This window comes from Capra hircus, chromosome 3 (genome assembly GCF_001704415.2).
Source record: "Capra hircus breed San Clemente chromosome 3, ASM170441v1, whole genome shotgun sequence".
Classification (NCBI taxonomy): domain Eukaryota; kingdom Metazoa; phylum Chordata; class Mammalia; order Artiodactyla; family Bovidae; genus Capra; species Capra hircus.
In genome coordinates, this window is record NC_030810.1 from 99,779,195 (window position 1) to 100,062,230 (window position 283,036).

Sequence of the window (283,036 nt, forward strand, 5' to 3'; positions counted from 1 at the left end):
CCAGCATCAGGGTCTTTTCTAATGAATCAGTTTTTCACATCAGGTGGCCAAAGTATTGAAGTTTCAGCTTTACCATCACTCTCTCCAATGAATATTCAGGACTGATTTCCTTTAGGATTGACTTGTTTGATCTTCTTGCAATCCAAGGGACTCTCAAGAGTCTTCTCCAACATTAATTATCCAACACTTCAGTTCTTTGGTGCTCAGCTTTCTTTATAGTCCAACTCTTACATCCATACATGACTACTAGAAAAATCATCACTTTGACTGGATGGAGCTTTGTCAGCAAGGTAATGTCTTTGTTTTTTAATATGTTGCATAGATTGGTCATAGTTTTTCTTCCAAGGGGCAAGCGTCTTTTTAATTTCATGGCTGCAGTCACCATCTGCAGTGATTTTGGAGCCCAAGAAAATAGTCTCTCACTGTTTCCATTGTTTCCCCATCTATTTGCCATGAAGAGATGGAACCAGATGCCATGATCTTAGTTTTCTGAATGTTGAGCTTTAAGCCAACTTTTTCACTCTCCACTTTCACTTTCACCATGAGGCTCTTTAGTTCTTCTTTGCTTTCTGCTATAAGGGCGGTGTCATCTGCATATCTGAGGTTATTGATATTTCTCCCTGCAATCTTGATTCCAGCTTGTGCTTCATCCAGCCCAGCATTTCTCATGATGTAGTCTGCATAGAAGTTAAACAAGCAGGGTGACAATATACAGCCTTGATGTACTCCTTGCCCAATTTGGAATCAGTCTGTTGTTCCATGTCCAGTTCTAACTGTTGATTCCTGACTTGCATACAGATTTCTTAAGAGGCAGGTCAGGTGGTCTAGTATTCCCATCTCTTGAAGAATTTTCCACATTTGTTGTGATCCACACCATCAAAGCCATTGACATAGTCAATAAAGCAGAAGTAGATGTTTTTCTGGAACTCTCTTTCTTTTTCGATGATCCAGCGGATGTTGGCAATTTGATCTCTGGTTCCTCTGCCTTTTCTAAATCCAGCTTGAACATCTGGAAGTTCACGGTTCATGTACTGTTGAAGCCTGGCTTGGAGAATTTTGAACATTACTTTGGTAGCGTGTGAGATGAGTGCAATTGTGCGGGAGTCTGAGCATTCTTTGGCATTGCTTTTCTTTGGGATTGGAATGAAAACGCCTTTTTCAGTCCTGTGGCCACTGCTGAGTTTTCCAAATTTGCTGGCATGTTGACCAGCAATATTGACCTGCTAGAAATGTTTAACAGCATCATCTTTTAGGATTTGAAGTAGCTCAACTGGAATTCCATCACCTCTACTACAGTCCATGGGGTCACAAAGAGTCGGACACGACTGAATGACTTAGCATGCATGCATCATGATATCCTTCCTTGAAGGTAAGGCAGCTTCTTAAATATATTAAGGAGAACCCTGCTTTGACACAACGTATTCTTTGGTGTCACTCTTAGAGACAGTGAAGCATGGGTCTGCCTGCTGTGGAGTGGCATTTTTTATGTTCTTATATATAACTATAGACCCAGGCTATGCAACCATCACAAGACTGTTGGCATCAGGTAAAGAAAATCTCACTACTAATTACCCATTCCTCTTGGTTCCCATAACACTTTGTTTCACCACCATTTAGAACTTCTCATGGCTGTATTCTGGTAATTGGGTAAGGTATCTGCATCCCCTAAAGAGACTGTGAAATTCTTGAGGGCCGGGATTGTGGCTTATTAATTTTTTATTTCTAGAGTCTGCCCTGTTGCCTAGCACTCAATGTATGTTTGTAAATTAGTGACGGTATTGTTGCTAACCTCTGCAAAAGCGACTGCAAAGAACAATTCTAGTTCGCTAGAATCTCTACAGAGAATGGCAAACTCCTGGGAATTCCCTGGTGGTCCGGTGGTTAGGACTTGGTGCTTTCACTGCCATGGACCAGGTTCAATCCCTATCCAGAGAACTAAGATTTTGCAAGCCACGTGGTGCAGCCAAACCAAACAAAGAAAAAGGCAAACTCTATCACCTCTGCTCCTTCAGTAGATATACAGCACTGGTTCTCAAGTGTGGACCCTCAGACCAGTACCATTGCCCTAGGTGACCTGTTAGAAATGTAAATCTCTGGGCTGCTCTCACCTTCCGAGAAGGACCCACATTCTGCCCATGGAATGTGTCCTCTACTTTCACTTTACTATGGCTTGCCCTTGAATTCTTTCCTGTGCCAATCCAAGGACCCTCCCTTGACAGCCTGTCCCCAGTAATTTGACTAAGACCTGGGACATGACCATCCTCTTGTGCCCCATTTTCCTGCAACCTCTTTGCAAAGCATATTAATAAATCTACTTCTTGTGTGTGTGTGTGTGCTGTCATCTCCAACTCTTTGCGACCCCATGACTGCAGCCCACCAGACTCCTCTGTCCATGGAATTTTCCAGGCAAGAATACTGGAGTGGGTTGCCATTTTCTTCTCTGGGGATCGTTCTGATCCAGGGATCAAACCTGTAGCTCTTACGACTCCTACACTGGTAGGTGGATTCTCTACCACTAGGGCTACCCGAGAAGCAACTCGACCTCTTACCTATCAAAAAAATGCAAATTTCTGGACATACCCCAGACCTACAGAATCAGAAACTTTAGGGGCAGAGGCCCAATAATAGGTATTTTAACAAGCTTTCCAGGTGATTCTGATGTACAATGATGTTTGAGAACCCAAAGGAGAAAGTTCAGTGGTGCCTATGTCTTTATCCTCGTTTAGCTTAGCAGCTATATACCTAGCCAAGGGAGAATCCATAAATCCCTCAAAACTCAGTCTTTAAAGGGTATAACAAGGGAGCTGAGATGATGATTGAGGACTCTTCTAGCCTAAAATTCTGGGAAAAGGCAGAAAGTAAATAAATGTTCCAATGACCAGATGCATTCATTCAATCAGCAAATATTTATGTACCAGGCAGTGCTCTGAGCATGGAATCAGTGCATGACACAAATTTACTCCTTTTGAATTAAAATTTTAATTTTTAATTAAAATTGTTCAGACCACAAACTTGGAACTGTCTTCTGTCTATAAGATTCTTCTACTGTATCTGCCACGCAATGTGAACTGGAGAACTGAGAAATGATCCAAAAGAGTTCTGGCCACCTTCTCCCCTAAATTACTTTGACTTTAGTTCTTGAAAGCTTCTGCGTTTGTTTAAGAGCCTTCAGTACCAGTGTGTTAGAAGACAAGAGAGTGATAATAAATGTGAGTATCAAAATAGACTATCTCTGGATCTGTGTTACTTAAGTCACAAAGTTCCTTGCTCTTTTAGGAAACTGAATCCATCTAATTCTGTCTCCTCATCGATTCTCTCTTCTAGGCAGTGAGTCACCACCTGGACTGTTTGAGTAAGTTCCCCGTGTTGACCGTTCCTCTTTCATTCTGACCTGACTCCCTCCCTCCCCCACTGAACTCTCATTTTCCCCACCACACAAATTCAGAGCACTTAGTGAGTTACTGTAAGGTGTTTCAGACTATTTAGGATGTTTAGTCAGTTTAAATATCCTTTTAAAAAAGGGCCTTTTAAGAAAAACCAACCCAGAAGTCACCACACTTGGATACCATCGTTTCTCTGCCCAGTTCACATTTCACTGCATTTGGAAGGACAGGAGATGGCGCCAGAAAGCCATTTTGGTTTCCAGTCGGGTTTTTCACCAAGCTCAGAGCGAGCAAAGGGCTAGAGAGTTGAAACAAAACCGCCAGAGTTTGAGAAGCAACTAAGGTGGGGGGAGGTAAGGTGGGAAGAGTTTTTTGTTTGTTTTTTTTTATCATATAACGGTCCTCTTGACACTACTCCAAATCAGCCCGGTGACAAAAGAAATATCCATAGTAAAGCCAAAGATAAAAATAAAGACAACCCCAATAAAAAATTTAAAAATAAATAAATACAGGCAAACCCCTGGAGTCTGCCACCTTTCCCCTCTTTCCTACATACCAGGGCCTTTGTCCATTGGGGAAACACAAGGGCTGGGAGGGGCTGCTCACTCCCAAGTGGGAAGGCGCTGATTTGAGGCTGAGACATCTCGGTGAAACTGTATCCACTTGTATAGGCAAAATCCCAAAGCCCACCAGCAGTGAAACACTTCCGAGAAGGAATCACATGCAAGACATTTTGAACTGGAACTTTAAAAGTTTTTAAAATTCATGGACAGCCAGGAGGTGGCGCCTGACAAGACACATTATCTCTCTCGGGAGGCTGCATCGCTGCCCCGGACACTCCAGGGAACTCTGTCCTGGCAGAGGTCATTCTGTCCAGGCCTCTTCTTTCCTACCTTGCAAAAGAGGTCTCTGCTTGCTTGCTTGCTTTTTTCTGTTCCTCTGTGTTAATGGTCCTGATTCCCAGGAAGTCTAATTTACACTTTAAGCCTTTTCTTCTTCTTAGATGGGATGAGAGGGGTTTAGGGGGAACCTCAAAACATAAAATTTTTCTGGAAGGGAAAAATAATTTGAAGGGTGATGAAAGAATTAAAAAGGATATGGCATCTGCAAAATGGCTTTGCTTTGCAGATCAATCACAGTGGACGGAAAAGCACCCAGGCTCCTGTTTCAGCAGGGGCTGATGATCTGGCATATGCTTTATTTCTGTTCACTTGGCTTTTATCCTGCCCCCTTATTTAGCTTCTGCTCCCTTTGTTTTGACTATTTATTGCTACTGGGCAGGAGCAAGGAGGGCACAGGGACCTCACATGGGTGCCTCCTCCAGGCTGAGACTCTGGTGAGGGAAGGGAGAACTGGGGCCAGTGTTTGGCCTGAGGTTATCTTTGAGTCTCACAGTTCATAATGAGGGATTTAGGATGTACATTCCAGTCAGGATTTCCAGTCCCATGGGGGAACAAGCACCAGCCTGCATTCCTGAGATTCAACGGCCTCTCTGCTCCACTTGCCCAGCTCTCTGGCGGCAGGTCTCACTCAGCCCCCAAAGTCCCGCCCCAGGCTTTGGTTGGGCGGTTGGGAAGACCCTGGGCCCCTCTCCCACTCCAATGGGATCACATGGTCTCTCCTCTCCCTCCCCTCTCTTAGCCTGGAGTCCACCTTTTCTTTTTTTTTTTTTTTTTTTTTTGACGGTGGTAGTGACTGTTTCTAAGGTATCCCTGCCTTTCCTCCTGCCCTGGCCACCGTGCCCAGGGTCTGTGTCCTCTTCAGTGACAAAAGCCGCCCTAGATCTGGGTTCCCTGGGGAGGGAGGTGGCTGGGTCTGGCAGTTGCAGCCGCTGTCTCTTCATGGTGCTGCTGCAGCCCCTCCCCCGCTGGGCACACAAATGGGCTTTATCCGGCAAACAAAACCACCCCCCACCCAGGCCACAAAGGCACGTGGACCCAGCCTCACCGTGGGAAGGGAGTGGTGACAGGCGCAGGAGAAAGAGCGCTCCAAACGAGCTCTCCTCGCCCGCCTCACTTCTCTTCCTCACTTTCCACAACCAAGGTTTTAGTCCTTGACTTCCTACCCTCCAGCTGCACCCTGAGTCCCCCGACTCCTTTTAACTCCGCACTCTTCCTATTTCAGGGCACCTCACATTCTGCAGGGATTTGGGCACGGGGCCTCCCACTATCTGTCCCACACCCAGGGAGTGGCCCCTCAGAGGAGAAGCCAAAGTCCCTTGGAGGGGAACTGGATGCGACCCCAAAGGATCGGACCCCCAAAACCTCCATTCCTGCTCCTGCCCATTCCCAGGGACACCTTTCTCCACAGTGGATAGCAGAGGAAGGAAGAGCTCACCCCAGCTGGATTCCTGAGCCAGGGCCAGGGCTCCCGTTTTCACAGCCGCGCTCTACTCTGAGCAGGGCCATCCTGCATGCTTAATCGGCTATTTAAGGAGCTGTTCGCCAGCAACCCAGGCAGCCCCCCCTCCCCACGTACACCCGTCCAGAGCCACCTTAAAAGCAGGAGGCAATTGGAAGTAGCTGGCCAGCAAGTGAAGACTCCAAAGAAAGGTAAAAAGAGAGAGGGCAGAAAGAGAAGCAGTGAGATTTATCCTGGGACCAGAAACTCACGGTACCCCCACGGAAAACCAAATCCCTTGGAAGCCCGCAGGGACACAAAGACAGCAAGAGAGAAAGACAAATACACTCAACTCCGGGAAACTCCTGTCCTCCCCCCGCAACCCCGCCCCTCTCTCCCTACCCCCTCTCTCTTCCTCCCCCATCTCTCTCCCTGCCCTAGTCCTCTAGTCCCCAGACCCCCAGTACCTTGCACTCCTTCCTGCCACACCATGTTGTTCTTCACCCTCCTGCTAGAGGTGATTTGGATCCTGACTGCCAACGGGGGTAGGTACATCTGGGTGTCTGTGTGTCTGTCTGTGCTGATGTACACATGTTGCCTTGCATGTTTAATGGAGGAAGAGTGTAAAAGGAAGCAAGCCTTGGGGCTAGAATAATAGGCTCAGGCTCAGGGATGGAGGGAAACAGAGAGGACTCAGGAGGAGACCACTGTCCTTCTTTGCCCTTTGATTTTCCAGCTTTGTTGTGGGTGGGGATGGGGGCAAACTGGCCTGGGGCAGAATATGTACACACGCCTCCCGCAGAATCGATTTGCAGACTACAAAGTCTGTTCAGAGCTCTTTCCCCACTGCCCTAGTCCCAGGCTACCCTCCCGGCCTTCTTTATTTACAAACTCATCCAATTAGGGAGCCAAAGAGACCTGGAGTGAAAGGATAGAGGACTCTTGGAGGGGGTGGTCAGGGGAATATTCCTACATCTCCTGCCAAACTCAGCCCCCGATCCCTGACTACAAACCTCATGGCCAAAGTCCCCTCTCCTTTCTAGGTGTGTGTGTGCTAAGCTACTACAGTCGTGTCTGACTCTTTGTGACCCTACGGACTGTAGCCCACCAGGCTCCTCTGTCCATGGAATTCTCCAGGCAAGAGTGCTGGAGTAGTCTCCATTCCATGGGGCGACCAATTTCCCGGTTTTTCCTGAAAGCAGTAGGAATAATAGTCCATATTGTTAGTCCTTTTACGATTTACAAAGGACTTTCAGGAGCTCCCAGGAGAGGAAAAGGTACTCTCAGGGGAATGGCTGAGGTGTTCTAGGAATGTCCCCAGGACCCCTACCACTCATTTCTGTGATCCCTGTGTCTAGTACAGTATCCAGCACAGAGCAGATGTGGAATTAAGATGTGTTGGAAGAACGGGGTTGGGAGGTGTCTAGAGGGCAGGAGGAAAATGCAAAGATGACTGGGCAGAGGGGCGCCTAGTCAAGGAGAGCTGCAAATCTCCACCGAGGAGAAAGGAAAAAAATCAGGAAAGAGGAGGAAGAGATGTGAGACCAGTGTGTTGAGAATTTGGTGGGAGGGAAAGGGCAAGGCTGTTAGCCTGCCCTGAACCAGGGGATTTGAGTTGTTGAGGTGTCCCATTGAGCTGGTGAGTGCAAGGCTGCCTCCAGCCTTCCTCTGGGTTGCTTTTCAGAATTGTGTGAACTGAGGGATGAGCCAGTCGAAGAGCCCAGTGATGAGATCAAGGATATCTTAGCAGTCTAAGGGATTTATTTAAGGGAATAAGAGAGCAGAGGTTGCAGGAGGCAGGCGGCAGGGGGTGGAGAGTTAGAATTTTTCTCCAAAGTTTCTAGCAATTTGAAAAATGCAGAGACAACCTGCAGGAAGGCCTCCTTTTCCCCTTGAAGCAGTTTGTCCTGGGTGAGGGCTGGACCAGCAGACCCCAGACCTTCCATCCAGAAGACAGGACTGCATGAGAGCCTGGCATGTGACCCAGCTGGCAGCTCTCATTTCCACACACAATGCTTTACTTTCATCCTGTCCCTGCCAGCCTGGCTGCCTGTGCCCACCCACCACCCTCCACGTAGAGTAGACCCTGCCTGACTCCCACCTCTCCTAGTCATCTGGGAACCTCGGGAGCAGAGGTTCCTGGTGATGGAGAAAACTTGCTTTAGAGTTACTGGGACAAGAAGGAGAAACGTAAATGTTCATTTACAGCTCAGTGCCTGGGTTTGTTCATTTACAGCTCAGTGCCTGGGTTCGTACAAAGCTTCAAAGCAAAGGAATAATCTCCCTCTCCTCTCAGCAAGATGGCCCCGACTCTGAACTTCTTGCCCCTCCCCTTGTTCCAGTCCCCTTCCTCCAAACTCTCTGCCTACACCCTCACCTCAGCCCAAATGTTAGGCTGGCTTGGCACAGGCTGGAGAAGAGTGAGGGTTGGGCATTTTGCACATTTGGATCCAGGTTAATTTTAGTCTCCTGGCTTTATCTCTTTTCAATTCTCCTCCCCCTTTACTCAGCGAGCACAAGCACAGCCTGGCTGGTGATTTTAAATAGACCCCCGACCTTTCCACTGCGGTGTCCAATTTCAGGGCTTCCTTTGGGAAGTGCTGGAAGGAGGGAGAAGAAAGGGAGGGGGGAAGTGGAGGAGCTCCCTGCCTCGGGCTGTGCTGGCTGTAACTCAAGTTACTCTGCCTTGCAGGTCAACACTGGACGTATGAGGGTGAGAGCAGAAACCCAGGCCTACCAACGCCCCTTCCTCACTGGGACCTCTTCACCTGGTGGGAAGACTTATGCCACGTGGGTGGGGAGGTTTCTGTTAGCTTTTCATCCTAGCTCCTGCCTTCCGCAACTCCCCATGCCCCAGCTTTCGCTCAGATTGATTCTTAGACCCTGTTCTAACCATCAAATCCCACACCCCCTGATTCAGCAGAAAAGCCAGTTATGTCCTCAATCACTCTCTGTGGGAGTGAGGGAGCTGGAGTGGAGAGGGAAGCGGGTGGGGGAAGGTGCCATGAGCTTAGCTGCCAGTTCTCCTCCTTGCTCATTCTATCCTGATCGATCCTACCCCCACCTGAATCTGGAACCGGCACAGAACCTGAGGTCAGGGGTGAGGGAGAGGCCAGCAGCACAGTATGTGACCCTGGCAGAGGTGCAACCAGATTCCTTTCAACTTAACCAAGTCCCTGAGTCAATGCAACGTCCAGCATAAGAGCAAGGAGTCAATGATGGGAAGTCAGCAGGTGTGAATCTTAAGACCTCTTGATAGGCGTTCCCCAGAGACCCTACCTCTCTAGAATAATTTTCCCAGTTTTCCTGCCCTTACTCAAATTCACCTCTCTGGCTCTGTGGACTTTCTGCACATCTCCTCTTCCTCTCATTAGCTCTTGTATCCTCCAACAAGAGAACCAGTAAGTAAAGGCAACTGCTTCCCATTCATCAGGAGAGCAGGGGAATCATCGCTGCCCCTGGATAGGCGATGGGAAGGAACTGCTGCAGCGAGTCCAGCAGGGACTCCCCTCTCACCCAGCCCCGCATAACTGAGGGCTTCATATGGGGTGGAGGGAAGTGCATGTCCGCCTCCACGTAGGTAAATAACTTGGTGGAGGGTTGCTGAAGGGTGGTTGGGGCTGGAGGGCAAGACAAATGTCTGTGATAACCCCACCAGGTCCACATGGTCAAGACCACTGGCCCGCCTCTTACCCTGAGTGTGGAAGCAATGCCCAGTCCCCCATCAATATCCAGACAGACAGTGTGACTTTTGACCCTGACTTGCTACCTCTGCAGCCCCATGGATATGAACAGCCTGGCACTGAGCCTTTGAACCTGCACAATAATGGCCACACAGGTAAAAAGCCCTGGCCTCCAAGGAGATGTAGGCTTCAGTTCCAGTCTTAGGAGTCAGAGGTGAAGAAGCATTCTCCTAACTTCTAAATTCTCAGAAGGTTTTATCTATAAATTTGGAGACAAGAGAATGAGGATGAGGCTCCTGTAGCCAAAGGTGGTCGAGGGGTTGGTGAGCATCACAGTACTGCCTTGATCTTCACTAGAGAAGCAGTGGCTGGGACTTTCAGCCAGTGGTCCAGTGGTTAAGACTCCAAGCTCTCACTGCAGGGGGCACGGGTTCAATTCCTAGTTAGGGGACTAAGATCCTGCATGCCAATGCCCCAGGGTGCCACCAAAAAACAGAAAAGCAGTGTCCTATGGGAAGAACAGAGGATGATACGGTTGAATGGCATCACTGACTCAATGGACATGCATTTGAGCAAACTCCAGGAGATAGTGAAGGACAGGGAAGCCTGGAATGCTGCAGTCCACAGGGTCTCAAAGAGTTGGACATGAGTTAGCCACTGAACAACATGGGAAAAACTGGGTGCTGTGCAGAGAGACAGAAAAGGCTGGCCAAGTTTCCCAAGAAGTGGTGGCAACTGCAGGGGAGGGTAGGAATGCATCCATATTACTCCACCAACCCTAACCACTTGCTCTCTTTCCCTCACAGTACAACTCTCTCTGCCCTCTACCCTGTATCTGGAAGGACTTCCCCGAAAATATGTAGCTGCCCAGCTCCACCTGCACTGGGGTCAGAAAGGAACCCCCTGGGGGTCAGAGCACCTGATCAACGGCAAAGCCACAGCTGCAGAGGTACCAGGAGCAAGGTCTGGATTAGGATGTAGTGGTAGGCACTGTTGGTGCCAGGGATCTGGAAACTGAGAACAGTCACGCTTGGGGTGAAAGGGCAAGCTTTGTGGGGCAGATTTCCTGCATCCAAGAGGTGGTGGTGGTGGCAGCGGTGGCTAGGATCAAAGCCTTTGGGACTGGGTAGTGGGGAAACATCAAATGATTTAATTCCCTATCCTCTGCCTTAGCTCCACATCGTACATTATGACTCTGAGTCCTACGAAAGCCTGAGTGAGGCTGCTCAGAGGCCTCAGGGCCTGGCTGTCTTGGGCATCCTCATTGAGGTCAGTGGCCCCCAATCCCTCCGAGGGCCCCCTCCACTCCCTCTGCATCCCACAGTCCTATTCTGTCCTTCTGTTGCTGGTCATCCTCCCAAGACAAGTCAGCAACCCATTTAGACCATGTATCCTACACACAAATGTCTGACTTCTAACATGGACTCATCTTGAACACTCTCCCCCATTTCTTCCCCATCCAGGTGGGTGAGACTAAGAATCCAGCTTATGAACACATTCTGAGTCACTTGCATGAAATCAAGCATAAAGGTGAGCCCTAATAATCCATCTTAAGACAAAGTCACATTAGACTTCAGGGAAATTTCTCAAGGCCTGAGAGGCCTGGGATGAGGCAGTGAGTTAGGGACCAAAGTGTTTGCTTCTAGGAATCCTGTCTAGGTAAGCAAGGGTGCAGTGAGGGAGATGAGCCCGAATCTGTCCTTGCCCAGATCAGAAGACCTCCGTGCCTCCCTTCAATGTGAGAGGGCTGCTCCCGCCGCTGCTGGCACAGTACTTCCGTTACAACGGCTCGCTTACCACTCCGCCCTGCTACCAGAGTGTGCTCTGGACAGTCTTCCATCGAAGGGCCCAGATTTCCACGGAACAGGTGAGCAGTGGAGAGGTGAGGCAGCAGAGTTGTAACCTCAAACCCTTCCCCACTTCCCAAAGCAAAAGCTGCTTGTCCCCGAGTCCCATGCTTCTGTTCCTCAGCTGGAAAGGCTTCGGGAGACATTGTTCTCCACGGAGGAGGAGCCCTCTGAGCCACTGGTACAGAACTACCGAGCCCCCCAGCCTCTCAATCAGCGGATGGTCTTTGCTTCTTTCATCCAAGGTGACTGTACAGGGCCTGGAAAAGGGGAAGTGAAACTGGGGAATTCAATGGCAGGAACTAGGATGCCCCTAGGAAGGAAAAGAAGGCTAAAGGGGGAAGGGATTCTCAGGCCTTGCTTGGACTGGGACCCACCATGCCCCAGTGTGCCCAGCCCTCAGGGCTGGCACAGGGCAGCTTCTAGCTGGCTGGGGATCTGGTCTCGCTGACCCAGGTTTTCTTCCCTTGCAGTGGGACCCTCGTATACCACAGGTAAGATGGTCTTTCCCAGGTAACGAGGTGTGGGGTTGAGGGTATGGTGCTCCTCAGGTTAGGGAAAGGCTCACTATCTATGTCAGTCCTAGGCAGACACCCTCCATCTCTCTCCCAGGTGAAATGTTGAGTTTGGGAGTAGGAATCCTGGTTGGCTGTCTCTGCCTTCTGCTGGCTGTTTATTTCATCGCTAGAAAGATCCGGTGAGGTCCTACTCTCCAATCTTCCAGTCCTTTCTTTTGTCCCGAAAAGCATGCTCCTAGTCCACCTCTAATCTATTTCACATCGGACACTAGGCATTTCCACGAACCATTCTCCCTTCCAGGAGGAAGAGACTAAGAAACCGGAAAAGTGTGGTCTTCACTTCAGCACGAGCCACCGAGGCATAGACTCCTTCCTGGACACTTCAGATGCCTTCCACTTGCTCGGCTGTCACGGCGCTTGTCAAGTGAGGCGCTGGAACTGGCCAGAAAATACTGTAGGAGTAGGCCAACACCCCTCTTTCTTCCAGACAGTCCCTACACAGCGGTACGGACAGGCTTTCATTCAAGGAAGAACAACAGAACCTTCAGCCTCTCAGAACATGGAGATCAGGACAGCCCTACGGGGACAATGCGGAGGCTCAACTGTGTGTAGCTGTAGGGGGATGTGGCCCACAGTCCCCCGTCCCCTTATCTTTATAACCCTGTCCCTAGATAGAGCTGTAAGAGCTCCCCTTAGGAAAAAGGGTTGCTGCTGTTTATTTTGGGTTTTTCTTTTGCTCAATATATTTGGAAATTAAAGCTGCTGACCCCACGTCTGGTTTTACTCCTGGAGCTCTTGAGAATGGGAGTGTTGCTTAATGCCTCAGATGGCATAGGTGGGCAAACGGAAGCATGGGTGAGTAACTCCTTTGACTCCAGTCCTGGAGGAGGGGAGATCCACTTCTGGAAGATGCTTAACCCAGAGTTTCTGACATGAGTTCAGATTCCCTGCCCTCGCATCGAAGCTATCCTTGGAGGGAACCAGAAATTGCCAGGTTAGAAAGGAGGTTGGAAAAGAGCCATGAGAGGACAGAAACCTCATTAACACGTTATCCCCTCCTTTTAAAGCCAAGTTCCCCCACAATTATAAAGTCCTTTTTATTAGTCAAAATCACAAACACCTCGATTAAAAGGATGGGATACACCACCCTCAGCAGAAAATGATACAGTTTATAGAAAACCTCCCCGCCCCCACACACCCCAATTAAAAACTAGAAAAAAATCTGCCCTCCTTCCCTGTGATGTCATGGTAGGCTGACTCCTCCAGGAGCACTGCAACTCTGGAGTGGGCCAGCTCCCCGCAGCACCCTCCACTTCACCTTGGGGAGAGGAGGGATGCTGGTGGTCAAGGAGGTTAAAACATTAGTTCCAGTAATACCAGTTCCCAAACATGCACTTCCTTCCTTTCCCCCAAAGCCTGGGACCAAGGGGAAAGCTGGGCAGGTATAAGCCCAGTCATAAGGAGCAAGTTGAGGAGGGAAAATACAGTCCAAGGAGGTTAGGAGAAGAATTCCAACATACCTCCTCCCTCCCCCCACTCAAAAAAAAAAAAGGCAATTTGGGGTCTTTATCACACCAAAAATAGTTCCCCTCAGACCTGAGAAAAAGACCAAGATGTCCAGTCTGGGGAGGGGGTACTGGGAAACTCAGAGCTCGTCTACCCTTGAACCTCCATTGACTTCATCTCCACGGCAATGGCTAAACTAGGTCCCTTTTCTTGGCCACCTGCACTGTCCAGAACTGGAGATGGAGAAATACAGGGCGAGGAGATCAGGAGGGCACCCCAGGCCCAGGGGTCCCCCCCAAGGTTCCCTCAGTCCTCGGGTGGGATGCGCAGGGCAGAATACACCATCACCCGACTGTCCTCCTGCCGTCGGCCTGCAGAGGGGAAGGGGGGTGAGTCTTGGGCAGGGTGAGGGCAGAGCACTGACACATGGGGAGTCCTGGACAACAAGGGGAAGGGGGGTCCCCAGATGGTGGGGACAAGTGCAGATTCAAACCCGCCAGTCACTGACTGGCTGAACCCAGACTGCTCCTGGTAAAGCCTAGAGACTAAAGGTCACACACGAGTGGACAAAGCAAGACCCTGAAGGTGGTGGAACAGACCGACGAGGAGACAAAGAATGCTGGGCAATGGACCGGGCTGGGGCTGGGCTCAGTCATGGGCACTGGGCAGGCAGGTGGGATCTGTCAGGCGATCGGTCCAGGTAGTCAGTCCTTACACGAGAGACTGCGCTGGATACTTCGGAAGGACCCTCCAGCTGTGGTGAAGGCCCAGAGCCCCATGGAAATAGTGACTGCATAGATGGGCAGCAGGCTGGCCTCATACCAGGGGTTCAGGAATGTCTGGTGATGGGGGAAGAGTAGAAAAGAAGTTAGATTCTCCCTCTAATCCCTATATTCCCATTGTGCCTTTGACCCAAACCTCCCCAGAGATCTCCCTCAAGTCCCCCAGTCCTTCAGAGCACCAGTAAGTATCTTGTGATTTTCAGCTCCCCCAAACGTTTCTGCTATTCCTGCTCACCTCAGGCCATCTGCATTATGGTTTGATTAATCCATTCAAACTCCTCCCCAGAGAATCCCCAGAGCAGGATATATAATTGACGCTGAGGTGAGAGACGTCTCAAGACTCACCTTTCTGCCTCCTCTCAACACAGATTTTTAAACGTTAAGAAGTGAGGATGTATTTCCCCTCCATCCCACTCACCATTAAGTTCTTTTCTCTCTAACTCAGGCCCCTGTCCCCAACTCACCAGTCCCGATGTCAGTAGGTGACTCCCAACCACCAGGCCCAAAGCCCAGTACCGTCTCCTCTCACAGGCATCAAAGAACACAACTCCCCAAAAGGTATGGAGCAGGATAATGGCTGCTGTCAGAAAGGCTGCAGGGGGGAGATGGGGATGAGATACATCCCTCGTCTTCTCCCAGCCTCCTGAGATGCTGAGCCAAAGAAGTCTCCCAGGGAGGGCCAGTAAATCAGATCAGGGCTAAGGGATGGATGGGGCAGGACGACAAGAAAGAAAGTGGACCTTACCTGAAGTCAAGAAGTAATAGGGTGAGTCTCCATGGATCCCAACCACACCTGGCCCAAGTGCATCAGCCAAAATATTGATAACAGAGAAGACACCACTGATGATACCGAAGGAAAGACCAGAAACTGGGGGGAGGGAGGGTCTCATCAATGACAGAGATCACTATAGCCTGACTGCCAGTGATCCCTCCCCATTCCCAGGCACAATTTCCCCCCCACCTTCTCTCCCTCCAGGCAACCTAGCCTTGGAAGTCAGGTGTGAAGAAAAACAAGAAGCCACTTAGGACAAGTGGACGTTTAGAGGGTTCCCTGGGAGAGACGAGTGTCCAACTCCCTCCTCCAGTCCCTCTCCCTTGGCTCACCATAGGCCATCTGGCGGATGGAGATGGGTGATCTTCCGTCCTCACTCAGCGATGCTAACCCTTCATCTGCCTTCCTGGGGTGTGGGGGGGTGGGTGGGACAGGGGAAACATGAGGGAGGGCAGGAATCTCCTTTCCCTCTAATGTCTTCCCTTAGTGCTTCCTCGTCCAAACCACCACCCAGGGCTGCCCCATTTATAGTTCAGTCCTCTGCCCTTCTCCCCTCCAGACCATCCCATCTTCTTACTTAAGCAGCTTGTAGTAGGCAAAGCGGAACACCTCCTGTAGAAGGACGGAGACTGCAGCACCAAATATCAGAAGGCCATACTGTAGCCGGGCATCTGACCGGTCGGTCACATGGACCAAGATGAACCAGACCACAGAGGCCAGGAGCAGGGAGACCAGCCAGAAAAACGCCCTGAGGAAAGACAAGGGCAATCAGACAAGCAAGGATAGAGGGCATCCTGAGAAATCAAAGAGGGAAACCAATCAAGGCTGCAGCGTAAAAAGCGGAACTTAGACTTCCGGATGGCCAGGGAGACAGGGAGGAGATAGGATAGGTGTCTCCACCAAGGGAGTTTGTAGAGATCTGAATGCAGGGGAAGGCTTAGAAATCTGATTAAAGGGTCTGCAGAGCTATGAAAGCCAGAGTGTAGGAGCACAAGAGGGCGAGGTATCCATTCCTGGATACTCCCGTAGGGACGGGTGAGGTCAGCACAGCCCCTTCACTAGTCTTGGCCCTGGGCCGCCTCTGACGTCGCCGGGAGGAGTATAGGAGGAATCTGTGCGATCCCTGCAAGGCGGAAACCAACTGCGGGAAAGGGCAAATCAATCAGATCCCTGACTCGACCCTTCCCAATCTTCACCTCCAACTTGTCTCCCCCTACTCAGGCTTCCCTTGGAGCGCCCCAGGTGGCTCAGTGGTAAAGAATCCGCCTGCTAATGCAGCAGACTCAGGAGACGCGGTTTCCATCCCTGGGTAGGGAAGATTCCCTGAAGTAGGATCTTCAGTACGGCAACCCACTCCAGTATTCTCGCCTGGAAAATCTCATGGACAGAAGAGCCTGGCGGGCTACAGTCCATAGGGTCGCAAAAGAATCGGACACCACTGAGCAGGAGCAAGACTCAGGTTCCCAGGCTCGCCCCAGGTCCTCAAGCTCCTCCCGGATCTCACTCTTCGGCGTCCTTCCGCGTCTCCCCAACCCCCTAACTCACCCGGCGACCAAGATGATGACGCGAAGCGGGTCTCCAGCCACAGTGATCAAGAAAAGCGCAAAGGCCGGGCCGAAAGCGACAAAAGTGCATCCAAAAAACACTGCGGCCCCCATGGCTGGGCAGCTGGGGGCGGGGTGGAGACCCGGCCAAGAGAGGGGAAGGGGAGGAGCACGCCAGCTAGGGTGTCCGCGTGGGGTGGCGACGCGACCCCGTGAGGGGCGCGGTGCAATGTCACCCCCGGACCCCCGGCGAAGGCGGGGATATCGAAACCCCAGACACTAGTCCGCGCGACTTCCTCTACGGAAGCCGAGGAGGGAACAAACCCCTTTGCAGCCTCATGGCCACCTCCCATCTAATCCCCACCCCCTGGAGGCCAATGGAGGGAGAATCCGTGGGGGCGGAGCTGCCGAGGTGGGCGTGGCTTCACGACCTGCTGGGAGTTGTAGTCCAGCTTCCCTTGCGCTGGACCTCGGACCTGGGAGTGGCTCCTGCCGGTTAAAGCAGTGGGCTGGGCCCGGCCCAGGTTCCTTGGTTCGGTTCGGTTCAGCTTTGGTCGCTGTTTCCTTTCGTTATTTTATGGGGCAGGGTGGTAGCAATCCTACCTTTTCTTGAAGAGCTGCAGAGGGGGAAGATCCTGTTAGAAACTAAAGAAAAAATACAATGAAATCACAGGATAGAGGGTGCCGGGAGATAGGGACGGGTATTGTTCTTACTTGAATGAGAGGAAATGAACTGGAGATACTGCCCAAGAAATGAAGGTTACACTTAAAAGTAGGTGTGCTTTGAACAGGCTAGTGTAGGAAAAATACAATACGGTGTCGCTAATGAAGCTTTCATCTGTTATGACAAGCGAATAAGAAAGAAAGAAAAGGAGCCTGGATAGCAATGTTAGGTAGGTTAGAGGGGATTTTGAGTTAGAATTGGGAGTTAAAGCTGTTTGTAAAAAGCAATTATAGCTGTGGAGTTGAAGGAAAACTATCCCCCTCCCCCCACACCACCAAAGTTACTCAGTTCCCTTTATGTCATACTTCCTCTATTTATTTTCTGAAAATGAATATCAGTGGTGTCTTTTCCTCAGACTGGGGGAAGGGAAGGCACAAGGGATACATTTTAGAGAGAAAGAAAGTTAAAATGTAAGAGGGTACTGTACTTCATTTGGATGGGGGTAGGGTTAGTCCTTAGGAAGGATATTTTGGCAAAAGAGTGCCAGGATGGGAAGGTGAGGAAAACTGGAACATTGCTTTTGAGAAAGTTATCAAAGTACCCCCAAACACTATAAAAATTGTTCAAAGAGAGCCAGGCTTCCTTTCCTTCTGGAAATGATTTATGGCAATGCATAGATGTATATCCACATAAGAGTTTTACATTTTTTCTGGAAAATTCTGGAAAGCAGCTGAAGGAGTAGATTATATAGAATTATATGAGAACATCCTGGTTGGTGCTCAAGACTCTATATTGTTTTGCTTCTGAGCATAGCAATCCAGAAGAGATGTGGAGAAGACATCATCTCTCCTCTGAGCTGTTATCACAGCATCTTCTGACTTAGGAACAGGCGCCAAACCTATCTTGTTCATTAGTGTTTCCACGGAGACTTGCATAGTGCCTGGCTCGTAGTAGATGTTGAATAGATTTTTATTAACTCTCTTAAATGGTCACTAGACCATTGTTTATTTGTTCATTAACTCCCTTTATTGTTTATTATTTGTTTATTAAAACTCCCTTAAATGGTCACTAGAACAAATGGTCACTAGACCATTCAGGTATGACCTAAATCAAATCTCTTATGATTATACAGTGGAAGTGAGAAATAGATTTAAGGGACTAGATCTGATAGATAGAGTGCCTGATGAACTATGGACGGAGGTTTGTGACATTGTACAGGGGACAGGGATCAAGACCATCCCCATGGAAAAGAAGCAAAAAAGCAAAATGGCTGTCTAGGGAGGCCTTACAAATAGCTGTGAAAAGAAGAGAAGCGAAAAGCAAAGGAGAAAAGGAAAAATATAAACATCTGAATGCAGAGTTCCAAAGAATAGCAAGAAGAGATAAGAAAGCCTTCCTCAGCGATCAATGCAAAGAAATAGAGGCAAACAACAGAATGGGAAAGACTGGAGATCTCTTCAAGAAAATTAGAGATACCAAGGGAACATTTCATACAAAGATGGCCTCCATAAAGGACAGAAATGGTATGGACCTAACAGAAGCAAAAGATATTAAGAAGAGGTGGCAAGAATACACAGAAGAACTGTACAAAAAAAGATCTTCACAACCAAGATAATCACGATGGTATGAACACTCACCTAGAGCCAGATATCCTGGAATGTGAAGTCAAGTGGGCCTTAGGAAGCATCACTACGAACAAAGCTAGTGGAGGTGATGGAATTCCAGTTGAGCTATTTCAAATCATGAAAGATGATGCTGTGAAAGTGCTGCACTCAACATGCCAGCAAATTTGGAAAACTCAGCAGTGGCCACAGGACTGAAAAAGGTGTTTTCATTCCAATCCCAAAGAAAAGTAATGCCAAAGAATGCTCAGACTCCCGCACAATTGCACTCATCTCACACGCTAGCAAAGTAATGTTCAAAATTCTCCAAGCCAGGCTTCAACAGTACATGAACCGTGAACTTCCAGATGTTCAAGCTGGATTTAGAAAAGGCAGAGGAACCAGAGATCAAATTGCCAACATCCTCTGGATCATTGAAAAAGCAAGAGAGTTCCAGAAAAACATCTATTTCTGCTTTATTGGCTATGCCAAAGCCTTTGACTGTGTGGACCACAATAAACTGTAGAAAATTCTAAAAGAGATGGGAATACCAGACCACCTGACCTGACTCTTGAGAAACCTGAATGCAGGTCAGGAAGCAACAGTTAGAACTGAACATGGAACAATAAACTGGTTCCACATAGGAAAAGGAGTACTTCAAGGCTGTATATTGTCACCCTGCTTATTTAACTTCTATGCAGGGTACATCATGAGAAACGCTGGGCTGGAAGAAACACAAGCTGGAATCAAGATTGCAGGGAGAAATATCAATAACCTCAGATATGCAGATGATACCACCCTTATGGCAGAAAGTGAAGAGGAACTCAAAAGCCTCTTGATGAAAGTGAAAGAGGAGAGTGAAAAAGTTGGCTTAAAGCTCAACATTCAGAAAACGAAGATCATGGCATCCGGTCCCATCACTTCATGGGAAATAGATGGGGCAACAGTGGAAACAGTGTCAGACTTTATTTTGGGGGGCTCCAAAATGACTGCAGATGGTGACTGCAGCCATGAAATTAAAAGACGCTTCCTCCTTGGTAGAAAAGTTATGAACAACCTAGATAGCATATTCAAAAGCAGGGACATTACTTTGCCAACAAAGGTCCGTTTAGTCAAGGCTGTGGTTTTTCCAGTGGTCATGTATGGATGCAAGAGTTGGACTGTGAAGAAAGCTGAGCACCGAAGAATTGATGCTTTTGAACTGTGGTGTTGGAGAAGACTCTTGAGAGTCCCTTGGACTGCAAGGAGATCCAACCAGTCCATTCTAAAGGAGATCAGCCCTGGGATTTCTTTGGAAGGAATGATGCTAAAGCTGAAACTCCAGTACTTTGGCCACCTCATGCAAAGAGTTGACTCATTGGAAAAAACTCTGATGCTGGGAGGGATTGGGGGCAGGAGAAGAAGGGGATGACAGAGGATGAGATGGCTGGATGGCATCACTGACTCGATGGACATGAGTTTGAGTGAACTCTGGGAGTTGGTGATGGACAGGGAGGCCTGGCATGCTGCGATTCATGGGGCCGCAAAGAGTTGGACACGACTGAGCGACTGAACTGAACTCCCTTAAAAAAAATTTTTTTTTCTTATTTCCTTGCCTCTGAAACCTAAATTGCCTGTCAGACTAGGCCTAGCACACTGTGCCCAGCAATATGTCACTAAATGTTTCTACACTGAATGGAATGAAAATGGGAAGTATAAAAGCAGAGAGAAGGATAAGGTGAACTCCGCTCCGGTAGGCTAGGAGGAAGGGAACACACCAAATGACTGAAAGGGGAGAAGAGGTGTGGCATATACCACAGAGAAAGAGTACCTGCTTCCTTTCTTCTCCCATCCTGTGTGCAGAAACTTGAGAAAGAGGTGAGTTGAGGTCAGTACTTAGCAGAGAGGAAGGAACTAGTCTTGACTGAAAGTTTCTGTTGTTTTTTTTTTTAAATCAGAATCGATGCAGCAGGTGCTTGTAGAGTCGGATGGTGATGCTGACACTGCTCCCATACTTCGTAGTCTGAGATAAACAGAGGGAGGGGTCTGTTCTCACTCTAGAAAAAAATGCTTATCACTTCCACAGAATGTTTTGACTGTGAAGAAAGAGACTGTGATGAAGTCTCAGGGAGAAGGGCAGTTCTGGAGAGGATAGTCAGTTAGGGACAGTGAGAGGGAGAGTGAGCTTTTTGTGAGGACTGGGAACAAGGAAGGAAAGTAGGGGAGAGGGGAAACTTCACGGTAAGCTGGGATTTTTGTTGTTGTTTGGTTTGGCTTTTCGTTTGTGTGTTTTGTTTCAGAAAGTGGCAGCAGGTGGCCTGATTGGATCTGGTCTAGGGCCAGGGAGTCTCAGTGAACATGTTCCCATCAAAATTCACTCTGTCTGTCTAATCTGGGCCGCTGTGACTGAGGACTGCACCGGTAGTAGCTGATGGCCTAGCCAGGCAGCAAGTGGGCGGGAATTCCCCCCATGGGAGAAGAGTTGCTGCAGCTCCTTCGCTGCTTTGGAGGAGGGCAGAAGGCGGGGTAAGTTTGGTGGGAAACGCTGTAACTTCCTTTTTACAAGGCACTAGAGCAGAATCCAGAATGGATGTCCTCTTTGTAGCCATTCTTGCTGTGCCACTCATCCTGGGTAAGTCCATGTCTCTCCCTGGGCTTTTGAGCCAGGTCTTCTAATCATAAATGGGGAGAAACCATACATGGTGGGAGAAAAGCAAATGAGAGGGCAGGAGGTGCAGTTCAGTAAGGAGGGACAACACTCTCCCATCGGTTCGATGTCAGGGGCAGAGGGAGACCTGGAAATTAGAGACAGGAAATGGGGAGGAGAGCAGAGTCCTGTCAAAGAAGAGGCAGCTGGTGCGGATGGAGCCCCAGACATGGGGAGGTTCTAACAAGAGTGAACTCAGCTCGCCATCATCACAGACTTGAGTGAGAGTGGACTGAGGTGGACTCCTTGAAGGTGGAGCAGTCTGAAACTATCGAGGGAAGCCAGGGTATCTTCTCTACCGGAGAACTGGAGAAAAAGCCTTGAATTAGTAAAGACCCGGAGGGGTGACCTTTAGAATACTGAGTACTGGCTGCCTTCTGTGACAGCGTCCCAGAAGTAGCTTGGCTTCTTCCCTCCTTTGTTCCCTGTCTTCCAGGTGCTCTCATTGTTTCCTTTTCCTCCAGACTGTTGTGTCACTGCTTGGGGTTAAGAGAGCGCATTCAAGGAGTTTAGAAAACTAGCAGGAGGCCTAGAATTCCTGACTCAGTCCTGTCAAAGCCACATATTTTTAATCCTGGGAAGGAAGAAAAACTAATGCAGATGGATCATTTAGTCCGTCTGACTCATCTGAAGAAAGTGGGTGTTAACTGTGCTTTTCAGAGATATCCTGCTAGTTAGCATTGAAACGAGAACTAACGCCCAAGTTCAAAAGCCTAAGGCTGTGTGTATTAGTTAATTGTGAGGGACACTGGTAAGAGATCTCTCACAAATACAGTAGGTCTGCAGCATAATACTGAGGAGTAGATTTGGAGGTCTTAATTTCTGGTGTCTCTCTGCTTCCTACGTTTTTAAGGCTTCGTTTGGGTTCCAGTATGTGAAGCGACCCATTTTCAGTTCTGGGGATTCCCAGATTGAAAGGGCACAGAGTAATGGGCCTTGTCAGCATTAAAGAGCCCGGAAGACTGAGAAGGGTTTAGAGGCACAGAGGCAGGGAGATAAGAGAGGGGAGGCAGAAACAAAGAATACTGATAGAGCTGAGGTCAACCTCTGGTGTCCTTGTGTTGCTAAAGCTTTCCAGATGCCCCTTGACCTCTAGTCCTTATCCTAGGACAAGAATATGAGGATGGAGAAGAACTGGAGGAGGATGACTATTATCAGGTGATCTATTATTACACAATCACCCCCAACTATGGTGAGTACATATAAGGTTCTGATCCTTCACAGGCTGGAGAGAGGTTTGGGAGCTACTCAGTTCTGAGACTCTGACTTCTCCTTTTGCAATGGCATAACTAGATCAGAACTAACATAACTAACTAAATTTGGCTCTGAGCAAAAGCCATCAAACTCATGATGTTATTTCTCAGACTAGTAATCCTTTAGAAACTGGTTGAAATAATTTGAAAAATTTCAAATCTGTGCATGATTTTGGATATCAGGTTGAAAATATAAATGCATACACATTCACAAACATTTTTAACATTAGAGTTTGCTGTGTGCAAGTGCTGAGTCGCTCAGTCCTGTCTGACTCTTTTCGACCCCATGGACTTCAGCCTATCAGGCTCCTCTGTCCATGGAATTTTCCAGGCAAGAATACTAGACCTGGTTGCCATTTCCCACTCCAGGGTATCCTCCTGTCCCAGGGATGAACCCAAGCCTCCTGCATCCCCTGCACTGGCAGGCGGATTCTTTACCATTGTGCCATCTGGGAAGCCCTTAAAGTTTGTGGAATTATATTATACCAGTTAATTTTATAACTTGAGCAAACTGAAGTATTCTGAACAATTTCTTCCTCTTCTCTTTTCCGGATCTAGTGCTACCTTTCTGATTTGTGACTACTTATTTTTTTTCTCCTCCCCAGATGACTTTGGTGTGAACTTCACTGTTGATTACTCTATGTTCGAGTCAGAGAACACAGTGGTGAGTGACATCTACATGATCTTCTAGGAGGATCGGGATAGGTAGCAGTTAAAAAGAAACTAGACATTGTTGAAATGTGAATAATGAACAGGAATAAAAACTAGTTAGGTGAAGTGAAACTAGGTCGTGAATCTGAAACAAATTTGTTAGTCACGGCTGAGGATGAAGCCAGAATGCAGTAGGTTTGCTAAGACACTGAAAGGGAGGAACAGTCCTCAAGTTAAGGGAGTTGGTGAACAGGGTGGGTACATCAATCCATGCAAACATGAAGTAGGAAAGATCCCTGAGTGTAAGTCTTGGATGAGGGGTTGGAGGGGAGAAGAGGTTGTGAAGTAAAACAGAAATCTAAATAGAGAATCTATGAGAATGTTGAACGGAGGCATTGATAACTCTGTTTCCTAATCCTACGGAGGGCAGAACAGGTTGGATGATAAGGTGGAAGCATCAGAGACTACCATTAGTTATGAAACAGACCGCGCTGACCATCAGAAGCCTGTAACAGAGAAACCAGTGACAATGGAACCAGTGAGTGGACTGGGGTTAAGGGGGGAGGGAGACAGACATCCCTTACCCTGGATGGATCCCCAGACTGGTGATGTGGAGCAGAGGGAAGCTTTGGTGGATGGGGGAACCAAATAACTAGTACTACAACGCAGGTGTTCATCTCAGATTGGCCATCATTTCTTTCACTGAGATTTAATGCTAACCTTGAATACAGAACACAGGGAAGAAGAGTTGGTGCAGTTAAATTTCAGTTTAATAGTGTTTAATGTGTTTATATACAAATACAGAGTCTAGTGCTCTGTCATGTCCAACTCTTTTAGATTTCGTGGACTGTAGCCCGCCAGGCTCCTCTGTCCATGGAATTTTCCAGGCAAGAAATACTGGAGTGGGCTGCCATTTCCTTCTCCAGGGATCTTCCCGACCCAGGGGTTGAACCCGTGTCTCTTGTGTCTCCTGCATTGGCAGGCAGATTCTTTACCACTTGGCCACCATGTTTTTGTAACCTATGCGTCAAGCTGCTAAGGATGTTGCTGCTAATGAAAAAGAAATCTATGTTATTGTCCTCAAAGTATTCATAAAACTCAAGTTTACACTTATGAAACATTTGGAACAAAATGAAAAGGTTTTTAACAGTGTTAAATTGCATACAAATTTGACAGCATACAACAAACAAGTGCTTTAGACGGTGGAAGGAGAGAGATTAGTACAGGTTGAAGTTGTCTGCAAGACTCTCAGAAGATGACTGTGCTTGAGAAACTTCTTTGAAGAATAGGTGAGCTTTTGATTGGCAGTAAGTTGTATAAGGCTGAGCAATTCGGAAGATTAGTTCTTCCAAGAGTGAAAGAGCTGCACAGACAAGGAGGATAGAACAAGAAGGGTATATTTAGTGGTTGAGGTTGATTGAAGGAGATGGTATATGAAAAGGAATAATAGGAAATTAACAAATAAAATGTTCAAGGCTACATGTATTTGCTTGGTAATTTCACATATGGGAACACAGGGCCAAATTACAGAGTCTGAAGTATCAAGGTAAATTTCAGATTTATAAACAATAGGGGGCCTAGTATGTTCTCCCATGTGCTAAATGCACAATGAAAGTGGTATTTTTGAAAAATGCTTTATCTGGTCGTATGAAGGATGCAATGGACTGGAGCGAAATTAATGAGATTTGCATCCATTAAAGGTCTGGATGAGGGAAGTGACATTATGTTTGTTTGTTTATTTATTTATTCTTGGCTGTGCTGAGTCTTCATTGCTGCCAGGGCTTCTCCTTGCCGTGGCTTCCCTTGTTGCGGAGCACAGGCTCTAGGGCAAGCAGGCTTCAGTAGTTGCAGCTCCTGTGCTCCTGAGCACAGGCTCAATTGTTGTGGCCCACGGGCTTAGTTGCTCCAAGGCATGTGCGATCTTCCCGGATCAGGGATCGAACCCATGTCTCCTGCATTGACAGGTGGATTCTTTGCCACTGAGCCATCAGGAAAGCCCCAGAAGTGGCATTTTTAATGGAGCAGAGAAAAATAAACACTGAAGAAAATGCCTTGCTTCAGTGATAATTTCATATGAGCAATAAATAAGAGGAGAGTTAAAATAACTTGAGTTTAAAAAATAACTTTAAGTTTTAAATATGGGCATCTGGGAAAATGGTTGACTGAAATGGGAACTGTGATCAGAGATCACAGTGATCAGAGTGATTTAGGGGGAAGTTATAAATTTGGTATTGGCCAAGTTGAATTTACGGTCACAGCCTATGAGGCTGCTGCTACGTCGCTTCAGCCATGGCCAACTCTGTGCGACCCCATAGACGGCAGCCCACCAGGCTCCCCTGTCCCTGGGATTCTCCAGGCAAGAGCACTGGAGTGGGTTGCCATTTCCTTCTCCAATGCATGAAAGTGAAAAGTGAAGGTGAAGTCGCTCAGTTGTGTTCGACTCTTAGCTACTCCATGGACAGCAGCCTACCAGGCTCCTCTGTCCATAGGATTCTCCAGGCAAGAGTACTGGAGTGGGTGCCATTGCCTTCTCTGCACAGCCTATGAGGGTGTTCTAAAGGTAGCTGAATTAAGTCTGTGCTCCAGCTCTAAGTGCAAAGTTATGAATGCAGACAAGCTCAGTAGTTCCAGTATTTACAGAATACAGAAAGGTCAATGACTGTGCCTTTAGTTAGTAGGAGAGGAATCAACCAAGGAAAAGGAAACAAATTGATTGGAGAGGAAGGTAGAGAGCCAAATTTGTATTATCGAGTCTAGAAGAGAAAGTTTAATATAATCAGTCAAAAGCTACCAATAAGCCAAGGAGAAGGAGGTCATCGATAACCACAGAGAAAGCAGTTTCAACTGAGTGGTTGTACCAAAAACTACTTTCTGTGGCATTAGAGAGGAAATAGATTGTGAGGAAGTGGAGGGAGAGGATAGATCAACTAGCTGAGAAATCTAGTAATGAAAAAAGAAGCAGAGGACTTCCTTGAAAGTCCAGCAGTTAAGACTCTATGTTTCCAATGCAGGGGCATGGGTTCAATCCATGGCTGGGGAACTAAGATCCCCCATGCCATGAGGTGTGGCCAAAGAGAGAAAGAGAGGAGCAACAGCTAGAAAACCAAAAGAACCAAAGTGCAGTCTGAAGACAGTTGTACATAGATGGGAGGAATCGGTAGGAATGGAAAGCTGATGACTGACAGGACAGATAAATATTTTAAAGTATATAGTAGGCTCCCTTTCGGAGAAGGAAATGGCAACCCACTCCAGTATTCTTGCTTGAAGAATCCTGTGGACAGAGGAGCCTGGTGGGCTGCCGTCTATGGGGTTGCACAGAGTCGGACACGACTGAAGCGACTTAACATGCATGCATGCATTGGAGACGGAAATGGCAACCCACTCAAGTGTTCTTGCAGGGAGAATCCCAGGGAGGGAGGAACCTGGTGGGCTGCTGTCTATGGGGTCGCACAGAGTTGGACACGACTGAAGCGACTTGGCAGCAGCAGGCTCCCTTTAGATTGTAAACTCTGTGAGGGTAGGACTGATGTCTTAATCATATTTATATCCCCCTATGTGGGCTTCCCCAGTGGCTCAACGGTAAAGAATCTGCCTGCAATGCAGGAGCCACAGGAGACCCAGGCTTGGGTCTCCCTGGGACAGGAAGATTCCCTGCAGAAGGGCACAGCAACCCATTCCAATATTCTTGCCTGGAAAATCCCATGGACAGAAGAGCCTGGTGGGCTACAGTTCATAGGGTCTCAAAGAGTTAGACCCAGCTGAAGTGACTTAGCACACATGGCACCTGTGCCTGAACCTGGTGCCTCAGACAGTAAAGAATCTGCCTGCAATGCAGGAGACCCAGGTTCAATCCGTGGGTCAGGAAGATCCTATGGAGAAGGGAATAATTATCTACTCGAGTATTCTTAAAAGTTCCAAGGAGCTTGGCAGGCTATAGTCGATGGGGTTGCACAGTCGGACACTACTGAGTGACTAATATGGCACCTAGCACAGCGTCATGTGCATAGGTTAAGAAACAAAAAACATGTCACTGAATGGAGTCAGGCCTCCCTAGTATGGTCAGGAATGGCTGAAAGGCACAGGGGAAAGGACTTCTTATAGTGATGGGGAGGAGGGCTGGATCTTTCTCTAAGCTCAGAGGAAAGAAGACAGAGGTTGGCGTAAAGAGATGGTTATCTTTCCAGAGTGGGAGCTGGGTGGCAGGAGGGATGATACTAGCCTACTAGGAGGGGATGTCTGTATTTTAGCAGAGTCCAGATCTGAATGACGCTGTATCCGGTCTGCAGAGTCCTGGTCCACTCCTTCTGTCCTGGGCCCTCGTTCAGGGGATGATGTATTTCCTGTAAAAGGTAAGAGTGCAGTCACTGGCCTTGGGGGAGTTCTGAAGTTTTACCAGTATCTCCAGCTAGTGTTCCCAGCCTGGTCAATTCTCAGCTGCTTAAAGGAAGAGGGATCACATTTAGAAAAAGCTTAGCCAACTTTAAGGAGGTTTAGGAGATGTTGAGGCAAAGGCCTTTGTAATAAGAGTCATTACTTTTTCTGAACTGGGATGATTTCAGGACCTCCTAGAGCAGAAGCAGGTGGAAAGGATAAGAAACTTCTCCATTTCCAGTCTGCCTTGAGGAATCAGAGCTGGTTTCAGCCTGGTCTGGTTTAAGGTTCTGCAGGTGCCAGGGGGCAAAATGGGAGGGGCCCTGCAACCTGATAGAGTTGAGAGGCTGAAGTTCAGAAGCAGGGGCAGGAATGGTTCCCTAATGTAGGGGAGAGACAGTGGAGGAAAGGAAGGAATTTAAGTTGGTAACCACAATAAGAGGCATGAAGAAGTTTAGCAGAAGGAAGGAAAGGAGGGGGACACATCTAATAGATGTCATGAGGAAATCTAGCTCAAAATATAAAATCCGGGCAGTTTCCATAGAGGTGGGAGAACCTGGAAGGTTTCCTGAGTCCCCTGACCCTGATTTTCTGCAAACCACCTCCTCCCCCGCCTTTTTTTTAGGAGAAGGAAGACTCATTGATGGGGATTTGGGAAGAAGAGAGTGGAAGATTAAATAAATAAATGAAGTAATCTGGTTACTCTCTACTCCTTTATGAGGGCCAGTTCTAAAGCCACAACACTGAAGAGAGCACCAGGATATGTGGGAAGGATGGATTAGAAACGGAGTTTAATTCAGTTCAGCCGCTCAGTCATGTCCGACTCTTTGCGACCCCATGAATCACAGCATCCCAGGCCTCCCTGTCCATCACCAACTCCCGGAGTTCACCCAAACTTATGTGCATCGAGTCAGTGATGCCATCCAGCCATCTCATCCTCTGTCGTCCCCTTCTCCTCCTGCCCCTAATCCCTCCCAGCATTAGCGTCTTTTCCAATGAGTCAACTCTACACATGAGGAGTGAAGTATTAGAGTTTCAGCTTCAGCATCAGTCCTTCCAGTGAACACCCAGGACTGGTCTCCTTTAGGATGGACTGGTTGGATCTCCTTGCAGTCCAAGGGACTCTCAAGAGTCTTCTCCAACACCACAGTTCAAAAGCATCAATTCTTTGGCGCTCAGCTTTCTTCACAGTCCAACTCTCACATCCATACATGACCACTGGAAAAACCATAGCCTTGACTAGATGGACTTTTGTTGGAAAGTAATGTCTCTGCTTTTGAATATGCTATCTAGGTTGGTCATAACTTTCCTTTCAAGGAGTAAGCGTCTTTTAATTTCATGGCTGCAGTCACCATCTGTGGAGTTAGGTGACAGCAGACTTAGAGGGAATTATTAGGACCGTGGGGAGGGGGGTGGAACTGAAATTTTGGGAAGAACAGAGAAAAGCACCCACAAACAGGTTTATTCACAGCCTATAATTCCCTCTAATTCTACCGTTTTACCTTAACATATACAGTATTGAAACAATATGCTTGGAGAAAGTTGCAGTAGAACCCTTTTATCCTTTTTATAAAATAAGCACGTTGTTAAACAAACATAAACCATCAAAAGCTACTTAGAGTAGATTTTAAAAATTCACACCCTCTTCTACTTACTCTCCCCACCCCTACCCCGCCCCCCCCCCGCCTCTAAATATGTACCTTTTTCAGTTAGTAATTAGGGCATGCAAGGACAAACTTACAAATTTTTCCCCCTCTTTATCCTTGCGACCCTAATCAGAACTAGGCTGCCCCCTTGCGGTCTCTTCAATGTCATAGCTTTAATCAGCCCACAGTCCCCGAGTCCCGTCCCCTTCTCTTCACAGTGCTCTCAATACTGCAAGGGGAGTTCCCTGGTTGCTTAGTGGTTAGCACTCCGAGCTTTCACTGCTGTTGCCCGGGTTCAGCCCCTGGTTGGGGAACTGATATCCTGCAAGCCTCCCGGTGGTGCAGCAAAGAAAAAAAAAACTGCAAGGGGCAGTGAATAGTAAACACCGGACTTTGCCACCCTCCTTTCTTCAAATCTTCTCCAGAGGACCAATGAAGAAACTAAAGCTGAACAAAGGCATAATCTAGGAAATCAGAGACCTACCCGCCTCCCCATTCCTTGTGCTAAGTAAAATAGAATTAAGGGTACAAGGCCTGAGGAACCCGGGTAGAAGTCAGGAACAACCCGGCTGGGCTTTGACCTCTAGATTGATGGCGGGCTGGCATCTGAGCTGGTAACGTGTGTGGCGGGTTATGTAAGGAAAGGGCTGGAGGAGCCGCCCCAGTGGGAGCCGGGGAGAGGACGCGGTGTTCTCGGCAGAAGTCCCCACCCTCCTCACCCAACAGGGCAGGAGGCACCCAACTTGTAGGATAAGGAGGAGGAGGGGAGAGTGAAACAGAGACCGGGGAGTCACGAGGGCTGGGCCACGGAGAGCGGAGGGGGGAGGAGGCGGATACACAGTGGCACACGTCCATGTTCTCACACACGTTGCAGACGCAAGTCGTTGACGGGTTCCACGTGCTGCACTTGTGAGCGGAGGCGCTGAAAGAGGGGGGACAGGGGTCGGTTACCAAGGAAGAACCAAGAGTCCCACACGGCAAGGCTCACACCTCAGATCACACTACTAGTCTGCACACTCCAGCCGCGCGGCTTCAGCACACCACCATCCTATTTAAGGCCACGGGCTCCGCCCTTTTTCTCCCCTCCCTTCTTTTCCACTTTTTCCATCCTCCTCCTTTCCTCATCACCGGGTCCTCCTTGCTAGCCGCATGTAGGGGCGGAGCACAGAATACTTACCATCCAACCAATCGTCCTCCGACAGCCGCTTTATTGGCCGAACCCGTGTATGCTGTAGCAAATGGGATGTGAACGTCAATAACGAGAGTCACGTGTCACCGGGTACACAACCAATGAGGGTGCGAGGTCTGTGTAAGCAGGGGGAAGGCACGTGCGGAGCTGCACGTGTCCCGGAGGGGGAAGGGGCGGGACCCAGTGGGAGGGAGCCGGAGGTGGGTAGCCGAGACTCGAGAGTCTGAGTAGGAGCTGCAGACAGCCTGAACTGAACCGACTGACACAGGTGAGGAGACTCTGACGCCGGGGAGCGATCCGCGCGGGAGGATCAGACCCGGTGGGAGTGGGCCTAGGGACTCGTTGCAGATATTGGTATAGCAAGGATTCGCATCACGTGGCAGGTGCGACTGGAAGTGGTCCGGCGCAGGGATGGCGATCAGAAAGGTTGGGAAGAGGCGGGAGTTTCCTACAGGGTCCCTAGGTGGGTTCAAGTGCAGCAGATTTCTGGCTTGCTGGTGGAGTGAGCTCAGGTAGAGAGGCTCGCTACGGGGTCAGGATGAGACCAGAAAGGCAAAGAAAGGGGTCATATCATGCCATTTACTCTGAACTGAGGGAAGAAAGAACAGTCTGTGTCAGGCTAAGAGCTGCTCCGCAGAGGGCACAAAGGCAATCCAGGTTCTTAGTGGAGGGGGGGAAGGTGGGGAAGATGACTTTTTCTGTTGTGCCCGAGACAAGATTAATATTGGGAAGGGAGAGAAGAGATGTTATTACCGTATACAGTACACCCTAGTCTCTCAGTCCGTTTCCCAGTCCTCAGATGCTGGTTTCAGACTCCCTCGCTTTGCTCTTTCTTCGGTTGCAGGTCCCGATCTTTGGGTACTCCGGGAGCTGCTCTCCAGACCCTGCTTCTGAACCTATGGATTCTCCATCTAGCGTTTCTTCCTATTCTTCCTACTCTCTTTCGTCCTCTTTTTCCACCTCCCCAGTGAACAGTGACTTTGGCTCCCCCTCCGATAGTGAGGGGGAGGACAAGTGGGCTCATGGCCCCAAGCCAGACACTGTTGGGCAGAAGGAAGGTTCTCGGCCCAGCCCTGGTCCTATCCGCTGCAGGCAACGACCCAAGGTTTCCAGTAACCAACATATAGCATCTCACTTGGAACAGCGGGGCTTGGCTTCTTCTATGTCAGGATCTGGGGTCAAAAGATCAAGAGATGGTGAATTGGAGACCTGTATAAACATCCAGGGTTGTACCACAGAAGGAGACCTGCTCTTTGCTCAGAAGGTAAGAGAAAGCTGGGAAAAGGAGACGGGACCAGAGTGGCTTAGTATTCATTTGGTTGATAAGGACCCCACAAGGAGAATGGATAAGGACCCCCCAGGTCGGATGGAAAAATAAGTACTGGTGTGGGCAATTCTTGGTCTTCTCATACCATTTGTCCTGTTTCCCTACAGTGTAAAGAGCTCCAAGGATTCATACCCCCTCTCACAGACCTACTGAAGGGGCTGAAGATGGGTCGATTTGAGAGAGGTAATTATCTGATTAGTTGCATTCATTTGAGCTAGGTTCAGATCTGTCTCTGTCTCCACATGCGTTTTAAATGTGTATTTCTCTTAAGTCTTTGGGGCCTAGATGATTCCTGTTTTCTCCTGTGACAATTTCCTTAGGTGAATCGATTTTAACTCCCTTCTGTCTTTCCTTTCGCTCACTAAATTCTTGAATCTCAATCCTTGATCTCATCTTCTCTCTCCTAACCCCAGGATTGAGCACTTTCCAGCAGAGCGTGGCAATGGACAGGATCCAGCGTATCTTAGGAGTTTTGAAGAAGCCACAGATGGGGTAAGTCCCCTTTGCCTCTTTTCTCTTCTCATAAAGTGGTATTTCCAATCCTGTTCTGTGGCTTTTTTTACACCTAATGGCCTTTTTTTTTTTTCCTTTTTTTTTTTACTTTCCCTCACAGAGAGCGTTATCTAGGAACTCTGTTACAGGTGGAAGGAATGTTAAAGACTTGGTTTCCTCATATAGCTGCCCAGAAGTCATCATTGGGTAGTAGCAGGCACCAGCTGACCAAGGTGAGAAGTTATTATCTGAGGAAAAGGTGGGGAAATAACCAAAGAAATGAAGTGTACATACAGAAAGGGGCTCCCTCTCCCATTTTCTTCTGGGTCTTTTCATCTTTTCAATAAGTTTCTTTTCAAGGAAGAGAGTGCCTAGATTCCTTCATAGTCTGATTTCTAGATGTTTTTTGGTTCCATTTTGTTTGGGTCATTTCTAAGAACTCTGTGGAGTTTAACCCCATACCGCATCTTGCAGCTTATCTGCTTTCTGTATAGATACAGAAGACTTTTTACCTGGCCAAATGAATCATGCAGGGAGATTCCACAGCTTGTCTATGAAAATCTTTTCTCCTCTGCTGCCCCTAAACCGCTTTTCCTCTCTTTTTAATTCCTACCCAAGGATCCTTGTATCCCTCTGGAAACATGGGTTTTGAGGAATGGTTGCAGTTCTTAAGGAACTCAACATAGAAAATTAGAACTTAAAGATATTGGAAAATGATGATTCCAATTAAAAACGTCAGAAAGACGTTCTAAAATGAATTTGTTTATAAAGAGTGAAAATTTGTGAGACTGTTAGTTTTATTTTATATATGTCTGAATTGTTGTTTAGTTGCTAAGTCATGTCTGGAGTGTAGCTGGACAAGCTCCTCTGTCCATGGGTTTGCCAGGCAAGAATACTAGAGTCGGTTGCCATTTCCTTTTCCAGGGCATCTTCCCAACCCAGGGATCAAACCTGCATCTCCTGCATTGGCAGGTAGATTCTCTACCACTGAACCACCAGGGAAGCCCTTATATGTCTGAATAGCCAGTGCTATATAGTGTGTGGAATATATAGTAGGCCTTCAAGAATTTGGTTACTAAAACTTTCACTTATTCATGGCCTGGCAGGAAATTATCTATTGCATAAAGCAAGGTATGTTAGCATTACAGAGTTCTCAAGGAAAACCAAGATTTAAGCAGCCAGGTGGAATTAATTTGAAAGCTTTCTCACGTAAATTTTTTCTCTTTTCTTCCCCCTCCCTAGTATTTTCCAAGCCACCACAGTTATCCAGCTGCTTCCTCTCCTGCACCTTCCATGGAAAAGATGGACCAGTCACAGCTAGGACAGCTAGTATTAAAACCAAAGCAGTCTTGGCACCTCACCGAATGGCCAGCTATGAACCTCACTTGGATCCACACTACTCCAATTTGCAATCCCCCTCTCAGTTCCCCAGGTACCATCTCCTTTAGCCATGGTCCTTTAGGCACTGGAACCAGCATTGGTGTCATTCTTTTCCTCCAGCATGGAGTACAGCCCTTGACTTACTCAGCCCCAATCACTCCAGTTCCATCTACAACAGCATCTCCTGTCATCCCTGGTAATCATCAGAAACTATCTGTAGAGGGGTCTCATTATCACAATTTGCTAGTAACTCTGCCATCAAACTGTAGCTGTGCCCCTTCCCCTCCTGGTCTACCCACCTTGACCAGAGAGATGACCACAGGACAGCTGGAACAGATGAGAGGCCATCCTCCAGTTGCTCCTGCTGTCCATCCTCTAGACCCCTAATCCAGGACCTAAGACTGTAGTTTCTAATTTGTGTAAATATATGTCTCTATTTTTTTTTTTTTTACTTTTAATGTGTGCATTTGTGTTGAAGAAAGATAAATCCTTTATGATTAAATAAATTTTATATCTAAAGAGTTTACTCACTGGGGGAAATTGAAACCTTTTGCCTCAAATACCAATGTTTCTCCTCTGACCTGCAGAAAAGAAAGGGGAGGGAAATGTGTGTGAACCCAAGCTCCACCAAATTAGAAGTCTGGATGGGACAATATATGTGCTGCGGGAGAGGAAAAGGGACTCTCTGCTGCTAAATTCCGTAGGAAACACCTTTGGGACAGTTAGGGGTTCAAAGCTGGGTCTGTTTTTTCATTCAGGCTCAGAAACTAGTACCTTTCCCTTTGTGTCTCTCATGCTTGTAACCTTCCAGCTGGTCCAGACTAGCAGGTTCTACCACTCGGGTAGCTCTTTGCTTCACTGGGAGCTGTTGATTCTTGTGGATAAATGCATAATGTAATCTACTGCTGCCGGGGAAGGGACACCAAAGCCAGAACAGCCACCATGGTTGCTAGTTTTGAAGAGGAAGGGATGCCTTAGAACTGTCAGAATGGTAAGTCCTCTCAGATGCTGGGCCTTATCATTATTCAAAAAGCTTCAGCTGCTAAACTTATGTTAGCCAATGTCATCAGACCACAAAAGTGAAGTCTGTGAATTTACTTACCTCTGCTCTCTCCATGTATTGTTCTTTCTGATCTGTCCCAGTTTCCATCACAACCATGTCCTCTCCCAGCCTTGGTGATGTATCAGGCTACCTTGTCATTTTACTTATATTGCATATTGGCTGCGTAGCATATTTCTCATAGCTAATTATGCATCTTTCACCTGTTTCTCAACTCCTCTGTTCTCAGTAGATTATTATCTCCTTTTATTTCAGACAACATGCTCTCTCTTCTAAGGCAAACTGTTCCAGTTGTGCTTTTGATTACCTTTCACCTCTGGAATTTCTGCTGAATTACTTGTCCCTTCTTTACTTTGTAGCTTCCGATTGTTATTGATTTATTTATTCTTCTTCCTGCAAGTATGATCAGGTACCTTCTTCTTGATAATATCTCTTGACTCTAATTGCCCTCTTTCTCATCATTTTTCTATAATTCTTTTTATTTATGTATGTATTTATTTAGCTACACCAGGCTTTATTTGTGGCACCTGGGATCTTCACTGTGCAGGCTTAGCTGCCCCACAGCCTGTGGGATCTTTCTTCCCCAACCAGGGATCAAAACTGTGGCCCCCACACTGAAAGGTGGGTTCTTAGCCACTGGACCACCAGTGGCTAAGGGGAAGTCCCTTTTCTTTAATTCTTGACAGAGTAGTCTAATCATACTCTTTCTGACTCCTTCCTATCACATAATCCTTAAATCTTAAAGCCTAGCATCCACTGCACCTTCTTAGTCACTAATGATCTTACAGAATTTGAGTATCATAAAGTAGCTTCCACCCAATCAATAGCTAGATCCAGGGGCTTTCCAAAGGCTAGGTACTCAGTGCTCTCAGTATCATTTGACACTCTTGGTAATGCCTACTGAAGCTCTTCTCCCTTGGATCTCATGTCAGCACACTATCCTAATTCTCCTCTTACCTATCTGGCAACAACTTCTATATATCGTAATAGCCTCACTTCTGCCCACTCCAGAGTATGGGTATTCCCTTAGGCTCAATCCTTGGCTCTTTAACTATATTCTTTCACTTCAAGCTTTCATCTTCTTCGTGGCTCTAATTATTACCTCAACTTAGAAGACTTCTGGTTTCCTTTCCAGTCTCAGTCTTTCCCATGAGATGACATACTGAATGTATACATTTCTGCTGGACAGTTTCATTTACTCATTACTAATACTTAAAACTTATTAAACGTTTCAGCATTTTAGAGCCAAGAGGGTGACATGAGAGCGTGATTATTCAGTTGTGTCCTAACCTTTGCAACCCTATGGACTGTAGCCTGCCAGGCTCCTCTGCCCATGGGATTCTCCAGGCAAGAATACTGGAGTGAGTTCCCATTTCTTCCTCCAGAGGATCTTCCCAACCCAGGGACCAACCCATGTCTGCTGCGTTGGCAGGAGATTCTTTACCTCTGAACCATCAGAGAAGCCCCAAGAGGGTACCATTTGTAATTTTATAGATGAGGACACTTAGGTAGCTTGTGTAAGACAACATAATGTGTTATACAGGACTCTTGTTTTCCAGTCTGATGCCTTTTCTAGTGTTGACCAGTCAAATTAGTATTCTTCCTGTTCTGCCTTTTTACAGCCTATTTTTCTTCTGTTAATGCTGCCTATAGTACCATTATTTTTCTAGATAACTAAGTTTAAAATTTGGTGCTATTTAGTCACCAAATCCTTTTTATTCTATATTTGGAATGGCTCTTAAAATCTGTTTCTTCCTTTATATTCCATCACCACTTCTTTGGTCTAAACCTTGACTATAGCAATAGCTTCTCTTACCTCTAATCCCTTCTCACTTTTAAACAGATTAATTTTCCTGAAACAATGCTTTGCATGTCATTTCCTATTCAATGGCTCTCTGATATTTTGAGAAGAAAGTCCAAAACATTTAGTCAAGCTCTCTGTTTCTCTCTGCTCCCATGCATGATCCCTCTGTTCCATACTGTGTTGTTGTTGCTTGCTCCCAGAAACTGTAAACCTTTTTGCCTCTAAACTCTAGTTCATGCCACTCACCTTGCCCAGCCTTTCCACCCTCTGTTAACTAAGTCCTCCGCTTCTTTCAGTGACTAACTCAAGTCCTCTCAATTGTTTGCCCCATTAAACATGATCTATATGCTTAGGCTTTGGCCCTTTACTCCATCAAATCAAAGGAGGTATATAAACTGCCTAGTACATGGTTTGGTATCTAATACCCTGGTATAAGATTCTCAAAAATACTACTTTTCCTCTTCCTTTCTTTCAAAATATTTTTCCATGTTATCCCTTTTGATTCCCATGACAAATTATGTGTGATTGAAGGCACATATTAGTTCAATTTTACAGATGGGGAAACAGACTGAGTTTAAATAAGCGGTCAGCAAAGCAAGATATACGCTTTGTGGGCCATACATCTTGCTGCAACTACCCAGCTCTGTCATTGTAGCCCAAACAGTCATACCTAATATATAAACAAACAGCAAAACTGTTTTCCAATAAGCTTTTTTTTAATTTTTAATTTATTTACTTTTGGCTGTCTGGGTCTTCGTTGATGTGAGCAGGCTTTCTCTAGTTGAGGCAAATGGGGGTTGCTCTTCATTGCAGTACACGGCCTTTTCGCTGTGGTGGCTTCTCTTGTTGGGGAACACAGGCTCTAAGTGCTCAGGCTCAGTAGTTGTGGCACATGGCCTTAGTTCCTCCAAGGCATGTGGAATCTTCCCAGACCAGGGATCGAACCCATGTTCCCTACATTGGCAGGCGGATTCTTAACCAGTTGACCCCCAGGGAAGTCCCAATAAAGTTTACTTACAAAAACAAGAATGGGGCTGGATTTGACCTGTAGGCAGTACTTTGCAGACTACTGATTTAAGTGACTTGTTCAAGGTCATATGCCTGATGAGTATCAGAATTTTGATAGAATCCAGATCACCTGACTTCCAATCCAGTGTTTTTCTACTACAGTATCTTGCTGGCTATATAATTTTTTTTTTCTTTCTTTCTTTTTTTTTTTTAATTTTTATTTTTACTTCATTTTACAATACTGTATTGGTTTTGCCATACATTGACATGAATCCGCCATGGGTGTACATGAGTTCCCAATCCTGAACCCCCCTCCCACCTCCCACCCCATATCATCTCTCTGGATCATCCCTGTGCTCCAGCCCCAAGCATCCTGTATCCTGTATCGAACATAGACTGGCGATTCATTTCTTACATGATAGTATACATGTTTCAACGCCATTCTCCCAAATCATCCCACCCTTTCCCTCTCCCTCAGAGTCCAAAAGTCTCATATACAGGGTTATCCTTAACATCTTTCTAAATTCCATATATATGTGTTAGTATACTGTATTGGTGTTTTTCTTTCTGGCTTACATTCACTCTGGCTATATAATTTATTTTGCATTCATCGTACGCTACCTTGTTGTACTATTTATCTTTCTGGACATTTATTATGGTTTGGTAGTTCAAGAGGCAGTGGAGGAGCTTCCCAGGTGGTATAGTGGATAAGAATATGCCTGCCAATGCAAGGAACAAGGGTTCGATCCCTGGTCAGGGAAGTTGCCATATGCTGCAGAGCAGCTATGCCTGCCTGCCACAAATACTGACGCCTGAACACTCTAGGGCCGGAAAGCTACAACTAATGAGCCCTTGTGCCGCAACTACTGAAGCTCATGCTCCTAGAGCCTGTGCTCTGCATCAGGGGAGGCCACTGCAATGAGAAGCACAAGCACCACAATGAAGAGTAACCCCTGCTCACTGCAACTAGAGAAAACCTACATGCAGGAACAAAGACATAGCGCAATCGTGAACGTGATGTGAAAGTCGCTCAGTTCAGTTCAGTTCAGTTCAGTTCAGTCGCTCAGTCGTGTCTGACTCTTTGCGACCCCATGAATCACAGCATGCCAGGCCTCCCTGTCCATCACCAACTCCCGGAGTTCACTCAAACGCATGTCCATCGAGTCGTCCCCTTCTCCTCCTGTCCCCAATCCCTCCCAGCATCAGGGTCTTTTCCAGTGAGTCAACTCTTCGCATGAGGTGGCCAAAGTATTGAAGTTTCAGCTTTAGTATCAGTCCTTCCAAAGAACACCCAGGACTGATCTCTTTTAGGATGGACTGGTTGGATCTCCTTGCAGTCCAAGGGACTCTCAAGAGTCTTCTCCAACACCACAGTTCAAAAGCATCAATTCTTTGGCGCTCAGCTTTCTTCACAGTCCAACTCTCACATCCATACATGACCACTGGGAAAACCACAGCCTTGACTAGACAGACCTTTGTTGGCAAAGTGATATCTCTCCTTTTTAATAACTTTCCTTCCAAGGAGTAAGTGTCTTTTAATTTCATGGCTGCATCACCATCTGCAGTGATTTTGAAGCCCCCCAAAATAAAGTCTGACACTATTTCCCCATCTATTTCCCATGAAGTGATGGGGCCAGATGCCAACATCTTAGTTTTCTGAATGTTGAGCTTATAGTCGCTCAGTCGTGTCCAACTCAGGGAATTCTCTAGGCCAGAATACTGGAGTGGGTAGTCTTTCCCTTCTACAGAGGATCTTCCCAACCCAGGAATGGAACTGAGGTCTGGATTGCAGGTGGATTCTTTACCAACTGAGCTATCAGGGAAGCCAACCAAAAATAAGTAAATAAATGAGGTAGTGGAATGACACAAAGTAGGTACTCCATAAAAGTTTGTTGATAAGCATAATCATATCCCAGACTAACTCTATTTTGGTTACTTTGAACCTGGCTTATTCTAAGGCAGGCTTCAGTTTTTGTGTGAGTCCTATTAGGATAACTGACATGGATGCATCTGTCTCTGTGTATGTTCCTGCATGTTTCAGGGGAGTCACCCAAAGAACAGTATTGCACAAGTACCTGGTTGACATGCTTTCTTCTTCTGAGCCTTTCTCTACTGTTTTCCAGTAGCCATGTCCAGTAAATCTGAACTTATATGAATACCCATAAAATAAGATATATGTAGACATAACATGAATAAAAGGAAAGCTGATTCCACAATGAGGAAAAAGTTAAAAAAATTTTTTCTACTAAGTCTCACTAGGAGACAAATGGGATAGAAGCTGGCATAAAAGAGTCTTTGATTCTAAATCCTTTAGATGAGTTTTCCGATTCTTTAGTGATTCTATTTTATTTAGTGAAATGTCTAGGGAGATAGTGATATAGGAAACTGATAGTATGTTATTTAATCTCTTGCCCTTAGTTTTTTGGGTGTAAAACTGTTTTCCATCTGCAGTTCGCTACTTTGTGTCCTATTCTTTTGTGACCACCCCCAACCCCTGCCCCCATGGACTGTAGGTAGTAATGCGCCAGGCTCCTCGGTCCATGGAATTTCCCAGTAAAGGATACATACTGCAGTGGGTTGCCATTTCCTTCTCCAGAGGATCTTCCCCACCCAGGGATCGAATTCGGGTCTCCTGCATTGGCAGGTGGATTCTTTACCACTGAGAAACCATGGAAGCCCCTTCCACCCTGAGAGCAGCTCTCAAAGAAGCTGTGTCCTTTGTGAAAAGGGGAACTATGCTCAGGAAGCTTCGCGTATTTCTCTCATTTTCCGTCCGGAAAAAGAAATAGATAAATATCTATTTAAGGTTTAATAGGATTACAGCAGACATTGGCACAACATTTTAAATCAACTCTACTTCAACTGGAAGGGGAAAAAAAGATTTAGTAGGATTAAAGGGTACAGAATCAGGCTGACCTCAGAGGCCAAAGGACCGTGACTCTCAGAGAAAGTGAAGAATCTGATGCTGGGAGGGATTGGGGGCGGGAAGAGAAGGGGACGACAGAGGATGAGATGGCTGGATGGCATCACTGACTCGATGGACGTGAGTCTGAGTGAACTCCGGGAGATGGTGATGGACAGGGAATGGCACCCCACTCCAGTACTCTTGCCTGGAAAATCCCATGGACTGAGGAGCCTGGTAGGCTGCAGTTCATGGGGTCGCTGAGTCAGACACGACTGAGCGACTTCACTTTTTTTCCCTTTCTTGCACTGGAGAAGGAAATGGCAACCCACTCCAGTGGTCTTGCCTGGAGAATCCCAGGGACGGGGGAGCCTGGTGGGCTGCCATCTATGGGGTCGCACAGAGTCGGACACGACCTAAGCTACTTAGCAGCAGCAGTAGCAGCAGCAGGGAGGCCTGATGTGCTGCGATTCATGGGGTCGCAAAGAGTCGGAGACCACTGAGCAACTGAACTGAACTGAACTGAAGGCAACAAGTACTTTGCTTTGCCAGCTGTAGAGTGCAGGCCCGGCGGTTGGCAGTGGCTGAGGGAACCGAAAATCCCCCTACCCAGCCAGAAGGTTGCCATGGTTTCTACGTAGCGTCTCTTCCTTTTCGGCTTCGTTGTCCCCATGCGATGACGCAACTTCCGCTTCCTGTTGGGGCGGGCTTCCAGTTGGCTGAGTGCTAAGGGCTGAGGGGCTCCTACTAGGAGGTGAAAGTAAGGCGGTTGTGGCGGGAGGGAGAGATTTAGCGCGGTTGCCCCCTTTCCTAAGCACAGAGAGACTGTGCCCAATTCCCGTCCCAAACCATCCTGGGAACTTTTGCGGTAATTAGGAGGGGGAGGGGGCGCCCGCGGCGCGTCCTAGTTCTTCCGTGCCCGGCCAAATAAATCTCCATCGGTACACCCTGCTACTGTCTCGTTTCTTCCCTGTGGCAGGGTTTGTATTGGCAAAGCGAGCGGGGGAATCTTGATAAAGAGTCACGTGTACCTTCCAGGATATGAGGTCTTGCACGTGTCCCAGTCTCCTGTTCTGAGCCCGTTGCATTTCCAGACCCTAAATAAGCCACGCGGTTCTGTATTCTACTGTGTTTCTTTCTTACCTGGTCTCTATACTTAACTACCCCTTTCTCCGTCGTACTTTAGGTCCTGCAGATTGAAGACTTAAATCCAAGGTCATGGCAAAACATCTGAAGTTCATTGCCAGGACTGTGATGGTACAAGAAGGGAACGTGGAAGGTGCATACAGGACTCTAAACAGGTAACTGGTTGGGGACCAGAATCACGACTAGGCCAACTCTCTTGAGAAGTGGGGTGGTTATTCTATCCCTCTCTCTGTCATTTGCTGTTGATCAGTCACTCAGTCGTGCCTGACTCTTTGCCACCCCATGGACTGCAGCATGCCAGGCTTCCCTGTCCTTCACTGTCACCTGGAGTTTGGTCAAACTCAAACTCATGTCCATTGATTCGGTGATGCCATCCAACCATTTCATTCTCTGTCACCCCTTTCTCCTCCTACTCTCAGTCTTCCCAACATCAGTGGGAAGACTGATGAGTGAGTCGGCTCTTTGCCTCAGGTGGCCAAAGTATTGGAGCTTCAGCTTCAGCATCAGTCCTTCCAATAAATATTCAGGGTTGATTTCCTTTAGGATTGACTGGTTCGATCTCCTTGCTGTCCAAGGGACACTCAAGAGTCTTCTCCAGTAGAATTCAAAAGCATCAGTTCTTCAATGCTCAACCTTCTTTATGGCCCAGCTCTCACATCCTTACATGACTACTGGAAATACCATAGCTTTGACTATTTGGACCTTTGATGGCAAAGTGAGGTTGTTTCTAACCAGTGCCAGCCCAGATGTTCACAGTCTGGGAACTTCTCAGTCCCTCAGTTTACTGTCTTAAAAATAAAGTTCTTCCCCAATCCTAACAGTGTGAGGCATATTCATCCACAATCATTCCTTTGATGATGAACCTGAATTCTCCAAGACTTTAGGAAAGAGCCCAAAGGGAAAACCAAGTTATAAAATTGCTAGTGAGCAGGAATATAGTACATGATACATGGAAAGCTGAGCGAGAGATTGGTGTGGGACAAGGCTAATGGAAAAGGTGAACTCAGGTTTGGGATCATAAAGGAGCAAGCAAGTGATGGAAAACTGAAACAGGTTCAGAAAATAGGTTACAACATAAGCAAAAACATGGAAATAAACTGGCTGAAGTGGAGGAGCTGTATTGAAAGGTTTTGAATGCTAAGTGAAGTCGCTCAGTCGTGTCCGACTCTTTGTGACCCCATGGACTGTAGCCTATCAGGCTTCTCCGTCCATGGGATTTTCCAGGCAAGAGTGCTGGAGTGGATTGCCATTTCCTTCTCCAGGGGATCTTCCCGACCTAGGTTGATCCCTAATAAAGTTATGTTTTCTAAAGAAAATAGTTCACTAATCTCTTATCACTAGTTTTAAGGATTTTGACTTTCATTTATCATTTTCTCTCCCCAGTGAAGCAGAGTTTAGAGAAACAAAAGCTTATTGAATTGAATTATATGAAAGAGATAATACATGAGCTGATCTTCTGCCTTAAGGCCACTAACGTGGTTGCTTTATTAAAGAAGTAAGAGAAGCCTGGGAAGATTAAGTTATATTCCTTGGGTTACAATTATTGAATGGTTGAAAGGAGTATAAAACACACACATTTTTCCAGTGCAGTGTTCTTTGCTCCATGTTATAGATTACTTACTAACTTCTGTGGAAATGGGGAGACCTATGGCAGTCATTCTCCAGTTAAGAATTCTTATATGATTAGGTTTAAATGTAGATGGGGTTCTTGGGGACTGAGAAGATAAATGAAAGAGAACCTACTTCTTAGTGAAGCGGAGAGTTTTCAGTGTGGAGGGCGGAAGACCATAGTAGGTGAGGACAAAGATGCTGTCAGAAGCTGTGTGACTGAGAAGCAGTTGCAGGCTCAAGATGATTTGTATGTCTTTTAAAAGAGTCAGCGTCTTTACCTCTTATGGTGTCTGAGCATGCCAGTCATATCCTTGTGTAGAAGGTATTCCTGCTGTACTTTCACTTAAGTTGAAAGGATAACAGGGCAAGTAAGATAATCCTATTTCATGTTTCTCTATAACTGCTCATTCTAGACTCTTCTATTTCAGACCTTTAAGTGGCATGTCTGTAGGAGGGTTGAGATGTCTAATGATCTCTGCTCTTACACTGGAAGCACTAAGTGAATATCTTTACAGATTCTGTAGCTAATTAGCTAGTGAGATGAAATGATGAATTTGGGGAAGGAAAGTCTTCCAGATTACCTCACCCTTTTTCTGACTTCTTCCTATAAGTTTTTCTCTGTATGGTTTATTTTGGTGAATTTAGATAGGTTTTATTGTTGTTGTTCAGTCAGTAAACCGTGTCTCTCTCTTTGCAACTCCATGGACTATTAACACACCAGACTTCCCTGTCCTTCACTATATCCTGGAGTTTGCTCAAATTCTTAACCATTGAGTCAATCTTATCCTCTGCTGCCCTCTTCTTTTGCCTTCAAGTCTTTCCTAGTATCAGGGTCTTTTCCAGTGGGTCAGTTCTTCACATCAGGTAACCAAAGTATTGGAGCTTTAGCATCAATACTTCCAATGAATAGTTAGGGTTCATCTCCTTTAGGATTGACTGGTTTAATCTGCTTGGTTTTCAAAGGACTCTCAAGAGTCTTCTCCAGCACCACAGTTCAAAAACATCAATTCTTAAGCACTCTGTCTTCCTTATCCAATTCTCACATTTGTACATGACCACTGGAAAAACCATGGCTTTGACTAGTCAGACTTTTGTTGGCAAAGTGATATCTTTGCCTTTTTTTTTTTTTTTTTTGATATCTTTGCTTTTTAATACCTGTCTAGGTTTGTCATCGGAGAAGGCAATGGCACCCCACTCCAGTACTCTTGCCTGGAAAATCCCATGGATGGAGGAGCCTGGTGGGCTGCAGTCCATGGGGTCGCTAAGAGTCGGACACGACTGAGTGACTTCACTTTCACTTTTTACTTTCACGCATTGGAGGAGGAAATGGCAACCCACTCCAGTGTTCTTGCCTGGAGAATCCCAGGGACGGGGGAGCCTGGCGGGCTGCCATCTGTGGGGTCGCACAGAGTCGGACACGACTGAAGCGACTTAGCAGCAGCAGCAAGTTTGTCATAGCTTTCCTTCCAAGGGGCAGGCATCTTAATTTCATGGCTGCAGTCACCATCCACAATGATTTTGGAGCCTAAGAAAATAAAATCTGTCACTGCTTCCATATTTTTCCTCTTCTGTTTACCATGAAGTGATGGGACCAGATGCCATGATCTTAGATTTTTGAGTGTTGCATTTTAAGCCAACTTTTTCAGTCCCCTCTTTCACCTTCATCAAAAGGCTCTTTAGTTCTTCTTCACTTTCTCCCATTAGAGTGGTGTTATCTGCATATCTGATGTTGTTGATATTTCTCCTGGCAGTCTTGATTCCAGCCAGTGTTTCATCTAGCCTGGCATTTTGTGTGATGTACTCTGCATATAAGTTAAATAAACAGGGTGACAGTATACAGCCTTGTACTCCTTTCCCAATTTTGAACCAGCCAGTTGTTAAGGCTCTAATTGTTGCCTCTTGACCCCGAATACAGGTTTCTCACAAGACAGTTAAGATGGTCTGGTATTCCCATCTCTTTAAGAATTTTCCACAGTTCATTATGATCCACACAGACAAAGGCTTTAGCATACATAGTCAATGAAGCAGAAGTAGATGCTTTTCTGGAATTCCTTTGGTTTCTCTCTGATTCAGCAAATGTTGGCAATTTGATCTCTGGTTCCTTTGCCTCTTCAAAACCCAGATTATATATCTGGAAGTTCTTGGTTCATGTACTGCTGGAGCCTAGCTTGAAGGATTTTGAGCATTACCTTGCTAGCATGTTAAATTGTACAGTAGTTTGAACATTCTTTGGCATTGCCCTTCTTTGGGATTGGAATGAAAACTGACCTTTTCCAGTCCTGTGACCACTGCTGCCTTTTCCAAATTTGCTGACATTGAGTACAGCACTTTAACAGCATCACCTTTTAGGATTTTAAATAGCTCAGCTGGAATTCCATCACCTCCACTAGCTTTGTATGTAGTAATGCTTCCTAAGGCCCTCCTGAAGGAGGAAATGGCAACCCTCTCCAGTATTTTACCCCTTTAGCTGCCTTTTCTGTATGTCTCTCTTAAATTCCGGCTTCTCTTTATTTTTCTCATATTTTTGATAATAAGTTGCATGTTCTGCAGTTTAATTACAGCAGTAGGTATGACAGCAAATGAGAAGAAAGGAAGGTGGTTAAAGCTTTAGCATGTTTAGAGCACAAATATAGTCTTACAAAGGAAATAGCCTATGTGTCTGCCCAGTGAGATCGCCACAGAACGCTTGTTATATAACCAAGGGCCCTCATTGGTGCCCTGAGATGAAGAGATGGAGAATGAGGGTTGCTAGGAAGCCCTGCATGATTGGCTGGCCCCCAGGTAAGGAAAGTCAAGTACTCTGGAAGTGTGCCCAGTTGACCCCTTTTATTCCTGGTAGGAGAGCTTCTGGGCCCATTGAGTCGTCCTGTGTACACACTGGTCCTGACAGGCTGGCTACAGTGACGTGTGTCTGCCACCCTCAAATTCCCCCAGCTAGGGCAGCTTAGCTCCTTTTACATAATCTGTTGAATTTCACTGAAACTGGCAGCTGCCTGTCCTGCAGTGTTACGTCGCCAGGCACCCAAACTCCAGGCTGATCTGTTTACTGTGAGCCTCTTGGTCTGCTAGTCCTCGAACTACCTGTGGAAGCAGAAGCATCATTACTTCTATTTACTTCATGAGTTCTACAAAGCTCTTCCTACATCCTTGTTTATTAGAAATAAGTAGATGCCTCTACTCTAGGGATTCTGAAACATTTGAGAATAATATGTGCTATTTTCAGGATAACTAGAAAGTGCAGGGTGAGGAAGGAAATCCTCACCTGGCACCTTGGAATTTATTTGATATGTGTTTTGGAAATAGAACCATCCAAGGAATACCATTTAGCAACCTCATCATTATGTTAGGGGGCACTGATCTTTTCATTTTTTTGCCCCTTCCTCTATTCTTATATTCCTTTGATACTTTTGTCTTGTTTTTCTTTTTTGCCTGACCACACAGGCATTTACTTGATAAGATGATCACTTTTGTCTGTTTCAGAACCCTTTCGAAACTCCAGTAGGATACCTGAGTCTGTTTCTCAACTCTTCCTTTTGCAGTTCTCTTTCATAGTACTTTTAAACTGTCCTTGTCATTCCAGTAGGCTCCTCTTCCTAGGTGAAGTCATATCTAGGGTCTCTGTTCTTTTCACCTGAAAGTGTAGTGTTACTCACTTAGTCGTGACCAACTCTTTGTGACCCCATGGACTGCAGCCTGCCAGGCTCCTCTGTCCATGAGATTTCCCAGGCAAGAATATAGTGGGTTGCTATTTTCTTCTCCAGAGTATCTTCCCACACCAGGGATTGAACCCGCATCTCCTGCATTGATGAGTGGATTCTTTACCACTGAGCCACCAGGGAAGCCCAAACAAAGCTTAGAAAGAAGTAAATAGTTGTTTGGATCAACGCCTTTCCCTTAGTGTGCCATGTCTTCTTCGCTTGCATCTTTTTACTCTAATTAAGGAGTCTGGCTCAGCTTTTTTCCTCTTTTATTTTCTCCTTGCCTGTAGGCACTGCAGTAATTTGTCTTTTGAACCTCTGTGGTTTTTATTGGAGAAGCAGAGTGCTGTTATAAAGCACTGCGCTAAAGACCTGAATTCTACTTCTAGTTCCGTTTCGTGATCTTGGGCGGGTCAGCCTCACTGAACTTCAGTTTTCTAAACTGTAAAGAGATGCTGGGGACTTCCCTGGTGATCCAGTGGTAAGATCTCGAACGCAGCACAGTGCAGCCAAGAAAAAAAAGATGATGTTACCTGCTTAATCACTTTCATAGAATTATGATTAGGATCATGGATGTGAAAATGCTATCTAAACTCTAACGTGCCATTTTAGTAAAGGTAGTGTTGTGGCCTTCTGAGCTAATACTCCCAAGAACTGTGTCTGTTACAAAGTAACTTAATCTCTTGAGCTGTGGACATTTGTCAGTCACCTAGAGCAGCACTCCCCAACCTGTTTGGCCCCCGGGGCCAGTTTCACCGGGGACTGGGATGGGGGGATGGGTCAGGCGGTAATTCAAGCAATGAGGAGTAGCAGATGAAGCTTTGCCTGCTCATCCACTGCTCATCTGCTTTGCGGCCCGGTTTCCTAACAGGCTTTGGACTGGACCAGGGGTTGAGGACCCCTGACCTAGAGGATTCATTTTTGTCATACATTTACTGATATTTGCTCTTTGCTGGTATTGTATTAAATGCAAAAATGAAAGACTCAATCTGTAACCTTAGAAAGCACACAGCCCAGTAAAGGAGATTTTAAAAATTAAACCAAACATGTCCAAATACACTGTCTGATCAGTGTTTTAACAGTGTGCTGTGGCATTGGTTCTCCCTGGACCATCAGCTACAACATCACCTGGGAGCTTGTTAGAAATGCAAATTCTTAGGCTCCACCTTAGACCTGTATGAAGTCAAAAACTGGAGGTGACACAGCGATCTGCAGGTTTTTTAATTTTTAAAAATTATTTATTTGGGGCTGCACTGGGTGTTTGTTGCTGCATGTGGGCGTTCTCTAGTGGCTGCATGTGGGGGCCACTCCCTAGGTATGGTACACAGCTTCTCGTTGTTGTGACTTACCTTGTTGTAGAGCGTGGGCTCTAGGACTTGCAGGCTTCAGTAGTTGTGGCTCACAGGCTTAGTTTCCCCGCTTCCCAGACCAGGGATCGAACCCCATATCCCCTGCATTGGCAGGCAGATTCTTAACCACTGGACCATCAGGAAAGTCCCAGCAATTTGTGTTTTAACAAGTTTTCTAGGTGGCTATTGCATGAGTCTCAGACTTTAGTTTGAGAACCACTGTGCTTTGGGAACAGAGGGAAGGCATGATTAATTTCTCCTGTATCAATTTACAAATGTTATTACCCATTGGTTTGGGCCTTTGAAGAATAAATAGCATCTTATACAACAGAAAAAGAAAGGAATCGGGTTTCCCTGGTGGTCCAGTGGTTAGGTGTCTGCCTTGCAATACAGGGGACACAGATTTGATCCCTGGTCTGGGAGGATCTCACATGCCTCGGGGCAACTGAGCCCATGCGTCACAACTGTCGAGCCCACATGCTGCAACTACTGAAGCCTGCGAGCCCTAGAGCCTGTACTTCACAACGAGAGAAGCCACTGCAATGAGAAACCCACACGCTAAGGCTAGAGAGTGGCCCCTGCTTTCCACAACCAGAGAAAGCCTGAGCACAGCAACGAAGACCCAGCACAGCCATAAATAAATAAATAAACAAAAATTTTAAAGTTTTTAAAAAAAGGAATCTCTCTAAAGAGAATTGTGAACAAATGTAAAAAATAGATATGTAATGTGTTTGGAGTAAACACATAGTTCAGTGTGACTAGATAGGCTTTTTAGGGCAAGTTTATATTAAAGATAAAGCTAGAGAGAAAGGGAGGATGAAGTTCAGTTGTTTAGGGCTTTGAACTTAGACTGCTGCTGCTGCTAAGTCACGTCAGTCATGTCTGACTCTCTGCGACCCCATAGACGGCAGCCTACAAGGCTCCGCCATCCCTGGGATTCACCAGGCAAGAACACTGGAGTGGGTTGCCATTTCCTTCTCCAATGCATGGAAGTGAAGAGTGAAAGTGAAGTCGCTATCATGTCTGACTCAGCGACCCCATGGACTGTAGCCTACCAAGCTCCTCTGTCCATGGGATTTTCCAGGCAAGAGTATTGGAGTGGGGTGCCATTGCCCTCTCCAGAGCTTAGATTAGTGGTTCCCAAATGTGCACTTTGCAATTACTAGGGGAACTTAACAATTCCTGCTCATGTCCCTCCCTACTTGTAATTTAATTGGCCTGGAGTGTGGCCTAGGGTTTGGAATTTTTAAAAGATCCCCAGGTGATACTAATGTGCAAACAAGTGGGAACCACTGGGTTAGACTATTTTGTTTATTGGGAACAATTTTTCTTTTTTTAACATCAGAGTGACATGCTCTGATTTGTTTTAGGATAATAATTGGTGTAGGGAAAGAGAATGGAAATAGGGCAACCTGTTTATCCTTCACAATTCAAATAAAGTATCCTTTAGGAAGCTTTCATAACTACCTTATCCTCAAGTCCTCTCAAGCTTCTATAACAATATTTCCCTTATCTTTGCATCTGTCACACTGTATTGTAATTCTTTTGTCTTTACGAGACCACAAGGGTAGGAAACCATATCGAAGTTTGTTTTCTATCCTCAGCATTTAATGCAGTGTCTGGTATAGAGTTGATATTTCATAAATACTTGTTGATTAAATCACCAGTTAGGTGATTATTTTAGTACAGGTATAAGATAAGGATCATAATTAGAGCTGTAGCCATAGGAAAAGAGAAGGAAGAGGTCTAAGAACTATTTCAGGTTATAGAATTTATAAGATACTGTAAATGTGGGTGTAGCAAGAAAAGAAGTCCTAGTCCAGGAACATGAGATTTTAGCTTGAGTAACTGATGATGCCATTAACAGAGAAAGTATAGAGGAGGAAGAATGAATTTTAGTTGGAGATAATAAGTTTGTTTTTTGTGAGGTTTAAGGCAATTGGAAGCATCGGCCTAGCTCTTAAGACTGGAACTAGAGATAACGATTTAAGAGTCAGCAGTGTCTGGGTCAGTTCTCAAGTGTGTCTTTACATTAGAATTACCTGTGGGTCTTTTAAAATATACCCAGTATATAACCCCACTATAGATCAATTAAATCAGAGTCTCTGAGGAATGGGACCGAGGTGTGAATACTTTTTAAAGGCTCTTAAGGAGATGCTTCTGTTGTGCAGCAGGGTTGAGGCCCATGTTATAGTTTAAGGGAATCATGTAGAACCGAAAAGGAGGAAATTTACAGTCAGAATCTGGAGCGATATCAACATTTAAGGGTAAGTTGAGGAAGAAAGCCAGCATTGGAGACCCTCTGTAGGCAAAGGTATTGAGTCTTTGGTGCCCTGCTTTTCTACTGTACAACTCTAGTGTTGGATCCACTTCTGGGCATGACTATGTTTTCAATAGAACCCAAATTATCTGCCCCTTCCACCTCTGGGAGTTTGAGGCAGTTCCCTTGCGTCCCATCTCCCTCCCATTAAAACCTAGACAAACTGATCTTAGAAATCAGCAGGAGTCTAAAAGATCCCGAAGGACAGTGGTGCCTATGTCTATTCACATTTGTAATGTACCCAAAGCTCAAATCTTTTCAAGCTCATGTTCAATCTATTATTGTTCCCTTGGGCTTCTGGTATAACATAGCAGCAATACATAGCATTTCCCACTGAGTAGAAGGAGTAGGTAGTTTCTCTTATTTTTATTTCCTGCTTCTGTCTCCCCTCTAATTATGTGCTTAGTTGTTCAGTCGTGTCTGACTCTGTGTGACCCCATGGACTACAGCCCGCAGGCTCCTCTGTCCATGGGAATTCTCCAGGCAAGAATACTGGAGTGGGTTGCCATGCCCTCCTCCAGGGGATATTCCCAACCCAGGGATCGAACCAAGGTCTCCTGCATTGCAGGCGGATTCTTTACCGACTTAGCCATCTCGAATTGTGTTTCTGACTGACTTTTTACATGTAATGAAAGGAAAGAATAGCCAGGAATGGGGTCAGGTAAACAATGCAAGATTGGAGGGCAGCAGCAGCAGGTGCCTCCAGACTTCTCAGGACCTGCTGATGATAGGTTGAGAGGGAGAGACAAATTGCAGATTGGAGCCAGAGCTCTCAGGAGCCTCAGGATAAGGTAAGTAATAGAATAAGCCCCTGTGTCTTCTTGGCTCAGTGAGAGAACAAAGAGGTGATTCTGAGGTATGCATGTTATGAATCCAGCAAGAGGAACTGTTGAAGTAGTTAGGTGGGCAAGAAAAAAACCAAACTGAGCTAAATTAAGATGAATAAAATACACTTTCTGCCTTCAAGGATTTTCAGTCTAAGGGGGGAGACATCTGTTAGACAACTAACAGAATGGCAAAATGAAATAATCTCTAAATAGGTGTTCAGCAAAGCAAATTATCTTCTCTCTAAGATGAGAAAGGTTTGTGGAGAGATGGTATCTGGATTTGGCATCAGAAAGATGTGGAAAATCTCCCAAGGGGAAAAAAAATGTGGAAAACCTCGAAGGCTGGCAGTTTGGAGTTGCGGATGACATTCTAGGCTGAAGAAGCAGCCTTGAGTTAAAGACCTGGTATTAAAAAAAAATAGCTCCTATGAACACTTAAAAAAAAAAGACTCAGTATTCATGTGTTCAGGGAGTAGTCAGATGTGTGGTTGGAGCATGTGGTACATGGGAAAAACATGGTTGAGGCTCTTATTTTGATGCTTCTATCTGTATCACTGGTGTGATAAGGGCCTCTTCTTTCCCTGTATGAAGTAGGCCCAGAGATTTCTCAAATGTTCATAATTGAGCTGCATCAGCTCTTAAACACAGTAGGGGTGGAACTACATTCTCCTCTTAAGGACCAGGTAGGAATCACCTCTAATTATTTTTTTTCCTACTGCAAATGACTTGTCCCATTTGAAGATTCTGAAATGGTTGAGACCATTGGTTGAGACCCCCCTTGCCGCTGCCATCTCTCTCAGGTGTGTTGTGGTAGGAAATAAAAATGGTTGAGAACATGATAATGACGATAAACTCCCCAAGAACAAGGACTGTATAATTAATTGCCTTTTTGTTTTCCCACATATTACTATCTGGGGCCTGGCCTGTATATGTAGGCAGTGAATGCTGTATTGTCACCATTGCACTCATTTTTAGAGATACCAATTGTTTGGTCAGTTGACTTCTGATCATTGTGAAGCTGGAAAAGAATAACAATGAGCCCAAGCCTCTAACTTCATTGCGTGTCCTTATACAGAATCCTTACCATGGATGGGCTCATTGAGGACATAAAGCGACGGCGGTATTATGAGAAGCCTTGCCGTCGGCGACAGAGGGAAAGCTATGAAACCTGCCGGCGGATCTACAACATGGAAATGGCTCGCAAGATCAACTTCTTGATGCGAAAGAATCGGGCGGATCCATGGCAGGGCTGCTGAGGCCTGTGGTTAGGAGCCCAGTATGAAAACTCTTACCAGTTGTCTGCACCTCTTTTCTTCCTCCAATCCCATCTACCTTTCTTAAAATAAACTCAATCACATACATACAAGAAGCAATTCCACTAGTCAGCAGTGGATACTCTCTTTCATTAAGTCAAAAGACAAACTGAGTCAAAAAGTAGTCTAGGGATAGAATGTTGGTTGCCAAGGGCTGGTTTGACAGGAGGGGGATAGGAAATTATTGTTTAATGAGTGTGAGTTTCAGTTTGGGAGGATGAAAAGGTCTGGAGATGGATGATGGTGGAACTTGCACAATAGTGTGAATGTATTTAATCCCATGGAATTGTACGCTTAAATGACCAATTATGGTAAATTTTATGTTTTGTATATTTTACTGTAATTTTTTAAAAAGCAGTCTGAGATGGGAAATTTTTCTCAAATGTAGTAGAGTATATCTCCCATGTTCTAACTAATTTTTATGAAACTCAAAGCAAGATCTTATGACTGGAAAAGGATCTAGTCCTCTTTACTGAACTGCCTTCCAACTGTTGGCAGGCAGTTCAGTAGAGGGAGAGGAGGCATGAATGTATTTAGAGGAAGTTCCACTTCTGAAACACCCATCAACCAGAGGAGTAGAGAGCTGAAACCCTTCCCCAGAAGAATCTTTAAGACAGTCTTAACATTTATCCCTGTTTTGTCATTTCTTTAGTTTTCCTAAAGGAAGCTAATGGAGGGTTGGTAGGAATGAAAGCAGTAGATGGATGGTAGGAAAGAAGGAATGGGGGAGTGTTAAGAGAAAGCCAGAAAAACCTACAGTGGTGGTTCTCAAAACACGATCTTCAGATCAGCAGCATTACCTGAAAAACAGCTTGAAATGTAAGTTTTAGACCTACTTTTAGACCTTCTGAATTGGAAATTGAGGTTGGAGCCCAGCAGTCTATTTTAACAAGCCCTGTAGGTGATTTTGATGCCTGATAACATTTGAGAATCATTGCCCTATAGTACTCAAAAGAGATTCCAGGTGGAGGTTCTGACTGCCACCCCTCCCTCTCCTCAGCAGGCACTTCCAGGTGAGAGCTGAGGCAGCTGACCACTATCGGAAGACCAGCTGCTCTGCTTCCTCTCCTGTTGTGTTTTTTCTGACCTTGGTCCCCTGACAGTCATGCCTGCTAGTACAAAGACAGTTAGTGCCAAACCCGGTAGAAAGCAAAGGGTAGTCACCTCTCCTGACCCTGACTGGAGCCCTCTCAGCATTAAAAAGTTAAGTAAAGAGCAAACTGCCTCACCTCCTACCTCTCCACATCACTAGTGCTCAAACATTGCCCCCTTGTGGTACAGCAGCATGACTTCAGATTTCTTCTGGTTTTAATTCTGTCTCAGTGTTTTTTCTCGTTTTCACGATAACCATATTTATTGATTAAATATGTGATGAAACAGTTTTATACAATCTCATTTTCATAAGAAATATTTATACTTCTGAATCTGATTGAACCTCTCAATCTCTGAATTTTGTCTTCAGTACATCACTTTTGAATGATTTTGAGCCATGGCATGGTATCATCTGCCAATTGCTGTTGCTAAAGAATAAAGACCTGCTTCTGCCAAAATGATAGATAGGAGAACTGGGTCTGTCACTTGTCAGCATTTCCCTGAGGCTAAAGTTGTTTCTCTCTTCCCTGCAAAATACTAATGGGTGGCTAAGGTCTGGAATTCATCTCTGAAATTATCCCCTGCTTGTCCTCATCTCCAGTCCTGACCATCTTCCATGTTCCCTGGAGCAGTGAACAATGATGGGTTGTAGCAGGTAGCCAACTGAAAAGGCCTCGTATGTGAAAAGGGAGTAGCTGGCTGGCTGAAGTCCTAATCAGCTTGTGCGTCGTGGAAGGAAGAAAGACCTTCCACTCCCTGCTCTGGAAGCTAGAAGATACCGCATGGTCACTTAATGAATAGGGATTGTCCTAATTGTATTTCTGCATTAGCTTTAGAAGAGGGGTGGTTTAATACCTGTTGCATTTCCAGGTAGCGTTAGTGGTAAAGAACCTGCCTGCCAATGCAGGAGACGTAAGAGATGCAGGTTTGATCCCTGGGTTGGGAAAATCCCCTGGAGGAGGGCATAGCAACCCACTCCAGTATTCTTGCCTGGATACTCCCAAGGACAGAGGAGCCTGGTGGGCCACAGTCCATGGGGTCGAAAAGAGTCGGATGTGCCTGAGCATATATGCAGCACAGCTTAGTATTTACACAGTTACAGGATAATAGATTCAAGAACTCCTGCCTTGATCTTAGGCATCTTTGCCCTCTCTTAGATGTCCACCTGATTGCCTCTGGCAGGCCTGTTCTGATCATAATTTAAGGATCTTATCTTTAGTGCTCCAGAAACAGCTACCTCTTTAAAATCGGACTCTGTTGAGTAACACTGACATTGCACTTTAAAGTTTTCAGAAGTGCTCTAAGTACAAAATAAGTATGCCTATGGGTTAACTGAAAATACTAAGGAATAAAAACTCACTAAACAAGTAAAGTAATAATGGATTACTGTATTAAAATTAGGTAGTTGAAGGAAAAGGAAAAGATTGGAACTTCTAGTATCTGCCAGCTACCTAATATACATAGTTTTTTACATAGTCAAAAAGATCTAGATTCAGTCATGACCTTGGCAAATTATTTACATAAATTCTAAGAATTTAAATCTATCTGATTCCAAATAATGGAAATAAAATCAGTTCCTAAAAACCCATTTCCCTACGGAGAGTTGAATCCAGGTGACTGAAAGCACTGAACCTAAATTTACAACTACAGAGTTGGAACTCATTAACCCATTTAACAGACTTTTTGGAGTGACTATTTGGAGCCGCAAGAGTCAGACAAGACCTAGCGACTAAACTACCACCACCATTTATGTGAGACATTAGTTTTAAATATTGTAGATAAAATGAGCAAATAGGCATGAGTAAGTTGAGCAAGAAGCACCTTCAGTTTGTTACTGAAAGCCAAAATTTACTCATTGTTTCATGCTGCACCATCAGAGAAGGTTGATTTTAGTACATTTTTCTCAAATTTATTAAAAGCCAGACTTTAAATACAAAAATCTTGTGTTCCCTGGGAAATTCTAATAATCTCCTTAAAGAATAACTGCAATTTTCCAGTGAACCTATTATCTTAAAATCTTGGAATTTCTTAAACATTTTGTAGTTTTGGTTTTTGTAGTTTGTAATCTGAAAATAACAATTTTTTAAAAGATGGAGAAGCTCTATACAGTCAGCAAAAACAAGACCGGGAGCTGACTGCAGCTCAGATCATGAACTCCTTATTGCAAAATTCAGACTAAAATTGAAGAAAGTAGGGAAAACTACTAGACCATTCAGGTATGACCTAAATCAAATCCCTTACAATTGTACAGTGGAAGTGACAAATAGATTCAAGGGATTAGATCTGATAGAGTGCCTGAAGAACTATAGATGAAGGTTCATGACATTGTACTGGAGGCAGTGATCAAGACCATCCCCAAAAAAAAGAAATGCAAAAAGGCAAAATGGTTGTCTGAGGAGGCCTTACAAATAGCTGAGAAAAGGAAAGATATACCCATCTGAATGCAGAGTTCCAAAGAATAGCAAGGAAAGATAAAGCTTTCCTCAGCAATCAATGCAAAGAAATAGAGGCAAACAACAGAATGGGAAAGACTAGAGATCTCTTCAAGAAAATTAGAGATACCAAGGTAACACTTCATGCAAAGATGGGCACAATAAAAGAAATGGTATGGACCCAACAGAAACAGAAGATATTAAGAAGTGGCAAGAATACACAGAAGAACTATATAAAAAAGATCTTAATGACTCAGATAACCATGATGGTGTGATCATGCACCTAAAGCCAGACTTCTGGAATGTGAAGTCAAGTGGGCCTTAGGAATCATCACTACAAACAAAGCTAGTGGAGGTGATGGAATTCCAGTTAAGCTATTTAAAATCCTAAAAGATGATGCTGTGGAAGTGCTGCACTCAATATGCCAGCATATTTGGAAAACTCAGCCGTGGCCACAGGACTGGGAAAGATACTTTTCATTCCAATTCCAAAGAAAGGCAATGCCAAAGAATGTTCAAACTATCGCACAATTGCACTCACCTCACACGCTAGCAAACTAATGCTCAAAAAATTCTCCAAGCCAGGCTTCAATAGTACATGAACCAAGAACTTCCAGATGTTCAAGCTGGATTTAGAAAACGCAAAGGAACCAGAGATCAAATTGCCAAAATCCGCTGGATCATTGAAAAAGCAAGAGAGTTCCAGAAAAACATCTTTATTGATTGCGCCAAAGCCTTTGTATGGATCACAACAAACTGGAAAATTCTTAAAAGAGATGGGAATAGCAGACCACCTTACCTGCCTCCTGAGACATCTGTATGCAGGTCAAGAAGCAACAGTTAGAACTGGACATGGAACAACGGAATGGTTCCAAATTTGGAAAGCAATATGTCAAGGCTGTATGTCAAACTGTCACCCTGGTTTTTAACGTGTATGCAGAAACATCATGAGAAACACTGGGCTGGAAGAAGCACAAGCTGGAATCAAGACTGCAGGGAGAAATATCAATAACCTCAGATATGCAGACAACACCACCCTTACTGGCAGAAAGTGAAGAAGAACTAACGAGCCTCTTGATGAAAGTGAAAGAGGAGAGTGAAAAAGTTGGCTTAAAACTCAAAAAACTAAGATCATAGCATCCAGTCAAATAGATGTCAAATAGATGGGGAAACAATGGAAACAGTGAGAGACTTTATTTTCTTGGGCTCCAAAACCACTGCAGATGGTGACTGCAGCCATGAAATTAACAGAGACTTGCTCCTTGAAAGAAAAGCTATGACAGACCTAGACAGCATATTAAAAAGCAGAGACATTACTTTCCCTACAAAGGTCCATCTAGTCAAAGCTATGGTTATTCCAGTAGTCATGTATGGATGTGGGAGTTGGACTATAAAAAAAACTGAGCACAGAAGAATTGAGGCTTTTGAACTGTGGTGTTGGAGAAGACTCGAGAGTCCCTTGGACTGCAAGGAGATCAAACAAACCAATCCTAAAGGAAATCAGTCCTGAATATTCACTGGAAGGACTGATGCTGAAGCTAAGGCTCCAATACTTTGGCCACCAATGTGAAGAACGGACTCATTGGAAAACACCCTGATGCTGGGAAAGATTGAAGGTAGGAGACAGGGACGACAGAGAATGAGATGATTGGATGGTATCACCAACTCGATGGACACGAGTTTGAGCAAGCCCTGGGAGTTGGTAATGGAAAGGGAAGCCTGGCGTGCTGCAGTCCATGGGGTCACAAAGAGTCGGACATGACTGAGTGACTGAACTGAACTGGACTACAAAATGTGGAAGGCTTATGAAGTTAAAACCCACAACATTATAGGTACATTAGTTATTTATCAATAATTATATTTTGGAGCTGACAAGAAGTAAGGTTGTTTGTTTTTTTGTGTGTTTTTTGGCTGCACCAGTCAACTTGCTGGATCTTAGTTCTGATCCTGGACTTCAGCAGTGAAAGCACAAAGTCCTGACCACTGGACCACCAGGAAATCCCCATCGGTACTTGTTAAGTAAGGGTCAGCTGGGGGTCAGATTTGTTGCATGGTTACAAGGGAAGACCCTGAGACCGTAAGTTGCAGCTGGCATGTATTGTTCTGAATATGACTAGTGGTGTTCTTGGGTCTGGTATAATTCAAAGAAGAAAGTTCAAGTTCTCAGTCAGGCAGAGATGTGTCTGAAACCAGATCCTTAATGGCCTCCCAGCTGCATTTTTGTATATCTGAACTATGATTCAGTTCAGTTCAATCGCTCAGTCGTGTCCGACTCTTCGCAACCCCAAGAACCGCAGCACACCAGGCCTCCCTGTCCATCACCAACTCCCAGAGTTTACTCAAACTCATGTTCATTGAGTCGGTGATGCCATCCAACCATCTCATCCTCTGTTGTCCCCTTCTCCTCCCGCCCTCAATCTTTCCCAGCATCAGGGTATTTTCAAATGAGTCAGCTCTTTGCATCAGGTGGCCAAAATATTGGAGTTTCAGCTTCAGCATGTCCTTCCAGTGAACACCCAGGACTGGTCTCCTTTAGGATAGACTGGTTGGATCTCCTTGCAGTCCAAGGGACTCTCAAGAGTCTTCTCCAACACTATAGTTCAAAAGCATCAACTCTTCGGCTCTCAGCTTTCTTCACAGTCCAACTTTCACATCCATACATGACCATTGGAAAAACCATAGCCCTGACTAGATGGACCTTTGTTGACAAAGTAATGTCTCTGCTTTTTAATACGCTATCTAGGTTGGTCACGGAGAAGGCGATGGCACCCCACTCCAGTACTCTTGCCTGGAAAATCCCATGGATGGAGGAGCCTGGTGAGCTGCAATCCATGGGGTCACGAAGAGTCGGACCCGACTGAGCAACTTCACTTTCATGCATTGGAGACGGAAATGGCAACCCACAACAATGTTCTTGCCTGGAGAATTCCAGGGACAGGGGAGCCTGATGGGCTGCCGCCTATGGGGTCACACAGAGTTGGACATGACTGAAGCAACTTAGCAGCAGCAGCAGCAACAGGTTGGTCATAACTTTCCTTCCAAGGAGGAAGCATCTTTTAATTTCATGGCTGCAATCACCATTGGCAGTGATTTTGGAGGCCCCCCAAAGAAAGTCAGCCACTGTTTCCACTGTTTCCCCAACTATTTGCCATGAAGTGATGGGACCGGATGCCATGATGTAATGGGACCGGATGCCATGATCTTCGTTTTCTGAATGTTGAGCTTTAAGCCAACTTTTTCATTCTCCTCTTTCACTTTCATCAAGAGGCTTTTTAGTTCCTCTTCACTTTCTGCCATAAGGGTGGTGTCATCTGCATATCTGAGGTTATTGATATTTCTCCCTGCAATCTTGACTCCAGCTTGTGCTTCTTCCAGTCCAGCATTTCTCATGATGTACTCTGCATATAAGTTAAATAAGCAGGGTGACAACATACAGCCTTGATGTACTCCTTTTCCTATTTGGAACCAGTCTGTTGTTCCATGTCCAGTTCTAACTGTTGCTTCCTGACCTGCATTCAGGTTTCTCAAGAGGCAGGTCAGGCGGTCTGGTATTCCCATCTCTCTCAGAATTTTCCACAGTTTATTGTGATCCACACAGTCAAAGGCTTTGGCATGGTCAATAAAGCAGAAATAGATGTTTTCCTGGAACTCTCTCTTGCTTTTTCAATGATCCAGCCGATGTTGGCAATTTGATCTCTGGTTCCTCTGCCTTTTCTAAAACCAGCTTGAACATCTGGAAGTTCACAGTTCACGTATTGCTGAAGCCTGGCTTGGAGAATTTTGCGCATTACTTTACTAGCGTGAGATGAGTGCAACCATGTAGTTTGAACATTCTTTGGCATTGCCTTTCTTTGGGATTGGAATGAAAACTGACCTTTTCCAGTCCTGTGGCCACTGCTGTTTTCCAGATTTGCTGACATATTGAGTGCAGCACTTTCACAGCATCATCTTTTAGGATTTGAAATAGCTCAACTGGAATTCCATCACCTCCACTAGCTTTGTTCGTAGTGATGCTTTCTAAGGCCCTCTTGACTTCACATTCTAGTATGTCTGGCTCTAGGTGAGTGATCACAGCATCGTGATTATCTGGGTCATGAAGGTTTTTTAACTATGATTACTCCATTATAATTTCAATTTTTCATCACCTGTAAAAATATAGTGGCCCTTAACTGAGATGAGGGAGACTGTGTTGGGAGCTGGTTTGGGGTGGACGGTGGTGGTTAGAATCAAGAGTTTAGACTTCGTCATGTAAGTTTAGGACCTCTACATGTATAGTTATATACCAAGCAGCTTTACTGAACTCTCTGAGAAGCACTGTCACTCTGTGGTCTTCACAGCAACCCTATGAGGTGGATTTTTTTTTTTTTTCTTTTACAGGTGAGGAAACAGCTTAAGGAACTTGCCTAATGTCACAGCTAATGAGTGGGAGAGCTGGAATATAAATACAGACGGCTTTAAAACTCATGCTCTTGCTTAAATCATTAGGTAATACTGAATCTCAGTGGATGCATGACATATAGTAATAGATAGTCATTATTTGTTCTGAGAAAGAATGGAAGGGAAAAAAAAAACAACACTAAAAGGGGGGAGGGGCTACCATCTTCAGAATCCTATACTCGCTTTTCCTGAGTGATCTCTGACACCACTGTTAAGTTAGGGACAAAAGCTAAGGAGGGGATGCTAGGGATCACGACTCTCGGAGGGTTTACTTTGTTCTAGCAAGTCCAGGTTTAGCCCCAACGCAGAAGCCCTGCTTTTAGTTCTAGCATAACCATAGTGCACTTATTCGCCACACTAGGAATACTACCCGTGAAAGTGCGGGTGCTCAGTCATGTCCGACTCTTTGCGATCCCATGACTGTAGCCTACCAGGCTCTTCCATCCATGGAATTTTCCAGGCAAGAGTATTGGAGTGGGTTGCCATTTCCTTCTCCAGGGGATGTTCCCCATCCAGGGATCGAACCAAGGTCTCCTGCATTGCGGGCAGACGCTTTACCGTCTGAGCTACCAGGGAAGCCTGGAAGGAATACCACAGGCAGCCCAATTTATGCTTCAGGTAACACTAACGTTGCACACCTTTACCTGAGGAAACCAATGAGGCGAGGAACTAGCCAACGTTAAACTTCAGGGCTCCGCTACGCATGCGCTCCCTCTTTGGGGGGAAAGTAGCCACTACGGCTGCGCGAACCGGCGGCCCCACCCTCCCTCGTCACGCGTTGTGGGACCGCGGCGTGGCGGCGGCCTTGGCGGTAGAGACGGCAGGCCAGAGGGCGGCCAGAGGGTTTCCGGTTCCGGTGTAACGTTCGGGCTCCGTCTCAGGGGCTGAAGTTTGTGAGGTGAGTAGTGGCCCGGGGCCCGGAGAGGGTGTCCTGTTGTCCTAGTGATTGGGGTAGGGTTCAGTTCGAGAGAAGGACAGAGACGGGAAGGTTCAGCGGAAAGGAAGCTGAGAAAAGAACAAGGTTCTGTGGGAGAACGGGTTGGGATGAGGTTGTTGAGAGGGAAAGGGCGGGGGCGGGAAAGGGACGAGCTGAGGGGACTAGCCCTGAGATGAGGAGTTGGGGTAGAACAGGTGAGTAGGGGGCTGGTTAGAGAGACGGAAAGAGCAAAAAAGAAACGAATGGGAGTTTCAGGGATGAAATTCGACTTGTAGCAAAGAACACAGAGAAAGGAAATCCTTCAGAAGATTAAATTCTGTTCCCTGCTCATTCAAAGATCATTCTGCCTTCCTCTCCTTCCACACCAGAGCCACACCCCACCCCTACCCCACGCAGTTACTGTTGAACAGTTGATTAGTGACAAAGCTCATTACTGTTTGGAACTTTTATTTTGCCTATTGGCTGTTTAGTTTGCACGTTATCTTATGGAGAAATGGGTTGAAGTTGTGTACATTTGTTAGTATAGTGCTTGGGCACACCTTTCATCTAATAGAGTGATTCCCCATTTGTAACTCTGGATTTTCAAATTGTTTACCCTTTCTAGCCTATGATTCAGTTCCAATGGAACATAAGTTCTGTTAAGGCAAGAATTCCTGTCTTGTTCACCGTTGTGTGTATCCTCAGCACTCAGTAGGCTGCCTGAAACTTACTAGGTTTGCAGTAAATATCTATTGAATGAATTAAGTGCCTTATAAGAATGACAGTTGTCCTCATTTTGTAGGATGAGTGAACTGAGGCTCAGAGGAATTACTTGTCAGAAGGCTGGTAAATGTTAGAGGTGCGTGTGAGCTCTTCACTCTATGGTGTCTGAATGTGCTTCTTTTGAGCAATGCACAGTTAACATGTTGAGATTGATAGGCTATCCTGCTATCTCCTGATGGGTAAATAAAGCCACTGCAGATTTATTCATATTACATGTCACTGAGGCACAAAATACTACACCCCTAGTTTCATGACTTTAAGCTACTAGTTTCATATGGTTATACCAAAATTACATACAGTATTTAGCAATAGGTCTTCTGGAGGATAAACCTGCCAACAATTAGAAGTTAATCAAGCTGTACCTTTTAGGGAAAAGATGTCTTAAAACATCTTGAAAAATTGACACCCAGATCGAACCCTGATGTGTGGCACTTCTGGGAGGAGGTTAACTTGGAATTGAGGTCAGTCTAATTTATTGTCTTTTAGACAATATGGAGAAAATTATAGAAATAAAATTTTCTTTCTGCTCATGTAGAGTTTTGAGATTTCAGTAGGAGATAAGACTGTAAACATGAATAAAGTTTAAGAATTGTACCAATTTGCATTAAATAACAGATTGTTGTAGAGTCTTGTATGATGGTTTCTCTATTAAGCTAAAAAGTAGACGAATAAAGGTGAAAAGAGTACATCCAAAATGAGGGTAATCTTTTTTTAAATTAATTTTTATTGGAGTATAGTTGCTTTACAATGTTGTGTTAGTTTCTACTGTACAGCAGAATGAATCAGCCATACATACACATATATCCCCTCCCTTTTGGACTTCCTTCCCATTCAGGTCACCACAGTGCATGAGGGTAACCTTTTCTGAACTAAGGGATTATTTATGACGGAGACCCTGTAGAACAAAAGAAAAGGATCTGGGTACAGAATTCCCACTGGGATCACAATGAATACAGAGAAATGTGACAGAACAGTCTTGAGGATTAGGAGCTTTAATGTTAAGATGTAACCCAGATAAGCCATCTCTTATTTGTGTCCCTTAAAAGAAGCCCTGGGTTAAGGAATGCCTGCCTGGAAGTAGGAAGAATAGAAAAGTTGGCCTGTGAGTGGGCTTTTTCAGTCTTATTTTCATGTTATATGTTTGACAGTCCTTGTTGAATATGATAATCAGAAAAGAAGCTAGAACTCATTTCTCAGACTAGGTTCTTCCCAAGGGTTGTTTGTTTATTCCACAGATTTCATTAATTAGCTGATGATATTACTGAGTTACGGTTAAAAAACAGAATGTAGTTCTTTCTGTTTTGAAGTATAAGTTGAGAGTATTTGGCTTGAAATGAAGTTAGAGGAACTTGCCCAGGATTGAGAATAGCAGTGGGGAAAGCATTCCTGATATATTAATCATTGCCTGGGGTCCTTTTAGTCTTTTCCTGTCCTCTAACTTTACTGATTTCTTTTTAGGTGCAGTATTGAATCCTGTTTTGAGCTATCCTCCTTTTCCCAAAGAATGGCGCTATCTAAGAGGGAGCTGGATGAACTGAAACCATGGATAGAGAAGACAGTGAAGAGGGTGCTGGGTTTCTCAGAGCCCACAGTGGTCACAGCAGCACTGAACTGTGTGGGGAAGGGCATGGACAAGAAGAAAGCAGCTGGTATGTGTGATCTTTCTGAATCTTTTGGGTTAACATATTAGATGACTACAAATGCTGCTTTGAACTTCCCCCAAATTCTCTATGTTAGGAGCATCTGAAAAAAGGTCAGGCCACATTTTATTTTCTCTTGCATTATAATTGTTGTTCAGTCGCCAAATTGTGTCCGACTCTTCATAACCGCATGGACTATAGCACACCAGGCTTCCCTGTCCCTCACCATCTCCTGGAGTTTACCCAAGTTGATGTCCATTGTATTGGTGATGCCATCCAACCATCTCATCCTCTGTTGGCATCTTCTCCTTCTGCCTTCAATCTTTCCCAGCATCAGGGTCTTTTCCAGTGAGTTGGCTGTTTGCATCAGGTGGCCAGGGTATTGGAGCTTCGGCTTTAGCGTGAATCCTAAATAAAATACTCAGGATTGATTTCCTTTAAGATTGACTAGTTTGATCTCCTTGCTGGCCAAGGGACTTTCAAGAATCTTCTCCAGGGTTCGAAACCATTAGTTCTTCAACTGTCTGCCTTCTTTATGGTCCAGCTCTCAACAACCATACATGACTACTGGAAAGACCATAGCCTTGACTGTATGGACCTTTGTTAGGAAAGTGATGTCTTTGCTTTTTAACACACTGTCTAGATTTGCCATAGCTTTCCTGCCAAGAAGCAAATGTCTTTTAATTTCACGGCTGCAGTCACCATCTGCAGTGATTTTAGAGCCCAGGAAGAGGAAATCTGTCACTGCTTCCACCTTTTCCCCTTCTATTTGCTGTGAAATGATGCGGCCAGATGCCATCCTCTTAGTTTTTTTAATATTTAGTTTTAAGGTGGCTTTTTCACTCTCCATTATAATGGAAATAGCCTAAATAATTAATTTTTCTTTTTCTTTTTTTTAAATACTATTTGTGACATATTTTGAATCTCAGACTAATTTCCTTTGACCGCTGCACTGAGTTATCTAAATTATATTTACTTAGGAAATATGCTAAGGTCAGATGGGTATATTCAAGTCAACATCTAAACATATAGACGTCTCTATAAAATACATTTAAAAAGTTAAAGGAGGTAGATTTTGTTAGTGGTAGTCTCCTCCAGCTTGCAGTTTAGGAAAAGTTATAGTGGTTATTCATCCTAAACTTTGACGCTCAGCCTAAACAGGTTGCTCTGGCTCTGCTACTTCCTACTCCAAAAAATTAAAACTGTATTTTTATCTCATGGGGCAAAATCATTCAGTGTAAGAGAATTTATGAGAATCCTACAAAAAACTTAAGAAAGCATTTCCCTCCCTCCTAGGCATAAAATTCCAGTGTTGGTATCTGGACGAAATACCTTTTCAACCTTGCCACCTCTTTTTTTCTTGTCAGACCATCTGAAACCTTTTCTTGATGATTCTACTCTCCGATTTGTGGACAAACTGTTTGAAGCTGTGGAGGAAGGCCGAAGCTCTAGGCATTCCAAGTCCAGCAGTGACCGGAGCAGGAAACGAGAGCTAAAGGTAGGTTACGGTTAACTATCTGATGAGTGTTGTGAATGGTAACAAACTTGCTGAGCTTACCTGGCTCACACTTTAATATCCATTATTAGAATACCTGATATTTAAGAGAGGTACTTAGATATAGAAGTAGAAGGGGTGACATTGTATTATCACCATCTTATGGTGATGAACTGCCTAAGTTCATGGGTTAAAATGTTCCAAGAAAACGGTTGCTTTGTCCTTTTTCATATACGGTTAGGAGTTTTCGTTCTTATGTTTCCCTAAATCTCCTTTTTTAAAAAATAAATAAATTGATTACTTTAAGATTTTATGCTTTGATTTATTTGAGGCCTAATAGATTGCTTCAGAATGTGACTTCACTGCTCCCTGAGCTATAGACCTCATTGTTCCTGCTTTTCAGATATTTCTCTGCAATGACTTATAGATGGGATACCTAAGAACTCACTTTTTACCGTATGTCCTGAGAGCCTACTCTGCTGTATAGCATATTGCCGGTCACTTGGCTCCATGAATGGAATACTTAAAGGGACCATCATTACTCCCTTACTTTCTTCACTTTTTATCTGGTACCTGCTGATTGGTCATGGTCTCTTTCAGTATTAACAGTGACAAGTAGCTGATCTATCTCTTTTCTTTGTCTGTCTCTTAAAATCTTTTCTGTGACTTCCATCAAACCTTCTAAAGTGCTTTTGATTCCTTGGCTATCCTTTGCTTTTCCTGAGGCACAAGCGTGAATAAGCTGTGTCTGTTTGGTCCCTGACCCAGCTGTGGAACCAAGGGAAATAGAGATTTGTGTGCTGTTTGTGTTTAGGGTTTTGCAGGGTGATCAGAAGAATGAAAGACAGTCCTTGCCTTAAAGGAATTTACAGTTCAAGGGTTTAGGGATGGGAGGGCTGAACAAAATACAGTCACAAAATTATAAAATCCAAGTAGCAGTTTTCATGGAAATTTTAAGGTTGACTATAAAGTTTCAGACTTAGTTGAATTTTGTTACACTTAAGGAGAAATTCACAGATCTGTAGAGTGAAGATTATTTTTTTGGTAGGACATGCTACTGTATAAGTGCTGAGGGCCTGCTACAAATAAAGTGACTACATTGGGTGGGATTAATAAAAATGGTTTATTGAAGGAAATCTAGGTAGCCTTGGGAGTTGGGTCCCATTTTGGTCCATTCAGTCCCCATCCCACACAATATATTATGGGAGAGTCCTTTTTCTTGAACTGTAGGAGTTCCAGGAAGCGCTCGCCCCTGGCCGAGGATATGTCCTTGCAAAACACGAGCCCTCCTAGTGAAGAGGGGATGTCACCCAAAGCCTACCACCGGTGTGTACATTTGCTTTTTCCCATTGTCCCTTCCAGTTGGCCACTCTTGGTCCTATTAAGTTCATCCTGCAAATTAGTCAACATATTTGAGTTCCCATTGTTAAATGAGAACAAAGTGTTATTGGGGGATATTGAAGAAGAGAGAAAACCCCTATCCTGGAAGAGCTTAGACACTAGTTGGGAGAAAGTACATAGTGACATTGAAAGACTTAACACTTGGCAAGCAAATATCAACAATGTAATTTTACCTAGTATGAACCAAGTTCTTAAGTGCTACAAGGATGTGAAACACAGTATGATCAGAGTGGGATGAGATTATTAATGAGGAAAACTTCCTGCAGGAGGTGAGTTTTAGGCAGGGTTTAGATTAGGGGAAAAGTTGAGGGAGATAATTACAAATGTGGGCAGTAAGATTTGCAAAGACCTTGGGATGGGAACATTTATAAGAATATGGGGATGAAATTTGTTTGACTGGAGTAGGAAAATAATGAAGTTGAGATGGGTGAATGGTCCATTTGTTGGAGGGTATAGAAGACTCTGGGAAAAGCCACAGAATACTGATAAGGACTAGAATTGTTCTTCCCTTCTCCCATGGGCAGGGATACAACTCTTCTTTCACCTTGGGTTCCCTTAGGAAGTGTTTGGTGATGACTCTGAGATCTCCAAGGAATCATCAGGAGTAAAGAAGCGACGGATACCTCGTTTTGAGGAGGTAGAAGAGGAGCCAGAAGTGATCCCTGGGCCTCCCTCAGAGAGTCCTGGCATGCTGACTAAGCTCCAGGTTAGTAGTTAAGAACTGGAAGCAGAGGTTTTGAGAGCTGAAGAAGAAAGAGATGGATTTACTGTGTCCTTAATTTAAACTAAATGTTAGCATTGGGAAAACTTTCTTTTCTGCTTTATGTTTCATCATTTCTTGGTTTAACCAGGAGAGATTCCAGTTGAATGGAGAAGGAAATGGCAACCCAGTCTAGTTTTCGTGCCAGAGTAATCTCATGGACAGAGGATCCTGGCCGGCTATAGTCCATGGGGTCACAGAGTCAGACATGACTTAGTGACTGAATAACAACAACAACAGCCCAGTTGAAGGCTATTGAAATAGCATTTTGAGCACCTATTATGTTTCAAGGAAGGTGTGTTACATACATCATTTGCTCAGATATCTACCTCACTGTGTCATTAAGAAAATTATTGAAATAAGTAGAACTCAGCATGATGGCAGAGAAGAATTTCCAAATAATATAATGCAGAAAGCTTAATCCACTTAAATAATTTCAGATTGACTTGGTATTTTTTTAAATAGAAATTATCTGTGTATTTAAAATGGGCATTGTTTAAAAATTCTGATACCATATAAATAGTAAATATTTTCAGAATATACTTTTGGCATTTTAAACTATGTAAATATGTCACTATTTAAGAAATTGTTAAAAATAAATTAAAAAAAATAACTGTGAAGCACCTTGACAGCAGACTCTTTTGGAAAATTCAAGAAGAGTTACTGGATCATGTTCTCAAAGCTAATTTTTCTGAATTTCCTTAGGACAGAGGAAGGAGTTGATGGAGACTAGGAAGCAAGTCTACATTGTGGACGCTGGTTACCCAAACTAGGAACTCAGGGACCAGTAGTGTTTTTTTTTTTTTTTTTTAAATAATGTTATGGATTCTATTAGTTTTGCATGCATTATTTAAATGTTCACAGTTGCCCTGTAAGATAGGTACTGTTTTTACTCCTTTTAGACACTTGGAGATTTAAGAATGAAATACCATGTTCAAGGTCACACAGGCATTAAATGGCAGAGTTAAGATTCAAACTCAGGTTTCCCTGACTCCAGAGTGTTACTCATCAAGCTGTGTTACTACTTAACATGCCAGTCCTGCCTTGGGAAGATAGGTTGAAAAATTCCAGTGATTAACTATGTAAGCTTATCTTTACTAAATTTGCTAGCCTATGGTACAGGCAGAATATAATGGGATCATTAAAAAAATACTGGTTTCTCTAGATCTAAAAGCCCTTTGAGTTTAGGAACCTGTATGGGAGAAATAAAGAAGAGATGTTAACTATTTTTCAACTTTTTACTCCACTGAGGGCAGATCAAACAGATGATGGAAGCAGCAACACGGCAAATTGAGGAAAGGAAAAAGCAACTGAGCTTCATTAGCCCCCCTACACCTCAGGTATTGTAACCTCTTTTCAGGTTTCTCTGAAAAGAAGACTGTTAAACACAAAATTTCTTGCCACCCACTCAAATGAGAGTCCAGAAAATTACTGCATGTTCCACCCTCAATTTACCACAGTCCACCGCTCCGTGTATGTGTGTGTGTAAAAGAGAGAGATCTGTTTGCCTATGTTAATTTTTTCTGATTCTGATTTCTTTTTCTCTGTCTCACAGCCAAAGACTCCTTCATCCTCCCAACCAGAGCGACTTCCAATTGGCAACACTATTCAGCCCTCTCAGGCCGCCACTTTCATGAATGATGCCATTGAGAAGGCAAGGAAAGCAGCTGAACTACAAGCCCGCATCCAGGCCCAGCTGGCACTGAAGCCAGGTCTCATCGGCAATGCCAACATGGTGGGCCTGGCCAATCTCCATGCTATGGGCATTGCTCCCCCGTGAGTATCTATTTCATGGAACTCTTTTTTTCTGAAGCTTGAGAAGCAATAAATACCTTTGAGTGTTACTGATCCTTTTCTTCCAAGGAACTTAAATCGTTTCTTAGTTTCATATTTCTTACATATGTTCAGTAAATACCAATTGAATTTATTCTCTTGGTTTGCTTGTTGCAGAGTTTAATTATCTTCTTGTTACAAATGGTAAAACTAAAATTAAGATTATTCCTCCAGTACTGGAGCTAGGAATAGGATCAGGTCTCCTGGTTCCTAACTCAAGAGCTATTTCCATTAGACCACATTGAGTGAGACCAGATCTGAGCGTTCTCTGCCACTGGGTAAAAGTGATAGGCTTTATTTTTAGCACCTCAATTGGTTTGCCATTCCCTGACTCAAGAATTCAGGAGTAAAGAATGATAGGATTCTAACTTCTTCCCATTGTAATTTGTAAGTTCATTTCATCTGATTATACTCCATACTCAACTGTCCAGCTTCATATATTCAGTCAAGATGTTATTATTCATTGATGGGTTTATATTCCTTAGAATTTTGTAATCTAATTGTCTCTTGTGGGTTTTGATTTGTTTTTATATTTTGTTTGTTTGTTTGCCTGCCTTATTGTTTTATATGGGATTTATTCCTCTTTTGGGCTTTTTTTCAGGAAGGTGGAGTTAAAAGATCAAACTAAACCTACACCACTGATTCTTGATGAACAAGGTCGAACTGTAGATGCAACAGGCAAGGAAATTGAGCTGACACACAGAATGCCTACTCTGAAGGCCAATATTCGGGCTGTGAAGAGAGAACAATTCAAGCAGCAGCTAAAAGAAAAGCCATCAGAAGACATGGAATCTAATACCTTTTTTGATCCACGAGTCTCTATTGCCCCTTCCCAGCGCCAGAGACGCACTTTTAAATTCCATGACAAGGGCAAATTTGAAAAGATTGCCCAACGATTACGGACAAAGGTATCTGGCTTAGAATAAAGTCTAGAAATTTGAAGAAGTTAGGAAGGTGACAAAGGAAACTGAATATAATCCTGAAATACTGTCAACTTAATTCTCTATATGTTTTTGGCAATTAGATAAATAAATAGTAAAGCAATGAGTAATTTTTAAAATACTGTATTCCTGGAATACTTGATTTTTAGTGATTTGGTTTCTCAGTTACTTACGTTCTACTTAGGTAGAAAGGAAATTGGATTTGAGAATTCTCTACATACAACAATCAGTGGAGGGAAACTGTTCAGAAACCTCAGGACATCTGAGGAAAACTAGCCTACTATTAAAATTTGCTGCAGACAGTCCACATTCCTGGATAGTTTAATTGACCATATATTCAATGACTTTGACCTTCTTGTTTTCATCCTCTCAGAAGTTTTCCATAGAATTCCATTTCTGCATATTTGCTGCAGGCACGCACTGGGATAGAGGGGTGATGATGAGAGCCAAATACATGGAAATCAACCAAGTAATGAATAAAGTAAAGCAGAACAGCTCTTTTTTCTTAGCTTTCAGAAAATCTGAATTTGTTGTGTTATATGTAAAGAGTTCAACAAGGGAGTGTTTTAAGATTTGGGATTCTACTACTTCCCTATTTTCTGTGATTCCAGTTTATCTTCTTGTCTTACCTTGTCTTTAGGCTCAACTAGAGAAGCTGCAGGCAGAGATCTCACAGGCTGCTCGAAAAACAGGCATTCATACTTCAACTAGACTGGCCCTCATTGCTCCTAAGAAGGAATTGAAGGAAGGTGACATCCCTGAAATTGAGTGGTGGGACTCTTACATCATTCCCAATGGCTTTGACCTGTGAGTTTGTTGGTTAATACCTTTTAATAAGGCTAGAGTTTTAATGGGAAAGATGGTACTCACGCATTAAGTAAAAATTTTAAATCTAAGCCAAATAGATAACCATATACAAGCTCCATAAAGAACATGTTCTATGGGTTGATTTTAGTTTTTTGGGTCAATCAGTGTAGGAGGATTGGACACAGATATTTTCTGCTTGCTTTGTTATACATTGTTAGTGTTTTTAGCATATTTGTTTTCTTAATTACCTTCTTTTGCTACTTATAACAGATGCTTAAATTTTTTAAAGATCCAGTCCTAGAATAGAGAAAGAATTCTTAGTTGATGAGGGAGAGAATGATAAAGTATATAAGAAACATTCAGAGAGCTTTAATCATATCTGCTCCATTATTCTGATACATGACTTAAGGAGACTGTGCTTTAGCCTTTCCTTATGCCTCCTTTGTCAACCACTGTCCCAGAGAATTGTTGTTACTAATGACAGAATATGGTATCTGTTAAGTGTGTTAGGGTAGAAAAGGTTGAGAATGACTGGTGTAGAGAGTGCATCCAACCTTAGTGGGACCATTTTCTTATCTTGAAAATTATATGTAATCTAATTACATATATAGATATGCAAATACTTTTAATAAGTACTAGAATACACTATGGCAAGTGGATTTTTTCATTGTGTTTCTGAGATTGCCTCTCTCTTGGAATTGTCTCTACCCACATATCCTGTTTTCCCTTCTTCCTCCAATTTTAGTACAGAGGAAAATCCCAAGAGAGAAGATTATTTTGGAATCACAAATCTTGTTGAACATCCAGCCCAGCTCAACCCTCCAGGTAATGTAGAGATTACTCGGTCAAAGCTCTAGAGAAGTATTAGCCCATAGGAATTTATGTGATAATGGATGTAATCTCTGTCTGGGCTGTCTGTACTATAGCTGCTATTCACACATGACTACTGAGAACTTGAAAACTGAGTTGCACTAATATAGCTGAGGGACTGATTTTTTAAATTTTTTTTTTCAATTTTAATTTCAGTTTAAATAGTACATGTGGCTAGTGGCTACAGTATTGGACAGTGAAGCTGTTACAGAGCATTGAGGTCTAAACTAGAGATGGCCTCACGGATGTATATCTGTATTTCACACTGGGCTTTTGCAGTAGTGTTGACTCCCAACTCTAGTCTAGCAAACCACCACTAAACCCCTGCTATCTTCAGTCTGCCTTGTCCTCAGCCTTTCTGTTTATCTGTTTTGTATCGAAAGTCTGTTGGCTTAGTCAGAGGAGATGGGTTTTAATTGTACCTAAAACCCCTGGATAAATCACTTACAATGCAGAATTTTCTCATATGTACAGATAACACTAACTGACATTCCTTTTTCAAGTGATCACAGAAGTTGCTAACACTTTGATCAGATTTGAGATGAACAGAGAAGGTTAGTTTTTACTCAGTAAATTTGCTTATCAGGAGCTCTAATAAATTCAGAAAAATAGATTAAGACTTTGAGATAATTAAAAGGTAATAACCACTGAATTGTACTTAATCAGAATCTATTTAGTTGTCTTCAGTGTGAATCATTAGAAGAATGTAGGGGGTTTTGTTTGTTTTAATAAATTGACTTGGGAGCCCAGAGGATTTTTCCTAATTAATCCCTGTAACTCTTAAATTAGAATTTCATCATCTTGGCCAGTGGTTTTCAAGTTGGATTCCATAGACACCTTGAGGTTTAGTAGGTAGGATCCAGATGGGGTTCTGGATACCCTCTGCCTAGCCCAAATCCTCACACAGAGCAGTCAGAGCAGCTCTAATCATTTTTTTGATATCCACCACATTTCAGTTTATTAAAGAGTTCAGTTGCTTAAAGAAAAACAAGTTAGAACATGACTCATGAAAGATAAGAATACTTTCTACTCCTTTTTTTTTTTTAGTATTTATTTATTTGTTTGGCTGCACCAGGTCTTAGTTGCGGCATGCAAACTCTTAGTTGAACCATGTGAGATCTAGTTTTCCTGACCAGGGATTGAATCCAGGCCCCCTGAATTGGGAGCACAGAGTCCTAGGCACTGTACTACCAGGGAAGTTCCAAGAATACTTAATAAAAACATAACTGTAATACTACTATGATGACCTAAAAATAACTAAAAACAAGGTAAAGGTCCTTTTTAAAAAAAATTTTTTATTGGGACATAATTGATTTACAATGTTGTATTAGTTTCAGGTGTACAGCACAGTATATCATTTATACATAAACCCACTCTGTTTTAGATTCTTTTCTCATATAGGCCATTATAGAGTATTGAGTAGAGTCCCCTATGCTATGTAGTAGATCCTTATTAGTTATTTTATATATAGTAATGGGTATACATCAATCCCAGTCCTCTAATTTATCCCTCTCCCCACAGTCCCTGGTAGGCTTAAGTTTGTTTTCAGTGGCTGTAACTATTTCTGTCTTATTAAAAGATAAGTTCATTTGTGCTCTTTTTTTAGGTTCCACATAAAAGCATTATATATTTGTCTTTATCTGTCTGACTTACTTCACTCAGTCTGACAATCTTTAGGTCCATCTGTGTTGCTGTAAAGTTCTTTTTAATGTGATTGAGACTCACTTATATCCCTGTAATATGCTTCTTGCTTTGGTATATTCATTTCTCTGCCTGACAGTTGACAATGACACACCAGTTACTCTGGGAGTATATCTGACCAAGAAGGAACAGAAGAAACTTCGAAGGCAAACGAGGAGGGAAGCACAGAAGGAGCTACAAGAGAAAGTCAGGCTGGGCCTGATGCCTCCTCCAGAACCCAAAGGTACAGATCTTAGAGGCAGGGAAGAAAGGGTGGCAAGTTTTTCTTCCTGTCATTCGAGAGGATCTTTAGTATCTCTCTCTGTTTGAATGCTTTTTGTTTCTCAGAATCATTCATTGGTTTGTCCTTTCCCAAATTTTCTACTGTCTTTCTTTATTAAATCAGGTCAACATAGTTATTGTACAGGTCATTTAAGCCTTTTTCTTAAGTAATATTGACCATATAACATTCTTACCTTCCTGGAAGAATAATAGTCTTGAAGTTTATGGAGATAGTAGTTGGGGTATTTGCCCAGAGTTGTTGTATACATAATTCTTAAATGTTTAAAAAATGAAAATGCAGTTTAAAAAACCTCACTCCTATAGTTTCCAGTATCAGTTAGTAGTATTTTGAGTGAGCACTGTTATGTATAGGATCTTTCACTAAATGCTGCAGTGAACGTGAAAAATGCCAACAAAATTAAGTTCGTTTTCTTTCATGAATTTTCAGGCAGTGTGAATATATGTATACCAGTTATTGAGATTAATTGACCTCCCGCAAATGCTGAATTAATTAGGCTTTCAAGGTAGAAGTATTTGGAGGAAGTGAGTTTTGAGCATATTTGAAATAGGTGAACAATATGAATTGGTAGGAAGAAATAAAAAGAGAAGGAAATTTTTAATTAAAAAAAAAAAAGAATTGGTAGGAAGAGATTGCCAGATTACCCTAGCTGGAGTGGTGACTTAGGAGATTGATCTCTCTCAACTCTTCACTGCAGTGAGAATTTCAAATCTGATGCGAGTATTAGGAACAGAAGCTGTTCAAGACCCCACGAAGGTAGAAGCCCATGTCAGAGCTCAGATGGCAAAAAGACAGAAGTAAGTGCCATGGGATTGGGTGGAAACCCAGGGCAAGTACCTTTCCCGAACTCTTCTGGGGGATCCATATTTGGAGGGAGGGGAGAGTTCTCCGTTGCTCTCTCTTTCCCTCAGCCCTGCTTCTGATCTTCAATGCCTTTCTCACTTGTGGATGTCCTTCCTGTCACGACAGAGCGCATGAAGAGGCCAATGCTGCCCGAAAACTTACAGCAGAACAGAGAAAGGTCAAGAAAATTAAAAAGCTTAAAGAAGACATTTCACAGGGGGTACACATATCTGTATATAGGTAGGTGTCCAGACTGGGCCAGCCTTTCCCTTAGAAATACCAAAACATTTTCCAAGTGCTCAAGGCAGAATCACTGGTATAAAGCATACCTAACATCAACTCTACTCTCTTTAATGATCCTGGTATACATCAAGAGCTAGTAGATCTTTTACAGCGATGAGGGTTAAAAACTTACTCTTCTGTCTCTGAGGTCTTAGTGAACTAATGTTAGTTCTGAAGAATGAATGTGAATATGCTTGTTCAGGTCAAGATGTGAACTAAGGCTCATTCATTCTTTATGAAGCATAAAATACTCTTTTTCTAGGAAACATTAAAAGTTTTTTTCTCAGTTGACTGTATCCTTATCCTAGTGTATTGCAGTAATCCTTTTATTTTCCACTCCAAAATGGACTTTATGTGTTGTAATTATTTTCCCTGGTGGCTCAGAGGTTAAAGCGTCTGCTTCTAATACAGGAGACCTGGGTTTGATCCCTGGGTTGGGAAGATCCCCTGGAGAAGGAAATGGCAACCCACTCCAGTATTCTTGCCTGGAGAATCCCATGGACGGAGGAGCCTGGTGGGCTGCAGTCCATGGGGTCGCAAAGAGTCGGACACGACTGAGCGACTTAACTATTTTCTACCGTTTGTGTTGATTTAATGTTTTCATTTTACTCTTTTATGTCAAGTATATATATGTCTTTTATTTAGATGTGCTCATGTTTAGTAACTAGTTCTTTATTATAGAAATGGTACATTATTATAAAAGTAGTGAATGCTTACTAAGATAAAAAACATTCTAGCAATAGAGAAGGACACTTAACTGAAAAAGTCCCCTTCCTATTCTCTGATCCTCAGGACCACTCACTATGGGTAGTTGTCGCTAACAGTTTTTCGTGTATTCTTATAGAAATTTGCATGCATAGCATTGTGACTACTTTACATTATAAGCATCTAGAGGGCAAAGAATTTGTTGATCTTTATATTTTCAAGAATAAACAAGCATATAAATATTTGTGGATGATGGGTAATAGCTCTCCTTCGTTCTTAGAGTAAATTTTGATTACTTGCTACTTTGTAAAGTGTGCTGTGCTAGACTTTGAAGAAGTTTAAGCCAGTAGAAATACTTCTAGATTCATCAATTCTACCTTTCAAGCGTTAGTATATTTGCCTCCTCCAAATGCCTTTGTTTTTAGAAAGAAAATTATTTTGGACCCATCTTTATTTGCCATTCCATTCAGTCAGCTACTGATGCTAAAATGAAGCCCATAACTAAACTTTCCCTTCTCCAGAGTTCGAAATTTGAGCAACCCAGCCAAGAAGTTCAAGATTGAGGCCAATGCGGGGCAGCTGTACCTGACAGGGGTGGTGGTACTGCACAAGGATGTCAACGTGGTAGTAGTGGAAGGGGGTGAGTCTGAAACACGTGAGGCAACTAGGCCTTGGAGTGACGAGCCTGGTGGGGAGAAAGGAGGAAAAGATGGCACCTTAGAGTCACACCTGTGTCAAATATCTTGGGCCTCTGTTTCTTTATTTATTGAAGTAGAAGAACCTAAGATGTGGTTCCTGGGATTGCTTCAGCTACCATATTAATGTCTGAGCGTTGAGTGAGCTCAGAGGTTCCTTCTACCCCATTGTCTTCCACAACTCTGGCAAAATTCTTCTTCTCTGTTTCTAGGCCCCAAGGCCCAGAAGAAATTTAAGCGTCTCATGCTGCATCGGATAAAGTGGGATGAACAAACATCTAATACAAAGGGAGATGGTGAATGGGGGTTAGAGGGGATTAAGTGGGAGGTGGGTGGGGTGGTACTTGGTCCATTCATCTATTCCCTCTCTCTAACACTCTTGCAGATACTAGATAATGTTCAAGAATTTTAGAAAAACCCTTTTGGACTTTAAATATGCTAGACATTCATAAAGTATTTACTGTATGAATATTAGTCATTCTCCTGCCTGTCCTGTAAGGCCTTTCTACTTGCGGGTTTTTCTGTTAGCCCAGAATCTGGATACCGGCTACATGAGTACATTTAGTTTGTGAATTTTCAGCAAGCTGCACGCTCATATGTGCATTGTCTATATTGTATAGTTTTTTGATAAAAAGCTTTTTAGAGGATTGAAGGCAAAAAAAAATTTTTAGACCAAAAAAAGTTCTGCTTCATTCAGAAAAATATACTTTTCGTTTCCCCACGCTTATCTTGTATATATTTGTTTGACATCCTCCTGACCATCATTCTTCCATCAAAATTTATTCTTCTATTCTTTGAAGACCTGGGTTAGCATTTACCATGTGCAGAGAACCTTATTTTTCATAACTTTGGCCTTATACTTTTTGTTCTTCCTCATTGTATTTTTGTACTTCAAGTACACTTTATACGATAATTGACCTGTATTTTGTTTTGCAAGTGTTCTAAGATATTTTCATTCCATATATCTGCCCTTTTTCATTAGACTAAAAACTCCTTGAGAATGGACTCTATTGTTTTGGCATCTGAAGTGCTTAGGACAAGTTTTTATTGTTCTTTTATCTCCTTATTCCCAGTACTTGGCACAGCTCTTGACACAGAGTTGGTACTCAGTCCATGTTTGTTGAATTAATTAATGTCCCTGCTGGATAGGAGATATCAGTCTAATTGGGGGGAAATAAAGAGTAACAGAAGATAGTTGATCCCAATACATGAGAAAAAGTGGTAATATTTAAAAGAATTTGGGTAGGCTTGAATACTATTTGTTTGGAACCTAAATCTTCGTGTCTAGTATAAGTCTAGAGCAAGATTTAGCTATATTGTCTTTTCCAGATGATGAGGAATCTGATGAGGAAGCTGTGAAGAAAACCAACAAATGTGTACTAGTCTGGGAGGTAGGTGATCCTCTGTTAAACAGTGAGGCAAAACTTTAGCTAATTCCTGACTGTTTATAAATAATAACTAATCCCTTAAGTAATTTGTGTTTCTTTTTGGAATTCATTGTTAAGTATTTGGCAGCAAGTCCTTCCTGGTTATATTCTAGTTAAACTGATGGGTATATAGTTTATGCCATCTGGGGAAAACTATGGAAAACTGGTGGCAAGAATACAAATTCTCCGTTTATTTATTTCACAGTCATGGATATGACACTTGGAAAGAGGGAAATGAATTGTAGGATTTTTCTTTGGATATAGTGAGAGAAGTACTAGACTTAAGAGTATAAAGTTGAGGACTTCCCTGGTGGTCCAGTGTTAAGATGCTACACTCCCAATGCAGGAGGTATGGGTTTGATCCCTGGCTGGGTAACTAAGATCATGCATGGCATGGCCAAAAAAAAAAAGAATATAAAGTTGACTAAATCGGCAGTACCACTTACTAGCTGTGCAACTGGGCAATGAAGTAACACTTAATATGAAATAATGTTGCTTTGTCTATAAAATGTGGATATTATTTTCCCTCGCTATTGTTTTTTTTTTTTTTTTTGGTGGAAAACCTAATTATTATGTAATGATGCTTTGTAAAATGTGACTAAATCACTGTTTAAATGGAAGATTCTTATGGTTGTACAATCCTTTCATCCCTAAAATTTTCTTAGTGAACCAGTATTAGTTCTGAAGAATGAATAAATGAGTGAATATGCTTGTTCAGGCCAAGTTGTGAACTAAGGGCTCATTCACCCTTTGTGGAGTGTAAAATATTATCCTATTTCTCCAGAAAGCATTAAAAGTTTCTTTCCTCAGTAACTGTACTCTTAACTTGATATACTGCAGTAATCCTTTATATTACCACTTCAAAATACATTTTATGCATTGTAAGTATTTTCTACCTTTGTGTTGATTTAATTTTTTCATTTTATTCTTTTAGGTTGAATACATGAGTATCTTCTAGTTTTAAAATGTGCTCATGTTTCGGAACCAGTTCTTTATTATAAAAGTAGTACTTTGGGAATTCCCTGGTGGTCCAGTGATTAAGACTCCACACTTCTGCAGGGGCCATGGGTTCAGTCCCTGGTTAGAGAACTAAGATCCTGCATGCCCCGAAGTGTGGCCAAAAAAAGTAGTATTTTAATTCAAAAGTAGTGAATGCTCATTAGAATACATTCTAACCACACAGAGCCTGACTGAAATAGTCCCTTCCAGCTCCCTGATTCCTTAAGACCACTCTATAGGTAATTGCTACTGATTGTTTTCCATGTGTCCTGTCTTATCCCGGATTCCTCCAATTTATGCATACTAATTAGGTGATAATAAGCATTATAACTGTTTCTGTGTCTCATAAGTCCCCACTTGCATATTTAATATTCCAGCCCCATCATCTCTTTAAAATTCTCTTCATTTACCTCTGAGAGTCCTCAGGAATTGTCTCTCAGATTCAGAAACAAGCCAAGTTCTGCTCTTGCCTCCTTTTTGGAATCTGGTCCCTGAAAAGCCTTTTGAGGTTGCGTTTGTGACTGACATTGCAGCCTTTGGTGAGAACATGATTCCACCAAGTACTGTATCTTTCTGTTGTAGTTGTCTGCAAGTAGCCCCCCTCACGCCCATTCCTCTCTCCCCCTCACCCCTGTATTGTTCTTTGTCATTGGGCCCCAAACCCTCCTGCTCGTATGAAGATTTCACTAAGTCTTGTGAAAAGAGTCCTTTTAGCCTCTAACTCCTTTCTCCTCAAAGGTCCTAGAGGCCTGGTAGGAAACAAGTTCATCCCATCTCCCGTAGTCCTTCCTGACGTACTCTTCCATCCAGGCACCAGAGCACAGAAATCCTGCATTCAATTAAAAAAACAAACCCATAGAAAGTCATGAGAACTCGGCAGATACCCTGGGGGGTAGAGGTTAGAATTGTTTTTACCATAAAATCACTTTCAGCTAGACACATTGCTACACGGTGTTACCAGGTTTTATAAGGGACTATTATATCTGATTTAAATTAGAAATTGCAGTGTCTCTGTTACACGTTTTGTCTCTTTCCCAGGGTACAGCCAAAGACCGGAGCTTTGGGGAGATGAAGTTCAAACAGTGCCCTACAGAGAACATGGCTCGGGAGCATTTCAAAAAGCATGGGGCTGAGCACTACTGGGACCTTGCGCTGAGTGAATCTGTGTTGGAGTCCACCGACTGAGACTACTGCAAGCCCTTTCTCTCCCCTCTTACCTTTGTCTCTTCAGTCCTCTCCCTTATTCTTCTTCCACACCCAGCCCCACTTGTGTGTGTGATCTCAGAACGGTGCCAGGCTGACATCTGGACAGAGGGAGAACTTGCTCCCTTCCCTAGTCAGCCTGGTGCTGCCCTTTATTCCTCTTATGTGAATATGATTAAAGAGTTATTTTTAAAGTCAGTATGATATTTTTCACACACTCATAGGTATCAGAGTTGGGGTCTTTAGGTGATCTTTCCTCCAGACTTCTAGCAATTGCTATGGAAAAAGAAAATTTTGTCATTGATATTTATGTATATATAAATGAATGAATGAATGAATGGATGGATGATTGGATAATGGAAACTTCTGACCTCATCTTGGAGCAAAAGTGATCAATACCATTTTCCTGAAACAGAGTGAAGAAGGAAGAAGTGGATAGAAGAGAGGGAATGTCTATCTCTTAACCTTCCGTGGGTAGTCACAAGGTTGACAGATTACTTCTGGTCTTGGCCGAATAGCATTAACAGGAAATCCCTTCCTCACGTGGGTGAATATATGAGAATGTGTGTTGTGAGTGAAATGGACACAGAGGGAGAGTCCAAGGATGATGTTATAGGTCAGTTTGTAAAATCAAATAGGATTTGAGAATTTAGCCTATTTCTTCTCTTTACTAATTAAAAAAAAAAAAAAAAAATCCTTTTCTAAAAGACAGTGTGTAGTTTCTTTCTTTACCCCCCTAAGAATCTGACAAGATGCAGTTCTGTTAAGCACTTAATGTTTTGGGGAGAATTTAGGTCAGAATAAGTGTCCAAAGAAATCCAAATTCTTAGCATAAATATCCTTCTATTTCATGTTGCCTGTTGAGGACATACTGAGAATGGATTGTACACAGGAGCCATTAGAGCTCCTTCCTGCTAACTGAAGTTTACTAGGCAATAGTATCAGGGAATGAATGCTTGACCAGAAGTTAAAACAGTCTATGATATCAAATTAACCCTTTTAAAAAGTTATGTGGGGACTGCCCTGGCAGTCCAGTGGTTAAGCCTGTGCTCCCAATGTAAAGGATGTGGGTTTGATCCTTGGTCAAGGAACTAAGATCCCACATGCCCTGCATCACAGCAAAAAATAAGTTTAAGAAGTTACATGTTTTAGGTCCTAGTTGGAGTTTAAGGCAGTATTAGAGAGTACTAGGATAAAAAAGGTAGAAAGAGACAAAGGACTGCTAAAGACTGAAGGAAAAGCAACAACCTCCCTTTTGGAGATGAACCATAACGCAGACAGATGAGTAATTCCTAGAGCAGGAAGAAATCTTAAAAAAGCAGCCTATATTAAAAAAAAAAAAAAAAAAAAGCAGCCTATGTCTGTGAGATTTAGCAGCTAGAGAACTGAACTCATTTTTTATATTTCTTGATGCAAGCAAATCCAGGAGAAAACATTAGAAATAAGTGCTTTTGCTTTTATTATAATTATTACAATAATATGTATAAATAATTTATATACAGCTTCAAAAATGTATTGTTTGCCGAAGAACTAAAAGGAGTTTTATGTTCTTTATAAACTACCCATAATGAGACTTAATCCTTGTCTTGAGTAAGTGTTTTTAAACTCCCTGTGTCTCAGGATGTTGTTTGTTTTTCCAGTTTTCCTGATCCTATATTGAGCACTGCTCAGTAAGCATTATCTCTTTTATCAGAACAGACTTATGAGGAAAGTAGATCTTACAGGTGAGAAATCTGAGGCTTAGAGTAAGTAATTTGCTCCAAGGTTATGGCTAGTAAGTGATAGAGTTTAATTTGAACCCAGATTTCACTAGAACCCAAACTTAGTCCCTACATACGCTATGTCATTTGTGAAATAGGTGTTAAGAACAGATGTGTTCTTTTCCGATGAATGCTGATCTCAGAATAGTTCCTATCTTGGGATGCTGTCACCACTTAAAATACATTGTGGACTTTAGTAATTTTCATAATCTGTTTGAATATATATCTTTATAGTTAATGGTAGTTATTTGTCCTCTGTAGACTTCTAGTAAGAATTTTAAAAGTCATTTGGAATTTGTTAAGGAGAACTGAGTGATATGGTCAAGATAGATAACTTTCATTGTTTAAAAATGCAAATATAAAGTAATTGGTTTTTCCTCCCTGTACATGGCTTACCTTGGTGAATTTCCAGAAATATCTTTAACAATGGCAGTATCATTGTCATATGCCAATAATTATTTTGGGGTAAGAATTTTGTCATAACTTACACTGACTCATTGGAAAAGACCCTGATGATGGGAAAGATTGAAGACAGAAGGAGAAAAGGGTGACAGAGGATGAGATAGTTGGATTGTGTCACCTATTCAATGGATATGAACTTGGGCAAACTCCAAGAAATGGTGAGGGACAGGGAAGCTTGATGTGCATTAGTCCATGGGGGTCATGAAGAGTTGGACACGACTTGGCGACTGACCACCACCACCACTGTTTAGCAATTAGGGTGCTTTTGCATGTTACTCAATGCAATATTACTGTAGGTAAGTATAAAATAATTTTATTCAGAGAAGAAAATGCTACTGTTCAAAAGAGAAATTCAGTTGGAATGATCAAGGAAGTTTACATAAAAGGCAATTCAAGATAGTTCTTGGAAGATAGGTGGGATTTTGGTAATAGAAGAGGCCATTTTAGGCAGAATTTATAAATAGAAAATTACAGATACATTTAAGAAAAAAACAGTTTGGAGCCCAAAGAACCACGGAGGAAAGGTATTTAAGAAAATACTGGGGAGATGGATTGGAACCATTGTGAATGGTCTTCAAAGCTAGAGCATTTATTTAACTTGGTAGATTGTTATCTGCAATATAGAAACAAGTTTTTTGCTTGTTGATTGAGTAGAGGAAAACTAGGACATTATATACTGGTAATGTATATAAGTTGAAGAGAGAGACTAGGAAGCTGATCATGATGCTGTTGACATAGTTGATTAGAATGGTGATGATAACCTTTAGGTAGAAGGCAAGAGGATGGAAAGAAGGGAATTTATGCAAGAAATTTTTAGGTAGAAGTCTATAGGATTTGATAACTAGGTGAAAGTGAAAGTCGCTCAGTCTTGTCTTTGCAACCCCATGGACTATATAGTCCATGGAATTCTCCAGGCCAGAATACTGCGGTGGGTAGCCTTTCCCTTCTCCGGGGGATTGTCCCAACCCAGGTGTCCCATATTGCGGGCAGATTCTTTACTGGGAAGAAGACCCACAAGGGAAGCCCAAGAACACTGGAGTGGGTAGCCTATCCCTTCTCCAGGAGATCTTCCCAACCCAGGAATCAAACCGGGGTCTCCTGCATTGCAGGCAGACTCTTTACCAACTGAGCTATGAGGGAAGCCCTTGGAACAGGTAAAATCAAAGGTAATTAGGATACCAAAGATAACCAGGATAACTTTGTAAGTGAATGCAGGTGATAAATTTAACCTTTGAGAATGAGCAGAAAGATGAGAGAAGGGCTAAAAACGGAATGTTGGCAATCACAAGTTATAAAAACTAGCAATGGGCAGAAAAAGGAGCCATTTATTTAGTGGGATCTGATTAAAAACTATAATAGAAGTAAAGGGAAAGAATTTTAAGAAAGATTTAAATATAATAGCTGACATCAACATCATCATCAAGCCTTACTAAGCCAGGCAGCACTGCTTTGAACACTACATGCATTAGCTTGTTTAATAATTATAGCACCACAGATAGGTAAAGAAATTTACCTTTGGCCACTGGCAAGTAAATTGCCACTGACAGTGGCAGAGTCTGAATTTGAGCAGTCTGGTTCTATGTGTCTTACTCCAAACCATTACAGTATTTAACAGAAAAGTTAAGGATTGAGACTGTAAACGGTGCACTGGAATTGGCAATTAACAGATCTTCACTCTTTTTTAAAAGTGTGCTTCCTCAGCACATATTTCACTGAGAAAAGAAAGCAATTGAGAATTTCTGCACATTCTCAATAAATCTATCAACCTACCAGAATTTCTACCTAGATCCTCTACCTTCCTGTTACAAGAAAGGAACTGTCTATGGACTTAACATTTGATCTCTCCCACTTACTCAAGGAAATCAATTCAGCAATTGTCCCATCTCTATAGTGTATCAGCCATAGCATCTGAGAATAGGTACATTATTTCCCATCTTAGAAAAAAAGAAATGACCTGTGAGCCCACATTTCCCTCCAGCTTCAGCTCCATTACTCTGCTCCCACTTTATTTCTTGAAAGAGTTGTCTATATATGATAATGCCACTTCTCCCATTCTTTCCAGAGCCCTCTCCAGTCACTTCCTGGAAACAGCCTTTGTCAAGCCTACCAATTACTAGTGTGTTTCCCAGATTCAATGATTATCTCAGTTCTCACGCAACCTATGCAGCAACATCTGACATAATTACTCCCTCCTTAACAGATTTTCATGACATGGCTTTCAGAATACTACTTTCTGGGTTCTCCTTCACTGGTCATTGCTTTTCTATCTCCTTCAGAACTTGCTTCTGATTGGCCAGTCCTTGGACTTTTATTAATACTTATGCTCACTCAATTTCTGGGCAACTTTAAGATCATCTCTATACTGGCAATTCTTAAATTGATGTTTCCTACCAAGACTTCTTTTATGAACTTGAGGGAATGAAAGTTTTAGACACTGCAGTGCTTTGTGACTTTCCAAAGCTGAACTCTACCCGACAAAATCTTACCCTTTATTTTAATTTCTCTCATTTTCCTGGCTATGACACAAGAAGCAATGACTGAGTTCATGGAAGATACAAAAGATGTATGCAAAATCAGTGCTACAAAACTATGAGGAACAGATGGCTGTGACTGGAGAACTTTTTCTCTCTCAAATGACCTATTTTGAAGTCGGTGGCTTACTGACTGTGAAGTAGCAGGCTTCCTAAGAAACCGCGAAGGAAGCACCTACACAGTTACTACTGTCAGGAGTGTTATGTTTGATTCTTTGTGCTTCTGTGCATGATTTGGACTCTGAGAAGCAAATAAAAATAGTTTATATTGTATTATTCAATTCTACAAAAGTTATTTAACTCGTCACTATGTCAATTCTGAGAAGAAAAACTGTCAATATTTGAGTCTCTAGCAGCTAGCAATTTTCTCACGTCGAATGAAAGTTCACTAAAATTTTTTAAGAAATTAATTTTTCAATTATTTTCCTTTTACTGGAAAATAAGTTTTGAATGATTTTTTTTAAACTGATTACATTGCTATATGTATTTATATATATTGGTAATTTACATATGTAGTGTAATGAATTAAAACTTATAAAATAAAAGTTTGCTCAGTAAATAATTATAAAATTGTTATATATTACTAGGTTTAAATTTTTTTCATTTAAAACTATTTTTTTTGGCTGCTCTGGGTCTTTGTTGCTGTGCTCAGGCTTTCCCTAGCTGTGTGTGTCTGGGGGGCTACTTTCTAGTTATGGTCCAAGGGCTACTCATTGTAGTGGCTTCTCTTGTTGCAGAGCACTGGCTGTAGAGCTCCAGCTTAGTCGTTGTAGCACACTGGCTTTGTTGCCCCTTGGCATGTGGAATTCTCCCTGATTAGGGATTGAACCCATGTCATTGCATTGGCAGACAGATTATTAACCACTGGACCACCAGCGAAGTCCAAAAAATTTTAATTTGTAAGTTAAAGATTTTAGTCATCCTTAATTCTGCATTGAATACAAAGTTCATTCTTATTCTTGTATAAAGAACAGCTATATAGACAGTACATAAACAGATATACAGTGTATCTATGGCATTAACATTTCATGGGGGCTGGGGGAATAGGAACAAATATCTAAGAAAAATCTTTAGGATCAACAGTTATGGGAAAAAAGCTGAGAAACACCGTTCTAGTTGCTCAGGTCTAAAACCTTGGTGCCATATTTGCCTCTTTTTTTTCTTCTTCTTTTCATATTCCCCTTAAATTCATGAGCAATCCTCTCTGGACTCTACCTTCAAACTATATCTAGGATCTGACACCACTTCTCTTTCTCTCTTTTTTTTTTTTTTATTGCCACCCTAGTAGAAGCCACCATTATTTCCTTGTCTGGATTACTGCAATAGTCTCCTTAACTGGTTACTCTGAAGTCTATTTTCAACATAGCAACCAATGTAATCTTTTAAAAAGAATGCTATGTAACTTTCTTGTTGAAAACTGCTCTGCTTAAAAGTGTCTCAAATCCCAAAGTTAAAAGCAAAAGTTCTTAGAATGGACTTCCAGGCCACATGAATTCTCTCTCTTCACCTCTCAGATCTCATATTTTACTATTTGTCCCCTCTTCTTTAGTCAAACTGGCCTCCTTGTTCTTCCTCTAATATTTCAAGACGTTTGTGTTTTAGGTCCTTTGCACTAGCTGTTCCTTCTGCCAGCACGCTTTTTTCTCTTCCCTCCCCCATATTTGCTTGGTTACCTTGCGCTTAACATTCAGATCAAATTATCACTTCCTTCCAAAATCCGTCCTTGATCGCCAAACCACCATTCCTACACACACACACACAGTACCCTCTCTCTCTCTCACACACACACACACACAGTACCCTCTCTCTCACACACACACACACAGTACCCTCTCTCTCTCACACACACACACACGGTACCCTCTCTCACACACACACACGGTACCCTCTCTCTCTCTCACACACACACACACACAGTACCCTCTCTCTCTCACACACACACACACACGGTACCCTCTCTCTCTCTCACACACACACACGGTACCCTCTCTCTCTCACACACACACACACAGTACCCTCTCTCTCTCACACACACACACGGTACCCTCTCTCACACACACACACGGTACCCTCTCTCTCTCTCACACACACACACACACAGTACCCTCTCTCACACACACACACACACGGTACCCTCTCTCTCTCTCACACACACACACGGTACCCTCTCTCTCTCTCATGCACACACACACAGTACCCTCTCTCTCACACACACACACACACACGGTACCCTCTCTCTCACACACACACACACGGTACCCTCTCTCTCTCTCATGCACACACACACACGCACACTACCGTCTGTCTCACACACACACACACACGGTACTCTCTCTCTCTCTCTCTCACACACACACACACACACACACACACACACAGAGTACCTTCTCTCTCTTACCCTGTGTAGATAGAACTTATTGGTGGTGGTTTAGCCGCTAAGTCGTGTCCGACTCTTGCGACCCCATGGACTGTAGTCCACCAGGCCCCTCTGTCCATGGGATTCTCCAGTCAAGAATACTGGAGTGGGTTGCCATTTCCTTCTCCAGGGATCTTCCTGACCCGGGAATCGATCCAGGAATCGAACCCCGGTCTCCTGCATTGCAGAATTTATTATTCCTTGATATTTTTATGGTCTCCTGCCAAGAAACCCCAGAGGAAAGGGATTTTTGTCTGTTTTGCTCTGTTACAGCCCCACATCTAGAACTGTACTTGGCACAAGACACTCAACAACTTTTTGTTGGATTAACACATATGAAATGTGAGCTTGACAAAACAGGTAAATGTGAGTCTACTGTGGAGAGGTGAAAGAATTAAAATACAGTAATTGTATGTGCTTAGTGTAACACAGAAGCCTCCAAATCTATCCAGAAGTTTTACATAGGCAGATGCTATGGCCTGGTTAATTTAGGTTGTTCTAATCAATATAATAGATTTCTAAGGGTCTTGTAAACTATAATGTATTATGCAATTGCAAGACTGTATCATAATTGGCGAAGGTGAATCACATCTTGCCTTTTATTGTTTCCTTGTCTCGAAAATTCTACAGGGGAAATTTTCGTTTCACGTCATTTACTTCCTCTTCCTATATTCCAAAAAGTCAAGGAGCTGTGAATGGTATCGTCCAAGGGGAGTGTAAAAAATTGTTTGGTCTGGGAGTCTGCGTAGTGAATGGCTTGCCGGAGCTGGCGCATGCGCACCCTCTGAGGCACTGCAAGATGGCTGCCATCTACTTTGTCGCGCGTCAGTGTCCCGAGGAGTTAGCAGCGGCGCCGGCAGCGGCAGCTGCAAGTGCCAGAAAATAAGTGGCTGCTGAACGGTCCTGTGGTGTGAGCTGGACAGCTCCAAGAGAGACACCTCGCTAGGAAGCAAAACGCGGGGTGGAGCGGTGAAGCCCCTCCCCCCAACCTCTCTTTAGTCCGAGCAACTCCCTCGCCCTTCCCTCCCCGTTTTTCCTCCCAACCCGCTACACGCTGGCCTGTCGCGCAGGCGCACAATTCATCGAAGCGCCTCCTTAGCCCTTGGGGCTTGTGGGCTTCTGCGCGCGCTTCTTCGTCTTCTCCCTTGATTGGCCAGATTGCCCCGCCATCACGCCTCCCTCTGCTTTCTAGGTTGAGAAGGAAGCAGAGGGGCGGGTCCAAGCAGCGCGTGCGCGATACTGTTGCTGTCCCTTTGCTGCTATTGCGTTGCAAAAAAATTCCTGACTAGGTAGCCTTGGGCTTTTCTGTGGACCTAAAGGAGAGAGAAAGATTTCTGCAACTGAAGGGGCAGTCGGGTACTATTTACTTTAAGATATTAACGCCCACTCTTAGAGGAGTGTTGGGGAAGGGCCTTAAACGTTGAGAGCCGAAGAGTATAAAACCATTTAATTTCCGGGCCAGACGTTTAGAAAGGCTTTGCAGGAGCTGTTTTGTGCGTAATTCTTCGTGATTGCTGACTGGTTTAAACACAATCCCTTGAACAATTCTGATAAACCTTCGAAACCCGCAGCCCCTCTTTGCAGCGTGTAGGAGCCGCCAGCGTGCCCAGCACCTGGTCCTCCTGTCCTACCTCCAGAAGAGCCTAGCGCGTGCACCGTCCCCACCCCCTGGCCTCCCTCCCCACCTGCGGCTTTCACGCACTCGCAGTGATTGTTTTGCCCGCTCCCGCCGCCGTCGCCGTCGCCGCCGCGGCCGCCAGAGGAGCAGCAGCGCTTGTGCAAACCGGGAAGATGGCGGCCGGCGGCGGCGGAGGCGGCAGTAAGGCCTCCTCCTCGTCGGCCTCTTCGGCAGGGGCTCTGGAGTCCTCGTTGGATCGAAAATTCCAGTCGGTAACTAACACCATGGAATCTATTCAAGGCTTGTCGTCTTGGTGTATAGAGAACAAGAAACACCACACTACTATCGTCTACCATTGGATGAAGTGGCTCCGGAGATGTGAGTGTTGGGGGTGGCCAGGGAAGGGAAGACTGGGGAATGGAAGGAAATACTGCTCGAAACGTTTAGGGTTTCCCCGTGGAGCCGCTGCATTCGGTTGGGGTTGTTCAAATTAGAGCTTCAACCCAAGTGTTGCCAAACGCAGACTTATTTCTAGCCAGGATTGACTGAACTGTAGGAGGTTCATCATTTCTTGGATTTTATAGCCACTGACTTGGCGTGACCTTGGGCCGTTGGGCCCAATTCTGTAGAGATTTATATGTTATTTCAGAGCCTGGTGAGGTGGTGGTGTATTTACTGAACGTTCACAGAAATTGTCGCGTCCGTTTATTTCTAATAGGCCTTGATGTGTTAATGATTTCTCGTACTGCTATGGTTAAGCAGTAGTAAATGCACCTACTTCGCGGGAATGTGTTGGACAATTCTATTTTCCACTGACCTAAAACTTGTGATGTGTAGTAAGAAGAACCTTACCTAGATGAAGAGGTAACGTGAGCGCCACATAGAGCTCAGGCGACCGACCACCTACCTGAGAGGTTTTCCTCGACCTGTGTTTGCTGCAGTGAAATACAGGCCTCTTGATACTCACCAGAAACAACCGTAGTCCGTATTGCCATTAATACCTTAAAGTGGGGAACATATCCGTCTACTTTTCAGTCAGTTCAGATAACGTTTTTAAAGAATAGAAATTGGTTTCTTAGGTAACCAAAACAAGGAATCAGAAGTGTGGTTTTTGAATATATACTACTCCCCCCCTCACCCCGAGTTGCTTTTTTGTCTACTTCGCTGAATTTATTTCACTTTGCTGCTCTACTGCGGAAAAGAATATTAAATTGTCAGGAAGCGTGGATTGTTGGCAGATTTCAAATCTTTAGGACGAAGGAAGTGTGGAGAAGTCATTGTTGCTTCCTACTCAGAAGAGATGGTTGACCCTAAATCCCTGTGTATCTCTGAATTTTATGTTTGTTGTTACCTCTTGTCTATGGCTGTCACCAGTGAAACCCATCCTCCAGTTATTATTATTATTCCACTTTTGCTACTCCCTCTGTAGTGTTTTGATATGTGTTTTTTTTAATAGGGAACGGATGAATAAAACTTGCAAAATCATAGACCTCAAAACTTCAGACTATTTGTATATAGTTATTGTTGGGAGAGACGTTTTGTGAGATTACCTGTATTTACCAATAGTAGATCAAAGTTACCTTCTTTCCAAGAGGTAAAATTAGAAAATACAATTTCAAGTACTCCTCACTATCAAAGACTCACATGATAAGTATCTACTATGTGCCCAGGCCTTTTGTCATTTACAGTTTAGTATCTCATTCTACCTTAAACTAACCCTAAGTAGATTTTTTAATCATTGATTTACCGATGGGGAAACTAAGGCTCAGAAATATTAAGGAAGCTGCTAAGCTTATGGTGGAGTTGGGATTTGACTCCACCATATCAGATGACAGTGGTCACATTTAATTTTGTAGAATAATGTTTTCATGCTTTTTCTTTAATGTATTTGGTCTACCAGTGGCAGCAAGCAGTGCTTGAGGACATATTGTTCTTAAACATATTTTTCTTTCTGTTTTAAAACGTTTTCCTACCTTTGGGCTCTGGTGCTTTAACTATTTGCTTACCTCATTTGCAAGGGTAAGTTGGTCTCTATCCCTGCCTGTGGGATTGCATATGACAGTTACAGTACGTCTTTTCTAGTCAGCGATGTTGAGATACACTGGAGCCAGAATTTTTCTGCTTCTACTTTTTACATTGTGCCTGAGCTTATTTCCTTTGCTGGTATTTTAAGAGTGAAAAAGAATGGTTACTCTAGGAAGACAATACTTTGTTTGAAGAGCATTATATATAGTTTGTGTCGCTAAATGATTTTTTTCCCCTGGTGAAATGGGCTTCACTTTCTAAAATGGTTAAGGGTAATTTGTAGTTGTTTTGTGTTTACATTAGTGAATGTCATCTGTCTTATTGTAAATAAAACCTTTTGAGAGAAATATTTGGGAGAGTATTGTTATATTTTGGAGGTTGGCTTCTAAATCAACTTTAGGCAAATTTGTGCAATGGATAGATGTCTTTGGATTCACAGCCTTTCTGTCCATTTTCCTGATGCCACTTTTGCTTGTCTTTCTTTTGGCATTTGTTCTGTAGTAATTTATATTTAGACCTCAGCATGAATTTAAGTAACTGTATAACTCTTCCTGAGATATTTTCATTTAATCTTTTATTTCATAATGTATATTAAGATACTTTAGTTCACTTTAAAGGAAATAATTTTGGGAGTTCTTGGTGGCCTTGTGGTTAGGATTCTGGGCTTTCTCTGCCATGACTCAGGTTCAGTCCTCAGTTGGGGAACTGAGATCCTGAAAGCCACGCGGTATGGCAAAAAAATAAATAGACATAAAGAAAATAATTTATTAGAGAAGGCAAGTAGTCTTCCTGAAGACACACTCCCTGGTGGGTTTTACCAGTTTTATTCAGGCTTGTTTTAATTTGTTTGACCCTTCCACTGCTATCATTTTCCAAAAGTGATCTTTCTGTATCATGAACCCATGTCATTTCTGTGCTTTAAAACCCTCCAGTGACATTCCATTGCAACAGGCTTAAAAGTTAAACTTTTTTTACTACAGGTGAAAAGGTCTACACATTCTTGCACTATCTGCCCTGCCTACTGCTTCTCAGACTTCTTCCGTTGCTGTCTTCTCATCATTTTAGATCTAAACTCAGATATTACTTTCTCAGAAAGGTCTTCCATAATGATCTTATTTTAAGTGGTTTCAGTTGAATTCTATCATATCACTTTATTTTTCATTTTATGAAATTATGTCATTTATTTATTGTATGTTTGCTGTCTGTGTTATTTCACCAGGGCTATGTCTTCTTTGCTGCTGTATCCCAAGCAACTAGAACAGTGTTGGGCACACAATAAGTAATCAGTAGATATTTACCAATATAATTTTGTGAAATAGTTAATCAAGAACTTGAATGGTTTTAATTTCTGTTTAACAGAAGGCCACATTGATAATTTAGTAAAAGAAATAGTAGATATGGTTTACAGTTTCAAAATGTGGCTCTTGGATAGGCTTGATGTACAGTATGATTATTGTCATTTCTATATTTCATTCATCCCTCCCATTTTTTTTCATCCCTCCCATTTTTAATGTAAAATGGAAATCAATATGGAAAAGTAGAAAAATACAGACTTTAGATATAGGTTCAAATCGTAATTCCATCAGTTAATAAATAACGTGGGTGATTCTATGCATAGTGCTTAAGTTGTGAGCCCCAATTTCTGATTTGTGAGTAGAGAGAATTCTCTCTCATAGGCTTGTTGTCTAGATTTAAGAAGATAATGCATGTATTTTAGTATACGTCCTAGCATATAGAAATATGTTCAGATTATTTATGATGATGACAGCAATGATGTAGTTAATCTTAAGGTCCTGACTATTTGAAATAATTGCTGTTTTGGGAATGGTGCTGAAAACTGTATACCTAGTCGGGGCAGATAATTTGAGCCAGACTTTCTGTAGTAAATTAGCAAGTTCTCTAAAGTAGTAGGAAAAAATAGAATATGTTGTGTTCATGACATCTCCACGATGTTTTGCTTCCAACCATTGAATGGGTTGCTCTATTTTAGAAGGTGTATGAGAATTTAAGTGAGTTTTTGAAGAAAAGGGGGATATAGGAGAATAGAATCATTTGTAGAACAGAAAATTCTGTTAAGATTTCCTTTTAGCTGTTTTTGATACGAACTGTAAATGTGAACAGAATTAGAAAAGTAATGACATCTCCCCCCCACTGATCACCCCACTTCAGTAGTTATCCTTTTAAGGGCCGGTCTTTTTTCTCCTATCCCCTTTACTTCCTCCCCCTCCCATTTGAAACAAATCTCAGTACAATCCGGTATTTTGTCCGCAACAGAAACTGTCATATAAACATGGACTGGGAAAACCTTTTTTCTTCATACAGGATTAATTTGTTGCGGAGAATTTGCAAAGTACAATTACTAGTTTTGGTGTATGGCAATGGTTTCTCAAATCCTTGGGTGAACCATGAAGATGGTAGTTTTTAGCTCACTTTTATCAAGTGCTTATTATGTGCCAGGTACTGCGCCAAGCATTTTACATTAATTCATTCAGTCATCATAATTCTTTGAAGTACGTATTATTATGATTCCCATTTTACAGATGGGGAAACAGAGGCACTGAGAGGTTGAGTAGCTTGCCCAAGGTTAGAGAGCTAATAAGTGATGGATCCAGGATTCAACCCAGGCAGTCTTGATTTAGAGCGTACGCTCACACTCATAGCCACTGTACTAGTCTTTCTTGTATTTTCTACAATGCAGAAAACCTTTGATAACCTATTTATTCATTGTTAGGTCAGATTAAACTGTCTAGATCTTGAAGCTTTGCAGGGTTTGCTTTTTTTTTTTGCTTTCTGTGGGAAAACTGATTATCTTGTATAGATTTGAAGTTCTGATAATTATTTATAATTTTTAAAAAAGGGGGCAACAAAGCTCAACATGTTAGGTATTAAAGTTGTCTACTTGACAGAAATCTCGAAATGTTAGGTGCTTTTAGATTAAATAATAGGAGTTTTTGGTGGTAGAAAGTTTAGGGTACCACAGTGGTAGCTCCACTGGTCAGTGGAGAGTGAAGTCTGTCATCTTTGATTTGCTATTCCATAAATCTGAGGATCTGGAACTATTTTCTGTGGCGCTGGTATCTGAAATGTAGCTGTTCCTTTAACTGTGTACTTTCCTTGTAATTCATCATTTGTAACAGGTATGTTGGTCAGGCATATAGAGTATAACAGTACTGCTTTAGGCATATGATTTTTTAATCACATATCACATGTGTACAAATGTAAGTGGACTTGGTACAGATTCTTAAAGTTTCAAGATGAATTCTGCTTATAAATCCTTACATTCAGTGCTTTTAACAGTGCCTTATTGGATACCTGCTGTGCCAGGCACTGGGGATGTAGCAGGTGAACAAAATGGAGAAAAATCTTTGCCCTCTCGGAGCTTGTACTCTCGTAAGGAGAGACAAGCAGCAGACAAACAATGTTAAGTACATTGGAAGGTAAAAAATACTAGGAGTGCTGTAGGGAAATACAAAGCAGGGAAAGGGAATACAGAGTGTTCAGTGCAGGTTAGTCCCTCAGTTGTGTCCAATTCTTTGCAACCCCATGGACCGAAGAGTCTTCTCCAACACCACAGTTCAAAAGCATCAGTTCTTCTGTGCTCAGCTTTCTTCATAGTCCAACTGTCATATCCATACATGACCACTGGAAAAAATACAGCTTTGACTAGATGGACCTTTGTTGGCAAAGTAATGTCTCTGCTTTTTAATGTGCTGTGTAGGTTGGTCATAGCAATTCTTCCAAGGAGCAAGTGTCTTTTAATTTCATGGCTGCAGTCAGCATCTCCAGTGATTTTTGGAGGCCCCTCCTCCCCCAAAAGAAGTCTGTCACTGTTTCCATTATTTTCCCATCTATTTGCCCTGAAGTGGTGGGACTGGATGCCACAGTTCAGTTTTCTGAAGGTTGAGTTTTAAGCCAGCTTTGTCACTGTCCTCTTTCACTTTCATCAAGAGGCTCTTTAGTTTCTGCCATAAGGGTGATGTCATCTGCATATCTGAGGTTATTGATATTTCTCCCGACAGTCTTGATTCCAGCTTGTGCTTCATCAACCCAGTATTTTGCATGATGTACTCTTTCCTGGGTTGGGAAGATCCCTTGGAGAAGGAAATGGCACCCCACTACAGTACTCTTGCAGGAAAAGTCCCATGGACAGAGAAGCCAGGTAGGCTACAGTCCATGGGGTCGCAAAGAGTCAGACACGACTGAGCGACTTCACTTTTCACCTTCACTCTGCATGTAAGTTAAATAATCAGGGTGACAGTATACAGCCTTGATGTACTCCTTTTCCTATTTGGAACCAGTCTGTTGTTCCATGTCCAGTTCTAACTGCTGCTTCCTGACCTGCATACAGATTTCTGAGGAGGCAGATAAGGTAGTCCGGTATTCCCATCTCTTTCAGAATTTTCCACGGTTTGTTGTGATCCACACAGTCAAAGGCTTTGGCATAGTCAATAAAGCAGAAGTAAGTGTTTTTCTGGAACTCTCTTGCTTTTTTGATGATCCAACGGATGTTGGCAATTTGATCTCTGGTTCCTCTGCCTTTTCTAAATCCAGCTTGAGCATCTGTAAGTTCACGGCTACTGTTGAAGCCTGGCTTGGAGACTTTTGAGCATCACTTTACTAGTGTATGAGATGAGTGCAGTTGTGCGGTAGTTTGAACATTCCACAGAAATTTAAATTAGGTGTATGGGAAGGCCTCACTGAGAATGTGACATTTGAGCAGGAAGATGAGGTGCTATAAACAATATAGACATGAGTGTGAGGGGAGAACAAAAACACAAAGGTCTTGAGGTTAGTGTGTGCCTGGTGAGTTTAAGGAAGAGCAGGAAAGCTTTTGTGACTGGAAAGGAGTAGAGAAAGAGATTAGCAGATGAACTCAGATTTTGGTGGGTAATATGACAGGAGGGGCAGATCACAATTTTATAGGCATCCTTAGGCTTTTATTTTTAATGAGATGGGGAACTTTTGGAGCAAAAGAGTGATGTGAACTGATTTCTGTTTTTAAAAGATCATTCTAATTGCTGCAGAAACAGGGATGCCAGTAGGTGGCTGTGGTAGTAGTCCTGGGATAAAATATTGGTGGGTTTTGGACCAGGTTGTGAAAGAAATAAAAAGTAGTTTAATTCTAGATTTGTTTTGAGAATAGATCCAATCAGGGTTCTAAATGAATTAAATGAGTGGTAACAGGAGGAGCCTGTTGGGCTGCAGTCCATGAGGTTACAACTGAGCGACTTCCCTTTCACTTTTCACTTTCATGCATTGGAGAAGGAAATGGCACCCCACTCCAGTGTTCTTGCCTGGAGGATCCCAGGGACGGGGGAGCCTGGTGGGCTGCCGTCTATGCGGTCACACAGAGTTGGACACGACTGAAGCGACTTAGCAGCAGCAGCAGCAACAGAGGATAATAATTGAGAATGAGTGTTGTTTTTTTCCTTGAGTGACTAGAAAGAGTTAACATTTATTGACAAACCACTCATTTAAAGTGTACAATTCATTCACTTATTTCAGTGTATTCACAGAGTTGTGTGACAGTCACCACAGGGTGTCTGTTGAGTCTGTAAATTGTCTTTAGAGACAGCCTGGAAGAGACGTACTAGAAGTAAGTGTAGAGAGAGAAGTCACTGTAGTAAGTTAGGGTAGTGAGTATAGATAGAGAAGTCCAGAGAGAAGGCTCTGGGGCATTCCAGTGTTTTAGATATCTCTTTCTACTTAGTTGGTGTTTTGTGTTATTGGCTTGGGTTCTTTTTGAAGTTCAGGGTAAACGAACTTTCAGCTCCCCAAAGAAGTAATAAATCTATTTTGATCTTTTTCATGTTTCTACTCTTGGCTTGGGTTTAACAGCACTTCTAGATCATTTAGGCATTAGGTCTGTTGTAATTCCCAATTGTAAAGTTATTGCACAGTCAGTCTTCTCCCTGCCCTTTGGATACCTTGGTCACCTTTTCTTCCTTCTCCTGCCCTCCTTTCATAGAGATGTAGCTCATTTCCATGTTTTCAGACAGCGTTTCAAAACATGAACTACCTTAATTATACACCTAATTATTATAATGCTGTGTACTAAATGAGCCTTTTTGTGTGTATTAAGAGACATTACAAGAAGTTGTTGCAGTCTTCATTTACCTGCTGTCTCTCAAATGCTGAAGGCTAGTATTATATACATGACCCTAGGTAGATTTAAAACAGTATGTAAAACAGAATTTTGTTATGCATCCTATAGTAAGCTAAAATGTTAAAATTATGTAGCAAATAAATATTTCCATAACTCAGGGTGTGAAACACTATTAAAATACTTCGAATGATTTTGTGGTGTGGAAATACCTTGAAATTCCATTGGAAATTTTCATGTCCGGTGGAAAACTACTAATACTAACATTTCCTTAAACAGGCCACCCCCCAAATTACAGTTTGTTGGTAGAGAAGGGGTTGAGTGTATGTGTGTGTGTAATTTTTTAGAGAGTGAAGACTTACTGATTTTATTTTAGTGATTTGGCTTCCTGCCTTTCATAAATTAATAAATAATAGTTGCATCCAAACTTCTTTTTCTCCTAAGCTTTTGTCCTTCAGTTACCATCTTTTCTCTCTCTTTTCCGCCCCACTTTTCCCATGTTTGGTGTTTTATAGCAGTACTTTAAGAAATCCTAAGGGTGTATTTTGAGTTCGTTGCTTTAAATTTTCAGCTATCTGAGAACTGAGAACACATAAGAGTTGTGGGGTTTTTTTGTTTGCTTGTTTAACATGGGGGTTTGTTTTTTTTTTTAATGTGTAGAAGGATTTCAAGAGACCCTAGTAAAAATTACCCCAAAACTTAACACTGTTGCACAAACCACCTTGACTAAGCTGCTCTTCCGTTTGTCAAGGAAACAGAAAGGAGTTTGTACTTTGTAGTGCTTTTGATTCCCCTGCACCCACAGATTTTAATTATAGAACAGTGGAGAAAGGCACATCTTGTGGAGAGAGTAGTAGAATCTAGTTACTGTTTGGAAAAAGGCAACAGTTCCATTTGTGCTTTAGAACATTAAAGTATCTTTCAGACTAAGATAAAGACAGTTTTAAAAAATACATCATTGTTTTTGTTCTATAAGAAACATTGACTTAGAGGCTGGCTGTTGAAAGAAAATGTTTAGAATGCTGGTTTTAAATTTTGGTTGCAGCCTTTATCTTTCCCTCATCTCTCCTCCTTCATTCACTAGTGATTAGTTTCACTTACTTTCACTCTATTGTTCTTTGGTGCTCACTGAGGGGCAGAGGGAGAGAGAGAGAGAGAGAAAGCAGATTATTTCCGTTAGTGAAAATTTCACTGTTAGAAGGGAAATTTTTTTTTTAATGTTAGGTTTTATAACTTCATTTTTAATTAAAAAGACCCAAATGGGTCCTGTTCTGTTTTTGTGTTCCTTTTATCATGGTGATAGCTTTAAAGTAGCAGGATCATTATTTTAAAATTATGATCTCTGTCCAAGAGGCAGTCAGTATTACTTGAGTTATTAAAATCTTTTATTGTGTGTATTCCTATGTCTAAGGATACAGAATTCAGAAAATGAATTTAGAAATACTAGATGTTTACTCTCTATAAAACTTTGTTAGGTTGTAGAAAGAGATGGAATGTTTTGTAACGAAGATAAGAATTGAACAAAAATAGCTGGTTCTGGGAAGTATGGTAATATGAGTTTGTATATGCTGTTCTAGTTTAGAAGAGGTATCATGTTTTGGTTGGAGTGAAGGTATCATTCACTGAGCACCCTTTCTGGATGTCATATGTATATATGTTACCTGTAATCCTAACATCAGCTCTGTAAGATAGGAGTTATCCCCACTTAAAATTTTTGGAAAATGAGGCTTAGAGATGTCAGTTGATTATTTTGAGGAAATTGTCAGAACATTTTTCTAGCATAGGAAAAGGAAGCTGCTTGTTTTCAGGGTGGCTAAGCATAAGCTAGTTTGTTTTTTGAAGGCAGAAGGTAACAGCAAGTGGGAGAAAGAAAAGACACACAGTGGGTTCAAAGCCCGAGTTGCTTACAAGTACTTTGTTATTATTTAACAGTGTTCCTTATTAAATTTCTAATCATTAGGACAGTTACCTTCACAAACATTGTCACTAATAGATTTAGTAATAAATAGCCAACGTTAACTGAGTTCTTAGCATGTGATCTCATAACAATTCATGAGGTAAGTATTATGTAATTTATTACTTAGTAAGTCTACTAGTGATATATATGTAAGATTAGCTATGCTGGTGAGGGGCAAAATAATAAAATATTATAGATGATATAGTTGAAGCACTTGAAGGCTCAGTGAGGTAAAATGAATTGTCCAAGGTTCACAGCTAGTGAACAGTAGCGCCAGAATGCAGATCTAAATAGTCTTGACTCCAGAGCCTACACTCTACCTTTGTGTTAGACCGCTTCCCACTTCTTTCAAAGTTTACTGGTACTTTGTAGTATTGTGCAGTGTAGTATATAGAATATAAGACAGTAGCCCTTGTGCCTGTCTTTTTCCCAGCTTTTTGATGTATTATTGGCATATAACATTGTATAAGTTGTGATGCTTTGATACGTGTATGTATATTGCAAAATGATTACCACAGTAAGGTTGTTGAACACCTTCATCACCTCACATCATTACCCTCCTTTTTTTAGGAGAACATTTACGATGTTGTCTCTTAGCAACTTGTGAGTATATAAGGCCACATTGTTAACTGCAGTCCCCGCTTTACAGTAGATGCCCAGAACTTATATGCTTGTAAGTCTGTACCTTTTAGCCATCATCTACCCAGTGCCCTACTCTCTGGCTCCTGGCAACCACCATTCTATTCTCTGTTTCTGTGATTTCTGTGCCTGTTGATTTTTTTTTTTTTTTTGTAGGCATAAAATTTGTTATTTCAGACATAGCGTAACAACAAGTGGGAGAGCACATAGAGAAATGGTCTGCTAAGATAGAAGCAAGGCAAAGAAAGGGCATGGGCGTCACCCCTAGTGAGGGGGGACCTGTGCCTGTCTACTGTGATGATTTTGCTGAGCTGCAGGGGTGAAAAAAATCTATTAACTTGTATACAACAATAAATTGAATATAGAACCAGATGTGAGAGGCTACCTGTCTTCTAAGCCAAACATTAGATTTTCAAGAATGTAAAACAGTGCTGCAGTCCTCACTAAACTTTTTGTTTTGGAAATATAGTTGCTTTTAATAGAGTATATCTAATTTATTAACTGAATGGTTTATTATTGTTTTTAATGAGTTGATATTTTGAATTTCTTAGTTTTAATTTATTATACAGTAAATAGATACATCTATTAAATTAAAAGACGCTTACTCCTTGGAAGAAAAGTTATGACCAACCTAGATAGTATATTCAAAAGCAGAATCATTACTTTGCCAACTAAGATCCGTCTAGTCAAGACTATGGTTTTTCCAGTGGTCATGTATGGGTGTGAGAATTGGACTGTGAAGAAGGCTGAGTGCCGAAGAATTGATGCTTTTGAACTGTGGTGTTGGAGGAGACTCTTGAGAGTCCCTTGGACTGCAAGGAGATCCAACCAGTCCATTCTGAAGGAGATCAGCCCTGGGATTTCTTTGGAAGGAATGATGCTAAAGCTGAAACTCCAGTACTTTGGCCACCTCATGTGAAGAGTTGACTCATTGGAAAAGACTCTGATGCTGGGAGGGATTGGGGGCAGGAGGAGAAGGGGACGACAGAGGATGAGATGGCTGGATGGCATCACTGACTCGATGGACGTGAGTTTGAGTGAACTCCGGGAGTTGGTGATGGACAGGGAGGCCTGGCGTGCTGCGATTCATGGGGCCACAAAGAGTCGGACACGACTGAGTGACTGAACTGAACTGAACCCACATAAGCTTCCCAGATGGTGCTAGGGGTAAAGAATCCGCTTGCCAATGCAGGAGACACAGAGACGTGGGTTTGATCTCTGGTCTGGGAAGATCCCCTAGAGTAGCAGCCCATTCCAGTATTCTCGCCTGGAAAATTCCACGGGCAGAGAAGCCTAGCAACTACAGTCCATGGGGGCTGCAAAGACTCGAACACGACTGAGCACACATAACCCACAGAAACAAAAGATGATCAGTAGTTTTTAGGGGTGAAAAGGGATCCTGAAACCAAAAGGTTTGAGAATTCACTGGTTTATATTGTAAAATGACCTGTATCAATTTCTGCAAGGTAAACATCCATTGCTCTCATCTTAACGCCTTGTTTCTGGAAACTCAGAGGTTTCCAGATGTTATTTTATAAACATTATTATTTTTTAATTTGTGAGATCTTAAGTTTGCTGACTTTTATCTTGCCAAATAAAGTTGTAAATACACTATCATTTATATTATCACTACCATTTTATAAATTACAACTTTATATGAAAAATTTGCCTTGAAGTCCATGTCTTTCAAGTCTTAACTCAAATGTCATCTCCTTCAAGGCTGTTCCCTATCATCCTAGCCAAAGAGCTAGTGCCTACTGTCCCTTTTGCTCCTGCCTGTCATTCTCTTTAATGTATCACTGTGTTTTATTTTCTTTGTATACCTTTTCTCATTGTGAGATTCTGCCTTATTTGTTTATTTCCTGAGATGTCTTCTCTGGGAAGCCCCCGGTGGCTCAGTGGTAAAGAATCTGCCTGCCAATGCAGGAGATAAAAGAGACTGGTTCAGTCCTAGGTTGGGAAGATCCCCTGGAGGAGGGCTTGGCAACCCACTCTAGTATTCTTGCAGGATCTTAGTTCTCCCACCAGGGATTGAATTCATGCTCCCTTTTTTGAGAGGGCAGAGTCTTAACCACTGGGCTACCAGGGAAGTGCCCATTGTTGTTTTAAATGCAATTATATTATGTAGTTTTTCAAAAAAAAAAAAAAAACTTTATTTTATATTGGAGTATAGCCGATTAACAGTTTTGTGATAGTTTCAGGTGGACAGCAAAGGGACTTAGTTATACATATTCATCCCCCAAATTCTCCTCTCATCTAGGCTGTGCCACGTAACACTGAGCAAAGTTCCATGTGCTATGTAGTAGCTTTGTGGGTTAACCATTTTTTCCCACTTTTTAAATTTTTGGTTTTATATATATTTTCTGTATTTTTAATTGAAGGATAATTGCTTTACCGTGTTCTGTTGGTTTGTGCCATACAACAATGTGAGTCAGCTGTAAGTATACGTATATTCCTTCCCTCTTGAGTCTCCTTCCTCCACCCCTCTAGGTCATCACAGCACCAGGATGAGGTCCCTGTGTTATACAGCAACTTCCCACTAGCTGTCTGTTTTAAATATGGTAATATACATATTTCAGTGCCACTCTATTCTGGATTTCATATATATGTGTTAATATACGATATTTGTTTTTCTTTTTCTGACTTCACTCTGTATAATAGGCTCTAGGTTCATCTGGTTATTCATTTTAAATATAGCAGTGTGTACATGTTGATCCCAAATTCCCCATCCCTTCCCCCCATTCTTCCCTCCTAGCAACCATAAGTTCATTCTCTGAGATTGAGTCTGTTTGTGGTATTTATTTTTATTATACCATATTTCATGCACGCCTGTCTGCTTAAGCTGTAAATTCTTCCAGTTAATCCTGCATACCCTAGGTGAAATTTTAAGGTTAATAGTCCAAAGAAATGAACATGGAATTTTTGGTCCTTCTTTTGTTAATACTAGAGAATACCTGGAAAATACACTAATTTGGAAACTGTTTACCTAATTTGAGTATTTGAAGTGCCTATTCATATAACAGCATCTTGCAGTTCTAGAAGTTCATAGAATTTAAGAATCCTTCATATGTTTTTATAACTATTGTGCTAATATGAAAATGCACCTCCAGAGGGAATTTCATAGAGGCAGCAGTATCTTTAGTGTTGCTGGGTTTTTTAAAATGACCTGTTAAAAACAAAGCGTTTCTAAAAATTGAAGTTGGAATAATAAAAACCAAATGTTAATAATTTTCATGTGCATTTTTAAATTAAAGATTTTGTAAAAGAAAATTTCATGTCAAAACACATTTTGGAAGGTTAGTGTCACTTTATTTCTAAAGTCTTTAAAAACTTGGTAATAAAAAAGTGAAGAGCTTTTGAAATCTGCTTTTAGGGCATCCTTACACGTATATACTATGTTTAGTGTAAACTAGGATGAGAATTCATTTCTATCCTCTTACTTATTCTTATCCTCAGGTTGCCATGTACAATTGTATAAGATTACTATGTGCATATGTATAAACTGAGAAGTGTGGATAAGATACTGAGAAAATAAAACGTAGCAATGAATAACAAATACTGTATGAATTTGACTTTGTGCAGCAGCATTTCCCCAGAAAATGGTAATGTTTAGGGTGTCACTGTCAAAGCTTGCTGCTGCTGCTAAGTCACGTCGGTTGTGTCCAACTCTGTGCGACCCCGTAGATGGCAGCCCACCAGGCTCCCCCGACCCTTGGGATTCTCCAGGCAAGAACACTGGAGTGGGTTGCCATTTCCTTCTCCAGTGCATGAAAGTGAAAAGTGAAAGGGAAGTCACTCAGTCGTGTCCAACTCTTAGTGACCCCGTGGACTGCTGCCCACCAGGCTCCTCGTCCATGGGATTTTCCAGGCGAGAGCACTGGAGTGGGGTGCCATTGCCTTCTCCATGTCAAAGCTTAGGTACTATGAAATTAAAGAGAAACCTGTTTCATGCTGCTGGACTTGAATAAAATACTTCATAAATTCCCCTGAGAGGTGGGGGATAGTCTGTTCAATATTTTCTAAACTTATTTGATCATGGCATTCCTTTCTTTTCTAGCCATCTCATGTGATTAGTGTTCCCCAGAACATTACCATTTTCTGGGGAAATGCTGCTGCACAAAGTCAGATTCATACAGTATTTGTTATTCATTGCTACGTTTTATTTTCTCAGTATCTTATCCACACTTCTCAGTTTATACATATGTACATAGTAATCTTATACAATTGTACATGGCAACCTGAGGATAAGAATAAATAAGAGGATAGAAATGAATTCTCATCCTAGTTTACACTAAACATAGCAAGCTTTGACACTTTGGGAAGCTTTGTTATGGAAATTTTTCTAGGAAACCCCCAGTTAAAGAGCAGAGAGAAATTTATATTTGTGTGTAGTAAGAAAGACTTCATGAAGGAAATACTTGTACAAAAATAAAAATAATGAAGCAGGTGAAAGAATACATTGCAAATACAAGCAAAGGTATAAGAGAATCAGAAGCAGAGTGAACAGCCAGAGGTACACAAAGACAAGCGAGGGTGGGAAAGACAGAGAGAAGCAGCAAAAGCCATGATTTTTAAGACATAGTTGGGGGAGGAGGGGGAACCATGTTGAAAACAAAGTAAGTATGTCAAGGCACAAGAGCTGCAACAGAGAGTGATTGTAATACTGGGCAAATTATTTGCTTGTAATACTGGTATTATTAATAGTATATTTTTAGGATTTATTCAAAGCTTTTAAAATTTAAAAATTGAAGTCAGTGAGCTCAGATTTTTAATGTATTTTGTATTTTAAAAATTATATTGTAAAACCCATTGTAATATAAATCATCAGCTGCTCCTGGACTTTGCTGCTTTCTTTGACTTTGATCTTTTTGTCTGAGGCACCCTTATAATTGCTATATGGTGATATAGCTGATTGGATTGAACTTTGGTATCTTCCTGCCATATTTAACTCCCCTGACCAGTGCTTTCAGAACACCTGTTCAGTAATATAAAATTGCTGAAGTTTTGACTTTTTCTTGGCCAACTTGGAAAACATTTTCTAAATGGAGTTTAAATCCTTTCTTTTCCCTAGGAGAGATTCTTCATTGCAGAAGGTTCTTTCCCTCAGGTTAGGACTCACCCTATAAGTGGCCCATGACATGGGTAGAGGTGGGTGAGTCTGGGGAGTTTCCTGAGCCATGTGGTAAATAGGGTAAGGAGTTTGGGTGAAAGGGAGAGAATGGGAATGGGTGAGTAGATAGGAAAGAGATAAAGACAACCAAGAGTGATGAATGAACTGCTTTCGTATTATGCCCCCAAAATATGTATTTTGGTTTTTAAAATAGCAATACTTGAAGCTGATATTACAGTTTCTAAAAATAAATAGCAACATATTTGGGGGAAATGTCAGAAGCCACTACAATAATATAACCAAATTACAAAGATTTGAAAGAATATAGGGATAGTGCCGGTTAGAATGACTGCTATCAAAAAGTCTACAAATAATAAATGCTGGAGAGGGTGTGGAGAAAAGGGAACCCTCTTACACCGTTGGTGGGAATGCAAACTAGTACAACCACTATGAAGAACAGTGTGGAGATTCCTTAAAAAACTGAAAATAGAACTGCCATACGACCCCACATTCCCACTGCTGGGCATACACACTGAGGAAATCAGAATTGAAAGAGACACGTGTACCCCAATGTTCATCACAGCACCGTTTATAATAGCCAGGACATGGCAACCTAGATGTGGTACACATACACAATGGAATATTACTCAGCTTTTAAAAAGAATGGGTTTGAATCAGTTCTAATGAGGTGGATGAAACTGGAGCTTATTATACAGAGTGAAGTAAGTCAGAAAGAAAAACACCAATACAGTATATTAACGCATATATATGGAATTTAGAAAGATGGAAACAATGACCCTATATGCGAGACAGCAAGAGAGAGACAGATGTAAAGAACAGACTTCTGGACTCTGTGGGAGAAGGCAAGAGTGGGATGATTTGAGAGGGTAGCATTGAATCATGTATATTATAATATGTAAAACAGATGACCGGTCCATGTTCGAAGCATGAAACAGGGCACTCAAAGTCGGTGCGCTGGGACAAGCCAGAGGGATGGGATGGGGAGGAGGTGGGAGGGGGGTTCAGGTTAAGGGACACATGTACACCCGTGGCTGATTCAGGTCAGTGAATGGCAGAAACCACCACAATATTATAATTAGCCTCCAATTAAATTAATTAAAAAAATAGAATATAGTGGTAGTGGAGAGGACAGATAAGCTCTAAGAGGTATTTAGAAAGTAGAATTTGACGGAAGTTGCTGACCACTTGGATGTTGGGGATGAAGTTAGAAGAAATCTTAGAAGATGGATTCTGTGGATTCTGTCTTGGGTGACAGGAAATTTGGGAGGATAGGTGATGAAAATGGGCTTGAACACAAGGATTTGGAGTATTTGGAGGGCATCTGAGACAAGTTGTTTCATAGACAATTAACCGTTTTCCTAGTGCTTATAATCTTAATATTGGCTAATACTTATTTTCAGTTATATACTTGATGTAATTCTAGGAATTTCATGTATATTATATAAGTTTGAGAAAAATCTTTGAAAAGGTAGATACTATTATAGTCTCATTGCATAGATGAGAAAAGCAGTCTTGAAAGTGTCATGCAATTGGAAAAAGGGGCTGACCTTTAAAACTAGTTCTGACTGACTTAAAAAATATATTCATAACTACTCTGTTGTATTTATTGTATATGAGAGGGAGCTTTGGAACAGAGATGTAGACTGGGGAATTGCAAGCTTATCTGTAGCAGTTAATGAATGAGCACTTAGGGGCATGATATCTTAAGTGAGAAGAGAATAGGGCCGATGAAAGAACCTTGGAAACACGAGTGTTTCAGAAGAAAAGCTATCCTAGGTAGAGAACAGGATTAGCAAAGTAATTTCTCAGAAATTATGGGAAGAGAAAGTGTGCCAGTGGGGTTCTGGGAAAGAGCATGATTGTTCTGGGGAGAAGGGTGAATAGGACTGATTTCTGTCTCAGATGATAAAACAGACTAGATATTTTGCAGGGAGACTATATTTTTTGCACTAAAAAACATAGCTAAATCCTGCAGAAATTGTAACATAACTTAAAAAAGAAACTTTATTCTAAAATAGCTTTAGGTTTACAGGAAAGTTGCAGAGTTAGAATAGAGGATTCTGGTATACCCAACACCCAGTTTCCCGTGTTGTTAACCGCTTACATTGGTATATGGTACATTTGTTACAACTAATGAACCAATTATTGATATGTAATTGCTAACTAGAGTCCATACTTTATTTGTGGGTTTCCTGAGTTTTTGCCTAATGTCTTTTTCTGTCCAGGATCCCATCCAAAATTTCATCTTATATTTAGTCATCATGTCACTTTAGGCTCCTTTAGACTTTAACAGTTTTGAGGATTATTAATCAGGTATTTATAGACTGTCCGTTAGTATGGATTTGTCTGGGGAATTCCCTTCTGGTCCAGAGGTTAGGAATCCACAATTCCACTGCAGGGGATTTGGGTTCCATCCCTGATCAGGGAGCTAAGATCCCACAAGACACTCGGCATGGCAAAAACAAGCAAATAAATATATCAATTTGTCTGATGTATATCACACATGTATATATACACACATGTATATATATATATACACATACACACACGTGTATGTATATATATATATTTTTTTCATGATTAGCTGGAGTTATAGATTTTTGGAAAGAACACAGGAAAAGTGCCATTTGCATCACATCACTTCAGGAGCATCCTGTCAGCATGACTTACCACCCATGGTGCTACCCTTGATCATCTGTTTGAGGCAGTATTAGTTAGGTTTCTTCACTATAAAGTCAGTCTCTGCGCCACCCCCACCCCCCACCCCCCGCCGGCATCAAACAGTACTCTTTGGAAAGAAGTCACTGTGCACAGTACACACTTAAGGAGTACAGAGTTCATGTCTCATCTCTTTGAAGGGGCAGTATCTTTGTAAATTATTTGGAATTCTTCTGTATGGAAGGTTATAAGCATAATTTCTAATACATTACTGAGTATACTAAAAAAGTAAGGCACTCTCTAAGGGGCTATTTTCACAAAAGGGAAGAGGCAGATGAAGCAGGATCAATGAGCTGTGGACAAACAAAAAAGGCAAGGTTGCTCTCTCTCTAAAGGCAAATGGCCATATTAGCTCTAATGGGAAACTAAACCTTTGGCCCACAGCAAAGTGAAATAACCCTCGGAGAAAGATGTGAAATTGGACCAAGGTCAGCTCTATCCCCTTTCTGCCAAATCAATTGTAAATATACTTTGAGAGGAAGCTTTTTTCTGGTTAGGCTCTTTGAATTCCCACAAATAAAATTGAGCAAAGAATTACTAAATGCAAGGATAAGTCACTTTGAGTGAGATTGAGTGAATAAGCCCCTAAAAAGTTAAACTATTGGAATGATATAAAATAGTCATATATAAAATGTTTAAATTAATAAAAGATGGAGTTGCAAATGTAGCAAGAAATGAAAGACCCTCAAACATGGTTATGTAGATATATAGAAGAATCAAAGTGAAATGTTAGAGATGAAAAATATAACTTGAAATTAAAATCTCGGTGGATTAATGAACTGAGGGATAAACCTAAATTACTTATCCAAAATGTAGTGCAAGGGACAAATAGATTGGAATGATAGAATAATGAATCTAACATCTGTGTGCTTGAAGCCTCAGGAGAGAACTGAGAGCAAGCCATAAAGGGATAATGGCTGAGAAATTTTAAGAATTAATGAAAGACATGAATGTACAGGAAGTAGAATGTATATGGAGAATATTAAATAAGAAGAAATGTATACCTACACATTCTGTAGTTAAACTGAAGAATACATTCAAAGATAAAGAGAAAACCCTTACAGAGAACCACAGAGAACAGATAGGTAGCTTTTAAAGGAAGGACCATCAGCCTGGTAGCCACAATGGAAGGCTGAAGACATTGAGATCAAGTATTCAAAGTGCAGAGAAAAAAACAGCTTTCAATCTATAATTGTACACCTAGCAAAGTGATTTCTTAAGGGTAAAATGAAGTCATTTCCAGAAAGATGGAAGCTGGAAACCGACAGATCTTTGCTTTATGACCTTCTAATGGGCTTCCCTGGCGTCTCAGACAGTAGAGAATCTGCCTGCAACGCAAGAGACCCTGGTTTGATCCCTGGCTTGGAAAGATCCCCTGGAGAAGGGAATGGTAGCCCACTCCAGTATTCTTGCCTGGAGAATTCCATGGACAGAGGAGTCTGGTGGGCTACAGTCCATGAGGTTGCAGAGAGTCAGACACAACTAAGTGACTAACACTGCTATACTACTACCAGTGGTTGTGTACTGAAGGATGAAGAAAAATAACCCTAGGAGGAGGGATTGAGAGAGAAAATGCAGTGTTGACCGAATAGATTGAAATAGCGTGAGAGTAAACCTAAACATTATCCGTATAAAATAATGTTTAATTTGCGAAGTTTAAGAAAAGTCAGCTAATAGTAGACAACATATTGTAGATCAAGAAGTTTATTTTAAATGAAGGTGTTCTAAAATCCTTGTATTTTTTCAGGACAGGAGATGTTTAAAATATTGTTTAACTTGCAACCTTGTTTATATAAACACACACACGCACACATATATATAATCCCCCAAGAGGGGATGCTAAATGACTGGAATAGAGTATGTGATTTCCAGCCCTAGAAGGGGAGGAGATGGAATTTAAAAATAAACTTCCCAGAGGCATGAGTAGAGAAACATGACATAAAGGAAAAGCAGGGTAGATAAAAAACAAGTCCCGATATATCAGTCACAATTAAATGTAAATATAATAATTCTGTCACTTAAACAAAAGATGATCAGTTTGGATTTTTTTTTTTAACAGTCTATCTCTACGTACACATTTGTTTTTCTTGGGGATAGTCTTGATTCCTGTCTCCTGTACAATGTCATGAACCTCCGTCCATAGTTCATCAGGCACTCTTATCAGATCTAGTCCCTTAAATCTATTTCTCACTTCCACTGTATAGTCATAAGGGATTTGATTTAGGTCATACCTGAATGGTCTAGTGGTTTTCCCTACTTTCTTCAATTTAAGTCTGAATTTGGCAATAAGGAGTTCACGATCTGAGCCAGTCAGCTTCCGGTCTTGTTTTTGCTGACTGTATAGAGCTTCTCCACCTTTGGCTGCAAAGAATATAATCAATATGATTTCGGTGTCGACCGTCTGGGGATGTCCATGTGTAGAGTATTCTTCTGTGTTGTTGGAAGAGGGTGTTTGCTATGACCAGTGCGTTCTCTTGGCAGAACTCTATTAGCCTCTTCACTGCTTCATTCTGTACTCCAAGGCCAAATTTGCCCGTTACTCCAGGTGTTTCTTGACTTCAACTGTTGCATTCCAGTCCCCTATAATGAAAAGGACATCTTTTTTGGGTGTTAGTTCGAGAAGGTCTTGTAGGTCTTCATAGAACTGTTCAGCTTCAGCTTCTTCAGCGTTACTGGTCGGGGCATATGCTTGGATTACTGTGATATTGAATGCTTTGCCTTGGAAACAAACAGAGATCATTCTGTCGTTTCTGAGATTGTATCCAGGTACTGCATTTTGGACTCTTTTGTTGACCATGATGGCTACTCCATTTCTTCTAAGAGATTCCTGCCCACAATAGTAGATATAATGGTCATCTGAGTTAACTTCACCCATTCCAGTCCATTTTAGTTCGCCGATTCTTAGAATGTTGACGTTCACTCTTGCCATCTCCTGTTTGACCACTTCCAAGTTGCCTTGATTCATGGACCTAACATTCCAGGTTCCTATGCAGTATTGTTCTTTACAGTGTTGGACCTTGCTTCTATCACCAGTCCCATCCACAACTGGGTGGTGTTTTTGCTTTGACTCCATCCCTTCATTCTTTCTGGAGTTATTTCTCCACTGATCTTCAATATAATATTGGGCACCCACCGACCTGAGGAGTTCATCTTTCAGTATCCTATCTTTTTGCCTTTTCATACTGTTTATGGGGTTCTCAAGGCAAGAATACTGAAGTGGTTTGCTCTTCCCTTCTCTAGTGGATCACATTCTGTCAGACCTCTCCACCATGACCCATCCGTCTTGGGTGACCCCACACGGCATGGATTAGTTTCATTGAATTAGACCAGGCTGTGGTCCATGTGATCAGATTGGCCTGTGGTCTGTGATTATGGTTTCAGTGTGTCTGCCCTCTGATGCCCTCTCTCAGTGCCTACTGTCTTACTGGGGTTTTTCTTACCTTGGACGTGGGGTAGCTCCTCTTGGCCGCCGCCCCCGGCCTCCCAAGAAAAAGAAATGCAAAAAAGCAAAATGCCTGTCTGAGGAGGCCTTACAAATAGCTGTGAAAAGAAGGCAAGTGAAAAGGAAAGGAGAAAAGTAAAGATATACCCATTTCAATGCAGAGTTCCAAAGAATAGCAAGGAGAGATAAGAAAGCCCTCCTCAGCGATCAATGCAAAGAAATAGAGGAAAACAATAGAAAGGGAAAGACTAGAGATCTCTTCAAGAAAATTAGAGATACCAAGGGAACATTTCATGCAAAGATGGGCTCAATAAAGGACAGAAATGGTATGGACCTAACAGAAGCAGAAGATATTAAGAAGAGGTGGCAAGAATACACAGAAGAACTGTACAAAAAAGATCATGACCCAGATAATCACGATGGTGTGATTACTCACCTAGAGCCAGACATCCTGGAATGCAAAGTCAGGTGAGCCTTAGGAAGCATCACTACAAACAAAACTAGTGGAGGTGATGGAATTCCAGTTGAGCTATTTCAAATCCTGAAAGATGATGCTGTGAAAGTGCTGCACTCAATATGCCAGCAAACTTGGAAAACTCAGCAGTGGCCACAGAACTGGAAAAGGTCAGTTTTCATTCCAATCCCAAAGAAAGGCAATGCCAAAGAATGCTCAAACTACTGCACAATTGCACTCATCTCACACGCTAGCAAAGTAATGCTCAAAATTCTCCAAGCCAGGCTTCAACAATACGTGAACCGTGAACTTCCAGATGTTCAAGCTGGTTTCAGAAAAGGCAGAAGAACCAGAGATCAAATTGCCAACATCCATTGTATCATCAAAAAAGCAAGAGAGTCCCAGAAAAACATCTATTTCTGCTTTATTGACTATGCCAAAGCCTTTGACTGTGTGGATCACAATAAACTGTAGAAAATTCTGAAAGAGATGGGAATACCAGACCACCTGACCTGCCTCTTGAGAAATCTGTATGCAGATCAGGAATCAACAGTTAGAACTAGACATGGAACAACAGAGTGGTTCCAAATAGGAAAAGGAGTACGTCGAGGCTGTATATTGTCACCCTGATTATTTAACTTATATGCAGAGTACATCATGAGAAATGCTGGGCTGGACAAAGCACAAGCTGGAATCAAGATTGCCAGGAGAAGTATCAATAACCTCAGATATACAGATGGCATCACCCTTATGGCAGAAAGTGAAGAAGAACTAAAGAGTCTCTTGATGAAAGTGAAAGAGGAGAGTGAAAAAGTTGGCTTAAAGCTCAACATTCAGAAAATGAAGATCATGGCATCTGGTCCCATCACTTCATGGCAAATAGTTGGGGAAACAGTGGAAACAGTGACTGACTTTCTTTGGGGGGGCCTCCAAAATCACTGCCGATGGTGATTGCAGCCATGAAATTAAAAGATGCTTCCTCCTTGGAAGGAAAGTTATGACCACCCTGAGTGAGTGAGTGAAGTCGCTCAGTTTTGTCCAACTCTTTGCAATCCCGTGGACTGTAGCCTACCAGGCTCCTCCCTCCATGGGATTCTCCAGGCAAGAGTACTGGAGTGGGTTGCCATTTCCTTTTCCAGGGGATCTGAAAACCCAGTGATCGAACCCGGGTCTCCTGCATTGGAGGCAGACGCTTTAACCTCTGAGCCACCAGGGAAGCCCATGACCAACCTAGATAGCATATTAAAAAGCAGAGACATTACTTTGCCAACAAAGGTCCATTTAGTCAAGGCTATGTTTTTTCCAGTGGTCACATATGGATGTGAGAGTTGGACTATAAAAAAAGCTGAGCCCCGAAGAATTGATGCTTTTGAACTGTGGTGTTGGGGAAGACTCTTGAGAGTCCCTTGGACTATAAGGAAATCCAACCAGTCCACTCTAAAGGAGATCAGTCCTGGGTGTTCATTGGAGGGACTGATGTTAAAGCTGAAACTCCAGTACTTTGGCCACCTGATGTGAAGAGCTGACTCATTGGAAAAGACCCTGATGCTGGGAAAGATTGAGGGCAGGAGGAGAAGGGTACGACAGAGGATGAGATGGTTGAATGGTATCACTGACTCAATGGACATGGGTTTAGGTGGACTCCGGGAGTTGGTGATGGACAGGGAGGCCTGGCGTGCTGTGGTTCATGGAGTTGCAAAGAGTTGGACATGACTGAACGACTGAACTGAACTGATACATACACAAAGACATGCAAAATGGAAAATTAAAGGTAAAATGTAATTATAAACCCAAAACAAAAGCATACCTCTATGGTAGCTGACTGAATAACAAATAGATGAGACTTTAAGGCAAAAAAATTTATTAAAAATAGAACTCCTAAAATGACAAAAAAAATTTAGTTTACCTGGAAGAGTCAACAGTTTTAAATTTATATGCATCCAATAAAGGGATATCAGTATATACAACAAACATTGGTGTATAGGCATACCTTGTTTTATTGCATTCTGCAGATAATAATGTGTTTTTTCTTACAAACTGAAGGTTTGTGGCAGTCCTGCATCAACCAAGTCTATTGATGCCATTTTTTTCAACAGCCTTTTAAAATTATGGTGTGTACATTTTTTTTAGTCATAATGTTATTGCACACTTTATAGTGCAAACATGACTTTTAAATGCACTGGGAAACCAGAATATTCATGTGACTCACTTTATTTCTATATTTGGAACTTGGCTTAGAATAAACTGGAACTGAACTCACAGTATCTCCAAAGTATGCCTGTTCTGAAAGGAAAATTTACCAGCTTTGTTATCTGAGTGAGAGAGTTAAAACGTAGCTCTTAATTGTTGGTAGCTTAAACAGATACAAAATTTGTAAAAATACGGAAAATTTAATACTATACCAAATCTGATTTAGTTGACTCACATGTAGAGAACCCTGTGCTCTAAAATTAGAAAGTATGCTTTTTTTTTAACAAATAAGGAATATTTAAGCCAATTAGTGATGCATACTGACCCCTCAGAAAAGATTAATATAATTGCAGATGCTCTATATCATGTAGATTCATGTACTTTAGCCATGTAGTAGTATTAATTTAGATGTTAATAACCAAAAGAAAAATTTCCCCTTTGCTTGGAAATTGTGTGTTTCTGAATAACTCATGAATCAAAGAATAAATCATGGTGAAAATTTAAAAATATACGGTGCTGAATAGTAATAAGAATACTGTGTATGTGCTCAGTCGCCTCAGCTGTGGCGCCTCTTTACAACCCCGTGGACTGTAGCCAAGCTCCTCTGCCCAGGGGATTTTCCAGGAGGAATATTGGAGTGGGTTGCCACTTCCTTCTCCAGGGGATCTTCCTGATGCAGGGAACAAACCCACGTCTCCTGTATCTCCCGCGCTGCAGGCGGATTGTTTATCCACTGAACCACTACATCAAAACTAGTGCCTCCTTTTTTGCGTGCTTACTGTGTGTTTATTTGGGACCCACCAGTGACTGCATTATGGCTTCCTGGTGGCTCAGGGGGTGAAGCGCCTGCCCGCAACGCGGGAGACCCGGGTTCAGTCCCTGGGTCGGGGAGTTCCCCTGGAGAAGGAAATGCACCCCACTCCAGTATTCTTGCCTGGAGAATCCCATGGATGGAAGAGCCTGGTGGGCTACAGTCCATGGGGTCGCAAAGAGTCGGACACGACTGAGTGAGCTCACTTCACTTCACTTCAGTGACTGCATTAAGATTCCTTGTGGAGCAATAAATACCGTGAAAAAGTAAATTAGTATGGTAGAAAATGATGAAGTCTTATGGAAAAAAAGTAGAGAGCAGGGTAAAGGGCATTGGAATGAACGGTTGAGGTTGTGGGGCAGCTTGCAGTATTAAAGGAAGCACTTAAATTAGGCTTCATTGAGAGAGTGAGAGCTGAGTCAAGACCTGAAGACACTGAGTTAGCCCGGTGGATATCTGGAGGAAGAGGATTCTAGTTAAAGCGAATAGTTAGAATTAAGATTGCAAGTTTGAGGAATCTGGTGTGTTCAAGGAATAGTGTTCCAGAACACCATGGCTGGAATTGCATGAAAGTGGACAAGGTCAAAGAGAGAAGGGAGATGGCAGATCACAGGGGGCAGGTTTTGGCTTGTACGCAGTGGAAGGTAGTAGTCATTGAACAGTTTCGAGCAGAGAAGCAACGTGCTCTGACTTATCTTTTAAAAGAATTGTCCTCTGCCATGGTAAGAATAGACTATAAGGAGAATAGACAAAAGCAGAGAGACCTATTTCAAGAGTAACGTAACAGTCCGGGTGAGAGATGATGATGGCTTAGATTGCAGTGACAGAGATGAAAGTGGTAAGAAATAAATGATTTCTGGATGCATTTTGAAAATAGAACAAATTGCTGACAGTATGAAAAAAAGAGCAATTAAAGGTAACTCCAGGGTTTATGTCCTGAGTGATAGAAGGATGGAGTTGTCGTTAATTAAGTGATGAAGGTTTTGAGTGAACAAGATATGGTGGTAATCAAGAATTTAGTTTTTAATATGTTGAGTTCGAGATATCTTTTAGATACATCATTGGAGATGTCATGTTAGGTGGGTATATGGATCTTGAGTTAGGAGAAGAATTCTGGGCTGGGATGCAGTAAAAACTGTCATTAAGGGAAATGTATAACTTAAACTGCAAGAGACTGGAAATTAATAAGCTAAGCCATCTTTTGTTTAAAAAAAAAATAGGCAAAGAACAACAGAGTAGGCCCAAGAAAAGTAGAAGAAAAGAAATTAAAAATAAAAACAAAGAATAAATACAGAAGAAAGAAAAGGTCATCAAAGACCAAAACTTGCTTCTTCGAAAAGCACAGTAAGATAAACCTTTGTCTGATTGACCAAGGAAGAAAAAAAAGAGAAAGCCTAAATAAAAAATAATAGGATTGGAAAGGGGGGTATGACTACAGATAAAGTAGAAGTTTAAAAATCATATTAGCAATATTAGCCAGTAAATGAAAACTCAGATGAAATGGACAAATTCCTTTAAAAATAATGATCCAGAAGAGTTAGGAAATTTGAACAGTTCTGTAAGTACTAACAAGATTGAATCAGTAGTTTGTAAATCTTCTTATGAAAAAAACATCAGGCTCATGGAATGAACATCTTTGGCCAGAGGGCAAGAATGTCTCAGAAGAGCTCAAAGATGAATGAGATCGTTATCAAAAGGATGTAAGAGCTGGCTCGAAAAGGATTTTGCTGACTAACTGTGGGACAGTTTGCACATGAGAAAAAATGACAGTAACAGAGAAAGAGAACAAGGTGGGGCAAAAAAGAAAAACTTTACAGAAGAATGTCAGCTAATAAATTGTGTACTTTTTTGCATGTTTAATATTCAATGACATATGTATATTTTTAAAGTAAATAGTGAGTCCTTGGTGACATGGAGAGACATCTGGCCATTGTAGATATATGAATGAGGAAGACAAGTAAGAAGTGAGAAGGTAGCTATGATGGATTATGTAGTTAAGGGAGGGTTATTTTCAAATGAGTCACTTCAGTATACATTATTAGGGAGCCATATTATAAAAGTACATGGTAAATTCAAACTCTGTATGTGTTAAAAAATGAAAAGCAAATTACCCTTCACCTTTCTCTGTATGCCCAGTTCCGTTATTAACAGTTTCTTATTTATTACTTATGTACATTAACATTGTTGAACAACCATCATCACTGTCCCTCTTGAGAATTTTTTTCGTTTTTCTAAACTGTAACTTTGTACTCATTAAACCATAACTCCCCATTCCTACCATCCCCCAGCCCCTAGTAACCAATTTCTTGTTTCTGTGAATTTGACTACCCTTGGTACCTTATTAAGTGGAATCAGACAGTATTTGTCCTTTTGTGACTGACTTATTTTACTTGGCATAATGTCTTGGCAAGATTAATCCATATTATGATGTGTTGAAGTTTCTGTCCTTTTTAAGACTGGATAATATTCTGTATGTGTATGAGATTTATATATATGTATTTTATTTTTTACCGAGTGTTCTTCAAAGAGGACTAATGTAGGTGCAAAGATTTTTTAAGAATTGTAAACAATATATATTCAACTTTACATTAATAAGTTTTAAGGCCTAAAGGAAATGGAAAAAATGTCCATAAAAATATTAACCCTTATTGGCTCAAGAAGTAGAAAACCTAAAAAAGGCCTCAGACTCAAGCTGGTTTAGCAGCCACATATATGATTATATATGTGTGTTTGCTTTTATTAACGTGTGTTTTGTGGCTGAGTATTAGTTTGAAATAATTTTTTATCTTCAAAATTTTAAACAAGGTTGTTGTTTCCTATCCAAGTAGATGTCTTTGCCAGGCTGCATCAGATCTCATCAAATTAAAAAATCTATTAGTTACATTCAAAAAATCATAACTACTCAGGATTCAATCTATATTATAGTTACTTTTCTGTGATGAGTAGTGCTGTTATGGATACTTTTGGATCTATACCTGGGGCACATGTCCAAGAGAATTGCCAGATTGAAAGTATTTGACTTAGCAAGTGTATATTATCAGTTTGTTTCCCATTTAAAATGCCATTAAAAGTACTTTGAGATGATTGATGAAATTGATAAATCTTTAGCCAGATTAAGGGAAAAAAGAAAAGATGCAAATTCCTATACCTGAAATGAAGAAGGAGCAACAGTACAGATCCTGCAGACATTGAATTTACAGAAGTTTTGTAGTTAGGTTTTACATTTCGGTCTGTAATGCATTTTGAGTTAATTTTTGCAAATGGTATGAGGTATGGGGCAAGTTTTGTGTTTTTTTTAATGGATGTCAAACTATGCCAGTACTATTTGTTGAAAAGACTGTCCTTTCTTCATTAAATAGCCTGTGTACCTATGTCAAAAATCAATTAACCAGATGAGTCTATTTCTGAACTCTGTTTTGTCCCATTGATCTGTGTGTCTGTCCTTTTGCTAAAGCTTACTGCCTTGATTATTATATGTTATTTTGAAATCAGGTAATGTGAATCCTCCAGCAAAATTATCAAAGTTATTTTAGCTATTCTAGGTCTTTTGTCTTTCCATTTAAATGTTAAAATCAGTTTGTTTTTTTCTAAAGGTCATGCTGAGATTTTGATTATGATTATGTTGAATCTATACATTAAATGGGAGGAGAATTGACATCTTAACAATACCGAGTTTTCTGACCCATAAATACAGTGTCTCTCTCAACTTATTTAGGTCTTATTTGATTTCTTTCATCCATGTATTGTCTTTTTTTTTTTCTGCATAGAGATCTTATTTTGCTAGATTCTGTCTTTCATGTTCTTGTGAATGGTACTACTAAAAAGAAATTTTTCCCTACCTATTGCATATCCTACAACTCTACGAAAACTCACTCACTAGTTCTAGTACCTATTTTTTGAACAAATCTTGTTGTTTGCAACAAGAGACAGTTTAATTTCTTCCTTTCTGGTTTATATGCCTTTTATTCCTTTATCTTGTCCTACTGCTCTGGCTAGAACATCTAGTTGTAGAGGAAGGGTGAAAGTAAACATCCTACAGTTTGCAGTCTTTTTCACCTTTATATATGAAAGTCTCAGTGACCTTGGCGTAGGCGGAGATTTCTTAGATAAGACACAAACAACACAGGCCATTAAAAAATTTTTTGTAAGCTAGACTTTATCAAAATTATTTAATTTTGCTATTTAAAAGATATTATTAAGAGATATTTGTAGTGACTTTATCCAGAATTACTGAAAGTGAAAACGTTGGCTTAAAACTCAACATTCTGAAAACTGAGATCATGGTATCTGGTCCCATCACTTCATGGGAAATAGATGGGGAAACAAGGGAAAACAGTGACAGATTTTATTTTCTTAGGCTCCAAAATCACTGCAGATGGTGACCGCAGCCGTGAAATTAAAAGATGCTTGCTCCTTGAAAGAAAAGTTATGACCAACCTAGACAGCATATTCAAAAGCAGAGATATTACTTTGCCAACAAAGGTTCGTCTAGTCAAAGCTGTGGTTTTTCCAGAAGTCATGTATGGATGTGAGACTTGGAGTATAAAGAAAGCTGAGCACCTAAGAATTGATGCTTTTGAACTGTGGTGTTGCAGAAGAGTCCTGAAAGTCCCTTGGACTGCAAGGAGATCCAGCCAGTCCATCCTAAAGGAATTCAGTCCTGAATATTCATTGGAAGAACTGATGTTAAAGCTGAAACTCCAATACTTTGGCCACCTGATGCGAAGAACTGACTCATTGGAAAAGACCCTGATGCTGGGAAAGATTGAAGGCGGGAGGAGAAGGGGACAGTAGAGGAAGAGACAGTTTCCTGCACTGGTAGGCAGGTTCTTTACCACTAGTGCCACCTGGGAAGCAATGTCCATAAAAAACAGCTATTCTCCATATATAGTTGTATTAATAAGTTTGGGATGCTATAACAAATTACCACAAACAGTGTGGCTTAAACAGCAGAAGATTTTCTCAGAGTTCTGGAGGATGGGAAGGCTAGGTCAAGGTCTGACCGGGTTCAGTCTCTGGGAAAAGTTCTCTTCCTGGCTTGTAGACAGGCTACCTTCTTACTGTGTCCTCATGTGGTGGAGGAAGGTTTGGGAGGAAGGAGAGTTCTCCAATGTCTGTTATAAGAACACTCATGTCTTTTTATCAAGGCTGCTTTTGTCCTCATTTAACCTTAGTTACCTCTGTATAGACCTTATCTCCAGACACAGTCACACTGGGGGTTCAGTTCAGTCACAGCTGACTCTTTGTGACGCCATGGACTGCAGCACACCAGGCCTCCCTGTCCATCACCAACTCCCGGAGTTCACTCAGACTCACCTCCATCGAGTCAGTGATGCCATCCAGCCATCTCATCCTCTGTCGTCCCCTTCTCCTCCTGCCTTCGATCTTTCCCAGCATTAGAATCTTTTCAAATGAGTCAGTTCTTCGCATCAGGTGGCCAAAGTGTTGGAGTTTCAGCTTCAACATCAGTCCTTCCAATGAATATTCAGGACTGATTTCCTTTAGGATAGACTGGTTGGATCTCCTTGTAGTCCAAGGAACTCTCAAGAGTCTTCTCCAAAACCACAGTTCAAAAAAATTAGTTCTTCAGCACTCAGCTTTCTTTATACTACAACTCGCACATCCATACATGACCACTGGAAAAACCTTGACTAGATGGACCTTTCTTTTTGTTTTGTTTTGTTTTTTTAATTTTAACTTTTATTTTATTTTACTTTGCAATACTGTATTGGTTTTGCCATACATTGACATGAATCCACCACGGGTGTACATGCATTCCCAAATATGAACCCCCCTCCCGCCTCCCTCCCCATAACATCTCTCTGGGTCATCACCAGATGTGCACCACCCCCAAGCATGCTGTATCCTGCGTCGGACATAGACTGGCAATTCGATTCTTACATGATAGTATACATGTTACAATGCCATTCCCCCAAATCATCCTACCCTCTCCCTCTCCCTCTGAGTCCAAAAGTCCGTTATACACATCTGTGTCTTTTTTGCTGTCTTGCATACAGGGTCATCATTGCTATCTTTCTAAATTCCATATTTATGTGTTAGTATACTGTATTGGTGTTTTTCTTTCTGGCTTACTTCACTCTGTATAATTGGTTCCAGTTTCATCCATCTCATCAGAACTGATTCAAATGTATTCTTTTTAACGGCTGAGTAATACTCCATTGTGTATATGTACCACAGCTTTCTTATCCATTCATCTGCTGATGGACATCTAGGTTGTTTCCATGTCCTGGCTATTATAAACAGTGCTGCGATGAACATTGGGGTACATGTGTCTCTTTCAATTCTGGTTTCCTCGGTGTGTATGCCCAGCAGTGGGATTGCTGGGTCATAAGGTAGTTCTATTTGCAATTTTTTAAGGACTCTCCACACTGTTCTCCATAGTGGCTGTACTAGTTTTGCATTCTCACCAACAGTGTAGGAGGGTTCCCTTTTCTCCACACCCTCTCCAGCATTTATTGCTTGCAGATTTTTGGATCGCAGCCATTCTGACTGGTGTGAAGTGGTACCTCATTGTGGTTTTGATTTGCATTTCTCTAATAATGAGTGATGTTGAGCATCTTTTCATGTGTGTGTTAGCCATCCGTATGTCTTCTTTGGAGAAATGTCTATTTAGTTCTTTGGCCTGAATATAGTAAAGTTGCAGGATATAAAATCAACACACAGAAATCCCTTGCATTCCTATACACTAATAATGAGAAAGTAGAAAAAGAAATTAAGGAAACAATTCCATTCACCATTGCAACGAAAAGAATAAAATACTTAGGAATATATCTACCTAAAGAAACTAGATGGACCTTTCTTGACAAAGTTATGTCTCTGCTTTTTAATGTGCTGTCTAGGTTGGTCATAACTTTTCTTCCAAGGAGTAAGCGTCTTTTAATTTCATGGCTGCAGTCACCATCTGCAGTGATTTTTGGAGCCCCCAAAATTAAAATCTGTCACTGTTTTCCACTGTTTCCCCACCTATTTGCCATGAAGTGATGGGCCCAGATGCCATGATCTTAGTTTTCTGAACGTTGAGCTTTAAGCCAACCTTTTCACTCTCTTCTTTCACTTTCACCAAGAGGCTCTTTAATTCTTCTTTGCTTTCTGCCATAAGGGTGGTGTCATCTGCATATCTGAGGTTATTGATATTTCTCCCTGCAATCTTAATTCCAGCTTGTACTTCATCCAGCCCAGCATTTCACATGATGTACTCTGCATATAAGTTAAATAAGCAGGGTGACAGTATACAGCCTTGACATACTCCTTTCCCTGTTTGGAACCAGTCTATTGTTCCATGTCCAGTTCTAACTGTTGCTTCCTGACTTGCATACAGATTTCTCAAGAGGTAAGTCAGGTGGTCTGGTATTCCTGTCTCTTTCAGAATTTTCCACAGTTTATTGTGATCCACACAGTCAAAGGCTTTGGCATAGTCAATAAAGCAGAAGTAGATGATTTTCTGGAACCCTGTTGCTGTTTTGATAATCCAGCAAATGTTGACAATTTGATCTCTGGTTCCTCTGCCTTTTCTAAATCCAGTTTGAACATCTAGAAGTTCACGGTTCACATACTGTTGAACATTGGGGGTTAGGGACTTCAACATGTGAATTTGGGAAGACATGTAAATTTCGGGAAGACACAGTTCACTACATTGCAACAGTTGTTGTGTAACATCTGTACAGCCACCAAAATCAGGAAATGAACGTTGACACAGTTCATTGGGGCAGGAGCAGAAGGGGACGACAGAGGATGAGATGGCTGGATGGCATCACCGACTCAGTGGACGTGAGTCTGAGTGAACTCCGGGAGCTGGTGATGGACAGGGAGGCCTGGCGTGCTGCGATTCACGGGGTCACAAAGAGTCGGACACGACTGAGCGACTGAACTGAACCCAACTAAATGTTAATCTGTCAGTTTTGTGGGCAAGAAGTTTGAGACTTTACAAGTAATCCTGTTCTGCATTAAACTGTCTCTCACCAGGTTTAGCGTCCCTTCATGATTGTTGCTTGAGTCAGTTTTTGGTGTGATGTTTGCCACATGTTGGTTTTTAATTCCTTCATTCCTTACACATATATGGGTTGGCATTTGATTATAAGGTGGGCTTTTCCCCTTCCGGTGTATTTCTTTAATTACTTTCATCAGTATGTGTTCATGGAGTGCTACTTTATTCAGTTGGTCATAGTCTTTTACTAGTATTGATTTTGACCCAGTTTATCCATTCAGTAGATTTGCCCAGTGGGAGCCTCTTGCAGGTTGGGCCTGTTTTCTTTGGCATCACTCTTTGTGCACTTTACTAGAATAAGATGTTCTCAGCTCTTGTATTGATACTTTCTTTCCTGGCCTGGAACCAGCCATTTCTCCTGGTTCCTCTAAGAAACAAAGATCTCGGTATTAGGTGCCTGGGATATTATTACTTCTAGGCCTTTTCAGTGGAGAGATTTAAGAAATAGTTGTATGTAGACACATAGGTTTATTCACTGTATGTTTTCTGTATATAACTATGAATTCATACCAGACTTCCAATTACGATCCAGCACCACAGAGTTTATTTCTAACCTTCTTTCTTCCCACATTTGTAACTTCCTAAATCTGTAAATATTTCAAAAAGTAGCATTAATGAGATGTGTATTTTGATTGGATATGTAATGTGAAAGAGAAGAGTCAAAGATGACTTGATTTTTGGCTGAGAAAAGCCACTGCAGAAGAAATGCCATTTACAGAGATGGAGAAGACTGTAGGAGAGGAGAGAATTAAGAAATCAAAACATCACATGTTGAGCCTGAGCTGTGTATTAAACATCCAAGAGAGCCATTGGTTAGGCATTTGGGTATCTGAGTCTGAAGTTCAAAGAACAGATCCAGGCTGAGATACAAATTATTTCAAGACAATCAGTTAAACTTTTTGGACAGAAATTATTATATTTCCTTAATCAGTTATGAAAGGATCAAAAATGTATCATATTAATAGAAAATTAGAATACAGGTAGGTAAAAGGGAAAAAACTAGAGATCTGTCCTCTTAAAACTTAATTCCATATTCTTTCTGATCTCTTTCATTGATTTTTTTCTAACACGAGATCATTCTGTAATTACTGTTTTTTTCCCCCCAGTTGATTATTTCTTTATTTCCATTTCTGTAAATTTTCATTGTCTCTAGCCCCAGACCACATTCAGATTTCTTCAGTTGATCCAGAAATGTGGTTTACAGCTGACGTCCAAACCTGTATCCATTTCAGGAATACAGATTAGTTATATTAGATTGCTCTAAACCTTGAGTCTCTTAATCTCTCCAGTAGTAGTTGAGGGTGGGAATTCCCTGGTTAGAACTTTGTATTTTCATTGCAAAGGGCCTTAATTCAGTCCCTGGTTGGGGGAAACTAAGATCCCACAAGCCATGGGGCATGCTCAAAAAGAAAAGAAAAAGAACACAAAACTTTGGGATGATTCATTCTGGGGAAAAGTAGAGATGAGGTGGAGAGGGGTCAGAATCTGACATGAGTTAAATTTAAAATTTGGGGCTTTTTTCTATGGGTGAGTAGAAAACACTGAAGATTATGTTGGATAGGTTATCATAGAAAAGGAAAATTCTTTGTGAGGTGTTTCTAGGGACTGTGAGTAATTCATTAAAGGTAGAACTTTGAAGGGAAGAGATGAGACTGGAAGAGAAGGTAAAAATCCAGAAAATGAGTGAAAACTAAGGTGTTTGACCTAGAGAGCATATTAAAAAGCAGAGACATTACTTACATTACCAACAAAGGTCCATCTAGTCAGAGCTATGGTTTTTCCAGTAGTCATGTAATGATGTGAGAGCTGGACTATAAAGAAAGCTGAGCACCAAAGAATTGATGCTAAAAGAACTATGGTGTTGGAGAAGACTCTTGAGAGTCCCTTGGACTGCAAGGAGATCCAACCTAAAGGTTCCTTTAGTCCATCCTAAATTAAATCAGTCCTGAATATTCACTGGAAGGACTGATGCCAGAGTTTGGCCACCTGATGTGAAGAACTGACTCATTGGAAAAGACCCTGATACTGGGAAAGATTCAGGGCAGGAGGAGAAGGGGACGACAGAGGATGAGATGGTTGGATGGCATCACCGCCTCAATGGACATGAGTCTGAGTAAACTCCAAGAGTTGGTGATGGACAGGGAGGCCTGGCGTGCTGCAGTCCATGGGGTTGCAAAGAGTTGGACACAACTGAGCGACTGAACTGAAGGTGTTTGGACATTTTCTAATAAGCAGTTGGAAATCATTGACAGATTTCATATGAGAAATAATTGGATAGTGTTTACATATTAGAAGATGAATTTGGCCAACAATGTATAGAATAAATTTGAGAAGATTAGGTCCAAGGCAAGATAAACAGTTAAGATGTTATTGCAGTAGTTGTCTAGGTCAAAAGTGATAACCCAGCAAAGAGCAGTGGTAGGAAGAAAAGGAAAAGAGGAAATAAATTTGGCATATATTAGAGACAAAATTGGTTGGACTTGCAGATTTATCAAAATGGGGCAAGGATTAGGTAGAGAGAAAGAAGAGCCAAAAAAGACTGCTGAAATCCTGGCTCAATATAAGAACAATAACAGATGGACGAGGAGGAAGATTGTTAATAAAATATTGAGAAATCAAGTTCAGGGTGCCTCTGAGATGTTGAAGTAGATGTGTGCGTTGACTGATAAGGGAAATCCAGACATGAAATCTGTGGATGTTGGAGTCATTGATACACAGGTGGTAGTAGTTAAATGTGGATAGTTCTGCTGATAGCATTCCATTTTCTGTTGACTGAGTGTTATTCTAAATGGTTTACAGACATGATTTTATTATTCAATTCTTTTAACAACCCATGAAGTTGTCATTTCTCAAAGGAAAAAGGTAACATACAGAAGAGTTAGGTAATGTATAAGCCATGGCACCCCACTCCAGTACTCTTGCCTGGAAAATACCATGGACAGAGGAGCCTGGTGGGCTGCAGTCCATGGGGTCGTGACACGACTGAGCAACTTCACTTTCACTTTTCACTTTCATGCACTGGAGAAGGAAATGGTAGCCCACTCCAGTGTTCTCGCCTGGAGCATCCCAGGGACAGGGGAGCCTGGTGGGCTGCCATCTATGGGGTCGCACAGAGTCGGACATGACTGAAGAGACTTAGCAGCAGCAGTAGCAGCTAAAGCTAGTAGGTGACAAAGCCAGGAATGGAACAGACTGATTTCCAACCTGAAATCTTAAAACACTATGCTACTGACAAATCAAGAAGAGTGCTCAGGAGAGAACCTTGGGAAGCATCAGCATTTAAAGGAGGAGGATCACAGGCAGAGCTGCCTATAACTGTACATGCCCCCTGTGTATATATATGGAGGAGTAGCTAGAGACGTCAGAGGAGAACTAAGAGAGCGATTAAGACAGAGACCAAAAGAGGGTTTATTAGATTATTCTGTGTACCAAAAGCCTGGTGGAAATGATACTTCTCGTTAGAAATAGCATTTAGAAAAATCTCACCTTGACCCCCTGCCTCAGCCCTGAAAGGGCTGGATGGGCGAGTTGGGTGCGATGGCTTGAGCCTGGGCGGCTGCGGCAACATTAGCTGGAGGCGGCGGCTGGCCCCAGCCGCGGGTGGAGCTGCTCGCGGGCTGACTGTGCCTAAGCCTGGCATCCGTGTAGCTGGTGCGGAGGATGTCGATCCTGTGGAACCCGCTCACCCGTTGCCTGTAAGTGAACATGATGAGTGGCCAGGGCCCTTGGCTGCGGCCGCGGGCGGCAGGAACAAGAACCACCGTGGTGTGTGTGCAACAGAGAGAAATTATGTAAGTCACTCCAGGCTGTCTCTGTTCAGAGTTACCTTGATCAAGGAACACAGATCTTCTTAAACAACAGCAGTGAGAAATCGGACTGGCTGTTTATCCAATTATATCACTGGTTCAACTGTTTTTAACCTATTTATGTCTAGAACATCTATCAGTGGGTTGCTAGGAAGAGGCTCAATGTTTGTGTTTTCACCAGATCCGTTTCAGAGACTGCTTAAAATTAACCCAGACTGGAAAACCCATAGACTTCTTGATTTAGGTGCTGGAGATGGAGAGGTCATAAAATTCATGAGCCCTCACTTTGAAGAAATTTATGCCACTGAGCTGTCTGAAACTATGACATGGCAGCTATAGAAGAAGAAATACAGAGTGCTTGGTATAAATGAATGGCAGAAGATAGGGTTTTAGTATGATGTCATCAGCTTTTGCTGGACCGTTGTGATCACTCTCTGACTTTGTTAAAAAGATATCAGAAATGTCTTGGAGCCAACCAGAGGCAGGGTCATCCTTTCTTTGGTCTTACCTTTTCATCCCTATGTGGAGAACGTAGGTGGCAAATGGGATAAACTATTGGAAATTTTGGAAATCAAGGAACAGAATTGGGAAAAACAAGTGAATAGTCTGCCAGACGTTTTCAGAAGAGCTGGTTTTGTTATTGAAGCTTTCACCAGACTGCCATACCCGTGTGAGGGCGACATGTATAATGACTACTACATTCTGGATGATGCTGTCTTTGTTCTCAAACCCATGTAAACATGTGGAGGTTGAGGTCTTCTGAGTCCACCCCGATAATGTACACTCCGGAAGAGGGTCTGCATGTTCAGTTATATGAAAGGAGGACCTTTGGGGACTGCCATTCTGAATATCATGTAGGATTTTTAAAAGCCAAAATACTAATTATTACCTTGTAGTGTGTAAAAGGAATGTTTTTTAAAAAACAAAACACCCAACTCTTCTAGGATGTTTAACTGTTTACTCAATTATGTAGGTCACAGTCCAATTATGGAAGATATTTTTTATACTTTATTGCAGTAGGAACTCATTCCCAAAGCAATAGTCATGACTTCACAGGGAACTAGTAAATGTGGGTTGTTTGTAATAAAATGAAGACTGGGCAATAAATCTGTCTTTCCAGTTGCAAATACTGGTTATAAAGTATAGCCACTGATCCTCTTTCATGTTTAGAAATTCTGTCATTATTCAAGAAAATGTTTTTAATCATGCTATTAAGCTTTTTTTGAATGTGGGGGGAAAAAAAACTCGCCGTTGGGTTTAGTAAGTTGGAGTTTATTGGTAACCTTAGTAACTGCCGTGTGAGTGGAGTGATGGCAGCTTAAATGAGATAGCATGTGTTATATAAAACTCCACATATAGTGGATTACATATCTTTTAAGTACAGAAAAAAGGTAGCTCCTATAATTATGGAGTTGCTAGAAATCAAAGTGGAGACAGTGACTATATAATACTCTTTCAGATCCCTAAATCTGAAAGATCTTAACCGACTCAGGTAAATTGATTTGGACTGGTTTAAATATGGGTTCCTTTTTTTTTTTTTTTTTTTGTCGGAGCCCTATGGCGTATGGACTTTTAGTTCCCCAACCAAGGATCAAACCTGTGCCCCCTGCATTGAAAATGTAGACTCCCAACTACTGCACCACAGGGAAATCCCCATGGATACATTTTTTGAGAGAACATAAGTTCCATCTAATGATTTCTGCTTCTCTGTGAAATAGCATATTAAGCTTATCTCCTAAGAGTGAGAAAGAATGTGGTATAAGTAAGGGTGCATCACAAGAGTGGTAAAAGTTCGAAATAGGTCCAGCAGCGAATTAGAGACGATGCTAATTAAAGACACGTGGAAGGAGGGCCCAGTGAGGAGGAGACTGAATTGTTTCAATACTCTTGGTGTGATTTTTCTTCAGCAGAACCCAGGGACAGAAATATAGGTGCAATAAAGACATTCAGTTGGATTGATCCAGATTTAGGATTTTGTTGAATACATGTGATAGGCTATAAACTATAGGGAGAATGAAAAGTATATGCAGGTTTAATATGAGTGGTTTAGATAATGGATCAAAAAGACTCTGGGATTGGCAAAGAATTGAGTACTAGAAGAGACTCTAAGAGACTATACATGAGTTGGAGAAAATAAAGAGACCTTGATGAAATTGAAGGACAGACAGAACAGAGTGGGTGGTTGTGGTCAGAAAGGGTGATTTGAAAGTGTAGAAAGAAGTGGTTCTTGGAGGTCACTGAATTTGAGGTTGAAACTAGAAAATGTGATGAATCATCCATATGGACATTAAGATTGTTCAGGATAATAATGAAACTTGGGTTTGCTTGGCTCAAGGTTCCAGATAGTAAACAGATTAGGCCTTGCCTTGGACCTTTAAAAAAGATTGACTGAGGTATGTTTTGGGGCTCAAATTACTTACTTCCCAGTACATTCACCTGGTGATGAAAGTGGCAGCGGGGCCTCTCTTCCAGTAGATGGGAAGGTGAAAAGAGTCTGTCTACAATAATAATGGAAAGGAGGTTAAGCAGTTTGTCTACGGTCACATTCTGATTGGATCCTAAAGCCCACACTCCTTCCACTAACCCTGGTGTTTTTGCAACAAATTGAACTACTTCAGCTCAGGTTTTAATCTTCCCAGATGTTTGGGAAAACAGTTTTATTTTAGCTTCTCCAAAGTTAATGTATTTTTTAGTGTCAAACATATACAAAGTAAAGTGGAAATCTGCTCAAAGGAACGCTTTGAACAGGAACTTAACCCAAAGCAGTGAAGGTTTTTAGGCATTAGGTGCAGTAAATTGATCCATTAGTTTGTCTGTCTGTGTTTGGAGTAAGTTACACTAAGTATAACTTGACTCATTTGGTTTTCTTTATTGTCTTTTCTCATCTCCAGCTGCGTATCCCCACCGTTTGAATCTTTTTTACCTTGCCAATGATGTCATACAGAACTGTAAAAGGAAAAACGCAATCATATTCCGTGAATCATTTGCTGATGTACTTCCTGAAGCAGCTGCTCTAGTGAAGTAAGTAAATTCTCACTCTTCTCTGGGATCTAAGCTTAGAAAATTCAGGATTTTAATTTGCCATCCTACCCATTAGTAAGAATTATAAAAGTTGCACATGCTTGAAGATCTAAGGGTATTTTGTCTATATTGTTCATTATAATTGTTTTTGTAATACACATATTTTTCTTTTAAAGAGTTTTTCTTCCCTTTTTGAAAACTTGTCTGTTATCTATGCTCTGCCTGTTTTCTCCTTATTTAACCAGGAGAATGTATCTCCTGTTCATACTCTCTGATTGTACTTCTTTCTGTTTCTTCTGTTTTGTGATTTTTATGTATTTCCATTTTTCTTACAGTCTTTCTGAAATCTTGCCCCCTTCATGAAATCTGTGTAATTAGGAAAAATGAAAATATTTACTCCTAACTCCATATTGATTTACTCCATTCTTAGCAAAATTGTATCCAGCATTTTCCAAAGTGCTGGAGCACTCGTATTTGATCTTATTTGCCCCGTATTAATAGTGTTTTCCTTGTGTTGCATACATATTTGTAAGTTGTTTGCTTGGTGCAGGAAGCATACACATGTATACACAATTGAAGGATAAACAGTTATGTGGAAAAATAAAAATAGCCCAATATTTCTTCAAATTATATACTTGTTGTGATTGTATGAATATATGAATATTCTATTTTATTGACCCATTTCTTAGTATTAACCCAGTCACAGTGGAATGATCCTTGTCCCTTCCATTGGATTGTAAACTTGAGATGGTCTGCTTTGGTATCACAAAAGATTAAGATATGGTCTTACTTTCAGGTACTACGTAATAAAGATTTATACACACATCAGAAGAACATAAAGTAATAACAGTAATAGCACCTACGTTTATTGAAAATTGATAATTGACCAGATACTTCTACAAAGTGCTCTGTGTACTTCAGGTTGTTTAGTCCTGAGAACAGCATTTAAAGTGGCTGCTACTATTGTCCCCATTTAAGGAGAAGAAAACTGACTTAGAAAGATTACATAGCTTGCCTAAGCTCTCACAGCTGTTGAGGGGCCGGGTAGGGGGTTATGGTATTTGGCAGAGTTCCTACCCAAGCCTGTCTAGACCCATAGCTTATGTTCTGTGCTGCCTCTTTACATATGTAAATTCAGTATAATTTTGAGTAAGAAAAGCAGTGTGCTAAATGATCTCCACTTATGGTTTCTGCTGTAAATATCATTATAGTCTGGAAAACTTAACCTAATGTTTCTTAGACTTAGGTTTCATGACCTAGTTCATGGATTAATATAGGGTTGCCAGCTTTTGTTTTACCATGTGAAGATTTTTTTATGAACAACTACTTTGTGTTACTATTTCACAGAAAAATATAGGAATGGAATAATCTCAAAATAAAGTACTGTCCTTTAAAATAAAATTCTAAACCCCAAAAATGTTTTCAACTCAATGGAGGTTATCTTCAGAAACCTGTAATAAAATCACTTACTGGTGAAATAGTAAAAGCGTTTCAGGACAGCGATGCCCTTTATCATCATTACTGTTCACCATTAGGTTGAGATTCCCTTTATTTCTAAATAAGAAGAATGCATTTAGAAGAGATAGAATTGTCATTATTGGCAGATAATATGATTACCTATGTCAGGGGTGGGCAACCTTTTTCTATAAAAGACCAGATAGTATTTTAATCTTTGCAGGTCATAGGATCTCTATTGCCACTACTCAACTCTACTGTTCTATCATGAAATCTGCCATAGACAATACATAAGCAAATGGTTATGGCTGTGTTCCAATAAAACTTTATTTACAAAACAGGCAGCAGACCAGATTTGGCCTGAGGTTTGTAGTTTGCAAACCCTTGGCCCACATAGAATCAATGAATAAGAAAGTTCAGTTAAATAGCCAGATTCAAGTTCAACATAGAAGAGCAGTAGACTTCCTATGTATGTTAATAGTAACCGATTAACAATATAATTAGAGGATTTATGAAAGGCTTGCTTCTGCCATGAAGCATAAAGGCCAACTTCTCCCTGTAAGTTTGTTGATGGGCCCAGTGCACCTTTGTGGGTCTCTGCCACTGTTGAGTAGTCATGGACTAGCAACCAGTTGTTCATTTGTTTGTTGGAACTATTTTTGTATTGTAAAAACTAAACACTCCAAGGACAAGACACTTAACATCCTGATAGAGCAACGAATGGAGACAGGCAGAAGACATAAATTAAAGAAAAGAATTTTCAACTCAACTATACAAAGAAATAGAAGTTTAAATGCAACTTTTCACACTAATCAAAAGAATGGAGTTCTTTTTACTAATGGAAGCCAGACGTCTCTGTACTGCTGGTAAGAGTATAAATTAGAACCTTTCTTGAAAGCCATTTGGCAGAATTTGTTGAAAAGCTTAAAATGATCTGTCCTCCAGAAATTCTCGAGGAATTGAGAGCCTATAAACTCTCCATCCTCTTTGACCCAGGAATGTGACTCAGAAATCTATTTTGAAGAAAAAAATCAGAAATGCAAAATTTTCTTCAAAGGATGTACATTGCAGAATTTATTGAAGTTGGAAACAAATGGTTAAATTGTGGTGATTTTCTTTTAAATGTAATTAGGGAAGAAAGATTCTTTTTGCAACACAAAGTAATGCCTCCTGTCCCCCAAGTAAGGAAACCTTACCCCAAAATAACATAAGTATGTAAAGCTTTTACAGAGAAGAATTTTTGAACTTGATAGTATATTCAAAAGCAGAGACATTACTTTGCCGACTAAGGTCCGTCTAGTCAAGGCTATGGTATTTCCTGTGGTCATGTATGGATGTGAGAGTTGGACTGTCAAGAAGGCTGAGCGCCGAAGAATTGATGGTTTTGAACTGTGGTGTTGGAGAAGACTCTTGAGAGTCCCTTGGACTGCAAGGAGATCCAGTCAGTCCATTCTGAAGGAGATCAGTCCTGGGATTTCTTTGGAAGGAATGATGCTAAAGCTGAAGCTCCAGTACTTTGGCCACCTCATGCGAAGAGTTGACTCATTGGAAAAGACTCTGATGCTGGGAGGGATTGGGGACAGGAGGAGAAGGGGATGACAGAGGATGAGATGGCTGGATGGCATCACGGACTTGATGGACGTGAGTCTGAGTGAACTCCGGGAGTTGGTGATGGACAGGGAGGCCTGGCATGCTGCGATTCATGGGATCGCAAAGAGTCAGACGTGACTGAGCGACTGAACTGAACTGAACTGAAAGGATATTAAAGAAAATGTGTGTAAATGAAGCGATAGATATATAATTTTGAAGGGAAAGATCTGGTATTGTTATTCTTTCCCAAAATGTAGACTATAAATTCATTGTAATCTCAGTCAGAATCTTAATAATATTTAATGTAGAAGGATAAAATATCCAAGATGATTGTTTATAAGAACATTGAAGTCAGAGCTCCCCTGTCATTTATTTGTATATATTTTAAAATAGTAATAGAATCAGGAGTAGAAGACTGTTATGAGTGAAACAGAATATATTTTCACTTATAAAGAAATTGATTGTAATATGGTATTAGTCGCACAGTCGTGTCCGACTCTTTGCACGCCTATGGACTGTGGCCTGCCAGGCTCCTCTGTCCATGGAATTTTCCAGACACGAATATTGGAGTCGGTAGCCATTACCTTCTCCAGGGAATCTTCCAGATCCAGGGGTCAAACCCAAGTCTCCGTCATTGCAGGCAGATTCTTTATCATCTGAGGTAAAGTATATGATAAATGAGAGGACATTAGGATATGAGCTTTAGTATTCCATAAACAGCCGCATCCTAACCACCATTACCCCCTTTTAAATTTCTGTTCACAGTTACACTTTTGCAAATTCATTTCTCTTAATTTAAGGCTACCATTTTAATCACTTTAATTTAGGAGGGGCAAATGTTTAGAAATTCCAGCAAGTAACCTAGGTGAGTGAAGTGGGTTGATTATAAGGAAAAATCCATCTGAAAGGGACAGCAGCTATGCAGCTCTAGCCTATGGCCGTAAAGAAACATGGCTTCAGTGTCAACATATGTTGTCAGACTTTCTAAAAAACTTTGTCATTTTTAAGCTAGGTCAAAATCTAGATTCCTATATGAAGTTTCCCAAATTTTAAATGTGTGAAACTAAGTCATATTCTAAAAAATTTATTGCTAGCCAAACAAAATATATCTGAGAACTAAATTTTAGGGTTACAAATAAATTTTAGCACATGGGTGAAGTTGCAAATACAAAATCTACAATTAAAGAGAATCAGCTATATTTAGAAATCTTACCAAAAGATGTGTAAGATCACGTTGAAAAAATTATAAAAACATAATTGAGAAACAGTATGGAAAACTGAAACAAATAATTTGTGGATAGGGAAGACTCAATATTTAATGATATCATTTCTTCCCAAACTGATTTATAAGTCCAATGCAATCTTAATTAAGATCTTAATAGTTTCCCCCCATTTTACAAATTTATTTGTTTTTGTACAGTTTATTAATTCCTGGCACATACGTTGTGTATTTACTAAGCGCTTTGCACGGTTAATGATCTGAGATTTAGACAACAAGTAACACACGGTGTAGCCTGGACACAGCATGAATAGTTGTGGACCAGTAATGTGATGACTGCTGCAGTGGAGTTATCTCAGCTTGCAGTGGGGGCAACTAAAGTACAAATTGATTTTGAATTTTGTATGGAAGTGCAGAGAGCTCCCTCCTCTTCTTCCCCCACGAAGAAAAAGCCGAGAAACTCTTAAAGAGTAACAAGGTGGGAAGACAGGCTCTACCAGGTTTCAAGACTGGTTATAAAGCTATGATAAATAAAGCAGAATGATATTTGCCCAGAGATAACCAAAGAAACATGTAGAACATAATACAAGGTCAAAAACAGACCAGTGTGTATGTATACTTGGTCTCTGTGTGAAAAAGAACTTTTTCATAATATTGCTGGGGCAGATTTGCTATATAGGAAAGATTAGATCCTGTGCACATCATACACAAAAATCAATTGCATAGTAAATACAAATATGAAAGAGCTACAAATCTGGAGACAAGATAGGAGAATATCTCATGACCTTACCTCATAAGATTGATAAATTCAACTACATTAAAATGAAGACCTACCATTTAATCAAAAGACACTATAAAGTATAAAGAAGGAAAAGACAAGCCACAGAGTGGGAAAAAATATTCTGCAGTCAACAAGAGATTTATATACAGAATATATTAAAAAATCACAAATAATAAAAGATAACATATTGAAGATTTTAGTTTTACCTGGCACTTATATTAGAAATCAAGCCAGAAATTGTTTAAATATTTATTAATGACTTTTAAAACAATAAATGTTAATAACTGAAACTTATAGTTTTAATAGTGTTTTGTGTTCTTGCAGATCCCTTTAATATCTGGCTTAATAGCAGAGAGCTATATTTTCTTACCTCCTTTTGCATTCAGTCTGTTTTGATAGCACATGTCATGTAGCCCTAGAATTGCTGAAATATTACATATCATATACGTTAAGTCCTGATTAGGAGAGAGAAATCACATACCAGTAATTTAAACAGGGTAAATTTAATATAATGGATCTTTAAGAGGCTTTTCTGGCAGTCCAGTGGTTAAGACTCCACGCTTCCAATGCATGGGGCACAGGTTCGATCTGTGGTCAGGAACTAAGATCCCACATGCCACAGGTGTAGCCAAAATAAATTAAATTTTAAGAAGCTTAACTTTGCGGGGGGAGGGGGTAGGAAAGAACCATTAAGTAGGTAAAAGGTAGCTAACTATTAGAAAGAATAAAATAACTCTTAAGGTGATATGGAATAGTATGTGCTGAAAGCAGCTACTACTTCTGAACCTGAGGGAAAAGTAAATAACTGCCCCCACCCTAACATACCCCAAGCTGAGATTCAGACCTCAGGAAAGAGTAGATGACTGTAAGAACCTGCTACCTGTCACTAGTGGTTCAGAAACAGGTCAGAGAGCACTCACCACTGAAATACAAGAGCTGTGCTGAAATGCTGCCAGGGTGCCTCTGTGCTGATCCGCTTGAAAATATAACCCTGAAAGAGGAATCCCTACTGCTTCTTCCAGCCTCTCAGTGTCACTCCAGGGCTCTCTGTTGGCAGAGTCCAACTCTGAACCAATGGGAAATAGAGTTTTCAGTGTCTGGCCCCAGTATAAGGAAGGGCGTGTTGGAGCTTAGAGGCAGTAAAGCAATAACTAGCACAGATCTGCACCAGATGAGGATAAATCTTTAAGTCCACCAGTACAAATATTAGCAAAATTGTGGCACAGTGGAAGCCCTCTTATACTGTTGGTTTGAGGGTTGATTGGTATAAAACAACCTCATTTTTTTTTAAAGTTTGTTATATATACCCTGTGATCTTATAGTTCCAACCCTAAGCTTTTACAAACCCTGAGAAACTTACATATTTGCAGCAAGATCAGTGGAAGGGAATTTTTATACCAACTTTGTCTATGGTAATAAAAATTTGGGGGAATTCCTTGGCAGTTCAGTGGTGAGGACTCCATGCTTCCACTGCAGGGGGCCCAGGTTTAGTCCCTGGTTGGAGAACTAAGACTGCAAACCACACAGTCCAGCAGCAGAAGAATAAAGTGAAAACCTTAATTAAAAAAAAATTGGAAACACTTTTTACAGTAAGGTGAATGAATTGTGACATACTGGAATATCAAACAGCGAAGAAAATTAATGGATTTCAGTTATATGCAATGATATAGAGAAGTCTCACAAAATACTGGTTGGAAGTACAAAGGAATATTTCTGTATACATAGTATGAATCCATTTATATAAAGTTCAAGTTTGGCAGAAAAATAAACTATTGTTTATACTTCAGCCAGTCAGTTCAGTCGCTCAGTCATGTCTGAGTTGTTGTGACCCCATGGACCTCAGCACATCAGGCTTCCCTGTCCGTCACCAACTCCCAGAGCTTTCTCAGACTCGTGTCTGTTGAGTCGGTGATGCCATCCAACCATCCCCTTCTCCTCCTGCCTTCGATCTTTCCCAGCATCATGGTCTTTTCCAGTGAGTCAGTTCTTTGTATCAGGTGGCCAGAGTATTGGAGTTTCAGCTTCAGCATCAGTCCTTCCAGTGAATATTCAGGACTGATTTCCTTTAGGATGGACTAAAGGAACCTTTAGGTTGGATCTCCTTGCCGTCCAGGGGACTCACAAGAGTCTTCTCCAACACCACAGTTCAAAAGCATCAGTTCTTCGGTGCTCAGCTTTCTTTATAGTCCAGCTCTCACATCCATACATGACTTCTGGAAAAACCATAGCTTTGACTAGGTGGACTTTTGTTGGAAAGTAATGTCTCTGCTTTTTAATATGCTGTCTAGGTTGGTCATAACTTTTCTTCCAAGGAGCAAACGTCTTTTAATTTCATGGCTGCAGTCACCATCTGCAGTGATTTTGGAGCCCCAAAAATAAAGTCTGACACTGTTTACCCTTGTTTCCCCATCTATTTCCCATGAAGTGATGGAACCGGATGCATGGTCTTAGTTTTCTGAATGTTGAGTTTTAAGCCAACTTTACACTCTTCTTTCACTTTCATCAAGAGGCTCTTTAGTCCTTCTTTGCTTTCTGCCATAAGGGTGGTGTCATCTGCATATCTGAGGTTATTGATATTTCTCCGCGCAATCTTGATTCCAGCTTGTGCTTCATCCAGTCCAGCATTTCGCATTATGTACTCTGTATAAGTTAAATAAGCAGGGTGACAGTGTACAGCCTTGTTTATACTTAACCTATTTTTAATACAAAATTAAGGAAACAGGTATAAAAGTCTACCATCCCAGGTAAATGGAAGGGATTGTGATCTTGAAGGGACCCACTCAGGTCCTCTAGGTAGCCAGTAGTGTATTATTTTTTGACCTGGCTTGTGATTACATGGATATTACTTTTTAAGTATCTGTTAATGTTTATCATATGTAATTATATGCAGCTTTTCTGTAATATAAGATTTATTTGGACTAAACAGTTTTCAAATGACAATTTTAAGTAAATGAATTTAAGAAGTTGGTTCCTTTTGAAAATTGAATTGGCAGCCTGGTAGAACAAATTGTGTAGTCAGTCATAGAGCAGTACAATATTCCCAGTTAGTTATCAGTTCTGTAAGATTTTATTTACTCTATCCCTTCACCTTTCTTATAGATCTAGTATCCTCAAGAAGTTTTCTTTTCCTAGCTTGTTTTTCAAATTTTACTTAATCTTTTTTTGAATTTAAATGTATTTACTTTTGGTAGGAGGATAATTACTCCACAATATTGTGTTGGCCTCTGCCATGTATCAACATGAATCAGCCATAGGTACATGTATGTCCCTTCCCTGTTGAGCCTCGCTCCCATCTCCTACCCCACCCTTCCTGACTTTTCTTCCCCAGTCTAGATTAAGCAGTTCTTTGCTATCGTTATACCTACCACTTCTTTTGTCATAGCCCCTAACACACCACTTTATAATTGATATGCTTGGTTTTTGTCACCAGTTTCTATCTCCCAGACTTCGAGCTTCTGCTCCCAGCACAATGCTTGTCAATTTATAGGTGGTTGGTTAGCTTGATGCATGGATGGAAATACCATGGAGTGCTATAAAACTGTATTTCTTAGGTATAGGCCTAGTTATTCATTGGTGGGTCCATGGATATAGTTTAAAGTGTCATTGAATTGTCTAAGCATATTGAATATCATCCGTATGATTACCTTATTAGCAGTTCTGTGAGTCATTTTCAGTGGCTCTACTGTGTGTGTGTATTTTGGTATAAGGCAGTATTACTTTATCAGGGGCTAATGAGGAAAGGTTAAACGTGACTTTAATATAAATAATTGTATCAGTTGAAGGCACTAATAATCTTAGCATACGCTGAAGAAATTTGTAGTAGTTCAAATGGATAAAAATGGTGAAATAACGGAATGATAATAGTATTATGGTCTTAAAAAGTTTCAAACTGTATATAGTATCATATTTGCATTGCAATTTGGCTTCAACAAAATATCATTTATAACTTTAAATCAGTGTTTATGTGAGTGGTATTTACTATATTTTTGTTTAATTTGAAAATTTTGACTTGTAGTTGTTGAAGAACTATAAAATGTTTTCCAGAGAATCATATAGGGTAAAAAGATACAGAGTCTTTGTGATCATCTTCGTAAGCAATCCAAGAGAATTTACAGAGCTATGAGGGTTCGGTGAGGTTGCTGAATACAAATCAACATATAGGAACCAGTAGCATTTTAGTCGGAGAAGGGAATGGCAACCCACTCCGGTACTCTTGCCTGGAGAATCCCAGGGATGGGGGAGCCTGGTGGGCTGCCGTCTGTGGGGTCACACAGAGTTGGACATGACTGAAGAGACTTAGCAGCCGCAGCATTTCAGTATATCAGAAATAATCAGTTATAATAAAATGATATTATTAACAGTAACAAAAAAGCTCTAAATACCTAGAATAAAAGTGTGTTGAGACCTTTATGGAGAAAACTGTAAACTTTCAAAAAGATAAAAATCAGCATATAAACATAGTACACTTTAATCAAGTTCCCAATAGGATATTTTAAGAAATTTGTTACACTGATTGTAAAATTCATATAGAAGAGTCAGTGTCTTAGAAGTAGCCAAAACTGTTGATAAAAAGCAAGTAAGAGACTTCCCTGGTGGTACAGTGGATAAGAGTCCACCTGCCAGTGCAGGGAACACAGGTCCAACCCCCGGTCCAGGAAGATTCCACGTCCCTCAGAGCATCTAAATCCTTTGTGCCGTAACTTCTGAGCCAGTGCTCTAAGCCCATGAGCCACAGTTGCTGAAGCCTGTGTGCCTAGAGCCTGTGCTCCGCAGCTAGAGCAGTGAGCACACTGAGAAGCCCGAGCACCTCACAGAGTAGCCCCCGCTCACTGCAGCGAGACAAAGCCTGCAAGCAGCAGTGAAGACCCAGGCCAACCAAAAATAAATAAGTTTAACAAAACAACCAAGTAGGTCCTAACCTATGAAACATCAAGAGTTATTATTTGGTTTAGTTTCTAATACATGTTTTTAGTGATATTGTGTGTGGAGGGATGATGGGATGGCTGAAATAGCTCTGCCTATAATGATTTCATGACCTGTATTTTTGACAAAGTGATGAATAAAAAAATGAAATTATTCTCAATAAAAACCTGATATAGGGAAAAAATAGTTATTATTTGGTATAGTAATTAAAAGAGGGTAATATTAATACAAGGATAGACAAATAGATTTAAGGAACAAAACAGAGATCCCACAGCTGGACCCATACCTATATGGGACCTCTGTAAATGGTAAAAGTCGCATTACAGTTCATTGGGGGAAAGATGCAGTCTTCAATAAGTGATTCTGGGACATGGGCTTTCTGTGTGGAAGAAATAAAGTTAAATGTTAAATGTTTCCCAATACCGTACACAAAAGCATATTCCAAATGAATTACTCTAATATATAAAACAAAACTTTAAAATGTTAAAAGACAAAGAATATTTTCCTGACTGTAAGGGTTAGTTTAGAAAGCTCTTAAGACCCAAAGAACAGATAATAAAGAAAAGTATAAATTTAATTACATCAAAATGAAACTACATTATAGAAGACACCCTAAAATTAAAGACAAGTGACACACTAGGGAAAACATGTTACAGGCAAATAAAAAAGATTCATTTTATAAGTGGGGTTATTTAGGCTATACAGAGCAGTGCGTTTTTTTATTTTTCTTTGGCTGCTCTGGTGTTTGTCACGGCGTGTGCAGGCTTCCCCTTGCAGAGCGAGGGCTCTATAGTTGGGGCTCGTGGGCTTCTCCTGTTGCCGTGCGTGGGCTTAGTAGCCCTGCAGCATGCGAGATATTAGTTCCCTGACCAGGCATCGCACCCGAGTTCCCTAGATTGGAAGGTGGATTCTGATTAAGTGTTGACTACCTGCTCCTTGAGTTGACCCCATTATTTGGTCTTCTGTTTGGTCAGTTGGCAAATATTTATTAAGAAGCTTCAAGATACAGCACATTACTGTGATGATGTACCAGAAATAAGATATTGATAAAGAAAAGATATTCCCCTGAGTGAGGCACAAGATTATGCTATTTGGTTCTGGTTAGTTGTTTGGTTTTGTGTTGTTCATGTTTGTTGTTGGGTTTTGGCACAAGGCTTGTGAGATCCCGGTTCCCCAGCCAGGGCTTGAACCTGGGCCCTTGGAGTCCTAACCACTGGACTGCCAGGAAATTTCCCAATTCTGTTTCTTTTAACTCTGATAGCTGGGCACCTCTTCTTACACTCTTCATCAGCTTTGTGCTTTGAAATAATTTATTTTTTGGTTTTAAAAGTGGTCTAAGGCAAGGGTTGTTAGTATACAAAGCGTCTATTGAGCATCCTAGCAATTGTGCAAATCAGTCAATTTTTTTGTTACTTACAAGTCAAACAGCAAAGTTTATATTTAATTATTTTATGATGTGTATGTGGTAGTAGTTGTATGTTCTGTAGAAATTGAGGTTTTGATCAGTAATGGCTGAAATAGAGGTCTAGAATCACAAAGTAAGTAAAACTGCTATTCTGGATTTTGTTTTAGTTGAATTTGTAAATTTAAGAGATGGTTATATTGTGGGAGTTTGAGAGTTCTGTGTTCATATAAATGAAAAACAAATCTAGCCAAGAATTTTAAACCTAACAAATTATCTAGTAAAAATAATTCTACAAATGAAGAAACCTAGTTCCCCAAAGACTTCTTAGTAAAACCAGAACTAAAATGTCTAGTTTCCCCATCTCGTGCTTTGTTTACTATATTTTACTCTAGTCTTGAAAATGACTTTGAAAATGACAAAGTCTAGTTGTCATTCACTCATTTGCTATTTAGTTAACACTTTGTAGGTGCTGAAGAAGCAACAATAAATGTTACAACCTCTGCAAACAGACATTTACAAATAATTAGGACGACTTCTGGCTGCATGGCCAGCCATCTATTCTAAAGGGTCCTTTTTTATAAAGCAATCACATTCTTGACAAAATATAAGCCGAACCAGCAGCAGTGGACATATTAGAATGGCAGAGCTGACATTAATTAGTATGCCTAGCTTGCTAATACCATGTGACCTGGGCTGTGGAGAGGGAATAAAGAGGTCTTGAGTGATAAATACCCCTGGCTTCCAGTATAGGTTTGTTCTTAAGGAACACATTTCCTACTTAGTTCACCAAGAATCTCATAGATCAAACAAAAAAATATGTGCTGACAGTCAAAGGTTGCCAAGTACATTGGGAAGCAAAGCACCGCAAGGAAAATCAGCAGATTTAGATTCCTTCACAGAGCTAAGACAGTCATAAAAGATGTTAAAAGAAGATTAAATGGAATAAAATGAACAATGGATAAAATACTTGGACAAAAGAACCAGTAGGAATTCTAGAAAAGAAAAAGATTAAGCTAAAAAATAGTTTTGAAGAAATTAGAATGCAGCAGTAGAGAGAAGGAAGTGGCAAAATGTGGATTAGAATGAGAGGACTGATGAAAATCAAATGAGAATCCAGAAGGAGAGCACTTCTGAGTTCTTTGAGAGAGGTAGTGGCTAAGAATGCTCTGAAAGTGATTAAAAAAAAAAAAAAAAAAAAAAAAACAAAACCAGAAACAACAAAGTAAAACATGAATCTTCAAACGATGGGAAACACAACATATACTAAGCAGGATAAATTTTAAAAAAGTTACACCTAGTCATCCATTCTAATGAAATTACCAAAAAAGATTTTAAAAGCAGCCAAAGAGTTCACACCAACTAGAATGACGGTAATTTAAAAACAAAACTAGAGAATAACAAATGTTAGGATGGGGAAAACTTCTACACTTTTGTAGGAAAGTATAAATGGTGCAGCTGTGGAAAAACAGTTTGATGGTTCTTCAAAAAGTTAAACATAGAACTACTATATGATCCAGCAAATCTATTCCCGATTATATACAAAAAAAGAAATGAAAGCAGGAAATTGAATGGATATTTGTACATCCATGGTCATAATAGCACTATTTACAATAACCAGAAGAAGGAACCAGCCGGATTTTCAGATTAGCAGATAAAATATGATATATATATAAAACAGAGTATCATTTAACCTTAAAAAGGAAACAATTCTGACACACGTTACAACATAGATGACTCTTACAAGACATTATGCTGAATGAAACCTATCATAAAAGCACAACTATTGTATGACTGTGTTTATATGAAATAACTGCAGTGGCCAAATCCATAGAAACAGAAGGTACAGTTGTGGTTTGTAGTGAAAATAGGGAGATCTTATTTAATGGATATAGAATTTCAGTTTTTCAGTCTGAACAGTTCTAGAAGTTGATTGCATGGCAATGTAAATGCACATAATATTACTGAGCTGTACTCTTAAAGTGGTTAAGGTGGTAAATTTTATGTTTGTTTTACCACGATTTTTAAAAAAATGATTGATACATAGTATCATATCTGATATATCTGATACATAGTATGCATGAATGAACCTTGAAAACATGCTGACATAAGCTAGGCACAAAAGAACAGATTGTATGGTTCCATTTTTATAAAATGTCTTGATTAGGTAAATCCATAGAGACAGAGAGTAGATTAGAAGTTGTCAGGAGTTGAAGGGAAGGAGTAATAGGGAGTTAATTGTTTAATGGGTACAGAGTTTGTTTACGGCAATGAAAGTTTTTGGAAATAGGTTTGGTGATTGTACAACGTTGTGGATATAACGAATGCCACTGCGTTATACATTTAAAAAATGATTAATGGGCTTTCCTGGTGGTCCAGTCGTTAGGAATCCGTCTGCTGATGCAGGTGACACTGGTTTGCTCTCTGGTCCAAGAAGATCGCACGTGCCACAGGACGATTAGGCCCATGTACCACAACTGTTAACCCTGCCCAGCACCCCCCCAAAAAGACATTAAAATGACTTAAAGAGGAAGACTTGACACCATGAAACTTTAAGAAAACATAGACAAAACATTCTCTGACATAAATGTTTTCGTTAGTCAATATCCCAAGGCAAAAGAAAATAAAAGCAAAACTAAAAAAAAACTAAACAAATGGGGTGTAATTAAGCTCAGAAGCTTTTGTACAGCAAAGGAAACCATTAACAAAAAGAAAAGACAACTTATGGACTGGGAGAAAGTATTTGCAAGCAATGTGACTGACAAGGGTTAATTTTCCAGAATATAGCTCATTCAGCTCAATTAAAAAAAAAAAAAACCTATCGAAAAATGGACAGAACACTTAAAATTGTGTGTTCTCCAAGGACAACATCCAGATGGCTAACAGGCACCTGAAAAGATACTCAACATCACTGTATTAGAGAAATGCAAGTCAAAACAATAGTGAAGAATCACCTCACACAGAACTGGTCATCATCAAAAAGTGTACAAATAATAAATGCTGGAGAAAGTGTGGAGAAAAAGGAACCCTCCTATAGTGTTAGTGAAACTGTAAATTGGTGCAGCTACTATGGAGAACAGTATAGAAGTTCCTTAAAAATTAAAAGATACATATTCCCTAGTGTTCATAGCAGCACTGTTTACCACAGCCAAGACATGGAAGCCACCTAAGTGTCCATCAGCAGATGAATGGATAAAGAAGATAGAAGTTATAAATGATACAGTGAATTTATTTACAAAATAACAGATTCACAGGTATAGAAAACAAATTTATGGTTACCAAAGGTGGAAAAGGAATAGATGAATAAGAAGGTTGGGATTAACAGACTCTGCTATATACAAAATGGATAAACAACAAGGTCCTACTGTATAGCACAGGGAACTATATTCGATACCTTGTAATAACCTATAATGGAAAAGAATAGGAAAAAATATATATGTGTTTGTGTATAACCAAAGTACATTGCTTTACAACAGATATTAAAGCAACATTATAAATCAATTCTTCTTCAATTTTTCCTAAAGAAAAATATATTAGGAAGCCAAATCAAAAGGATCATACACCATGATTCAGTGTGAGATATATTCCAAGGATGCAAGAGTGGTTCATCTGTAAATCAACATGATAATCACATTAACAAAAAGGAGAATTAAAAAACATGATCATCTTAATAGAGGCAGAAAAAGCACTTGACAAAATTCAACACCCAGCTATAAAAACTCTCAATAAAGTGGGTGTAGAAAGAACATCTTTCAGTGTAATATTATAGGCAGTATATGACAAATCCACAACTAAAATAATACTCAGTGGTGACGAAATGAGAGCTGTCTTTCTAAGAGTAGGAACAAAGCAACGATGTATACTCTTGCCATTCTTATTCAACATAGTATTGGAAATTCTAACCAGAGCAATTAGGCAGGAAAAAGAAATAAAAGGTATTGGAACAGGAGAAGTATATTTGTGGCTGTCACTATTTGTGGGTGACATGATTTTATATAGTTGTGGTTTAGTCACTTAATCAAATGTCCAGTTCTTTAGTGATCTTGTGGACTGTAACCCACTAGGTTCCGCTGTCCTCGGAATTTCCCAGGGCTTGACTCTGTGTCTCCTCCATTGCAGGCGGATTCTTTACCGTTGAGCCACCAGGGAAGCCATAATTTTATATAGAGAAAATTCTAAAAACTCCGCCAAAAGCCTATTCAAAGCAGTAAACAAATACAGTTAAGTTTTAGTATACAGAATCAATACACAAAAATCAGTTTCATTTCTGTGTTAACAATGAGATAGCAGAAAAGCAAATTAAGAGAAAAAGCAATCCCATTTAGAATCACAACAAAAAAGAATGAAATACCTAGGATAAATTTAATCAAGGAGGTGAAAGACCTGTGCACTGAAAACTATGAGACATTGTTGAAAATAACTGACGACACAAATAAATGGAAAGATATTTCAAGCTCATGGATTGAAAGAATTAACATTGTCAAGTATTCATATTACCTAAAGCAATCTATCGGTTCAGTGCAATCCCTATCAATATCCGAAGGGTATTTTCCACCAAAATAGAAAAGAAATTCTAAAATTTATGTGAAACCACAAAAGAACCTGAATAGCCAAAGCAATACTGAGAAAAAAGAACACAAAACTATAGGCATCACACACCCTGATATCAAAGGATACTACGAAGCCACAATAACAAAAACCAGCATGGTATTGATAGAAAAACAGATACATTGATCAATGAAACAGAATTGAAAGCCCAGAAATCTATGCATTTATGTACAACTAATTTACAGCAGAGATGCAAAGAATATACAGTGGGGGAAAGCTGGTCTCTTCAGTAAATGGTGAGGTAAGAAACAAGCAACATAAAAAAGCTAAACTAGGCCACTGGACTCATACTGTACACAAAAATTAACTCAAAATGAGTTAAAGACTAATTGTAAGATCTGAAACCATAAAACTCCTAGAAGAAAACATAGGCTGTACATGCTGACATTGGTCTTAACATTATTTTTCTGGATATGTCTGCTCAGGCAAGCAGTACTAAAGGAAAAATAAACAAATGGGACTACATCAAACTAAAAAGTTTCTGTACAACAAGGAAAACCATCAATAAAACAGAAACAATAGCCTACTGAATGGGAGAAGAGATCTGCAAATCAAATATCTGAGAAGGGGTTAATACCCCAAAATATAAACAACCCATACAACTCAACAACAGAAAAACCAGTAACTTGCTTTAAAAAAATGAGCAGAGGAGCTGAATGGATATTTTTTCCAGAGAAGATATACAAATGGCCAATAGGCAGATGATGTTGAACATTACGAATTGTTAGGGAAATGAAAAAAACCACAGTGAGATAGATAGTCATTAGAATGACTGTTTTCAAAAAGGCATGAAATAACAAGTGTTTGAGAGGATTTGAAAAAAATGGAATCCTCATACACTGCTGGTGGGAGTGTAAATCCATGCAGCCACTGTGGAAAACAGTATGGAGATTCCTCAAAAAATTAAGAAGAAAACTACAGTATGGTCTGAGTATTTATACCAAGAATACAAAAGTACTGATTGGAAAAGATTTATGCACCCCTGTGTCCATCACAGCATTATTTACAATAGCTAAGATATGAAAACATCGTAAGTGTCCATGGATGGTTGAATGGATAAAGAAAAATGTGATATATATATACACACACACACAAACACACACACAAAATGGAGTACCACTCAACCATTTAAAAAAAAAGATGATCTCTTTCCCTTCGGCGCGCCACTGAAGATCCTGTTGTCGCCATGGGCCGCCGCCCCGCCCGGTGTTACCAGTATTGTAAGAACAAGCCGTACCCAAAGTCCCGCTTCTGCCGAGGTATCCCTAATGCTAAGATCCGCATCTTTGGCTTGGGGCGTAAGAAGGCCAAAGTGGATGAGTTCCCACTCTGTGGCCACATGGTGTCAGATGAGTATGATCAGCTCTCCTCTGAAGCCCTGGAGGCTGCCCGTATTTGTGCCAACAAGTACATAGTGAAAAGCTGTGGCAGAGATGATTTTCACATCCGGAGTGCGGCTCCACCCCTTTCATGTCATCCACATCAACAAGATGTTGTCTTGCGCTGGAGCTGATAGACTCCGGATAGGTGTGCTGGAGGGGACAGCGCTGATGCTCTGTGCAGGGCCCGCCATCTGTCCAGGGGCCTGCACACGAGCATCAGCGCTGTCCCCTCCTTAATCACGCTCCCCAATAAATGCCAGACGGCTGTGGGGTCAATCCATCCCTAATCGTGGTCCCCTGGATAGATGGTGGGCCCTGCACACGAGCATCAGCACTGTCCCCTCCTTAATCATGCTCACCAATAAATGCTATTTCCTGTCAAAAATAAAATTTAAGGAATGAAATCTTGCCATTTGTGATAACACAAATGGACCTTGAGGATACTATGCTAAGTGAAATAAGTCAGGTAAAGAAAGAGGTACTTTACGTTTTCACTCATATATAGAATGTGTTTTAAAAATTAAAAATAAAAATAAATAACCAAACACACACACATAGATACAGAGGACCAACTAGTGGTTACCAGAGTGGGAAGGTGGTAAAGTATGAAATGGATAAAGGGAGTCAGCTGTATGGTGATGGATGGAAAATTAAACTTTGATTTTGAGTATGCTCATGAATGTATACAGACATAGAAATATAAGGTACTCATGAAACTTATAAACCAGTATTAAAGTTCAATATGTCATTCATAACCTCATTTATGTTACCAATTAAAAGTGTTGAACAAGACTTTTTTTAAGATTTTAGCCCTAGACATCAGAAAAAAGTGTTTGAAAATAAACATGAAAAGATTTGGAAAATAATTTTAAAATTAATTTTTATTTATTTTTGGCTGTGCTGGGTGTTCGTTGTGGCACACAGGGTCTTCATTGCTGTGCACTATCTTTCTCTAGTTGCAGTGAGTGAGAGCTACTCTAGAAGTGGTACGCGGCCTGCTCCTTGCAGTGACTTCTCTTGTTGCAGAGCAGGGCTCTAGGGCATGTGGGCTTAGATGCCCCACAGCATGTGGGATCTTAGTTCCCTGCATTGGGCTTCCCTGGTGGCTCAGGTGGTAAAGAATCTGCCTGCAGTGTGGGATACCTGGGTTCGATCCCTGGGTGGGGAAGATTCCCCTGGAGAAGGGAAAGGCTACCCACTCTAGTATTCTGGCCTGGAGAATTCAATGGACTGAGAGTCCACGGGGTCAGAAAGAGTTGGATACAACTGAGCGACTTTCACTTTCAGTTTCCCTTTCCCCTGCATTAGCAGGTGGATTCTTAACCACTGGACCATGAGGTAAGTCCCTGGAAAATAATTTTGTTGACAACTTTATTTTCAGATTTCTAGTTTGAGACACAAATTTAACATTTTTATGTCTCACTTTTTCTTTCTTCTCAGGGATCCATCTGTCTCTAAATCTGTAGAACGAATCTTTAAAATCTGGGAAGATAGAAATGTATACCCAGAAGAAATGATTATGGCATTAAGAGAAGCTTTGAGTAAGTATCCTTTCTCTCCGAAAAGAAAGATTGAGTCATTATTCAGTCTTTAAAATTATATGTATTTTATAGATCTAGTCCTTTTGCTTATTACTGAAAGACAAAGTTTGGGATATGGCCCTATTTGTTTAAAATTAAATAACTGTTCAAATCTGTTTGCATTAATTTAAGTAGAATGGTTTGGAGAGGGTTGAATTTTGGTTTTTTTTGACTAAGAAAAGGCAAGCATATTAAGTGATCATTAATTAATTTTCTGCATTTGTTTTACTTTGAGTGCTTTAAACTATTCATCTTTTGTGTTCAATAATTACTGCCCTGTCCTCCTACTTTTGGGAGAATTTTTAGACAAGGTTTCAGTTTTCACTGAATTATTTGATACATTAATCGTATGTTGGTATTCTTCAGTCTCTTTTGATTTAGATTCGCAGTAAGTTTTGTACAGGTGTTTTTAAAATTATTTAGTTTCTATGTAATAGATTCGTGTAATAAAATCAGTGAGTAGAAGTTGATGATATCTGATACCATGACTGTTATTTGACTAGAAATTTGCTTTAAAAATAGCATCTTCTAAGAAGCTGTTAAATTCTTCATTTGAATGAGTTACCTAGTGTTTTTAAACTTCCTACCCTATTCTTCTCCAAATTAGTTATTTCTGTGATACGGAAATCATGTTTATTTGACAGCTTCTTAGATCTGGTGGGTATTTTTATCTTTTTATAAAAATAAAAGAAAAGGAAAGAAAGAAACAACACACAGTCTCGGATTGCCTTTTTTCAACTTTGACACTGAAGTGGACAGACAGAACAGCTTCCCATAACGCCAGATTGCAAAACTGAAATGTTTTCCAGGTACCACTTTCAAATCTCAGAAGCAGCTGAAAGAAAATCTGAACAAACAACCGAATAAGCAGTGGAAGAAATCACAAAGTAAGGAACAAAATCTCAACTAATATAAATTACCTCCTCTTTTTGGAGCAGAAGAAAATGTAGACCATTTGACATCGTACCTGGCATAAACCATGGGCAAGCCTGTGTTTTCCAGGCCTGGGAGGCTCCCAGTGACTTACACTAACCAAGCCATCATGGAGTTACTTCTTAAAAAAAAATAAATAAAACTACCTTTAAACAAAGGAAATGCAGAAAAAGGGTTTAAATGTGTGAAGATTCAAGAGTAGTTGGGGGATTGGAAGAAGAAAAACATACATGATAGTGCCCAGGGTAACTTTAAGGTTCAAAGCTATATGAAGTTAGAGGCAGCTGGCATTAAACAACAGAGCTGAAGAGGAGACTAGGCGTTAAGAAGCATTTCTGTGGGAGCCATGAAATCCTTCAGATTTGGGGAGATACTCTACCAGATTAGACATGGGCCTCAAATCCTGGCCAGAAGCCATTCTCTTAACAGGAGCTCCTGCTGTGTTTATCATGTTTACCCAGCATGAGATCACGGGAGTGGAATACTGCATGTGATAGGCTGCTGTGGGCCAAACTGAGGAATATTGAGAAAGATTTGAAGGTGTGGAGGGAACAAGGTAAAAGACAGAATTGGGAGGTGAAACAAGACACTTGGGATGGTTTTGCTCCAGCAAGCATGTGATATTCATCATGATTAAGGGAGTCCTTTCACATCCTTTTGGTCATAAGTTGCATGCTTAGGAACAGCAAGAGTCATCATTTCAGCCAAAGTTCAACCACAGTAGTATTGTACCTAGAACTTTTCCTGCCTGTTTTTGCTTTGAATTGAGTCAGCAGAAAAAGCAAATCTAAAACTAAATACATAGGAATAGAGTTGATGCTTGGAAGTAAATTTTCTTCAGCCAGTGATCAGAATTAATTGGATGTCCTGCTCCTGGACACTTTAATTTGAGGTGTTAAGATCCTGTTCCACTCAGTCAGAATAGGCAGAAAGATACTTCATGTATCTCCAAGTCAGTAATTCTAGGACTTCAGACTTACAGGGTATGTTGGAGGTAAGTAGGTTAAACCTATCTAAATAGTACATATTTTTATACTGACCATGCTTGGGAGTTTTCAATTTACATATCCACTATATGTTCTCAGAGTTATACTGTGATTTAAATGTGCATGTTTGACATATATTCAAAAAATATATACCCTCAACTATAAAGCTGAAAATTTTCTTAAATAGTCAACATTTTTTGTCTATATTCTTAAATAACCTTTTGTTTCATTCAACAGCATCCACGAATCCAAAAGCCGCCCTCAAGTCTAAGATAGTTGCTGAATTTCGAGTAAGTTACAGAATATGTCCCATGTGCCAAAGTGTTATCCAACCCTTTTGTGTTATAGTTTTATGTATAGTTCACCCTGTAAGATTTCTTTTTATTGAATTATGCATCCATTATATTTTAAACATATTGAAACTCTCGAAAACTCAAAAGTTTTTTATCTGTATGCCAGCTGAAGTCTGTATTAAACCTCAAAGAAGGCATTCCTCTTCCTATGAAACTATTAAATTAAAATTTGCTTAAAGTTAACATAATAAGACTATCTAATTCAAATTGAAAGAAGAGATAAATGGATCTTTGCCTGTTTCAATCTTAACTTTATATCCATAAATTAACTTTGAATAACATGAAAAAGATCTTTTTTTTTAAACCCCCCCCAAAAAAGATCTTTTAAAGTATATAACAAAATATGGTTTTGATACAAGAACTGATGTTGATATCCCTGATTATGAGGAAATATGAAGGCTTTTGCTTCTCATGGTTTTGTTAGGTTTTAGTCATGTTTTACTTTGATGTAGAAAGATAGAGTAAGAGGATGATTTCATAAATGAAGTATGACCCTGGTCCTTGTTCAGTCTCAGGCCCTCATTGAAGAGCTGTTGCTGTATAAGCGCTCAGAAGATCAGATAGAACTGAAAGAAAAACAGCTGTCAACCATGAGGGTGGATGTGTGCAGCACAGAAACTCTCAAGTGCTTAAAAGGTAATCTTACATCCTTCTAAATAGAATAAGTCAGGTTCTCTTTCCAGATGTGTCATTTCAAGTAATCAGACTGCCTGCTTCCATAAAGAGAACCTCAGGCTGTAGAGAACTGTTGTGGCACCTGTTTCCCAGGTGGTGATTTCATGCATGTCAGTTTCATAAATAAATTCCTAGCCTTCAGATTGTACACCTTGAACAGTGTTACATGCCACTTACATCTCCATTAAGTTGGAGAAAAATAAAAAAAAATTTTTTTAATTAGCATATTCTATCCTTTTCCCCACTTCTGGTCCTTTCTTGATGTATCAGGCTATGATGGAGGTGTATTTCATGTGTATGATCATGTGGTTTGTGTTCACTCTTTAGTAAGGTCACTGTAGGGAACTCCCTGGCAATTTCAGTGGTTAGAACGTGGTGCTTTCACTGCTGTGGGCCGGGATTCTACCACTGGTCAGGTAACCAAGATCCTGCAAGCCAAACAGCACAGCCCAAATAAATACATAAGGTCACTATAATACCTCATAAAGCCTAGTCACTTTCTTTCCCTTACATTGTAAATTATAAATAATAATCATATTGATTTATTAGAATGTGAATCACATGAAAGTAGAAATTATCCTTATTTATTCTTCCAATATCCTAGTTCGTAGAGCAATACCTGGTATGTAATAAATACTTGATAAATATTTTTGAAATAGTAAATAAATAGCTACCAAACTATTTGTTGTGGTACCTATTTTGTTCTTGTACCATGCTTTAAATTGAACATATATTATCTACTTTAATCCTCAGAACAACCCAGAAGCATGTTAAAAACCTCCACTTTGTACATAAGAAATCTGAGACTTCATAAGGAGATAAGAAACTTGCCCAAGTTCCACAGCTAAAAAATGCAGAGCCTAAATTTGTATCTATACCTAAGGCCACAGTCCAGCATCACTGGGCAAAAAGTACATAGGAGAATAAATAAAAGTTGGTAATGTCACTGTTGTTGAAAAACAATTCATGGTACTTTTCTGATTTCAAGTTACCAAGGATCTTCTTCAGATAGGAAAGAATTTCTAAGCATGATACACATTGAGGTCACTTTATCTTTACTTTTTTGAGCCTCTGTTTCTTCCAAAAAGGGATACATCTTATTATAATAGTGTAAAAGTTAATGGTATATATAAAAAAAAAACTTAATGGTGTGTAACTGTATAGAATTGAGCCTCATTCCATTATTCCTAAGTAGCAGTGTGACATCAGATTTGTGAATTAAAGCAATCAGCAAACTTCATTTAGTTGAACTTTCTTTATCTTAATTACAGGTGCCTTCATGATGCACTCTTACTTCAATCTAGCAGGATCGCATGAAATGTTTAAATAATCTGTTTGATTTTTTTGTGTGGTTTAGGGAAGCTTCTTCTGTAACTATGAGACTAAGAATATTATAGAATACTTCCTCTTGTTATTTTAGATAAGACAGGTGGGAAGAAATTCTCCAAAGAATTTGAAGAGGCAAGTGCCAAGCTGGAGGAATTTGTGAATGGACTGGATAAGCAGGTGAAAAATGGGCCCTCGTTAACAGAAGCACTGGAAAATGCTGGAATTTTCTATGAAGCACAGTACAAAGAAGTAAAAGTGGTGGCCAATGTAAGTAATGATTAGTACTGTCTTACATCAGTTGCTGTCTGTATATCTGTGACTGTTTATAGGTGTTATGTAACTCTATAGGGATAAGCATTATTATCTCTAGTTCACAGATGAAGAAGTTACTTAGTAACCTTGTACAAGGTTGTAATATAACTAGCAAGTGAAGGCATCTGAATTAAGACTGAGGTCTTTCTGAGGACTTCCTTGGTGGTACAGTGGTTGAGACTCTGTGCTCCCCATGCAGGGGGTCTGGGTTCGATCCCTGGTCAGGGAACTAGATCCCATATGCTACAAATAAGAATTCCATATCGCAACTGAAGATTCCCACATGCTGCAACTAAGACCTGATGCAACCAAATAAATAAATCTTAAAAAACAAAATACCTAGGTCTTTCTGATGCTAAAGACCATTAAGCTTTGCTAAAGCCTTATGTCTCAGTTTTTCAGTGGCTATGTGCCAAGTTACTATTACAGGATATAAAATTGGGCAGCAGTATGTATACTTTTTTTTTTTAACCCAGAAAGCTACATGGAAATGTTGTTACTGAATTTCATCAACTCAGTTAAGGACCCTCTTTTTCCCCACCTCAGCTGGAAGAGGAATTGACATTTGGACATTCGTCTGTAATGGCTCCTGAAAGAAACTGTTTTGTACTTTTTTTTTTTTAGTTTTAATCACTATATACGGTTATAGAGGGTCTTTCCAGGTGGCACTGTGGTTAAGAATTTACCTGCCAATGCAGGAGACATGGGTTCAATCTCTGGGTCAAGAAGATCCCCTGGAGGAAGAAATGACAACCAATTCTAGTGTTCTTGCCTGGAAAATAGACAGTGGAGCCTGTGGGCTACATACAGTCCATGGGGTCATGGAGTCAGACACAACTGAGCATGCATGCATGCACACATGGTTATTAAAGTATATAGTTCTTTAATTAGTATTATTTTTTTGGCCACACTGTGGAGCTTTTGGAATCTTAGTTCCCCATCCAGGTATTGAACCCGTGCCCTTGGGAGTGAAAACTCTGAGTCCTAACCACCAGACCCGCAGGGAATTCCCAGTATATAATTCTTTATATCCATTGAATCCCACTTCTTAGATGCCGTTTCTTTTAACTCATTTAGCTGTTTTTTCTGGTATTTACCTCTATATTTCTGAATAACGTACTCATATTATTCTTTCTTGATTTATACTGTATAAGAAATATTCACTGGGACTTTAGCAGTCCAATGGTTAAGATGCCATTCTTCCATTGCAGCGGACATGGGTTTGATCCCTGGTTTGGGGAACTAAGATCCCACCTGCTATGGGGTGTGACCAAAAATAAAAGAAAAAAGGCAATATCTGTTAACTTCTTCGTCTGACAAATGAAGATTTAGCTTATAGTCACCTCCCTACCCTCTTCTCCCAGTATCATTATAACTTTAAAATCTGTGGATTATCCTGTAATTTGAAATACTAAATTTTCTATTTTTTTGAGTACTTACTCTAGGTTCCCCACTTTGTAAAATGAAAATAATAACATTCCTATTCTTTCCCATTATTTTCTTTTGTCCCTTCAGTTTCTCAGCATCACTAAACTATACTTTTACATTTTCTGGGTTGATAATACTTACATTCCACCCTATAATTATAATTAAGTCTTCTTTGCTTTAAAGGCTGAAAATTACTAAGCAAAACATTCACCATAACTGTGCGAACATTGTTCACTACAAGGTCTTACAGTAACTGGTTATAGTAGAGAGTTTTTATTTTTTTCCTAGAATTTCTGTTTTTCTTGCATTGTTTGCCTTTAGCTTTTTTTTTTTTTTTTTCTCTAGATTCTGTATCCCATCAAATATTCCAAATCCATGTTTTCTCCCAGAGACCTTCCTGTCAGACCTTGTATTCTGTTCTGTGTTAGGTCTCTAGATCTCATCCTAGGACTGTTCTTTTCTGCTTTTCTGAGCTGAGGCCTCTATTTGCCAATTTCCATGTCTTCTTTTCTTGGTTTTCTCTCCTGTTTTGCTGGAGTATATCCTCTCTTAATTTCCCCAAAGAAGAGTTTGTGAAGGATGACTTTTCTGGGTCTCTCTATTTTAAAATATGTTTATTCTGTTTTTACATTTGCTCTGATAGGTTGGCTGGTTGAAAATCATTTTCCCTCACAGCTTAAAAAGCATTAATCCATTGTCATTAATGTTGTTGATATGAAATCTTTGCAAGGTCTTTGTCGGTGAATCTTTTTTCTCTGTGGAAGCATTTAGGGATATTTTTTGTGATGTTCTGACATTTTGCAATGATATATTTACAGGTGAGGTTTTGTTTTGCATTCATTATGGGTTAGTTGGAGGGCTTTTTCAGCCTGAAGACTGTTATTCTTTAATTCTGAGATAATTTCTGTATCTCCTTTTTCTTGAAAATTGATTAATCAAATGTTAGACCTCCTAGATTAATCCTCTAGGTGTTCTACGTTTTTCATGTTTCATCAACCTTGATCTTTTTGTTCTGCTTTCTGGAAGATCTAGAGTCTTTTTCCTTCCTCTAGTTAACTTGAGTTTTCTCTTATGATTCTGACTTTCTTAAAAATCAGATAATAAGAATGAGGTATGAAAAAATTGATTGGGAAAGCTCTCTGTACATAGATAGGAATTATCTGAATTTATCCCAAGTATAGTAAAGTCTGTAGATAAGGAGCTGGCTGTTAGGGTGGGAGGAGTCCTAAATGTCAGAAGGCTGGAATCTTTTCGCCAGGATACTGTTACTCTTTAGAGAGGAACTCATATTTTTTTGCCTGGGGCATAGTGCCTTACCTGCCACATCAGGACTGCAGAGGAGTTGGTATTGAATGTTTGGTATTCACACTTTAAATTTCTAATTACAACCCCTGTATTCATTCCACTTTTTTATACTCATCGTTTCTTGGATCAAAACTTCTCAGGGATTCTGCAAGACAGACTCTTTCCCAGGTGTAACTTCCTTTCTGCATATTCCTAACCTCATTTTTCTCCGCCCTCACTTCTTACGCCTCATCACTTCTTACTCTTACAACTCGTTCTGTTTTCTAAACACTTACAGAAACCTTTTTCTCAGGTGTGCTGGTGGTTTATACTTCTGTGTTGCGTTACTAGTCGTTTATAGGTGTTCCAGGAGGAAGAGACACTAAATGGGAGTGGTCAGTTTACCAGTTTTACTCAAAAGGCCATTTTATGATTTTTGAGTAGTGAACCATCATCACTTATTTATGAAATTATATAAAATGATTTAGTATGCTTTGGAGGATCCACAGCAAATGGCTGGGAGAAGTTTATTCAGCTAACAGTCATTCCAACTCTTTGCTAAATCATGTCCAACTTTTTGCAACCCCATGGACTTCAGCCTGCCTGGCTCTTCTGCCCATGGGATTTCCCAGGCAAGAATACCGGAGTGGATTGCCATTTCCTTCTCCAGGGGATCTTCCCGACCCCGTGGCTCCTGCATTGCAGACAGATTCTTTACCACTGAGCCAGCAAAGAAGCCCTTCATTGAGCACACGCAGTTGCAATTCTGTATAATAAAAACTGTAGTAAAGGTAACTATAGGGTGGTAGGAGAACAGATTGAATAGGTACTTGAGCTAATTTGGGAGTGGGGATCGGGAATATGGAGAAAATTTTTCCCAAAAGGAGCTAAACTCTGAAGTTGCAGTAATCAGCTAAATGAAAGCTCTTATTTTCATTCTCGAGCGTGGGAATAAAAGTGAGCATGGCAAAATCGGTGGGCCTGAAAGTCGTTTCTTATAGGTGAGCATTTATGAGGAAGTAATAAATAAAACTGGAGAGGGAGTCAAGAACATGGTCCTGAAAGGTGTATGTTTATTCTAAGGTCTTTGAATTTTACCCTGAAAGCAGTGGCAAACAGTTGTAGCATTTTAATTTTGCTAGTGATGTGATCAGGTTTGCATTTTAGAATCGAGATAGCAGAATGGAGAATAGGAGACTATTAGAGCCAGGGAGGGAGAAGGCAGTGGCACCCCACTCCGGTACTCTTGCCTGGAAAATCCCATGGACGGAGGAGCCTGGTAGGCTGCAGTCCATGGGATCGCTAAGAGTCGAACACACTGAGTGACTCTACTGTTAACTTTTATGCATTGGAGAAGGAAATGGCAACCCACTCCAGTGTTCTTGCTTGGAGAGTCAGATGGGCAGAGGAGCCTAGTAAACTGCAGTCCATGGGGTTGCGAAGAGTTGGAAACAACTGAGCAACTTCACTTTCACTTTTCACTTTCATCCATTGGAGAAGGAAATGGCAACCCACTCCAGTGTTCTTGCCTGGAGAATCAGATGGGCAGAGGAGCCTGGTAAGCTGCAGTCCATGGAGTCACGAAGAGTTGGAAACGACTGAGCAACTTCACTTTCACTTTTCACTTTCATGCATTGGAGAAGGAAATGGCAACCCACTCCAGTGTTCTTGCCTGGAGAATCCCAGGGACGGGGGAGCCTGGTGGGCTGCCATCTGTGGGGTCGCACAGGGTCGGACACGACTGAAGCGACTTAGCAGCAGCAGCAGCAGCAGAGCCAGGGAGACAAGTGAGTAGATTATTTAAATAATCTGGGTTGACTTATATGGAAACACTTAAACCTTTAAACGATATTTTCAAAAAGATTTTGACCACAGAAAGAAAGATTTTACATGGAAACTGAGAGCTACAGCATGTGTATGCACACATACAGTTAAAATTTCACAAAATAAAACTTGCTCTTGTTATATGCAATACACTGGGAGATTTTCTTTTATATTATTTCATTTCCTGTACTTATTTTTAAGATGAATATTTATTTATTTAGACTTTTTTTTTTTACCATGCTTGGTCTTTGTTGTTGCATGTGGGCTTTCTCTAGTTTCGGTGAGACAGGGCTGCTCTTTGTTGCAGTGTGCAGTGTACAGGCTTCCCATTGCAGTGGCTTCTCGTTGCAGAGCATGGGCTCTAGAGCCACGGTCTCAGTAGTTGTGATACACAGGCTCAGTTGCCCCATGGCATGTGGAAGCTTCCTGCATCAGGGATCGAACCCATGTCCCCTGCAGGACTAGCAGGAAACAATAGTAAGATTTCCTTCCCTGAGATCTTTATGCCATTGTTAACTGTTTTACTTACGTATATTTTATATAATTTTTATTATTTTTCTTAAACAGTCAGTAGACTTTTAAAGAAATTAAGGGGGAAAGAGTCCTCTGTATTTACCATTTCTGTTATTTTTCATTCCTTTTTGCGAATCCATATTTCCATCTAAGATCATTTTCCTTCAGCCTAAAGTCTAACATTTCTTGTAATGCAGAACTGTTGGTGATGAACTTTTCAGTTTTTAATTTTAAAAATGTCTCTATTTTACATTTTTGAGAAAAAAATTGGCATTTTTTTTTCTTTCATTACGAAAAAACGTTCCTTTACCTGTCTTCCCTTGTTGTAATGAGAAGTCAGCTGTGCCTAGATTTCTTCTTTGTAGTTATCCTGCTGCAGAGGGATAAAGAGGGTTCATTGAGCTTTTTGGATCTGTGGTTTGATACTGTTAATCAATTTTAGAGCCTGTTCAACTATTATCTTCTAAAATATTTCTTCTTTTTCATTCCTCTTCCTTCTGGGACTCCAGTTTTATATCGCATGTGTTCTTAGGTTTCTGCTCTTTCATTCCTTTTTCTCACTGGACTAGTTTTTGGGTACTTAATATTTGTTCTTGTTTAGTTGCCAAGTTGTGGCCAGCTCTTTGAGATCCCATGGACTGTGGCCCACTAGGCTCCTCTGTCCGTGGGATTTCCCCGGCAAGATTACTAGAGTGGGTTACCATTTCCTTCTCCAGGGGATCTTCCCAACCCAGGAGCTGAACCCACGTCTGCTGCATTGGCAAGTGGATTCTTTACCACTGAGCCACCAGGGAAGCACTTGTCCTCAAATATTCTTTATTCCACTGAGTGAAGTCTGCTGTATCTTTCAGTTCTAGAATTTTCATTTAGTTCTTTCTTAGAGTTGCTTTTCTTTGTTGAGATTTCTAATCTAGTCATCTGTTCTTCATCTTTTCCTAAAAGTTTTTCAATGTATTTGTAATTACTGTCTTAAAAACCTTATATATTATAGTATCTGGGTTATCTCTAGGTATACTATTGACTGTTGTTTTATGATTTGTGTGTGCGTGTATACTTTATATATTGTCTCTTTGCATGTCTAAGAATTTATTTTATAGGAGACATTTTGAGTGATACTTGTGGAAACTCTGAATTGTGTCATTTTCCTTTAACAAATTTTTTTTTCCTGGCAATGAGTTAAATTATCTGTGGCTTACTATGATGTAAAGGCTTTGGTTTTAGGCTTTATTAGGGTGGGTTTGTTTGGACATAGTCCTTAGTCTTAGAACATGGTCCTTACTCCTAATCCATGGCCTTTGGGGCATTTTAATAAGTGAAGGTGTTTACTAAGCCTCTCTAACTTACTGCATAAACTCTTAACTCTGCCTGGCACTGGGCACTGCTGAAATCTCTGCTCAGATCTTTAACTTCATAGTTTCCTTGGAGATACCATCAAAGGAGCTATATCCACCATCCAGATTTATGTTTTTATTGTTATATTTTAATTATACACACAGATTTTACATTGTTTCATGTCATCAACATTTATTTAGTGTTTATTAAACTTTTTTATTGTGATGCATTTAGTTGCTGTTAATATTTTCTCTTTGTCTTTGGTTTTCGGTAAACAGTGATCTGCCTAGGTGTGGTCGTCATTCATCTGGTTTAGGGTTTGCAGAACTTTGAATCAGTGGTGTATTACTAGGACTGCTGTAACAAAGTATCTCAGAGTGGATAGCTCAAACCTACATTAATTTATTTTCTTATACTTCTGGAGACTGTAAGCCCCAAATCAAGGTGTTATTAACAGTGTTAATTCTTTCTGAGGGCTGTGAGGGAAGGTTCTGTTCCTGGCTTCTCTGTTAACTTGTAGATGGTTGTTTCCTCCTTATGTCTCTCCACGTGGCCTTCTGTTTCTAAATTTTCACTTTTAATTAAGACTACCTGTCATACTGCTCTAAGGCCCATCCTGATGACTTCCTTTTAACTTGATTACCTTTAAAAACTCTTAGCTCCAAATAAGGTCCCAGTCTGAGGTATAGGGTTAGGACTTCAGTATATGATTATGAGGGGATATAATTCAACCCTTAACAAGTGCCTTAATGTTTTTCATAAATTTGGGGACGTTTTCTTGTTAAATACAGTTTCTATTACATTATATCATCTCTCTTCCTGGAACTCTGTTAATTTATATATCAGATCTCATCAGTGTTCCAGATGTCTTTATGTTCCTTTCTGTATTTTCCATTCTTTCCCTTCAGTGCTTCTCTTCTAGATATTTTCTACTGACCAGTCTTCTAATGCATTAATTCTTTCTTCCGCTGAATTTTACCTGTCATTTAACCCATTGATTAATTTAGCTGGCTTATTTTTCAGTTTTAGAATTGCCTTTTTTTTTCTAGAAAGGATTCTGTTTTTATGGTGAAATTCTGTTAATCTATTTTAATTTTTTTCTCTCATTTTTTTTCAGTCTATATTTTGTAAAACTCAAACTTAAATCTTAAGTACATTATGAAGACCTTTTCGGGGGGAATCATTTGAAAATAAGTTGCAGATACCCCATTACCCCCAAATATTTTTATATGTGTTTTCCTCCAAGGTAATTTTCTCTTTTATAACCATAAGAAATTTAATACATGGATGTACTATTATGAAGATTACAAATCAAATAGTTTGTCCAGTGTCTCCTAATTTGGATTTATATGATATTTCTTTGCGATCAAATAGAGGTTATCTGTCTTTAGTAAGAATATCATAGAAGTGATTGTGTTCTTCTCATTTCATCCTTTCAGTTAGCGCACGAGTTTGATTTGTTTTACTACCTGTAACATTCCCTTTGATATCTTATCAAAGTGGCATCTTCTCAGCTTGTCCACTGAAAAGTTTTCACTTGTTGATTGCTGTGGATTGAATTCTGTACCCCCACAAAGATAATGATGAAGCCCTAACCCTTAGTACACATGAAAATGACCTCGCTTGGAAATAGGGACTTTATGGATGTGATCAAGTTAAGGGGAGGTCATGAGAATAAGCCTCAATCCAGTGTCACTGGAGTCCTTGTAAGAAGAGGGAAATTTGGATGCACAGGAAGAATGTCGTGTGACAACCAAGATGTTGTAGTGATGCATCTGACAAGCCAAGGAATGCTAAGGGTTGATGGCTACCACCAGAAGCTAGGAAGAGGCAAGGAAGAATTCTGCCCAGTCTGAGGGATCATAGCCCTACTTGTACCTTGATTTTGGACTTCTAGCCTCCAGAATGTAGAAGTGAAAGTGTTAGTCACTCATTCATGTCCAACTCTTTTCAACCCCATGAATTGTAGCCTGCCAGGCTCCTCTGTCCATGGAATTCTCCAGGCAAGAATACAGAAGCGAATTGCCGTTCCCTTCTCTGGGGGATCTTCTTGACCGAAGGATCAAATCCAGGTTTTCTGCATTGCTGGCAGATTCTTTAGAATCTGAGCCACCAGGAAAGCTACTAACTACATTCATTGCTAACTACTAATTCATTACAAAATAATTATTTTGATGCTCAAATTATTCCACGTGGCCAGCAGGAGCTCCTTTCAAGCTTCTTTCTGTGTTCTTTTAACATGTCCCCATTGTTTTCTGTGTTGCCTTACTTTTGGAGCAAGGTATTCCAAGTTCATATTGCACTTTTCTGTCCAGCCTTGGAATCAGTCATTTCTCCAAGGAGTCTTGGTTCCTTTTAGTAAAAAACCATATTTTGAAACTGAGATCTGAATACTAGGTGTATTTATTCCTATTGGGATATCACTGCTGCCAGACCATATCAGTGTATAGAGCTAGGAAGTACTTGCATACATATTTAACCTATATACACACATTCACACCTGTATATATTTCTGTATCTGTCGATGCATGTTAGAAACCATGTGTTTACACTGTTGTCTCCAGTCCCTATCCAATGCTACAAGGTTCATTCTAGTTTTCTTCCTTTCCACATTAGTAATTGCTTTTTCTAAAAATGCAAAATCTTGCTCCCCTTATCTTCAACATAATTGCTTAATTGATCATTGCCCACGTGTATAACCAATATTCCAGCACTTCCATCCCTCCCATCACCTCTGTAGGCTTTCTTTTAAAAAAAAAAGTTTGTTTATTTTAGGCTGTGCTGGACATTTGTTGCTGTGCGGGCTTTTCTCCAGTTGCAACAAGCAGGGCTCCTCTCGGTTGCTGTGCACAACTGCTCGTGGCTGTGGCTTCTTCTGCAGAGCATGGGCACTGGGGCGTGTGGGCTTCAGTAGTTGTGACGCATGGGCTGAATAGTTGCAGCTCGTGCACTCAGGGCTTAGTTGCTCTGCGGCACAGATCCTGAACCTGTGTATCCTGCGACTGAACCACCAGGGAAGCCCTGTAGGCTCTCTTTTTATCTTGGTTAGGCTTCAGCTTCCCATGCGGTGCCTTCCTCCCATGCAGTCATTTTCCTTACTCCATTTGGCTCTGTTACCTAACTTAGGCACCCTTAAGCTCTTGCTCTGATGAATTTTGGACTGAATTGTTCAAGGTGATATTTTTCTGTATCTTCTTGAACATATAAATGATAGCTATTTGGATTTTGTCAGATGATTCCAATATTGAATATACTTGTTTTGAGTATGTTCATAGTGTCTGTTTTTTCTTTTAGGTCATTTGGTCCTATCTCTTGGCATGCTTGCTGATTTTTTATTGAATACTGAGCATTGTATATAAATATGTTTCTATAGAGTGTCGGTGATTTGTTTTCCTTCAGAAAGGATTCACCCTTTCTTTTGCTAGGCAGTATTGTGAGAGGTAATCATATTAATCAAGTATGATTAATTACTTGGCTGAATGAATAATCACGCTTCAGGCCGAATTGCAGTTTGGGGAAGCCTTTGATTTTCTCTTGTTCATCCAGCTTCTGGATCACAGATTTTTCCCACCAAGAGCCTGGGCCAATCACTAGGCCCCTTCCTTCATTGTGTGATTGGAACTCTAATCCTTGTCTCTTCTGTACCACGAGACTGTGTTTAACTCCACTTTACTTTTCAGAAATTTTCTGCTTAATTCAGCAAATAATGTGTTTTTTTAAAAATTCAAGTATAGTTGATGTACAATGTTTTGTTAGTTTCAGGTGTATAGCATAGTGATTCAGTTACATATATACATGTATTTGTTCTCTTTCAGATTCTTTTCCCATATAGGTTATTACAGAATATTAAGTAGAGTTCCCGTGTACTATACAGTAGCTCCTTGCTGGTTATCTATCAGCAAATATCTTGAAGGAAAAACAGTAGCATATTGTTAAGCCAGTTCTGTCCTTTCTCTTTCATCAGAATTTTGGCCTTTCTAACTTTTTTTAATGTTTCTATAGGCCAGCAAGACTGTTAAAAGTTCTGCATTTTCCTATGGACATTTACTTCTATTCAGTTTCTTCTGAAGGTGAAGATAACTCTTTGTAAATGTCCTAGAGAAAAACAGTAGCTTTCTGTTCACCCTTTGCTAGTAAAAAGGGTGGATCGTTCCACTACTGACATTAAAAAAAAAAAGTTCTGCATTTTTCTTTATATTATTTAGTAGTAACCCTCTGCCTTTTCCTTTTGCCTGAATTCTCAGATTTTTGTTTCGGTTCAGTTCATTTCAGTCGCTCAGTCGTGTCCGACTCTTTGCGACCCCATGAATCGCAGCATGCCAAGCCTCCCTGTCCATCACCAACTCCCGGAGTTCATTCAGACTCACGTCCATTGAGTCAGTGATGCCATCCAGCCATCTCATCCTCTGTCATCCCCTTCTCCTCCTGCCCCCAATCCCTCCCAGCATCAAAGTCTTTTCCACTGAGTCAACTCTTCGCATGAGGTGGCCAAAGTACTGGAGTTTCAGCTTTAACACCATTCCCTCCAAAGAAATCCCAGGGTTGATCTCCTTCAGAATGGACTGGTTGGATCTCCTTGCAGTCCAAGGGACTCTCAAGAGTCTTCTCCAACACCACAGTTCAAAAGCATCAGTTCTTTGGCGCTCAGCCTTCTTCACAGTCCAACTCTCACATCCATACATGACCACAGGAAAAACCATAGCCTTGACTAGACGGACCTTTGTTGGCAGAGTAATGTCTCTGCTTTTCAATATGCTATCTAGGTTGGTCATAACTTTTCTTCCAAGGAGTAAGTGTCTTTTAATTTCATGGCTGCAGTCACCATCTGCAGTGATTTTGGAGCCCCCCAAAATAAAGTCTGACACTGTTTCCACTGTTTCCCCATCTATTTCCCATGAAGTGATAGGACCGGATGCCATGATCTTCGTTTTCTGAATGTTGAGCTTTAAGCCAACTTTTTCACTCTCCTCTTTCACTTTCATCAAGAGGCTTTTTAGTTCCTCTTCACTTTCTGCCATAAGGGTGGTGTCATCTGAGTATCTGAGGTTATTGATATTTCTCCTGGCAATCTTGATTCCAGCTTGTGCTTCTTCCAGTCCAGCATTTCTCATGATGTACTCTGCATATAAGTTAAATAAGCAGGGTGACAACATACAGCCTTGACGTACTCCTTTTCCTATTTGGAACCAGTGTGTTGTTCCATGTCCAGTTCTAACTGTTGCTTCCTGACCTGCATACAGATTTCTCAAGAGGCAGGTCAGGTGGTCTGGTATTCCCATCTGTTGAAGAATTTTCCACAGTTTATTATGATCCACACAGTCAAAGGCTTTGGTATAGTCAATAAAGAAGAAATAGATGTTTTTCTGGAACTCTCTTGCTTTTTCCATGATCCAGCAGGTGTTGGCAATTTGATCTCTGGTTCCTCTGCCTTTTCTAACACCAGCTTGAACATCAGGAAGTTCATGGTTCACGTATTGCTGAAGCCTGGCCTGGAGAATTTTGAGCATTACTTTACTAGCATGTGAGATGGGTGCAATTGTGCAGTAGCTTGAGCATTCTTTGGCATTGCCTTTCTTTGGGATTGGAATGAAAACTGACCTTTTCCAGTCCTGTGGCCACTGCTGAGTTTTCCACATTTGCTGGCCTATTGAGTGCGTCACTTTCACGGCATCATCTTTCAGGATTTGAAATAGCTCAACTGGAATTCCATCACCTTTTTTCGGAGTGATGCTTTCTAAGGCTTAGCTCCCCCATATCAGCAGGACTCTAAGAGAAAGACAGCTGCAGAATGTCAGCTTGACTTTACTCATGGTTTCCCCCTGCTGGAGAATTGCCACCTGGGTTTTGGTTGCCTTGGCTCTCTACAGTACATTCAAATGCGTGTGTGTATTTGTGTGCTTGTGAAAGTGCATAGATAAGTATATGTATATATCTGGCTTTTCTAGTTGTTCTTGATGGGAGTGTTGCTTTGCTACAAACTACTCAATTATATCCAGAAGCAAAAGTTCAATTATAGTGTAGTATTTTATTTTCTACCCCCTAACACCCGTTTGTTTGTTTGTTTGTTTGTTTGTTTTGCCCCACCACATGGCACGTGGAATCTTACTTCCCCAACCAGGGATTGAACTTGTGCCCCCTGCATTGGAAGCATGACTTCTTAACCACTGTACTGCCAGGGAAGTCCCCCATCCCATTTTAAAAATAATGCTCCTTGCTCAACCAGCTGAAATAATTCCATGATCTGATAGTCCAAGACCCTTAACCAAAAGAAAAAGACACAGAGCTTCAAGACATTGGCAGTTGAGATAATCAGATGACTAGTAGGATTTAAGCCAGGTGATCAAGGTTAACAACAGCAGTACCATATTGATGGTATATACCTTTGAAGTGATGTGATGACAGTTACACTTTACCTCTATGGTCTTCCTGCCCACAACCCATAATCCCAGTCGAATCATGAGAAGAACATTAGACAAAGCTCAGTTAAGAGACCATCTACAAAATACCTGACCAGTATTCTTCACAACTGTCAGGTTCATCAAAAACATGGAAAGGAACGTCTAGCAGACTATCACAAACAAGAGAAACCTAGGAGATATGACTACTAAATTACAGGATCCTGGAATAGAAAAAGAACAGATAGAAACTGAAGAAATATTCATAAAGTATGAACTTTAGTTAATAATGATCAAAATTCATTTATTAATTGTAACAAATGTATGATACTAAGGTGTCAATAATAGGGAAAATTGGGAACTTGCCTGGTGGTCCAGTAGTTTGGAATCTGTGTTTCCACTCAGAGGGTGTGGGTTCAATCCTTGGTCAGAGAACTAGGATCCCACATGCTGTGCATATGGCCAAAAAAAGGGGGGAAATTGGGTGTAAAATATATGGGAACTTTCTAGTCAATAGTGTTTAACCTCTCAAACTGCTTTATTTATGGATATAATTTTTGTCTACTTGGTCATTGTTGTATCTCCAGTACCTAGAAGGTTGGCCAGCACATTTAGGCTCTTGATAAATATTGGTTGCCTGGAGGGATAGAAGAGAGCAAGGTGAATTACAGATAACTTGTAAGTTTCTGCCTTGGGTAACTGTGGATGGTAATAATGACTTAGAAAATAGAAGAAGCAGAGATTGTTCCGTGCTTGACAGATGATATGTTCTTGTTTTATACCAGTGATACAGTTAATAATAATGAAGAAATCTGGTCAAGTCAGAATGGTAGCTTCTTGGTTACTTCTCAGAGGAGTAAACTCTTTTTTTCTCTTTTAGGCATATAAAACCTTTGCTAATCGAGTGAACAATTTAAAGAAAAAGCTGGATCAATTGAAGTCAACCCTTCCTGATCCTGAGGAATCACCAGTCCCTTCCCCAAGCGTGGATGCTCCCTCCCCAACTGGCTCTGAGTCCCCTTTCCAAGGAATGGGAGGTGAGGAATCCCAGTCACCAAACGCAGAGAGTGAGAAATCTGCTACACCTGAGCCTGCGACAGATAATCGTGACGTGGAAGACATGGACCTCTCAGATGTGGAAGACGATGGGTCAAAAATCATTGGTATGTCCTGTGTGATTAGTAGACCACTTGCTCCTTATCTGTTTTGCTTTCCCCACCAATAAATCTGTCACCAGCAGGTATTAGAAAGGTAGTTCAATCCTTACAAAATTAGAGCACCAAGGTAGTAGTATTGTCTCTAGAGCAGTGGTTTAGGATTTGGTATGCCATGTAGATGAAGAATCTGTGCTGTTCAGAGAATTCTTCGGTGGTGTGATGGTTAGGAATCTGCGCTTCTGCTACTGGGGGCCCAAGGTCCAAAAAGCCACATAGTGTGGCAGAAACAAAATACACACTGGACTCTAGAAACTTAGTGCCATAAAAAAGAGTGAAAATATCTAATTAATAATTGTTTATATTTATAACTTATTAAACTGAAAATACTTGGAGTGTATTGGGGTAAATAAAATATATTATTAAAATTAATTTTACCTGTGTTTATTATTATTATTTTTGCTATGGTTACTAGAAAATTTATACTTATATATGTGTCTTGAATTGTATTTCTGTTGAACAAGCACTGGTCTAGAGGGAGGGCCACTTATGCTGAAATTCCTTATTCTCTGTCACTCTTGATCTTCAAGATTCCAAAGCCTCATTTTGTTAACCACGCTTTCACAATTAACACAGTTAACCTGCATGGGTGAATTGTTTCTCTGGCATCCCCAGCTTTTATAATATTTTTATTCAGCAGTTTTGACTTAGGTTGAATTTGATGCACTATCCATATAGTACATTGCCTTTAAAGTATTAAGAGAATCTTATTGCAGGAAGTATAACATTCGTTAGTGTCTGATTTTACCTCCAGTAGACCAATTTCGGGAGGCCAAAGGAAAGTACACTAACGTATGTACAGAGTTTCTGTCTCTTAAGAAGCTCCCAGGTTAATGGCAGAAAAAAGACAGGACAGTTTATGACATAAACGTTACTGAAAAAACACAAATGTGCACCAAATAATAACATGCTTCCAGAAATGTACAAATTCAGTACACAGATACTAACATGGAAGAAATCATTAAAAAGTAAAATAAAAGATACTATAGAGGGACTTCACTAGTGGTCCAGTAGTTAAGAATTTGTCTTGCCATTCAGGGGATGTATGTTCGATTCCTGGTCAGGGAAGTAAGATCCCACATGTCTCAGGACATAAGTCCACATGTCACAACTAAGACCCAACACAGCCAAATAAATAAATAAATAAAAACATGCATTTGGAAAATTCAGTTTAAGCAGATACTAACGGTGAGAAGTTTCATGAATTATTAAGAGTATGACTTTAAAAAAAAATCATGAATGAGTTTTCTCTAATAAATCATAGTACATTTTAGGAAATATTAGGACATGTGATTCTGCATTGGAAGCAGACTCTGGAAAGCAGTTGGATGCAATATCATCTCTTTTCTTTTTTTAAAACAGTAGAGGACAGGAAGGAAAAACCTGTGGAGAAGTCAACTGTATCCACTGCTGTACCCACAAAGCCAACAGAAAGTATCTCAAAAGCCTCTTCGTGTACTCCAGCACCTGTGACCATGGCAGCAACCCCACCTCTTCCAAAGCCTGTGAATACTTCTCTTCTCTCCCCTACTCCAGCATTGGCTTTGCCAAACCTAGCTAATGTGGACCTGGCAAAGATCAGTTCCATCCTTAGCAGCCTGACATCAGTCATGAAAAATACTGGTAAGTAGGCCTAGTAAAGAAAATAAAAAGCCTATTTCTATCTTTCTAATTGAACCATCAATCTGAGTTTTGTTTTTGTTTTCTAATTAAAAGTAGTTTTTTAATTATAAAATAAAAACACCAAAAAAAAAAAAATACATGGTCACTATAGAAAAATTAGAAAATAAATTAAAAGAATAAATCTTCATAGCCTGCCACCCCAAAGGAATTCACTGCTGTTTATTAACCTTTCAAGTATGTGTGTGTGGGAAGATGAAATATTTGCGTTAATTTTTCTGTCAATAATTGAAGCATTGGGAGGGGAAATAGTTGAAGGGTATCGCATATACAGTTGGTTCTCCATATTCATGAGTTCTGCAGCTCAGGTTCCACATCCATGGATTCAACCAACCATGGATTGAAAATACTTGGGGGGAATTTTTTTTTCAGAATGTTGCAAAAAAACAAAACATGAACTTGCCTTGCCCTGGCAATTACTTACATAGCATTTACATTGTAATGTGTATTATAACTAAATCTAGAGATGATGTAAGGTATATGGAAGAATGAGGAGTTCTCTGGCAGTCCAGTGCTTAGGGCTAGGCACCTTCACCTTCATGGCCCAGGTTCAGTCCCTAATCAGGGAACTGAGATCCAGCAAGCCGTGTGGCATGTAAGTATATACACACATAGGTACTGTATATAGAAGGATGCGCATAGGTTACATGCAAATACTATTTGCCATTTTATAAGGGACTTGAGCATCCACAGATTCTGGTATATTCAGGGGTCCTGAAACCAGCCACCCATTGATACTGAGGGACAACTGTACTGTTTTGAAATCAGCTACTAAAAATTTAACTCTGTATCATGAACATTTTTGTAAGTCATTAAATATTCATCTACATCATCTGGTAGCTATACGGCATTCAGTAGTTTATATTATTTATTATTAGACCATCTAGTATGTTTGTAGTTTTTCACTATTGTAAAGAATACTTAATGAACAACCTTGATGCTAAAAATGTGTGCATGACCCTTCTTAAAAGGAACTTTAAATAGGGCTTTTTTTTTTAATGGAAATCTTAATGAAAATTTACAAAGTAGAGCCCTTGTATATGCTTATCACTCATCTTCAACAGTATAAACACATGGCCAATCTTGTTTCTGCTGTGTCCTCTCCAGTCCTGATTATTTTTTGAAGAAAAGCCCAATTATTTCATTTCTTCATAAATAATTAAATATTTATTTCTAAAAGATAAAGACTCAAAAAAATCAGCATGTAAGTTTTTAAATTATTTATGACTAAAACAATCTCCAAAATATGTACTATTCTGTGTACCAACTATATGAAAGTTCCCATTGTTTCTCAGTCTTTCCAACACAATTTAGTTTTGTTTTATACTTTGTCAAATTCTTAGAAAAAACTGTTTGTTGGAATCTGCATTCCTTTCATTAAAGATGTAAAATTTTCTTTTATTTGTTCATCGGTAATTTTTTCTTCATTAAATACCTGTTTATATTAAAAAATAAAAATGACTTTCTCTTTATATACCTTTTTTCCTGTTAAAAATTAACCCAGTGTTTCAAAATCTAAAAATGTAAAGATTGCTTGTATTAAAAGTACATGTAAAAGGAAATAACTTATTTATCTCATAGAATTATTCAATGACCAAGTCTGATCATAATTAACCATCAATATTTATCGAGCACTTACAGAAGTCTGATGTGTAGGTGTCATTTGGTAGAGAAAAAAGAAATAGGTTCTCTAATCTCTTTCTTCTGGGGCTCTGAAAGCTAGTAAATACGTATGAAAAAAAACTTGTTTGTCTAATTTAATGGTGTTCCAAGTAGACAGGAGCAAGTCTTAATTTTCAGATTTTTTCTTTGTATATGCAATGGACAACTAGTGGATCATGCACAGAAGAATTCCTATGAGACATCTCAGACTCAATTCAGTGACTGGAAGGTGTCGTGCATTTAAAGGTCATTTTGAATTGCGTATTCTTGAGTTGATCTTTCTGCCACCAGGGGTCAGTCCTGCATCAAGACCTTCTCCAGGAACTCCTACAAGCCCGAGCAACCTCACCAGTGGCCTGAAAACACCTGCACCTGCCACAGCAGCCTCTCACAACCCTCTGGCAAACATCCTCTCGAAGGTGGAGATCACCCCAGAGAGCATTTTGTCTGCTCTTTCCAAAACCCAGACACAGTCAGCCCCTGCACTGCAAGGTAAACTGACATGTGCCAGAGGGGTTTGAACTGTGAATGTTTGTCTCTGGCTTAATCCTGGATACCATTTCTGAGAAATATAAAGCCATGAAATATATAACACAGTTAGTTCATTTATAGAATTTTGAAATGTCAAGAAAGAGACTTTATTAAATATGCTCTAGTCTAATCCCCTCCTTGGGTGAGGAAATTTAAGCTCGCTGAGGTGATGTGACCAGGTTAAGGTCACACATCAGTCTTTTCAGAGGAGCTGAGACTAAAAGCCAGATTTCTTGACTCGAGTCCAGTATTCTTTCACTTATTTATCCCATACTGTTAGTATAGGTGAGTATGTGTTGAATTTTACATATTTTAATGTTAACTGAAACTAAAAACAATAAAAAAGATCAGTCTGCTATCAGAAATCTTAGAAGACATGATTATCTCCTTTTTAATGTCCAAATGGCCTCTATGGATATCATACCTTTTTCTGTTTTCTGACTACCTATTGAAAATATTAGTTGCTCAGTCATGTCCAGCTCTTTGCAACCCCATGAGACTGTAGCCCACTAGGTTCTTCCTTCCATGGGATTTCCCAGGCAAGAATGAATACTGGAATGGGTTGTCATTCCCTTCTCCCAGGGATCTTTCCAAACCAGGGATCAAACTCAAGTCTCCTGCATTGCAGGCAGATTCCCACCAGGGAAACCTACCTATTATCTCTTGTTTGAATCTCTCTATTCAGCTTTGCTAATTATGTTTTATGCCTAAACTGTCTGCTGCTTTTTTTTTTTTTTTGCTTCTAACATTTTTTCATAAAGCTTACCTTGATCTTTGTTCTCAGATCCTTCAAATACTAACTGAGTATAATTATGCAGTGAATTACAGCTTCAATATAGTGATTTACTCTGCATCAGTAGTTCTTCACCAGAAGTCTCCAGGGGACATTTGGCTGTATCTGAAGACATTTTTGTTTGTCACAGCTGGGGTTGAGGTGGGGAGCTACTCCATTTGAGGGGTAGAAGCCAGGGATGCTGCTTAATCCTACAGTGCATAGGAGAACCCCAACAACAAAGTATACAACCCACAATGTCAGTGGTGCTGAGATCCCACTTAATATGAATAGAGAGCAGCAGTACAAGTATCTGTTCATTTTCTTATTTCCTGTACTTCTATAGGTGGATCCGCCGAGCACTGTGTTATAGTGAACTTTGTCTTACAATATAAGAGAATTTTGTTACACATGACTAAATCCTACTAAATAATAATCCACACCTCTACATACTGGCACCAGCAAAAGAATTGATGCTACAGTGCAACTCCCACTGCTAATTTCAGGGATAAGTAGTTCGAGAGATTGGCATTGATGATTTCTCCTTTCTAGTTTCTCTTCTATTATCATTCTGTAATTACAGTAAAAACCTTAAACTCACTTGTATTTTAACTTCTTACATAGATACAATACATAGATCTTAAGCTTTTTCTTTGAGCAGATTGTTAAAACAATATCATGTAGACCTTCTAATCAGGCAAAATTTGAACAGAACTAGGTGTGTTGTGACAATAAAAAGTGGGACTCTCAGAAAAAAAACTTTGTGGAATAACAGGGCAGTTCACCACCTTTGAGTTCCTCATGGAAAGTGGAATTTTCCTTACCTTTTAAAAGGACTATGTCTGACAACTTAAATAGATACCTTTCTTCAATGACCATAAAGGAAATCTCTTAGAACTTTGCTCTCAATGTCTCACCTACAGCCCTTAGTGATATTTTCAGCACAAAAGAATGACTTCAGTGGGCAGACACCATAGTGTATGGTTTAAGATTGAAGTAAAGTAATATTTAGTGGTAAGAGTGTAATATTTTCCCTATTACCAGAAGTCTGAGTAGTATCCATGTTAAGAAGATGATCTCTTGAAGAATTCCTTTCACAACATCTGAAAGATGTGCTGGAATATCATTGTAAAATCATATGATATTATCACTTTCCAGTGCTTCAAGACTTCTGATTTTGGTAAAAGCAGTTGCTGTTAAGAATTACTCTATTAAGAAGAGGAAAATTGTATAGCCAGGGAGATTTTTTTAAATTAAATATGGATTTTTTTTCAGGAGGATAGCAATGAAAATAAACAGTGCTTTAATTTGGATTTTTCAAATATTGGATAATAATAAAAGCCATGCATCGTTGTTTAGAAGTCGGTGGCATTTGAAAATGCTGCAAAGATGGAACAGCCTTAAAATTCTTAAGACATTAAATCTCTTAGCAAATAAGGATAAAAATTGAAATTTTAAAGAAACAGTAATTGAAATATCAAATGAAATATTATTTTCTTTCATATATCATGAAGGAACAGTTTTAGTTTACAACTGAAAGCTATTAATTCAGGTGAGGTGTATAAAATTTTCATTTGTGATCAGAAATTGAGTAAATTTTTCAAAATATGATTGGATTATAAATAAAGAACCTTCTGTTATTTCTTTGTCAAATATTTTTTCAAGAAATTTTCTACAGGAGCAGTTTGCTTTGGTGGACTTCAGCCTGCCTTTGCCCCCAGAGAATCCTTTCTTGGTGCTCTGAGAATGTTTTGTCTGTCAGCAAGTAGAGTTGGATCTCCTCAGTGTCAACATGTATAGACCGATAATCCTTGGATTTTCCAAGCTATAAGAAGGGGATTGGTGTGTCTTCTTGTCAAAGGATCAATGTCCCCAAAGGTCTAATTCTATAAGCTTTGTGGTGTTTATATGTATATTTATTATTGCTACATTTTACAACTAAAAATTTTACAACCGAAGCCTTGTTTCCCCAAATATTACACCAATCCAGCAAGATATGCTTCTTAAAAAAAACATCACAGGTCACATAAGTCCCTGCAATTTGCATGTCGTTCTCTCTGTCCTAAGAATAACTGTACGTTAACTAATTAGAGACAGTTGCGGAAGTTGGAAAGGAAGGATAGGGCAGAATATCTATTTGCGTTTAGAGAAACAATTCCGCAGACCAAACATTAAGAAACACTGGCTTAAAGTGTTATTTTACAGATAATTATGCCCCGTTTCTTTTCCTGCTTTGTCTTGTTTAAACTCTGAGTGATTCTGACACTAAAATCTCCCTCTTCCTGTTGCCTTTTATTTTTGCCATGTTGGCCTTGTTTCATGACTACTAGAAATATTTCAGTAATTTGCTCTCCTTATGTTGATAAATCAGACCAGTGTTTTCTGTGACATTTAGCCATTACTTGTTTGTTCTGAATCCCTTTGATCTCATATTTTAATGTCTGTCTAGTTCCCACTGGAAGGAATATCTGATCAGCCTACATTGTTTTCATTGGAAAGTAGGGAGTTGTTGTTCTTAACTTCTCTAATCTTTGTTTCTACAGGCCTGTCATCTTTACTTCAGAGTGTTACTGGGAACCCAGTTCCATCCAGCGAAACTACACCCCAGAGCACTTCAGCTTCCCCTGCTAACACCACAGTCTCTAGCATAAAAGGAAGAAACCTGCCCTCCAATACCCAGTCCTTTATTCCCAAAAGCTTCAACTATTCTCCTAATTCCTCAACTTCTGAAGTCTCATCAACATCAGCCAGCAAGACCTCAATTGGGCAAAGCCCAGGGCTCCCAAGCACTACTTTCAAGCTCCCCTCCAACACTCTGGGGTTCACAGGTAACCACAACACTAGCCCTGCTGCGCCGCCTACTGAAGTTGCCATGTGCCAGTCCTCAGAGGCCTCCAAGCCAAAGCTGGAGTCAGAGTCCACCTCCCCAAGCCTGGAAATGAAGATCCACAACTTCTTAAAAGGTAATCCTGGTTTCAGTGGCTTAAACTTAAACATCCCGATCCTGAGCAGTTTGGGATCCAGTGCTCCAGCAGAAAGCCATCCATCAGACTTCCAGCGTGGCCCTACTAGCACGTCAGTCGACAACATTGATGGAACCCCGGTACGGGATGAACGGAGTGGGACGCCCACTCAGGATGAGATGATGGACAAGCCCACGTCCAGCAGTGTGGATACCATGTCCCTGCTTTCCAAGATCATTAGCCCTGGTTCCTCAACACCCAGCAGTACAAGATCACCACCCCCTGGGAGAGAGGAAAGCTTCCCCCGAGAGCTCTCCAGTTCTGTGTCTACGTTTCGGCCCTTTGGCTTGGGCAGTGACTCCCCCTATAAGCAGCCTTCCGATGGAATGGAGAGACCGTCTTCTCTGATGGACTCTTCACAGGAGAAGTTCTATCCAGATACTTCTTTCCAGGAAGATGAAGATTACCGAGATTTCGAGTATTCAGGGCCTCCACCATCTGCCATGATGAACCTAGAGAAGAAACCAGCCAAGTCTATCCTGAAATCAAGCAAGCTTTCTGATACCACTGAGTACCAGCCAATCCTGTCCAGTTATAGCCACAGGGGTCAAGAATTTGGGGTAAAGTCTGCCTTTCCAGCATCTGTGCGGGCCCTCCTGGACTCTAGTGAGAACTGTGGCCGGCTTTCGTCTCCCCCTGGGCTGTTTAGTGCCTTCGGCGTCAGAGGGAATGAAGCGGGGTCTGACCGGTCACCATCGCCGAGTAAGAATGATTCATTTTTCACCCCTGACTCCAACCACAATAGCTTGTCTCAGTCTGCCACGGGGCATCTCACTTTGCCGCAGAAGCAGTACCCAGACTCTCCTCACCCAGTCCCGCATCGGTCCCTTTTCTCTCCGCAGAATACCCTTGCCGCCCCCGCGGGCCACCCACCCACGTCAGGTGTGGAGAAAGTCCTGGCCTCTACCATTTCCACCACATCGACGATTGAGTTTAAGAATATGCTTAAGAATGCCTCACGAAAGCCCTCAGATGATAAACATTTTGGCCAGGCCCCCAACAAGGGCACTTCAAATGATGGTGTCAGCCTGTCAAACCTTGCCCAGCTCAGCTTGACGGCCGCCGATCAGCAGCAACAAGAAGAGCACTATCGCATAGAGACTCGAGTCTCCTCCTCCTGCTTAGACTTGCCTGATAGTACCGAAGAGAAGGGGGCCCCTATAGAAACCTTGGGTTATCATAACGCATCCAATAGGAGGATGTCAGGCGAGCCAATACAGACTGTAGAGTCCATCCGAGTCCCTGGGAAGGGAAATAGAGGACATGGGCGTGAGGCTTCCAGGGTGGGTTGGTTTGATCTGAGCACCTCAGGAGGCTCCTTTGACAATGGCCCCTCAAGTGCCTCTGAGTTGGCATCCCTTGGGGGTGGGGGCAGCGGAGGCCTCACTGGCTTTAAAACCGCACCATACAAAGAACGAGCACCCCAATTTCAGGAAAGTGTCGGCAGCTTCCGTTCCAACAGTTTCAACTCAACATTTGAGCATCATCTCCCCCCATCCCCCTTGGATCATGGGACACCCTTCCAGAGAGAGCCAGTGGGGCCATCATCTGCCCCACCCGCCCCTCCTAAGGATCATGGTGGTATCTTCTCTCGAGATGCACCTACTCATCTACCCTCTGTGGATCTTTCGAACCCCTTCGCAAAGGAGGCAGCCCTGGCCCATGCTGCCCCACCTCCTGGGGAGCACAGCGGAGTTCCTTTCCCCACCCCACCCCCTCCTCCGCCCCCCGGGGAGCATAGCGGCAGTGGCGGGAGTGGCGTCCCTTTTTCTGCTCCTCCTCCTCCTCCACCTCCTGGTGACCACTCTGGGGTTGTACCCTTCCCAACCCCACCACTGGCAGAGCACGGAGTGGCGGGGGCCGTGGCAGTATTTCCCAAGGACCATAGTTCCCTCCTTCAGGGGACCCTGGCTGATCATTTCGGGGTGCTCCCAGGACCCAGGGACCATGGGGCCCCCACCCAGCGGGACCTCAACGGCCCCGGCCTTAGCCGTGTGCGCGAGAGCCTGAGCCTGCCCTCCCATTCTTTGGAGCACTTGGGCCCAGCCCATGGAGGAGGAGGTGGGGGAGGCGGCAACAGCAGCAGTGGCCCCCCCTTGGGTCCCTCGCACAGAGACGCCATCAACCGGAGTGGTATGATCTTGCGGAGTCCCCGGCCAGACTTCCGGCCTAGGGAGCCTTTTCTCAGCAGAGACCCTTTCCACAGTTTAAAGAGACCCAGGCCACCTTTCGCTAGGGGCCCTCCGTTCTTTGCACCAAAACGCCCATTCTTCCCTCCCAGGTACTGATGGAAACTAAGGGAAAGGCATTTGAACAGTAGAGAGCGTTGGAAGTAGGAGTTTGGTTTATTATCATTGTTTTTATTTGTTCTCCCTCCTTTGACCTATTTTTTCTTTCTTTTTTTATTATGACAAAGGACCTCCCTTCCAAATTAAAAAGTTATATATGCTTACATTTCACTATTCCATCCAGTCCTCCCACCCACTGCACTTATACCTACCTTTTCCAAGATGTTTGTATTTTAAGGGGGTGGGGGCCAAAGAAACACAACTAAAGCCACTTCATTTGGCTGGGGGTTTGAAGGGTGGGGAGGAGAACAAATCTTATTTTACCCCATCTATTGAAGAGTATTACTACATTTGAAATAAAACTTCCATCAGTACAGATAATACCATGTGCAATGTTGGGATGTCATTTGGGGCTTGGCTTCTCACGTGGTCAATGGAGGGATTCTTGTCCCCTTCTCTCTCCAGCTCAGTTACCTGCTGTTAGCCGTGTGGCTGTCTTCCCTGTGTGCTCTGTGGCCTGCGGACAGCCAAGAGATGTTGCAGGGGAGGAGGTGTGGGAGACCTCGGACCTGTCAAGTTATTTGGGGGTTTTCTTTTGTTTTGTTTTAAAAGGCATGTGGAACTTGAGTTCTTGACCTTTCTCCCAAAGTCTAAGCCTTTGTTTTTTAATTTAGTCTCTTCTGAGGTTCTATCAGGCAACAACTTTAAGGAAATACGGACCTCATTTTATCCTAGTGAAGAATTATCCTCCTTTGATTAGAAGAAAGAGGGTCAGGTATATTAAAATTAAAAGAATAAGTAACTGCAGTACAGAGAGAGAGGAGCCATTGATGGTGTGATCTGACTTGGCCATCTGTCATAAACATATTTCTGAGGTGGTTTCACATATCTGGCATCAAGCTCTTGCTTCCTGCTGCTTTTTTTTTCATTGACTTTTTCTCCCTCAGTTTTCTCGTCTGCATTTCTAGTCTAGCCAGAAAGTCACTGTACTTGACAGTAGATACAGAGGTGCAACTGAAACATTCTCAGATATTATCCCAGTTTGTTTTTTTTTTTAAGTAGACATTTTTACCATGGTGCCTCCCTAATGTTGTAACATTTGTTGGTAGTTATCACCAAAAGTTAACTATGGGGAAAGGGAAGTATTTGTCTTTATCTTTCTTTTACCCTTGACCTAGTCCTGTATTCACCCCTCTTCTTGGTATTCTGAAGGAGGAAGTTTAGTAGCATCTTTCTTTATACCTCTTTAGTTCTATCTTAGTGACAAATGGATGTTACACATATCCTTGCAGACACACAGGAGGACCTGATTAGTTTAAATTTACCCCACTCTGTGGATAATGACCTGTCACATTTCAAGGCTCAAACCTTATCCTCACCTCCCACTCTCAATAGAAAATGTTTATGCCCTTAGTCATTTTACATGAAAAAAAAAAAAAAAAAAGTGCTTTTTTTCTCCCTGAACTGAAAAGCTCCTTATTTGTATTTCTACAGCTAGTACTGGGAAAAGACAATCACTGCGCTTTGAGTGTTTGGGGACACTGAAAAGCAAATGTTGCTTTACTACATTTTTTAATTTAGTATCTTACCCTAAAGTACACACTGGTAATCTCCAGCCAGAAGAGTAAAAGACTATAAAAGGAAATCCTAGCAAGTTTCATATTTTCTTCCAAGTTAGTGTAGAAGTAACTGTAGGAAGTGTAGGGATTGCTTTGGATTCACCGGGTGAAGTTTTACAGATGGGAGAGCGTGGGCCGTGTAGTGACAGAAGATGATTCTTTGTCTCAGAATAAGCTTGCTTTGCAGGTAAAAGAGCAGCTCAAACCAGGTGTGCATCATAGTTTGGGAGTTTTTGTGTAACTTATTCCATGTGACTTGTTTGGGCTCTCCATGTTTTCTCGAAAACATGGAGTCCTCCATCTTCCTAATGCATTTCTGGTCTTAAGCCAGCTGTTCTTTCTTTGACCTTCTCAAGCCTCTGCTCTGTAGCTCTCCCTGCAGAAAAATGCATGATACCACAACATTGTAAGTGGGATGAGGTATATAGTGTAGCAAAGCAAAGAAACAATACAGTTATACTGAGTCCTAAGACATTTGTTTAGAGAAAAGTATAAGAGAGTGTGAGGGTGGGGTGGGGGGAGGTAAAGGGAGGAAGTTTTAACTCAAAACTGAAATAGATTTTTTTTCTTTTGCAGAAAATTAAGTGGGATGTTTTTCATTCTAGAATAAAAGAATGTGAATTCTTTCTGCTGCTCTCGAGTAATCTAAAAGTAGTGTTTACTTGAAAAGGCTCTCTGACCATTTGATTTTTATCAGAAAACGGGGGGTTGGTCAGCAAAGTGGTTTCCTGAATGTTGGGGCAGGTTAATTGTCCTCAGAAGCATGATAGCTAGTACATGAAAGGGAAGACCTTGTACAGTTTTAAAAGATGGACTTTAAGGGTTGGGTTTCTGTGGAGTGTGTTTTGTTTTTTTAAGCCACAAAATCCATTTGTTTCAGGATGGAAATGAGGATTTGTATGTAACTGTCAGCTATTTGTTACCTTTAAGGACATCTGCCTACAGCAGTCAGTGAAGACAACGATGTGTATATATATGTGATATAGTGAAACAAGACAATTCTGGTATTCATAACATGAAACAAAGGGGTTTTATTCTTTCTGTGTCTGTGATTTATAACTCCGTGCCCATGCTCTGACTTTTGTATTTCAACCTCAGAACAAGATTTTTTTTAAAGCATAGTATAGTGCGTCTTGGCAAGGACATGATTCAGTATGCAAACAGATAATGCGAAGTTGTTACTAAGGTTCTTGGTGCTCACTGTAAAATCACAGACAGAATCGGTGGGTGCAGCATGAGTACACTGGTACCACTTAAAATTCAGTGATACAACATCAGAAATTGAGTCCTTAAATATTCTGTAAAAGTTTACTCTTCAGTCAGCTTAGATTTCAACCTCTATCCTTGCTCCCATTTGCCCTCCCAAATTTTGTTGAGAATAAACAGAATTTGGTTTGTTTCCAGGGAGGGTAAAATGATAAGAGAATAGGCCTTTCATCCTTTCCAGTCCCAGGAATACAATGTTTGTGATGTATATGGTACAGCAAACCTATCTAGATAATGTGAATATGCTAAAACTCATAATTGCAGAATATTCACTATCAGTCCTGAAGTTACTGGTTCATGCAGAAGTAAGCTTCAGCTGTTACTGTTTTGAAGCCGCTGTAAATTACTGCTTTTTCTCCTTTTTGCCTCCCCTCTTCCCCCCCTTTTTTTGAATGGGCTGGGGTGCCTGTTAAGATTTAAATTAGATATGTTGGATTGATATTCTCACGTGTTCAGTGTGGAAAACAAAACAAGTACATGCTTTAGAGGCAACAACAATGAAATCCTTTTGAAATGTGTATTAATATCATTTAATAAAATAACTAGTTCTAAAGGTTTGACATTTTTCTTTGAGATTTGGGTCTTTGACCAAGGGCCCCTGGCTTCTCTGGTGAATGCAAATAGGAGGGAACTTCTCCAGAAGCTGAAACTGCTGCTTTGAGGAACAGGCCTGTTGTTGGAAAGACCTAAGTTTTCTCCAGCAAAGACCCTACATGACTGTCCAGGGCTGAAGGTGAAACCAGCTACAGGAATGCAGGAAGAAAAGCCTGAATATATCTCTGAAGATAACAGTTGTATTTGCTTTTGGTCTAAACGTGCAAGGAGGGTAGAGGGGCTGGTGTGTGTGCACCCGCACAGGTCTGAGGCAAACACACGCCAAAGACCCCCCCATCTCAAGCCTGCCTTGCGACCGCTTGCGCTTTCCTCTCTTCCAGCCATTCCTTTTTTTTTTTTAATCTCTTTGCCCCCAATATTATGTTTTTGTTTTCCTGTTTAATAAAGTATGGTTTCCTTTGTTGTGTGGTTGACTTTTCCCCTCTCTGATCTTGTCCAGCTGTCCGCTTTGACTTCCGCAGTCAATGTCACTGAAGGCATTCTGAGCTGCTTAAGATCTTTATGGCCTTGTGGGTTTTGTTTAGTCCTTTATGGCAGTTCAATTTTGGACAATGGGTGGGGCAAGATCAAGATGTTCAGGGAGTGGTTGGTAATGAAGTGGGTATACCGTATGGATGATAATTTTGTACATCTTCCCAAAAAATTGTATGATTGTGAGCAAAAAAGTATTTTTAAAGCATAAAATTGGGGCAGTGGCAGTCAGGATCCTTCTGGACAATTCTTTGCCCACATCTACCTTTCTCACATATTGCCAGTAACAAGCCACACTCAACCCCTCTCTCACCCCATCCCTTTTCATGACCCAGTGAGGCTTAATAAATGCTGGCTAAAGGGGTAAAGAGAGTCATTGCATCTAGACCAGGCCTGGATCCCTGGCAGGGTAGAAGGCCCTAAATAGCATCCTTGAATATGTGAAACTGCACGCATGTCACCAGACACTTCAGAAATAGCACAGTCTAGGAACACACCCAGCAGGTAGGGGTGTACACTGTACTGGCTGCTTCTGGAATCTGGCTCACCCTAACTTCCTGGTCCCCGCTTGGGGCCTTGACTTGCCAACTAATTCCTGTCCCCATCCCAAGGAAGTAACAGCTTTTAGAACTTACTAGCCTTTCTGGGCATGTTGAAAATACACAATTTCTATAAAATTGTTTTATTTGGGCCAATATAGTATAGAAGGAATGAGTTGCCCCCTCATGTATGTAGGCAGAGTATGTTTTAGGGTATGGAGGTGTTTCTCATACTTGATTATGAGTAAACTGTATAGGCAAGTCCGGTCAGCTGCTGTTCACAGTTGCTGAGTAATAACTCATTCAGGTTGCAAGAGGGACACCCATGAGATGGCTCTTAAGTAAACATCCTGCTCTACCCCCATGTAGAAGTAGAAAGAAGCACATGTGCTTTAAAGGAAAGAAGCAAGTGCCATGTAAAATTATTTCTGACTGACTAGGGGGTGGGGGAGGACAGAAGAAACAATACTTAGTTACAAGTTTGAGGGGAACCGGATAAGAAGGCTGAGATCTATTTAGAAACTGATAATTGCAGTTACCTTATCCTTTTCCTTTATCACTGTGGCAGGAGTCAAAAGTTGAGAACACAGATGTGGATGGAGCAGTGCCAACAGAGGAAACAAATACAGGCTGCAGTTTCTTTGTGTTTGACTCAAAACGGTGTTGACTAACCCAGCACACCCTGGATCTGCTGGGGTTCTTAGCAAATTAGATATTCCAACATTCCTTCCTTTCCCTTCCCCACTGGATCCCTTTCTTGAGAATTAAGTCCTTTGTCACCTAATTTGTGGGAAGGAGGAGATAAGACTTGAAACTTCCTACATTTTTCTTGGGGTGTTTCAGTTGGAATGTGTAGAAAGGAGATGGGTTTCCTCCTCCCCTGGCTAGAAATCCTTTGCACCTACATAAGGCAGTACTCAAGGTCTCATGTTTTCTAGGTGGCCAATCGTTGCCAAGGGCAGTAGCAATTAGTAAAGTATTAAGTTGGAATCTTGGATTTGGGGTAGTGGGCCATATAGTTGTACAGGTAATATCTAGGACCTTCCTTCAAGGTACTTAAGTCTTTGTTTTTGTTACTTTATTTCAGCATCGAACTTAAGTTGACACTGGCTCCTGTGTTCAGGAGATTTCATGTTTTCTTGAACTGACCAACCAGGGTCATTTGAAAGGCGTGGTGGCTGTATTTCTCTCGTACCGACTCAAGAAATGTCTTAGGAAAGGACAATCTTATTAGAGACTTTTTAGGGGAGCCCAAGGTTTTGTTTTCAATTTATCCCCATGCTCTGGCTAGAATGTCTCCCCCTCAATTTACTCAGCGAAGTTGGCTGGACTATCTCTGTAGTATATTGAAAGCAAAGTTAAAGTTTGGCCCCATCCTAGATCTTTATTACTAAGGGGGGGAAGATTTTTTTAACCTAACCTCCCCACAGCACCTACTGTAGCTTTAGCCACTCTGCTAGTTCCTTGGGCCTCAAAACCATTTGGTGGCAATGATACAAAGCTTTCTTGTATTTTACCTTCTTATATTTATCCTTTTTCCCTCAATATCTCTTCTACCGCTTTGGTGTAGGGAAATTTTGCTTCTAAGAATGAAAATTTGGAGGTATGTGTTGCTCCTGATAACAAGAGGGAAATGTACTGTACTTTTCCATGGAGAGAATTTTTACAAACAGTTAAAGATGATAAAAACAATACCTGCTCAACCAAAGCTGTAACTAACAGGATGTCTATTCTAAGAGTGGAGTAAAGCTGAGAGTTTTCTCAAAATTGATTGAGGGTCTAGTGTACCCTTTTCTGAGGAGTTCTTTTCCCTAGACTTCTATGAAACCTTCTGGCATTATTTCCTAAACTCTGCTTTTTCCTTAACCTTAGACTAGTAGAGGTTATTTGGTAAGACGCCTCTTTGCCTGTTTTCTTGGCTTTTTATTAACTTTCTCTCCACCCTATTAAAGGCCTCTTAGGGCCCAAAGGCTCCTAGTTCTGTTCCCTGGAGAGAAAAAAAAGAGATGAGCTACCAAACGTGATGCATGGTGATGATCCTGGTCCCTGTGAGACAGCATAACGTGTTATAACACTGGTCCTGCATTCAGATGGAGTGGGGCTTGACTTCTTTGAGAGTCATTTTCAACATTTTGAAGGGACTGTAAGAACTACTACTTGGGGTTCTCGGAATTCAGTGAGATAGTGAAGCATGGCACTTGGCACATAGTGGTTGTTGAGTAATATTCTGGTGGAAGGGAGGAGCAGTTTTAGCAACAGATATTTCCCCAGCAGGCTAATTGGCTAAAATTCTGAGGCTGAGACGTGCTAGTCACAGATCAGAAGTTGTGAAGACCCAGTGGTTAATGTGTTGGCCTTCGCTAGCTTACTCTTGCCTGCTTGCTTGCTGGCTTGCTTGTGACACAGGCAGGAATGGAATAACAACATTCCTTCCTTCACTGCAAACCAGATCACGTAAGTGATGAAGTAGCAGTTGATTGGCATCCCGTAGCACCCAGCTCAGTGCATCGCACATAGCAAGTAGTCAGTACATGTTTGAGGGATGAGTGCAGGCAGCTATTGTCTGTGACTGTAATTAATCTACTTATCCCACTATCCCTCTACTATCCTCCCAAAGCAGAATGGTTAAAGAAGGTGTGTGTCAGTATACAAGTCCTATGGGGTTTCAAGTCGGTACAGTGGTCGGTATATTCTTAATTATTTATGATTATGTATGGAGTAGCTGCCATTTTGTTGCATGCAGTGTGACACTTCCCTGTCCCTTTTGGCGCAGAGCCATAGGAAGAGTTCTGCCTGCTGTCACACTTCCTGATTGCCATTTAAAAAGTCTCCCAACCTTCTCCCAAACTCACACACATACAAGTAATCTTCCTCTTCCACACTCTTGTCTATTTCTTTTTGTATTTCAGGGTGTCTAACGTGCCAGAAGATGGAGCCAAGATTCGGAGTGGTGCCTGTGACTCAGATCAACTGCTGCCTCCCCAGACAGAACCTCTGGAAACTTAGATTAAACACCTTTCTATGACAGCTCTTCCTCCACAATGCTTGATAACATCACCATTGGAAACTTGAGAACCTACACCAAGCATCCCCACCCCCAGGTGAGGGGACTAATGGGAATTACTAAGAACCTCACATCTGTCCCTAAATCCATTTCCCTCATACTTTACAAATCTGGTTGTGTTTCAATTTTTACTATAGAAAACAAATCAAATACACCTAGTCCTGTGTTCTGGATATAGCAGGGAGAGGGCTAAAGGAGAGCTAGGATGGGAATTAGAGGCAGCCTTGGTTGGAAGCAGAGAGCTAAGGTTCTAGGGTTAGGCACTTCTTTCTGAGCTGTTGGAGGAATTGTATTGGGAGTAAACTCTTACTACCAGAGAAAGTCTGTTGTGGTAGAAGAATACAAAACATGGATTCAGAATCCAGCATCAGTTGGCATTAAACCACTTACCTTTTCTGACCTTAAATTCCTCATCTGTAAGATTAAGGGGTCTCTAAAGGGCTCTCTTTAAGCACCATGAGTATGAAGGGATGCCAAAGAATGCCTTCTGCAGATTCTTTGCTCTAGCCCCAAAGTGGTTATGTTCATTTATTCTCATAGCTTGTCACTAGTGTTGCCCATTACTATGTACTGTGCAATATATTAGACAATATAAAATTAACCTTAATTCAGAATTAGAACTATTATTATTCCCATTTTATAGATAAGAAAATTGAAGTTCAGAAGTTTATTTTGTTTGGGAGTGTCTGGTTTTGTCGCATTGCCTGGCTTGTGGGCTCTTAGTTCCCTGACCAGTTCCCTGTGGCTTCTGCAGTGGAAGAGCAGAGTCTTAACCACTGGACCGCTAGGGAATTCTAGAAGTTAATTTCCCCAAAATGACACAATCCCCAGGATTTACACTAGATCTGTCTTATCTCAAAGTATATGCTTTTATTTGTTTCCTACCTGCCAGTGAAGACTGTAAAGCATGGTTAAAAGGAAATGACTACCCTTTCCGATCTGTTTCTCTTCCGCTTGCATTCTGGGAAATTTTCCTGCCCCTGTCCTCGAAGCCGCAGGATATCTTACTGCTCTTTTGATCTGAAACTGCAGGTCCCTGGAATTGCCCACGTGTGTAACAGTTTAGGTCTTCCGGTCAGGCGGAACCACCCACACCGCTGCTAGTGCTGCGTGGGGTGTTCCTCTTCGGAGTTCCTGGAGGTGGTCCCAAATTGGAGTGGCAGCTGTAGTAACCAATAGGCATGGATATTGTTGGGCCAGACGTCAATGAGGAATCTGGCGAAGTAGAAGCGGCGATCTTTTGAGTATGTAGCACAGGACTGAGGGAAAATGGGGCTGTATCAGCGGTGTCGGCGGCTTCGGTTCCCAGGGTTACATGCCTGCGGGCTGCACACGGTGCGTGAGGTACCCAAAAGTTCCGAGCCATATTGGACCCAGCCCAGCGGAACCCCCAAAGTGTAGGCTCTTAACCCTGCTTGACACCGCCTGCTCCCTCCCAGCGGCCCCCAACCGGACTACCCTAGCCCTTAGATGCGCCATTTTTTCCCTCGTGTTGGCAGCCTGGGGAGCCTAGAGCTCCTAGCCTCTAGGGCCCTGTATCACCCAGTGTTTTTAAAGGCCCAGGATTCGGACCACGGCCACTTAAATGTTCTAATTTCGCGCGGTCCCAATCCCAGGAAGGAATGATGGAACCTGTGTTAACTTGTTAACATCTTTCCCTCCAGGCAGCTGTGCCGACCCCTCCACACTGGTTGGTGGAGCGGCTTGGCTATTTTGAGGAGCTATGGACTGCTCAGGTAAAGAGGTTAGCAAGCATGGCACAGGAGGAACAGCGGACTATTAAGATATCACTTCCTGGAGGTCAGAAAGTCGATGCTGTAGCATGGAAGACAACTCCTTACCAACTAGCCCAGCAGATCAGGTACTAGGCTCATTCTGCACCTACCAGGATAATGCTTCTATCTCTGCTTTCTCTTTCTCAATTTGAGTAGGGGACAGACTTTGTATGTTTATCCTATCCTCCCCAAGATAGCATTTCCTGCCAATTCCTTTTCAATCTGCATTAGTTTCATAGTCTCTGACCTTCCTCCATTTGGCATGGAGGGTGGAGGGGAATGATAAATTATATTGCTCCCGTAACTCGTTTCCTCTTGCAGGTTTGGAGTTACTAAGAGATTAGTTCCTGTCTTCGCCTTTGGATTGTAACCTTGTCTTTTTCTTTACCTGTATTCCTCACTGCTGAAGTTCAAACCTGGCAGATACTGCAGTGGCTGCTCAAGTGAATGGAGAACCTTATGATCTGGAGCGGCCCTTGGAGACAGATGCTGACCTCAGGTTTCTGACATTCGATTCTGCACAGGGGAAAGCGGTAAGCTTCTTCCTTATCGGGGATACAGTGGCTACTAAACTAAGAGATGTTTAAGTAGGCATTTCTAGCGTTTATTTCCCTTGCATCAGTTTCTCCAAGTGCAGTTGGGAGGCTTACGGCATATTACTTGCCTTGACTGGTCCTGGCTAAGCTGGAAACTTAGGATGAAAGTTTTTACTTAGCCTGGGTCTATTAAGCAGTGACCATTTGTGCTAGTGAAAGGGAGAGAATTAAGTTGAAAATAGATAATATGCCCAGTTAGCCCCCCAACTCTTGAGACCTATAAGTCATCAGTAGCACGTTTTTAATTCTAGTGTGGCTTGCACAACTGGGCACATGACCTGGCTTCCCCTCCACTTTTTCATGTCAGCTTGGATGGTATGAAAACTGACTAACCTCCTACTATGCTCTGGAACTGGAAAGCAATGAGGAGTGGGGCTTACTCTTTTCTGTGCATTGCTTCTAGGGGCCTTCTTTCTTTTATATTCAGTTTTGTTGTTTATTTGTCTTTTACTATTCAGCAGTCACCCCCAAGCTCGGGTCACATTTTGTGATAGTTACTCATAACTGGTTCACATCAGCTTTTCTGAGGAGGTCAGAGAGGTAGGGGCTAAAGAAGGCTATGAACTCATGAACTCCTTTCTTGTGAACCCAGGTATTCTGGCACTCCAGTACGCATGTCCTGGGGGCAGCAGCTGAACAGCTTCTAGGTGCTGTCCTCTGCCAAGGCCCAAGCACAGAATGTGGCTTTTACCATGATTTCTTCTTAGGAAAGGAACGGTGAGTAATGCAAGGAAGGAGGAGAATAATTCTGGGGTGCTTTTTTTTTTTTCAGAGATATCACCATATTTTCTTTTTCTTTTTTTGAGGTCTAATTGACGAATACAGTTGTAACTTATTTAAAGTATAGTTATGGTGATTTGATATATGTCTACATTGTAGAAGGATTCTCATAATCAAATTATCACATGCTTTTTTGTATGTATGAGAATGCTTAAGACCTACTTTTAGAGAATTTCAATTATACAATACAGAATTTATCAACTATAGCCACAGTGCTATATGTTAGTTCCACAGGCCTTATTCCTCTTATAACTGAAAGTTTGTACCTCTTTACTGGGATGGTTTCTGAGGCCTTTTCTGGAGCCTCATGCATGTTCAGTTTGGAGGAGAAAGAAAACTGGGGGCAGGGTCCCTCCATGCCTCAGCTGTGACACTGGTATCACCGTCTCTATTAGTCCATGTCCTTCCTTCTCTAAATCACCTTGAAACTTACCTTCTCTAGCTTTTATGTATTCAACTTTTACTTCATCCCTCATTACTGTTGCTCTAGTTTTGTTTATCCAGATTGCCTGCATGCAACATTTAATTTCATACCTAGAGCTGTTTTCCTCCAGCTGTAAACTTTGAATCTGATTTCCTATTTGTTTTCCCCTAGTCTCTTTGTCTTTGCCAGTAACTTTAGATGTTTCCGGAGGGCAGGATTCACCCCCTAGCCAGTACCCAGGTGTGTCACCCAGGTGTTGCTCCCTAGCAGACAGAGGCCAGCCAACCATCCTTCGTCTCTCCAGGACAGTCAAGGGCTCAGAGCTGCCTGTTTTGGAACGGATTTGCCAGGACCTTGCAGCTGCTGCTCAGCCCTTCCGGAGACTGGAGGCTTCCCAGGCTCAGCTTCGCCAGCTCTTCAAGGTAGGGTGGAGACACACAGATTTAGGAGAATGATCGAGAGGTGTGAGGGGAGGAGTGGCTCTCTCCGGGATGTCTCTGTGAAAATAAAGGCTTGTCCTCACTTTCCCCTTCTTCCAGGATAACCCCTTTAAGCTTCGCTTGATTGAGGAGAAGGTGACAGGCCCAACAGCAACAGTGTATGGGTGAGAGCTGCTGACGCTGAGAGGAACAGGGAGAGGCGGGGCTGCGGTAAGGAAGGCCAGGGCTGGCGTGGGGGAAGAAGAGAGGCTGTGGTGCTCCAAAGGAATGGCACTGATGTTTATCTCTCACTGCTCTCTCTGTGGAGCAGTTCTTTGCATCTCTTTCTGTCAGCTAAATACCCTGAGAGGGAGAAACTTAGAAGCTCAAACCACTCACTGGCCCCTTCCTTCTCCCAGGTGTGGCATGCTGGTTGACCTGTGCAGAGGCCCCCACCTTCGGCATACTGGACAGATCGGAGGCCTGAAGTTGCTGTCGGTCAGTCATGAGGACTGGGTTAGCTTGAGATGCCTGTGTTTTCACTGGAGTGAGTTGAGAAGGGGAAGGTGATTCTCAGCCCCTTCTCTACTCTGATAGCTAAGGGAGGAATCTGGAAGGAGAAAGAAACTTTGTCCCTGCCTTCTAGAAACTTCCCATCTAGTGACAGATACTTGACACCCTGCCAGGGCCCAGAAGCCAATTCAAATTCCATAGTCAGACATTACCACCAAGAGAGATGGCAAAGGAGAGCATAAACAGACTGGACAGGGTCATTAGGGAAGACTCCTGAGGGGAGAGCAGGTGTGGAACACCATTTGACAGGCACAGAGAGAACATTCTTTTAAGTCAGAGGCCTGCCCTTTATAAAAATACCGCTCCTGGGCAATGTGAACTGTCAGTTGGAGTAGGATCAGGAAGCAGGGAGTGAGGGGAGAGGCAGATAGGTAGAGCAAACCCTGGACTGAAAACCTAGGCATCTGCTCTGAGTTCTGTCTCTGCCACTGATAAGTATATGGCCTTGGGTAAATCTCCTTGCCCATGGTCCCCAGCTGTAAAATGAGGCTGTTAATTCCTGTCCTGCCAGTGGGGCCAAATCATAGACACAAAACCAACTAACACAAGAGAAAGTGAGGACAAGTTAAAAGTACTATAAAATGCAGGCCGTTTCTCATTAGTACTATTGTTCAAGGAACGAGAAGCAGAGGCATTTGAATTTCATGGATCCAGGAACAGCGTGGGAGATTGGGTTTTCTCATGACTGTGTGGGAGCTTGATAAGGGGATGGGTGGACTTAATATTTGACCGGTGCTTAGGGTTACTTCCCTGTGCCATTGTTGATTAGAAGGGGAAGGAAGGAAGTACAGGGGTGCTGGTAAGATAGTGCTGGTGAGAATGCAGAGGTGACCAGATGCAGTTAGAGTTGAGCAGTACATGTGTAGAAACCAAGGCCCAGGTACCGCCAGGGTGGTAAACATGTCAGGGGTTGTGTGGAGGATTAGGTGGGCATCCTGCTGCTGGGGATGGTGGGAAAAGTGAGAGAGACAAGATGGGATTGTTGTCAAGTGGGTGCCTGCGATGCTTGCGCCCAGAGTATCATCTGAGGATTGAAGGAGGTTGGGTGGGTGCCTTCAGTCCTCATCTTCCCTTTGACTCCCTCTGTCCTCCCACAGAACTCATCATCAGTGTGGAGATTTCCAGGCGCCCCAGAGACGCTACAGAGAGTGTCCGGCATTTCCTTCCCCACTGCAGAGGAGCTGAGGGCCTGGGAAGAATGGAGGGAGGACGCAGAGTTACGGGACCACCGGCGCATTGGGAAGGTGTAGAGACTGGGGGGATGGCGGCGGAGGAGGTGTGATGATAAGGGTTGCAGAGCCAGGAGGGAACCTGATCTGTTAAGTTGGGAGGAAATTCAGAATCCCACAAACGGAGCAACTCTGTCAAGTAATCTCTTCTGGGTTTTCAAGCCCTGCTTTCACCTTGAAGTGATATTGCTGGTTCCAACTCCAGGAACAGGAGCTCTTCTTTTTCCATGAACTGAGCCCTGGGAGCTGCTTCTTCCTGCCTCGAGGGACAAGGGTGTATAATGCACTGGTGGCTTTTATCAGGGTAAGGAGGACCCATGTTCAGGGGGAGGATGACTGGAGAGGGACTGAGGGCCTAGAAGAATCCAACTGTTAAAAAGAGAGGAATTAGAAGTTTGAACATTAATACCATCAGGTGCACGTGTGCTAAGTCACTTCAGTTGTGTCTGATTCTGCAGCCGCAGGTACTGTGGCGCACCAGGCTCCTTTGTCCATGGAATTTCCCAGACAAGAATACTGGAGTGGGTTGCTATTTCCTTCTCCAGGGGATCTTCCCAACCCAGGGACTGAACCCACATCTCTTATGTCTCCTGCATCAGCAGTGGGTTCTTTACCACTAGCGCCACCTGGAATGATAGAGTGCAAGTGACCTTAATCAAGAGCAGTGCATCTACTATGGGGAATGTCGAGAGGGGGTGTGGTAATTACTAGGTGTGGCTGTGATCAGCATGACTTGAGGGCCCAGGAGAGCCACGCAGCTGCCACCCTGCCTCCTCTGCTCCCCAGTCACTCTGGTCTCCCATGTCTACATCTCCTCTGCAGGCTGAGTACACCTGCCGCGGTTTCTCAGAAGTGAAAACCCCCATGTTGTTTTCTACGAAGCTCTGGGAGCTGTCAGGGCACTGGAAGCATTATCGGGAAGACATGTTTGCCCTGCAGCCACCAGGCCTGGACAGGCCCTCCAGCTCTCAGAGCAACCATTCTGCCAGCCCCGCCGCAGACACACTTGCCCTCAAGCCCATGAACTGCCCTGCACATTGGTGAGCTGGGAGCCAGGAGACCTGGTTTCTTCTGGGGCTAGGGGTAGGCAGCCGGTTTGCTAAATATTAATAGAAGGCACCTTGGAATAGTGTTGGAACCCTGGATTCAAGTCCTGAATCTGCCTTCTATCTCCCCATGTGAATTTGGGGAAATCATCGTACCTCCCTAAGCCCCAGTCTCATCATGGGTAATAGCAAGGGTTTGGAGCTGCTGTTTCAGGTTCCTCTTTCAGTTCAATGCCTGTCACAGAACAGGGGCACAGGAAGTGGTGTCTGTTATTGTTACTGAGAAATTCACTTGAGAACCAGGCAGGATTAACAGGACTGAGCAGGAGGCAGGGTCAGGCCTGAGAGGGCATCAGCTGATAGTGCGAAGAAGGGAAGTGGAGGGCGGGGAGCAGGCCTCCGGGGTTAGTTTTCCCTGTGGCCCTGACTCTTCCCCACCCCAACCTCAGCCTAATGTTCGCCCACCGGCCCAGATCCTGGCGAGAGCTGCCCCTGCGACTGGCCGACTTTGGGGCCCTGCACCGGGCTGAGGCCTCTGGCAGCCTGGGGGGCCTGACCCGGCTTCGGTGCTTCCAGCAGGATGACGCCCACATCTTCTGTGCACCGGATCAGGTGGCCCTTCCCCAGCTCCACTGAAGCAGTCTAAACCACCTTTCATTCTCCTTGTGAACCGCCAACATTCCTGACCCTCAGCTGCCCTGTTTATATACTACAAGTCAGCTGCATTCCATCTCCAGCTTTCCTTTATGTTTTTGCTTTCTTCCCCTCAAACTTCCACCCTGACCCCAGAGCTCTAGCTGGCACGCAGCTCACCTACCCTTATTCCTCCAGCTGCAGGCAGAGATCCGAAGCTGTCTTGATTTCCTCCACTCTGTCTATACCATCCTTGGCTTTTCCTTCCACATGGCACTGTCTACCCGGCCGTCTGGCTTCCTGGGAGAGCCTTGTCTTTGGGACCAGGCCGAGCAGGTGAGTGAGTGGTAGGGAAGCAGAGGCAGACAAAGCAGTCTAATGGAAGGGGAGGGTAGGTGGGACTAAGGGTCCCTGGTGGAGGCAGATGCTGAGAGGGTCATTGCGGGGGCCAGTGGGATATGTTGCTTGTAAAGTCTAAGGCGACATATTCCTTCTCTTGTCTGTTTCTCTCTAAAGGTCCTGCAGCAGGCCCTAGAAGAATTTGGAGCACCGTGGGATCTCAACCCTGGAGATGGTGCGTTCTATGGGCCTAAGGTAAGCTGGGAACCCAGATTAGAGTCTTACTTACTCATCTTCTGGTTTTGTTTCATTAAATGTTTAATAGACACGAAGGAATGTGTTTAAACTTGTGTAGGATGTAAAGAAAAGCAATACATTTCCTGCCCTCAAGGAACTTAGGTCTGATGAAGCTTCTGGGAGGTAAAGAAGGCATTTTCAGCACCATGGGATCAGTACTGTGTAGGTACTAAGGGAGCATGTTACTCTGGAGGGTCAGAAAAGGTTTCCTGTAGGACTCTCTTTCTAATCTGAAAAGTAATTATTGGTTAAGTAAAAAGATGACTCAGGAGGGAACATTGTAGGCAGAGGCTGGGTCGAGGAGTGACATGGCAGGTTGAAAGAGGTGAAAGAAATCAGTGAAAAAAAGGCCTGAAAAGTGCCTGCTGGATATAGTGAAAGAGCTGTTAGGTTGGTTGGTTTGATTAATTTTGGCTGCACTGGGTCTTGGTCACTGCGTGAGCCTTTTCTCTAGTTGTGGCGATCAGAGGCTCTTCTTCACTGCAGTGTTTCAGCGTGCAGGCTTCTCACTGCAGTGGGTTCTCATTGCCGAGCACAAGCTCTAGGCACATGGGCTTTAGTAGTTGAGGTGTGCAGGCTCAGTAACTATGGTGCACAGGTTTAGTTGCTCCAAGGCATGTGGGATCTTCCAGAATCAGGGATCGAAACTGTGTCCCCACTCTGGCAGGTAGAATCTCAACCCACTGGACTACCAGGGAATCCCCAAGGCTGTTAGGTTTTGAGGGGCCATTTTCCAGTAAAATGGGGACGGGGGTTAGAATCAGAAGTGAATAAATGAATATAACTCTTCCAAAAACATTGGCTCTAAGGAATTTCCTGATGGTCCAGTGGTTAGGACTGAGCGCTTTCACTGCTGAGGGCCCAAGTTCAATCCCTGGTTGGGGAACTAAGATCCCATAAGCCGCACGCAGTGTGGCCAAGGCAAACCTTAAAGAACATTGGCTTTTATAAAGGCAAAGGAGAGTAGCTGACAGATCCAAAGAGATGTTGCCTGAGGATGTTTAAATGCTGTGATGTGAGGGAGCCTGTTTGGGTCGGGAGAAGTTGAAGTTGTAGAAGGGGTTTCAGTAGAGGAACATTTGTGGGACATCGTAAGGGATGGGATCCAGAGCCCTCCATAGACAGGACCCTTGTGCCTTTGTTTAGGAGATAGGAGGAAAGGCTGGGGTAGGTGCAAGGAAATGTATAGGTGTGGTGACAGAAGCTGAGACATTTTTCCTTTCTCATGCTGTCAGGAACATTTGCTGAGATGGGAGTGGGGAAGAGGAGAGTTGTCATGAGGGAGCTAAAGAAGGGAATTGAGGAGAAAGCTTGAGCATCCTTGAGGAGAACAGGGCACAGAGTTGGTTAGGACTGCCCGTGGCTCGCTGGCAACAGCACGGCTTCTGCTGAGGTTCACAGCGGCCCCTTGCGTCAGTCACTGTTTTTGCATCTGTAGTGTGTGGTATGCTGGGCAACGCGGGGCAGCTCTGTTGCAGGGCCAGGCAGGTGGGCAGCGAGGATGCTGCCAAGGTGGAGTTTCGTCATGTGGATGTGACAGAAGAACAACGATACCAAGGAACCTGAAGAGTGGTTAGAGCTTCATGGAGAGAAACGGAGGCGGGAAAAGCCAAGAGGCCTATGAGTGTGAAGAAAAGTGAGTTAAGGAGCTGAGAAATTGAAGAGTCATTAATAGGAATAATTGTCAGAGCTGGAAGGACAGGATACAGGAATCGGAGCAGGTGTCTGACGGATTGTTTCAGAGGCGCAGCCATCCTGGAGATGATGGGATGAAGGTCATGGCCACAGTGTGGGCTTGGGTGAAGGTCTCTGAGATGAGAAACTCGTGGAATTGAGAGGCCAGGGCGAGGCTGGGCCATTCATGTGAGTGTTGACGTCCCCTAATGTTACATCACTATTAAATGGAAAGAGCCACTGCCAGATTCTCCAGTGAGTGACGTGGAGCAGGATGCCGTGGGTGACATGTCTCTCCACACAGCCCGAGATGTGAGTAGATAGAGGGGGCGGACGTGCAGTGGAGGGCACTGGCTCTGGTTTCTCGAGTGTCCTCCCTTCTGTCTTCGCCAGATTGATGTGCACGTCCGCGATGCCCTGGGTCGACCCCATCAGTGTGGGACAATCCAGCTTGATTTCCAGCTGCCCCTGAGATTTGATCTCCAGTACAAGGGGTATGGCACCTTGTCCTCTCCCCTTTTCCCTCAGCTCACGGACTAGGTGGAGGCCCACTTCCCTTTCTACCCTTAAAATTTAGCCACATCCTCCACACCCTCCCTTGCCGGAGTTGAAGATTTCTTGGAAACTGGAAGGTAATCTTGGGTGCTCATTTTGTGATGCTTCTGCATTCTGTCCACCCCTATCTCCCTCCAAGGCAGTCGGGGGCCCTAGAGCGTCCAGTCCTCATTCATCGCGCTGTGCTTGGCTCCGTGGAAAGGATGTTGGGAGTGCTGGCGGAGAGCTGTGGGGGAAAATGGTGAGACCTTTGACCCAGATTCCTGTCTGTTCTGGCCCTCAAACCAGGCAGTGTGTGCTCCAGATCCCGCCCCCCTTCAGACTCCAGCTTCTGTTTCCTTCTAGAATCTGCTCTCTGCAGCCACACTTGTGGTCCGAGCCAGGATAAATAGTTTGCCTTCCTCTCTTCTCTCAATCAGGCCACTGTGGCTGTCCCCGTTCCAGGTGGTGGTCATCCCCGTGGGGACAGAGCAGGAGGAATATGCCAGAGAGGTGAGGATGGGGGCCGACGCAGGGCTGATAGGCCCGGGACGAGCAATGGGAATTGCTACATGCTGGGAGTTCCACATCTGAAAACTGAGCTAATCCCTCCTTGCCTGGAGATTTGTGAAAATTAAACAAGTCGGTAAATGTTAAATAGACAATAAGGTCCATGGCACAGAAGGGGCCTTGGATGAATGTTGTTCTCATTTTTCGTCTCTAGAAAGAAGTAAGGATAATGGACAGTACTAGGGCCGAGCAGCTGGTTGGTGGTGTAGAGTGGTGTCTAGAAACAGGCAGGGTCCAGCGAGGCTTGGCTGCAGGATGAGGCAGACAAGGAAGCTGTGGGGGCTGCAGAGTGGCCTCAGTGTAGAGAGTGAAGAGGGTTCGTGAAGAGACCCGGAGAGCCTGGAGGCAGAGGAAGGAAGAGCAGGTGGGGGAGCTTGAGGAAAACTGGTGTTGGGGTATTCCACCTCCTCAGCCTTCCGTTAAATCAAGTGCCTATCAATGACCCTCTGCCCCAGGCACAGCAGAGCCTGCAAGCTGCGGGACTGGTCGGTGACCTGGACGCTGACTCGGGACTGACCCTCAGCCGGAGAATCCGCCGGGCTCAGCTCGCACACTACAATTTTCAGTTTGGTAAGACCTGGTCAGCACAGCCCCACGGCCCTACACTCTTCTACCCGGCCTGTATGTTCTTTCCTGTCAGGCCTGGTCATTTGCACATTTGGGTAATTTGCGGCTCATTCCCCAAGCTGGGCAGAAGCCAGGATTCAGCGCAACTGAGCCGTTGGGGCCTAGGCTCTTGCACCCCCTGGCCTGTGCCTCTGACCCTCAGGACAGTTTTCTGCTGGCCCCCACCCTAACTCTTGGTGTCTGTCAGGTTAATTAGTCAAGGGAGCATCAGACAGAAAGGGACAGGAAGGGCTAATAAGATGTTAATTAGTTAGTTTTGTTTATTCTAGACCTAGGTGGAGTCAGCCCTAAGGGATGAGAGAAAGGGCCATAAGGGAAAAAGCCTAAGCCAACCGTGTACCTTTTTTCATTTTTCCAAGATTCAGAGCTCTGTCTTGAAGGCAAGAAGTAGAGGTTTCTCAGCCAGATTACCTGATTCTCTAGTTTTACACACCCACTTCCCTGGTGGCTCAAACAGTAAAGCATCTGCCTATAATGCAGGAGACCCGGGTTCAGTCCCTGGGTAGGGAAGATCTCTTGGAGAAGGCAGTGGCAACCCACTTCAGTATTCTTGCCTGGAAAATCCCATGGACGGAGGAGTCTGGTAGGCTACAGTCCCTGGGGTCACAAAGAGTTGGACACAACTGAGCAACTTCACACACCCACTCATCCTGCCAGTCTTCGCAAAAGCTACGCCATGACCCCATGGACTTACATAACATGTCTCCCTCCCTGCCACCATCCCCTTTCTCTAATGTACATTCACACACACAGACACTTCTCTCTCTGGATCTGCTTCTTGATGTGTTTGTCTTTCTTTGGCTGACCGTACTGTCTCTCACCCCTGGGCTCCTGAGTGGAAGTGATAAGGCATGTAAGAAAATGTCTGGAATCTTTCAGGAAGACCAGGGAACTGGAGAGCAAGAGATAGCTAAATATATCCTTTCCCGGAACCATGTCTGAGCTCTGCTTTTCCTAAAGATTTCTGCACAGCAAAAGGAGGATATCCTCTCCTTTTGGATACACTTTTCCTAAGATTCCCAGACCTCCCTCTTCCTGCAGTGGTTGGCCAGAGAGAGCAGAGTAAGAGAACAGTGAACATTCGGACTCGAGATAATCGTCGACTTGGAGAATGGGACTTGGCCGAGGCTGTACAACGGCTACAGGAGCTGCAGGACACCAGGGTCCCAAATGCTGAAGAAATTTTCTGAGCATTTGTATATAGATGTGGCAAAGACCTGGCAGGAGCCACCAGCCATCCCTTAACTGACAGGTCTGGAGTCCCTCAGACTCCTCAGAACTTGTGTGAAGGCATGAACTACTTTCATGAAGAGATTTGGTCTGGGAGAAGCTGTAGCTGTTTGGATGTGAGGAGAGTGAAACTAAATAAACTTGGGTAACTTCCCTGGTGGTCCAGTGGTGAAGACTTTGTGCTTTCAGTGCAGGGGCTTGGGTTCAATCCCTGGTCAGGGAACTAAGATCTCACATGCTGTATGGTACAGCCAAAAAGTTAAATAAAAACAGTAAACTTGAAGCTAGTAGTGTATGTCCTCATCTCTGATTCCTGACAGGGACATAAAAAGGAATTTGACTCTGTCTCCCACTCTTCTGTCCTAGGGGCTTGAGGGTTTGAGAAGGGGCATTCCAGAGCTCTCCCTGGTTGGGGAGCTCCAGTTTGGAGGGTGTTCCTGTCTCAACTCCTCAGGGCCCTGTTTGCACACCTGAGTTCAGCAGGTTGTCAGATGCGTTCTCCGCAGAAGGCAGCACGCAGATGGAGAAGTTGGGGCACAGAATAAGGCCTTGGACCTCTCTCGCTCTGGGATTCTCAAAATCAGTTTCTCTGGAGTTGGGTGCACCTCCGTTCTCAGTCCTCTCAGGAGGCCTCAGGGTGAGTGCCAGAGGAGGAGCTGCTGGGACTGAGTCATGGCAGGAAGCTGAGGAGGGCGGGAGCTCTCTCTCGCAGCCTATAAAGAGGAGAAGGAACCGGCCCTGAAGTTCACAATAGCAGCAACAGCAACTGGACAGGCAGGCTCCCATCTGCCCGGCCCTTCAATCCGATCTGCCTGAGAGGACCTACTGGGTGGCCGCCCACTTGTACCTGCCCCAGGATGGGGACCATGTCCAGAGCAGCCTTGGTCTTGGCCTGTTTGACTGTTGCTTCTGTGGCCTCTGATGGAGGTGAGTTGGGCTTGGAGCCAGCACTTGGATGAGGGCCTGGGTCCAGCCGTCCTGGATGGCTCATCACGAGCAGAAAGGTACCCCGCTTGGCTGGCTGTTCTGAGCAGGCCTGTGGTGGGGCTGGGTGCTGGAGCCTTTAACAGGAGGGAGAGCAGGCGTACAGAAGGGGAGGGGTTAAGATTGCTGCCGAGAAGTACAATTGGAGTCAAATGGACCGCAGAGAGGGCAGGTAAATTCACTGAGTGAGGGACCTGCAGTGTCTGTGGGACCTATTACCCAGAAGAGAAGACCAGGAGCCCCTGGCTGCTCAAAACCAGTGCACTGACCCAGGGAACCTTGAGTGACTCCTTACCTGATGAGGAGGGGAGGGGAGGGGTTGTTACCTGTCCACAGGGGACCAGGCACAGCCCGTCCAGCTCACACACACATTATCTGCTTGGATGCCCAACAGAATGTTACTGTGGAAACTTGACAGAGCGTCCTAGATCTAGTCTGTCCCTGGGAGGCTCAATCTTGTCCCTCCCAGTCCTAGCCTTTCATGACTGCAAATCAGCTACAAGCAAGTCCTTTCGCCGTGGCTGTGGGGGTGTTTTGCTTCAAGAGTCCTGAACCATGCAGTTCCTCAGGTCCTAAAGAGACCTAAACTAGTGAGGAGCTGAGGCTATTGCAGCGGGGCACCTCAGCTCCTGTGCGGGCTCCTCACCGGAGGCCCAAAGGCGTCTCAAGGGCCCAGGGTAGATGGGGGCGGAGCAGACGGGCAGGCGAGGCTTGGGCCTGCTCAAGGCCTGAACTGTGGGGAGAGCCCAGAAGCTCTGAAGGGAAAGACACTGAAGCAAGATTAAGGCCTCTTCCCCAGCCCCATATGTCACAGTCCCTTTAGGCCAGGACTTGGAAGACCCAAGACTTTGAGCCTGGGGGAAGTGAGGCTGTCAGATTATCACACCGAATCAGTCTTGACCAGGCAGGTTTGGGGCAGGAGCAATAGACTTCTGGAGTCTTGGTCGTCATAAGCTCCTGACCTCCAGTGTCTCCCCTTCCCATACTCAGGGCCAGGAAAGAGCCCCTCAAAACCACCCCTGATTCACCCTTCCTCTTCCAGGTTTCAAGGCTTCAGGGCAGAGAGAGCTGGGGCCACAGCCCCTGACCCACCCCCTTCAAGAAGGTAAGCGTTTAGGGGCATGCCATGGTACCAGGGCTCCAGGAGGAAATGCAGGCTCTGACCATCTGCCTTCTTGCCTCCAGTGGGCTATGCTGCACCCCCTTCCCCACCTCTGAGCAGAGCCCTCCCCCAGGGTCACCCTCACACCTCCCAGCATAGCCTGCACTTTGAGGGACAGAGTGAAGGTAAGTCTCAGTTGCACCTCTAGGTTTCTAGTCTGGCCTACACCTGATATTCAGAATGGGAGGGGAGGAAGGGGTAGGCTACTCACACACACCCCTTTCTGTAGTGCAGCCCTTTCCCTCACAGGACGCCATCCCCCTCCAAGAGGAGCTGCCCCCTCCCCAGCTCCCCCTGGAAAAGAAAGGTGAGTGCTTCCCCGTCCGCCCCCTCCCACCACATCTTGCTGACATCAGCCTGACCCTTGCTCCTTTGTGTCCTCGGTGACTTTCAGGGGGTCCCCCTCTCCCTCAAGAAGCCATCCCCCTCCAAGAGGAGCTGCCCGCTCCCCAGGTTCCTATTGAACAGAAGGAAGGTAAGCGAGTGCCTCCCTTCTGCCCTCCTGCCTCCCGTGACTGACATCATGGGCTCTGGGGTCTCTGCCAATTACTAGCTGTGTAATAACCTTGGGTGAGTTACCTCTCCAAGCCTTAGTTATTGCTTCATTTGTGAAGTTGGGGAAATAATACCTATTTTATAAAACTATAAGATTAAATGACACAAAAGTAGTACTTATTTTCCCTTGCTTCTCCACTGAGTTCCTTTTTATCAATGAGAACTGGCCAGGCCCCTGTCTTCTAGAGGTGCCCATCCCAACATGATTTCTGATTACCTGTCTCCTTCTACCCCAGTAGACCCACCTTTGCAATATCAAGGGGAGTTGACTTTCCAATCTAAGCAGAGAGAGAGAGAGTGACAGCTTTTGTCTGTCCCTCCCCCCCTTTAGGGCTCAGACCCTGGTGGGGGTGGGGTGAGGAGCAGGGATTCTGAGCCCAGGGAAGCAACACAGTGGGCAGGAGTGATTTGGGGTTGGGAGCTGTAAGGGTGACACCTTGCGTGACTCAAGTCTCTTTTCCTTTTAGTCAGTCATTCTGAAGGTAAGAGCCACAAATTCATTTCTTGTCTTTTTCTTCTGTATCCTCCCAGCCTTTCACTGTCCCTCCACATAGTCCCCCTTCCCACTGTTTTCCCTGTTCTAGAAAAGCCAGCTCCCTCCATGGACCACGGCCCCCCAGAGCCCGAGTCCTGGAATCCAGCCCAGCACTGCCAACAGGGCCGACCCCGAGGCGGCTGGGGCCACCGACTGGATGGCTTCCCCCCTGGGCGGCCTTCTCTGGACAATCTGGACCAGATCTGCCTTCCTAGTCGTCAGCATGTGGTGTATGGCCCTTGGAACCTGCCACAGACTGGCTTTTCCCACCTCAGCCGTCAGGGTGAGACCCTCAATTTGCTGGAGACTGGATATTCCCGCTGCTGCCGCTGTCACAACCCCACAAACCGCCTGGACTGTGCAGAACTCGTGGTAAGGGTTGCGCTCTTGATCCTGGGGATGTCCTTTAACCCCCAGACTGTGTGTGTGTGTTTCAAGGACTAGAGGCCTAGGCCTGTGTGTGCAGGAACCTCAGGTCCCTCTCACTGGCCCTCCCGTGGGCCTCCTCGTGTGCAGAAGCGTGGAGGACAGCCTCCACTTCTTTCTTATCTGCCTGCCAGGGGCCTTTTCTGGAGCCTGGGAGGAAGACAGGAGTGTGGACAGTGGGCTGCTGGACTGACCCACTCCTCTCACTCTAGTGGGAAGACGCAGTGACCCGGTTCTGTGAGGCCGAGTTTTCGGTCAAGACCCAACCCCACGGGTGCTGCAAAAAGCAGGGGGAGGCTCGATTATCCTGCTTCCAGGAGGAAGCTCCCCGGCCACACTACCAGCTCCGGGCCTGCCCCAGCCACCAGCCTGGTATTTCCTTGGGCCCCAAGCTGCCCTTTCCCCCTGGGCTACCCACAGTGGACAATATCAAGAACATCTGCCACCTAAAACGCTTCCGCTCGGTGCCACGCAACCTCCCAGCCACGGACTCCATCCAAAGGCAGCTGCAGGCCCTGACCCGGCTGGAGGCGGAGTTCCAGCGCTGCTGCCGGCCCGGGAACAACCACACCTGTGCCTGGAAGGCCGTAAGTGGGCGTCTCGGCATCCCAAGAGCCTGTCTGCCTGCCCACCCGTCTCAGACCTCTGATCCCGCCGGCCTGTTCATCCACGTACCTAGCTACCCGCTGTGAGCACGTCTGCCCGTCTGCCTGCTTGTGAATGTCCGTCCGTCCACTGTGTGCCTCGTCCAAGTCTCTTCATCGTGTGCCTCCGTCCTGGCCGCGTCCACCCAGTGCCCCCCGTGTGCACCTCTCTGCCGTCCACCCGTCTGGCCTCACCCGATCCTCCCCGTCCGCTGCTCCAGCACACGTCCCATGGCCGGCTCCGAACCTCGGCTGTGCTTCTACCCCTTCTGCCTTCCCAGCCCCACACATCCACAGCTGCCTCTTTGCCCTTCCCTTTCAGCACCGGGGACAGGGAGTGCGCGTCTCATCGTGTGAGGCAGTGAGGGAAGCAGAGGGACAGGAGGGCCAGTGTCCAGTCGTCTGACTTGCCTTTCTCTGGTCCACAGTGGGAGGATACCCTCGATGGGTACTGTGACTGGGAGCACGCTATAAAGACCCACCACCACTCGTGTTGCCACTACCCCCCTAGCCCCCTCCGTGACGAGTGCTTCGCCCGTCGGGCTCCCTATCCCAACTATGACCGGGATATCTTGACCCTTGACCTCAGCCGAATCACCCCCAACCTCATGAATCACCTCTGTGGAAACCAAAGAGTTCTCAGCAAGCAGTGAGTCTTACCTAGTTCTTCCCCAGTGCTCTTCCCTTCCCCCAAAACTCCCTTCTGGGGCACCCTCTGGGACACTATTGGGAAGAGCGAAATCATGGTCTACAAACACCATTTTGGTGCCTGGGGTCACTCAGAGACCCTGACCCCTGCCCGTTTCCACCAACATAGCAAGCAGATTCCTGGGCTGATTCAGAAAGTGACTGCCCGTTGCTGTGACCTGCCATTCCCAGAGCAGGCCTGCTGTGCTGAGGAGGAGGTGAGTGTGAGGACAGGGCTCTCCCAGGGATGCAGAGGAGGGAGAAGCCTGGCACTGCGGGCCATCGCTTCTCTGAGTACCTCAAACCAGCCCTCAGAAACGAGGACCAGTGGGGAGGTCTTTCTTGGTTCCGAAAGTCTTCGTCTCTGACCTGACCTGCTCCCCGCCTCTAAGCACCTATGATGGCTCCTCTGGGCCTCTGGCATTTCCAGATGGTCACATCTGTCTGTCATAAGGAGTCTGTCTGGCTGTGGAAGGCAGCCTTGTACTCCCTCTGGGCCCCAGGGGTGAGGGGATCCAGGGAGGAAGCAGTAGAAGCGGAGGGAAGGGGAACTTGGATATCCAAGTAACCAGTCCTGACTCTGACAACCCTCCTCCCCATCACCTCTTCTTTATTCTGTCATCAGAAATCAGCCTTTATTGATGACCTGTGTGGTTCCCGACGTAACTTCTGGCGAGACTCTGCCCTCTGCTGTAAACTGAGTCCTGGGGATGAACAGGTCAACTGCTTCAACACGAAGTATCTGAGGAATGTGGCTCTAGTGACTGGGGACACTAGGGATGCCAAGGGCCCCGGGGAGCAGGGCCCAACTCGGGGAACAAATAGCAGCCCCACCTCTGAGCCCAAGGAAGAGTGAGTCACCCCAGAGCCTTAGAGGATCAGATTGGGGGAACCCCACCCCACCCCACCCTTCTGGAATATGCATTACAGTAAACACCTCTTGTATTTGGCCTCTTGTGTCTGTTGTCTCACACAAACACACCCTTGCAAGCCTGCCCAGATTTTCCTCAGTGACTGGCCCCTGAGGCCCACTGCCCCACCCCACTAGCTCAGCAGAAATCTTTCCACTGGTTGAGTTGGGACCACAACTAAACGGCTTAACATCAGTATTTATCATCTTGAATTTATTATTATTTTTTTTCTTTATTTTGGCTGTGCTGGGTCTTTGCTGTGTGTGTTTTTCTCTAGTTGTGCGTGCACTTCTCACTGCAGTGACATCTTTTGTTGCGGAGCACTGGTTCTAAGGTGTGCACATGGGCTCACTAGTTGCAGTCCCCAGGCACTCTAGCACAGGCGCAGTAGTTGTGCACAGACTTAGCCGCTCCAAGGCATGTGGGATCTTCCTAGACCAGAGATCAAACCCGTGTCCCTGCATTGGCAAGCAGACTCCACCATTGAGCCACCAGGGAAACCATCTTGAATTTATTTACACATTTAAAAGGAGTGTCACTTGTTAGCTGGCTATCAGAATTCAGAAGTGAAAAAGTTATGATTCATGTCTTTGGTGAGCCCCCAGAATGCCACAGCCTTGCCTGACATTTTTTAATCTTGACTTTTAATCCATGGAGTCCATGTGTTTATTCCTTCAGTATACATTTATTGAATTCTTATTGATGTGTACTGTGCTAGGCTGTGGGATACCCATTTGGAAAACACACAGTTCCCTTCCTTCAGGATGCTCACATTCCGGGAAGGGACCTAGCAGGTGTGATTAGTGTTGTGATACAGGGCTGCAAGGTCCAGTGTGCTTGGAGCACTTGATAACCGGGCCAGAGCTGAGAGTAGGGCTGGGGGCAGCAGGAGTGCACCGGGGAAGGCCTCTGCGCTGGTGAGGGCAGAGCTTCTCCAGGAGAGTGGAGGGTGCAGGGGGCAGGTACAGCCCAGGAGAAGAGGTCGCTTATACAGAAGGCTGAAATGACCAGACTCCGGTGGTGGTTCCTCCCACATGTGACTGGAAAGATAAGCAGGAGCTCATCACAAATTAAGGTAGGAGGTAGATGCCCATCACAATCGGAGTTCATTCCCTGAAGACAGAAATTCCAAAATATCAATAGCAGGACAGTCGAGAGAGGAGGCTGGGCCCTGCCCAGATAAGAGATTAGAGACCACATATTTCTCATTCTCCAAGTCAAGACCATCCCAACTAGAAAACTCTTTGGAGGTTAAAAGGGAAGTGATGCTACGCTACCCATAGACCTCTTTGCTGAAATCCATCTTGGTTGAGAGATACCTGCACACACAGGAGGATCCTGAGATATGCCAAAAATGGACTCAGAACCAGGCAAATTAAAATGATCGGCCAAAAGAAAACCCAGAAGAAATGCCCCATATAAGTGATTCAAATTACCAAGACGATGAGACTTTCTGAGTCCACCCATATGACTATTGCATGTACTGTACTCTTTTTCCTGCTAATAAACTCGTTTCACTATTTTCCGTCTCCATGGGAACTCTTCTACAAAGCTGAAGGGCCAGAGCCTTGTCACTGACCACTTGTCTAACAGCTAGGATTCTGCGCTCTCTCAGTCAAGACCCAACCTAAATCTCTAAGCCGGAACCGAAACCCTGGTTCAAGCTGCTGCAGGCCGGGCCACCCGAGTTCAGGATGACTCATCCACAAGCCTTAAAATGGATCTTGGCCCTTCGGCCCACAAGGATACTGGCGGCTTCAAGCAGAATACGCGTTCAGATTTGCCTCTTACAGACAGGCAGGCAGGAACCTGGGCGGCCAGTTCAGACAGTGTCGCGCCAGTGCCTGAACGGAGGTTTCTGTAGCCCCTAGACCGAAGCTGAAAGAACTACAATGAAGGCTCGGTCCCATGCGGACGAGTCAACTGTGATTCTGTTGCCTGTTCAACTTTCCAGAAAGCAGCACCTCCTCTGCCCAGGTTACTGAGAAAGAGGGCGGAACAAAGACCGCTGTCTTTCCCCAGTGGGGACTAAGCTGAGCCCCAGCCGCTCTAAAACTGACACCAGCCATTCCCTCCTCCGCTCTTCCACTGCCTTTTATTTATTGTTTACATTTTGCGCGCATAGTTGTTTCTAACTCATCAGCGTCTTAGCGGCTCCTTGGCCTGTCCGTCACCTCGGAGACCAATGAGCGAAAGAGAAATGAGCTGTGACCCGCCCCTGCGCCGGCAACCCCGCCCGTCCGAGCCTGCACAAGCCCGGCAGGACGCTCTTGTGAAGATCTAAGAGGGTGTGATCCCTGCGCGGAACTCTGGCACCTTTCCGATCGCCTTTGAAGGCCAGGGACAGGCAGGAGTTCTTTCCCGTACACCTTCCGCTCTTCCAGACCAGCTCGCGGGGTGGACCCTGGCCGGTGGAGGGATGGGCGGGCAGCTGCGCCGGCAGAGGCGCCTTTATCGGGCTCTGTCCCTTCGGGAGCTTCCCGGAGATGCTTTAGAACCGCATTTGCAAAGCGCAGCGCCAAGTCTGGAGAGGGAGTCAGAGAAGAGAAGGATCGCGGTCCCAGCCCCCAGGAGTTTACAGTCTATCGGGGAGGAGAGGAAGGAAACCAGGAAAGCAGTAGTAAGCAGCTATGATGAAAGAGTGTCAGGTGCTAAATAAATATAAGCATTATGAGCTGAGAGTTAGAAGAAGTAATTATCTCGAGGAATGGGGTACTATCTAATGGAGGAGATGGCTTTCAACAGAGCCCCGTCAAGCGTGGATAGGATTACTGTTAGTTACCAAAAGGTGAAAGTGTTAACATTTATGGCAACTCGTTGTATGGATAAACTTAAAATATAATATTAAATTCAATACAGTGCTGTGTGTCAATTATATCTCAATAAAACTGGAAGAAAAGAATAAGTAAAATTAAATGTGCTAACTTCAGATAAAGGAGTCAGAGACCCTAACTACCTGACCGGGCTGGGGAAAGTTTCCTGGAGGAATGCAAGCTTGAGTAGGGTTTTGCTGGAAGGGAAAGGGAGGATGAACAAACCACTGGGTGTATGCAGAGTTCAGCTAAAGTAAACAGTATGTTGTGTTAAACAGAGTGCTAAATCTTCTGGCTATAGAGAATATTTTAAAAATTGTTCTCAAGGATTTTTAGCTCTGGAAACTTGAATGTCTATGATAGATATTCTCAGGACGTAGGTCTTCTGCAGGAGACAATAAAGCAGGAAGTTTGGTTGATGTAGGTGAAGAGCCATTAGGTAGTGAAAAATAGTGTGGGGGAGTTGCTAGCCATGAGGTTGGAAATTTAGGCTTAGTCACACTTTCTGGAAGATCCTGAAGCACTGTAGAAGTCACGCCAGGGACTTCCCAGTGGTCCAGTGGCTAAAACTCCACATTCCCAATGGAGGGGGCCTGAGTTCCATCCCTGGTCAGAGAACTAGATCCTGCATGCCTCAACTAAATATCCAAAATGCTGCAACTAAGGCCTGGTGCAGCCAACTAAGTAAATAAGCAAAGCATTTTTAAGAAAAGAAGCTATGCAGCCAAATAAACAAATAAAACATTTTTTAAAAAAAGAAAAAAAGTTATGCCAACCTGGGGATAAGCGCTTATAAAGGACTGTAAAAGAAAACTGATGGGAATGAATTTATTTTCAAAAAAGATAAATTAGATAGACAGACAAGTAGTTAGGAATAGATCAGCTGGAGAAAGGGTAAAGACTAGAACCATCTTCAATATCAATAAAACTGGGAAATTCTGAGATCCAGGATTTTGTCAGTGCTATAGAGGATGAAAAGGGAGGGGACATCTTTTAAAGACATTTATGAGAGAGGATTGACAGGAACTGCTGCAGGAGCTGCCTAGGATGACTTCCGAGTTTAAGGTTTGGGTAACTGTAAGGTAGTTGCTGCAGGAGGGGGAGCAGGTTTTACTGGAGGAAGATAATGAGTTCAGTTTTGAAATCCTCAGTAGTCCAGCGTCCCTAGTGAAAAGCACCTTCAGGAAGAGCATATCCAAAGCCAAATTCTAAGGAATTGAGTATGAATGGAGGTGGAAAAGAGGAGGCAATATGTATAACTTGCTCTTTCACTGTCCTTCTAGCTACTTGCAAGTCTCTTAGCCCAAATTCAGCTTGTTCATAAGTGAACTCCTCTAGGTATATGGGAGATGTGAAAAAGGAAAAGTAGCAATAATCTGAGGGGTGGGCATTTGGATGTTCACCCTTATGACTCAGCTGGTAAAGAATCTGCCTGCAATGAGGGAGACCTGGGTTGGATCCCTGGGCTGGGAAGATTCCCTAGAGAAGGAAAAGGCTACCCAGAATATGGTCCATGGTGTCGCAAAGAGTCGGACATGACTGAGCAACTTTCACTTTCTTTCTTATGCAATTTGTCAAACTTTTTCTGCATTTTTCACCTGAGGTCATCATCTCTACCCTCCAACTAGCTACTTCTGTGGGCCCCAATTCAGTAAACAGAACCACCATCTACTCAGTTGTTTAGGCAACAGAGCTGGGACTGTCATTCCTTAATTAGTCCCTCTCCTTCTCCCTTCTATTCCAGCCAGTCACCAATCTCCTAAATATCTCTTAAATCCATCAACAGTGGAGTTGCACCTTGTACCAAGGTTAGGTTCTAAAGTCAGTACATAAGGCAAAAATTACATAGTCAGCATAACCTTTGGAAATTCCTTAAATCACTCATCAAATGGAGCACCCATGGGACTTGCCCGGTGATCCAGTGGTTAAGACTCTGAGCTTCCACTGCAAGAAACACAGGTTCAATCCCTGGTCGGGGAACTAAGATTCCACAGTGTGGCCAAAAGTTTTAAATTTTTACAGAGCCATGGTTTTGTGTGCACAACTCTGTACACAAAATATGTGCAAGCATGTATGTATAAGCATGTGTATAGTAAGGTGCCGGGAGCCAGCACATGAGATCCCACCCATGACAAGGTCATGAGGAGAAGACCTGACAAGCAAGGCAGATCAGGACTCCAGGGATTTTAAAAAAGCTGTCCCAGCCCTCACCTTAAAGATGATATCTGTCTTTCTGATGCTTGCTATACCAGACTGCTCCCTAATTTCTGTGACACAGGCAGAAGGCCTTCCCCGATCTCTTTCCAAACAGAGTCAACTTAAAACTTTAATCAATATGTCCCCCAGACTGTGGCATCCTATAAGATTATCCTGGATGAGAAGAATATTTCAATCTAAACCCCTTTTGCTAGCATTTGAGTTTGCTTGACAAATGTGTTTATGCCCTTGGTACTAATGCACATGACTGATCACAACACCTTAATCATAAACAGCATAAAGAACCTGAACACACAAAAGGCCCTAATAGGCACAGAGCCCTTCGGGGGGTGAGGAAGCCCTATTAGAGAACATAAAGAATATTATTCTATAAAGTTGTTACTGGATCAATGTTTGCTTGCTGTGATTTTGCTCTTAATGTGCTGAGGTTGTATATAAAAACTATTGTCAATATAATTAGGAATTTAGAAGATAAGAGTTTAGCCCTAGTGTGGAAACAATAAGACAATTGTTAATTTTAGCCAAGAGTGTAAATTTAGCTGGTGACTTCTGCAAGAGAGCTGACCTTTATGTTACATTTCTACTATGTTGCAACCTGCTGTACCTTTACCCTATGAGACTGCAACTTTTCTGTTTTCTGTTAAGCTCAAGGCCAGAAGATAATGCACAAAAGTCTACTATGGAAAAGACTCTCATAAATGAAGAAGTATGCAGAAAACATCCTGGGTTTCGTAAAGGGCAAACTGATGTGATATTGGACTAGCTCTGTATGCTTATCTCTCATTTCCCTTTAGAAATGTACTAAGTTAGGGTATAAAAAATTACTGTAAAAAATAAAGCAGCGGCACAACACAGCAGACCCTGCTGCATACCCTAGTCTGGTCTCTCTCTCTGTCTCTCCTCTCGCCGACTCTGTTCATCCTGAGGGTACCCTTAGATCTTGCCGAGGCTGGACCCCGGCAAGTGGCGCCTGAACAGGGACCTGAAGGTAAGCCCCGCATTGTCCAGTTTTCGGAACGGCTAAGACCCCACTAGGGTGCTACAGGCCCCCCTACATAAAAAAGGTAAGGTAAGACGAGTGGGTAAGAGTGAAACTTCTTTTCACGTTTAAGAGACAGCTAAGATAGGCAACACCAAATCAAAAAAAAAAAAAAAAAAAGACAGCTTTGTATTGGGGTTATATTACAGTTGTTAAATAAAAGAAGTATTAAAGTAAAAAAGGCTAGTGTTCAATCTTTTTCACATTTGTATAGGAACAATGTCCTTGGTTTCCAGGAGAAGGCACTGTTAACTTAGATACTTGAAAAAAGGTTGAAAAGAAATTAAAAGCTTATTATACCTTACACAGACCAAAAAAAATCCTAATAAAATCTTTTCTTTATGGAACATGCTTAGAGATGATTTAGACCCCCTTCATGAATCTAAAAAAATAAAAGTTAAAAGGGAGGAAGAAGATACTGATTCCAAACCGAGTTATCAACAGCCAAGGGAGATGCTGGCTGCCATGAACACCAACAGTCATTTAGAAAGTGGAGATGAAAAGGAAGAACAGCTTTCGCCCCAAGATGAAAAAGATTTAAAAGAAGCAGCAGCTCACTATCATTCTGAAAATTGGTCCTTTTTCGCTAAAAATGCTCCTAAAAGTCTGAGAGATACATCTCCAATTAGGCCTTCTGTAAAAGTTATATTTTACAGAAATATATAGTAAAATTTATATTTTACTTTCTTATAATATTATATATTCTATTATATATTGTATATTGTGATATATAATTGTATAATATATTATATATTGTATAATTTATATATATCATATGTCATAATATATAAATATAATATAAATATAAATTTATATTTAAATCCATGGTATCCAATGGTAATTTTAGATATGATTATGTATATAATTATAATTATATATCATATGTGCATAGTTTATATGTTTTATATGTATATATGTATATGTATATTATATAATTACATATATATGTATGTGTATAATATAATGATTATATATATAATGGTAATAACATATATAGATATGATTTATATTTATATAAACATGGTCATTTATATATAATAAATATATAAATTTATCATATATATAAAAATATGTGTGTGTATATATATAATTTATATTTTACAGAAATTTTACTGTATCTAAACTATATTAGTTCCCCTCACCAGATTCTACAACACCCTCTTTTTGTAATGAACAATCTAAACACTGATTCATCTGAGGTTACTGCAATACTCCGACATTGGAGTCCAAAACTACAGAGTACAAAACCCTTGGTTACAGGGGCAGACCTTCTTTCAGGACAATGGAAGGGTCCTGACCCATTGTTAACCAGCGGCGGAGGGTATGCTTATGTTTTTCCCCAGGGTGCTGAGTCACCAATTTGGATCCCGGCCAGAAAACAACTCGACCTATTCTGCACTTGCCTGCTTACCCTCCCCTTATGCTTTTCTGTTCACTAACGACTCCGAAAGACTTCATACACAGATGAACTACTCAGGAGGACCAAATATAGTCTACTGTGAACAGTACATGCTTTCATCCTGCCTAACCCCTCAATATAATATTTGTTCCTTTGTGGTGTTGCGACGCTCACCTTACCTTATGGTGCCCATCACAGTAAATACCTATTGGTATGACAATTATGGTCTAGCCATTCTACAACAACTACAAGATTTAATGCGATCTGGACAATTTGTAGGGCTACTTATCTTAGGGATTTCAGCTTTAATAACAACAATTACTTCTGTTACTGGGACAGCGATATCATTGACTCAACAGGTACATACTGCTCAATATGTCAATACTATGTCCAAAAATGTTTCTTTAGCTCTATGCAGATGACACCACCCTTATGGCAGAAAGTGAAGAAGAGCTAAAAAGCCTCTTGATGAAAGTGAAAAAGGAGAGCAAAAAAGTTGGCTTAAAGCTCAACATTCAGAAAATGAAGATCATGGCATCTGGTCCCATCACTTCATGGGAAATAGATGGGGAAACAGTAGAAACAGTGTCAGACTTTATTTTGGGGGGCTCCAAAATCACTGCAGATGGTGACTGCAGCCATGAAATTAAAAGACACGTACTCCTTGGAAGAAAAGTTATGATCAATCTAGATAGCATATTCAAAAGCAGAGACATTACTTTGCCGACTAAGGTCCGTCTAGTCAAGGCTATGATTTTTCCAGTAGTCATGTATGGATGTGAGAGTTGGACTATGAAAAAGGCTGAGTGCTGAAGAATTGATGTTTTTGAACTGTGGTGTTGGAGAAGATTCTTGAGAGTCCCTTGGACTGCAAGGAGATCCAACCAGTCCATTCTGAAGGAGATCAGCCCTGGGATTTCTTTGGAAGGAATGATGCTAAAGCTGAAGCTCCAGTACTTTGGCCACCTCATGCGAAAAATTGATTCACTGGAAAAGACTCTGATGCTGGGAGGGATTGGGGGCAGGAGGAGAAGGGGACGACTGAGGATGAGATGGCTGGATGGCATCACGGACTCGATGGACATGAGTCTGAGAGAACTCCGGGAGATGGTGATGGATAGGGAGGCCTGGCGTGCTGCGATTCATGGGGTCACAAAGAGTCGGACATGACTGAGCGACTGAACTGAACTGACACAAGAGATTATAGATAAAAAATTAGAAATAGAGGTAGACGCCCTAGAAAAAACAGTTATACATATTGGAACTGAATTACAGGCTTTAAAAGTAAAGCTAACATTATCCTGTCATGCAGACTATCGGTGGATCTGTGTAACACCCCTAAAAGTAAATGATACAGTTTATAATTGGGAAAGGATTAAAAATCATATTTCAGGTGTATGGAATAGCTCCAGCATTAGTTTAGATCTAAGAAAGCTTCATGGCCAGATAAGAACACTAGAACATTCTCATCTGGATTTTAATGCTGCAAGGACTACTAATGAATTTTTTTGTACCTTTTCTAACTTTATTACTGAAAAAAATATCCTATCAGCTATCTTCAGTTATGTTGCTGTAGCAGTCTTAATCCTATTTCTCATTATAATCCTTCCTTATATTGTCAAAACTCTCTGACAGAGCACTCAGAAACTCGCGACTGAGATCCATCTGGCTGTCTTAAAAAATAAAAAAGAGGGAGATGCCAGGAGCCAGCACATGAGATCCCACCCATGACAAGGTCATGAGAAGACCTGACAAGCAAGGCAGATCAGGACTCCAGGGATTTCAAAAAAGCTGCCCCAGCGCTCACCTTAAAGATCATATCTGTCTTTCTGATGCTTGCTATACCAGACTGCTCCCTAATTTCTGTGACACAGGCAGAAGGCCTTCCCCGATCTCTTTCCAAACAAATTCAACTTAAAACTTTAATCAATATGTCCCCCGGACTGTGGCATCCTATAAGATTATCCGGGATGAGAAGAATATTTCAAACTAAACCCCTTTTGCTAGCATTTGAGTTTGCTTGACAAATGTGTTTATGCCCTTGGTACTAATGCACATGACTGATCACAACACCTTAATCATAAACAGCATAAAGAACCTGAACACACAAAAGGCCCTAATAGGCACAGAGCCCTTCGGGGGGTGAGGAAGCCCTATTAGAGAACATAAAGAATATTATTCTATAAAGTTGTTACTGGATCAATGTTTGCTTGCTGTGTTTTTGCTTTTAATGTGCTGAGGTTGTATATAAAAACTATTGTTAATATAATTAGGACTTTAGAAGATAAGAGTTTAGCCCTAGTGTGGAAACAATAAGACAATTGTTAATTTTAGCCAAGAGTGTAAATTTAGCTGGTGACTTCTGCAAGAGAGCTGACCTTTATGTTACATTTCTACTATGTTGCAACCTGCTGTACCTTTACCCTATGAGACTGCAACTTTTCTGTTTTCTGTTAAGCTCAAGGCCAGAAGATAATGCACAAAAGTCTACTATGGAAAAGACTCTCATAAACAAAGAAGTATGCAGAAAACATCCTGGGGTTTGTAAAGGGCAAACTGATGTAATGTTGGACTAGCTCTGTATGCTTATCTCTCATTTCCCTTTAGAAATGTGCTGCTGCTGCTGCTGCTGCTGAGTCACTTCAGTCGTGTCCGACTCTGTGCGACCCCATAGCCGGCAGCCCACCAGGCTCCCCCGTCCCTGGGATTCTCCAGGCAAGAACACTGGAGTGGGTTGCCATTTCCTTCTCCAATGCATGAGAGTGAAAAGTGAAAGCGAAGTCTCTCAGTCGTGTCCGACTCTTAGCGACCTCATGGACTGCAGCCCACCCACCAGGCTCCTCCATCCATGGGATTCTCCAGGCAAGAGCACTGGAGTGGGGGGCCATTGCCTTGCTAACTTAGGGTATAAAAATCACTGTAAAAAATAAAGCGGTGGCAGCAAAACAGCAGACCCTGCTGCACACCCTAGTCTGGCCTCTCTCTCTCTCTCTCTCTCTCTCTCTCTCTCTGCTCTCGCCGACGCTGTTCATCCTGAAGGTACCCCTAGATCCTGCCGAGGCTGGATCCCGGCAGTAAGGTATAGTATATAATAGGGTATGCAGTATAACAAAATATTTTAAACTACATGCAAAAATGAGATAGTGCTGTCTCCAGCTACAGGACACCTGGATGCTCAGAGGGTGAGGCCCGACACCGCCAGGACCTTGGAGAAGGGCAGGGTGGATGGGGGAAGAAAGGCTCTGCTCTCATCTTTCTATAAAGCTGTTGATCTAAAAATATGAGATTGTTGTTCAATAGCTCAGTCCTGTCCAACTCTTTGCAAACCCATAGACTGCAGCACTGCAGCCAGGCTTCCTTGTCCTTCACTGTCTCCTGGAGTTTGCTCAGACTCATGTCCATTGAGTTGATGACACCATCCAACCATCACATCCTCTGCTGCCTGCTTCTCCTCATGCAATGAGAAGCCTGCGCATGGCAACTAGAGAGTAGCCCCTGCTCAACACAACTACAGAAAAGCCCACACAGCTATGAAGGGCCCAGCACAGCCAAAAATAAATAAATAAAATTTTAAAATAGTGTCTTTGATGAAAAGTTTTAAAATCTAATGTAATTGTTACTGTGTTTAATGCTTTTTCCATCTGCTTTAAAAAAATCTCCTACCCTCAGGTCACAAAGATCCTTTCCTATTCTATCTTCTGAAAAGTAGTATTGTTTTGCCTATTTCATTTAAGACTAGTATTCACCAGGAGATGATGTTTGTATATATTGGGATTATTATTCTTATTTTATCCCATTTGGGGATCCAGTTATCCCAGCACCATTTGTGAAAAGATTGCTGTCTCCCCACTGCTCTGCAGAGCCACCCGTGTCATAAACCAAGTGTCCTTATTTGCAGGATTTACTTTGGGGCCCTCTGTTCTATTGTTTGTTCATCTTTGTGCAGTGGCTCAGACAGTAAAGCGTCTGTCTACAATGCGGGAGACCCAGGTTCGAGCCCTGGGTTGGGAAGATCCCCTGGAGAAGGAAATGGCAATCCACTCCAGTACTATTGCCTAGAAAATCCCACGGACAGAGGAGCCTGGCAGGCTGCAGTCTATGGGGTTGCAAAGAGTTGGACACGACTGAGCAACTTCACTTCACTTCACTTCTTCACACAGGCTATAGCTTTATAACAAACTTTGATATCTATAGGGCAAGTCCCTCCCACTGTGTTCTTTTTCAAGAGTGTCTTGACTATCTACTTCATGATCAGACACAAGTTTGTACAGATTCTTTTAAGTATTGAAAATACAAGAGCCATGTTGTGGCAGTCATTTTCTGAACACTTATTACAGTGACTTTCCCGTTTTGTAGTTGGCCATGCTGTCCAGGTCACTCATGAGCATCAAGCACTTGTGTGTGGCTGGCTGGAAGTGCAATGTGCTGTAAGTGTAAAAAACACCAGGTCTCAAAGACTTAGCATGAAGAAAAGGATACAGGATCTCTCACTAATGATTTTTGTTGATTACATGTTGACATGATCTTTCAGGTATATTGGGTTAAATGAATATATTACCAAAATTAATTTCACCTATCTCATTTTATTTTTTCTTAATGTGACCTACTAAAAACTGTGAAATTGTATATGTGGCTTGTCTTTGCAGCTCACACTGTTTCTATTGGACAACATGGGGGAAACTGACCAGTGACCCCCAAAGACATCCAGGTCCTTCTCTGGAACCTGTGACTGTTACCTCATGGCAAAAGGGACTTTGCAGATGTGATTAAGGATATGAACAATTATCTTGGATTATCTAGATTATCTTGGATTATATGCAATGACAAAGGTCCTCAAAGGAGGCAGAGTGAGATAAGACAACAAAAGAGAAGGAATTCGGTGATGGAAACAGAGATCAGAGTTATTCATGTGGGCAGCTCCCAGAATTGGAAGAAACAAGGATTCTTTCCTGGGCCCTCCAGAAGCCTTGTCCATACCTTGATTTTAGCTCTGTAAGACTCTAGCTTCCAGACTTCTGGCCTCTGGAACTATAAGAGAATAGAGTTTCTGTTATTTCAAGTTGCTAAATTTGTGGTAATTTGTAACAGCAGCCATAAGGAACTAATACAGACAGCATGCTTCTAAAATTATTTTTAATTTTAATATTATACCCACCATATATTCAATAAAAATTTTCAAGTTTTCATAGCACACATCAGTTATTAGGAAAAACTAGTATTCATGCCTGCAGAATCCCATGGACAGAGGAGCCTGGCAGGCTACAGTCCATAGCATCGCAAAGAGTCAGACACAACTGAAAGGACTTAGCAGGCACGCAAACTACAGTACCAGAGATGTCAAGGATAGAACATCATTCTGAGAGGGAGCTCCAAGACCAGTATATAGTTATGTGTAAGAGACAATTCTACTGAAGAACAGTATATCCAGAAGGAAATATTCAGAACTCTTGCACCTCAACAGTAAGAAAACAATCAGAAAATGAACAAGAGATATGAACAGACATTTCAGCTAGGAAGATACAAAAATTGTTAATAAGCATATGAGAAGATGCTCAGCATCACTAGTGATTGCTGCTACTGCTGCTGCTAAGTCACTTCAGTCGTGTCCGACTCTGTGTGACCCCATAGACGGCAACCCACCAGGCTTCCCCGTCCCTGGGATTCTCCAGGTAAGAACACTGGAGTGGGTTGCCATTTCCTTCTCCAATGCATGAAAGTGAAGTCGCTCAGTCATGTCCAACTCTTCGAGACCCCATGGACTGCAGCCTACCAGGCTCCTCCGTCCACGGGATTTTCCAGGCAAGAGTACTAGAGTGGGATGCCATTGCCTTCTCCAATCACTAGTGATTAAGGACATGCAAATCAAAATCACAATAAGGTACGATTTCACAGCCACTAAAATGGCTGTAATCAAAAAGACAGAGAGATTTCAACAGTGGTAAAATGGTAAAGACTCCGAGCTTCCACTGCGGGTGTTGGGACTAAGATTCCACATGCTACGTGATGTGGCCAAAAAAAAAAAAAAATTCTAAAGATGTAACCTTGCCTATCTCTTTTGATTGGTCTCAACCTTTTTAGGGCAATCTTGCCCATTTGCCGTTGATTCTAACTCCCCTTCAATGGAACTGGCTTGTAAGCTGCAGGATTCTGTCTTAGATACTGGAGGGAAAGAAGGTTCCCCTAAGCCATAGAGTTTTGGGGATTTTCTATGCACACGGGCTTCCTGGTGGCTCAGTGGTAAAGAATCCACCTGCAACATAGGAGTTACAGAAGACACAGTTTCGATCCCTGGGTCGGGAAGATCCCCTGGAGGTGGGCATAACAATGTACTCCAATATTCTTGCCTGGAGAATTCCGTGAACAGAGGAGCCTGGCAGGCTACAGTCCATAGAGTCACAGAATCAGACAAGATTGAAGTGACTTAGCATGCAGGCACATACGTACAATCACATCCACGATGAGTATCAGTAGTTTTATTTCTTCCTTCTAATCCTTTTGCCCTTTATTTCTTTTTTACTCCCCTGGATAGACATTGAAGGAACATTGATGGTAAGTGGAGGTAGGGACATCCTAACCTCGTGTAGTTCCTGATTGTGGCCACAGCCTCCAGGGTGGCCCCAGCTGCCCTTGCCTGCTGGTGTTCACACCCTTGTTTAGTCCTTCTCTCAAAAAAAGTATTTTTAATAACCACAGTGTCTCGTTAACATTTGTCAGCATACATAGTTACATTTTCCCCTGTTACATCCCCATGTCTTATTTTGTAACTGGAGCCTTAATTTGTATCCTTTTCTTTTCCTTTTGGTTCCCACAGCTCTCAGTTGTGGCAGGTCAGCTCTTTAGTTGCAGCATGTGAACTCCTAGTTGTGACACGTTGGATCTGGTTCCCTGACCAGGGATCCAACCCAGGCCCTCGGCATTGGGAGCGCAGAGTCCCAGCCCTGGGTCACCAGGTAAGCCTTCTCACGTTGTTGAGCGGTGTATGTCACTGCTGGGCTAGGACACGAAAGACAGCAGCAGCATCTGCCTCTCTATTACAGTTCCCTGGTGGTCTAGCCAGGCTAGGATCCGGCGCTTTCACCGCCACAGCCTGGGCTCAATTCCCGGTCATGGAAGTCAATTTTAGGACTGACCTGATGGCTCAGCAGGTAAAGAACCCTACAGTGAAGGAGACACAGAAGACCTGGGTTTGATTTCTGGGTCAGGAAGATCCCCTGGAGGAGGGCACAGCGACCCACTCCAGTATTCTTGCCTGGAGAACCCCACTGACAGAGGAGCCTGGCGGGCTACAGTCCAAAGGTCACAAAGAGTTAGACAGGACTGCCTCTCTATTACCTAGGGTACCTATTGTTCTTATTTATGCTGTTTTATACCCTTGGGTTATATCTGTGTGCTGGACATTGTTTTTGAGAAATTATTTATAGAAAGTTCTTGAGGCTCAAGATAATGTTATCTCTACTAAAGATAACTTATTTTGCTGGCTCTTGAGGGCACTAGCAAATTTGGAACCACGTAACTCTGAAATCTTTGCCCAGCCCCCTGAGGCTGCCAGTACTGGAGCTCCGCCCTTTCTAAACTGAAAACCCCAATGCATAAACAGGCTTTAGGAAAGGTTTCACTTCACTTACCATCCTCTCATCATCTCAGTTCAGTAATTCTTCAAATCTTGTTATTTCTCTGATGTTTTTAAGACGAATTTTTAAAAACCTTTTATTTTACATTGGACTATATTTGAGTAATAATGTTGTGCTAGTTGACTTTTAAAGTTTTGAGCATGAGGATTTGTTTGAATTATCTAGGCTTCTATATCCAGAATTGGTGGTCCCTTTGATCCTCATTTGAGGGATCTGATAAGTAGCAATATCTTCAGAGAAGGTAGGGTCCTCACTGCTAGAAGATTAATCATAACTGGGCTTGGGCAATTATGGTAACCCCCTTCCTCTAGGTCTGAGGTGGCATTATGACTCACTTTTGAGGAAAAAAAAATAGATATAAGAGGAAAACGCCTAAGAAGTTGTGGATGATTTTTTGTGCCCTTTTGAAAGAGCACTGATTGGGAACCAGAGCCCTTTTTCTTTGTGCTTTGGGATGATGCCGTGGAAGGAAGTCACACTTGAGTCTGTGGCACTCCTCTTATGACCGAGGGAAAGGCCAAGAAAATTGCAGAAGTATCAACTCATGGTTTTTGTATTGTTGAGCCACTCAAAAAATCCTGGAACCCTTTGCTTTCAACCTTCTTAAATATTCCTATGGTTTCACCGTTAGTCAGATTTTCTGTTATGTGCAGTTCGCTGTGTTCCTAACTGACATATTATCCTTTAAGATTCAGCTTTAGGGACTTCCTTGGTGGTCCAGTGGGAAGATCCCCTAGAGAGGAAATAGCAACCCACTCCAGTATTTTTGACTGGAAAATCCCATGGACAGAAGAGCAACTGAGCACACACCGGTGGTCCAGTGGTTAAGAATCTGCCTTGCAATGCAGGGGACACAGGTTCAATTCCTGGTCACAGAACTAAAATCCCGTATGCTGCTGAGCACGAGTGCTCTAAGTACTGAGCCCACCCCACAACTAGAGAGTCTGTTCGCCATGATGAAAGATCTCATGTGCCTCAACTACGACCCGACACAGCCAAATAAACAAAAATTTAAAAAAACAACCCTCAGCTTTAAATGTCACTTCCTCAGGAGGCCTTTCTGAAACTTCTAACACATTCAGCAATACTCTCTACTTTCCCTCAGTGCCCCTCATCATATTTCGAATTCTCTGTTGAATGACAGTCTCTTTCTGGGCTGAAAGCACTTGAGAACAGAGACCTTAATAGGTATCCTAGAATCCAGCCCAGTGCCAAGCACGGTAGCCTCTTAATAAATAATTAACTATCGAATAGACAAAGGCGTCAAGAGCATAAGTGGAAGAAGAAACTGGATAAAACCCCTGGAGGACGTGAATTTAAATTTGTGCGTCTACTAACAGATGAAAACTCTTAAAGCTCAGAGAATCATTACAGAAGGGCTGGATGATCATCGTGAGAACTGGGTGTGAGTGTTTATGTGGTGCAAGTGAGAGCTGCCAAGTAGTGCTAAAGACCCAGCTGGGATCAGAGACCATAAATGTGCATTGGCATAAGTCGGCAGAATTTTGAGATTTTCTGCTGCAGTGTTCAGCTGTCTGGGTGTGGGAAAGAAGTTGGGTAAATGGACTGATCCAAAGATGGGGCTCTCAGGACAGGCTGCTTTCTGCTCTGTTCTCTGGTAAAGTAAGTAAAGGTAGATTGAATCTGTATTTCCACTCTCTCAGTAGAGAGAACTTGTACAACTCAAAGGCTTGCCTTTTCACTCCTGGCTTGGAGACATCCCTTGACTAAAGCACGCACAACAGAGGTCTGCCCCTATCACCCACTCGCCATGGAAGGCTAGTGAAGGGGATCTGTGAATTTCCTAAAGCGTGTGTGTTGGGGTGTGTGTGCATGCTGCAGGCATGTGTGGGTGCTTGTGCACTCACTTTTCTGGAATGAGTGTCTATCACTTCCACCAGATTCTCAAAAGTGTCTGTGATCCAGAAAGGCAAGAATCACTGACTTGGGGTTATAGCTCCTAACCAAGGACCGCCGTGTGGATCCACTCTGTCAACCAGGGCTTGACTGATGGCTAATCACACCCCTGCTTATTAACGAGAGGCAGCCTGGGACGACGGTGGACTCGAAGAACAGAAGCCCGGGCTATGTCACTCAGTGTCTCCGTTTTCTATCAAATGGGAATGATGATCACAGTTCCTTATCTCAGAAGGCTGTTGCAAAGATTCAATGAGTTAGTATTAAGTGCTTAGGACCATGCCTGGCACTTAGTAAGAGATCATTTTTATTTACCTAGAAGGGCTTCTCCAGTGGCACAATGTTAAAGAATCTGTCTGCCAATACAGGAGACACAAGAGATGTGGGTTCAATCCCTGGGTTGGGAAGATCCCCTGGAGTAGAAAATGGCAACCTACTCCAGTATTCTTGCTTGGAAAATTCCAAGAGGAGCCTGGTGGGCTACAGACCACGGGGTCACCAAGAGTTGGACACAAGTGAGCACAGCACAGTGGTTAGCCTAACCCACACTCAGGACAAAGTTCAGTTGGGAGGCGTCATTTGTGGGAGCATCTTTGCTACCAGTCTTGTGCTAATCTAAGCATTCTCTTCTCTCTGATACTGTGTAATCCGGGGCAAGTTCCTTAACCACTCTCTGCCTCAACTGTCTTATCTGCAGTATGGTGATATTAATAGTAACTACCTCATAAGATTGTTGTAGGCATTCTATGTGAGCTCAAAACGTGATTCCAACTCACTAAATGCTGATATTATTATTATTATTATTACTGCTCTAAGCATATTCTGGGGAAGCAAATGGCAACCCACTCCTGTACTCTTGCCTGGAAAATGCCATGGACAGAGGAGTTTGGAGGGCTACTGTCCATGGGGTCACAAAAGAGTCGGGCACAACTTAGTGACTAAGCAACTGCAACAAAAAGGCGCATTCACGCTCCTCCTTTTGCAGCTGGCTTGCACAGCCTTCCCTCCCACTGGAATCTTCACAGCGCACAAAGCACCTCACACACACCCCATCGGGCTCACAGTGCCTCATGGAGGTGAAGACTTGAGACGCGGAGAAAGGACTGGCCCTACAGCCTCTCTACCCGCTCCTTTCCTCATGGCGTCCCTTCCCTCCCTGGTTTCCATCCATAACAATCCCACTTGCGAAATCCCACACTTACCACAAAGCCCTTCCAGTTCCCCTAAATCAGAATCCCGGGTTGGAACGACTGAGTGACACGTGCACATTTCTGCAGGGGCTGCACGGCTCGCCTCCCCACCAGGCCGCAGGCTCCCAGGGAACGGGCTGGCCCACTTCCTCCTTCTACTGTATCCATCGCCATTCTCGGGACAGAGAGTGCCTGCTCTAGAGAGCTGCTGAGTGACGGAAATGGAATACTTGATGACTCTATTATTCCTAGCTGTTCACACGTTTAAGGGAAGGGAGGAAGAGACACTGGGAGGTTGCTCTGCCCTGCAGACTAAGAGACTGTGCACGTAGACAGACAGTGGCCCGATCATACGGAGAAACACAACTCCCCCACGACTTCTGCAACCTGCCCAGGAAAACACCCCCTCATCTACAGTAAACCACCCAGGAAACCTATAAATCAGATTTGCAGGAAGTCAGACTATCTCTAATATCTAGGAAGCGAAACAATAACTTCTATAACAATTGGCTCAAAAAACCCAGGACTTGATTAATCACTGTCAGCTTCTCTTATTTTGGTCCCCAGTTCCAACCAATCACTGTCAGCTTCTCTTATTTTGGCCCCCAGTTCCAACGTGGGATCAATCATGGAAAGTCAAATATGTACCCCTAACCAGTCATATGTGTGCGTGCTAAGTAGCTTTAGCTGTGTCTGGACTCTGTGTGACCCTATGGACTATAGCCTGCCAGGCTTCTCTGTCCATGGGATTCTCTAGCCAAGAATACTGGAGTGGGTTGCCATGCCCTCCTGCAGGGCATCTGGACCCAGGGATCGAACCTACGTCTTTTACACCTCTTGCATTGGCAGGTAGGTTCTTTACCACTAGTACCACCTGGGGAGCCCAACCAATCATATAGGATGCCCAATATCTAGTGAGCCTGGCTACAAACTTCATGCCAACAGCCTCAGTCAGGCATACCTGGAACTTTCCTTTTTTTTTCACTATTAAATTTTCCCATCCCTCTGCCTGCCTTTGAGTCTCTCCTAAATGCAAGTGACCTTGGCTGACTGTCTTACTCTAGCAAGGACAGAATAAATAGCCTGCCTGTGCTTTTCTCATTTGGTTGGTTATCTCCACAAGACTCAAGAATGAAAGTGCAAAGAGCAGAGGCTCAGACCTCTGTCAGTTCCCCGGTTTCCCCTGGGGTGGAGCTCTGAATCCTCAAACAGCAGAGTTGCTGGCTGATCCACTGGAAATGCTGAGCAGACCTCTGGATTCCACTGAGTGAGAGCTGGGGAGGCCAAATTGACTCAGATTAAATCCCCCAGGCATAAAATCACAAAAGAGTTTTTGTTAGATGCTGATTGGGAGGGAGACGCTCCAAAGATCTGGTGAAAGGGTAGGACAGCTGGGAGTAAAGCAATGAGGGAAAGGCAGGCATTTTGCCTAGAACTGGACTAGGGATTGCCTACAGCTGCCTGGGTGGGATGGAGATTTGAGTCAAGATTCTTATCTAACCTCCACCAAAATTCTTTATCTAATACACAGATATTTACTGTAGTGCAGGGCACTGTTGTGACCAGCAAAGCCCCTGGCCTCATGGAGCTCACGCCCTAGTGGGGAAAGACAGACAATAAATGACTAAATTATGCTTATATAATCTCAGAAGTGGTCATGTTGCAGTATGGGGGACCCCTTCCAGGACCCAAAAGCGGGCATTTGTCTAACACTTGGCAAACAATTGTCTGAGGACACGCGTGCTGACAAAGCAAGAGACTTTATTGGGAAGGGGCACCTGGGTAGGGGCCTTCCCTGGTGGCTCAGTGGCAAAGAATCCGCCTACCAATGCAGGAGATGTGGGTTTGATCCCTGGGTCGGGAAGATCCTCTGGAGAAGAAATGGCAACCCACTCCAGTATCCTTGCCTGGGAAATCCCATGGACAGTGGAGCCTGGTCGACTACAGTCCATGGGGCCACAAAAGAGCTGGACACGACTTAGCGACTAAACAACAATAACAACCAGATTGGAGAGCAGCAGGGTAAGGGAACCCAGGAGGACTGCTCTGCCAGGATAGTTTCTGGGAATCCCTCGAATCCCTCGGACTCAGGGTCCTTCGTGGTGGTGCACAAACTCAGTCAAGATGGATTCGGCCAGAAGGATTCTGGGAGTTGGTAAGATATATGGACTGGCCATATATCCTGCCTCCTTTTGACTGACCTTTCCGAAATTCTTCTGGTTGGTAGTAGCTTGTTTGTCCCACAGGCCTTACCAGATCCTCCACCTGTAAGATTAGCTCATGCAAGTGGTTACTATCGTGTCTGGCCAGGGTAGGCGGTTTCAGTCAGTGGTTCCCCTAACAGTTAGAGCCTTGAGGAAAATAGGATGTTGGACAGCGTCCAATAGGATGCTGAGGGTGGGACCAGGGTATGTGGAAGCGTGACTGGGGAAGGTCTCTCTGAGGAATGGCATTTGAGCTGACACCAGACGGAACCAGAAATGGCAGGGGAAGCTGGGGAAACAACTTAGGCAAAGGCCCTGAGGCAGGACTGGCTTTGACACACTCCATATGGATCAGAAAGAGGGTGGGTGTGCCTAGAGCAGCTTGAGGGGAAGGTAATGGAGATGGGACCAGGAACGAAGAGAGGGCTTTCGATGTCGTGCAAAGAGTTTAGGGGTTTTTTTTATTTTATTTTAAATATAATATATATTTAAATTTGCTTCCCAGGTGGCTCAGGCGATAAAGAATCTGCCTGCAATGCGGGAGACCTGGATTCGATCCCTGGGCTGGGAAGATCCCCTGCAGGAGGGTATGGCAACCCACTCCAGTATTCCTGCCTGGAGAATCTCCATGAACAAAGGAGCCTGGCAGTCTACAGTCCATGGGGTCACAAAGAGTCAGACATGACTGAGCGACCAAGCACAGCACAGCCCATATTTAAATTATATATATATATATATTTTTTTAACTTTTATTTGCATTTATTTTTGGCGGCATTTATTCCCGGGCCATAAGTTTTTGTTTCTTCAGTTTCTTCTGGGATCTCTTTTTCTTCTGTGCAACCTCCTCTCCTGGTTTAGGAACAATCTGTTCTTTTTCAGTAAGGATCATCTCAGTGTGGCAGGATCAGCTCATGTAGGGGTTGATCCGACCGTGAGCTCTGTAAGTCCTGCGCCGCATCTTGGGGGCTTTGTTCACTTGGATGTGCTCAATGACCAGAGAATCTACATCTAAGCCCTTAAGTTCAGCATTACTCTCTGCATTTTTGAGCATGTGTAGTAAAAATTCAGCACTCTTTTTGGGCCACCGACCCTGCGTCCAGCCCCGCTGTCTGGCCTGTGCGCACCTACCAACTCCACCGATGTAACGACGGAATGGCACGCATTGCTTCTTTAAAGTGACCTCCTGCAGGTACTTGCTGGCTTTTCGGATATGCATTCCCTTTATGGCCTCGGCAGTTTCACAAGTGTTCTTAAAGTGAACATGAAGATTTGAACCTGTTGATTTGCATGATTTTGTGGGGCTTTCTGGGTCAAGTGAATAGCGCACCATTATTAGGGGTCATCTCAGGCCGCTTACTGGAAAAGCTAAATTTAATATATATTTAAAATTTAAATATAATAGGAAGCATTAAATGATTTGCCTGCCTTGCCATTTTGTCCAAGCCCTAGGAGAGCTTCCTTGTTGAGATCTTGTCCAGATCCTGACAGTCGGGGGATGTAGGTGGGGGGATGGTATTGAGGGGATAGGATGTGGCTCTGACCTAGTTGCTTTAAGTCACAACCAGAATCCCTTGTTCAAGGGGACAAAATGGGCCACAGAGAGTGTGTAAACCCCTGAAGTTGTACACTAATTTTGTACATGTGTGTACTCTACTTTATGGACAATCTCAGGCTTTGTCAGATTCTCAGAGGCATTTCTATAACCAAAAGAAGACAGGAAAGGAAGCTATTGACTTGTATCTTTCACTTGCGAGCTTCATCTTAGCAAGGACCCGCAGACTTGGCCAAGGTTGAGGGAGGGGAATAGGGAGGGAGATGCTTTTTACTGTGCACCAGGCACTTTACCTATTTAAAAATTTTTTTTGATTGAAGTATAATCGACTTAAAATGTTATATCAGTTTCAAGTGGACAACAGAGTGATTCAATATTTTTGTACATTACAAATGATCGCCACTGCTTTACCTATTTTTAAAAATCCACTTCAGGGTAAAGGACTGAAGCTGGAGAAGAATGGACAGCGTAGGGAAGAAGGTGCAGAAGTTTTGTTTGTGGGCCAGGGCAGGACAGTGAGGTACCCACTGGCTCTAACTTGCCACCCAACCCCTAACCTGTGCTCACAGCCCTCAACTCTGAAGAGCTTGTCCCAGACAGGTGGGTCCGGGCAGAGGGGCTGGGCTGCCCGGCAAGCACCCACCGCACTGCTCTGTGGGAGTGGCCACAACAGATGCCCTGCAACTCAGAACCTGCTCAGGACCTGGAGCCACTCAGGAACTGCCACTGTCCTACGCCTGAGCCCCAGGCTTCTCAAGTCCTGCAACTGCACTTCTGAAAGTTCCAGAAGCTGGGGCCTCTGAAGCCGGGTACACCGCAGACCCCAACTGGAGCTCTGGACTCAGACCTGAATGCATCTCTCAGTGGCTTTTATGAGCGGTCCATCCCCAACATCTTGGTTGATCATTTTGCTTTGAGTTAAAGCTCTCTTGCTTTGCCTGGCATCCAAGCCCAGCCCTAGCCAGGCAGATGGAGGCTGAGATGGGAATGTTTTCTCTAATTATCTCCAGAATCTTGTGATTTGTCTCCCCACAAATAGGTCTGGTCCGACCTTCAGACCCACCTGTTGTCAGAAATCAGTGAGTAGGCTGGGACCTGTCTCCCTAGGCTGTTCAGATCCCCAGTAATCCTGGCCCACAAGTCCGGGAGCAGAATCAGCTGCTGATGACAGGTCCCTGGAAGGGTGCAGAGCAGGCTGCAGCCTCCTCATCCCCACTCAGGGAAGTTATCAGGGTGGCTTTGTGCAGGCCAGTTAAACCCCAAAGCTGCTTTCCTGCTGGGGAAAATTTCAGACCTTTCAATAGCTTCCTCCTGTGTCCACCTCTGTGGTGTCTTCCCAGGCACTTACACTTGTGTGGCCAAAGAGAATTTTACCACTCAATCCTCTGAGTGGTAAATCTTCGGGACTTTTAATTCAGAGTCCCAAGATAAATTAAACAAAAATACCATACAATATTTACTTACTTACTATGTTCAGTTAAAGTTTGCGTCCTGTGTGCATCATTCCACTTAAACCTGCACAAAGCAGAGCCCCGAGGTAGTGACATAGTCATGTCCCCTGTCACATTCCTAGTTGGTCAAGGAGCCGAGATGTGAACCCAGGCAGTCTGAGGACACTGTGCCTATATAGCTGCATTAATAAAAATAAAGTGAGTCGCAGAAGGGCCCCACAGTCCTGCCTCAAATGGGATGCAATCAGGACCTAGAGAACAAACACCCACACCCTGACTGTTGCACAAGGGCGCAGAGCACGCAGTGGTGGTGCCTGCTGCTGGCCTGGAGTCAGGGGTCCTGAGCTGCTGTTTCTTCTGGGAAATAAGGGGCCAGCCTGCACTTCTCTGGAGCTCCCTGCTCGGAAAGGCTGCACGTTCCTTCCCAGAAAAGTGTGAGCTCCGCCTGCAGGGATGCTGGCTCTGAAAACCACAACCTGGCCGCCAACCCTTCTCCTCGCGCCAGCGGCTTGAGAAGGTGCCAGGAAGGTGCTGGGCCAGGAATGGGGAGACCTGGCTTCTGGCTCCAGTTCTGTCTCCTAAGTTAAGCGCTTGGCATCGCCTCCTGCCTCAGTGTTTTCATCTGATAAATGGAAGGAATGTCCATCAGTCCACCTCCGCTTTATAATGTTTGGGGAGAAGATCAAATGAGATGATGGATCTAAAAAGCTCCTGGAGGGAATCCCCTGATGGCCCAGTGGTTAGGACTCCGCTCCCGCTGCAGGGAGCACGGGCTCGGTCCCTGGTGGGGGAAATGGGATCCTGCAAGCCGCATGATGCTGCCAAAAAAGAACAAATAAATAAAAATTTTAAAAATGAATTGTTTTATTATCCCCCTCGGAGACCAGAGGCTCTATGCAGAGTGAAGAACTGGGGCCAGTGTAGTTCTCTTGCCCGCTGCGTCCTGGTGTTTTTAGATGAGGACGGCCTGAGGTGAGAGAATGGCAGGTGGTGTGGGGTGTGACCGCCCCTTCTCACCCTTCACCACAGTCGCCCTCTCTGCCAGGCCGCCCCTCCTGTGGCACCTGCCCCGCCCTGTGGTGGGAGGGTGGGGGGACAGCTAGACAGAGGCCTGACCCATCTTCCGAGGACTAAGGTGAGGAGAAGACACAAAGACTCAGAAACAGGGATTTTCCTTCTGATACTGACCCTGGACTGACTGTCAGGGCTTCAAAGGGAAAGCTCAGGGAGCCGAACCCTAAAATGATCACTCACACACTAAACAATGTAACTGAACACCTACAGTGGAAAACGAGGCCCCCGCTGACCAAGGTGGAAGCTCTGCAGGTGAGTCTCAGAGTCCCCTGGGCACTAAGGGGGCCAGCAGAGCCGGGGGACTGTGTGGGCCTGTCCGGGAACAGGGACTGAATGGGGATCAAGGGGGAGCAGTGGCAGAAGCCAGACTAGGGAAGCTGGGGAGCCAGGCTGCAGTGCTGGACTGAACGTGAGGCCACAGAACAGGAACCAATATGCTTCTCAACCCAGGAAAATCTTAGCGCCCCGGAAGCCCCACTGGGGCAGTGGGGCAGCCAGGGTCCAGGCTCACCTGCAGGAGGCTGCCGCTGGCCCTGGGCCATGCAGGGAGCCGGTTACTTCCTCCCTGCAGCAAACCTCTGCCCTCCCACTTCCGATGTCAGGTCCTTGGTTTGTACACTCTCCCCTCTTGTCCTGGAAGAAGACGCCCACTGCACTGGTTTCTTTCCATCACCCTTGGTCAATCTTGAGTTTGCTTACTCCAGATTTTTTTTTTTTTTGGCTGTGCTATATGACTTGTGGATCTTAGTTTCCTGACCAGGGATCAAACCTGGGCCCTTGGCAGTGAAAATGTGGAATCCTAACCACTGAACCACCAAGGAATTACCCCAGAAATTTTTCCTTCTCAGTTGGTGTTCCCAGTTCACTTGGGCCAGTGGCTCAGTGGACACTTCTAAGTATTTTGCTAAGTTTCTCCCCTTAACATACAGCACACAAGCAGCAACTGAAATTTTATCCCGTGGTCCTCAATGCCAGGCCCTGAAGGAGAAACCAAGAAGAGTAAGGCAAGCCCCTACTCTTGGGAATTTAACAAATTCTATTTATAACAAATTTATAAATACATATAAATTACCATTATAAAATTATAAATCTAAGTGATACATCGATTAGATTGTAAATTCCCCAAATGATATAAATAGTGTGAGGCACAGCCTGCCGACTGTCTCACCTGCCGTGACTCGCTGGGGTGTGGTGCTGAATGTAGCTGTAGGAGGAAAGGACAGATCAGAGCAGCACCTGCTTTTGGAAGAGGTGGCATCAGAGTGACCTTGGAGGATGAGTTGGATATGAGGGATGGGAATAAGCAGAGAAGGCATTCCATGGATGCCAGAAGCAAAGTATCACACATTTGTAAGGGCCACCATCACTGTGATCCACGCAGGAGGCGAGGAGAGTTTAGACAGGGGGTGGCCTCAGAATGGATGAGGACACGTAACTGCGTGAAGGACAGGAAGTCTTTGGGCTAGGAGGACAGACTTCATGTTCATGACACGAGCCGGGAATCTAATTCTGGACTTGCCACAAACTGCCACAATCTCTTCACCTGGAAAACGAAGGGACTGGGCAAAATGACCTCTAAAGTCCCATACTATTCTGGGATAAAGGAAAGGAGTAAAGATGTCCCTAGGATTTTGAAGATTAGTCCTAATCAGTTTTTTTTTTTCCATGTAGGATCGTGGTTCCCCAAACAAGGATCAAACCCAGCGCCCCCCCCCCACCCCATGCAGTGGAAGCCTCTGAATCTGAAGTTCCAAAGATGTCAGTTTTAAATAAACAGAGTGGACCCATTCCTGACTCTCCCCTCCTACTGGATTCTAGTCACAACTGCCATAGGCTCACCTGTTCTTAGTCTTGCCAGGCGTCCACCGCTTCCCTCCAGCAGCGCGTGACCCTGCTACATCAAAGCGTGAGCAAGGAAGAGGAACCGGCCTTTGCTCCTGGAGACCTGTCAGGTTCACCTCAGTGAATAAACATTTTGTCCATCATCAGCACTGTCTTGCTAGGAAGCACGTGACTGCCCAATGCCTGCAGGCGAGGGTGTGAAGTCTCTAAACTGACTGATTAAATTTCCATCACCCCAGGGGAAGGGGGGTCTAAAAACAGAAATGAGGCTGTTAGTAAGAAATAAAGGATGGTTCTTGCATACCTGGTTCACAGGTAAACTTCCCAAAGAGTGGTTTAGACCGGCTGGCCTCGCCTGTGGGTGTTTGTAAAACCCCTGTGGAGCTTAGGAACGAGATCACCCAGACTGGGGACCAGACATCTATACTTTAATATCCCCACAGGCAATTGTCAGACACACCAAAGTGTGAGACCCCTGGGCCTAGAGGGCTGCCAGGGCCAGGGCTTTGGGCCAAGAAGCGAGAGGGACAGAGGTGGTCCTGGGAGGTAAGAGGCTCACTCATAGACTGAGCTGTGGCGTGGAAGGTTCAAAGCTCAGAGGAGATGGATGGGGGTGGGCATTTCAGACACGAAGGCACAGAAGCCGTGGTTGGAGGCTTGGCCTGGGTGGCGAAGCCGGAGGGGCTTTGAATGCCAAGAGCTGGACTAGAGCCTAAAGCTGCAGGAGCAGGGAAGCTTTGAGCAGAGAAGGGAGACCTTTTTCAGGAGTAGGAGCTGACGTGGCCCCTGCTTGTCCGCACAGGGCCCTCAAGGTCTCTGAGATGGGCCTGGGCCTGTGGTCAGAGAGGCAACCCTGCCCTCCCTCCTGCCTCGACTGCGTTTCCTCACGGCAAGCCCTGGCTCTTCCGTTTCTGACTTCAAGTCCTTGGTATGTACGAAATTCTTGCCCCTCCTTTGGCTGCCCTGCCCGTCTCTCTGGCCGCAGTTTTGAGTTTTGTACCCTGATTCCTACCCTTTTATGTCTGCCTTTCTTAGGCCTTCAGCACACTCTGTCAAAATTAATTTGACACCAAGCTGGCTTTCTCTAGAAAGTCTGGGAAACTTCTAAGCACGAGAGCAAGATTCATGTGGGAAGAATTACCACAGCCCTTTCCTTGGGGCAGTCCTGAGATTAGAATCCGCTGTCTCCAGTGACAAGCCACTAAAGAAAGAAGCCATTTATCAAGGCTCAGGTGGGTAGAAATACCTTGCTCAAATTCTGGACGGCAGCGTCCAGCACGTCACCTGATTTCCTGGCTCTGCTCTGTTACTTTGAAGGGACGCCCTCTTCAAACCACAGGCAGGCTTCCATCACCTCCAGAGCCTGCCTCTCTTTACACCTTTGCTCTGCTTGGAGAAGTTCTTCATTTGCTTCTGGAATCAGGTGAGGGGTTGGACATTGGGTCCAATTACTACATGGACCTTTACTCTCTCTGTAGGAGCCTTTTTGGGGCGGGAAGATGGGTTTCTGCCACCTTTCTTACTTGGGACAAAATACACTGTTTCCTGCTCTTAATTCACATCTGCAGTTGATCTTGGAATTGGTCATAGTTCTATGTGTGGCCAGTACATTGAGTGCAATTCCAGACTCCAGAACAAAACAATCCGTTTCTCTGTTTTCTCAAAATGCTTAGAGGCCTCAACCCTCACCCCGCCTCCCCCAAACACTGCCCTTCTCTCTGTGATACCGGGACAATGTCTCCCCAGTGCATTTTTGCCTTCAGCAGCTGCTGGATCTGTGCCAGCGCACCTCACCTTCTGGTCCAGGAACCGCAAGGCACAAGGAGCCGGCCAAGCTGGGAAGACATCACAGAAGTCAGTCCTGGTCGCCCATCTGCTGCCAGATTTCTTAGTAAGGAAGATAGTTTCTGCCCAGACAGCAACATAATCTTTCCCCCAATCCCTGGCACAGAGGCTGGGCCACCGTCATCAGCCTGCTCTGAGAACACATTTAATAGATGCTGTGTCACTGGTGAATCCTTGCAGAATCCTGCTGGGCTCTGAGAGAGCACAGAACGCCAGCATCGCAAAGGGGCAGGTCTAAGCCTTCACACAGTGCAATTTTGATTCACATCAACTAAAATAAAATTTAAAACGTATCATCAGCTCTTTTTCGTGGCGCCTCGGAGGCTGTCGGCCGCTTCAGAATGAAGCTGAACATCTCTTTCCTGGCCACTGGCTGCCAGAAGCTCATTGAAGTGGACGATGAACGAAAACTTCGTACCTTCTACGAGAAGCGTATGGCCACAGAAGTTGCTGCTGACGCCTTGGGTGAAGAATGGAAGGGTTATGTGGTCCGAATCAGTGGCGGGAACGACAAGCAGGGTTTCCCCATGAAGCAGGGTGTCTTGACCCATGGCCGAGTTCGCCTGCTTCTGAGTAAGGGGTATTCCTGTTACAGACCAAGGAGGACTGGAGAGAGAAAGCGCAAATCTGTGCGGGGTTGCATTGTGGATGCCAATCTGAGTGTTCTCAATTTGGTCATCGTGAAAAAAGGGGAGAAGGATATTCCTGGACTCACTGATACTACAGTGCCTCATCGCCTGGGTCCCAAAAGAGCTAGCAGAATCCGCAAACTTTTCAATCTCTCTAAAGAAGATGATGTCCGCCAGTATGTTGTGCGAAAGCCCCTAAACAAAGATGGTAAGAAACCTAGGACTAAAGCACCCAAGATTCAGCGTCTCGTGACTCCCCGAGTTCTGCAACACAAACGCCGGCGTATTGCTCTGAAGAAACAGCGTACTAAGAAAAATAAAGAAGAGGCTGCAGAATATGCTAAACTTTTGGCCAAGAGAATGAAGGAGGCCAAAGAAAAACGGCAGGAGCAGATCGCCAAGAGACGGAGGCTGTCCTCCCTGAGAGCTTCTACTTCCAAGTCTGAGTCCAGTCAAAAATGAGGTGTTCTGAGAGTGACAAATAAAGCAGACCAGACACCAAAAAATAAATAAATAAATAAATAGAAATAAAACGTATCATCAGTCATAATGCTGGCTGGCTTTTCTATATGACTCTGCAGGTTCATGCTCTTTTACTGTTCATTTGCGGCTGCACTGGGTCTTCTCTGCTGCACGCGGGCTTTCCCCAGCTGCGGTGAGCAGGGCTTTACTCCTCCTTGCGGGGCTTGGTCGCTTCTCTAGATGCGGAGCACAGGCTCTGGGGCGAGTGGGCTTCAGCAGTTGCTGCACAGGCTTGGTTGTTCTGAGGCATGTGGGATCTTCCAGGGCCAGGGATCACATCCGTGTCCCCTGCATTGGCAGGCAGATTATTTTGGGGGGAGGGAGATTCCTAACCACTGGGCCACTAGGGAAGTCCCCACATGCTGTCATTTTTATTTTGGTTTTTATAATAATCTATGAAGAACATAAACGGAGTATTGCTGTTACTCCAACTGAGAAGCCAGAAACTTAGCATGCCCAAGGTCACACAGCTACTGAACGGCAAAACTGGGATGGAATCCGCATCAGAGCTTGTTCTTCAGCACTTCATCTCTTTACGACCCAGGGCTGCAGCAGCAGCCTCAGTGGCAGCACAAAAGGGGACTTCGAGACTGCCCACTGCCCTGAGCCCCCATAGGCCCTAGTAGTTGGGTGTGTGGCTCTTGAGAATGCTCTCCGAGATCCTAAGGACAGGACTAAGTGGAGGCTTGTGTCAGAGGAAGTGTCCTGGCTAACTGTTCCCCATCCCTGGTGATGGGTATCATTTTATTAAATCTATAAATTGGTTAGGTTAAGACTATAACAGAGGAAGAATAATATTTGAAGACCTTCCCAATTTAGCAAAGAATGAATATTCTCAAACCTGCTGGAGGGCTAACCCAGAAACTCTAGCTTATGGCCACGTTTCCCATACACATATGTAAGAAGATGTACATGAGTTCAACCCGCTTAACATAGTTGTCAAAGTACTGATGATTTTGTAAACTTAATGGCTGCCAAGGTTATGTTTGATCAATTCATTCAATTCCATAAACATTTACTGAACACTTCCTGTGTTTGGAATGCCTATGGAGAGACACATGGCTCAGGGCGGTACCAAGGCAACCTCTGTCAACAGGACCCCAGAACCTGCCTAACAGACCCAGAAGGATTGAACTATGGAAATCAAATTAAAAAGAACCCTAGCTTTGGGAGTTTCTAACCAAACTGAATGTTTTCGGAGCAGTGACTGGCGATCAGAATGTGCTATCCTCATCTTGGACCTCATTTTACCAGGCGGGTCATATCCTGTTTCTTCACGATTCCATCATCCTAGCGCCAGCTCAGCCAAAGTGAGTTGACATAGCATCCAGGAAGTGCTGGAATCTGGCCAGAGCTGAGGCAGAGATCACAATTTCTCGTTCAGGGCTCATCCCACAAGCATTTATTAAATGCCTACTATGTGCAAGGCAAAGTGGTGGATACAGCGGTAAACATGGCCAGGCGGTCCCCACCTCCAGGTCCTTTGTAGTGAGCAGGTCGCAATAGTCTGTTCTCATAACTGTCGTGGGGAGTGAGCTAACTGGGCCGATGTCAGAAGAACAGCATTAGTGAAAGAAAACGGCCAGAACGAATGTGACAGGACACGGAACCAGCGGCTGGAGCCCAGCCTGGTGTGCAGCGACTGGGAACAGAGAGGCTCTTCGGGAACAAAGGAGTTGAGCAAACCACGATTCCCAGAGGCAGAAAGGCAAACAGACTAGGCTTTCTGAAAATGGGTGCTATGACCACAAACCAATAGTTTCACGCTAATTTCCGGACGCCACCTACACATATTGGTATTGGCATCAGCACTGTATTGGAGTAGGGACAACATCTCACAGGAAATACGAGTTTCAAATATTATTAGGTTCAACAAAAATAAAACTTCTTTAATCTACTACCAGAAAAGATTATTAAGCAAATTCAGCTATAGTTCTCAAAAACTTCACTTGTACACAACATAAACAGATAATAGGTTCTCACTGAGAAATTACCATATTTTTCTTTGTATCTTTGTTTCTTTTTCTTTTTGGCTGTGCCCCAGTGCTTGTAGGATCTAGGCTTATGGGATCTCGGTTCCTCAACCAGGGCCAAGGCTGGAAACTGGGTCCCTGGAATTCTCTGCATGTGTGTTTCCAGCTGTGTTACAGTGGGGCCTGCACATGTAGTAAGTGCTATATATGTTTTATTGTTTAGTCACTCAGCTGTGTCTGACTCTTTGTGACCCCATGGACTGTAGCCCACCAGGCCGCTCTGTCGATGGGATTTCCCAGGCAAGATATTGGAGTGGATTACCATTTCCTTCTCCAGGGGATCTTCCCAACCCAGGGATCAAACACACATCTCCTGCATTGGCAGATGGGTTCTTTACCACTGAGTCACAAGAGAAGCCCTCAGATACATGTTAACTATATTATTATTATTAAGTCACTCTGTTATACTCCAAGTCAGAAAAATACTTAGCCTATCCCCTCTTTTGTCCATAGTCCTAGACGTACTTTGGGGTGAACATCTACTTATTGCATAATCTTTTAAGAAATTTCTTTTTATCCTTGAGACAGTATCCACAAATTTTATCTGGCACTTTGCACACTGCTGAGGCATAGGAAATTCCTTCCCTAATACAATATTTTCAGACCACCAAGTCCTGGGAGGTGACAGCTGTAATAAATCTCGTGAGCTCTTCGGTCAGCAGCCACTTCTTAATGGAAAGGTCTATTTCTGACCCTCAGTTACAAATGTCAAAGGCAGACCTTTCCCTCCCCTCAGGCTCCCTTCCCACTCTGCTGTCTTCGCCACACTTTCTGGTCCTGCAGCTTGTCCCCTGGTTGATAAGTGAGTGCTGCTGGGATGTGACTTGGGGGCATGGAAAGGTCCTTGGACCTAAAATATCTTCTGCCCTGTGGGCTGGGCATCTCATCATCAGTACTGTTCTCTAAAGTCTGAGCAAAGGGGCTTCCCCTCCAAATCCAGGACTATAAATGTGCCTCTGAATTAGGACTTGTTAACAGCAGTCCCAAAATAAACCACCCATATGGGGAGGGGGCATTAACTCATTACCTTCCCAAGCTCTAGGAGCAGGAGACCAAGGCTGAAGATGTCTTTAGGAAAGGCACAAACCTGGACCTGCAGACCAATCTGCAATGATCCACATGTTTTAGGTTATACTTGTGGTGTCCTGAAGTTGTTTTTTAGTGACTTGCCAATATTTTAAAACCAGGATACTTTATAATGGTTCTTGAGAAATAAAAACTTAAAAATAAATGCTTTAGCAATCTTGTCCTGCACCCCACAAAATAACAGGAGTCTCAGGGATTCCCTGCCAGTTTACCCACCACCCAGTGAGCCTGAGTTTAAAGTCAGAAAGCAAAAAAAAAAAGTCAGAAAGCAGGCCTGGGCACCTGGGACTCATCTGTTTGTTCTGTTTCATTCCAAATATTTCTATTAACTCTACAAATACAAAAACCAAAACAGAAATACAAAAGATGAAAAAACAGAGATGACACAAAGTGGCCTAAATGGCCCTTGTCTTGAAAAAACTTAGGGATTTATTGAAATAATAATAAATCATAATAAAATTATAATTTTATAATATAAATTATATAATTTATAAATTATAATAAAATATAGATGTTAAACTTCAAATAAGGATATAATACTTATACTTAAAAGCATTTTATGTTTTCACTTCCCTCATCTCTTGAGATAACATTTGCTTCTGTTGAGTCCAGTACTTACCTCCCAAGTCTGTCTCCAACTAGACCCAACTCCTTAAGGCCAGAGGCTGTTCTAATTGTGCCTTCCACACCAAGAGCAGAAAGTGCTCAATAAGTATTAGGTGGGAACACCTGATACCCTGCTACTGAAATATCCTGGTTTTAAAATATTGACAAGTCACTGGAAAAAAAATAAATAAATAAAACCTTTCAAATACTTGAGAGTAGACCCAACAGTACTTGACTGTAGTTCATGAACAGATGGCAAATAAAACTTTTAAAATAGTGGTGACAAGAAAAATAATGACTTTATCTACTCTGTCATTTTACGTGTATTATTTATTTCTTTACCATAAAAAACCGATAATGCCTGTGGTTAAACATTCAAAAACACATAAGCATATAGGGTAAAAAAGTGAAAGCTTATATTTTTATTTTCCTCTCCCAACCCCTCCCCAGCTGCTGCCCCCAATTCCGAGTATGGGATGTATTCTTCCTGATCTAAGTAACTAGGCAGACATATCTCCAAGCCTATTCGTATATGTCAGATTAACCCCACTTTACAGATGCGGAAACTGCAGCACAGAAGGGTTGAAGCATTCATCCAAGATCACAGAGCGGAGATGCAAATCCAGATCCTCTGATTCCCAAATCAGCGCATTCCTTGCGCTACTCCCCGTAGCTAACATTTATGGATGAAGAAACCGAGGCTTAGAGGGTCCCTGAGCAGTCAGAACCACATGGTTCACAGCCCAATTTAGGAGAAGCAGGGATAACTGGGCTTGCACGGGAGGCTGCGTGATGGAGAGGGCTCTGACCAACGTGGAATCGAGGTCAGGCTTGACCATCTCCCAGCCCAGCAACGCCCCAATGTGGGGCGCGGGGCTCGCCCACGCCGCCCGGGTACCGGCGCCACCCAACCCCGTGGCGCCCCTCGCGGCCGCTCGGCCTGGGCTGGCGCAGCGCTCGCACCGCCCACTCAGCGCAGCCGGTCGGGAGACCCGGGTCCCGGAGACCCGAGCCCCAGCCGGGTCGAGGGACAGCCCTGGCGCGATGGCTCCCTCGGAACCCGGCTGGGACCTCCTCGGCCTCGCCCCCTGGAGCGGTCGGCAGGTGCCGGGCGGGAGCGGCCAAGGCCCGCAGCCCAGGGTGGGTGGCCCTGGCGGGCTGGGGATTCGGGGGCCGCCGGGGGGCTGCCGCTGGGCGCGTGGCGGGCGGGCTGGCTGGGCGGGGCGGGGCGGGGCGGGGCGGGGGCGGAGCCGAGGCCGGAGGCGGCCGTAGCCCGGCTCAGGGGCCGCAGTGGCTGCCGCGGAGCGAGGCTGCCTGGAGGGAGCGCCCGGGCGCAGAGGGGTTAGCTGGCCGCCGGGGCCGCGCAGAGCAGGTACAGATCTTCCCTGGGACCCCTGGCCCCGGTCGCCCTCTCTCCCCCGTCTGGTTAGACCATCCGCCCTGCGCCCCCGCGCCGTCCGGGTTCTCCGAGCCCCGCGGTCGCGCCCCAGCCATGACCCCGGCCCCAGTTCTTATAGCCTCGGAAGATCTTCCAGTCCCTGGGGTCCAGTTCCTGGGGAGGGGGCTCTGATCCCTTGGAACGCTGGCCCCATCATTCGGACGAAGAATCAGCCAAAATTCCTACACAGAATAAAACTGGAAAACACACCCAGGAGCTCCCGGCACGCGCCGGGCACCTCCTGCCCTTCCCCTCTGGAAAGGTATTTCTGGATGATGCGTTCCTCCCCCATCCCCCCAACCCTGTCATCCGCTTCCGTCCTGGGTTGGGGGACACAGACGCTGGGAGGATTACAAGTGGGTGCCCCGAATCCAGCTCAGCCTGACGACTAGAAAGGCAGGACACCTGTTGGGATGGGCCTCCAGGACCCAGGAGTGGCACAAGGAGGACCAAGGAGTTCTTGCCCAAGACAGGGACTCTGCAGCCAGCCCTGGAGCCCTGGACCCACCCCCTGCCCCTCAGCGCCACTGTTCCCCAGAGGTAGGTCTCTTGGGGTTAGTGAAGTGGTTAGTTCTGCCCAGGTCACTCCTCCTTGATCTCCACTGGCCAGTGTGGAGTTGTGGCAGGGAGGAGCCCAGGTTTGTCTAGACCAGTGTCAGCCGGGCCCAAGAATGGCCAGTTCTGTCTGACCTCTCCTTTCTTCACTCTGGACAGTGAGGCTCACCAGATGAAAAACGGAAAACATGAAAAGACTGAAAACCACAAATGTGTATCTGTTTCTGCAGCGTGTGTGTGTGCCTGTGTGTGCGTGTGTCGGCCCCCTGCCCAGCTATGCGGGGGGTGGGGTAGGACTTTTCCAGAGAGGGAGCCAGGCCTGGCCCTGGCCCCAGGAGCTCACGTCACCCCACCCCCCACCCCTCACTTCTCCAGGGAGCTGCCAAAGCCAAACCCAGCTCAGGACAGGATTATGTGTACTGGGTAGACCCATAGAGAGAGACAGCTAGACACAGGCCTGGGGTAGCAGAGAGAAGCAGAGGCAGAGGGAGTGGAGAGGGGACCCAGCAGCAAGAAGTGGCAGTGACCAGCCTCCCATCTCCTTCTCTTCAACCACCAGGAAGGGAGTCAGGCTGAAAGCTGAAGGTTTGGGTGGAATGTTGGCCCTTCTCTGGAGCCCCTGCCCGCCTCCTCATCAGGGCGGAGTTGCTGACCTCAGTGGTCAGCCCAGCCAAGGGAAGGAGCAGCCATCAGCAACCCCCTTCACAACCCCAAGTAGCTGAGGAGACCGTTCGGGCACAGGCCCCGCCACTGTGATCCTTCTCTTAACGTCCCAAGCGCTGGGGTCTCAGGGAGGTGAGGGGGAATGGATTTGCTACCTCCAAGCACATTCCTGCCCTTCCCTCTGTCATTTTCCTGCCCCTGAGCTGGCCCACCTCAGCATTAGCTCCTTGGATTCCTCTCCCGGGTGCCTTTCAGATCCAACAGAAACATTTTTTTTTTTTTCCTGGAAAGCAGAGCTCAGAGCAGCATGAAGAGTGGGGGTGGGAAGGGTTCATTGTGAAGGGACTGGAGGGCCAGGGGGAGCCATGGGAGGGCCAGGGGGAGCCATGGGAGAGCCAGGCTTAGACCGGGGGAGGGTTCCAAGCTCCACTTCTCCAGTGATCAAGCTGAGACTGCAGGATGGACTTGGCTCTTCAGAAGATAGACCCATGAGTGACTGGGGACCAATAGCCTCTCTAGCTGTATCTCCCCTCCCCAGCTTCCCCCAGCCATCAGAGTCTTGCCTGAAGGAAGGCCTCATTGATCCAATGCCGGAGGCTGGCCCCTAGAGGGAAGTTAAATATCACTGGGGAAAATCACCTGCTTCTCTAGAGATAAACCATCAGCCCATTTAGTTTATCCCTTGGCTGCAAAGTTTGAGACAGGCACAGTTGTGTCTGAGTGTTCCAGAAGGAGCTTATTAGGTAAGAAGGCAAGAAAAGGCTGAGAAGCAGGTGGGAATGGAAAGCCCAGGGGGCTTCCAGTCAGCAGCTCAGAAAGGATGTCTGAAAAGTCCTCACTGAGCCTCCCTCCTCAACCCTCTTAAGAAAGATGCATGTGTCTGAGCTGGCCTAGAGACAGTCACTGTTTAGGACACAGGAGCTGAGAAGTTCCTGAAGCTGAGGGAGCGGACTGCGCCTGAGCTGGGAGGCTGAGGGCAGACCTCCACCCCTTCAGCTTGGGTAGATGGACAAAGGCAGTGCTCCTTTTCCCTCTCACCTTTAGGATCATTAAGGGATGGACCAATCTTCACCCCTCCATTCTCACTCTGAGTTGTCCTTCTGAGAAGTCATCCCTCCCAATCCCCAGCTTTCCGGAGACTGGACCAGGCTTGGGTCCTTACAGAGCGCAACCCCCACCCGAAGCCCAGATGCCACAGTAGAGTGTTTACTTCCGGTCCCCTCCTCCCTGGGCCCAGGGCCATCAAGGGAGGAGCAATGGATAAGTGGGCGGGCAGGTAAGTGGTAGGGGGCCAGGGTGGAGGGAATGACTGACTCAGTATGTAGAAGTGAGGGAAAGGACCTCTCTGGGAGGGGCCGGGGGAAGTGGTGAGTAACTTCTGCTTTCTGAGAAGTTGGTATCAGGATGTGGGGAGCCAGCTGGGGGCGAGGCGTGATGTAACACCTCCTCAGGCTCCTGTCTGATACCTTCGCTCCTGCTTTTGGTTTGCAGGCCCCGGTTGTGTCTGATGCTGCTTCTGTCCCTCCCTCAGCTCTGCCTGGATCAGGAGGTGAGCCAGGGACTAGAGGTTACGATCCTTTCATCTCTCTGTCTCCCCACTACCCACTATCTCCAGACCACATTTGCATTTTCTGCAGCTTCTGATAAGCCCTGGCCCCTTTCTCTCACACTTGTCCCTCCAGCCTCTCCAACTCCCTAACTCCTTGCCAAATCACTTTAAGTCCCACCTCTGCTACTGAATATGACCTTGGGTCAGTTAACAACTGCCCCAAACCTCAGCATGGACTAGATTTTCTGTACAGTTCCCTCGAAAATCATTCTAATTTTGTCTGAACATTTTGTCTACCTAGGTGTTGTCTGGACACTCTCTTCAGACACCCTCCGAGGAGAGCCAAGGCCCTGAAGGGGTCTGGGGTCCTTGGGACCAGTGGGCCTCTTGCTCTCAGCCCTGTGGGGTTGGGGTACAGCGCCGGAGCCGGACATGTCAGCTCCCTACAATTCAACTCCACCAGGGCCTGCCCCTTCCACCCCGGCCCCCAAGACATCCAGAAGCCCTGCTTCCCCGGGGTCAAGGCACCAGACCGCAGACTTCCCGAGAAACCCTTCCCCTATACAGGCCACCGCCTCGAGGAAGAGGTGGCCCTCTTCGAGGTCCTGCTTCTCAATTAGGGAGAGAGGAGGCTCCGGAGACTCAAGGAGCCAGGAGGTGAGGGGTGGGGCTTTGAGGTAGGGGTGGTACCTTGAGGTAGAGGCGGGGCTTGGGATGAAGGAAAGGGTAGCAAAGGATCCAGGGCTTAGAAAGGCTTCTCTGGTGCTAGGAAGTAGGATGGGGAGGCTGGATCAGAGATGGCCAGCGCTGTGACTCCACGTCTGCAACACCTTCTCAGGTCCCGGGTTCGAGACCCCATCAAGCCAGGAATGTTTGGCTATGGGAGGGTGCCTTTTGCTTTGCCGCTCCATCGGAACCGCAGGCATCCCCGAAGACCACCCAGATCTGAACTCTCTCAAACCTCAGATCTTCCATCCCTGACTCCGAGAACAGAGCCACCTTCCACAAACCACACCCAGAAAACAGAACTGTCTCCTACAGAATCTTCTGCCCACACCCTCCCACCCCAAGTAGAACCAAGCCCTGAAGCTGCTCAGACAGCAGTGCCCTCTAGAGCCAGGCCTGCCCCCACAGGGCCACACCCCAGAGCCCAGGCCTCTGGCACAGAGCCCTCCTTTCATTCCCCATCCCCAGGAGAAGGTAGCTCCTTTCACCTGTCCCTTCAGCCAAGAAGGCCAAGTTCCCAGGGTTGGGCCAGTCCCAGGCTAGCAGACAGACACCCTAATCCTTTCCTTTCTGTGCCTTGGGGCCGAGGCCAGCAGAGCCGGGAGCAGTGGAGACCTGGGGGGCATCTCCATGGGTCCCTCACAGAGTCTGCCCCTCCCCAGCCAGATGGCTGGCTGCCTCTGCTGAGCTCTGGCCCCAACTCCAGCCCACTCTGGAGCCTCTTTGCTCCCAGTAGCCCTGTCCCAAGATGTTCTGGGGAGAGTGAACAGCTGAGAGCCTGCAGCCAAGCGGTGAGTTCCTTTTTTGACCCCTCACAGACTTCCAATTCTGCTTCCCTGACCCCAAGTCTGGGTCCTTAGCCCGTCAGATCTGGACCTGAGGGAGAAGGGCCTTGGCATCCGACCTCTTCAGGGCAGGGGGCTTGGAGCTCTTCCCTAGACCTGACCTTCCTCTCTACCCCCCAAATCCAGCCCTGACCCACACCCCCATTTTCCTCCCCAGCTTTGACTCCTCTGTATCCCCCACCTCAGCCCTGCCCCCCTGAGCAGCCAGACCCCCGGGCCCTGCAGTGTGCAGCCTTTGACTCCCAGGAGTTCATGGGCCAACTGTACCAGTGGGAGCCCTTCACGGAAGGTGAGGTGTCTAGCCATCCCTGGGACAGGGGGGCTGAAGGTTGGGGGGTGACGGGGAAGGAGACTCAGCCCTCTCTGTCTCCTCTAGGCTCTTGTGTTTCTCCTGCATCATCGTCTTCCTTATTTCCCACAACGGGGGTGAAGAGACAGAACAGGCCCAGAGAGGGGTGGGGGTTTCAGACAGGACCCCTGCTGTCAGATGTGGTGGATGGTCAGCCGAGGAGTCAGGCTGGGAGAGGGCTGCATTCAGAGGTGCTCTTCAGCAGACCTCCTCTGGGAAGAAACCCATCCAGGAGGTGGAGTGGACACGATAGGGGCCGGGCGTGGGCAGAGAGATCCTGTCCAGTGGTGACAGCCGGCTGGGGCTGTGCCACTGGCCCTGGACCATGTTACATCACTCTGTCCCAAGCTACCACCCTTTGGGTTTTAGGCCTGTGTCACCTTGATACTAAGATAAGCCCTCCTGAGCTCTGAACTCCCATAATCATAGTTTCAGGTATCTCTTCAGAGTTGCCCGCCCTTTTCCTGGTCTCAGTGATCCCAGCTGATCTGACTTGAGTTTTGTGTGACCCTCAAACTGACCTTTCAGAATTGTTGCATTGCCTTTGACGACAGGGCCCCTGGCAACCTCAGGATGCCTTATTGCCAGCATAAGGGCTGTTCTCAGGGTCCTGGAGTCTTTCCCAACTGACCTCCCGCCAGGGAACCTAGCTAACCACCCTTCTACCCTGTCTCTTAGTTCAGGGTTCTCAGCGCTGTGAGCTGAACTGCCGTCCCCGTGGCTTCCGCTTCTATGTCCGTCACACCCAAAAGGTCCAGGACGGGACCCTGTGTCAGCCCGGAGCCCTGGACATCTGTGTGGCTGGACGCTGTCTGGTGAGGGAAGAGGGGGAACATGCATGGGGAGAGAGGCAGCGTTAGTAACTACTACACACACACCGAGAGAGCCTCCTTGTTCATTATCACAATGACGAAACACCAGGCAGAGATGGCAAAGAGGAGGGTTCTTACCTGCCAAGTGAGGCTGAGCAAAAGATGTGAACAGCGGGAAAGATGCCCCTGGGCCCGTCCAAGCTTCCTGGAGGCTAGCTGGGAATGGGGGTGCTGACAAAGAAACAAGTCTCACTTGCACAGCAAAGGTCGAGACCCGTGGTGAGCTGAAGGCTCCAAGAAGCCCAGGCCAGGGTGCGAAGTGATGTCTGGCTTCCAGCAGCCTCTGCCTCACTCTGCTTTCCCCAAGAGCCCTGGCTGTGATGGCATCCTCGGCTCTGGCCGGCATCCAGATGGCTGTGGCGTCTGTGGGGGTGATGATTCTACCTGTCGCCTCGTCTCGGGGAACCTCACCGAGCGGGGTGGCCCTCTGGGTTATCAGAAGATCTTATCCATTCCTGCCGGGGCCTCCCGACTCCAGATCGCCCAGCTCCGGCCCAGCTCCAACTACCTTGGTGCGTCCCTGAGCTCCCCCGCCTTAGGTCCCCACTCCATCCCTGGTCAGTTGGTTCTGCCCGGCACACCCCCATTCAGCACAGGAAACAAGCCACCAGTGAAGTCAGGGCTCCCCTCCCTCTCCTTCCCAGGTGGGGGCAACAAGGAAGCCACAGGAGCATGGGGGAGTGTGCAGGTTTGGGGGGTATGTGGGTTCCCCGCCAGCAGGGAAGTGAGAGGAGAGGAGGACAGGACGGCCTCACGTGTCCTGATCTGCCATCTCCAGCACTTCGAGGTCCTGGGGGCCGGTCCATCATCAATGGAAACTGGGCTGTGGATCCCCCTGGGTCCTATACCGCCGGCGGGACTGTCTTCCGGTACAACCGTCCTCCCCGGGAGGAGGGCGCTGGGGAGAGTCTGTCCGCAGAAGGCCCCACCACCCAGCCCGTGGATGTCTACGTGAGCGAGGGGCCTGGGCCTGGGGAGGCCGCACCGCTGCGGGAGGCCTTTCCTCTGAGGGGAACCTGTGGGTCTCAGGATGGGCAGAAGGCTGGCAGACGGCCCCTGGCCACCCCCGAACATTCATTACCTTCTCTTTCTCTCCCCAGATGATCTTTCAGGAGGAAAACCCAGGTGTTTTCTATCAGTATGTCATCTCTTCACCTCCCCCGAACCTTGAGAACCCCACTCCGGAGCCTCGTGTTCCTCAACTCCAGCCTGGTAAGACTTTGACCCCCAGACTTAGAAGGAGGTGGGGTGAAGCTGAGCGTGAGGAGGCCCATCTGATTTGTCTACTCAACTCTCTCCTCACAGAAATTTTGAGGGTAGAGCCCCCTCCTGTTTCAGCGCCCCGCCCTGCCCGCACCCCAGGCACCCTCCAGCGGCAGGTGAGGATCCCCCAGATGCCCGCCCCACCCCCTCCCAGGACACCGATGGGGTCTCCAGCCGGATACTGGAAACGAGTGGGACACTCAGAGTGCTCGGCATCCTGTGGGAAAGGTGAGACTTCACACACCAGCCCCCTTGGCCCATATTCCCGGCTTGGCACTCCTGATCCCCTGCCCTGGGCGTGCATCACACCTTGACTCTGTGCCAACTCAGACTTCAGTGCCTGGGACCCACTGACACTGGATGCCGAGCCATCCCACCTCCCCGGGCTTCCCTTTATCCCCCTTCAGGTGTTTGGCGCCCCATCTTCCTCTGCGTTTCTCGAGAGTCAGGAGACGAGCTGGATGAACGCAGCTGTGCCATGGGTGCCAGGCCCCCAGCCTCCCAGGAGCCCTGCCACGGCCCCCCATGCCCACCATAGTGAGTGTGCCCCATGGGCGGGCTAGGGTCCTAGGGACACAATAGTTGCACCCGTAGGATCTCACTTGGACTCTGCACTCAATACAGGGTCTCCTGGCTGCATTCTCTTAGTTTCTTACACAACTGAGGATGTGTGTGGTGTGTGTGTGTGTGTTAGTCGCTTAGTCCTGTCCAACTCTTTTTGACCCCATGGGCTGTGCCAATCAGTCCATGGGATTTCCCAGGCAAGAATACTGGAGTGCGTTGCCATTCCCTTCTCCCGGAGGATCATCCTGACCTGGGGATCAAACCTTCATCTCCTGCACTGCAGGCAGAGTCTTTACCATCTGATCCACTGCAAGACAACCCTGAGCCCCACAAGGGATCCCAGACTCCAAATGTTAAATAAGCCCACTCGCCTCTGACAGGTCCCCACTCCCAGTCTGTTGTCCCCTTTCCTGAACATGGCAGCCGCACATAGCTCTGTTTTTGCCATCTGTGTCTCTGTCCCTTCCCCCCCCTGCCCACAGCTGGGAGGCCGGCGAGTGGACGTCCTGCAGCCGTTCATGTGGGCCGGGCACCCAGCACCGTCAGCTACGCTGCCGGCAGGAGTTTGGGGGCGGCGGCTCCTCAGTGCCCCCCGAGCGCTGCGGGCACCTGCCCCGGCCCAACATCACCCAGCCCTGCCAGCTGCGCCTCTGCGGCCATTGGGAGGTTCGCTCGCCCTGGAGCCAGGTGAGTGGCCCCGGGCAAGGAGGCTCTCGGATGGGGAGGATCCTGGAGGTGTGGGCACCCGTGAGCTAGAGCTGTGGTTTTCCCAACTCTGTATTAATTGGCAGAAACTTTTACAAATGAGATCTCATATGAGCCTCCAACTGTAAGGCAGCTAAGACATGCCCTGTACTCAGCCTGCTCCTCAGCCCATGAAGCCCTGTAACCTCTGAGCCAGGCATCAGAGGCCCGTTCTGGTTCAGAAGCCCCAGAGAGGGAAGACGGTGAGGAAGCCAGGGAAGCCCAGCCCTCTGTGCCCCTCGTCCCCTCAGTGCTCTGTGCGATGCGGGCGCGGCCAGAGGAGCCGGCAGGTCCGCTGTGTCGGCAACAACGGGGATGAAGTGAGTGAGCAGGAGTGCGCCTCAGGGCCCCCGCGGCCCCCCAGCAGAGAGGCCTGTGACATGGGGCCCTGCACCACGGCCTGGTTCCACAGCGACTGGAGCTCCAAGGTGGGCCCCCCCCTCTGCTGATCCCCAACATCCCTAGTGCCCCCCATCTCCCCTGACACCCTCTCAGGTGTCTTCCCAACGCAGTTGCATAAACATTGACTGGGCAAGCACCTGCTGTGTGCTAGACACTGCCAATGTTGGGAACCTGGAGAAAAACTTACACTAACGTCCTGAACCCTGCCTGACAAAAGTCCCCCAGGGCATTCCCTAACTCCCGGATCCAGGAGGTGTCTGTCCTTGACCCCCTCCCCTCCCCGACGTCACCCCGTCCCCCTTCACACTCTGCTTCCCAACAGTGCTCAGCGGAGTGTGGGACGGGAATCCAGAGACGTTCTGTGGTCTGCCTTGGGAGTGGGGAGGCCCACGGGATAAGCCAGGAGGAAGCAGGGGCAGGAGCCGGTGAGCAGACCTGTGCACCCGGAAGCCGGCCCCCTGACATGCGTGCCTGCAGCCTGGGGCCCTGTGAGGTGTCGTGGTGCTGGTACACTGGGCCCTGGGCGGAGGTGAGCTGAGCGCCTGGGAGGGGCCCGAGGGTGGGATTCCCGGGGCGAGGAGGTAGGAGTCATCCTGCTCTCCCTCCCTGCCTCCTCCGCCAGTGCTCCTCAGAGTGCGGCTCTGGCACGCAGCGTAGAGACGTCATCTGTGTGTCCAAACTGGGGACTGAGTTCAACGTGACTTCTCCTAGCAACTGTTCCCACCTTCCCAGGCCCCCTGCCCTGCAGCCCTGTCAAGGGCAGGACTGCCAGGACCGGTGGTTTTCTACACCCTGGAGTCCGGTGAGTGCCTGGCTCCCCTGCCCTACCCAGTGTGGACTACCAGGAGAGGAGAGGCTTCTCTCCTTGGACATCCCTCTGTGCCCACTAGCTAAGGCCAGGGGCAGTTTAACTTGTCCCCCTGCCTAGACTGGGAGGAGAGGTGGGCCCCTCTGCGTGGGGGTTCATAATGCTCCAGGAGAGGCCCCCAACTCCTCCTCCTCTGAGGAGGCCTGGGGTGCAGGAGGAGCCTGGAGCACAGCAGAGGTCTGATTTGATAGCTGGGGTCTCCCCAGTGTTCTCGCTCCTGCCAGGGCGGCGTGCAGACAAGGGAGGTCCAGTGCCTGACTGCCAATCAGACCCTCAGCATCCGATGCCCTCTTCATCTGCGGCCCGCCAGGAAACGATCCTGTAACAGCCAGCCCTGCAGCCAGCGCCCTGGTAAAGAGCTCCCTCTCCCCCATCCCCAGTAGAGCGAGTTAGCTGAAATGTGGGTGGAGATTAGGAAGGACGAGTGGGAGTGGGCAGCACGCCTCCAGCGGGATGGATCTTGGTGACTTCTTGTGCCCAATGGCCTCCTCTGTCCCCAGATGACCAATGCAAGGACAGCTCTCCACACTGCCCCCTGGTGGTGCAGGCCCGGCTCTGCGTCTATCCCTACTACACAGCCACCTGTTGCCGCTCTTGTGCCCATGCCCTGGAGCGGTCTTCCCCAGAGCCTGCCTGAAAAGGGTCCAAGAGACCCTCTCCTTGTGGTTTTCTCATACCACCATCAGTCACCCCTCAATCATCCCACTCTGTATCCTCTGGCTCTCCAGCCTGTCCTGGTCTCACTAGAGATGTCCCCCAGGGTGATGGAAGTTGGCAAGATGATGGACAGTGACCATCAAGATGTGTGGCTGGGTCTGTGCCTGTGTGGGGTGTGATGGTGTGTGTGCACACATGCACCCAAATGTGTATGGGCCCGTATGGATGTGTGTGCGCCCATACATCTGTATCACTTCTCAAAAAGAAGTTACACAGTCCCCCGGGAGGGGATGATGCCTGTTTCCAAGAGAGTTTTCTGGGATGAGAGGAAAGCAAGTTTGCAGCTCTTTGGGAATCCGAGCTACTTAGAGTCTGGCCTCCACATTAATCCCAATTTTGTGTCCTAACCCTCATTTCTCCTGTTCAGGCCATGTATCATGTAAACCATCCTTCTGTCCTCTGACTCCTCCCTTTACCTAGTTTCTATCCCTCCCTCTCATAGCTAATGAGGGGTGGGGGTGAGCGAGTGCCTTCCAGGAAGAGAGACTGTCTCCCAGAGCAGAGACCAGCTGGGCAGAGGATGGAAAAGAGCAAGTTTAGAATAAGACATCCTAGCCCCTGCTTCTGCTCCCCACCTCCTAAAGTGGTTCCTACTCCAGAACTAATTTATTTTTATTAAAGATGATTATGACAAATGAGAAACAGGCTCTTCATTGTCCTCATGGGAACCCAGCTGTACAGGCCACCTAAGCAAGCTGTGTGAGATGAGAATGAAGGGTGGGAAGGGGAACAAAGCTTGGAGCCCAGATGGAGAGAGTCTGGGCGCAGAATGCCTAATGAAGGAGCCCCAGTCACCTGAGACCCGAATGCAGCCTTGGTCAGAGGCAGAGGGTCCTGGGGGATCGCAGGCCCTGCAGGTTGGTCATCCACCACTAGAGGTCACCACTCCCCCCAGCTTAGCTACAGAGTTGGGCACTTGGGTCCAAAACAGAAACTACTCGGTCTATGGTGGGTTTCTCGGTAGGCTGGGTCCTTCTGTAAAGTCTCTTGGAATCTAGTAGCACTTTTTCTCCATCTGGGGCTGAGCTGAATGACAGCTGCCTTTTCAGGGGTCCTTTTTCCTGTTCTCTTTCCTTGGCCCTGACTTCCTGCCCCTCTCATCTTTTCTGCTATTACCCATTTTCCTATTAAGCTCTTGGTTTGTTGCTTTTTATAGAGTGGGAGGAAAGGAAATGATTCCCACCAACCCCCCAACCCCGCACCCCCGCCCCCAGCAGAAAGGGCTGGAGGAGGAGGAGCCTGGCCTGGTTCTAGGGGACTTGGGGGTGGAGTCGAGGGTGGAGCCAAGGCAGTACTGGATGTCCAGCCAAAGACACATTCTTCAGAGATGTCTCATCCTGGTCTTCTCCCAACCCAACGCCCATGTCCACTCTCAAGGTAAACAGTTTGTTGGAGGTGGTGTGAGCGTGGACAGCCTTTTCCATAACACAAATCCTTTCCCCAACCCCACCCCTACAATTCTGAGTCCTGATCACCACTTGTAGAAGCCACACTTCTGGGGGAGGGGTCCCCATGTCTAGGAAAGAGGGAAGTGCAATAGAATCGAGCTTCTCTCCCCATCAGGAGGGCCCCTCCCCCATCCCTTCACCCCCACAAGTCTGGCCAAGTAAGATCGTAAAGGCCTGCAGAAACAGCTGAACTCAGTGACTACTGTCTTGAGCATGTACTCCTAGACACAGCCAGACCCTGGGAAGGACCCCAGAGCTACCCGAGGGGACAGGACTTCTCCATTCTGGCAGCTTCCTCATGTCATTCTGTTGCCTTGGGAAGCAGGCTTTCTTTGGGCTGAGAAGGAAGACTACAGGTACCATCTCAGGAGGACAGTGTATCAGGAAGGAGGCAGAAGAAAATGGGGGGAAAGGAAAATGAAACTGACTCCTCCAGGGTGGGAAATGCAGAACAGGGTACTGAGGGGGCCCAGTCTCAGTGTCTCTGCAGGCATCAGACGGCTCCTCTTTGGTGAACCTCTGAGGGGATCACAGATGTGGGGGCACCAGGGGAGTAGGACCTGAGCCAGCCCTGCAGACACTGAAGGCTGAAGGCGGAGTCCTGAGACCAAGGGAGGGTGCGGTGAAGAGCTGGGGCCCTCCCAGTGATTCCTGGAAGCTGAAGGCTGGGCGGTGGCCCCAGTTCAGCTGACTTCCCCGAAGTTCCTCCTCCCTCTTAGGGCCTCTCAGGACTGTTGCTGGGCAGGTTTGGAGTTTGGCCTTAGCCTGAGAACCAATCACAGGTGGGGAATGCAGCCACAGCCCCTCTTGAGGCTCCCCCAGCTTCAACACCTCCCTTCCCTGATAGCCCCCAGCTCCCTCACAGCCTTCAGCCTCTGACTTCTCAGGATGTGGGCTTTCATCTGGGGGGTTACCCCCTTTCCCCTTTCATTTTAAAGCTAGGATTCAGTGCAGCCCCCAAGGATTCTTTCCTCTGGTCACTGAGGTCAGAATGGGAAGGGGAGTCACTGTGAAAAGTTTTCAGGAAGCGGAAGCTGACCTCAAGCACCCCCTTTTCCCGGCCTCTTTCAGGGGATTACTGTGGCCAGACACCTCTTTGCTGACCTCTGAAACCCTGTGGAGGGACTTGGGAGAGAGGAAGCTGTAACCCAAGTTCAGAGATGTGGTGCAGGGGCCCTTAGCCTTGCTGCTCTGGGGGGAATTTAGGGAAGGACTCAGAGGAACTAGACCCCTGAGAGTTGAGGTGGGGGTGGGGTGGCGATAGGAACAATCTTGATGAGCAAAAGAGAGATCAAGCGTGCAGAAGGCCAGGAGATTGTTGGGGCTTCTCATTTCTGAGTGTGCTGGGGGAAGATGACTGTGGTTCTAATCTGGGGACTTACAAGTGAACTTCTGAGGTCTCTGTTCAGCTGGCTCAGAATTCCCCCCTCCCCCCTCCCAGCTTCCCCAGGGTAATCACCCACCCAATTACCCTTCAGCCTTCAGACTAAATTTAGCTTCTAGACTTCCCCAACTGGGGGCCTCCCTGCAAGCAGGTGCTCACAGCTGCAGGGGTGGGTCTGAAGAGACCCGTACTTTTCAGTGGTCCAAATTCAACCTCTGTGGTAACGAAGAGTGAAGCCCAGAGCAAGGGCCCAGGTGCTGACCCACGTGATGCTATGAGTGTCTCAGAGGGTCTTAAGAAACCCTCTCTCAAGAGCCCTTGAGGCAGGATCTAGACAGACCTGGAGAGCAGAGGGAGGAGAGTGAGAATAAAATGCAAGGAACTGTTAATCCCTTTCCAGATTCCAACCAGATCCTCTTTCATTTTCTGCTTTTCCCTTCTCCCCTGTTTTACAAATAGAGACTTCATTTGAACTTAACACCCTCCCCCACCAAAGTAAACTGAATCAGGAAAACCTCTTCTTAAAGCATGGAGAATCAGGCTAGAGATTATAATTTGGAGGTGGAGTGGGGGTGGGGGTTCCCACATTCCCACCCTCTCTCCTACCAGCATCCCTGAAATCCATCATCTCTGGTTCTGGGAGTCAGCGGGGTGGGGAAGTTAGAGCAGAGGGGGGCTTATTTGTCACAGGCAGGTGATGAAGAGATGTCAGCTATAAAGGGTGGGAGGCACCTTCTACAGGAAGTAGAAAGCCTCAGGAAAGTACCTAAGACTAAGTCTGTCAACAAGAGAGATAAACAGTTTGGGTTAACCAAACTAGACAGTACAGATCTTCAATCTGACCTCAGGCTCCTTGACCCTGGAGACTGGGGAAAACTCTAGAGGAGGGTGTTTCATGGCTGAAGTCAGACCCTAGAAAGGATTGGAGGGAGTAACACACCAAGTTAGTCCAAAACAAGGTATGCATGAGCCATAGCAGTCAGAACCTAGGGAACCAATCAGCTACGTCAGCTGAAGGGGAGATGCAGAGATGGCTACGTACTGGAGAGACCAAAGCACTTTTTCAGTGAGCACCAGAGAGCTGTGTTTGAATGTCCTGGCAAAGAATCTCAGTATTGAAGAAATGGGTTCAATTTCAGGAAGGTTCCAGGTTGGAGTTAGGATGTATGCCTATGTGTTGTACTCCTCTGAGCCTTTCCTGAATCTTAAGAGACAGCTCTACACAACCTGGAGTGAGGAGGAAAAGAAACAGGGTGAGAGGCTGAGGTTACTCCTAAAAAGAAGGATGTGTGTGTCCCTGGTTTCCCTAGAATAAAAGGCCACATGGCAAAGACCTTGCCCTTGATGGGAGGGGGCAGAGTTAATCTACCCTAGGACCAGACCCCTTCTTTCATTTCTTCCTCCCTCCCCTTGCCTTGATTCTTGGTTGCCTGACTCTTTCATGACATCCTGACTCCTTTTTAGCTCAGGCAGAGGAGAGGGCAACCTCTTTCTAAAGTACCAAAAATGTGACTTCCCTGATGGGCCAGTGGTTAAGACTCCACACTTCCAGTGTAGGGGGTGTGGGTTTGATCCCTAGTTGAGGAACAAAGATTCCACATGCTGCAAGGTGTATTAAAAAAATAAAACCAGAGTATAAATATTTCCAATTTTGCAGGCTATCAAGCTCTGCTGCAACCCTTGACTCTGCTGTTGCAGCATAAAAGCAGCCCTGCACAATTTGTAAACAAATGATCATGACTCTGTTTCCTTCAAACTGTGTCAAAGCTCAGCTGTGACTCTTTGTGACCCCATAGACTAGCCCACTGGGCTCCTCTGTCCATGGAATTATTCAGGCAAGAATACTGAAGTAGATAGCCATTCCCTTCTCCAGGCGATCTTCCCGACCCAGGGACTGAATCAGCATCTCCTGTGTCTCCTGCATTGCAGAAAGTCTTTACCGTAGGGAGCCACCAGGGAACCCCCCCAAATGTGATTTTACTCAATACTAAGGTCCTATGAGGCGTGTTTAGTTGCTCAGTCATGTTCGATTTTCTGTGACCCTTTGGACTGTAGCCTACTAGACTCCTCTTCCATGGGATTTTTCAGGCAAGAATACTAGTAAGTTGCCATTTCCTCCTCCAGGGGATCGTCTCGACCCAGGGATCAAACCTGCATCTCCTGTGTGTCCGGCATTGCAGGCAGATTCTTTATTCGCTCAACCACTGCCAAGTCACTTCAGTTGTGCCCGACCCTTTGCAGCCCCATGCACTGTGGCCCACCAGGCCCCTCTGTCCATAGGGTTCCCCAGGCAAGAATACTGGAATGGGTTGCTATTTCTTCCTCCAAGGGATCTGATCCAATCCAGGAATTGAACCCACATCTCTTACGACTCCTGCATTGGCAGGCGGGATCTTTGCCAAGAGGGCTGTCCCAAACTTTGACACTGAAATTTTAATTGCATGTAATTTTAAAGTCACAAATTTCTCCCAACCAGTTAAAAAGGCAAAACCTGTTCTTAGCTCTTTTAAAGAATTATTTATTTTTGGCTGCGCTGGGTTTTTGTTGCTGCTCTTGGGCTTTCTCAGGTTGCGGCGAGCGGGGGCTCCTCTCCAGTTGCGGTGCAGAGGCTTCTCACTGCGAGGGCTTCTCTTGATGGAGAGCACCGGCTCTAGGAATGCAGGCTAAGCAGTTGCAGCTCAAGGGCTCCAGGGTCTGGACTCAGTAGTTGTGGCGCACAGGCTTATTTGCTCTGAGGCATGTGGGATCCTTCCAGACCAGGGATGGAACTGGTATTCCCTGCACTGCAAGGTGGATTCTTAACCACTGGATTACCAGGGAACAACAACAACAAACCAGGGAAGCCCCCCATTCTTGGCTTTTGACCTACACAGAAATAGGCAATAGGGAAGATTTGGTAGGGTGCTAACCTACCCCTGGGATTTCTGCCATCTGGTTGAACTCCCACAATGCCCAGGCACAGAAAATCCTGTTTGTGTCCCCTCTGCTTCAAAATACAGCTGCAGACGCTTTTAATTTGGTCTCCTATTTATTGATACCAGCTTCTTAGTGGTTTCTCCCCGGGAATTCAATGACTTGGACATGGTCAGGAGTTAGTCCTTATGGGACATTTCCCAAAATCCCTTACGTTTGTTTTAAAAGCACTTGTGTGTATTCTTTTTAAAAATTATTTATTTATGGCTATGCACAGGCTTCTCATTGCAGTGGCTTCTCTTGCTGCAGCTCCGAAGCTCTAGAACAGAGGCTCAGCAGTCGTGGTGCACGGGATTAGTTGCTCCACAGCATATAGGATCTTCCCAGATCAGGGATCAAACTCATGTCTCCTGCAGTGGCAGGTGGATTCTCAACCTTGGGACCACTAGGGAAGCCTTCTCTCTTTAAATCTTTGCAGTAATAAGATCGGAAAGACAAATATAGTTTACAGGGGAGAAAATTAAGCCCTGAGACCTAGTATTTTCACTTTAAAATTTAATTCCTTTGATCTGTTATTCAATTTCATTCCCACAGAGCACACACTTTATCAAAATAGTTACTGGGCTGCAGTGATCCAAACTTGGATGGGATAAACTGTTTCTGTTGTTTTCAAATGTCTTTCATGATTTTGCTGCATTTCAGGCAAATCCTGTCTAAATTTCATTTTTCAACTTAAAGTTTCGAGGAATTGATTCAAATATATTCAGTGTTTAAGCCCCATGAAATAATTAAATATACATCATCTTTGTGTAAGATACACTGTCGTGCAAGCATAGGGTTATCTATTACTCATTGAGTCATGTTTTTCCCCCCTAGGACAAACTTTATCAAAGTTGTGTTGATGTGTTCTGTACTTAAAAGCAACTCAGCTGCATTGCTTTTTTAAAAATAACCTATTTCTGGGATTGCCGACCAAATCCTTACTTTGTGTAAGTTTTTTTTTCACCGAACAGCACTGAGTGAAATGGACTGATCATTTTGGTTCATGAGGGGGAAAACAGGGTACAGAACCTCTACCCTGTTTCAGATCTGACCCCAACGACCAAGCTTTGAAAGGGGCAAAGCAGCAGGTAGCCAGCCACTCCTCTGCCATTACCAAGCTCCTCTGCAGAGCTGCTCTTCCTTAGAGCTGAAAACAAGCCACCTCATTTCAAAACATGCACACAGACAAAACCTCACGTCATTTCAACATGAAGTTGTTTCCCTGTTTCTGTTTCTCTACTCTGCCTCATGGAGGATTTCTGAGAAATGAAAAAAGTGTCACCTCCCCCAGTGTCAGTCTGCAGTTTTGTTTTTGGCTTAAAAAAAAAAAAAGAAAAACCACCGAAGAAGAGTAGAGAGGAAAGGAGTATACAACTTGGCCATACAATATTAACCCCAAACTTTACAAAGAGAAATGCCCTTCCCATTACCCTTCAGCCCCACCTTGCCTTAGATCTGGGCTTTCATGGCCTAAGAAAATCAACAAAGCAGTGAAACAGCTGCTTCTTGCAGTAGCCCAGCTGTCCCCCCGTCCTGTTCCCACGAGTATTTCTAAGGGAAAATCCCTACCTAACGCCCCCCACCCATCCCCAAATCTGAACACCTGGGTCATACCAGCCCTGTAGGCCTATGAAACGTGCAGCACAATTTTTGAAACCAGCTTCTCCTACTAAACTGGAAAACAGATTGTTTTTAGGGGCCCAGAATTGAAGGCCTTTCTTAAAGTGGAAACTCATCTAATTAAGGTAGAAATCCAGCAAACAGTTTTTCTTGGCTCTTTCCCAGCACACCTTGTTCCAGGATAACCTGAATAAACACAGGCATGTGACCACAGTGGGGGTGGTGAAATTCTGAATGGAATGCAGCTTCAGCTAGCTAGGGGGCTGGGACTGAGACTTCTGGCAGTCTGTGGATTTACACAGAGAAGCCAAAACAATGAGCTCACGGGCAAGAATGCAGCCTGTGGGGAAGTCTGGGCAGTCAGAGCAAACTGGTTTTTGAGCCAGGATGGGAATAGCTGTAATCGAGTCTCCCACGGGAACAGGATTAGGGAGAGTGGCGCCGTCATTCAGTTTCTTGGGGTCCAGTTAAATGACTTTTGGGGGCTGTTATTTTCCTTTTCCTATGTGAACCTGAGTGGGTGAAGAGAGCTGGTGAACATGTGAGTGAACTAACTTAGGTGGTGCTCTTAAGACAACTTGATTCAAAGCAGGTCTACCAACGCCAGCTCCTACACCAGGATCCAGTCAGCGATGGCTATGATCCTTGGGTTTTGTGTTCAAGACTGCCACTTTTAACAAGATAGAGGAAGCAACCAAGTCTGTCTTCTTTACTTCCCAGATAAACAATCCACTCAGCTGTATGTCATTTACACCAAATTCATACTTCTAAAACCAGAGACCTCTCTTTTCTTTTTCTGCCAGTGTTCTCCAATACTTCTACATAAGGCCCTAAATGGAAGCGACAGAAGAGAGCCTGTATTCACTGCCATGCAGGGTGAAGGGGAAGGGAGGCAGGGAGGGATGATGACATGAGTAAAAAAATTATCTACAAGTCTCCTTTCACAGCCTCCACCAGAGGTTCCTTCCCTGTTCTACACTTCTGTGCACGTTTTCTATTCCAATTTCCAACGTTCCCTGCCTGTCCCAGCCCTTGTTTCACTATATATATATTTTACAATACCTTTAAGCACCATGTGCACTGCACTCTTAATTCCTTTTGTCTATTATCACTTTGACTAGATTGTGAACTTTACCACTGTGCTACCGTTGCTTTCTTTCCATGGATTTGTTATGCATGAATTCTTCAGATGTATGTCCTAAGAACAAGGACATTCTCTTACATAACCACAATTAAAACAGTCAAGAAATTTAACATTGATCAGTACTACCTAACATATTGCTTACATTAAAATTCCTCCAATTATTCAAGTCCTTTATAGCTTTTTTTCCCTCATCCAGGACCCAAAGTTCACCATGCATTTACCTGTGAAGTTTCCAGTGTTCCCTAGGTGTTTTAATTCATTCTGTATATAAAAGGTTACATCTACTTGCCCCCAACCTCCCACTCCTTCAGTTTTTATTGAGGGGAAGAATTAGTCTTCCTAACTCCAGCATCCTAAAGTAGGCAGTGCCCAGTAAGCAGTCCCCTGCCAGGTGATGGACAAATCTCAAACATCTGGCTGCCTTGAGCTCATTAAATGTTTCAGTTCCAAAACAAAAAGTCCCAATTCATTGCAGTATTGAAACATTCTTAGCAAGGTAACCTAATCCCTAACCAAGGGATGAGGAAGAGAAGGTAAACTGGTAACAATACAGAAACCCAATGGGAGAAACAAGCCATGGAAATAGATACTTGGAAAGGGTAAAATCCATAGCAGTACTCTTAGCTCAAACACATTTCACAACAGCCAAGAATTATTTTTCTATACAGGTACAGAAATGAACTGCCAGAGATACCAGGTATAGCTGGGAACAAAAGCCTGCCATACTTATTTTTTTTCCCCCACTTCACAAGAATTACCAGTTAAAGAACATGAAATTCCAAGAGTTCTGTTACATCTGCCTGGAGGCAGATTCCCAACCCCCATCCTTCCACATACTTCACATAACTAAGATAACACTGTAACAACTCTGAAATTAAAGGAGAGTCAAGCTTTCAAATCTTGAAACTGAGAAGCCTTTGAACAGTGTGGGAGGGTTGCAGAAGATAAAGTTCTGTAATCACTGAACAAGCAGGGCCAAAAAGAACTAGGATAAATTAAGACTGACTCAGCTGATCATCTTGAACTCCAGGAATTAATGGTCTGTGCTCTGGGCATTTGGCTGGAGCCAGGCTACACACCAGTTGGCAAGTTATTACACTTTAAACTTTTATAAAACCCTCCAGCTGTCACAACTGCTTTAAGAACAGTGTTCTGAAACAGTATGAAGAGCTGGTACTCAAGTCACAAAACAGGAACTGAAAGAACAAGCCTAGTGGTGTTTAAATGAGTAAGTGTTGACTGACTCCCTCAGTGACTCATATTACTGGTTACCATTTGACCCAAGTTTATAAGGTGTTCAACTAAGGAATATTGCCACAGAAATAGCTTCCAATAGCAACAGAGCAAAGGGAGAAACAGTATTGTTCAGCAGAACCTGACACTGATCGTGATTCGAGCTCTCATGTCCTTTGCTAATTCTCCCTGCACACCTCTGTATGAGAGTTCAGTTGTAAAAAAGTTTTCTTCATAAACTACCATCTTCTGGCAGTTAGGCTTCAGAAAGAGGAGCTGCCAGATGTACGTAACACGAAACGGGGGAAGCACAGAATCCGGTTTGCACGGTTAGTATTTTGTGGTCAGGGCTTAAAACCAAAATGCAAACTCCATATTTGCACATTTCCATGGTGACTCCACTCTCTTTCAAGGTAACTGAAATAAAGACAGGACAGTGCTTCTGAAGTTGACTTGCTAATTCACACTTCCTTTTTGGGAGGAAATGGGAAAAGTACTGAAACATTAGTACCAACCACCTTATCAAAATTCTTAACTTTGGATGTTAATTCTTCTAGCTCCTTCAATCATCTCAAAAGGTTGAGTGAGATAGAGTGATACAATAACTGCTATTATGAACCTCCTTACTTTCAAGTTATACCAACATCTGGTGGTTAAAAGAAACCAGGACAGGGTATTGATTTTTGTATTAAAATGTACAGGAACTGCTCCAAAGTACAACAGTAATACATGTAATTAAGAGCCCAACACCTCTAGTTTGAATGAAAGGAGTTATTCTAAAGGGAACTGACCTTCACTCTAAGGCAAAACAGCTTTATGGAGCTTTGGCTGGTTAATTCACCTAGACTGTATTTATTTGCTCAGCTGACTTCCCTCAGATGCTTGCCTAAGAGGGGGAAGGAAAACAAGCATTGATTAGAAAACACCCACACCACACCTTGTATTTGAATAAAATATTTATTTTCTTCTTCTCAGGAAAAACAGGAAGTTAGGGAAACACACTACATTTTATAGCCCACATTAGTTTGTTGGTCCTAACCTTTCTTGGCACAGCTGTCAACATTAGCTGTTTTAACCAGAACCAAGGTGTTCACCCCCAACAGAATGTACAGACAACACTAAAGGACTGCAGGATTTTCCCTGAGAGAAGCATCAGACAGAAGCTGCTGAGAGCCATCTTTCCAAGCAGCCCCTCCCTTTCCATTGTGGAGGATTTGCCTGCACGTATGTAGTCAGCACTTACAACATATGCCTCTTCTCCCGACAGAAGCACTCACCTTGCCCCAAACCACTTGGGCTCCCTAAACCCTCATCGCCAGCTGCTGACCAAAATATCAATTTTAGATCCTCCTTTACATTTCAGCACTCACACCTAGTAAAGTGGAAATGGGGCCCCTAAATTCCATCAGTGTACATCTCTGTGCTTATTTCCACAACTGGCTATGGGGAGACAGGCCTTTCAGTCACCTTAACTAGATCTTAAGATTAATTAACTATATAAAGTGCTTTTAGGTCCTTAGAGATAGACATGATATAAATAAATGATTTCTGATCAACAATGATAAATACACAGATAAAAAAATAGCTCTAGCTAGATGACCTTAAGGCTTAGAGATGGGCAGGCAGGGCAATTGTTCCCTTATTACATTCTTCGTCATGTCTATTTTCGTCTGGAGTCCACAAACTAAAGGTCACATTCAGAGGCTCAAGTTTTCAAATGATCCTGGTTCCACTGTAGTTTTCTTCGGTTTACTAGTAACTTTTATATAACTTTGAGGTTTAACAAAAGAGCCCATCAATTTTAAGTGAGCATATTCAAATGCAAAGGTACCTAGAGAAAACCACCTAAGAAGTTGTCCCCTTCTCTGAAAACCCCTAAGGGGACTTTTGAAAATTTCTCCCCAGAGTTAAGCAACACCCAGTAAGATACTAGTACAAGAAGGGACTCTTCTCACCTCATGACTGTTACTGTCAGCATCCACTGTACTGCCATCTCCTAAGATAAAATTCAAAAATGAGGAAGGTCGGTGGACTCCGTGGGCAGTCACTTAGGTTCCTAATGCCAAAAACTAAAAGGGCTAATAAGAGTTCAGGAATGGCAAGGTAAATTTGTAGGGACTAATATAAATATGTGAAGAGGGAGCAGAATAAGCAGCAAATATTTTAAGGAAAGAGAGGAAATAAAGTTCAAGAATCATTAATAAAAATGAAACAACTATTTGTTTTATTCACAGGCTAGGCTTAGACCTTCGTTTTAACAAGCAAGCCTAATAATAGCACCATGGTTAGACTATAGCTTGCTTTGCCAAGCCATTATTGTACAATTTATAAAGCAAATAGGGGGTCAAGTGTCTCTCATCCACCTGATGTGATCTTTTTATACATATTCCTTACAAATCCCATTCTGAACAGCTGAAAATCTTTTAGCAAAAGCTTTGAAGATGAGCTCATGAACTCAGTTTAAATTGCACCAGTTAAATTAGGTCAAATGGAAGGAACTCAAAATAAGTAGCTGCCCAATCAGAGCACATCATCTGAAAGTCATCAGCCTGTGTGTTCCACCCCCCAAAATAAACCTTAAAACAGTGACTCAATTATTGAAAACCCAGGTGTAACAAAGTGAAAGGATTAATTTCCATTAATTTCTCAGTCCCAGGTTAAAAAAACCCCAAACAGCAGTTTAAGAAATACTTACCCAAATCAAGATAGGAAAATTAAAGCCTGCATAGTTATCAGAATTGTTGTACTACACCAAGTTGCATACAATTACATCAGCTGGTTCTGTATACAATCTAGTATTGACTAGAACAAAGATTAGAATAGAAAAGCTGTTAAGAAATAGGTTCTTAACTATAGAAACAGAATTTAAGGGTATGAAAAAATGAAAGTAAAATTTTGTTTTATCTCCTTTTTGATTAATACTAATTTCCAAAAATATAAACCAATTTCCCCAAACAAATTTCAAAATTGAACATTCCAAATTTGTAATTCTATTCAAATTTTCAGTATTCTTGGCCATGACATTAGGCAAATAAGAATCCCTCAAAGTAGAACAGGTATAAACATCCTGAGCATTTGGTCTATTGAAGAATCCCACTTGGGAAAGCTACAGAGGAAAAAGCTTCCGTTCACACTCTGCTGTACAGTACTGAGGCTTCTTGTCATAGTTTTATTACTTGCAGCTTAAACTTTACATATGCCACTGGCGTTGTTAGTGCTTCTATTTTAACACTATAGAAGTCTATGAATTCAGTGGGCATATCTATGACTAACTAGCCTGTCCACTGGCCAATTTCCTGTTTTAGGAGAGGTTAAGTCTCTCCACTCTACTGTCTTCACTAAAACGTCCATCTCCATAGCTTCCCAAAGGTTGCCTGTTGCTGAAATGGAACTCAGCTTCTTTCAGATACTGACTCTTCAAGGGAAATCACTTTTCTCATATGTTTATTACTGTTAGCCACAATCCTCCTATCACTTGGTTTTATCCATCGCTAGGTGATGGCCTGCACAGCCTGATGTCCAACTTCATAAACACGTGTGAATTCACAGTGGTGATTTTGGTGGCTGTTTTCGTGGCTGAAGAATCAATTATTGCACTTAAAAGGCTATCTTATTAGATATGCCAAACCAGCTCCTACTCCAGCAACACCTGCAAAAGCCAGCAGCACATTTCTGATGCCGCCTTCTAGGTCCTCTACATGGAAGAACTCCACAAACCCATCCTAGAAAACGAAAAAGAAAAGCACATTTTCAAGCACAGGCTTCTACTGACTTAAAAACACTATTTACAAGGAAAAGATGAATTAAAATATCCAAGATTTCCCTCCACACCTAATGACGAACCAATTATTTACCCCCAACTCTGCAAAGGAGACACATTATGCAATTAAAGGGAGGTGGGGCCCGCTCAAGAATGTATTAACTACCATCCCCAAGGGATTCTTCTTTCATTTCTTCATAATCTGAATTAACTGGGGTGAGGAGTAACCAGCTGAATAATAAAATACCCGAAGCAAAAGACTCAAACAATAAAACAGCCTAAGAAAATCAGGATTTTTGATGCAACAGTTCAAGACACACCCACCATCCTTTAGGGCCAACTACTTAAATCAACACCATGCAACCAGAGGTCCACAATTAGAGCCTTGAAAACTAAGCTGTGCATCTTAAAAAACCTTTAGATATCCTCTTTCTCTTATAAAATCCTTCATCCATTTCCACTCCAAGTCCCCTACTCGACCTTAAATCAAACTTACCCAGCCTCTTTGTTTGACTATCCAGTCTCGTTTTGACCTTACGAGAACATCTGTGATGCTTTCTGCTAGTGGTTCGATGCAGCTTTCTTGATTTATACTCTTCAAGTGTTTGGCCACAAAGGCACCAAAAGAAATAAGAGTCACAATCCTGCCCCAGTTTGTTACTCCGTCACTGAAAACATGAACCATCACTCGAGACAAAGACTTGACATCGTCTTCGTTTTTGATGTCCAGTTTCCGAAGCATGCCTGAGAGGAAGAAAACCACGCAGGTTCCCACGGTTGCTTTTGTCTACACCAGGGCACGATTCGCCTGCCCACCCACGGCGAGGGAAATTGCTATTCGGGCTCTACAGCAAGCACTCTGGGCGATCCCACTTGAAAACTGACATCCCACCCTTTCCGGGCTTTGAACAGAGCTGCCATTTCCAAAAGAATTAAGTGGGCGGAAACAATGACTCACGGCCAGAATATTCGGGTTTCAGAAATAGAAGAGTCCTTTCAATACAGACTCGTTTCTGTTTCCACCCACCGAAGATGGGTGAGTCCAGAGAGCTGGGGAAAAAAGGCAGCACGACTTCCAGGACTAACCCCCTTACCTTGGAAAGCCGTCTCGTGGTTGCGCTGCACCCCATCCCCGACTCGGCGCAGGGTCTCCAACGCCTTCCGGCTGGTGGCCCCAGACCCGCCCAGGGGCTTCGCGTCCTTGGCGCCGGTTGCCTGCTCCAGGAGGTACTGAGAGATAATCTCCAGGGACTGCCGATATAACTCGTCCTCCTCCTCCTCTGATGGGGGCGGCGTCGAGGGCAGCGAGCCGTCCGAGCCTGGACTGTTGTTACTGGCTTCTCCGACCATCAAAGCTAAAGGCCGGACGGCAGGCCGCTTCCCGAGAGGGTCTGGCTCGCACCCGTCCAGCTCCTCTTCGGGCGACATGATGGCGTCGGAGATCGGGGATTCCATCTCTTCAGGCGGCGACGCGAGGCGTGTGGGCGCGAAGAACAGCAGTCTGGTGGGGGTCGCGGTGACGTCGGGGCCCTCGGCGCCAATGGGCGAGGGCCGCGCGACCCTCCGGGCGTCGGGCGCAAGAGTGGCCGGGGGGCTCGGGCCGGCGCTTCCGCCAATCACCGTGCCGGCTTCCCCTCCCCCTACCTCTCGCCGCGCCGTGGCCTCCTTCCCCGCAGCCAAAAGCCGCCCCCCCGGAGAGGAAGCGCCGCTGCCCTGTCCTAACCCGGCTCCCCCACAGTAGAGGTTCAGTCCGATTACTGCGTTTCTCTTGAGGCCGAACATCGCGAACCGCTGCCTCTGCCGCTGCCGCCTGAGAAAACTGGAGGCTGAGCCCGATTCCTAACTTGAAGAGAGCGGAAGTAAGCTCTGAGAGAGGCGCTCCGAGATCACGGTTTTAGGGCGTCCTACGCAATGGCGTCAGCAGCTCTTAAAAAAAAACACTTTATCTGTATCCCGTAAATGGGGAAGGCAGCGAAAGCTTCCGGCGGTTGCGCACGGCACCTAACCGGCGGGGTCGAGGCAGGGGCGGGGCCTGGGGCAGGGCGGGGTTTCCGGCTCCCCGGAGCCTCTCGCGGCGGGTTACGTAAAAACGGCGGCTCCGGCGCCTGAGCTGGTGGGCCTGCGCTCTGGCTTCGCGCCCACCTGGGCCTCCTATTAATGGCTCTCTCTGTGCTTCCCTAAGTCGTGATATGCGAGCCGCTGCTGTTGTTTTTGTGCAAGAGATTTCCCCCCCCCATTCCCAAAGCCTTAACGATAGAGTCACTCAGACTTTGAGGAAAAGGGATGAGTAAATTCTGCTAATATGGGGAACAACAGTCTTAGATAATATGGATTAAATAAGAAGGCACTGTTGAGGGGGTCTATAGTTATTTTGCACATCCTCAGCTCCTTGGAAATGGGGAGGCTCAATGGACTGCCCTATTGTTCCGTCGCTCAGTCGTGTCCTACTCTTTGCGACCCCATGGACTGCAGCAAGCCAGGCCTCCCTGTCCTACACCATCTCCCTGAGCTTGCCCAATCTCATGTCCATTGAGTGGGTGATGCCATCCAACCATCTCCTCCTCTGTCATTCCCTTCTCCTCCTGCCTTCAGTCTTCCCCAGCATCAGGGTCTTTTTTAATGACTCGGCTCTTCATCTCAGGTGGCCAAAGTATTGGAGCTTCAGCATCAGCATCAGTCCTTCCAGTGAATATTCAGGGTTGATTTCCTTTAGGATTGACTGATTTGATCTCCTTGCAGTTCAGGGGACACCAGATTTGAACACTACAGTTCAAAAGCATCAATTCTTCTGTGCTCAGCCTTCTTTATGGTCCAACTCTCACATCCATACATCCAAATGACTACTGGAAAAACTATAGCCTTGACTAGACAGACCTTTGTTGGCAAAGTAATGTCTCTGCTTTTGAATATACTGTCTAGGTTTGTCATAGCTTTTCCTCCAAGGAACAAGCATCTTTTAAATTCATGGCTGCAGTCACCATCTGCCGTGATTTTGGAGCCCATGAAAATAAAGTCTGTTACTGTTTCCATTGTTTCCCCATCTATTTGCCATGAAATGATGGGACTGGATGCCATGATCTTAGTTTTTTGTATTTTGAGTTTTAAGCCAGCTTTTTCACTCTCCTCTTTCAACTTCATCAAAAGCCTCCTTAGTTTCTCTTCGCTTTCTGCAATAAGGATGGTGTCATCTGCCTATCTGAGGTTATTGATATTTGTTCCAGCAATCCTGATTCCAGCTGATGCTTTATCCAGCCTAGCATGTCTCATGATGTATTCTCATATAAGTTAAACAAGCTGAGGACTGCCCTATAGAATCACTTTATGTAAACTGACAAAACAAAACTGTTCTGCTCCAGCTAAATTTTATTTCTGTCTCCCCATTTGCTTTCTCCCATTCCCCATCTCTATACTCTGGTGCTATTCACCTACAAGCCTTGGTCTGTCAACACCTCCTCTAAGACATTTGACTCTAGGGGTAAACTCCTTGAGGACAAGGATCCTGATACATACCATATGTATGAATTAACATTTATTGAAGCAACTTCTTTTTGTTAAAGGACCTGTAAAAATAATAGCTAAAATTCAAGAGCAAAATATTTGAGGGACATAAGCAGGAAAGGTGAGCAGGTTTCCTGTTTCTGAAACTATCTGTTTAGTAAGAAAATAGGACATTCATAACACACAATTATGTATTTGGGCAAGGCCTAAAATCAGGGGGATTTATAGTATGTGGTGGAGAGGATGGAGAGAAACATCTTGTGGTTATAGTGAATAAGATATAGTTTCTCTACTTAAGGAGCTTCCAATCTTGCACAGCAACTAACCATAATGTGAGATGGAATTTATGCTTTATAGGAGGCATCAACAGCTTAATATTGGAGTTGAGTGGTTGGAAAATTTGCTTTGGGCTAGGCAACCGAGAGGAAGAAGACATGGAAGTATTTTCTGATCTGCTTTCTAGAATGCAGTTTTAGATGAAGGGGTGAGTGGTTGAGCAAATTTGTATGCTCAATGATGTGGTGGGAGGTGGGAGGGAGGTTCAGAAGGTAGGGGCCATACATATATCTGTGGCCGATTTATGTTAATACACTGCAGAAACCAACACAATATTGTAAAGCAATTATCCTCCAATTAAAAATGAATTAAAAAAATTGTGTGTGAAAGCTTTTTCTTCAGAGGCTAAAAAAGGAAATGCATTGCAGGTGTCACCTTAATTATAGCTAGAAATCTCAAGTGCTCAGTAATCTGATTGTATTTGCTTAATCAAGTCAGTCTCCTGTGATCCAAGATGACTATTGCACATCCTCTCTTATGTCCTTAAGCCTCCCGTATTCTTTCCTCCCTTCCTCACTCTCAGTTGTTAACTTACTTCACTGAGAAAATGGAAGCAGTCACAAGAGATAAACTTTAATTCTTACCACCAGGTCTACTTATTTACTCCTATTTCCATTCTGTTTGCCATCACTATGGTTAAAATGATTGAAATTTCTCAGCTATCTCAGATCAACTGCTTGTGCACTGGATCCCATCTTCTTTGCCTCCCCAAATACTTGAAGTTATCCCCTGCATCATCAATTCTCTCTGTATATTGAATAATTCCATCACCAAACAAACAAACTTGATGTTCTCCCTCACATCTTTAGAAAGACTTCCCAGAACCTAAATTCTCTCTCTCTCTCTCTCTCTTTTTTTTTTTTTTTTTTGGTTGCACTGCATAGCATGCAAGATCTTAGTTCCCTGACCAGGGATTGAACCTGTGCCCCCTGCAGTGGAAGCTTGAATTCTTAACCACTGGGCCGCCAAGGAAGTCCCTAGAACCTAAATTCTTGATGTTCCCCTGTGTAGCAAAAACCTTCAACTTCCTATATTTTCTCTCTTGAACCCACCCCAACCAAGCTTTCATTCCAACTACTCCACGGAAACTATTCTTGTCAATGTCAGCAATGACCTTCACATGGCCAAACTCCAATTGTTGATTTGGAGTCCTCATTTTACTCGACTTAGCAGTATTTAATATGTACTTAATCATTCCCTTCTTGAAACATTTTCTTCATGTGATTTTTTGGGCACCATAGTCTCCTGGTGTTCCTTCTTCTGCTAGTTACTCTTCAGTTTTTTTCACCTTTTCCACTGGCAATCCGCTTGGATACCTTGTTTTCTTTTGAAACCCTAGCTATGCCTGACGCATGGCAAACACCCCATTGTTGAATGGATAAATATGAATGTTTATTAATATGGGATATACAAAGGCTAGAAAAGCAGGATGGGGTCATATTATTGAGGACTTTGAAAACCAGTTGAAAAGCTTAGACCTTTTCTAGGCAGTTGGGGACCTCTAAGAACTAGAGTGGGCTCCCCTGGTGGTTCAGTGGTAAAGAACCTGCCTGCCAACGCAGAAGTGGATTCGATCCCTGGGTTAGGAAGATCCCCTGGAGAAGGAAAAGGTAACTCACTCCAGTATTCCTGCCTGGGAAATCTATGGACAGAGGGGCCTGGTGGGCTACAGTTCATGTGGTCACAAAGAGTTGGATATGATTTTGCAACTAAATAACAACAAGAACTACATTACCATGATATTAAGCTCTAATTTAGGTTCATTACTCAAATTGTTGGTTTTAGAATGGATGCAGAGAGAAAGGATAGGAAGTAACTAAATTAGGAGGCTACTGCAATACCATAGGCAAGAATTAATGGTGACCTGAACTCAGGTAGTGGTTGTGGAAATGGAAAAAATAACATGACATTGTGGAGGCAGTCTATGGGGCTTGATGACTAAGAGGATGAAACAACACAGTGTGACATTATCATAAAATAGGCATCCATATTATACAAGATCAACAGGCAGACCACCTTCCAGACTGCTCTGGACGGCCCTAGAGAAGCACTACTCTAACCAGTGGGGGGAAGGGTTACACAGCTCAGAGGCAAGGAGTCAGCATGTTTCCAGCATGTCCAGGAGGGCTTGTCCTCGGGGAATTTTAGTTCACTTAGAAGATCTCTGCTTCCCCAGTGACTCAGCTGGCAAAGAACCTGCCTAGCAAGAGACACGAGTTGATCCCCTGGAGAAGGAAATGGCAACCTGCTCCAGTATTCTTGCTGGAAAATTCCATGGACAGAGGAGGCTGGTGGGCTACAGACCATGGGGTTGCAAAGAATTGGACATGACTGAGTGAGCACGCACACACACACATCAAGAATGGCTCTTGTTCTTCAGTTCAGTTCAGTCGCTTAGTCGTGTCTGACTCTTTGCGACCCCATGAATCACAGCACGCCAGGCCTCCCTGTCCATCACCAACTCCCGGAGTTCATTCAAACTCATGTCCATCGAGTCAGTGATGCCATCCAGCCATCTCATCCTCTGTCGTCCCCTTCTCCTCCTGCCCCCAATCCCTCCCAGCATCAGGGTCTTTTTCAATGAGTCAATTCTTCGCATGAGGTGGCCAAAGTACCGGAGTTTCAGCTTTAGCATCATTCCTTCCAAAGAAACCCCAGGGCTGATCTCCTTCAGAATGGACTGGTTGGATCTCCTTGCAGTCCAAGGGACTCTTGTTCTTAGGATAGTTATATTGGCCACAGTTCTTAACGGGAAAAGCATTGTTGACATCCTGACTATGCCATTCTTTCTTGTAGGCGTGTACTGAATCCTTTGAAATGTCCCCAAACTGTGAGCACATTTCCTCTTTAAAATGAGGCTTTGTTTCAGAGAATTCATTTACATCATTTCTTTCAAAATAGAAAAAGAAAAGTCTTAGTATAACATCTAAGATGTACGCTACTAGCTTTGTTCTCCAGTCCTTGGGGCCTGAAATTGGCATACTTCATGTTGGCTTATGCTTGTGCTCAGACTCAGTTGTGTCTGATTCTTTGCAACCCCATGGACTACAGCCCGCCAGGCTCCTCTGTCCATGGATTTCTTCCAGCATGGATCCTGGAGTAGGGTGCCATTTCCTCCTCCAGGGGATCTTCCTGGCTCAGGGATGGAATCCACGTCTCTTGTTTCCTGCATTGGCAGGCAGATTCTTTGCCACTAGCGCCACTTGGGAAGCCCCTCATGTTGCCTTCTCCCTTTCTAATTAGAAAACCCTTGCTCTTATTCTTACTGTCTCTCTTAATTACTCTTTTATTCCTCAGCCTAGTAAAGCAACATTTTGTCTTTATTTTGTTTGGAGGCCCTATATATAACTCAAGTTTGGGAAGACTCTCTACTCGGCTGTTAGAAATTTCTAGAATTCCTAGAGCCTCTTGTTCTCTCTAATCGAGTCTAATCTTTTGCTTTTAAGCTATTTCTAAGGCCTCTTCATATCATACTTTATCACATGACCCTCTAATTTTTGAAGGTTGAAAACCTGGGTGCTAATCAAACAGAATTACATCCCCCAAGACAATCTCATGACTCTCTGGTGGACTTATCTGAAAATGCTCTAACATGATACTAAAAGATCATATAGTCATCTTCTTGCCTTATTTCTAAAATGCACATAACTTTCCCTAAACCTTCCCCCATAAATAATCTCTAAAGATCATTGTTGATTATACACTTAAAAGGTTGATCTCATGTTTTTAATGTCAAAATCATTAATTGAACTTCTTTGACATTTTCTACACTTCTTACTGAATATTGTATTCTTTCATACTGTGCCTTTAGTATCAGTATCTTCCTACCTTGCCATCCTTAACACTTAATCCAGCATCTTTGCCTGTAAAATCATAATTTCAGGCCCTAGTCTCCACAGGTAACACTAGCATAGAATTAGGGTTCAGTAGCCCTTCAGATGTGACAGACATTGCTGTTTGCCTTATCCAATATTCATTCTTATTCCTTTCGAACAAACCCAGAGTTGGCATGGTGGTTCCACATGATCAGGAACTTATATTCCTTCTATTATGTTGTTCTGCTATCTTCAAACATACTTTTCTACCTCAGGGTCCAAGATGGCTAGCTTTACACATGCTATTTGCATTCTAACCAGCAGGAAGTAGAAAAGGGTAGGCAAAGGGTACCTAGCTTTCTTTGTGACACTTCCCTGAAGTTGTGTCTTTTTTGTTAACATCCTGTTAGCTCAAAATTCTTGCTTCCCTGATGGCTCAGTGGTAAAGAGTCCGTCTGCAATGCAAGAGATGCAGGAGACATGGGTTCGATTCTTGGGTCAGGAAAATACCCTGCAGAAGGAAAAGGCAACCCACTGCAGGACTCTTGTCTGAAAAACCCCATGGACAGAGGAGCCTGGAGGGCTACACTCCAAAGGGTCTGCAAGAGTCAGATAGGACTGAGTGACTGAGTTCAGGCACACACCACTAGAGATTAGTTACATGGTCTCCTACCTGCAAGAGTCTTTATTCTAAGACTACAGTCTTTATTCTGAGTGTCTGTGTACCCAGCTAAAAACTGGGAATTCTGCTGCTGTAGAAGAAAGGAAGCATAACTAGCAGCCTCTTTCACTCTGTGTAAACTATAGGGAGAAAATTGTAAAATTCTATTGAAATACGTTAAAGAAAACCGAACAGAGACGCAAATCATGTTCACATACAGGAAGACTCATAATTGTAAAAATGTCAGTTCTCCTTCAAACTGATGTATAGGTTGGATGTAGTTCCAAGTAAGGAAATGGATAAATTGATTCCAAAACTTACTTGGAAGACCAAAGGGCCAAGACTAGCTGAGATGCTCTTGAGAAAAACAACAGTGAGGAGCAGTAAACTTGAAAGGGGTAGTAAACTTGGTTTATATTTCAATTTTAATTTTTCTCATTTTGGCCCGAGATATAGAACTCAGACTTCTCCTCTGTGAAGTCTGACAATGGAGTCTGCTATTGTTCAATTTTCTGTGAAACTCTGTAATAACAAAAAATAGAAACAATCTATGTCCCAACAACAGAATGGTTAAACTGTTATACATTCGTATTATGAGACCCTTACTATAGCAGCTACAAAGAGTGAGATAGCTTTGTATGTACATATATGAAAAAATGTCTGAATTATAGTGAAAAAAGATGTAGAGTAACACAAACCATCTGGTACTGTGTATGTTTGAAAAACCCTATACAACTACATATTTCTAAATGTATATATACATGTAAATAGGCAGGAAAAAATCTGGAAGGATGTATAACTAAAGGACCAGGATTTGAGAAACGATCAAGGAAGACTGCCTTTGTAGTTTTTCTGAATGAAGATTTTAATCTCTATTATTTACAAGTTTTATAAAGCAAATGTATTCATATATTATTTATAAAACAAAAATAAAACAACTCTATTTGATTCCCAACATTACACCCCTAGGTTTTAACTCGTTTTAATGAGTCAACGGTGTGATAGGGTTCACACTGAAGAAAATCTGAGAGGACCTAGGCTCTCTCACAGTCCACGTCTACAGCCAGGAGGTGAGGATTTATTTCTTCTTGCCTCAGTCAGGTCACATCTGGACCAAACTGAGAGACGCATACTGACACCATTGGAACTCATCCAGAAAGTAGTCAGGGAGATGCCAGAAGTCCATTCCAGGTCAAAGAGCAATAACTGAAGGAAGGGAGAATGTTTAGACTAGTGAAATGAGATCTATAGAGAAGTTGTCCTCACATACTTGAAGAGTTTTAAGAGGGTGAAGATAGTAGTAAATTCTAAGACACTGGAGTTATTCAAGAAAAAAACTAAATGATCACTTGGCAGAGTGCTGCGGAAAAGATTAATTCAGGAGGAATTAGAACTAGTTGATCCTCAAGGTCCCAAATGACTTTGAGTCTATTTTAAATTCCCTTGGTCTCAGCCAGATTTACCAAACCCCAAGTCCCTAAAACTCCCTTCTTTTGAGTAGCTTTACTGTGGAGATGATCTTAGCCTTTCAAAAGCACTTCAGACTACAAACTGGAAGGAATAATCTCATTCCATGAGTGCCAATTAAATGTCTCATAGAATAACTACAAATATGATAGTTGGAATGTTTAACAAGTACCAATTGAAGGGATGTAATAAAAATTAAAGTTCAATTCTGTAGTAGCAGAACATACTCATGATTTAGAAATATTTGAACAAACTCATCAGTCTTCATTATAGGTGAGTGCGTATCCACACACCGCCCCCCCCCGCCCCGCCCCCACCACAGTTAGGACCAATACAGCTGGCAAGCTGGCTTTGTGGAAGGGCAGTAGTTGGCCTTTCCTCTACTTCCTAGAGGCTGACACTGACACCTCCGGAAGGGAGCGGAAGAAAGTGGGAGGAAAGTTCTTGGTGGCTTCATGCTCTCATGCTGACATTGGAAGCCGACTGTCTCCTGGGCATTTGTGTGGATCCATCAGAGGATTTCCTGCTGGGCCCTCCAAAGGCAGTATCAGCTTCCCTGAAGTTAAGTGACATGACACAACGTATTTCTACGGCCGCCACTCCCTCTCTTATCCTTTTGTTTTCCAGAGGTCCGTTCTACACAGAACCTTTTGTTAAGAGTCCCACTATGTTTCCAGGAGTTCTCTTGAGCAGGATTGAAACTGGCTCCATACTCGGTTCCCAGGATTCATGTATATTTGACCCTTTGTCAGAAGGGGGTGCAGTTACTTCCGAAATGTATCTCTGTTACCTCAGACTCCCTTGTTAGCCAACTTTTGCCTTGAAATTCCTCTCCATGAGTCATACACAGTCTAATGATTACCTCTTACCCAGGAACAAACATCAGATGCTTCAGTGAAAAGAGGGGAGTACTGCCTACACCTTCTCCCCCAGATTGGATATGACTCACGACAGGGTCCTAGCTCTCTCAAAAGAAATCTCCCCTGTAAACCCTATCTCCACTTTTTATACTCTTAAAATGGATAAGAGAGTTCAAGAATTGTGGAGCTGGTCCTTGGTAATTTCCTTTAAACTTCTGCACTTCTGTCTGGTGTTACCCTTTGAAATTCCATATCTATTATATCTTGGTACCCCAGCTGAAACATCCAATTAAAATCTTAAGTGCAAAACACAATCTCCTTTATCAGTCCTGCTTTACATCCTTCCCTGTTCCCTTTGAGTCTGTGTGATTTAGTCATACTTCACAGACCAAGTCATAGGGTTGTCATCAACTTGGTCAGACATGGTTTGATTATACTTCCCTTTAGTGATATATTAAAAAAAAAGCAAGCTAACGTCTAGGGTCCACTACAATGACCCCACTGCCCTTGAGAGGGAAAGCTCAGGATTCCCTCTTGGCTCCAAACCTAGTTCTCAATGAAGGTATGCATAGGACATGTGCTCTGGGTTGGGATGGGGGTGGTAGGCTGCCATGGACTCTGGAGTCTGTAATTATCAAATGACCTTAAATAAATTACCTTTTCTGCGTTTCATTAAAAGTTTGTCAAATAGTCTTACTATTCAAAATTTAATTTTAATCACATAGTTAATACAGAAATACTCTTTGTAAACCAAAGCAAAACATTACAGATGAGACTAAATTTCCTTTGATTATCGCCTCCAATTCCATTCCTCTAATTCCCTTCCAGATGTAACCACAATTCTCAATTTAGAATTTATCTTTCTTTTTTCAATCAAAAAAATTTTTTTTAATCTGTAAAAATAGGACAGAGGTGAAAATGCAAGGTACATGTTTTCTTCTGTTTTCCTCAGTGTGTTGGGAAGAACTCAGACTTCCTATAGGAACATAGTTCCACACTAAATTCAAGCTGAAGAAGAGAAATCTTACCTATTTTCAAGGGTGGAAGTACCTGCTCTCTATCTGATATTTTCTATCTGATATTCTTTATTTATTTGGCTGTGCTGAGTCTTAGTTGGGGCAACTGGGATCTACTTCCCTGACCAGGGGTTGGAACCTGGGCCCCCTGCATTGAGAGCACAGAGTCTTAGCCACTGGACCACCAGGGAAGTTCCAGAAAATTCCAGGTTTTTGTTTTCTCCCCTCCAAAATCAAGACACCATGCACAGAATCTATAGTAGGAATAAGCCCTAGCCTGTTACTCTGACATGGGCAGGCTCCTCGTGGAGAGGGGTCTGCTGGAGGCGAGCAGACAGAGCCCAAGGCCCAGAGAGCACTCTGCCTCCTTTCTGTGCTTCCATTTCAGCCAGGCAATGGTTTTACGTCTTGTGTCATTTCTTTCCCATAGCCTTCATTTCAGACTGCAGACGGGAAGAGATCATATATGCAGATTTTCCTTCCCCAAACAGCTTTCCAACTGCGTACGACAAAGGCAAAAAACAAGGCAATCTCCCCCCACACACAATTCTGCTCTTCCATCAGGACAAAGGACACTCCCTCAATAGCCTTCTTCTTCCATCAAAGAGAAAGCAGGAGCCAAGATTTCCAAAGGCACCTGTGGCTGGTTCCTAGGTGCCCCAGAGCAGGCTTTCGTTTAGCACAGGAACAAATTCCATTCATTGAGAATGTACTTTGTCAGTCACAAGTTTCTTTATATATATCTAATTTAATTCTAGCAAAAGCCATCCAAGGTTTATATAATAATTTTCCTCATATTACAGATTAAGGGGTGGAGGTTAAGTAATTCTGTTCTTAAACTGTGATTTCTTGAGGCAAAGGAGATGTTCAAGAACAGTACTGGTCAGTAGGAAGTGTTATCTGGGAGCAGGAAGAAGTAGCATGAAAACGTGGGGAGAAAAGAAGAGGTGATGGGGTAAGAGCAAATTAAGAGAAAGAAAAACACACATCCCAGGAAGAACTGCCACTCATCACCATTGCTCAGTCTGGGCCATGCCCTACGGGGGGTGTGTGTGTGTGTGTGTGTGTGTGTATGTGTGTGTATGTAAACAAATCTTCATAGCAACCATCTGGTTTCTGTCTTTTTATGACAATGCAGGCTTGCAGTGCTAAATATGGGCATTGGTGAGGATGAGTGTGGGCTGGGCCGAGGGGAAGTAGGACAGCTGAGTCAAGGGGAAATTGTGCAGAAAGGGCAGATTCCTTTGGTATGCCCTTATCTCCCCTTCCCAGCCCACTGTCAAGATAGGAAAGGGGCTTAAAGTTCTGCTCTCTCCTTGATTCACAGCAGTTACAGCTGAGAGTTAAGCCTTGCATACGTTTTGTCTTATTTTAACCAATTATGTAAATGCCTATCCAGCCAGGGGGATCCCCTTGGTGCAAGAGGGGAAGGGTAGACACTTTTGCTTCCCATTTTCACCACAGGTGCCACTTTCAGGGCACCCATCTGAGGATCCCATCTGATGAAGGCCTAGGGGCCCCAGGGGAAAGGTGAGAGAGAATCCAGGCACAAGGGTGAAGGAATAACAACAGGCACTGCTGAGAGGATTAAACAGCCCCAGGCATGTTTAATGAGGCAAGAGCCTCTTCCTTTCGTCAGCACAGTGGCTCCCAACCAGGGGGTCCCAGGGGACACATGGCAATGTCTGGGGACTTTTTTGATTGTCCTCACTGAGCATCTAGCGCATAGAGGATGAGGAGGCTGTTAATATCCTGAAATATACAGCACAGTTCCCATAACAAAGTGTCTGAGCCAAAATGTTAATAGTCCCAAGGTGGAAAGTAATAACATGCTGGTCCTACGTTAAGTCCTCTCCTTGGTCCCCTGTGGGAGCACCAGTGACAGGTCAGATTACTTGAAGGGAGCACCATGAGACACCAGCTTGTTTCCCTCGGCCCTGAATTCCTCTCAGACTTCCAACTTGAGTATTTTGTTTACTTCTAAAAACAACAACAAAAAATTTCAGCTGGAGTCCCAAATCTGCTGTGCGATCAGCTTCTAGAGAAGAGGGCCTTGAGCTGTCTGACAGAGCCTGTGCAACTGGGGAAAAGGCACGATCTCCTGGTCACAGTTTCACTGAACTCAATGATGTCAAACGTTCTTGTGGTTCCAAAACTCTGTACTTTTGGATAGTTTCTGCATGTACCCAGTTTGGGTCAGTAGAAAAGGAAATGACTCAGAAATGTAATAGAGGGAAGTCTGAGGGTGATTCAGACTTTCCTTATCATAATAGATGCTTCAGACATGGACTTTAATGTCAAACCAGGACTCATGATCACTGAATGATGCCAGGACTTCCCTTTGTATACTTGCATGCATACATGCTAAGTCGATTCTGTCGTGTCAGACTCTTCGTGACCCTATGCTGTGAACTGTAGCCCACCAGCCTCCTCTGTCCGTGGGATTTTCCAGGCAAGAGTACTGGAGTGGGGTGCCATTTCCTCCTCCAGAGGATCTTCCTGACCAAAGTCTCATGTCTCCTGCGTTGGCAGGCAGGTTCTTTACCACTAGCGCCACCTGGGAAGCCCTTGTTTATTTTGAGTAGGTGGTATCTAAGTGGGGTGATTAAAGGTGCTGTGAAAGACAGTTCAAGGAATCCACCTGATTCAGACTGCGTATGAAGGCAGATTAAGTTATCTCTGCTGCTGCTAAGTTGCTTCAGTCGTGTCCGACTCTGTGCGACCCCAGAGACGGCAGCCCGGCAGGCTCACCCGTCCCTGGGATTCTCCAGGCAAGGACACTGGAGTGGGTTGCTACCTGCCCCAAATTTCCTTCCTAGGTCTACTTATGTTTGAATTTCTACCATGAGTTTTATATGCAGTTACAAATATAAATACTGTAGTGCAAGTATCAGTTTGATGTTACTAATTGGGTTTGGGACTGTAAGGTAGGTAGGTAGCTGGTACTCGATCACGAACAATACTTGTTGCTCTAGCAGTTGACATGAATAATTTTAGAAAAGTTTTCGTACTGTGGTCAGCCTTTTCAATCTAAATATAATAATAAAGATTTAATAACTAAGAGTTCATGTTTTGTATTACTCTCTAGTATCTACCCATGATAAATATATCAGAAGAAGTAAAAAATATATATATCAAAAAAAGTCCATCTATTATAAAAACACTAAGTGTTTCTGTCACAAAAACTTCCGTTTATACCAAAACTCTTCTCTTACCTGAAGGGGCCACTTTACCACAATGTGGCTGTCAGTGTTGAGTGCTCTCTTCCTGTCAGAAGTTAATGTTTCACAGAAAAAGCAATCCTTGGTTGGCGTTCTGCGCACTTGACCTTTACCTGCTCTTAGTCATGTGGCTCATCTAAAAGTTTTCCAAGAGGGAGACCCAGCTTTGTGTGCGGAGTGACCTTCCAACATGGTTCTCTCAGAAGTTTCATTTCCTGCCTTATCCACTACTGCTGCCATTTACAGACTGTTGAAAGAGGTCAAACTCTTTACTTTTTTCCAAATACTCACAGACTAATCTGAACATAAGTTAGTGAACAATTTATTCCTTCAACAAATATTTATTGAACACATATGTGCCAAACACTTGATACTGGGGATGGAGCAACGAGCATGAGAGTCCTGGCAGGAGGCCAACACTCGATAAAGGTGTGAATGAAGGACCCTCCTCCAGCTGTTCCTTTAATCTAGCTTACTTGTTCCTCTTTCTGATCACTGTTCAAACTACTATTCCATTTCCTTTTCCCCAGAATGACTTTTCAGAGACGGAAAGCTTAATCTTCCCCTCAGAACCTTGAGAGGCAGGCCTGAGGACGCTGCACTCCCTGTGAGGCCTTCAGTCAAGACTGGCACCAAACAACTTTTGAACCAAATTGGGAGCCTTAAGGCTAATTCATTGCACAAGTGGTTGCCATCTCTACAATCTTTGGACTCTGCCCCAAATGCAGAACTCTACTTTCAACCTTGGTCCTGTCATTTCTCTGATACCTCACACAGAAACTCCTCTAGAAAATTTCCCTCAACCCACTCATTTAAATTACACTGAAGCTACCCTCAAACATGGCTTTATTTGCAGACCTACATGGTTTCCCCCTCCTATATCAGAAAGGGGGGGAACTGAGACACTCCTAGTTCCCTAGTGCCTTCCTCAGGCCCTTATTTTTCCAAGACATTTGCATGCAACCCCTCCTACTTTGGAGTTCATTCTGTCAAGCTAAATTCTCCTTCATATTCTCTGCTATTCTCGGCCACTCCTATACCAGGACTGGAAGTTGGCTTCATCTTCTCCTCCCCAGTCTTGCATAATTCTAGATTCATTTAAACACCTTGATTTACTGACCCAACACTCTAAGCCCGTAATTCTTTTATTGTTGCTACTGTTGTTTTCTAAGTTAAGACACTTCAACTTTCCTTTTACATAAAAAAATACAGTTAGGCTTAATAAGAGAGAACAAAAGCTCAAACACACAGGAGCCACCTACCCTGGCAGCTTGATATGGAAACTCCCTCAGTTCTTTAATACCCCAACGATCTTTACCTTTACTCCACTTGAAACGCCTGTTCCTATTGCCCTTGTCATGACATGGAAGAGTTCCAACTCTGAAATCTTAAATGCCAACATCATTCTGACACCATGTCCCGAGCTTCCAGCTTTATCACTTCTAAATCATCTGCTCTTTGACCTTATTAAGACTTCTCTTGACCTGAGTTTATCATACTTTCCTTAGCCTACCTTCTTACCCAGTCTGAACCAAGTATTCCTTCTTTCAGAACACCTTCTATCCCCTTGTTCCTCTGCCAGTCCTCTTCATCTGTCTATAAATCATGATCCAGGATCTACACAATAATAAGTCTTCTCTGCTTTTGTACCCAGGCAGCTAGGTGTTGCTAGAGAAAACAGCAGAAATAAACGAACTGATACCATTCCAACGGTATCACTGACAGTTGGACCATAAAAAAGGCTGAGTGCTGAAGAACTGATGCTTTTGAACTGTGGTGCTGGAGAATACTCTCAAGAGTCCCTTGGACTGCAAGGAGATCAAACCAGTCAATCCTAAAGGAAATCAGTCCTGAATATTCATTGGAAGGACTGATGCTAAAGGTGAAGCTCCAATACTTTGGCCACCTGATATGAAGAACCAACTCACTGGAAAAGACCCCGATGCTGGGAAAGACTGAAGGCAAAAGAAGAGGGTGGCAGAGGATGAGATGGTAAGATAGCATCACCGACTCAATGCACATGAACTTGAGCAAACTCTGGGAGATGGTGGAGGACAGGGAAACCTGGTGTGCTGTAGTACTTGGGGTTGCAAAGAGTTTGACACGACTTTGTGACTGAACCACCACCACCATTCCAGTGGGCCACGCGTTCCAAGGATTATACGCTCATGGTTTCTGTTAGATCCTCAACACTGTTTCCTAATTCTTCTACTTAATAATAGTACTTTTTGTCATCTCTCTTTCATCCTCCTCCCTTTCATCCTCTCTTCAATACTATGGCCACTCTTAAGTCCCCTAACTCCCACCTTCCTAACTCTCAAGTAGTAACTTCACATCCTATTCCACAAAGAACAAGAAAGCCGCCAGACAAGGACTCCTATAAATTACCGACCCCTGTTCACAAACAGCTGTGAGTTTACCCGTTGTTGTATCTTTTTTTTAAAATCGTTTTTTACTGCTTTACAATGTTGTGTTAGTTTCTGCTGTACAGCAACGTGAATCAGCTGTGTGTGTGCAGAATCACGTGTGTGTGTGTGTGTGTGTCCCCCCTTTTCTGGATTTCCTTCCCATTGAGGTCACCACAGAGCACTGAGTGGAGCTCTCTGTGCTCTACAGTAGGTTCTCATCAGTTATTCTATACACAGTGGTGTACATGTGTCAACCCCAGTCTCCCAATTCTTCTCACTACCCCTTCCCGCTGTGGGGTCCATAAATTTGTTCTCTATGTCTGTGTCTCTCTTTCTGCTTTGGAAACAAAGTTCTGTATCTTCACCTTGAGTCTCAAGCAGGATGAGGCATCTGTCCTTCTGCTTTAGACCAATTTCTTACTCAGCTGGCTTGCTAACTAGATTAACCTCAGTACCTCACCTTGTACAGAGGATAGCACATATGTCCTCAATTAATGTTTGCTGAACTATTGTTTAATTAACCACATCCACCTGAGTTGTTTCCACACCCCACCCTTTTTGGAGCCCTGCTTTTTGGTTATCATCCTTCTCTATGATGCCTCTACTTTTACTTGTTTCTTTGACTTGGTAAATATCCATGCCTATCATTCCCATTCTAAAACAACAACAGACAAGAAAACCTTCACACACCACTCAGGTTTACAAGCAAGATTCTACCTCTACAATACACTGAAACTGGTCCCAAAAGATTACTAACTGGTAAATCAAACTGACACCCACCATCAGAAAAAAAACAAAAACCAAAAACTGTGATTTTATTCTTGTTTCTAGAATTAAAAGTACCTCTAATCATCAAATAGATGCTCATTGTCAAAATCTTGAAAAGTACAGAAAGTAGAAACATACATACACTCCTTAAACCATAATCTTGAAAGTTATTCACAATTTTGGCGCACTGCTTTCCTGAAATTTGGGGGCACCCTGGTGGCTCAGATGGTAAAGAATCTGCCCGAAATGCAGGAGACACAGGTTCAATCCCTTGGTCGGGAAGATCCCCTGGAGAAGGGAATGGCAACCCACTCCAGTATTCTTGCCAAGAGAACCCCATAGACAGAGGAGGCTGGCAGGCTACAGACTATTTGGTTACAAAGAGTTGGATGCAACTGAGCGACTAACACTTTATTACACAGTGAGATTTAAACTTAACTTGTAACAGTACTTTACACTACTGACTGCTTCCATTAACTCTGTTCTTAGGCACCCCATCATCCTGACTCTATTCTAGTGAGCCTGTTTCTCTGTTTCCTTCAGGTATCAGTCTTTCTGCTCCCTGTCCATGGCTTTACTCGTGTATCCTGAGGTCTACAGAATTTGTATCTCCTATTCTGAAATTTTCTCCAACCTCTAGATGCATAAATCCAGTAACTTAACATGAATCGAGTAACCTACTCTTGGATGTCCTACAGGCACCTCACATCAACTCTTCTGCAAAATGAACTCATTGTCTTCCATGCCAAACTTGCTCTTCCAGCTGTATTCTCTCTGGATTACGGCATCATAGTTTACCCAGTAACTCAGGCCAGAAACCTCAGAATTTTTTTAATAGTGTCCCGTCTCTTTCCGAGTCCCACTCCTCACATCAATTTCTGTTGATTGTACTTCTCATGTATCTCTTGAGTCTGTTCAGTCTTCTTCATCCCCACTATCATTACCTTATTTCCTCATCATATCTAACCTATAGTACTGTAGCTACATACAGGTTGTTATTGTACGTCAACTAACCCATGGTTAACAGTTTACAAGTACAGAATTCTCCACTTAGATGTTTGTTAAACTTATGTCTCAAATTGAATTCATCATCTTCTTTTTCACAGTAGCCTTTTCCTATTCCATCCCATTAGTAGTATCTTAAATACACCCATTTTACCATCTCCAGTCTCCTCCTGACACTACAATCAGAAAGATTATCTAAGGGGCCAATCTGATCATGTCATTTCCTTGCTCAAAATGTTTATTCAGCATCTTCACACTGACTCCAGGATGAAGCCTAATGGGCCCTTTGTGACCTAACCCTTGGTTACTTCCACCCAGGTCCAGCCTACTATGCTACAGTTACTCAATTATTTTAAGTTTCCAGAATATAATACCTCTGCATCTTTGCAGACTGTTCCTTCCACCTGGAAGGCCCCCTTTCCCAATCTAACCCCTTTCCCTAAATCCTACTACTCTTATCGTATTTCAGCTCAGAAGCTACTCTCTGTGTAAGGATTTTCCTGGCTGATCTCCTATTTATTCAAATTAGGTGCCCAGACTCTGTACTTCCAGAGCATTTTATGCTCTTCCCTATCTTAGCTCCGAACCCTTGTACTCTAATTACTGTCAGTCCACCTATCCTCAGTATATCCCTCAATAGTCTGTAAGCTCCCTGGGCAGGAACCATACCTTAGGCACTGCTGCAATCCCTGAAGTAAGGGCTTTACATGCTCTATCTTGTTTAATCATCACAGCAATCCCGTACAGTGGCTACATCATTCCTATTTTATAAAATAAGTAAACTGAAGCAAAGAGAGTTTAAGAAACTTGTCTCCAGTCATTCAAATGTATCAAAATCAGGATTTAAAATCAGGAAACTTGATGCTAGAACCAGTCCGTCACTAAATCTATCACTTCTAAATCTCATTGGAGAGACTGGTGCTGAAGCTGAAGCTCCAATACTTTGGCCACCTGATGCGAAGAGCCGGCTCATTGGAAAAGATCCTGATGGTGGGAAAGATTAAGGGCAGGAGGAGAAAGGGGTGACAGAGGACAAGATGGTTGGATGGCATTGCTGACTCAATGGACGTGAGTTTGAGCAAGCTTTGGGAGATGGTGAAGGACAGGGAAGCCTGGCATGCTGCAGTCCATAGTATCACAAAGAGTTGGACACGACTGACAGACTAAACTAAATTTCATCTCCACACGATTGGGCGGTGACCTATTTAAAACACAGAACTAGAATTCTTCTTTGCAGTCACCTCCGTGGTTCCTATGCCTGCCTGCAAATCATATCCTTCTGTCTGCCTTTCTGGTCTGGTCTCCAGTCCCTCCCCAGGACCCACTTGATACTGTACTGCAAACTCAGCAGATTCCACATTGCCTCATGCCTCTCTTAGTGTTGGTCCTGCTACCAAAATGCCCTTTCGCACCTTTCTAGAAAAATCTCGTTTCTCCTTTGGACTTTGCTCCATGAAACCTTTCCTGATTACTTTCTTTTGGGGTGTGCCATGTGGCTTGTGAGACCTTAATTCCCTAACCAGGGACTGAACAGGCCAGGTAGTAGAAGCATTCTCTCTTCGCCATCCCATGCAGGCACTGGAGTTCTGCCTCCACTCTCAGAAGCTGTGTGATTTGGCCAAGTTACTGATTTAGTTTTCTCACTTCTATAATGGCAGTACTAGCTACTTGGTAGAACTGTTGTGAGGATTAAATGAGATGATGTAAATTAAGGACTTAGCAATGGGCTAGATGTAACTACTATTATATACTTGTCCCTATTCCTCTATGTCGCTAAACTCCTACTGCTGCAAGCTTAACACTGCAGCATGACTTCCTCAGGTGTAGTTTCTGCACCAGAGTGGAATCTCCTTGCAAGTTGTTTGTTTAGTCTCTAAGTGGTGTCTGACTTTTTTGCAACCCCATGGACTGTGGCCTGCCAGGGTCCTCTGTCCATAGGATTTCCCAGGCAAGAATACTGGAGTGGGTTTCCACTTCCTACTCCAGGGCGCATATTACAGGCACTTATCAACTAATAATTGAACTAGATTATTTAACACTACCCATCTTTTAAAGCCCAGTTCAATTTCCATTTCTTCTATTATTTACCTAATGATTCCAGCCCTTTCCCTTCTCTGAATTCCTTTACCACTATCCTGCATTATATGTAGAAGTGCTATCTTAGTGAGGCTTCAAGTTCTTCCAGGGCAGACACCATCTCTTACACTGCTTATTTGCCCAATAACTGCTGCTGCTGCTGCTAAGTCACTTCAGTCGTGTCCAACTCTGTGCAACCCCATAGACCGTAGCCCACCAGGTTCGCCCATCCCTGGGATTCTCCAGGCAAGAATGCTGGAGTGGGTTGCCATTTCCTTCTCCAATGCATGAAAGTGAAAAGTGAAAGTGAAGTCACTCAGTCGTGTCTGACTCTTAGCGACCCCATGGACTGCAGCCTACCAGGCTCCTCCGTCCATGGGATTTTCCAGGCAAGAGTACTGGAATGGGGAGCCATTGCCTTCTCCTAGTATTTCCAATTGCAAAGAGTCAAAAACTGCTAGTATTTCCCAATTACTTGTGAATTAAAATATCACTGCCCAAGCATGGGGGGCCTTATCTTTTTAAGTAAGTCACCCACTTCTAAGGAAATTCAGCCAACAACTCATCTCCTGACTCTCCTCTTAGTTCACAGGAATTCTGCTTAGAACTACAGTAATCTGGACACCTTCCGGTGGCCCAATGGTTAAGACTCTGTGCTTCCACCACAGGGGGCATGGGCTTGATCCTTGGTCAGGAAATTAAGATCCCATATGCTTTGTGGGATCTTATTATATTAATTTGCTTTTATTTGCAA

General features: G+C 43.6%; 11 protein-coding genes and 4 pseudogenes across 37 annotated transcripts; 12 read left to right on the top strand and 3 right to left on the bottom strand.

Annotated features, from left to right (window-relative positions):
* Positions 5,383–12,562, top strand: CA14 (carbonic anhydrase 14). 3 transcript variants are annotated; one of them, XM_013962448.2, is made up of 12 exons: positions 5,403–5,935; positions 6,239–6,268; positions 8,416–8,436; positions 9,382–9,561; positions 10,213–10,355; positions 10,580–10,675; positions 10,870–10,936; positions 11,116–11,273; positions 11,378–11,498; positions 11,727–11,747; positions 11,866–11,950; positions 12,073–12,562. In XM_013962448.2, the coding sequence occupies exons 1-12, from the start codon at positions 5,797–5,799 to the stop codon at positions 12,134–12,136; spliced, it is 1,125 nt and encodes a 374-aa protein (XP_013817902.1). In that variant the 5' UTR covers positions 5,403–5,796; the 3' UTR covers positions 12,137–12,562. The 3 variants fall into 3 exon arrangements, with proteins under 3 accessions (XP_005677740.1, XP_013817901.1, XP_013817902.1); XM_005677683.3 differs by having other exon boundaries at positions 5,383–6,268; XM_013962447.2 differs by having other exon boundaries at positions 5,389–6,268; positions 12,044–12,410.
* On the bottom strand, positions 12,850–16,889 carry APH1A (aph-1 homolog A, gamma-secretase subunit). Its single transcript, XM_005677684.3, has 7 exons — positions 16,377–16,889; positions 15,409–15,579; positions 15,164–15,237; positions 14,805–14,927; positions 14,524–14,651; positions 13,993–14,116; positions 12,850–13,648 (listed from the first exon to the last, which is right to left on the bottom strand). Exons 1-7 carry the CDS (start codon positions 16,487–16,489, stop codon positions 13,584–13,586), a joined length of 798 nt encoding a protein of 265 aa, XP_005677741.1. The 5' UTR covers positions 16,490–16,889; the 3' UTR covers positions 12,850–13,583.
* On the top strand, positions 20,599–28,300 carry C3H1orf54 (chromosome 3 C1orf54 homolog). 2 transcript variants are annotated; one of them, XM_005677681.3, is made up of 6 exons: positions 20,599–21,251; positions 22,435–22,518; positions 23,185–23,243; positions 23,661–23,768; positions 27,478–27,579; positions 28,227–28,300. In XM_005677681.3, exons 1-5 carry the CDS (start codon positions 21,206–21,208, stop codon positions 27,574–27,576), a joined length of 396 nt encoding a protein of 131 aa, XP_005677738.1. In that variant the 5' UTR covers positions 20,599–21,205; the 3' UTR covers positions 27,577–27,579; positions 28,227–28,300. The 2 variants fall into 2 exon arrangements, with proteins under 2 accessions (XP_005677738.1, XP_005677739.1); XM_005677682.3 differs by having other exon boundaries at positions 27,481–27,579.
* CIART (circadian associated repressor of transcription) lies at positions 30,602–34,161 on the top strand. Of its 3 annotated transcripts, none has more exons than XM_005677680.3 (6): positions 30,602–30,704; positions 31,281–31,700; positions 31,871–31,946; positions 32,177–32,255; positions 32,377–32,488; positions 33,498–34,161. In XM_005677680.3, exons 2-6 carry the CDS (start codon positions 31,335–31,337, stop codon positions 34,020–34,022), a joined length of 1,158 nt encoding a protein of 385 aa, XP_005677737.1. In that variant the 5' UTR covers positions 30,602–30,704; positions 31,281–31,334; the 3' UTR covers positions 34,023–34,161. The 3 variants fall into 3 exon arrangements, with proteins under 3 accessions (XP_005677737.1, XP_017901519.1, XP_005677736.1); XM_018046030.1 differs by having other exon boundaries at positions 30,622–30,704; positions 31,581–31,700; XM_005677679.3 differs by lacking the exon at positions 30,602–30,704 and having other exon boundaries at positions 30,711–31,700.
* MRPS21 (mitochondrial ribosomal protein S21) lies at positions 34,507–54,228 on the top strand. Of its 3 annotated transcripts, none has more exons than XM_005677678.3 (3): positions 34,507–34,626; positions 41,596–41,710; positions 52,436–54,228. In XM_005677678.3, exons 2-3 carry the CDS (start codon positions 41,628–41,630, stop codon positions 52,614–52,616), a joined length of 264 nt encoding a protein of 87 aa, XP_005677735.1. In that variant the 5' UTR covers positions 34,507–34,626; positions 41,596–41,627; the 3' UTR covers positions 52,617–54,228. The 3 variants fall into 3 exon arrangements, with proteins under 3 accessions (XP_005677735.1, XP_005677734.1, XP_017901520.1); XM_005677677.2 differs by lacking the exon at positions 34,507–34,626 and adding an exon at positions 41,093–41,169; XM_018046031.1 differs by lacking the exon at positions 34,507–34,626 and adding an exon at positions 41,107–41,277.
* Positions 61,410–80,413, top strand: PRPF3 (pre-mRNA processing factor 3). 4 transcript variants are annotated; one of them, XM_005677672.3, is made up of 18 exons: positions 61,431–61,532; positions 62,353–62,409; positions 62,703–62,794; positions 63,792–63,982; positions 65,341–65,471; positions 67,429–67,575; positions 68,886–68,969; positions 69,185–69,405; positions 70,064–70,370; positions 71,044–71,210; positions 71,956–72,035; positions 73,861–74,004; positions 74,759–74,858; positions 75,031–75,144; positions 76,413–76,531; positions 76,799–76,882; positions 77,916–77,977; positions 80,051–80,413. In XM_005677672.3, the coding sequence occupies exons 2-18, from the start codon at positions 62,401–62,403 to the stop codon at positions 80,195–80,197; spliced, it is 2,199 nt and encodes a 732-aa protein (XP_005677729.1). In that variant the 5' UTR covers positions 61,431–61,532; positions 62,353–62,400; the 3' UTR covers positions 80,198–80,413. The 4 variants fall into 4 exon arrangements, with proteins under 4 accessions (XP_005677730.1, XP_005677731.1, XP_005677729.1 ...); XM_005677673.3 differs by lacking the exon at positions 62,353–62,409 and having other exon boundaries at positions 61,410–61,532; XM_013962444.2 differs by lacking the exon at positions 62,703–62,794.
* Positions 88,590–179,849, top strand: RPRD2 (regulation of nuclear pre-mRNA domain containing 2). Of its 3 annotated transcripts, none has more exons than XM_013962442.2 (11): positions 88,590–89,380; positions 129,175–129,304; positions 148,105–148,205; positions 150,401–150,453; positions 151,026–151,152; positions 152,612–152,787; positions 166,489–166,771; positions 168,185–168,445; positions 170,456–170,656; positions 174,011–175,192; positions 175,333–175,421. In XM_013962442.2, the coding sequence occupies exons 1-11, from the start codon at positions 89,176–89,178 to the stop codon at positions 175,419–175,421; spliced, it is 2,808 nt and encodes a 935-aa protein (XP_013817896.1). In that variant the 5' UTR covers positions 88,590–89,175. The 3 variants fall into 3 exon arrangements, with proteins under 3 accessions (XP_013817896.1, XP_017901522.1, XP_017901523.1); XM_018046033.1 differs by adding an exon at positions 149,054–149,131 and having other exon boundaries at positions 88,597–89,380; positions 174,011–179,849; XM_018046034.1 differs by having other exon boundaries at positions 89,160–89,380; positions 174,011–177,156.
* LOC102175540 lies at positions 124,974–127,041 on the top strand (annotated as a pseudogene).
* LOC102175259 lies at positions 146,409–146,901 on the top strand (annotated as a pseudogene).
* Positions 184,143–197,381, top strand: TARS2 (threonyl-tRNA synthetase 2, mitochondrial (putative)). 3 transcript variants are annotated; one of them, XM_018046035.1, is made up of 18 exons: positions 184,143–184,389; positions 186,017–186,213; positions 186,537–186,660; positions 187,316–187,440; positions 188,232–188,349; positions 188,467–188,531; positions 188,766–188,844; positions 190,017–190,163; positions 190,354–190,452; positions 190,971–191,188; positions 191,644–191,806; positions 192,026–192,163; positions 192,344–192,421; positions 194,531–194,631; positions 194,832–194,933; positions 195,112–195,184; positions 195,697–195,811; positions 196,910–197,381. In XM_018046035.1, the coding sequence occupies exons 1-18, from the start codon at positions 184,330–184,332 to the stop codon at positions 197,056–197,058; spliced, it is 2,151 nt and encodes a 716-aa protein (XP_017901524.1). In that variant the 5' UTR covers positions 184,143–184,329; the 3' UTR covers positions 197,059–197,381. The 3 variants fall into 3 exon arrangements, with proteins under 3 accessions (XP_017901524.1, XP_013817889.2, XP_005677726.2); XM_013962435.2 differs by lacking the exon at positions 184,143–184,389 and adding an exon at positions 185,546–185,696; XM_005677669.3 differs by lacking the exon at positions 184,143–184,389 and adding an exon at positions 185,547–185,687.
* ECM1 (extracellular matrix protein 1) lies at positions 197,465–203,200 on the top strand. 6 transcript variants are annotated; one of them, XM_013962439.2, is made up of 11 exons: positions 197,465–198,025; positions 199,125–199,187; positions 199,268–199,369; positions 199,474–199,551; positions 199,639–199,719; positions 200,267–200,281; positions 200,384–200,706; positions 200,973–201,347; positions 201,833–202,053; positions 202,222–202,309; positions 202,717–203,200. In XM_013962439.2, the coding sequence occupies exons 1-11, from the start codon at positions 197,956–197,958 to the stop codon at positions 202,945–202,947; spliced, it is 1,647 nt and encodes a 548-aa protein (XP_013817893.2). In that variant the 5' UTR covers positions 197,465–197,955; the 3' UTR covers positions 202,948–203,200. The 6 variants fall into 6 exon arrangements, with proteins under 6 accessions (XP_013817893.2, XP_013817892.2, XP_005677724.2 ...); XM_013962438.2 differs by having other exon boundaries at positions 200,267–200,706; XM_005677667.3 differs by lacking the exon at positions 200,267–200,281.
* On the bottom strand, positions 224,181–224,742 carry LOC102186647 (annotated as a pseudogene).
* On the top strand, positions 231,479–232,303 carry LOC102186358 (annotated as a pseudogene). Its single transcript, XR_001295442.2, has one exon. The product of XR_001295442.2 is annotated as a 40S ribosomal protein S6 pseudogene (transcript).
* ADAMTSL4 (ADAMTS like 4) lies at positions 237,331–248,245 on the top strand. 7 transcript variants are annotated; one of them, XM_018046039.1, is made up of 19 exons: positions 237,333–237,424; positions 237,960–238,030; positions 239,753–239,984; positions 240,200–240,257; positions 240,559–240,914; positions 241,096–241,774; positions 242,015–242,117; positions 242,856–242,992; positions 243,357–243,561; positions 243,828–244,000; positions 244,150–244,261; positions 244,355–244,540; positions 244,720–244,849; positions 245,359–245,563; positions 245,872–246,048; positions 246,345–246,551; positions 246,645–246,824; positions 247,097–247,241; positions 247,391–248,245. In XM_018046039.1, exons 3-19 carry the CDS (start codon positions 239,965–239,967, stop codon positions 247,525–247,527), a joined length of 3,210 nt encoding a protein of 1,069 aa, XP_017901528.1. In that variant the 5' UTR covers positions 237,333–237,424; positions 237,960–238,030; positions 239,753–239,964; the 3' UTR covers positions 247,528–248,245. The 7 variants fall into 7 exon arrangements, with proteins under 7 accessions (XP_017901526.1, XP_017901529.1, XP_017901528.1 ...); XM_018046038.1 differs by having other exon boundaries at positions 237,334–237,424; positions 237,916–238,030; XM_018046041.1 differs by having other exon boundaries at positions 237,334–237,424; positions 237,916–238,030; positions 239,837–239,984.
* On the bottom strand, positions 258,330–263,122 carry MCL1 (BCL2 family apoptosis regulator). Its single transcript, XM_018046042.1, has 3 exons — positions 262,246–263,122; positions 261,648–261,895; positions 258,330–261,113 (listed from the first exon to the last, which is right to left on the bottom strand). The coding sequence occupies exons 1-3, from the start codon at positions 262,931–262,933 to the stop codon at positions 260,997–260,999; spliced, it is 1,053 nt and encodes a 350-aa protein (XP_017901531.1). The 5' UTR covers positions 262,934–263,122; the 3' UTR covers positions 258,330–260,996.

What these genes read in the sequence shown, in the direction of transcription:
- ADAMTSL4 (XM_018046036.1), top strand. Translation starts at nt 237,904, where the DNA reads ATGGGCCTCCAGGACCCAGGAGTGGCACAAGGAGGACCAAGGAGTTCT. An exon ending in AGCTCTGCCTGGATCAGGAG is followed by an intron (nt 240,258 to 240,558) that starts GTGAGCCAGGGA and finishes TTGTCTACCTAG; the next exon opens with GTGTTGTCTGGACACTCTCT. An exon ending in CCCAGCCCGTGGATGTCTAC is followed by an intron (nt 244,001 to 244,149) that starts GTGAGCGAGGGG and finishes TTCTCTCCCCAG; the next exon opens with ATGATCTTTCAGGAGGAAAA.
- MCL1 (XM_018046042.1), bottom strand. Translation starts at nt 262,933, where the DNA reads ATGTTCGGCCTCAAGAGAAACGCAGTAATCGGACTGAACCTCTACTGT. An exon ending in CCACGAGACGGCTTTCCAAG is followed by an intron (nt 261,896 to 262,245) that starts GTAAGGGGGTTA and finishes TCTTCCTCTCAG; the next exon opens with GCATGCTTCGGAAACTGGAC. An exon ending in TAGTCAAACAAAGAGGCTGG is followed by an intron (nt 261,114 to 261,647) that starts GTAAGTTTGATT and finishes TTCGTTTTCTAG; the next exon opens with GATGGGTTTGTGGAGTTCTT.
- RPRD2 (XM_018046033.1), top strand. Translation starts at nt 89,176, where the DNA reads ATGGCGGCCGGCGGCGGCGGAGGCGGCAGTAAGGCCTCCTCCTCGTCG. An exon ending in AACTCTCAAGTGCTTAAAAG is followed by an intron (nt 151,153 to 152,611) that starts GTAATCTTACAT and finishes TTGTTATTTTAG; the next exon opens with ATAAGACAGGTGGGAAGAAA. An exon ending in AAGTAAAAGTGGTGGCCAAT is followed by an intron (nt 152,788 to 166,488) that starts GTAAGTAATGAT and finishes TTTCTCTTTTAG; the next exon opens with GCATATAAAACCTTTGCTAA.
- ECM1 (XM_013962438.2), top strand. Translation starts at nt 197,956, where the DNA reads ATGGGGACCATGTCCAGAGCAGCCTTGGTCTTGGCCTGTTTGACTGTT. An exon ending in CTTTGAGGGACAGAGTGAAG is followed by an intron (nt 199,370 to 199,473) that starts GTAAGTCTCAGT and finishes CCCTTTCTGTAG; the next exon opens with TGCAGCCCTTTCCCTCACAG. An exon ending in GCTCCCCCTGGAAAAGAAAG is followed by an intron (nt 199,552 to 199,638) that starts GTGAGTGCTTCC and finishes GGTGACTTTCAG; the next exon opens with GGGGTCCCCCTCTCCCTCAA.
- MRPS21 (XM_005677678.3), top strand. Translation starts at nt 41,628, where the DNA reads ATGGCAAAACATCTGAAGTTCATTGCCAGGACTGTGATGGTACAAGAA. An exon ending in GCATACAGGACTCTAAACAG is followed by an intron (nt 41,711 to 52,435) that starts GTAACTGGTTGG and finishes GTCCTTATACAG; the next exon opens with AATCCTTACCATGGATGGGC.
- CA14 (XM_005677683.3), top strand. Translation starts at nt 5,797, where the DNA reads ATGCTTAATCGGCTATTTAAGGAGCTGTTCGCCAGCAACCCAGGCAGC. An exon ending in GCATGAAATCAAGCATAAAG is followed by an intron (nt 10,937 to 11,115) that starts GTGAGCCCTAAT and finishes GTCCTTGCCCAG; the next exon opens with ATCAGAAGACCTCCGTGCCT. An exon ending in CTTTGCTTCTTTCATCCAAG is followed by an intron (nt 11,499 to 11,726) that starts GTGACTGTACAG and finishes CTTCCCTTGCAG; the next exon opens with TGGGACCCTCGTATACCACA.
- APH1A (XM_005677684.3), bottom strand. Translation starts at nt 16,489, where the DNA reads ATGGGGGCCGCAGTGTTTTTTGGATGCACTTTTGTCGCTTTCGGCCCG. An exon ending in CATCCGCCAGATGGCCTATG is followed by an intron (nt 14,928 to 15,163) that starts GTGAGCCAAGGG and finishes CCCTCCCCCCAG; the next exon opens with TTTCTGGTCTTTCCTTCGGT. An exon ending in TATCCAGCGCAGTCTCTCGT is followed by an intron (nt 13,649 to 13,992) that starts GTAAGGACTGAC and finishes TCCCCTCTGCAG; the next exon opens with GCCGACGGCAGGAGGACAGT.
- C3H1orf54 (XM_005677681.3), top strand. Translation starts at nt 21,206, where the DNA reads ATGGATGTCCTCTTTGTAGCCATTCTTGCTGTGCCACTCATCCTGG. An exon ending in TGCTGTGCCACTCATCCTGG is followed by an intron (nt 21,252 to 22,434) that starts GTAAGTCCATGT and finishes TCCTTATCCTAG; the next exon opens with GACAAGAATATGAGGATGGA. An exon ending in CACAATCACCCCCAACTATG is followed by an intron (nt 22,519 to 23,184) that starts GTGAGTACATAT and finishes TCTCCTCCCCAG; the next exon opens with ATGACTTTGGTGTGAACTTC.
- TARS2 (XM_013962435.2), top strand. Translation starts at nt 185,622, where the DNA reads ATGGGGCTGTATCAGCGGTGTCGGCGGCTTCGGTTCCCAGGGTTACAT. An exon ending in GAGGCCTGAAGTTGCTGTCG is followed by an intron (nt 188,845 to 190,016) that starts GTCAGTCATGAG and finishes GTCCTCCCACAG; the next exon opens with AACTCATCATCAGTGTGGAG. An exon ending in TTTGATCTCCAGTACAAGGG is followed by an intron (nt 194,632 to 194,831) that starts GTATGGCACCTT and finishes TCTCCCTCCAAG; the next exon opens with GCAGTCGGGGGCCCTAGAGC.
- CIART (XM_005677679.3), top strand. Translation starts at nt 31,236, where the DNA reads ATGCTGGTTTCAGACTCCCTCGCTTTGCTCTTTCTTCGGTTGCAGGTC. An exon ending in TTGAAGAAGCCACAGATGGG is followed by an intron (nt 32,256 to 32,376) that starts GTAAGTCCCCTT and finishes TTTCCCTCACAG; the next exon opens with AGAGCGTTATCTAGGAACTC. An exon ending in GCAGGCACCAGCTGACCAAG is followed by an intron (nt 32,489 to 33,497) that starts GTGAGAAGTTAT and finishes CCCCCTCCCTAG; the next exon opens with TATTTTCCAAGCCACCACAG.
- PRPF3 (XM_005677672.3), top strand. An exon ending in GCAGGAAACGAGAGCTAAAG is followed by an intron (nt 65,472 to 67,428) that starts GTAGGTTACGGT and finishes GGGTTCCCTTAG; the next exon opens with GAAGTGTTTGGTGATGACTC. An exon ending in CCCAACGATTACGGACAAAG is followed by an intron (nt 70,371 to 71,043) that starts GTATCTGGCTTA and finishes CCTTGTCTTTAG; the next exon opens with GCTCAACTAGAGAAGCTGCA.